The 288,358-nt window shown below is 46.1% G+C and overlaps 1 protein-coding gene and 2 pseudogenes across 1 annotated transcript; 1 reads left to right on the top strand and 2 right to left on the bottom strand.

Moving 5' to 3' along the window:
- Window positions 1–1,274: 1,274 nt before the first annotated feature.
- Window positions 1,275–122,492, bottom strand: C5H18orf21 (chromosome 5 C18orf21 homolog). Its single transcript, XM_063924917.1, has 5 exons — window positions 122,210–122,492; window positions 113,010–113,032; window positions 52,378–52,577; window positions 10,712–10,917; window positions 1,275–1,538 (listed from the first exon to the last, which is right to left on the bottom strand). Exons 1-5 carry the CDS (start codon window positions 122,281–122,283, stop codon window positions 1,382–1,384), a joined length of 660 nt encoding a protein of 219 aa, XP_063780987.1. The 5' UTR covers window positions 122,284–122,492; the 3' UTR covers window positions 1,275–1,381.
- On the bottom strand, window positions 55,578–55,696 carry LOC134929736 (5S ribosomal RNA; annotated as a pseudogene).
- A 19,320-nt stretch (window positions 122,493–141,812) lies between the features above and the next one.
- Window positions 141,813–141,931, top strand: LOC134931592 (5S ribosomal RNA; annotated as a pseudogene).
- The last annotated feature ends 146,427 nt before the right edge of the window (window positions 141,932–288,358 follow it).

Here is a 288,358-nt window from a genome sequence, read left to right on the forward strand (position 1 = left end):
TTACAGTTTAATGCCAAAAAATGCAAAATCATGCACTTGGGTCTCAAAAATCCTAAAGCTAAATACAGTATTAATGGCACTATACTGGAAACTACTGAGGAGGAAAGGGATCTAGGAGTCACTATTTCAGATGACTTAAAGGCAGGTAAGCAATGTAACAAGGCAATGAGGAAGGCTAGTCAGATGCTTGGCTGCATTGGGAGAGGAATCAGCAGCAGAAAGAAAGAAGTAATAATGCCACTGTATAGGTCATTGGTACGGCCTCATCTAGAATACTGTATTCAGTTCTGGAGGCCATATCTTCAAAAGGATATTAATACATTAGAAACTGTACAAAGGAGGGCAACTAAAATGGTGCATGGCCTACATCACAAAACATACCCAGAAAGACTAAGAAATCTCAATATGTATAGTTTGGAGCAGAGAAGAGAAAGGGGGGACATGATAGAAACTTTCAAATATATGAAGGGTTTTAACAAAGTCCAGGAGGGAAACATTCTCCAAATGAAGAGAAGCAATAGGACACGAGGACATGCACTGAGACTGGAGGGGGGGAGGTTCAGGGGAAATTTGCGGAAAAATTATTTCACAGAAAGGGTAGTGGACAAGTGGAATAGCCTCCCATCAGAGGTGGTAGAGGCTAAGACAGTAGAGCAATTTAAACATGCATGGGATAGACATAAGGATATCCTTACAAAGAAATAAGGAACAAATAAGGTTAGTGATAAAAAAAAAATAATATATAAAAAAAAAAAAGGGGGCAGACTAGATGGGCCAAGTGGTTCTTATCTGCCGACAAATTCTATGTTTCTATGTTTAGATAGATAGATAGATAGATAGATAGATAGAGAGAATAAAAGTAAAATTGTAAATGCTTAATTGTAAGCAAACAAAATGAAAGTCTAGTCAGCAAGTACATTTTATATAGACACTGTGTACCCCAATATAGCTTGATTGCCTTAGTGAATTTAAACTGAACACCCATATGTTACAATGTATTACATCAAAACATGTATCTTTGTTGTTTTCTTAGAAACTTCTTGTTCATATTTGGAATTTTTTGATACAAGTGGCAGTTTGTAAGAAAAATGTAATACAAAAAAAGTCTTACATTTGTGCATTATGATTTAGCAACAAACTCCATTTTGAAGCAGTTTAGGTAGCATGGTAGGCAATTCTGGACTTTGGCAACATACACTTGTCTAAAGTATAAAACACTAATGTAAACAGCTTTTATAAAAAAAAGTATTATGATGAAAATGCAAAAAAGAATCCACATAAATTGTACATTATTATTTGTGCAAAAGTTAATGGTGCATACATTTTTAGTAAATTCAATTAATCCTGCAACATAAAATGCTAATTATTTACTGTATATCCATCAGGAAAGAGATGTAAGAAAATTCTGTAAATCTCCCTTTTTATTTGGCTCCTTCTTCTCTTGACCAAGAAGCATTTTCAATCTTGAAAATGTAAATTTGCCCTTCTTTGCAGACTTTGCTGCTGTTGCTGGTGAGGAATGGGCAGACGCACATGACCTACAAAACATATAGGCAGTATTAATAAAGAAAAAATAAGATTTTACTCACCGGTAAATCTATTTCTCGTAGTCCGTAGTGGATGCTGGGAACTCCGTAAGGACCATGGGGAATAGCGGGCTCCGAAGGAGGCTGGGCACTCTAGAAAGATTTATGACTACCTGGTGTGCACTGGCTCCTCCCACTATGACCCTCCTCCAAGCCTCAGTTAGGACACTGTGCCCGGAAGAGCTGACATAATAAGGAAGGATTTTGAATCCCGGGTAAGACTCATACCAGCCACACCAATCACACCGTATAACTCGTGATACTATACCCAGTTAACAGTATGAATATAACTGAGCCTCTCAACAGATGGCTCAACAATAAACCTTTAGTTAGGCAATAACTATATACAAGTATTGCAGACAATCCGCACTTGGGATGGGCGCCCAGCATCCACTACGGACTAAGAGAAATAGATTTACCGGTGAGTAAAATCTTATTTTCTCTGACGTCCTAGTGGATGCTGGGAACTCCGTAAGGACCATGGGGATTATACCAAAGCTCCCAAACGGGCGGGAGAGTGCGGGTGACTCTGCAGCACCGAATGAGAGAACTCCAGGTCCTCCTCAGCCAGGGTATCAATTTTGTAGAATTTTGCAAACGTGTTTGCCCCTGACCAAGTAACAGCTCGGCAAAGTTGTAAAGCCGAGACCCCTCGGGCAGCCGCCCAAGATCAGGGCCGAAACTAGGGGGGGGCTAGGGGGGCACGCGACCTGGGCGCGGAATGAGAGAGGGCGCCGGCGCGGGCGGTAAGCGGAAACATGCAGTGTAGGACGGCGCAGGGCTGAAGTCGCGCCTCCCCGCTCCGCTGCGCCAGGATGCTCCGTTAGAGCCTGCTTCCGGATACACAGAGGCGCCACTTCACACTCACATAATCATCTGCCAGCAGTGTGTGTGTGTGACGGCCATCTTCAGAAACGGAGAGGACGGGGGCCCTGACTGATCATCACTAGATGTGTGTAAAGGTAGGGAGAGGCGGACAGCTATATATGTATAATATGTGTGTGTGCAGTGTTGTACTTTAACCTAGTGTGTGTGAGCAGGGCAGTGTAACCCTGAGTGAGTGAGTGTGTGTGTGTGTGTGTGTGTGTGTGTGTGTGTGTGTGTGTGTTGGAGCAGTGCAGTGTAACCCTGTGTGCGTGTGTGTGTGTTGAAGCAGTGCAGTGTAACCCTTTGTGTATGTGTGTTGGAGCAGTGCAGTGTCACCCTGTGTGTATGAGTGTTGGAGCAGTGCAGTGTGTGTGAATGCATGTGCTGGCGCAGTTCAGTGTTACCCAGTGTGTGTCTGATGGAGCAGTGCAGTGTAACCCTGTGAGTGAACTGGAGCAGTGCAGTGTAACCCTGTGTGTGTATGTTGGAGCAGTGCAGTGCAACCCTGTGTGTATGTGTGTTGGAGCGGTGCAGTGTAACCCTGTGTGTATGTGTGCTGGAGCAGTGCAGTGTAACCCTGTGTGTATGTGTGTTGGAGCAGTTCAGTGTAACCCTGTTTGTGTGTGTTAGAGCAGTGCAGTGTAACCCTGTGTGTATGTGTGTTGCAGCAGTTCAGTGTAACCCTGTTTGTGTGTTAGAGCAGTGCAGTGTAACCCTGTGTATGTGTGTGTTGGAGCAGTTCAGTGTAACCCTGTGTGTATGTGTTGCAGCAGTTCAGTGTAACCCTGTTTGTGTGTGTTAGAGCAGTGCAGTGTAACCCTGTGTGTATGTGTGCTGGAGCAGTGCAGTGTAACCCTGTGTGTATGTGTGTTGGAGCAGTTCAGTGTAACCCTGTGTGTATGTGTTGCAGCAGTTCAGTGTAACCCTGTTTGTGTGTGTTAGAGCAGTGCAGTGTAACCCTGTGTGTATGTGTGTTGCAGCAGTTCAGTGTAACCCTGTTTGTGTGTGTTAGAGCAGTGCAGTGCAACCCTGTGTGTATGTGTGTTGCAGCAGTTCAGTGTAACCCTGTTTGTGTGTGTTAGAGCAGTGCAGTGTAACCCTGTGTATATGTGTGTTGGAGCAGTTCAGTGTAACCCTGTGTGTATGTGTTGCAGCAGTTCAGTGTAACCCTGTTTGTGTGTGTTAGAGCAGTGCAGTGTAACCCTGTGTGTATGTGTGCTGGAGCAGTGCAGTGTAACCCTGTGTGTATGTGTGTTGGAGCAGTTCAGTGTAACCCTGTGTGTATGTGTTGCAGCAGTTCAGTGTAACCCTGTTTGTGTGTGTTAGAGCAGTGCAGTGTAACCCTGTGTGTATGTGTGTTGGAGCAGTTCAGTGTAACCCTGTGTGTGTGCTGGAGAAGTGCAGTGCAACCCAGTGTGTGTGTGTACTGAAGCAGTGCAGCGTAACCCTGTGTTGTGTGTGTGTGTATGCTGGAGTACCCAGGGTGGGTACTTAATTTGTATATACAGTATAGGAGGGATGTATTTAATCACAGTGTATTGGGGTAAGTGTATATACAGGTGCATGTATATATATGTTTATTTGGGTGGTATGTGTTATGTGTATATTCAGGGGCTGTGTATATATGTACCGTACTGTGTATTGATGTACAGGAGGATGTATTTCTGTATATTGGGGGGGTGGGGGGGGGGGCGCCAAATTACTGCCTTGCCCCGGGTGACAGAAACCCTAGTTTCGGCCCTGCCAAGATGAGCCCACCTTCCCTGTGGAATGGGCTTTCACTGATTTAAGATGCGGCAGTCCAGCCGCAGAATGCGCCTGCTGAATCGTGTCACAGATCCAGCGAGCGATAGTCTGCTTAGAAGCAGGAGCACCCAGCCTGTTGGGTGCATACAGGATAAATAGCGAGTAAATTTTCCTGACTCTAGCCGTCCTGGAAACATAATTTTTCAAGGCCCTGACTACGTCCAGTAACTTGGAATCCTCCAAGTCCCTAGTAGCCGCAGGCACCACAATAGGTTGGTTCAAGTGAAAAGCTGATACCACCTTAGGGAGAAACTGGGGACGAGTCCTCAATTTTGCCCTATCCATATGGAAAATCAGATAAGGGCTTTTACATGACAAAGCCGCCAATTCTGACACACGCCTAGCCGAAGCCAAGGCCAATAACATGACCACTTTCAACGTGAGATATTTTAGATCCACGGTTTTTAGTGGTTCAAACCAATGTGATTTTAAGAAACTCAACACCACGTTGAGATCCCAAGGTGCCACTGGAGGCACAACCGGGGGCTGAATATGCAGCACTCCTTTTACAATGTCTGAACTTCAGGTACTGAAGCTAATGCTTTCTGGAAGAAAATCGACAGAGCCGAGATCTGTATCTTAATGGAGCCTAATTTTAGGCCCATAGACACTCCTGCTTGTAGGAAATGCAGAAATCGACCTAGTTGAAATTCCTCTGTTGGGGCCTTTTTTGGCCTCACACCAAGCAACATATTTCCGCCATATGCGGTGATAATGTTTTGCAGTTACATCTTTCCTGGCTTGAATCAGCGTAGGAATGACTTCCTCCGGAATGCCGATTTCCTTTAGGATCCGGCGTTCAACCGCCATGCCATCGAAACGTAGCCGCGGTAAGTCTTGGAACAGACAGGGCCCCTGCTGCAGCAGGTCCTGTCTGAGCGGCAGAGGCCATGGGTCCTCTGATATATTTTCTTGAAGTTCTGGGTACCAGGCTCTTCTTGGCCAATCCAGAACCACGAGTATCGTTCTTACTCCTCGCCTTCTTATTATTCTCAGTACCTTTGGTATGAGAGGCAGAGGGGGGAACACATAAAACGACTGGTACACCCACGGTGTTACCAGAGCGTCCACAGCTATCGCCTGAAGGTCCCTTGACCTGGCGCAATATCTTTTATAGCTTTTTGTTGAGGCGGGACGCCTTCATGTCCACCTGTGGCCTTTCCCAATGGTGTACAATCCTTTGGAAGACTTCTGGATGAAGTCCCCACACTCTCGGGTGGAAGTCGTGTCTGCTGAGAAGATCTGCTTCCCAGTTGTCCACTCCGGGAATGAACACTGCTGACAGTGCTAACACATGATTTTCCGCCCATCGGAGAATCCTTGTGGCTTCTGCCATCGCCATCCTGCTTCTTGTGCCGCCCTGTTGGTTTACATGGGCGACTGCCGTGATGTTGCCTGATTGGATCAGGACCGGCTGGTTTTGAAGCAGAGGCCTTGCCTGACTCAGGGCATTGTAAATGGCCCTCTGTTCCAGAATATTTATGCAGGGAAGTCACCTGACTTGACCAAAGTCCCTGGAAGTTTCTTCCCTGTGTGACTGCCCCCCAGCCTCAAAGGCTGGCATCCATGGTCACTAGGACCTAGTCCTGTATGTCGAACCTGCGGCCCTCTTGAAGATGGGCACTCTGCAGCCACTACAGTAGAGATACCCTGGTCCTTGGAGACAGGGTTATCAGCCTAATGCATCTGAAGATGCGACCCGGACCACTTGTCTAACAGGTCCCCCTGAAAAGTTCTTGCATGGAACCTGCCGAATGGGATTGCTTCGTAGGAAGCTATCATTTTTCCCAGGACTCGCGTGCAATGATGCACCGATAACTGTTTTGGCTTCAGGAGGTCTCTGACTAGAGATGACAGCTCCTTGGCTTTCTCCTCCGGGAGAAACACTTATTTCTGGTCTGTGTCCAGAACCATCCCCAGGAACAGTAGACGTGTCGTAGGAACCAGCTGTGACTCTGGACTGTTTAGAATCCAACCGTGCTGTTGTAGCACTTTCCAAAATAGTGCTACCCCGACTAGCAACTGCTCCTTGGACCTCGCCCTTATAAGGAGATTGTCCAAGTACGGGATAATTAAAACTCCCCTTTTTCGAAGGAGTATCATCATTCCGGCCATTACCTTGGTAACACCCTCGGTGCCATGTACAGTCCAAACGGCAGAGTCTGGACTTGGTAATGGTAATCCTGTACCACAAATCTAAGGTACTCCTGACGAGGATAGTAAATAGGGACATGCAGGTAAGCATCCTTGATGTCCCGGGATACCATGTAATCCCCCTCGTCCAGGCTTGCAATAACCGCCCTGAGCGATTCCATCTTGAACTTGAATTGCATGTGTTCAAGGATTTTAAATATAAAGAAGGGTCACACCGAACCATGCGGTTTCGGTGCCCCAAACCGTGTGGAATAGTAACCCCGTCCTTGTTGAAGTAGGGGCACCTTAAGTATTACCTGCTGGGAATACAGCTTATTAATTGCCTCTAGCACAGCCTCCCTGCCTGAGGGAGTTGTCGGCAAGGCATATTTGAGGAAACGGCGGGGGGAAGACATCTGAAATACTACTTGAATGAAACAGGGATCCACCTGTGAGCGAGCCCACTGATCGCTGAAATTTTTGAGACGGCCCCCCACCGTACCTGGCTACACCTGTGGAGCCCCCGCGTCATGCTGTGGACTCAGAGGAAGCGAGAGAAGAATTATGATTCTGGGAACAGGCTGACTGGTGCAGCTTTTTCCCTCTTCCCTTGTCTTTGTACAGAAAGGAAGCGCCTTTGACCCGCTTGCTTTTCTGAAGCCGAAAGGACTGTACCTGATAATACAGTGCTGTCTTAGTCTGTGAGGAAAACTGAGGTAAAAATATTTCTTCCCAGCTGTTGCTGCGGATACGAGGTCCCAGAGACCATCCCCAAATAATTCCTCACCCTTATAAGGCAGAATCTCTATGCGCCTTTTAAGGTCAGCATCACCTGTCCAGTGACAGGTCTCTAATACCCTCCTGACAGAATGGACATTACATTAATTTTGGATGCCAGCCGGCAAAATATCCCTCTGTGCATCCCTCATATATAAGACGACGTCTTTAATATGTTCTCATGTTAGCAAACTAGTATGTTTGACAGGGTCACCGACCACGCTGCAGCAGCACGCTCTGCAGGTTTCAGTCTAGTACCTGAGTGTGTAAATACAGACTTCAGGATAGCCTCCTGCTTTTTATCAACAGGTACCTTCAAAGTGGCCGTTCCTAAAACGGCAGTGCCACCTATTTTGACAACCGTGTGAGCGCCTTATCCACCCTAGGGGATATCTCCCAGCGTAACTTATCCTCTGGCGGGAAAAGGTACGCCATCAGTAACTTTTTAGAAATTACCAGTTTCTTATCAGGGGGAACCCACGCTTTTCACACACTTCATTCATTCATCTGATGGGGGAACAAAACACTGCCTGCTTTTTCTCCCCAAACATAAAAACCCATTTTTAGAGGTTAATGTCAGAAATGTGTAACACATTTTTTTTATTGCCGGGATCAAGTCACGGATGTTCCTAGTGGATTGTGTATATGTCTCAACCTTGTCGACACTGGAGTCAGACTCCGTGTCGACATCTGTGTCTGCCATCTGAATGAGCGGGCGTTTTTGAGCCCCTGATGGCCTTTGAGACGCCTGGGCAGGCACGGGCTGAGAAGCCGGCTGTCCCACAAGCTGTTACGTCATCCACCCTTTTATGTAAGGAGTTGACACTGTCGGTTAATACCTTTTACCTAACCATCCACTCTGGTGTCGGCCCCACAGGGGGCGACATCACATTTATCGGCATCTGCTCCGTCACTATATAAGCCTCCTCCTCAAACATGTCGACACAGCTGTACCGACACACCGCACACACACAGGGAATGCTCTGACTGAGGACAGGACCCACAAAGCCCTTTGGGGAGACAGAGAGAGAGTATGCCAGCACACACCAGAGCGCTATATAATGAGGGGATTAACACTATAACTGAGTGAATTTTCCCCCATAGCTGCTTGTATATACAATATTGCGCCTAAATTTAGTGCCCCCCCTCTCTTTTTAACCCTTTGAGCCTGAAAACTACAGGGGAGAGCCTGGGGAGCTTTCTTCCAGCTGCACTGTGAAGAGAAAATGGCGCCAGTGTGTCTGAGGGAGATAGCTCCGCCCCTTTTCCGCGGCCTATTCTCCCGCTTTTTTCTGGATTCTGGCAGGGGTATTTACCACATATATAGCCTCTGGGGCTATATATTGTGGTATTTTTGCCAGCCAAGGTGTTTTTATTGCTGCTCAGGGCGCCCCCCCCAAGCGCCCTGCACCCTCAGTGACCGGAGTGTGAAGTGTGTATGAGGAGCAATGGCGCACAGCTGCAGTGCTGTGCGCTACCTTGGTGAAGACTGATGTCTTCTGCCGCCGTTTTTCCGGACCTCTTCTTGCTTCTGGCTCTGTAAGGGGGACGGCGGCGCGGCTCCGGGACCGAACACCAAGGACTGGGCCTGCGGTCGATCCCTCTGGAGCTAATGGTGTCCAGTAGCCTAAGAAGCCCAATCCGGCTGCAAGCAGGCGAGTTCGCTTCTTCTCCCCTTAGTCCCTCGCTGCAGTGAGCCTGTTGCCAGCAGGTCTCACTGAAAATAAAAAACCTAAATCTATACTTTCTTTCTAAGGGCTCAGGAGAGCCCCTAGTGTGCATCCAACCTCGGCCGGGCACAAGATCTAACTGAGGCTTGGAGGAGGGTCATAGTGGGAGGAGCTAGTGCACACCAGGTAGTCATAAATCTTTCTAGAGTGCCCAGCCTCCTTCGGAGCCCGCTATTCCCCATGGTCCTTACGGAGTTCCCAGCATCCACTAGGACGTCAGAGAAAATGTGTTGAACAAGCACTTACAAAATAATGTAGGACATATAAAACTGTAGCAGATAGAGCTCTTTTGCATCTTGCTATGGTGTACAGCTGATACAGTGGGGCTTCTTCGCATTATATTGCAATGCTGATGGAAATGAAGGCACTTGATTATATGCTAAATGTGCCTAATAATACCAACACTTTCACTATAATTCCCACATTTATTAAATAGCTCTGTCATGCTACATTTTCTTAATATATGTGTCTTAATGTTCTACTATATACTAATTCATTTGTGACAAATGAATACTAATCCCAAGTATTTAGTACAATATTAACAAATTAAGATGCAAAATTCTGGAAAACAGTACTCAAGCAAAAAAAACTTGCAGAGGTGGAGCGTCTAAGTTGCGCCATGCGTCCTGTGCCATAAGGTGCAAAAAGGATAGGTGTATAAGGACACATGTGTGGCTACAATGAGCAACAACAGGCAATGCTATGTCTAACATACACTTTGATTTTTCCTGACATACAAGAAGCATACAGTTTAATAGACTGTTAAGACATATGCCATATATTTGTATGGGATGCAGTTAAGTTGCCGGCAGTCGGGATCTCGGCGGTCAGGATATAGATGCCCGAATCCCGACCTCCTGTATATCATACTGAACCCATTTGTATTACCCAAAATGCTATTAGCAACAAACATTAAAAATCATTATCCCACTCTATTAAAAAAATTAAAAAAAATCAATAAAGTCCACATTATACACAATAACGAGAATAAATATTAACCGACATGAAATGAACAGGACTTGAATATATAATCCATAATCTCAATAAAGGTTGAGTATCCCATATCCAAAATGCTTGGAATCAGAAGTATTTTGGATATCGGATTTTTCTGTATTTTGGAATAATTGCATAACATAATGAGATATCATGGTGATGGGACCCAAGTCTAAGCACAGAATTAATTTATTAAAGAAAAGTTTTTCAAACCAGCGCTCCAAATCAGCAGTGCTGCACCGTCCGCTGAAGTGGTCACCCCCACCTCCAAAGAAACGTTTAGACAATTCACAAAAATGCAGATATGCGCACCCCGGGGTGCGCATATCTGCAGTTTTGTGAATTGTCTAAACAGAATGAATTTATGTTTCATATAAACCTTAAACACACAGCCTGAAGGTAATTTTAGACAATATTTTTAATAACTTTGTGCATTAAATAAAGTTTGTGTACATTCACACAATTCATTTATGTTTCATATACACCTTAAACATACAGCCTGAAGGTCATTTAATACAATATTTGTAATAATTTTGTGTATTAAACAAAGTTTGTGTATATTAAGCAATCAGAAAACAAAGGTATCACTATCTCAATCTCAAAAAATTCCGTATTTTGGAATAATCCGTATTCCGAAATATTTGGATATGGGATACTCAACCTGTACATACATAACCATAATCCCAATTCACAACAATGCTTCAGAGTAATTTCCAATACTGCCCATAAATTCATAGGTTATAACAAATGGGAATTTAATCATTCAATAAAACATTTACTAACTATTACCAGTATATATAATGAAAGGATGCTATATACCTGGGTGTTAGTACAGGGCTCTTGCCTTTAGAGCTTAGCTTTTCTTCACTGTATGAAAGGTTCACTTTCCTACTTGATCCAGGTGTTCTCAAGTCAGGAGACCCAAAACTTTGCTTAGTCTTGGGCGTGCCAGGGCCATTTGAGAGAATAGACCTGCTCTCACCAGGATACTTGGAAACCATTTTGCATGTATTGCATGTAACCACCTAAAACAAAATATGTAGTACATTAGACAATAAACATAAACAGTAATGGGAAGGAAGTTTTACCATAAAGTACACTAAAATTACAATGCCAAACCACGTGGCAACATTCAGTCAAACACAACAGAACTTTTTTTTTTTTAAGTTGTTACTGAAAATATGTGACGGCTTGAAGATTACAGTAGAGATACTGAGATGTCATGCTACTTTCACATCTGCTCTACATGAATATATTGTACAATCACATACACAAATTATTTCAGAAATAAACATAAATGATCAACACATATTGGGCAGAAAAAACAAATACCGATGTAAAAGTTGCCATTCTGTAGTGCGAGAAAACCAGGAGAATCCGTTCAGCCTTCAGCTCTGTCTGGTTTTCAGACAAGAGTCACTCATTTATATAGAAGTATCGATGGAAACCCTATTGGGTCAATATTAAGCGAGGAAATCTAAATGTACAGCTGTTGTACTCTAATACCAATTAGCACAGTTAATACTATCAAATGTAATGATGGTAAATATAAGATGTACACCAATTTCTTAAGAGTGCATAAGGCTGATTTAGTGGTAATTGTAAATAGTTAAATGATCATTAAAACATGCTATACGAGCAGGAATTCTTATTCTGAGTGTTACAATAAAAAATAATAATCTGTAAATACTGCATTTTAAAGAACTTTACTTTTCTTAAATATAGTATTCTTTAATAAAATATAACAAATAGGAAATGGTGTACTTCTATAAATATTGAAATCAGATATAAAAAAACAAACAAACAAAAAAAACCTTCCAAATAAGCTGTAGATACAACATAAGACAAAACAGGTGTGGATTATTAGATCTACACTAAAAAGGTCTACTAGGCAATAGCTTGACCACTAGTGGCTGACATGCATTAGGTCGATAGGGTGAAAAGGTCAACATGGAATAGGTAAACCGTAGAAAAGGTCGGCGGTCAAAAGGTTGACATGGAAATGCTTGACAATTTTTTTTTGTTTTTTTGGTCACTATTCTGCCACAAACAAGCCCCATTCAAGTACAGCTTCGCTCGCCATGCTTCAGGCAAGGTGCCTCGCTCCAATATTGCTGCACTCAGCACAGGTTACTATTCCCAGTAGTAGTCCATGTGGATTGTAAAGTATGAATAAGTTTTAAAAATAAGATTTTACTTACCGATAAATCTATTTCTCGTAGTCCGTAGTGGATGCTGGGACTCCGTAAGGACCATGGGGAATAGCGGCTCCGCAGGAGACAGGGCACAAGAATAAAAGCTTTAGGATCAGGTGGTGTGCACTGGCTCCTCCCCCTATGACCCTCCTCCAAGCCTCAGTTAGGATACTGTGCCCGGACGAGCGTACATAATAAGGAAGGATATTGAATCCCGGGTAAGACTCATACCAGCCACACCAATCACACCGTACAACTTGTGATCTGAACCCAGTTAACAGTATGATAACAACGAAGGAGCCTCTGAAAAGATGGCTCACAACAACAATAACCCGATTTAGTTAACAATAACTATGTACAAGTATTGCAGACAATCCGCACTTGGGATGGGCGCCCAGCATCCACTACAGACTACGAGAAATAGATTTATCGGTAAGTAAAATCTTATTTTCTCTGACGTCCTAGTGGATGCTGGGACTCCGTAAGGACCATGGGGATTATACCAAAGCTCCCAAACCGGCGGGAGAGTGCGGATGACTCTGCAGCACCGAATGAGAGAACTCCAGGTCCTCCTCAGCCAGGGTATCAAATTTGTAGAATTTAGCAAACATGTTTGCCCCTGACCAAGTAGCTGCTCGGCAAAGTTGTAAAGCCGAGACCCCTCGGGCAGCCGCCCAAGATGAGCCCACTTTCCTTGTGGAATGGGCTTTTACAGATTTTGGCTGTGGCAGGCCTGCCACAGAATGTGCAAGCTGAATTGTACTACAAATCCAACGAGCAATAGTCTGCTTAGAAGCAGGAGCACCCAGCTTGTTGGGTGCATACAGGATAAACAGCGAGTCAGACTTTCTGACTCCAGCCGTCCTGGAAACATATATTTTCAGGGCCCTGACAACGTCAAGTAACTTGGAGTCCTCCAAGTCCCTAGTAGCCGCAGGCACCACAATAGGTTGGTTCATGTGAAAAGCAGAAACCACCTTAGGGAGAAATTGAGGACGAGTCCTCAATTCTGCCCTGTCAGAATGAAAAATTAAGTAAGGGCTTTTATATGATAAAGCCGCCAATTCTGACACACGCCTGGCTGAAGCCAGGGCTAACAGCATCGTCACCTTCCATGTGAGATATTTTAAGTCCACAGTGGTGAGTGGTTCAAACCAATGTGACTTAAGGAACCTCAAAACAACATTGAGATCCCAAGGTGCCACTGGAGGCACAAAAGGAGGTTGTATATGCAGTACCCCTTTTACAAATGTCTGAACTTCAGGTACTGAAGCCAGTTCTTTCTGGAAGAAAATCGACAGGGCCGAAATTTGAACCTTAATGGACCCTAATTTTAGGCCCATAAACAGTCCTGTTTGCAGGAAATGGAGGAAAAAACCCAGTTGAAATTCCTCTGTAGGGGCCTTCTTGGCCTCACACCACGCAACATATTTTCGCCAAATGCGGTGATAATGTTTTGCGGTTACATCCTTCCTGGCTTTGACCAGGGTAGGGATGACTTCATCTGGAAAGCCTTTTTCCTTCAGGATCCGGCTTTCAACCGCCATGCCGTCAAACGCAGCCGCGGTAAGTCTTGGAACAGACAAGGCCCCTGCTGGAGCAGGTCCTTTCTTAGAGGTAGAGGCCACGGGTCTTCCGTGAGCATCTCCTGAAGTTCCGGGTACCAAGTCCTTCTTGGCCAATCCGGAACCACGAGTATCGTTCTTACTCCTCTCCTTCTTATGATTCTCAGTACTTTTGGTATGAGAGGCAGAGGAGGGAACACATACACTGACTGGTACACCCACGGTGTCACCAGAGCGTCCACCGCTATTGCCTGAGGGTCCCTTGACCTGGCGCAATATCTGTCTAGTTTTTTGTTTAGATGTGACGCCATCATGTCCACCTTTGGTTTTTCCCAACGGTTTACAATCAGGTGGAAGACTTCTGGGTGAAGTCCCCACTCTCCCGGGTGAAGGTCGTGTCTGCTGAGGAAGTCTGCTTCCCAGTTGTCCACTCCCGGAATGAACACTGCTGACAGAGCTATCACATGATTTTCCGCCCAGCGAAGAATCCTTGCAGCCTCTGCCATTGCCCTCCTGCTTCTCGTGCCGCCCTGTCTGTTTACGTGGGCGACTGACGTGATGTTGTCCGATTGGATCAATACCGCCTGACCCTGAAGCAGGGGTTTCGCTTGACTTAGGGCATTGTAAATGGCCCGTAGTTCCAGAATGTTTATATGAAGAGATGTTTCCATGCTTGACCACAAGCCCTGGAAGTTTTTTCCCTGTGTGACTGCTCCCCAGCCTCTCAGGCTTGCATCCGTGGTCACCAGGATCCAATCCTGAATGCCGAATCTGCGTCCCTCTAGAAGATGAGCACTCTGCAACCACCACAGGAGAGACACCCTTGTCTTTGGTGACAGGGTTATCCGCTGCTGCATCTGAAGATGCGAACCGGACCATTTGTCCAGTAGATCCCACTGAAACGTTCTTGCATGGAATCTTCCGAATGGAATTGCTTCGTAAGAAGCCACCATTTTTCCCAGGACCCTCGTGCACTGATGCACTGACACCTGGGCTGGTTTTAGGAGGTTCCTGACTAGCTCGGATAACTCCTTGGCCTTCTCCTCCGGGAGAAAAACCTTCTTCTGGACTGTGTCCAGAATCATTCCTAGGAACAGAAGACGTGTCGTTGGAATCAGCTGCGATTTTGGAATATTTAGGATCCACCCGTGCTGACGTAACACTATCTGAGATAGTGCTACTCCGACTTCTAACTGTTCCCTGGACCTTGCCCTTATCAGGAGATCGTCCAAGTAAGGGATAATTAATACGCCTTTTCTTCGAAGAAGAATCATCATTTCGGCCATTACCTTGGTAAAGACCCGAGGTGCCGTGGACAACCCAAACGGCAGCGTCTGAAACTGATAATGACAGTCTTGTACTACCAACCTGAGATACCCTTGGTGAGAAGGGTAGATTGGGACGTGGAGATAAGCATCTTTGATGTCCAGAGACACCATATAGTCCCCTTCTTCCAGGTTCGCTATCACCGCTCTGAGTGATTCCATCTTGAATTTGAACCTTTTTATGTAAGTGTTCAAGGATTTCAGATTTAAAATTGGTCTCACCGAGCCGTCCGGCTTCGGTACCACAAACAGCGTGGAATAATACCCCTTTCCTTGTTGTAGGAGGGGTACCTTGATTATCACCTGCTGGAAATACAGCTTGTGAATGGCTTCCAGAACTGCCTCCCTGTCGGAGGGAGACTTTGGCAGAGCAGACTTCAGGAACCGGCGAGGGGGAAACGCCTCGAATTCCAGTTTGTACCCCTGCGATACTACCTGTAGAATCCAGGGATCCACTTGCGAGTGAGCCCACTGCGCGTTGAAATTCTTGAGACGGGCCCCCACCAAGTCTGAGTCTGCTTGTAAAGCCCCAGCGTCATGCTGAAGACTTGGCAGAAGCAGGGGAAGGCTTCTGATCCTGGGAAGCGGCTGCATGGTGCAGTCTTTTTCCCCTTCCTCTGCCCCGGGGCAGAAAGGAATGGCCTTTTGCTCGCTTGTATTTATGGGAACGAAAGGACTGAGTTTGAAAAGACGGTGTCTTTTTCTGTTGATGTGAAGTGACCTGGGGTAAGAAGGTGGACTTTCCAGCCGTTGCCGTGGCCACCAGGTCCGAAAGACCAGCCCCAAATAACTCCTCCCCTTTATACGGCAATACTTCCATATGTCGTTTGGAATCCGCATCCCCTGACCACTGACGCGTCCATAACGTTCTTCTGGCAGAGATGGACATAGCACTTACTCTTGATGCCAGGGTGCAAATATCCCTCTGTGCATCACGCATATATAGTAATGCATCCTTCAAATGCTCTATAGTTAACAATATATTGTCCCTATCCAGGGTATCAATATTTTCAGTCAGGGAATCCGACCACGCGACTCCAGCACTGCACATCCAGGCTGAAGCGATTGCTGGTCGCAGTATAACACCAGTATGTGTGTATATACTTTTTAGGATATTTTCCAGCCTTCTATCAGCTGGTTCTTTGAGGGTGGCCGTATCAGGAGACGGTAACGCTACTTGTTTAGATAAACGTGTGAGCGCCTTATCTACCCTAGGGGGTGTTTCCCAACGTGTCCTAACCTCTGATGGGAAAGGATATAGTGCCAATAATTTATTAGAAATTAGCAGTTTTTTGTCGGGAGAAACCCACGCTTTATCACATACCTCATTCAATTCATCTGACTCAGGAAAAACTATTGGTAGTTTTTTCACCCCCCACATAATACCCTTCTTAGTGGTATTTGTAGTGTCAGAAATGTGCAATGCTTCCTTCATTGCCGTGATCATGTAACGTGTGGCCCTACTGGACATTACGTTCGACTCATCACCGTCGACACTAGACTCAGTATCTGTGTCTGGGTCTGTGTCGACCCACTGAGGTAACGGGCGTTTTAGGGCCCCTGACGGTGTCTGAGACGCCTGGACAGGCACTAATTGATTTGCCGGCTGTCTCATGTCGTCAACAGTTTTTTGCAAAGTATTGACATTATCACTTAATTGTTTGAACATGATCATCCAGTCAGGTGTCGACTCCCTAGGGGGTGACATCACTAACGCAGGCAATTGCTCCGCCTCCACATCATTTTCCTCCTCATACATGTCGACACACACGTACCGACACACAGCACACACACCGGGAATGCTCTGATAGAGGACAGGACCCCACGAGCCCTTTGGAGAGACAGAGGGAGAGTCTGCCAGCACACACCCAGCGCTATATATATATACAGGGATAACCTTATATAAGTGTTATTCCCTTATAGCTGCTGTTTATATTGTCATTTGCTGCCAATAGTGCCCCCCCTTCTCTTTTTTACCCTGATTCTGAAGCAGGACTGCAGGGGAGAGTCAGGGAGCCGTCCTTCCAGCGGAACTGTGAGGGAAAATGGCGCTTGTGTGCTGAGGAGATAGGCTCCGCCCCTTCACGACGTCCTTATCTCCCGCTCTTTTGTGTAAAAATGGCAGGGGTTAAAATACATCCATATAGCCCAGGAGCTATATGTGATGTATTCTTTTGCCACCTAAGGTATTATCATTTATATTGCGTCTCAGGGCGCTCCCCCCCAAGCGCCCTGCACCCTCAGTGACCGGAGTGTGAAGTGTGCTGAGAGCAATGGCGCACAGCTGCGGTGCTGTGCGCTACCTTAGTCTGAAGACAGGATTGTCTTCTGCCGCCGATTTCACCGGACCTCTTCGTCTCTTCTGGCTCTGTAAGGGGGGCGGCGGCGCGGCTCCGGTGACCCATCCATGCTGTACCTGTGATCGTCCCTCTGGAGCTAATGTCCAGTAGCCTAAGAAGCCCAATCCACTCTGCACGCAGGTGAGTTCGCTTCTTCTCCCCTTAGTCCCACGATGCAGTGAGCCTGTTGCCAGCAGGACTCACTGAAAATAAAAAACCTAAATTAAACTTTTATTCTAAGCAGCTCAGGAGAGCCACCTAGCCTGCACCCTTCTCGTTCGGGCACAAAAATCTAACTGAGGCTTGGAGGAGGGTCATAGGGGGAGGAGCCAGTGCACACCACCTGATCCTAAAGCTTTTATTCTTGTGCCCTGTCTCCTGCGGAGCCGCTATTCCCCATGGTCCTTACGGAGTCCCAGCATCCACTAGGACGTCAGAGAAAAAATAAAAAACCTTGTGTCGCTCATTGTCATGTGAACCTTTTGAACTACCTTTTACATGTCAACCTTTTGACCCTGTCGAACTATTGACTGTAGATCTATAGATGGGATATCAAACAAAACTCAAAGTAAAACGTTATATCACACAGCTCGAACAAAGCCTGAACACTAACATACAGTCAGGCCAAAAGAGTATGGAAGCCCTTCCCCCTATCCCATTCATGATGGAATGGTATTTTTTTTAGTTTTGGGTGGAGCTATATTTTAATTTGCTAGAATTGCTTAAGATTAAAGCTAGGTACATGCCTTTGCGATCTTTCTTTATATGCTACAGTTCGTCAGAATTCATTCCCATGTGGAAGTTCCCACCACAGTGCCGATATATGTGTACACACCAATACAATCATACTTGCGACCTTTGATTTCAGGCTGCAGAAATATAAAATGAAAATGATTGTACCAGCGTACACACTCTCCAGATTCAAAGCTGCTTTAGTGTACAATCGAAAGAACGGTCGAAGGTTCATACATTTTTGGTCCGACCTGGTAGTCAAATCGTCTGAAAGTTAAACCGTACATAAGATGTGACTAACTATATCAAAAGAACAGCTTGAAAATCCCAAGAATGGGTCAACAGTCATACAGGTGTGTACCCAGCTTTAGAGGATCATACATATAATAGCACAATGGCCAATGACTACAAGTTCAGAATGTACACTGGTCATTGTATCATTAGTAGGCCCTGGATTTTTAGGAGCTACAAAACAAAAATTAGGTTTTTCAATCCATGTTTTAGGATTTTATAGGTTTTCAAAATTCAAAATTTTAGTTTAGGAATTTAGATGCTGTATGAAAATAAAACAAAACCATGCAACATATCATTCTGTTTGAAACACTGGGTCTTTATTACAGAGGTGTCCTGCTACTTCCTTGCAGTGTTTGCCCCCGTGATGCGGGAGGCTGCGATCCATTTGCAGCCTCGGCTTTCTCATAGAAGTGAAGGGAGTGCATGCGTATGCTCGCACCTTCTAATTTCGTGAACCGGCAGACACGCAGGAAGGCTATAACAGGACACAACTGTTTATATGAATTACATATGAAAACTACTAATTTCCACAGTAAATTCAGATAGTTTCAACTTAAGTATCAGAACTAGGTCTTTTTAGGTTCTAACAATCAAAATAGGTCATTTTAGGTACTAACAATCAAAATAGGTCATTTTAGGTACTAACACCCAGATTAGGTTATTTTAGGTCCTGTAGAAATTAAGTATTTTATTCTCTGGTACATAAAACATTATAGGAAACTAAGTGCACTGAGAAAGGATTAGAATAATTTAGAACCTAAGAATCCTGGTCTTTATCATTAGCTAAGCGATTTTGAAGGGAAATGTGAGCCTCACCTGTCATACTCCAAAATACTCCAGAGTCTTAACTATAAAAATTATTAGAATAATACAAAGTAATCATTGGAAATATCATCTTCGTATTATTCTAATCATTTTTATAATGCTCTGCTGGAAATACCAGAGGTGAGGCAGCTATAAGCTCAGCCTAACCTCTTTGATAGACAGAAACTGCCTGGAGACAGAGGCGGCGGCGGGGCCACACCGTGGCCAATAATACTGCAGAAAAAGCATAAGGAGAGGCAACTATCAGATTTGCCTCACTGAGGGGGGCATGGCTTGGTGTAGCGTCAGATGATCTATTCAATAAGCTCCCCTGCAAACAACCAGGAGCAGCCACCATGAAGGAGAAGATGATGATGATCAAGAAGGCTAAAAATGCAGGGAGAGGTGTGCTGGTGAGTGGCTGCTGGGGCTGGTCAAGGAATGGGAGGAAGGGGGAGGAGGACAGAGCTGCCCCTGCCAGAGGAGGAAGCAGATAGTGCCCAACAAGTTCTAGGCTGCTACTGCAGAAGTTTTGCAACACGTTTTAATGTTTTACTTTAGGGTGTGCACCTCTTTCCTGTGCGCACCACCAGACATGGCACCAGCTGGTGAGAAAGGATTATAGATTCTCTGTGGTTAGGGATAATGTAATCTTCATCTATGGTTTTAAACTTTGTTGACGCTTAAAAATAAAGATTTGCTCTCAAGGGCAAGTGTGAGAATTAAATGCTTGGACCATGAATAAGAACCTAGAGAACAAAAGGGTTGCTGCAGTATAGTGGGTTTTAGAGAGAGATAAATATATACTGCTGCACCTTTGTACAATGCCCACATCGGGTTCATATATGTGGGTGTAACTCTGGCTCGGATACTAGCCTGTACCTCCACAGCCATTGACCTCACTGCACATTACTGCAAATGTGGTAGTATAAATTAATGAAGAATATAACTACCAGGGCATATCATATATAGTCCACCTCTGAAATAACAATTTTGGTAATAGTAGGACCCAATGGAAGATCATACAAATTGAATAAAGTAAGAAAAATTAGACAATCAGCTTTTAACCATTTAGAACATTGCTTAGGGCCCGATTCAGACCTGATCGCTGTTGTGCGAATTTGCAAGGCGTCCGATTATCGATCGACTGCGCATGGATTGTAGTGCGCACACACGAAGCCAAAGTGCGAAATAATCCAGCAATTTTTTTGGTCGCTAGGCGTACGCAAGTTGATTGACAGGAAGCAGACGTTTGGGGAGTGGTAACTGGTCGTTTTCTGGCAGTGTCATGAAAAACACAGGCGTTCCCAATCATTTTCAGGGAGGGTGTGTGACGTCAGCTCTGGCCCTGATCAGCCTGTTTCTATCACACTAGAAGTAGGTCCTGGGCTAAGCACAGACTGCTCAGACTGGAAAAAACATTAGATGGTGAGCGAGTTGTGAACGGATTTACAGCTGACCGGCGTATGCAGAGATTTTCGCAAGGCGTATGCAGACTTGCACGGGGTGGATTTTCATTCTGTCTAGGCGGCGACTATCTTATCGCAAACCCCTGCAAATTTGCAGAGGAGCAATCAGGTCTGAATTAGGCCCTTAGTCATGATATGGCAGAGATCAACTTCCACTGTCCGGGAGAAACTAGGTACAGTAGCACTGAACTAAGGTAATCAAACACTAGACACCAGAGTCCTGAAACAATATTCCCAAGTCAAATTCGTGCAATTTCTGAATTCATGTAGGGAGCAGTGTTTGACTGCAACAACCTTTCTGATTAGGTGAATGCAATGTGCACATTTTTAAAGGATGATGCATCTACAAGTGTATTATTTAGTAAAGTCACTCAATGAATGTAAATCACCTACAATGCATAAAAATGCAAGGTAATGGATATTGGCCCTCATTCCGAGTTGATCGGTCGCAAGGCGAATTTAGCAGAGTTACACACGCTAAGCCTACGCCTACTGGGAGTGTATCTTAGCTTCTTAAAATTGCGACCGATGTAGTCGCAATATTGCGATTACAAACTACTTAGCAGTTTCTGAGTAACTTCAACCTTACTCTGCCTGTGCGATCAGTTCAGTGCTTGTCGTTCCTGGTTTGACGTCACAAACACACCCAGCGTTCGCTCAGACACTCCCCCGTTTCCCCAGCCACTCCTGCGTTTTTTCCGGAAACGGTAGCGTTTTCATCCACACGCCCATAAAACGCCGTGTTTCCGCCCAGTAACACCCATTTCCTGTCAATCACATTACGATCGCCGGAGCGATGAAAAAGCCGTGAGTAAAAATACTATCTTCATTGTTAAATTACTTGGCGCAGTCGCAGTGCGAATATTGCGCATGCGTACTAAACGGATTTTCATTGCGATGCGATGAAAAATACCGACCGATCAACTCGGAATGAGGGCCATTGCCCCATAATAACTTACAATATGTGGGAAAATACAATAATGTAAAGTAATGGTATCAGAAGTTAATTACATCAAGGGGTCGGATGTAATTAAGTCCGAGGTGGCCGAAGGTGCGGGTACAAAACCATGCCTTGTACATGATTGCCGCTTTTTTTAAAAAAGTCACAGTTCGGCCAGGAATTTGCACCTCTGGCCAACTTGGACTTCATTACATCTGGCACAATATCTCTGTTTAGACAGTATTTATTTTCCTGAATGCATGAGTTTTAGGGTTTATCACATAAAGGATTTTTTCATATATAAGAGCACTATTCATAATACTTCATGAATCAGATTTGAAATTTAAGGGGTTATTCAGAGTCCGCAGCAGTTTTTGCTATTTTAGCAAAAATGGCTAGGGATAAAATCACACGCTGGGGGGCGACCGTCTGCGATTTTTAAAGCATTGCGTCCACCTTTGATTAGCCCCCTTAGACCCTTTTTTTCCACAATCCAACTGGCATTACCCTGTCTCCAACACCTTGAACACTAGAAGAAAAAACCCGGTTTATGGCATCTGCACATGCAGAAACCTGGGTTTTTGCTTCGTGTGAATGCAAACAACCAGGGACTAAGTCCCAAGTCCCCGACCGTACTGGAATTTGCCAGCTGCTAGACCCTGCAAATTCCCAGATCTACAGCGGACTACACACTATACGATTATCTGTCCATCTCTCTGGTGAAAGCTATATGTATTGGAGCAAATGACAAACCATTTGCTCCCAAAACCTGAAAAATGGCCAAAAATGGTTGTTCGGATAAATTGGTTAAATCAAATGGATTAACCAATTTGTCTGAACACCCATTTTTGTCTGTCTGTTTTCTAATGTTTGGGAACAAATAGTCAATTGCCATTTGAAGGAGGAGACTCAGAATTTTGGCACGGGAGACTGTCCCTGGTAGACAAGGAGTGCTGCTGCCAACCTATGTCCATCATCACAGAGGACAACGGTGCAGCCATGAGTACCGTAGTTGAGGTAGATGCCAGTGTAACCATGGCCCAGATAGAGAAGAAAATAGTCATCTCATCAAGATCCATCTGCTTGATAATCCACAAAAAGCTTGGCCTGAATAAGGTTATTGCACCATCAGCTGACTCAAGAGCAGGCGGAGGCTCGGGTGACTTTGTGCTGCAACATGCTGGCTAGGTTTGATGGTGGTCATTCAAAATCTGTCTGAGAGATCAGTGGCAATGAATCCTGGATCTACACTTTCAACCCCAAGACCAAACAACAGTCGGCCCAGTGGACTCCAGTTGTGGGCCACAGAAGTTCAGATATGAGCACAGCGTAAATGTTTTTGTGGCCAAGGCTGGTCATGTAGCTACCATACGACTCATGCAACAGTGCACAGTCACTGGGGACTGGTACACTAACCAATGCCTGCCACAAGTGCTGCAAGCCATTTCCAGATGCAGTCCAAAGACTTGTGCTCGTGGTGCCCTTCTCCATCACGACAATGCACCTGCCCACAAGTCCAGGAAAGTGGTCGATTTTCTGGCCCATCAAGCATCCAGAACCTTGGTCATTGCCAATACAGGCCAGACCAGGTACCCTGCAACTTCTACGTATTCCCGCAACTCAAGCGCAAGATACCAGGGATTCGTTTTGAGTCACCAGAGGCTGCAGTGGAGACCTTCATTCAGCAAGTAGAAGACATACCTATTTTGGGCTGGCCCAACTGCTTCACCAAGTGAAGCACTTGCATGCAACTTTGTAAAAGGACTCCTTTGGCAAATACTTTGAAATAACTTCACTTATATAATAGTTTTTGTGCATCAGGCAATTTATTACACAACCCTCATAGATGGTAAAAAGAAGTAATAGCAAATTTAACGGGACTTGAGAGTACAAGGTAATCAGAAGGAAAGCTGCATAAATAGCTAGCAAGAGGTTAAATGAGAAAAGCAGGAATAACAGGGTTAATTATGTGCAGGCACAGATGTCTCCTCATACAGCTTTCCCAAATATGCCACGCAACGGGAGATGCCTGGTGTGAGTGAGTTGGCAGATCCTGTGCAACTCTGTTAACATTGAGCATCTTTTTTGACGAATATGCGTCTTATTTGCATCACTATTCAAATAAAACGCACAAGCAGACTCTGCCGATTAAAATATGTGGCTTGCCTATATTCTCTGTGCGTCTGCAGCTGTATCTGCATACGAAAGTGTATTCTAAGAAAACACTGTAACGTACCATTTCATATGCAGATACAGCCATGGTCATACACATAATATAGGCATATAATTTGAATCAGCATAAGATGATTATGTGTCCTATTCGCATTGTTTTGTGAATAAGCCGCATTTTAATGGAAAAAGTTGCATGTAAAGACGTTCGGCACTACAAGACTTACAGAATCACAGGTGCAATGGGAATGATGATGTTGCAGTCCCAGCAACAATGAAAATGGGGGGGAAATGGGGCTAGAAGAACAAAGTAAGAGCTGATGCAGAAAGTGTCCAGAGGATGGAGCAGGCTCAAAGTAGGAAAGAGTCAGAGACTCTGCATGTGGCAGCAGGTCCAGTTCACTGAAGGCAGCAGTACTGAATGAAGCAGAGGAGGTTGACAAGTAGCAGTTTGCTGAGATGTACAGGATAACCAGACTGAGACCATCACCTCACATACCAATGAGAGCACAGGGCAAAAATCAGATGATCAGAAACTCAAAAGTAGTCAGCAAGGGACCTATAGGAGACAGCATCAGGCGGAGGAAGTTAATCAGAAGACCTGGGACCTAATTCAGACCTGATCGTAGCAGCAAGTTTGTTAACAGATGGGTAAAACCATGTGCACTGCGGGAGGGGGGGGGGGGGGTTGGGGGCGTAGATATAACATGTGCAGAGAAAATTAGCTTTGGGTGGGATGTGTTCAAACTGAAATCTAAATTGCAGTGTAAAAATAAAGCAGCCAGTATTTACCCTGCACAGAAACAATCTAACCCACCCAAATCTAACTCTCTCTGCACAAGTTATATCTGTCTCACCTGCAGTGCACATGGTTTTGCCCATCTGCTAACAAATTTGATGCTACGATCAGGTCTGAATTAGGCCCATGGTCAGAGCTGTGGCCTCAATGAGTGGCAATCAGCAGAGCAGGAGACGGGAGGGAGGCGTTCCAGATGGCACTGTGGGTAGACTGTAGCAGAGGAGGCGTCTGGAGTGGCAGACCTATGGCTAACATCACCACCTGGAGTGGCTGTGGTAGGCAAGATGGATGCACAGTGTGGTGCGGGTATACCAAGTGGAAGCTAAGAAGAAAGGGTGCTATTTAGACGGTAAGCAGAGCAAAGCATGGACTTCTCCCAAAAATTATGGGGCCCAGAGACTGTTCAAAACTGGGCGCCGGAGAAGAGCGCGGCCCAGGAGCTTAGATCTAAGGACACGAACAATCTGGAAATATTTTGCATAGAGGGATAATTGAAGAGCCCTCCTAATGTAATATAGCCTTTTAAAAAACATATGGGCAAAGTTCCGAGCAGTCATCCATGTTAGAAGAAATTGCAAAAAGGCCTTGAAACAAAAGATCCAATAAGAAGTAGCCACCAGAAAGGTAGGATTGGTAGACTATTAACTGCATATGTGTATGCTTAATTGAATTGAGTGACAAAGCTCAGTTCTCTATTTGCTGAAGTTCATGACTGCACTTTTTTCCGGATGATATTGGACTACAGACGTGAAGACTGCAATTCACGTGAAGGATAAATGTTATTGATCTGTTTACAATTCAAGATAAATATAGAATGAATAATTCTATATAATAATTCTGGAGGGATCAGTACTAAATCCCGCTGGACGGGATCCCGGCGGTTGAAATACCAACGCCGGAATCCCAACCACACAATCCCGACAGGGGTGGCGAGCGGAATGCAGCCCCTTGTGGGGGCTTGCTGCGCTCGCCACACTGCGGGCACGGTGCCTCGCTAGGCTCGGCACACTAATTTATTTTCCCTCTATGGGTGTCTTGGACACCCACGGAGGGAGAATATGTCGGGATTGTGCCAGTCGGGATTCCGGCGTCGGTATTTCGACTGCCGGGATTCCGACCGGAGGGATCTTGACCGCATCCCATTCTGGATATGTAAGAAGACTTTGATACATATAATACTCTAAACCTGTTTTGACATATCATGACCAAATCCAAGTATTATATGTATCAAAGTTTTCTTACATATTCAAATGTATTATTATTATTATGACTACATTTTATTTATAAGGCGTCACAAGTGTTTCGCAGCACCGTACAAAGGACAGTACAGGGAGACAAAACTTAGCATTACAGTAAATAAACAAAAATAGAGTACAGGTAACAAAGAGCACCATGATTCTCAAAACATAATACAGCTTAGATGTAAGTAGCGAGGGAGTAAATCACCATACTACTTGGAGCTGGCGGCCATAGATAGAGATGAGCCTTTACCAGCAGGAGAAAAAGCAGGTAAAGATGGTTGCGGAGTAGGAGAGAGCTGTGAGTGAAATGTGTTGAGAAGAGGGCTTTGACAACAAGAGTTAAGAGGGCTATGCTCTGAAGAGCTAACAATCTAGTGGGAAGGGGCAACATACAGATGACATGAGGTGCAAGCAAGCAGGAGGTAGCCTGATGGCAGGATGTAAGCAAAGCAGAGATGTTCAAGGCATGAGGCAGGGGGATGGAGGAGCAAACTCAGGACTAGGTTATGCATCAGAAGGGTGCGCTTTGATGAATAGGTGGGTTTTAGTGCCCGTTTGAAGCTTTGCAAGATCAGGGAGAGTAATGGAGCGGGGAAACGCGTTCCACTGAAGAGGTGCAGCACGCACAGCTTTAGGTGCCTTTTCATTTACCCAACATATTTTTTCCTACACTTGCTCCATCCAGTGTCCAGCAAGACCAGATGTGCACTGTCTGGATGGTCAATTTGTGATAAGCTTATATCATTTTTTTTACATGTACATGTTTTTTTTTATGATAGTGCACTATCTACACCCCCACTGTGCTTGTTTCAGAAATATCAATTGTAAAGCACAACAGAATATGCTGCGCTATATCAGAAACTGTTAAGAAAATAAATTACCCTCAAGGAAGGGTGGATAGGGGAGCAGCGGCACCTGCAAAGTGGATGCTATATAGTGTTCCTTCTAGGATGAGGCAGGGGCAGGGCGCCGAAGGTCGGGGGCACATTGGCGCGAGCGCGCGTGAAACGGTGGCACGGCCATGCAAATTGCCCCCGTCATTTTAGTGGGCGGTGCGGCCCACAGATGCTACTATAGAGGGTGTCTGTGGCAGTCGACGTCACTTTTGGGGGCGTGCCCCGCACCTTCATCGGTGCTGGGCTTCCCCCAGCTCTCTCCCAATGCATGAATGGATGCCGCGCGCATGCGCACGGCATCTTTACACGCTGGGAGGGCAGGAAGCGAGTGGCTGTTCTAGCAGGGCGCTGCAAAAGGGGCAGGGCGGGTTTTGCCTTCTAAAAAACGGGCAGGGCACGGCGCCCTGCTAAAACAGCCTAGAGTGAACACTAGCTATATGATGAACAAATACTAGAATTTGCACATGAAACTGCAATATAATATATAAACAAATGAGACAAAGATTTAGACATGCTCATTTTTTTATTGCAGAAAATGATCCAATATCACATATCTGTGAGTGATATATATATATACACACTTCAAGGAGGAAGCCTTCTGCACGGCCTTAACATCGGCCGCAACACGAGCAGCATAAACATCTGCTGCACCTGAAGCCGGGATTAACACCACGCCGGCTCACAGTCCGCAGGACACAGCGGGTCACGCAAGCGCTGCCAGCCCAGGACACAGCGGGACACACAAGCGCTGCTAGCCCCGCTACTAACCAACAGCCGCAGAGGACAACCGTCAGAGCCGCAGTGCTCCCAGCGGCTCTCAGCAGCTCTCCCAGCGGCATTCATCGGTCGCAGCGCCCAGTGTTCTCAGCGGTCCCGGATTAAAGCATAGGGAAAGGTAGGAAACCACGTTAACTCAGGATAAATAAAGTATTGCTGGCTACCTCCTCACCACATTCACTCAAAGGAGTGTAAACATTTTATCACTAACAATTTTTCTTTTTTACAGGTACCGCTTCTATATATATATTTTTCATATACATTTTTATACACCATCTCATTCATCATATATTATCATCACTATACAATTAATGTACACATTAATTAATATCCATAGCGCTTTCTTTTAACCATTAGGTCTACGTCCGGTAGACCCCACATATCCACTAGGAGTTGAAAGACTTCTGGATGAAGACTCCACTCTCCGGCATGCACGTCCTGGTGACTAAGGTAGTCCGCTTCTCAGTTTAGGACACCCAGAATGAACACTTCTGATATACTTGGCAGATGGCGCTCTGCCCAACAAAGGATTTTTGACACTTCCTTCATAGCCATGCGGCTTAGAGTGCCACCTTGATGGTTTATGTATGTCACAGTTGTGGCATTGTCTGACCCTACCTGAACTGGTCTGTTCCGTATCAGAGGCAGGGCAAGTGTTGGTGACTGTCGCCAATAGCAAACCGCAGGAACTGCTGATGCGATATGGCAATAGGAATATGCAGATAAGCATCCTGTATAGCCAGGGATACCATGTAATCTCCGGGTTCCATCGCCAGCACATACGAAACTTGGCGACCTTCACAAATTTGTTCAGTGACTTGAGTATAGGCAGAAAAGACCCATTGGATTTCTGCACAAGAAACATGGTCGAATAATAGCCTCTGCCACACTGCGACTCTAGGCACCGGCACAACCACTCCTCTACTCAGGAGAGAATCTACCACTGTTTGTAGAGCCTGCGCCTTCAACGGATCAGAAGGGAGTACCGTAGTGCAGAATTGGTGAGGGGACGTCTCTTGAAGGAGACAGCATACCCGTGAGAGACAACTTCCAGTACCCAAGCGTCTGAAGTGGTCTTTAACCAGACCTGGGCGAACTGTAGACGTCGGCCTCCCACTCTGGGATCTCCCAGGGGGAGGCCCACCCCATCATGCAGCAGGCTTGTTTTGTTTTGAAGCAGGCTGACGGGCTGCCCAGGACTGTTTCGCCTTGGTGGTCTTGGGAGCACGAGACTGTCTGGGGTAAGACTGACCCTTGGCTTTCCCTTGAGGTTGAAAGGAACGAAAAGTGGTAGACTTCACCTTCTGAGCAGAAGGATTAGTAGGAGGAAGAAAAGCAGTCTTAGCAGCTGTTAATTCAGACACTATTTTATTCAGGTCCTCTCCAAATAAAATGTCCCCAGTAAAGGGGAGTACCTCCAAGGTCTTCTTGGAGTCCAAATCCACTTTCCACGACCTTAACCACAATATGCAGCGAGCCAGAACAGACGTTGATGACACTTTGGCTGCCAGAACTCCCGTCTCCGAGGTTGCCTCCTGAATGTAATAGGCGGCGGTGCATATGTGAGACGGGTATTGTCTGGCCTTGTCAGAAAGATCTTCCTCTAACGCCTGAACCCATGCCTCAATACCCTTTGGGGCCCAAGAGGCAGCTATAGTGGGCCTATGAATGGCCCCTGCAAGGGAATATATATATATATATAATAAGAATTTACTTACCGATAATTCTATTTCTCGGAGTCCGTAGTGGATGCTGGGGTTCCTGAAAGGACCATGGGGAATAGCGGCTCCGCAGGAGACAGGGCACAAAAAAGTAAAGCTTTTACCAGATCAGGTGGTGTGCACTGGCTCCTCCCCCTATGACCCTCCTCCAGACTCCAGTTAGGTACTGTGCCCGGACGAGCGTACACAATAAGGGAGGCAATTTGAATCCCGGGTAAGACTCATACCAGCCACACCAATCACACCGTACAACTTGTGATCTAAACCCAGTTAACAGTATGATAACAGAAAGAGCCTCTTAAAGATGGCTCCTTAACAATATAACCCGAATTTGTTAACAATAACTATGTACAGTATTGCAGATAATCCGCACTTGGGATGGGCGCCCAGCATCCACTACGGACTCCGAGAAATAGAATTATCGGTAAGTAAATTCTTATTTTCTCTATCGTCCTAAGTGGATGCTGGGGTTCCTGAAAGGACCATGGGGATTATACCAAAGCTCCCAAACGGGCGGGAGAGTGCGGATGACTCTGCAGCACCGAATGAGAGAATTCCAAGTCCTCTTTTGCCAGGGTATCAAATTTGTAGAATTTTACAAACGTGTTTTCCCCCGACCACGTAGCTGCTCGGCAGAATTGTAATGCCGAGACCCCTCGGGCAGCCGCCCAAGATGAGCCCACCTTCCTTGTGGAATGGGCCTTAACAGATTTAGGCTGTGGCAGGCCTGCCACAGAATGAGCAAGTTGAATTGTGTTACAAATCCAACGAGCAATCGTCTGCTTAGAAGCAGGGGCACCCAACTTGTTGGGTGCATATAGTATCAACAGCGAGTCAGATTTTCTGACTTCAGCCGTCCTTGAAATGTATATTTTTAAGGCTCTGACAACGTCCAACAACTTGGAGTCCTCCAAGTCGCCAGTGGCCGCAGGCACCACAATAGGTTGGTTCAGGTGAAACGCTGATACCACCTTAGGGAGAAAATGCGGACGAGTCCTCAGTTCTGCCCTATCCGAATGGAAGATTAGATAAGGGCTTTTATAAGATAAAGCCGCCAATTCAGATACTCTCCTGGCGGAAGCCAGGGCCAGTAACATAGTCACTTTCCATGTGAGATATTTAAAATCCACCTTTTTCAATGGTTCAAACCAATGGGATTTGAGGAAATCTAAAACTACATTTAGATCCCACGGTGCCACCGGAGGCACCACAGGAGGCTGTATATGCAGTACTCCTTTAACAAAAGTCTGTACCTCAGGAACTGAGGCCAATTCTTTTTGGAAGAATATTGACAGGGCCGAAATTTGAACCTTAATAGATCTCAATTTGAGACCCCTAGACAATCCTGATTGTAGGAAATGTAGGAAACGACCCAGTTGAAATTCCTCCGTCGGAACACTCCGATCCTCGCACCACGCGACATATTTTCGCCAAATGCGGTGATAATGTTTCGCGGTGACTTCCTTCCTTGCCTTAATCAAGGTAGGAATGACTTCTTCTGGAATGCCTTTCCCTTTTAGGATCTGGCGTTCAACCGCCATGCCGTCAAACGCAGCCGCGGTAAGTCTTGAAAGAGACAGGGACCCTGTTGTAGCAGGTCCCTTCTCAGAAGTAGAGGGCACGGGTCGTCCGTGACCAACTCTTGAAGTTCCGGGTACCAAGTCCTTCTTGGCCAATCCGGAGCCACTAGTATTTCTTACTCCTCCTCACCGTATAATCTTCAATACCTTTGGTATGAGAGGCAGAGGAGGAAACACATATACTGATTTGTACACCCAAGGTGTTACCAGTGCGTCCACAGCTATTGCCTGTGGATCTCTTGACCTGGCGCAATACTTGTCCAGTTTCTTGTTGAGGCGAGACGCCATCATGTCTACCATTGGTCTTTCCCAACAGTTTATTAGCATGTGGAAGACTTCTGGATGAAGACCCCCCTCTCCCGGGTGTATATCGTGTCTGCTGAGGAAGTCTGCTTCCCAGTTGTCCACGCCCGGGAAGAACACTGCTGACAGTGCTATTACGTGATTCTCCGCCCAGCGAAGAATCTTGGCAGCTTCTGCCATTGCACTCCTGCTTCTTGTGCCGCCCTGTCTGTTTACATGGGCGACCGCCGTGATGTTGTCCGACTGAATCAACACCGGTTTTCCTTGCAGGAGTGGTTCCGCCTGGCTTAGAGCATTTTAGATTGCTCTTAGTACCAGAATGTTTATGTGAATAGACTTTTCCAGGTTCGTCCATACCCCCTGGAAGTTTCTTCCTTGTGTGACTGCTCCCCAACCTCTCAGGCTGGCGTCCGTGGTCACCAGGATCAAATCCTGTATGCCGAATCTGCGGCCCTCCAATAGATGAGCCTTTTGCAACCACCACAGAAGATATACCCTTGTCCTTGGCGACAGGGTTATTCGCAGGTGCATCTGAGGATGCGACCCTGACCATTTGTCCAACAGATCCCTTTGGAAAATTCTTGCATGGAATCTGCCGAATGGAATTGCTTCGTAAAAAGCCACCATTTTTCCCAGGACTCTTGTGCATTGATGTACAGACACCTTTCCTGGTTTTAGGAGGTTCCTGACAGGTCGGATAACTCCTTGGCTTTTTCCTCGGGAAGAAAAACCTTTTTCTGAACCGTGTCCAGAATCATCCCTAGGAACAGCAGACGTATCGTCGGAAAACAGCTGCGATTCTTGGAATATTTAGAATCCAGTCGTGCCGTCGAAGAACTACTTTAGATAGTGCTCTTCCGACCTCCAACTGTTCTCTGGAACTTGCCCTTTTTAGGTCGTGCAAGTAAGGGCTAATTTAGATGCCTTTTTTCTTTGAAGAAACATCTTTTCGGCCATTACCTTGGTAAAAAGGCCCGGGGTGCCGTGGATAATTCAAACGGCATCGTCTGAAACTGATATTGACAGTTCTGTACCACGAACCAGAGGTACCCTTGATGAGAAGGACAAATTTTGGACATGGAGGTAATCCTTGATGTCCAGGGACACCATATAGTCCCCTTTTTTCCGGTTCGCTATCACTGCTCTGAGTGACTTTATCTCGATTTGAACCTTTTATGTAAGTGTTCAAAACATTTTAGATTTAGACTATGTGTCACCAAGCCGTCTGGCTTCAGTACCACAATATAGTGTGGAAAAATAATACCCTTTTCCTTGTCGTAGGAGGGGTACTTTGATTATCACCTGCTGGATATACAGCTTGTGAATTGTTTCCAATGCTGCCTCCCTGTCGGAGGGAGCCGTTGGTAAAGCAGACTTCAGGAAGCTGCGAGGAGAAGATGTCTCGACTCTCCAATCTTTACCCCTGGGATAATACTCGTACGATCTAGGGGTCAACTTGCGAGTGATCCCACTGCGCCCTGAGACTCTTGAGACTACCCCCCCACCTTGAGTCCGCTTGCACGGCCCCAGCGTCATGCTGAGGACTTGGCAGACGCGGTGGAGGGCTTCTTTTCCTGGGAAAGGGCTGCCTGCTGCAGTCTACTTCCCTTACCTCTATGTCTGGGCAGATATGACTGGCCTTTTGCCTGCATGCCCTCATGGGAAAGGAAAGATTGAGGCTGAAAAGACGGTGTCTTTTTTAGCTGAGATGTAACTTGGGGTAAAAAAGGTTGGATTTCCCAGCTGTTGCTGTGGTCCCCAGGTCCGATGGACCGACCCCCAAATAACTCCTTCCCTTTATACAGCAATACTTCCATCTGCCGTATGGGATCTGTATCACCTGACCACTGTCGTGTCCCTGACATCTTCTGGGAGATATGGACAACGCACTTATCTTGATGCCAGAGAGCAAATATCCCTCTGTGCATCTCACATACATATATATAGAATGCATCCTATTAAATGCTCTACATGAATAAAATATTTTCAGTCAGGGAATCCGACCAAGCCAACCCAGCACTGCATCTCCAGGCTGATGGCGATCGCTGGTCGCAGTATAACCACCGTATGTGTGTATATACTTTTTAGGATATTTTTCCAGCTTCCTATCAGCTGGCTCCTTGAGGGCGGCCGTATCTGGAGACGGTAACGCCACTTGATAAGCGTGTGAGCGCCTTATCACCCTAAGGGGTGTTTCCCAACGTACCCTAATTTCTGGCGGGAAAGGGTATAACGCCAATATTTGCTATCGGGGTAACCCTACGCATCATCACACACTTCATTTTATTTTATCTGATTCAGGAAAAACTACAGGTAGTTTTTTCACTCCCACATAATACCCTTTCTTGTGGTACTTGTAGTATCAGAAACACGTAACACCTCCTTCATTGCCCTTAACGTGTGGCCCTAATGAGAAATACGTTTGTTTATTCACCGTCGACACTGTATTCAGTGTCCGTGTCTGTGTCTGTGTCGACCGACTGAGGTAAATGGGCGTTTTTAAAACCCCTGACGGTGTTTCTGAGACGCCTGGACCGGTCCTAATAGATTGTCGGCCGTCTCATGTCGTCAACCGACCTTGCAGCGTGTTGACATTCTCACGTAATTCTCTAAATAAGCCATCCATTCCGGTGTCGACTCCCTAGAGAGTGACATCACCATTACAGGCAATTTCTCCGCCTCCTCACCAACATCGTCCTCATACATGTCGACACACACGTACCGACACACAGCACACACACCGGGAATGCTCTGACAGAGGACAGGACCCACTAGCCCTTTGGGGAGACAGAGGGAGAGTCTGCCAGCACACACCAAAAACGCTATAATTATATAGGGACAACCTTATATAAGTGTTTCTCCCTTATAGCATCTTTTATATATATACAATATCGCCAAAATCAGTGCCCCCCCTCTCTGTTTTAACCCTGTTTCTGTAGTGCAGTGCAGGGGAGAGCCTGGGAGCCTTCTCTCCAGCTTTTCTGTGAGAGAAAATGGCGCTGTGTGCTGAGGAGATAGGCCCCGCCCCTTTTTCGGCGGCCTCGTCTCCCGCTATTTTTGAAGTTAGGCAGGGGTTAAATATCTCCATATAGCCTCTGTGGGCTATATGTGAGGTATTTTTTGCCTCTAATAAGGTTTTTATTTGCCTCTCAGAGCGCCCCCCCCAGCGCTCTGCACCCTCAGTGACTGTTGTGTGAAGTGTGCTGAGAGGAAAATGGCGCACAGCTGCAGTGCTGTGCGCTACCTTTATGAAGACTCAGGAGTCTTCAGCCGCCGATTTTGGACCTCTTCTCTCTTCAGCGTCTGCAAGGGGGCCGGCGGCGCGGCTCCGGTGACCATCCAGGCTGTACCTGTGATCGTCCCTCTGGAGCTAGTGTCCAGTAGCCAAGCAGCAAATCCACTCTGCACGCAGGTGAGTTCACTACTTCTCCCCTAAGTCCCTCGTTGCAGTGATCCTGTTGCCAGCAGGACTCACTGTAAAGTAAAAAACCTAAGCTAAACTTTCTCTAAGCAGCTCTTTAGGAGAGCCACCTAGATTGCACCCTTCTCGTTCGGGCACAAAATCTAACTGGAGTCTGGAGGAGGGTCATAGGGGGAGGAGCCAGTGCACACCACCTGATCTGGTAAAAGCTTTACTTTTTTGTGCCCTGTCTCCTGCGGAGCCGCTATTCCCCATGGTCCTTTCAGGAACCCCAGCATCCACTTAGGACGATAGAGAAATATATATATATATATATATATATATATATATATTACACTTCAGGCATCCCTCCACACGCTTATCTGTCAGTTCCTTCAGGCTCCCCCTCCTCGTCAGATGAAACATCAGAGAGGTTAGTGGATTGTGAGGAGGAAGCAGAGCCAGAGACAAGGGAGTGACCAGGAGTAGATTTCTGTCTAACCAAAGACTGATTTAACTGTTGCAGCTGGGCAGACAAATTTTCCGCCCAAGGCGAACTTACTATGGGGACAACTTGTGGTGGCAGTGACACCGGAGGTCCCACAGGGGGGCTAAACGGTCCACCAGAGTCCCCAGGAGGGTGGTGAACATAGCCCAGGGTGGCTCCATTGCAGTTACAGGAGCTGCAGGCTGACTGAGAGGTGTATGACATTTAGCACACAGACCACCATACAATACTTCCCCCCTCAGGTAAACCTCTGGAGCATACCTTGCAACTTACAGGAGCTTCCAGAGTTTTACTGCCCTTATTGTTAGACATTGTAATAAAGCACCAATTAGGCTATTAGTATGATGAAGCCAGATAGAGTACACAAACAGCGTTAGAATACACAAACTTATTAACTAAATCCCGGTGTATGTGACTGTAACACAGTAAAATATCCGTATAGCGATAGGTACTGTGTACACTATATTAGAGGTCCCTGACGCACCTAGTCCCTTCGGGTATAGAATATAGTGACAGCTACCTTAGATGGGATACACATGACAGTGAAACCATACAGCAGGTATAGACACATACACAGTCACAGGCAATGCAGAGATTATTTTAAACACAATAAAACTGCATTGGACTAGTATATAACAGCGCGGTCCTAGACCGGAGGTATATATCAGAATACTTGTACAATATATTCTGTAATAGGTACACTCTTTCTTAACTAACGCAGTCTGTAAGAATACATGTAGAATACTCAAGTGTCTGTAAAGTCTCAGCGCTGTGGACAGGTGGCTTTACAGGGGAGACCTTGCCCTGCAAGCCCAGAGACTAGTCGCAGATATGCTCAGAAAATGGCACCCAGCGTCGCTGTCAGGAACTAAAGGAGAGTGTGAGGCAGCTCCAGGGCGGGAAATCTGTGAGGAGATGGCGACCTGGGCCGGGGGAGGGGCAACAGGTCAAGCGCCGACTCCCCTATGCTGGGCCTCACCACCGGTACTACGGAGCCTTACCAATAGGGGCGTTAGTACACCCGACCTGTACTCCTATGCCCTGGTGGATATAGTGGGGTCCCTGTTCGGTAACAGTGTCCACGCCAGTGTCGCAGTCTATCTCCGTAAACTACAACAGGAACACGATTTAGTGGCGGGTCCCGCCCGGGGGATCCACTTACCTCCTCTCTACGTAGCAGCCACGCGAACCAGGAGAGCGTCTGCGACCGTGTGCCTAAGCCGGAGCGTCTCCACCACAAGTACCTGGGATCTGAGCCGCGGGAGTATGCGACGCTGCTTGGGAGGTGACGGAGACGCAGCACTGAATGTCCCCCTGATATAACAGTGCTGCGTCCCTTAAAGTCTTCTATAGCTTTTTCAGGGCTGTCCAGTACAGCCCGTCTGTTAGGTGACCTGCTGTCTGAAGGCACCACTCGAAACTGAGCTCTCAGTGCATGGAGGCGGGGTTATAGAGGAGGCCCCAATTGCCTGATGGTACCTCTGGATCCAAGATCCCGCTCTACACTCCGATGTATTCCCTGTGGACCACAGTGTACCCCGTGGCAGAAATTGAAAATTCTGAAGGGTTTACAAACTTTCAAGCACCACTGTATAATATTTTATATATTACTATCTGATGTGCCCGGTGTCATCTGGGCAAATATTTGCTGGGCAGCACATTTTTCCCCCTTTCACGCCCCTTAGGAGTCAAATTTCGAAAGATCTCTGCTTAGTGGATGGATGCAAATAACTTTCACAGTTTCCAGACCACCCAGCAGGTCACATGTTCCAGGTCACCCAGCAGGTGCACAGGGAGAGTTCATCAACTGTCACATTTTCCAAAGCACAATGTTGATGCTTTGTAAATTCAGGCGGACATTTTGCCACACAATTCCAAAAGGAAGCAACAAATTGCAAACCTGCAAATACGAAAGAAAGCAACCAACTGCAAATTTATAGACCAAGGTCTTTAATTTGGTATATGATATGCCCTGCTCAGACAACAGCATCACAGAAATATGTCACTCAAAGTTATACTTCTGCTAATATGTATATTTATTATATATACTAGCATTTGCCTGTGGCTTCACTCAAGTGGATGTATGTTATTGCTCAGTGGAACTAATTTTACAGAGGCAGTAGTGCCATCTAATATTGTGATGTATATTTTTTATTATACACATTGATCACAAAATTTCTTTGTAAACAATGAGCAAGCCATGTAAAGCTGCCCATGGGAGAAGCAGCTGGTCCTGAGATCTACGCCTGCAGCCCCGAACATTTGCCCCTATGACTTACAGGAAACTGCAGGTGCTTGAATTGAATAGGAAAATTGTTGGAGATAAGGGGTATACGATGAAATCTCTGCCTCAATTAGGTTCCTCTGCAGAGCAGTCACTTTAAGTCAGGTTCCGTTGCATAACTTGGGCAGTCAGGTTCCGCAGAAGCATGATCATAAAATTTTCAGTGTGACTTTTTCCTTTATTGCTCCTCTGCGTTGGGTATGTGTGACCGGCGGTCACAATACCAACGCTTGGATCCCGGCAGTCAGATGGCCGGCGGCAGGGGGGACGGAAGAATGCAAATAAGCGCCTCGTGGGCTCGCTGTGCTCGCCATGCAGCAGGCTCGGTGGCTCACCACAGGTTCTATTCCCACTCTATGGGAATAGTCACTGTTGGTCGGCATGCCGACCAGAGGGATTGTCAGATGCTGGCATCCCGGTGTCTGTATTGTGACCGGCAGTCTCATGACCGCCGGTCACAGAAATGTATCCCGCTCTTTTCCCTGATGTCACAGAGATCATACATACATCAGTTTCTTTCTAGGTCACTAAGCCATACAACAGTGAAAACGAAATCCAAATTCATCCAGTAGTTTTTGCGTGATGCAGAAACAAACATAGGGGTCGATTCAATTCGGCAACTTATGAATAGCGCCGGGAATTAGCTCCCGACGCTATTCAATTCAGCTGCTAGTTACCCGCAATTGTCGAGAAGAAAACCGACAAAAGTGCTGCCGCGCGCCCAGCGCGAGGCTGATTCTGTCGAAAATCAGCATCGCCGCGGGTAGTTAAGTCGGAGAATGCCCGTTCTCCCGACAAAACTACCTGTTAAGTCGGCGAGAACGGGTATTAGCCGACTTAACTTTAGCTGAATTGAATAGCGTCAGGAGCTAATTCCCGGCGCTATTCATAAATTGCCGAATTGAATCGACCCCATACAGACAAAAATTCAGAATTTTTTTTCTCCATAGTTCAACAGTCCCTAGAAGTAAAAAAAGCCATATTAAAGGATGCTTAATTACTGCTGTTAACAAGAGAAGTCACTGGTTTATCAAAGGTTAGGTAAGAAAAAAAATCTCAGTTCTGTCACATAAAATCACAGAAATCTGAGGAGACACTTCCCACAGACTCACATACACACACAATTAAACCATTACTATGTATTGCCATGATTGAGAGGCAAGCAATAAAAGTTCCCTCTAGTCATATGTGTCCTTGAAATCTATATACATTACACACTGACACACAGGAGACTGGAGAGATCCCATTGTCTGCCTGTCAAACTAATGAAAATTGATCTGGCAGGAAAACCCTGTTAGTATAATCTGCCATTTCATAAATTACATAAATGGAGAGAGTGTAAAAGGATGTTACATAGATAAGCGCCAAACAAATAGATTTACCATGTATATGAAGGTCAAAGAAAAATGTGAGCTCTCTTACTTCTTTTTACATTTCACAAATACATATGTTGAACTTGGCAGTCCATCCAAATGTAAGAATGTAGTAGCGGGGGCGTGGTGTGGATGGTGAGGAGTGCAGACGTGCTTCTGCCTGGCTCCTCTACCCACCTTCATTAAAGTCGTTCTTCAGGGTCAACACCCTCTGTGGACACCCTCCGGGGGCTCCCCTTCCCCCCCTGTAACACACCTGTGCCCAGCAGAGTTCGCCGCAGAGCCGGGGAGCAGTTTTCTCTGTTCCTGCAGGTTGCGGCCTACGCACCTCCGGAAGCCGGGGCCTCGCGTACATTTTACACCCGCGTTTGGAGCTCCATAGCGGGGATGCGGCGCCGGGAAGCGGCGCGGACCCCTCCCCGGGGCGCAGGCACCAACGGCTGGCTTCCCCAGACCCCCAGAGAGGTCAACCACCGTGTACAGCAGGCAGAGGAGGCATCTGGCAGTAGGGGACAGCAGGGAGACAGGCGCCCAGGAGACGCGGCGGCCATCTTGGATTCTCTGGAGGAGCTGGATAATCAGAGGTAGTGTGCCTGTGTGCTGTGGGGGACTCTGAACTGGGGCTGCATTGAGTCTGGTGGCCCTCTAGCACAATCTTGACTGTGTTCCCACTCTGGGGCCTCTGTTGAGGGATCTGGGCATTACCCTTTCCTGTGGAGCTTTAGAATTTCACTCAGCAGTATCTTCTTCTACTACAACTGCCCCATCTTGTGGCCACTGGGTGTAACTACATGCACTTCTCCCACAGTGTACTCGATACATAATACATATTATACTGCAGTCTTCATAGGAACGCAGCTATCCCAGCACCTGCCGTGACTATCGGATGCGATGTCCCCATGGTGGATTGACCACGCTATTATGATGTGACTGCTCTGAGATAATTCTGCCTCCACCCGACTGCTCCTTTGTCATGATATGACAATTCAACCTTCATGTGGATCCTTCTCTGATTGATATTACTGACGTCTCCTATCTCCAGTTCCTTTATTTGTGACGGTCAGCTTTATTATGCCTCCCAAGAAATATAAGGCCGCTAAATCTGTTTCCCAAGTGGCGTTCTTTAAACCTTCTCCTCAAACCGCTAAATCAAAAGATGTACGGAGTGGCTCCTCTAAGTCTGTGATACCTGTGTTCTCGCCGCTTCGAGATGCGTCTGCCCCTATCACTGTTACCACACACACCAGCTCTATCGAGGACAGTGACTCACTTACGGTGGGCGCTATGAAGCATCTCCTAACGCAATTTAAGGATGAAGTTGCGGCTGAATTCAGAGCGACTATGAAGGAATGCCAGAGATCTATTGATGAGATTGGTGGCCGCACCGATCATCTCGAAACAAAAATGGGTGAAGTAGTGTCGTCGCATAATGACCTGATCTCTTCCCATGAACTGCTTCAAACCGAGGTAACGGCACTCAGGGACAAGCTTTCTGAACTAGAGGACAGATCGAGACGTAACAATATAAAGTTGCGAGGTGTTCCGGAGGCTGTCGCCAATAGCGCTTTAAACGATTTTGCAGTTGACCTCTTTAGCAAACTCCTTCCCTCATACCGCTCGGCGGACTTTCTGATTGATCGCATCCATAGGCTCCCTAAAGCCAGGAACGCTCCTGATGGGGTCCCCCGAGACGTTCTTATGAGGGTACATTATTTCCACGTGAAGGAGGCAATTTTGAAAGCTGCTAGACCCTCTGATACTGCTTCGGAGGCTTTGGGCTCACTTCAGATATTCGGAGACCTGTCTCCTGCTACTCTAGCGAAAAGGCGCTCTCTTTACCCCATCACGTCAGTGCTACGCAGAGAGAACATTCTATACAGATGGGGATTTCCTACAAAGTTGCTTATTTCTCGAGAAGGTTCTACTGTCGTTATAACAAATGTCGAGGAGAGGAAAAAGATCCTCGCGTCATGGAACTCTGCAAGCTCATCTACACACACCTCTCCCGAACAGGGCCTTCAGCGGGACTGGGCCGCGTCGGCTGCCGAGCTCTGAGTATCGTCTGTTCCACTACACTTGCATTGTTTTTGTATCTTTCTAATCATTTTGTTATGTCATGTTTCATATTTTACAACAGTTCCTTGGCAGTTGCTTATTACGGGTGTCTATGTAAGGCCGATTTGAATGTTGTTAGACTGTTCTTCAGGTGATGCCTCGACACCGCTGGTTTACTGCTGGTTGTCTGCCTCTGTTGCTCCGTCTACCACCCACATCTCTTTGGTAGCTGGGTATTTTACCCTAGAATACTTATTTTTTTCTTTTTTTTTAGTCCCGGAGGCTGGCGGTACGGGGGACCAGAGATAGAGGTCCGAGGAACTGCATCTTGTTGAATTTTAGTTCGGGTGTGGGCAGATTGACCACTACCGCCCACAGACTAATTCTGAGTCGCCATGGTTATGCGTCCAACCATGCCCCCAAGAGTGGTTAATGTTATGTTTCCTTTAACTGTTATTCTCCTTTTTCTTATCCTTTCTTTCCCTTTTCCTCTCCTTCTGTCCGGAAATTGTTGCTCATACTTTCTACATGCCAGCTGGTTGATGGTAACTATGCAATCCTCGATTCCTTTGCAGTATGGTTAACATTGTTTCTATAAATGCGAAGGGTCTTAACTCCCCACATAAGAGGAAGTTAGCACTAAATTATTTTCATAAAATTAAAGCTCAAATCATAGCCGTCCAAGAGACACATTTGATTAAATCAGCCCCTCCACGGTTTACTAATGTGAGATTTCCCCATTGCTATTTGGCCAAGAAGAAGGCAGGGGGGGAAATCTTAATGTCTCAACATTGCGCTTTTTCCCTCACGTCACAATACTGCGACCCTGAGGGGAGAATTCTAATTTTAGTGGGTACTCTTGAAAATAAAGAGGTGACGATAGTTTCCTGCTATGCCCCGAACACCAAGCAATTAGCATTTTGTAGGAAACTCTGTGCTAAGGTACAAAAATTGCCTAAGGGCGCTTTACTTCTCATGGGGGATTTTAATTTGACCCTTGACCCCTTGGTTGATAACTCTGGCAAGCGGACCTCACTCTCCAGTCAGCTCCATAGGAATGCGAAGGGCTTCCGCCAGTTATTGGCGGAAAATGATCTTTCTCTATCGTCCTAGTGGATGCTGGGGTTCCTGAAAGGACCATGGGGAATAGCGGCTCCGCAGGAGACAGGGCACAAAAGTAAAGCTTTCCGATCAGGTGGTGTGCACTGGCTCCTCCCCCTATGACCCTCCTCCAAGCCAGTTAGATTTTTGTGCCCGGCCGAGAAGGGTGCAATCTAGGTGGCTCTCCTAAAGAGCTGCTTAGAAAAGTTTAGCTTAGGTTTTTTATTTTACAGTGAGTCCTGCTGGCAACAGGATCACTGCAACGAGGGACTTAGGGGAGAAGAAGTGAACTCACCTGCGTGCAGGATGGATTGGCTTCTTGGCTACTGGACATCAGCTCCAGAGGGACGATCACAGGTACAGCCTGGATGGTCACCGGAGCCTTGCCGCCGGCCCCCTTGCAGATGCTGAAGTAAGAAGAGGTCCAGAATCGGCGGCAGAAGACTCCTCAGTCTTCTAAAGGTAGCGCACAGCACTGCAGCTGTGCGCCATTTTCCTCTCAGCACACTTCACACGGCAGTCACTGAGGGTGCAGGGCGCTGGGAGGGGGGCGCCCTGGGAGGCAAATGAATACCTATTTTGGCTAAAAATACCTCACATATAGCCTCCGGAGGCTATATGGAGATATTTAACCCCTGCCAGAATCCGTTAAGAGCGGGAGACGAGGCCGCCGAAAAAGGGGCGGGGCCTATCTCCTCAGCACACAGCGCCATTTTCCCTCACAGAAAGGCTGGAGGGAAGGCTCCCAGGCTCTCCCCTGCACTGCACTACAGAAACAGGGTTAAAACAGAGAGGGGGGGCACTAATTTGGCGTTAGAAATATATAAAAAAGATGCTATAAGGGAAAACACTTATATAAGGTTGTCCCTATATAATTATAGCGTTTTTGGTGTGTGCTGGTAAACTCTCCCTCTGTCTCTCCAAAGGGCTAGTGGGTCCTGTCCTCTATCAGAGCATTCCCTGTGTGTGTGCTGTGTGTCGGTACGTGTGTGTCGACATGTATGAGGACGATGTTGGTGAGGAGGCGGAGCAATTGACTGTAATGGTGATGTCACTCTCTAGGGAGTCGACACCGGAATGGATGGCTTATTTAGGGAATTACGTGATAATGTCAACACGCTGCAAGGTCGGTTGACGACATGAGACGGCCGACAAACAATTAGTACCGGTCCAGACGTCTCAAAAACACCGTCAGGGGTTTTAAAACGCCCGTTTACTTTAGTCGGTCGACACAGACACAGACAGGGACACTGAATCCAGTGTCGACGGTGAATAAACAAACGTATTCCTTATTAGGGCCACACGTTAAAGGCAATGAAGGAGGTGTTTCATATTTCTGATACTACAAGTACCACAAAAGAGGGTATTATGTGGGATGTGAAAAAACTACCGTAGTTTTTCCTGAATCAGATAAATTAAATAAAGTGTGTGATGATGCGTGGGTTCCCCCCGATAGAAAATTATGGGCGGTATACCCTTTCTCGCCAGAAGTTAGGGCGCGTTGGGAAACACCCCTTAGGGTGGATAAGGCGCTCACACGCTTATCAAAACAAGTGGCGGTACCGTCTATAGATAGGGCCGTCCTCAAGGACCAGCTGACAGGAGGCTGGAAAATATCATAAAAAGTATATACACACATACTGGTGTTATACTGCGACCAGCGATCGCCTCAGCCTGGATGTGCAGAGCTGGGGTGGCTTGGTCGGATTCCCTGACTAAAAATATTGATACCCTTGACAGGGACAGTATTTTATTGACTATAGAGCATTTAAAGGATGCATTTCTATATATGCGAGATGCACAGAGGGATATTTGCACTCTGGCATCAAGAGTAAATGCGATGTCCATATCTGCCAGAAGATGTTATGGACACGACAGTGGTCAGGTGATGCAGATTCCAAACGGCACAAAGGTGTATTGCCGTATAAAGGAAGAGGAGTTATTTGGGGTCGGTCCATCGGACCTGGTGGCCACGGCAACTGCTGGAAAATCCGCCGTTTTTACCCTAAGTCACATCTCTGCAGAAAAAGACACCGTCTTTTCAGCCTCAGTCCTTTCGTCCCTATAAGATCATATCTGCCCAGGGATAGAGGAAAGGGAAGAAGACTGCAGCAGGCAGCCCATTCCCAGGAACAGAAGCGTTCCACCGCTTCTGACAAGTTCTCAGCATGGCGCTGAGACCGTACAGGACCCCTGGATCCTACAAGTAGTATCCCAGGGGTACAGATTGGAATGTCGAGACGTTTCCCCTTCGCAGGCTCCTGAAGTCTGCTTTACCAAGGTCTCCCTCCGACAAGGAGGCAGTATGGGAAAAAATTCACAAGCTGTATTCCCAGCAGGTGATAATTAAATTACCCCTCCTACTACAAGAAAAGGGGTATTATTCCACACTATATTGTGGTACTGAAGCCAGAAGGCTAGGTGAGACTTATTCTAAAAAAATTTTTGAACACTTACAAAGGTTCAAATCAAGATGGAGTCACTCAGAGCAGTGATAACGAACCAGGAAGAAGGGGACTATATAGTGTCCCGGGACATCAGGGATGCTTACCTCTATGTCCCAAATTTGCCCTTCTCACTAAGGGTACCTCAGGTTCGTGGTGCAGAACTGTCACTATCAGTTTCAGACGCTGCCGTTTGGATTGTCCACGGCACCCCGGGTCTTTACCAAGGTAATGGCCGAAATGATGATTCTTCTTCGAAGAAAAGGCGTCTTAATTATCCCTTACTTGGACGATCTCCTGATAAGGGCATAGTCCAGGGAACAGTTGGAGGTCGGAGTAGCACTATCTCGGATACTGCTACAACAGCACGGGTGGATTCTAAATATTCCAAAATCGCAGCTGATCCCGACGACACGTCTGCTGTGCCTAGGGATGATTCTGGACACAGTCCAGAAAAAGGTGTTTCTCCCGGAAGAGAAAGCCAGGGAGTTATCCGAGCTAGTCAGGAACCTCCTAAAAACAGTGCATCATTGCACAAGGGTCCTGGTAAAAATGGTGGCTTCCTACGAAGCAATTCCATTCGGCAGATTTCACGCAAGAACTTTTCAGTGGGATCTGCTGGACAAATGGTCCGGATCGCATCTTCAGATGCATCAGCGGATAACCCTATATCCAAGGACAAGGGTGTCTCTCCTGTGGTGGTTATAGAGTGCTCATCTTCTAGAGGGCCGCAGATTCGGCATTCAGGATTGGATGCTGGTGACCACGGAGCCCAGCCCGAGAGGCTGGGGAGCAGTCACACAAGGAAAAAATTTCCAGGGAGTGTGATCAAGTCTGGAGACTTTTCTCCACATAAATATACTGGAGCTAAGGGTAAATTTATAATGCTCTAAGCTTAGCAAGACCTCTGCTTCAAGGTCAGCCGGTATTGATCCAGTGGGAAAAACATCACGGCAGTCGCCCACGTAAACAGACAGGGCGACACAAGAAGCAGGAGGGCAATGGCAAAAACTGCAAGGACTTTTCGCTGGGCGGAAAATCATGTGATAGCACTGTCAGCAGTGTTTCATCCCGGGAATGGAAACTGGGAAGCAGACTTCCTCAGCAGAGAGTGGAAACTTCATCGGGAAGTTTTTTCCACATGATTGTAAACCGTTGGGAAATACCAAAGGTGGACATGATGGCGTCCCGTCTGAACAAAAAACGGGACAGGTATTGCGCCAGGTCAAGAGACCCTCAGGCAATAGCTGTGGACGTTCTGGTAACACCGTGGGTGTACCAGTCGGTGTATGTGTTCCCTCCTCTGCTTCTCATACCTAAGGTGCTGAGAATTATAAGACGTAGAGGAGTAAGAACTATACTCATGGCTCCGGATTGGCCAAGAAGGACTTGGTACCCGGAACTTCAAGAGATGCTTACAGAGGTCTTATGGCCTCTGCCGCTAAGAAGGGACTTGCTTCAGCAAGTACCATGTCTGTTCCAAGACTTACCGCAGCTGCGTTTGTCGGCATGGCGGTGGAAAGCCGGATCCTAAGGGAAAAAGGCATTCCGGAAGAGGTCATTCCTACCCTGGTCAAAGCCAGAAAGGAGGTGACCGCACAACATTATCACCACATGTGGCGAAAATATGTTGCGTGGTGTGAGGCCAGGAAGGCCCCACAAAGAAATTTCAACTCGGTCGTTTCCTGCATTTCCTGCAAACAGGAGTGTCTATGGGCCTCAAATTGGGGTCCATTAAGGTTCAAATTTCGGCCCTGTCGATTTTCTTCCAGAAAGAATTGGCTTCAGTTCCTGAAGTCCAGAAGTTTGTCAAGGGAGTATTGCATATACAACCCCCTTTTGTGCCTCCAGTGGCACTGTGGGATCTCAACGTAGTTCTGGGATTCCTCAAATCACATTGGTTTAAAACCAGTCAAATCTGTGGATTTGAAGCATCTCACATGAAAAGTGACCATGCTCTTGGCCCTGGCCTGGACCAGGCGAGTGTCAAATTGGTGGTTTTTTCTCAAAAAAGCCCATATCTGTTTGTCTATTCGGACAGGGCAGAGCTGCGGACTCGTCCCCAGTTCTCTCCCTAAGGTGGTGTCAGTGTTTCACCTGAACCAGCTTATTGTGGTGCCTTGCACCTACTAGGGACTTGGAGGACTCCAAGTTGCTAGATGTTGTCAGGGCCCTGAAAATATGTTCCAGGACGGCTGGAGTCAGGAAAACTGACTTGCTGTTATCCTGTATGCACCCAACAAACTGGGTGCTCTTGCTTCTAAGCAGACTATTGCTAGTTGGATGTGTAATACAATTCAGCTTGCACATTCTGTGGCAGGCCTGCCACAGCCAAATTATGTAAATGCCCATTCCACAAGGAAGGTGGGCTCATCTTGGGCGGCTGCCCGAGGGGTCTCGGCTTTACAACCTTGCCGAGCAGCTACTTGGTCAGGGGCAAACACGTTTGCTAAATTCTACAAATTTGATACCCTGGCTAAGGAGGACCTGGAGTTCTCTCATTCGGTGCTGCAGAGTCATCCGCACTCTCCCGCCCGTTTGGGAGCTTTGGTATAATCCCCATGGTCCTTTCAGGAACCCCAGCATCCACTAGGACGATAGAGAAAATAAGAATTTACTTACCGATAATTCTATTTCTCGGAGTCCGTAGTGGATGCTGGGCGCCCATCCCAAGTGCGGATTATCTGCAATACTTGTACATAGTTACAAAAATCGGGTTATTGTTGTTGTGAGCCATCTTTTCAGAGGCTCCGCTGTTATCATACTGTTAACTGGGTTTAGATCACAAGTTGTACGGTGTGATTGGTGTGGCTGGTATGAGTCTTACCCGGGATTCAAAATTCCTCCCTTATTGTGTACGCTCGTCCGGGCACAGTACCTAACTGGCTTGGAGTTGGGTCATAGGGGGAGGAGCCAGTGCACACCACCTGATCGGAAAGCTTTACTTTTGTGCCCTGTCTCCTGCGGAGCCGCTATTCCCCATGGTCCTTTCAGGAACCCCAGCATCCACTACGGACTCCGAGAAATAGAATTATCGGTAAGTAAATTCTTATTTTTAGACCTATGGCGCGTTAAACACCCAATGGACAGGGACTACACATTTTATTCTCCAGTACATGCCTCTTATTCCAGAATAGACATAGCTTTAGCGGACAAGTGGACTCTACAGTCCATCCATAAAATTTCCATTCTCCCCATGTCATGGTCGGATCACTCCCCACTATTCATCGAATGGGATATTGGTAGTAGAAAGACTACCCCGGCCCCCTTGCGCTTAGGTAAACAAAGTCTCCTTCAGCCGGAGACCAAGCAGGCTATCCAAACCACTATGGATTATTACCTCTCTGAGAACTCTCCTCGGGAGACATCCATCTTTACATTCTGGTGTGCCCTCAAAGCAGTAACACGAGGGACAGTGATTCAAACAACGGCTAAACTTAAAAGGGAATATCGTAAAAAATGTGAACAAGCTGAGCTTGCAGTCGCTTCCCTGGAGAGTGCTCACAAGACACACCCACATGATAAAACCCTCCTTAGATCATTGCAGGAAGCCAGAGAGGCGGTAAATGTTTTCTATTTAGCGGAAGTCCAACGCAACCTACAGAGACTGAACCAAAAATTCTATGTTTATGGTAACCGGGCTGGTAGACTGCTGGCAAGGAAGCTGAGAGGCAGGAAAGCTAAAGAAAAAATTCACATTATCCACTCGGATAGGGGTAAGAGAGTCTATGATCCGGACGAAATTGCAAAAGTTTTTGCATCTTATTACGCCAAACTATATAACTTGAAGGATTCCTCCACTTTTCAACCTACAGGCACGGATGTTCAGAATTTCCTGGGCAAATTTCCACTCCCTTAGCTGTCACCAGAGTCTTGTAGCTCTCTTAGTGCGCCTTGGACACTAGCAGAAGTCAAAAAAGCTATTGACTCCCTCCCAGCAGATAAGGCCCCGGGACCCGATGGTTATCCTTCTGGTTTCTATAAATCTTTTAAGGAGAGTTTGGCTCCGGTGCTCCTATCAGTGTTTAATGAAGCCTCAGAAGTTGGGCGCTTCCCCAAAGAAATGCTGGAAGCTCAGATCATCACCATCCCCAAACCGGGGAAAACTCCCACCTCAGTCCAAAATTTTAGACCAATTGCTCTATTAAATACGGATTTAAAACTCTATGCCAAATTAATTGCCAACCGTATCAGTCCCCTCCTCCCCTCTCTGATCAAGTGGGCTTCGTCTTAAAAAGACAGGCCCCAGATAATACGCGAAGGGTGATTAATGTTATTGAACATTCTGCCTGTAGAAAAGAACCCCTCCTAGTTTTGTCTCTGGATGCCGAAAAGGCGTTCGATAGGTTGAACTGGGACTTTATGAGATTAACTCTGGCCAAATTTGGCTTCTCTGGAAGGATCTTAGACTCCATCCTGGCTCTCTATTCCACGCTCTGTGCGAGGGTCTTTGTTAATGGATACCTTTCTTCACCCTTTAATATCTCTAATGGCACTCGTCAGGGCTGCCCGTTATCTCCTATTATTTTTGCATTGGCGATAGAACCCCTGGCTGCTTGCATTAGATCCTGGGACTCGATTAGTGGCCCTGTTATAGGGGGTATTTTCCACAAAATCAGCTTATTTGCGGACGATATTTTATTATGTCTTTCTGATCCTGAGACTTCCTTGCCAGTTCTACATGCCGTTCTTCAAGACTATTTGGATGTTTCCTTTTACAAATTAAATACTAATAAAACTGAGGCCCTCCCACTCAATATATCTCCGACTGTGGTCTCTTGGTTGAAGGAATCGTACAAATATGCCTGGAAATCCTGCTCCTTGAGATATCTAGGGATTAATTTATCCAGTGAAGATAATTTAATTGAATGTAATTATGCCCCGTTATTAAAAGCCTTTACGGAGCTGACTGGGGAGTGGATGCTGCAGGAGGTGTCTTGGCTGGGTAGGATTGCTGCTGCCAAGATGGTCTTATTGACGAAATTAATGTATCAGTTTCGCGCCATACCAAGACCCCTTCCCAAACTCTTCTATAATAAATTTAACCAGGTCCTGATTAGATACGTGTGGGGAGGCTCTAGGCCGAAAATTGCTAAAAAGATTCTTATTCTGCCCAAACGATCCGGTGGGGTAGCTTTCCCAGACATAGAAAAGTACCATGCTGCTTGTCTGTTAAGTCAGTCTAGAGACTGGTTTGACACCTCGAGCATGAAACCGTGGGTTATTCTGGAAGCTTCTTATTTGAATACTGTTACTCTTTCTGATTTGTTTTGGTTACCACCCTCTGCTGCCCAAAGTAGGTCCGGATCTTGCAAGTCTATTAAAACGACCCTAGATTCATGGCATAAACTAGTGTCCTCTTCGGAAGAGATTAAATTACCATCCCCCTGTCTGTCGTTATCCGCTCTTATGTCCTTGATTCCTAATATTACCCAGGAAGACTGGATTCGGAGGGGCCTCTCCACGGTGGGCGATTTTTTTTTATAGGTGACGTCTTGATTTCCTTTTCTCAAATACAAGAGAGATTTGGGGATTCGGACTCAAGACTTTTTAAAATATTTGCAGGTGAGAAGTTGGTTACACTCACTGGCTCCACATCTTCACAAACCTTCTTTTCCAGCTTACATTAAAAGCCGACTGGAGACATCCTCACATAAAGGTGGGATTACGTGGTGGTATCAATTTCAATTGACTAACAGCACACAGTCTAAATTCAAAGCTCAGATTTTATGGGAAAGAGATTTGAATAGACCCTTTACTGATGCAGACTGGGACAGTATATTTAGGTCTTGTTTTAAAGTTTCCAAATGTATTAACCACTCTGAAATGTTCTACAAGCTTATACAGAGGGCCTACTTCACCCCTGAAAGACAAAATAGAATCTGGCCTTCACAATCTAAATTATGTTGGAGGAAATGTGGCTCAACGGGGGATATCTTTCATATTTTCTGGGCGTGCCCACTTATACAACCACTTTGGAGATAAGTTTTCAATATGATTAGCATGATTTTAGGATTCACCATCCCCCTGGACCCAGCTTTAACATTATTTCATTTGTTCGTAGACCACCTTTCTACAGGTGATCGCTACGTCTTGGGGCATATTTTGATAGCTACGAAAGCTGCTATAGCCCAATTGTGGAAATCTGAGAATCTCCCTTCTTTAGAGTTTATTCAAAATAAGATTCACAAACATTTTATTTTTGAAACAGCGGAAGCTAAAAACTCTTCCTCAGCTAATTCTATTCACCTGAAATGGTTAGGTTGGTCCGACTATAGGGGGAGAGAAGGTAGGCTAACCGTCTATAGCTCTCCATTTGCTTTATCTGTGCTTCACCCCACCTAGATTGACCTCTATAAGAATGTTGTGATATCAGACGATTTTTTTTTTTTCTTGGTGTTTGTTTGTGCTAAGCCTCTTTTTTGTGTTTCTTTTTCTTCTTGATTCTGAACGCCTAATGTAACCATTTGTATATTCATCCAACTGTGCGTTACAAGTGCTTTGATTATGGTAACCATTCCGGACTACCCCTATGTTCCCCTTTTCTCTGTTTTCTGTTCCCCATTTCTGTGTGAAAAATCTTAAATAAAAATTCTATTGTTTAAAAAAAAGAATGTAGTAGCACAACTGGATTTATGTAAAACTAACAAAATCCGTAAAACTACTTCAAATTTCCCCCCCCCCCAAAAAAAAAAAAAATTCATATACTACTTTAGCATACTTTCATCATATAAGGAAAGCAATATTACAAATGAAAATACTGCATGGCAGCAGGGCCGGATTAAGGGCCACATGGGCCTGGAGCTGAAACTTTTCAAGGAGCTATTGTGAGAAACAGGGGAGAAGTGATCAGCGCTGCGTGGGTGTGGCCAGAGCCATGTGGGCGTATACATCCCCTACACTATCAGCTCCAATGTCTCTCTAAATATGTAAAAATATAGAAAAACATCATACATTTTAAAGATAAATAGAAATGCAATCTTAATAGATATGATTTATAGCCAACCATGTGACCAGCTGGTGGCTAGTGATCATCATGCTGTCATAATGATGGGCCTATTTTTATGTGGAGGCCTGGAGCTTGAGCTCCATCCACCCCATTGTTAATCTGGCCCTGCATGGCAGAGCTTTAGAGTGTAGCAGAGGAACTTCATGGTTGTAAATCCTGGCATATAGCAAGAACAATGTTATACAGTATGTCCTAAAAAGATCCTGATTTTTACATAATATGGGCCTAAAAGTATTAAGCCTTAACAGGAGATAAAGTTGGATAAAGAGTGCTAAAATGACCAACTAATCAGCTCCTAACTGTCATTTTTCAAACACAGCCTGTGACATGGCAGTTAGGAAGCTGATTGGCTGATCATTTATCACTCTTTATCCGTTTCCACTTCATCTACTGACAAGGCTTAATACATTTCGGCCATGGTCTCTTCATTTTCCAAGACATTACATTGTTAAGAGACTTCTAGGTTGTAGCACAGCACTGAATAATCTGGTTTACTCTGGAAGGCTGATCTCCAGGAGGAGGTTAAAGCCGTAAATTGTGTCATCACCGTCCAGCCCCACAGGATTTTGCAGCAAATGTGGCAGTGTGGGGCCACAATGATATAATTCATACTGAGTCATGTCATAACAGCCTCTTGCCCACCACACCTCACCCAAGAAGTTGCAGCAGGCCTGTCCAGTCTCCTGGGAATCGGAAGACTCTCACCCAAATTCCAGGAGAGTGGGGGAGTAGTATTCATGAGATTAGTATTACAAGAACCTCTGCTCATCCCATTGAAATAATGCCCAAGGCATTATAGTAGCAAATACATGATCATTTTCTGTTACTTTTAATGTGTTTAAATTAACTATACACTGTAATGAGCCTTTTATTATTGTTATTGCGTCTTTCAAAGCTGCCTGACCGGTATTTGAGAAGGAGCAATAGGTGCAGACAAATTTTCAGATGAATGGGGGGAAATGTATAAAACCTTCTAAGAGTGGACAAGTGGAGAAGTTGCCCATAGTAGCTACCTATCATTTTACAGAAGGCACTTTATTCATGCCAGCTAGAAGTTGTATGGTTGCTATCTGAAAACTTGTCCACTCTTTATACATTTTGATACATTTTTACAATTAAACATAATTACAGTTAACAATGAATAGTTTCATTAAATTATTACCAAGACACTCCTTGCACATTTGTATTTCCTAAGGAGCCTTGTTTGCTTGAGGTTCAGTCTGTGGCTTTTTGATTCTTTTCTTAATAGACTTTCAATACGTGGTGTTATTTTCATTTTGGGCCTTAGACGAACTTTGTGGTTACCAGGCATAAAGATTTGGAAACAGAATGTGCAAATCCCTTTTTCTGTACTTTTCGCACCTATAATAAAAAATAAATAATATTTATAGGTAAAACATAATTTACAATCTTCGCATCCTTCAGCTTGTGCACACACTTAGCGAATGTCAGGTTTTCATTTATGCAGAGTCTATTAACTCGGAGACAAGGGGTCTTGATAAAAATGATAATACAGATTGAAATGAACATTAGGGCTCATTCAGATGTGGTTGGAGTTGCTACCACTGCTGCTTCGTTGGAAGTAGTAGTGATAATGCTGTATGGTAATACAGCCGGAGGCATATATTACATTACAAGCAGATGCCTCCTGCTGCAGTAGTGGGCTGACCTGCATCCTAGGAAGCAGCATCGGATCTCTCACTCACCATCAGGTGGCTTGAGGCCTCCCAGCACCCCCCATGGCTGCCACGTCTCTCTGTGCATGTGCAGAAGAGCTCCGGGCTCCTAAACCTGGTAGTCCTTCTATCAAAATCCAAACACAAAAAGAACAGTCTTAGGGGCCCTACTCACTGGCCGACCCGCCGCCGAGCTGCCCGACGGCGGATACGGCCGACGAGCGACCCGGCGGCGGGGGGGCAGTGATGGGGGGAGTGAAGATTCTTCACTCCCCCCGTCACGCGGCTGCATTGAAGTGCAGGCAAATATGGACGAGATCGTCCATATTGGCCTGCATGCACAGCCGACGGGAGACCAGCGATGAACGAGCGCGGGGCCGCGCATCGTTCATCGCTGGAGTCTCCACACTGAAAGATATGAACGAGTTCTCGTTCATTTATGAACGAGATCGTTCATATCTTTCTAAAAATCGGCCAGTGTGTAGGGCCTATTACATGCGCTGTGGGTAGAGTGGAAAGATCCAAATTCCAGACATATTGAATGTCTCTCAGTATTCCTCGTATCAGTTCATGGGAGGGAAGAAAAGAGAGCAAACAGTGGTGTAATACCGTCAGATAAAACACACCCCATGTGCAGGATCTTATATTAAGTAGTGTGATAGTCCAATCCAGAAGATTCGGACACACACTTTTTTCTTTCCTCAGTCACCTCACATGTGGTAAATGAATAATAGAATGCTCACACGTATGCTTACTTTAGTAAACAGATGTTATGTCCATAAAGGTATCTTTAGCCCTTCGTCTCTCAGCATGAAGATGGTAAATATATATGCAAGACAGTTGGGACAGTAAAAACATATATATTTATTAAAACCAATTAAGAGGTATGTGCACAATGTGAATGCAAAAAATGGATAATCACCTGCGCTCCTTGCTTAAAGTCTGGCAGCAGAAATTAAACGTGACTCGCACCAATCACTAAAACACAATATAAACACAAAAAACAAAATTCCTACGCACTGATCAAGGGTATAAGACACTCTATTAGATGTCAGTAAATGAAAAAACCCATCTAGGTTTAGCGTTCAGAATGGGTATGAAAGAACAGTCTCAGTGGATCAATTTCAGAGACGGTTAAAGTTCAAAAAAAAATAATAATAATAATAATAATAATAATATATATATACATATACATATATATATATATATATATATATATAAAAAATGGAATAAGGGTTCTGGCGACCACCGGTGTAAAAAAGAACCGTATCAGTCCATGTATATGATAAAATAAAATATACAAATTTATTAGGTACAATTAAAATACAAATAGATCAAAGAATGTGCAATGCTATGCTGAATTATTAAAAAATAGATTTAAAGAAAAAAAGGGGGAGGAGGGATGGACTGTGTACTAAAAAACATATACAAATTACTAAGACCAATATAAATATATAAATATAAAGGTAAAAGTATTCAAATTAAATTGAATGAAGGAGAGTCTTAACTTTGAGGTAGAGGGTCACAGAGGGAGAGCCCAACGCGTTTCGTCCTGGTGACTTCTTCAAGGGGTACTGGTGTGCTGGGATAGGGTCTCTATATATACCCTCTACCATCAGACAGTAATTAGTGATGTCACTTCCTGTCTCAAGGCATGTCGATTTGTTGGTGTCTGAATCTACAAATTAACAGTATATGGATGGATAATACAAATACTATGGGGGACAGTCATGTATAGTATTAATTGTGTATTCATGATCATGAAGAGAAACGTATTTAAAAGTACTTATAGCGCATAATTAGACCGGAGTGCAGCACTTCCGCCCCACTTCCGGTATCGGACATAACAACACGGCGCATGCGCCAGTTTCATCCGTGCTTGTAGTGCCGGAGTGTGGTATGTCCGCCCCACTTCCGGAAACGTCCTTATCCGTGACGCGCATGCGTGCTGTGGTATTCTTCTCAAGCCGCATCATCGTCTTTTCTCCCGGAACCGGAAGTCTGCCTACGTCAGGTCTTTCAGGAACTTCTCCTGTGAAACGCACAATGGCCCGCAATCAGTGTCAATCTGGCTGGAAACGGACATACAGTGTACTGATGGTTCCTGATTCAGTATAATCGTGATCCACGCCTCGTTCTTGGTTAAATCATATAGTGGAACACATCTTGGATTCTGATTGAGAAATTCACCCACGCCATTGTGATCCGTCGTACATATATAGAGTATGAAAATAGAAACAGTTTTAATTACCATAATATGGTTGCTTATATATTAAAAGAGGAAAAAATGCTAGGGACAATCTTATATATATATAATTAATTTTATCCATTAATTTAGAATATGGTTACTTTCTGTGTTTTAATACTATTAGTGGTGGATAAGTGCTTGTGCTGATGTGAGCATTTTAATTAGACAGAAGGACTTAAATAGTGCTAATATGGTCGCATTATAATATTTTAGTATAAATTAAAGTGACAGTGCCATACAAGATTACAGTGATATATGGGATGCACGTATGTTATAGTGATGTTGATAATAAAGACATATTAATAAATATATATATATATATATATATATATAAAAAAAAAATTCTTGTGTGTGTATGGTGATTTTTTATATATCAATTACTTATTACGTGATTGTAGTATTATGCATATGGTCTATGCCTTGTTTCCCATTGCTTTTCTTATACAGTACCAGATCTTCCCAGGTAGTCACCTCCCCTGGTACTGGTCCGGCCCGACACTGTTTTGCTTCCAAGATCGGACGAGGTTGGGCTTTCCCAGTGTGGAATGACTGTATTAATCCGGCAGGAACAATCAGAATGCCAAATGCAAATCATAAATTATATCCTTTATTAGTGATGTGCAAATAACAGTGATAAGGAACTATTTACAGTGTTGATAAAAAAGTAGTAAAGGACCTTTATAAAAATGGTGCGATCTCATAATTCTCATTTAGTCCTACTGGATGCATGGTTCTCAGGTTAAAAATCCAAAACATCTCCCTTTGCGACAGTAGGGTGGCCAGATCACCACCCCTTTCTCCTAATTTGACTACCTCGATGGCTTTGAAGGTGAGTTCATCCGGGTTTGAACTGTGTTCTGCCATGAAATGTCTTGGTATGGTATGACTGTCTACTTTATTTTTAATATTTCGTACATGTTCCTGGATCCTCAATTTCAAAATTCTTTTGGTTTTGCCCACGTATTTCTTGCCGCAGGTACACTCCAAAAGGTAGATGACAGAAGAACTGTTACAATTGACAAAGTCCTTGATCTTGTACTCTTTATTGTTGCCGACATCACTAAAGGTTTTTCTATTGGGGTGAAGATATCTACATATGTTGCACCTGCCACATTTGTAGGATCCTACGCACTTATGCATAGGGCCGTTGTCTTCTTTTAGGGATTTAAGCATGCTTGGCGCCAGAATGTCTTTAAGATTCCTTGATTTCTTATAGAGAATATCCGGGTGTGGAGGTAGTATCTCTTTAAGGACTGGGTCCATTAGTAGGATTTTCCAATGGTCATTAAGGGATTTCTTGATTATGTTCTCGTGTCGGTTGTAGGTGGTAATGAAGGAGACTCTCTCATCCTTGTTGTTCTTTACTCTATATTCTAGTAGTTTTTCTCTTTCCAATGCCTTCGCTCTTGTGATTGCCTCTTGAATAACGGTTGCCGGATATTCTTTCTCCTCGAACCTAGATTTAAAAATTCCAAGTTGTTCTTCACAGTCTTTAAGCTCACTACAATTTCTCCTAATTCTGTGGAATTGTGAATATGCAATATTCTTTTTCCATTTCTTCAGATGATTACTCCGGTAATGCAAGTAACTGTTTTGATCCACTTTCTTTATATAATTTGTAGTGGTGACTCTCCCTTCTTTTCCTGTTTATATTAGGTCTAGGAATTCAATGCAGTTGGCGTTGATGGAGGAAGTAAAGGTTAAATTTTGGTCATTCTGACTTAAAAAGCAAAAAAATTGATTAAAAAGATCCGTGGACCCATTCCAAATGATTAAGATATCGTCAATGTACCTTCTGTAAAAGATTATATGTTCCTTAAAACGGTGTTGGCTGTATATAAAGGAGTTCTCCCAGTCCCCCATAAAGAGGTATGCGAAGCTGGGTGCGAATGTAGTTCCCATTGCTGTGCCACAGCTTTGAAGGTTGGAAGCTTGGAAGCAAAACAGTGTCGGGCCGGACCAGTACCAGGGGAGGTGACTACCTGGGAAGATCTGGTACTGTATAAGAAAAGCAATGGGAAACAAGGCATAGACCATATGCATAATACTACAATCACGTAATAAGTAATTGATATATAAAAAATCACCATACACACACAAGAATTTTTTTTATATATATATATATATATTTATTAATATGTCTTTATTATCAACATCACTATAACATACGTGCATCCCATATATCACTGTAATCTTGTATGGCACTGTCACTTTAATTTATACTAAAATATTATAATGCGACCATATTAGCACTATTTAAGTCCTTCTGTCTAATTAAAATGCTCACATCAGCACAAGCACTTATCCACCACTAATAGTATTAAAACACAGAAAGTAACCATATTCTAAATTAATGGATAAAATTAATTATATATATATAAGATTGTCCCTAGCATTTTTTCCTCTTTTAATATATAAGCAACCATATTATGGTAATTAAAACTGTTTCTATTTTCATACTCTATATATGTACGACGGATCACAATGGCGTGGGTGAATTTCTCAATCAGAATCCAAGATGTGTTCCACTATATGATTTAACCAAGAACGAGGCGTGGATCACGATTATACTGAATCAGGAACCATCAGTACACTGTATGTCCGTTTCCAGCCAGATTGACACTGATTGCGGGCCATTGTGCGTTTCACAGGAGAAGTTCCTGAAAGACCTGACGTAGGCAGACTTCCGGTTCCGGGAGAAAAGACGATGATGCGGCTTGAGAAGAATACCACAGCACGCATGCGCGTCACGGATAAGGACGTTTCCGTAAGTGGGGCGGACATACCACACTCCGGCACTACAAGCACGGATGAAACTGGCGCATGCGCCGTGTTGTTATGTCCGATACCGGAAGTGGGGCGGAAGTGCTGCACTCCGGTCTAATTATGCGCTATAAGTACTTTTAAATACGTTTCTCTTCATGATCATGAATACACAATTAATACTATACATGACTGTCCCCCATAGTATTTGTATTATCCATCCATATACTGTTAATTTGTAGATTCAGACACCAACAAATCGACATGCCTTGAGACAGGAAGTGACATCACTAATTACTGTCTGATGGTAGAGGGTATATATAGAGACCCTATCCCAGCACACCAGTACCCCTTGAAGAAGTCACCAGGACGAAACGCGTTGGGCTCTCCCTCTGTGACCCTCTACCTCAAAGTTAAGACTCTCCTTCATTCAATTTAATTTGAATACTTTTACCTTTATATTTATATATTTATATTGGTCTTAGTAATTTGTATATGTTTTTTAGTACACAGTCCATCCCTCCTCCCCCTTTTTTTCTTTAAATCTATTTTTTAATAATTCAGCATAGCATTGCACATTCTTTGATCTATTTGTATTTTAATTGTACCTAATAAATTTGTATATTTTATTTTATCATATACATGGACTGATACGGTTCTTTTTTACACCGGTGGTCGCCAGAACCCTTATTCCATTTTTTTTATAAATCACCACTACAGTAGGTTACCACTACTGCATACTTAAGGGTTGGCAGACGCCCAATAAATTTTGGAAGTGTTTTTTAGTGGGGGGTATTTACAACATCAGTGGCGCTTGCACATCCCCTATTTCTATACAGGTTGAGTATCCCATATCCAAATATCCGAAATACGGAATATTCCGAAATACGGACTTTTTTGAGTGAGAGTGAGATAGTGAAACTTTTGTTTTTTGATGGCTCAATGTACACAAACTTTGTTTAATACACAATGTTATTAAAATATTGTATTACATGACCTTCAGGCTGTGTGTATAAGGTGTATATGAAACATAAATGAATTGTGTGAATGTAGACACACTTTGTTTAATGCACAATGTTATAAAAAAATACTGGCTAAAATTACCTTCAGGCTGTGTGTATAAGGTGTATATGTAACATAAATGCATTCTGTGCTTAGATTTAGGTCCCATCACCATGATATCTCATTATAGTATGCAATTATTCCAAAATACGGAAAAATCCCATATCCAAAATACCTCTGGTCCCAAGCATTTTGGATAAGGGAGACTCAACCTGTATTATATATATATATATATATATATATATATATATATATACACACTACAGTCAATCCTTTTGCTGATCTCCTTTGAATATAGAAGATCAGGCCAGTAGTTTGAAGCAATGTCCCAATAAAATTAATTGTAACAGTCAAATGTAGATTCTCTTATCTGGCCTCGTCCTGGGTCCTCCAACCAAACAGTAAACGTGATAAAACTTGAATTCAGTCAACCGAACTGTTTTTCAATTCTTTGTCTCTGTCCTCAAGCTTTGCTTCAGTTTGTGGAACTACAGGTCACAGCTAGCTCCTGCATAGTTGTCTCCCAGTGCCTTTGCTCCTGCACTCAGCAACTGACTTCACAGGTGTCTGGATTCTGTAATTACAGCTCGTTACCTGGAAACTACTATTCAGCTTGTCAGCCTCTGCACAATGTAGTTCAAACTACTTACATGGAACAAAACACCAGATGTAACCCGGGTATATGTGGTATTGTACCCCGTGCATGTGAACACTCCATGCTGTACCGCAAAATAAAAGTAGACACTTTTCTCTTACTTCCTAGAGGATGCTGGGGTCCACATTAGTACCATGGGGTATAGACAGGTCCCTTGGGAGCCATGGGCACTTTAAGAGTTTAATAGTGTGGGCTGGCTCCTCCCTCTGTGCCCCTCCTACCAGACTCAGTTTAGAAAATGTGCCCGGTGGAGCCGGTCACAGCTAGGGGAGCTCCTAGAGCTTTTCTAGTTTTCTATGGCGGCACAAGGGGAGAACAGCGCTGATGCTGCACTCCGGAGGGCTCAGAGGTACTGTTGTGAGGGGCGCCCTGGGCCAGCGCATAGCCCTAACACTGGTCATCAAAGCTAACAGGGGGTAATCCCACCTTTAGCAACAACACCACCTCAGGCCAGTATAAAATAACAGGAGCGGGAAGACGCACCATTACAGGGGGCGTGGGCTTCTCCTCAGAGCGGATCCAGCACTCACCAGCGCCATTTTCTCCCTGCAGATCACACCACAGAGACGCTGACAGGGAGCGCTGCCCTCCACTTAACTCCAGTTATCCTCTGCGGTACCAGGGTGTTATAGAAGGGGGGAGGAGAGTGTTATTCACTGTTTAATCTATTAAGGTTAATCAGTCAGCGCCAGGCATTCATTTATAATAACTGCCTACTGGGGCGCTGTGGGTGAGGGTCCTTATACTCTGTCTCTCTGAAGGTACTTTGGGGAAACTGTGTCTGCCATTTTCGTGTGTGTGTGTGTGTGTGTGTGTATGCTATATATCTCACATTACCATGTCTAGGGATTCTGTATCTTGTGCTGCAGAGTGTGTGTCCTCTCCAGAGGAGTCTATTCCATGTACTCAGGAATGCAATGTACTGTCTCAGCCTTCTGAATCCGAACCCCATGGGTGGCTTCTCTTAAGGGATTGATATCCCAGATTTCATCTAGGATAGCTCATAATGAGACTGAAACACAGGTTTTGAAAAGATCTGTAGAGGTTTTGTCATATTCTGATCCCGCTACCTCTTCCAAAACCCCTGATATATATCGTAAAGGGGGTGCAACTCATGATTGAGGCTATTAGGGACATTTTGCACATTACTGATAAGGTACCTGAGCAGATAGAGGAGGCTTACTTTACTGACACTAAGAAATCCCCCCTTAAATTCCCTGAATCTAAGGAACTAAGGAGGTAATTCCAAGTTGATCGCAGCAGGAAATTTTTTTAGCAGTTGGGCAAAACCATGTGCACTGCAGGGGGGGGGGGGCAGATATAACATCTGCAGAGAGAGTTAGATTTGGGTGGGTTATTTTGTTTCTGTGCAGGGTAAATACTGGCTGCTTTATTTTTACACTGCAATTTAGATTGCAGATTGAACTCACCACACCCAAATCTATCTCTCTCTACACGTTATATCTGCCCCCCTGCAGTGCACATGGTTTTGCCCAATTGCTAAAAAATTTCCTGCTACGATCAACTTGGAATTACCCCCTAAATGCATTATTTGAAAAATCCTGGGAAAACCCAGAGAAAAAATTCCAGATCCCTAAAAGGGTTCTCATTGCTTTTCCTTTCCCTGAGGAGGATAGAAAAGTGGGAAAACCTGCCGGTAGTGGACGCTTCTGTTTCTAGACTAAGAAAGTAGTTTTGTCTGTCCCTGGGTTCACCGCTTTAAAAGAGCCAGCTGACCGCAAGATTGAAACTACTGTCAAATCTTTATACACAGCAAATGGCATAGCTTTAAGACCCACTATTGCCTGTGCATGGATTTCTAAAGCCATAGTAAAGTGGTCAGGCACTTTACTAGAGGAGTTAGATTCTATGGATAGAAGTGACATTGAATTGTTTTTACGTCACATACAGGATTCTGCAGGTTTCATGGTGGAGGCCATGAAAGACCTTGGACATCTGAACGCGAGGGCTTCTTCCATGGCTGTCTCAGCACGTTGGGGGCTCTGGCTGAGCCAATGGTCTGCGGATGCGGAATCCAAGAAGAGTGTGGAGAACCTACCCTTTACAGGTCAGGCTCTGTTTGGGAAAGCGCTAGATGCATGGATCTCCACGGCAACTGCGGGTAAGTCAACTTTTCTTCCCTCTGCTACACCACCGACTAGGAAATCATATCCTACGTCTGTGATGCAGTCCTTTTGGACTGCTAAAGTTAAATAGTCCAAATCCCCCTCCACTTTCTTTAGAGGTGGTCGGGGGAAATCCCAAAAACCTGCACCCGCAGGTTCCCAGGAACAGAAACCTGGTTCTGTTTCCTCAAAATTCTCGGCATGACAGTGGACATCCCAGCCTGGAGATCGGGCAGGTGGGAGCAAGACTAAGAAATTTCAGTCATGCATGGGCGTCCTCATGCCTGGATTCCTGGGTACAGGATATTGTCACCCAGGGGTACAGACTGGAGTTTCAAGAACTCCCACCTCACAGATTCTTCAAATCAGGCTTGCCAGCTTCGCTGACAGAAAGTGCTATCCTACAGGAAGCCATTCAAAAATGACTAAAGGACAAATGTAATTGTTCCAGTTCCACCTCACCTACAGCACAAAGGTCTTATTCAAACCTGTTTGTGGTACCGAAACCGGACGGTTCGGTAAGACCGATATTAAACCTGAAGTCATTGAACCCCTACTTAAGGGAATTCAAATTCAAGATGGAGTCTGAGAGCGGTGATCTCAGGTCTGGAGGAGGGGGAATTCTTGGTATCCCTGGATATCAAAGATGCGTACCTTCATATTCTGATCTGTCCGCCTCACCAGGGTGATCTCAGATTTGCACTGCTGGACTGTCATTATCCGTTCCACGTGCTACCGTTTGGCCTCTCCATGGCACCAAGAGTGTTTACCAAGGTAATGGCGGAGATGATGCTACTCCTTCGCAAGCAGGGTGTGAACATAATTCCTTACCTGGACGATCTGCTGATAAAAGAGTCTTCCAGGGAGAAGCTGTTGCAGAGCATTGCTCTCTCAACTCAACTACTCCAGGATCATGGTTGGATCCTGAATCTTCCAAAGTCGCATCTGGAGCCGACAAGGAGACTGTCATTCCTGGGGATGATCCTCGACACGGAAGTACAGAGGGTGTTTCTGCCGGAGGAGAAAGCGTTGGTGATACAAACAATGGTCCGGGATGTTCTGAAGCTAGCCCGGGTATCGGTTCATCAGTGCATTCGCCTTCTGGGAAAGATGGTTGCCTCCTACGAGGCTCTACAGTACAGAAGATTTCATGCACGATCTTTCCAGCTGGATCTCCTGGACAAATGGTCGGGATATCATCTGCACATGCACCAGAGGATACGTCAGTCACTGAAAGCCAGAATATCTCTTCTCTGGTGGCTGCAAACTTCTCACCTACTAGAGGGCCGCAGGTTCGGGATTCAGAATTGGATCCTCCTAACCACGGATGCAAGTCTCAAAGGTTGGGGAGCAGTCACCCAGGGGGAAATCTTCCAAGGAAGGTGGTCAAGTCTGAAAGCCATCCTTCTGATAAACATTCTGGAACTAAGGGCCATGTACAAGCGGCACATCTTCTAAAAGATCAGGCCATTCAAGTTCAGTCGGACAAGGTAACGACAGTGGCCTACATAAACTGACAAGGCGGAACGAAGAGCAGAGCTGCAATGTCAGAGGTAACGAGAATAATCCTCTGGGCGGAAAAGCACGTGGTGGCGCTGTCAGCAATCTTCAATCCGGGAGTGGACAACTGGGAAGCGGACTTCCTCAGCAGACACGATCTCCATCCGGGAGAATGGGGCCTCCACACAGAAGTGTGCGCAGAGGTGACAAGTCTTTGGGGCGTATCTCAAATAGACATGATGGCCTCACGCCTCAACAAGAAGCGTCAGAGGTATTGTTCCAGGACAAGGGATCCACAGGCAGTGGCGATGGACGCCGTGGTAACTCCGTGGGTGTTCAAGTCAGTGTATGTGTTCCCTCCACTTCCTCTCATTCCAAGGATTCTCAAAATAATCAAAAGAACAAGAGTTCAGGTGATCCTCATTGCTCCGGACTGGCCAAGAAGGGCTTGGTATGCAGATCTACTGGAGTTACTGTTGGAAGATCCGAGGCCTCTTCCTCTTCGAGAGGACCTACTGCAATGGGCCGTTCACTTATCAAGACTTACCACGGCTACGTTTAACGGCATGGAGGTTGAACACCAGATCTTAGCTCGGAAGGTCATTCCAAACAAAGGTATTCCTACCCTGATACAGGCTAGGAAAGGAGTGACGTCTAAACATTATCATCGGATTGGTATCTGTTAGACGTGTGTCGGAATTGGGGGCATTGTCCTACAAGAGCCCCTACTTGATTTTTCATGAAGATAGAGCTGAGCTCAGAATGCATCAGCAATTTCTTCCAAAGGCTGTGTTGGATTTTGATAACAACCTATTGTGGTGCCAGTGGCTACTGACTCCTCAATTACTTCAAAGTCCTTGGATGTTGTAAGGGCTTTGAAGATTTATGTGAAAATAACTTCTCTTCACAGAAAGTCGGACTCTCTTTCTGTCCTTTATGATCCCAACAATGTTGGGTGGCCTGCTTCTAAGCAGGCGATTTCTCGCTGGATCAGGTTTACTATCCAGCATGCTTATTCTATGGCAGGATTGCAGTGTCCAAAATCTGTTAAGGCTCACTCTACTTGTAAAGTGGGTTCTTCCTGGGTGGCTGGCCGGGGTGTCTCGGCTTTATAACTTTGCCAAGCAGCAACTTGGTCAGGGTCATACACGTTTGCTAAGATCTACAAGTTTGATACTTTGGCCTCTGAGGACCTAAAGTTTGGTCAATCGGTTCTGCAGGAGCCTCTGCGCTCTCCCTCCCGTACTGGGAGCTTTGGTACATCCCCAGGTACTAATGTGGACCCCAGCATCCTCTACGACGTAAAAGAAAATAGGATTTTAAATTACCTACCAGTAAATCCTTTTCTCATAGTCCGTAGAGGATGCTGGGCGCCCGCCCAGCGCTTCGTTTTCCTGCAGTTGTTACTTGGTTCAGTACTGCCTTGTTCCTTGGTTAAGTACTGCATTGTTACTTGGTTAAGTAATATTGTTCAGCCGTTGCTGGCTTGATTCAAGCTGGTTAGCTTGGTTTTCGGTTATGTGTGAGCTTGTGTGAATCTCATCGCTATCTGTGTATTTCCTTCTCTCGAAGTATGTCTGTCTCCTCGGGTACAGTTTCTAGACTGAGTCTGGTAGGAGGGGCACAGAGAGAGGAGCCAGCCCACACTATTAAACTCTCAAAGTGCCCATGGCTCCCAAGGGACCCGTATATACCCCATAGTACTAATGTGGACCCCAGCATCCTCTACGGATTACGAGAAAAGGATTTACCGGTAGGTAATTAAAATCTTATTTTTTTCAAATGCGTTTCAGCACTCTGCGGTGCCTTTTTCAGGATAAGTGTCTGTAAAATACATAAAAATATACATGTATTTTGCCACTATGTATGTATATAAAATTCCTTATATTTTTTAATGAATTTTAACTTACTAAAAGATAAAAAAGGGGCTCCGTATATATAGCCGCAATCACTAGCTCCAGGCTGAAAGGTTTTTCAGAGTGGCGTCCATGTTGACAATGCACGTGGGTACTATTTAAAGAAGTCCCAAATCAGTTCCTCCTGGAAGCTGCAAACATTCACCCATCCCACAATGCACTACAATGACCTTCCTCCCAAGGTGCATTGCGGATGGCTGGCAGGAAAGTGATTGGTAAACGGATGTCAGGTGTACGCCGGATACCGGCGTCATAGCCTCAGGCAACCTCTTGGAAGCTTAACCACACTGTGGGGTATTGTAAGCTCTCACCATTGGTATGTTGTAAACTCTCACTATTGGTGCATTGATGACGGGCACCCGTTGGACGTCAACACACCATGGGACCACCTAGTGCCACTGCAGAAGGTGAACAGGAAACAACCAACAATTCCCCTTCATAAAGGCTATGCAATATATATATATATATATATATATATATATATATATATATATATATAGCACTTTAAATGAACATTCTATAAACAATTGGTAGGTACTGCCACGGGCACCAGGTTTGCGCCCAGCTATGCCAATTTATACATGTCCAGGTGGGAAATCTCTCATGTCTAGACAGAGCATGACTGGGGTGAGAACCTGGTGCATTGGAGGTGGTACATAGATGATATTTTGTTCATATGGAGAGGGAATTGAATAATTTCAAATAATTTCTGTTCATATCTAAATGTTAATCATTCCATTATATTGTTGAGTTTTGCAATCGGTCGAGAGTCTGTGCAATTTCAGGATTTAAAAATTGAGATTGACAATATAAATAAGTAATTTCAGTAATCCCAGATTGTAATATTTATATTGACAAAGACAGTAATCATCTTCCCATATGGCTAAACAATGTCCGCAAGGGCCAATTATTAAGTTTGAGATGTAACTGTTCCACCACAAATAAAATATAAAGAACAGGCCAAACATATGGTTAAAAATTTCATTCAGAAGGGTTATGAATCCAGTGTTTTAGAAAGGATTTTGGAAGACGTAGGTAAAGTCGACAGGGTTATCAATCAAAAAGAACAAAATTTGAATAAGAATACACTTCAAATATCTTTTAATACACGATTTAATAAGAGATATAGATCTATTGAAGGTATTATTAAAAAAGAATTGGAACATTCTCCTTAAAGATGGCCTACAAAAGAAAATTCTACCATCTACACTATATATGTATACTCATATACACTATATATGTATATAATAAAAAATCAGGTGTTTACTAGTGCCTTACATATGGATGAAAAGCAATTTTTTACCTAGAAATAAAAGGGTTTTTTCGATGTGGCAACTGCAAAATGTGCAAGTCATGTAGCAGTACTCAATCTAAAGTGACGGAATTTAATGCAAATGGTAAAATAGTAAAAATCACAGAATTCAACACAAGCCACACTAGCTATGTCATATATGACACTGTATGTACATGCAACTTGATTTATATAGGTAAAACCAAACGTCAGGTCAAAATTTGATGGGCAGAACATGTCCACAATATCTGTAAGGGCAATGAGAACCACCCCTTTTCATTGCACTTCAAAAAAGAAACATGGAAGTTGCATAAAAGAGTCGAAGGATTTCTGTGCCATTGCTTGAGTCATGGATAATTGGCGCACCAGAGATAGAGACATAAGACTAGCAAAAACAGAGATGCCCTATATATAACCTCAAAACTCTTCAACCAACTGGTTTAAATCATGAGTTTGAGATCAGATTTTTCAGTAGCCATGTCTGAGTCCGTCCATAGCTTTTCTAACTGATCCTTATCTGTATTTTATATTCATTTATTTCATGTCATTCTTGTGGTTGATATCTATTGTGTATATTCTGAGGTTCTATCATGTAAAGATGTAAATTGGGTATGTTTATAGTTGCCCTATTTTTATGTGGAATGTTGTTATGCGGTTGCTTAGCAACCACTCCCAAGCTCCATATATATTGCGTGGCCTTTATGAAGGGGAATTGTTGATTGTTTCCTTTTCCCCTTCTGCAGTGGCACAGGGCAGACACATGGTGTGTTGACGTGCAACCGGTGTACATCATCATCACACCAATAGTGAGAGTTTACAACGCACCAATGGTGAGAGCTTACAATACCTCACAGTGCGGTTAAGCTTCCAAGCGGTCAAATGAGGCTATGACGCCGGTATCCGGCGTACACCTGACCTCCGTTTACCAGTCACTTTCCTGCCAGCCACCCGCAATGCACCTTGGAAGGAAGGTCATTGTAGTGCACTGTTGAATGGGTGAATGTTTGCAGTTTCCGGGAGGAACTGCTGTGGGCCTTCTTTAAATAGTACCCACATGCATTGTCAACATGGACGCCACTCTGAAAATCCTTTCAGTCTGGAGCCAGTGTTTTGGGCCATATACGGAGCCCCTTTTTTTATCTTTTGGTAAGTTAAAATTCATTAACAAATATAAGGATTTTTATTTACATACATAGTGGTAAAATACCTATATATTGTATGTATTTCACAGACACTTATCATGAGAAAGGTGCCGCAGAGCGCCAAAACGCGTAAAAAAAAGAAAAAGATGGTCTACTTTCATTTTGAGGTACAGCACGGAGTACAATACCACACATACCCGGGTTATATCAGGGGCCAAATGTAATATAGTGAGAGTTTCAGAAAGTGAGAGATTTGGTAAGGTTTTGCAGTTTTTTTTTTTTTAAGTGGCAATCATTTACACAGCAATATCAACCTGGTTTTGCAGTGTAAATGATTGCAGGCTCAATCTAGCAGCGGCGATAGCGATGTGCGGGGCTGCGCATCGCTATCGCTGAGGGGGCTACACACGAGTGATCTGTGCTTAAAATCTAAGCAATCTAGTCAGATTGCTTAGATTTTAAGCATGGATCTCTCCGTGAGTACCCCCCTTTAAGCATGGATCTCTCCGTGAGTACCCCCCTTCATTTTCTGAAACTCTCACTCTATTACATTTGGCCCCTGGTGTTTTGTTCCGTGTAATTAGTGTGAACTACATTGATCACATACCTCTGAATTGGTTTTAAGAAATGTGTATGTTTTTACTGTCCCAACTGTCTTGCATTATATATGGATTAACCATCTTCATGCTGAAAGACGAAGGGCTAAAGATACCTTTATGGGCATAACATCTGTTTACTAAAGTAAGCATACGTGTGAGCATTCTATTATTCATTTACCACATGTGAGGTGACTGAGGGAAGAAAAAACAGTGTTTCTGAATCTTCTGGATTGGACTATCACACTACTTAATATAAGATCCTGCACATGGGGTGTGTTTTATCTGACGGTATTACACCACTGTTTGCTCTCTTTTCTTCACTCCCATGAACTGCTACAAGGAATACTGAGAGACATTCAATATGTCTGGAATTTGGATCTTTCCACTCTACCCACAGTGCATGTACGACTGTTCTTTTTGTGTTTGGATTTGTATGTATAGGTTGGTGACCTTTTTTACAGTCTTCTGCTGTTTTTGGGTGCAGCGCCCCAGGTTTGACAAACCCCCTTATTTTATACTTCTATCAAAATGGACAGCTCTTGGGACTGCTGTCCTTTGCAAATTTCTTGGTACATACTGGCGTTGCACTTGTGTTGACCATTTAGTGTCGACCTATTATACCATACATTGCATCTGGAAAGTATTCACAGCCCTTCACTTTTCCCACATTTTGTTATGTTACAGGCTTATTCCAAACTGGAATAAATTCAATTTTCCCCTCAAAATTCTACACAGAATACCCCATAATGACAATGTGAAAAAAAAATTTTTTTTCGATTTTTTCTAATTTATTAAAAATAAAAAACTAAGAAATCAAATGTACAAAAGTTTTCACAGCCTTTTCTCAATACTTTGTTGATGCACCTTTGGCAGCAAATAAAGCCTCGAGTCTTTTTGAATATGATGCCACAAGCTTGGCACACCTATCTTTGGGCAGTTTCGCTATTCCACTTTGCAGCACCTCTCAAGCTCCATCAGGTTGGATGGGAAGAGTCGGTGCACAGCCATTTTTTCAGATCTCTCTAGAGATGTTCAATCAGATTAAAGTCTGGGCTCTGGCTGGGCCACTCAAGGACATTCACAGAGTTGTCCCGAAGTCACTCCTTTGATATCTTGGCTGTGTGCTTAGGGTTGTAGTCCCGCTGAAAATTGAACAGTCACCCTAGTTTTAGTCAAAAGCGCTCTGGAGCAGGTTTTCATCCAAGATATCTCTGTACATTGCTGCATTCACCTTTCCCTCTATCCTGAGTAGTCTCCCAGTTCCTGCTGCTGAGAAACATCCCCACAACATGATGCTGCCACCACCATGCTTCACTGTAGGGATGGTATTGGCCTGGTGATGTGCGGTGCCTGGTTTCCTCCAAACATTATGCCTGGTATTCACACCAAAAAGGTCAATCTTTGTCTCATCAGCCCAGAGAATTTTGTTTCTCATGGTCTGAGAGTCCTTCAGGTGCATTTTGGCAAACTCCAGGCAGGCTGCCATGTGCTTTTTACTAAGGAGTGGCTTCTGTCTGGCCACTCCTACCATACAGGCCTGACTGGTGGATTGCTGCAGAGATGGTTGTTCTTCTGGAAGGTTCTCCTCTCTCCACAGAGGAATGCTGTAACTCTGACAGAGTGACCATCGTGTTATTGGTCACCTCCATGACTAGGGCCCTTCTGCCCCAATGGCTTAGTTTAGACGCCGACCAGCTCTAGAAAGAGTCCTAGTGGTTCCGAACTTCTTCCATTTATGGATGATGGAAGCCACTGTGCTCATTTGGACCTTCAAAGCAGCAGATATTTTTTATGTACCCTTCCCCAGATTTGTGCCTCGAGACAATCCTGTCTCAGAAATCTACAAACAATTCCTTTGACTTGATGTTTGGTTTGTGCTCAGACATGCAGTGTCAAGTGTGGGGCCTTATATAGACATGTGTGTGCCTTTTCAAATCATGTCCAATCAACTGAATTTACCACAGGTGGACTCCAATTAAGCTGTAGGAACATCTCAAGGATGATCCGTGCAAAAAGGATGCACCTGAGCTCAATTTTAAGGAAGGCGACTTTACATCCTTTTTTAATTGAATGCAACAATTAGGAGACACTCAGCTTCTCAGATATTGATGCAGAGACTATATTGCATATATTGTTATGAATATATATCTGCTGAGGTTTGGTATGTAATACAGCCGGCAGGGATGCCGAATGTCACTATCCCGACACTGGCATCCTTAGCGGTGGAATGCCAGAGGGTGGCGAGCGCAACGATGCCCCTTGCGGGCTCGCTGAGCTTGTCGCTCTGCGGGTACGGTGGGAGCTACGCTCGCCACAGGTTCTATTCATGTTCTGTGGGTGTCGTGGACACCCATAGAGGGGGAATCACCTACCTCGCCAGTACACCGGTGGCAGTATGGTGTCCCCGGTCGGGATCACCAGGATCCCGATGATCGGTATGCTAACCGCATACCATCTGATGAACCCATAGATTCTAATACTGAATCAGAGTACTGTTTAAACTCAAGAAAAGAGAGCTTGATTTTCTATATCACAGCAGAACACTGTCAGACTACTACAGGGCCAAACAGATCCCTTGTTGGTTCCGGGTCCACAATATACCTACTATTGGACGCTATAATCCACTGTTTTGCAAATGCTGGATTTCAATCCTGAACAAATGTTCCATGGATTTAATCCGATTAGTTACATAAGAATCCACGAGAGAGCTGAACCTCACCAAGGAGAAAATACCACATCTGAGCAGGAGCATCTGGCAACCATTGCCATGGATCAATCTACTGACTGGATTTTGAAACTAAAAGAACAAGTTGATGCTTATAAAAAAATACAAAAGAGAAAAATATAAGAAAGTTTAAAATGACTACGCACAACATCGAGTCTACATCTGGTTGAGCCAAACAACAGTTTCCGCTAACAGAGGGTGCAACACCCATTTCCATAGATGTAAACAACGGGTACGGTTATCAAGTACTTCAGCTAGCGAGTTGGAAGAAACCAACTCTACTGCATCTGGTTCAATACAACCGGCAATCCCTTTAGGGCTTGGCCGCCCGAGGAAAACACGAAGGGGTGATCATGCGAGGAGACAAGCAGGCTGGAAAACCACCAAAAGGCAGACGGACCTAATTTTCAACCTATCCTCTCAACCCCTCACAGGACCAGAATAGCAGTTACTAAGTAGGAGACTGTCCTTCATCCCCACAAATAAACCAGATAACTTTAAGTGAAAAGTGGACGCATTTAAGCTATCTCGCTCTCTGAAATTGAAAGAACATTTTTCCAAACAATCGCCTATGGTCTCCTCTAAGCCACTACCCACCAGAATTCAACAGCTCAGGGCTAAATCAACATTCGACCCAGAATCTTCCAATGCTACATTAAAAACTTTTCATTAATTACTGGAGGTCCCTTTTCCATAAAGAAACCTTTCATATACAATCTATCACAGGAGGAGAAAAAATAAGATTTTACTCACCGGTAAATCTATTTCTCGTAGTCCGTAGTGGATGCTGGGGACTCCGTAAGGACCATGGGGAATAGACGGGCTCCGCAGGAGACTGGGCACTCTAAGAAAGATTTAGTACTACTGGTGTGCACTGGCTCCTCCCTCTATGCCCCTCCTCCAGACCTCAGTTAAGGAAACTGTGCCTGGAAGAGCTGACATTACAAGGAAAGGATTTTGGAATCCAGGGTAAGACTCATACCAGCCACACCAATCACACCGTATAACTTGTGATAAACTTACCCAGTCAACAGTATGAACAACAACAGAGCATCAAACAATGGATGCCAACATAACATAACCCTTTATTTAGCAATAACTATATACACGTATTGCAGAAAGTCCGCACTTGGAACGGGCGCCCAGCATCCACTACGGACTACAAGAAATAGATTTACCGGTGAGTAAAATCTTATTTTCTCTAACGTCCTAGTGGATGCTGGGGACTCCGTAAGGACCATGGGGATTATACCAAAGCTCCCAAACGGGCGGGAGAGTGCGGATGACTCTGCAGCACCGAATGGGCAAACACAAGGTCCTCCTCAGCCAGGGTATCAAACTTGTAGAACTTAGCAAATGTGTTTGTACCCGACCAAGTAGCTGCTCGGCAAAGCTGTAATGCCGAGACCCCTCGGGCAGCCGCCCAAGAAGAGCCCACTTTCCTTGTGGAATGGGCTTTCACTGATTTTGGATGCGGCAAACCAGCCGCAGAATGAGCCTGCTGAATCGTGCTACAGATCTAGCGAGCAATGGTTTGCTTTGAAGCAGGAGCACCCAGCCTGTTGGATGCATACAGGATAAACAGCGAGTCAGTCTTCCTGACTCCAGCCGTCCTGGCTACATAGATCTTCAAAGCCCTGACTACATCAAGCAACTTGGAATCCTCCAAGTCACGAGTAGCCGCAGGCACCACAATAGGTTGGTTCAAATGAAAAGATGACACCACCTTCGGCAGAAATTGCGGACGAGTCCGTAATTCTGCCCTGTTCATATGGAAAACCAGATAGGGGCTTTTACATGACAAAGCCGCCAATTCTGACACACGCCTAGCCGAAGCTAAGGCCAATAGCATGACCACCTTCCACGTGAGATACTTTAGTTCCACGGTCTTAAGTGGCTCAAACCAGTGGGATTTCAGGAAACCCAACACCACGTTGAGATCCCAAGGTGCCACCGGTGGCACAAAAGGGGGCTGAATATGCAGCACTCCCTTAACAAACGTCTGAACTTCAGGAAGAGAAGCCAGTTCCTTTTGAAAGAAAATGGATAGGGCCGAAATCTGGACCTTTATGGATCCCAACTTCAGGCCCATAGTCACTCCAGACTGTAGGAAGTGCAGGAACCAGCCCAGCTGGAATTCCTCTGTAGGGGCCTTCCTGGCCTCACGCCAGGCAACATATTTTCGCCATATACGGTGATAGTGACTTGCTGTCACGTACTTCCTACCCTTTATCAGCATAGAAATAACTTCCACCGGAATGCCTTTTTCCGCTAGGATCCTGCGTTCAACCGCCATGCCGTCAAATGCAGCCGCGGTAAGTCTTGGAACAGACAGGGCCCCTGTTGCAACAGGTCCTGTCTGAGAGGCAGAGGCCATGGGTCCTCTGTGAGCATTTCTTGCAGTTCCGGGTACCAAGTCCTTCTTGGCCAATCCGGAACAATGAGTATTGTTCTCACTCCTCTTTTTCTTACGATTCTCAGCACCTTGGGTATGAGAGGAAGAGGAGGAAACACATAGACCGACTGGAACACCTACGGTGTTACCAGTGCGTCCACAGCTATCGCCTGAGGGTCTCTTGACCTGGCGCAATACCTTTGTAGCTTTTTGTTGAGACGGGACACCATCATGTCCACCTGTGGCAGTTCCCATCGATTTGTAATCTGAGTGAAGACTTCGCGATGAAGTCCCCACTCTCCCGGGTGGAGGTCGTGCCTGCTGAGGAAGTCTGCTTCCCAGTTGTCCACTCCCGGAATGAACACTGCTGACAGTGCTTGCACATGATTCTCCGCCCAATGAAGAATCCTGGTGGCTTCCGCCATCGCCACTCTGCTTCTTGTGCCGACCTGGCGGTTTACATGAGCCACTGCGGTGATTTTGTCTGACTGAATCAGCACCGGTTGGTTGCGAAGCAGAGGCTCCGCTTGACTCAGGGCGTTGTATATGGCCCTTAGTTCCAGGATATTTATGTGCAGACAAGCCTCCTGACTTGACCACAACCCTTGGAAGTTTCTTCCCTGAGTGACTGCCCCCCACCCTCGGAGGCTCGCATCCGTGGTCACCAGGACCCAGTCCTGTGTGCCGAACCTGCGGCCCTCGAGAAGGTGAGCACTCTGTAGCCACCACAGAAGAGACACCCTGGCCCTCGGGGACAGGGTGATCAGCCGATACAGATCCCACTGAAAGATCCTCGCATGGAACCTGCCGAAGGGAATGGCTTCGTATGATGCCACCATCTTTCCCAGGACTCGCGTGCAGTGATGCACCGACACCTGTTTCAGTTTTAAGAGGTCTCTGACTAGAGTCACGAGCTCTTGAGCCTTCTCCGCCGGGAGAAACACCTTCTTCTGGACCGTGTCCAGAATCATGCCCAGAAAAGGCAGACGCGTTGTAGGAATCAGCTGCGACTTTGGGATATTCAGAATCCAGCCGTGCTGTTGCAACACTTCCTGAGAGTGTGCTACGCTGATCAGCAACTGCTCTCTGGACCTCGCCTTTATGAGGAGATCGTCCAAGTTTGGGATAATTGTGACTCCTTGCTTTTCGAAGGAGCACCATCATTTCCGCCATTACCTTGGTAAATATTCTCGGTGCCGTGGAGAGCCCAAACGGCAACGTCTGGAATTGGTAATGACAGTCCTGTACCACAAATCTGAGGTACTCCTGATGAGGTGGATAAATGGGGACATGCAAGTAAGCATCCTTGATGTCTAGAGACACCATAAAATCCCCCTCTTCCAGGCTTGCAATGACCGCTCTGAGCGATTCCATTTTCAACTTGAATCTTTTCAGATAAATGTTCAGGGACTTTAAATTCAATATGGGTCTGACCGAACCGCCCGGTTTCGGTACCACAAACATTGTGGAATAGTATCCTCTTCCTTGTTGAAGGAGGGGAACCTTTACCACTGTTAGGGTCTCCTGCCCTGTGCTGCCACGTCGTCATGGCAACCGGGAGACAAGTGCTAGTGGAGTAACCTGAGCGCAGCTGATACTCCGGTTCGGGTCTTTTGCTGTGCAGTGGTTATAGGCTCTGTGCACGGCAGGGGATCCGGTGCTGGTTTTTGTGCTCACAGTCTGTGAGGTCTGAGTGGGGCGTGGACAGTACCTGCTTTATAAGGCCTCTTTTCAGGGTAAGCAGATGCTGCTGAATCTTTGTTGGTTAGTCAGTTCATGAAAGTTAGCCAGTACTGTGTAGCTTTGTATTTGTTTGTTGCTTACTGCAAATAGGCCTGGGGATTTGGTATTACACTCTGCCAATCCAGACCTAGCAGTAAGACTGGAGTCAGTCGTTTAGCTTGCTGGGGTTCTGTTACTACTCTGTGAACTTAGCAAGTTTGCGGCTGTATTCTAAGACTTGCCTGTCTAATCCTGTCTCACTGTGCTAGGTGTCAGGGGTCAGTTTAGTGGCAGTAAGCTAAAACCTGTGCACTGCAAGTGAGAATTAGGATTGTGGAGATTCTCCTTGTGTCTATCATTCCATCTCTGACCAAGGAGTTTACTGCCACACCCGTTGGTAACCCTTTAGGGTTTTGCTGTTGCCCTTAGCAACAGCATTTCGGGTTCTCTACGTATTAAAACACAACATCTTGCTTTTCCATCTGAGCAGTTCTAATACAAGGGAGATACCCAGTTCCTTAGCCTCTGGGCTTCTCTGTTCACTTTGTGTGTATTTTGTTACCCTATCACCTTCTGTGTACATTATGTCATATCCCCCAGTTTGTCTGTGAGTCCATCTGTTTTGCATAACAGTTCAAACACCAGTACACTCCTGCAGACACTGGAGTGCATAACAGTTCTGACACCAGTACTTTCCTGCAGGCACTGGTGTGCATAACATATTCAGCAGCCTAATACTCCTGTTGAAATTTTGTGGGAATATGGAGCATACCCCTCAAAATACGTTGCAACAGGTGGTCGATCAGGTGCAGGTCCTGACTCGACAATTTAATGATTTGTCCATTAAAATGCACACCTCCCAGGCTGCTGGCGGAGCTCCCGCAGCAGCAGCACCTGCAGGGGTTAAGGAGCCGAAAGTAAATCTCCCGGATCGTTTTTCTGGAGATCGCTCGCAGTTCTTTTGTTTCAAGGAGAGCTGCAAGCTATACTTCCGGCTTAGGCCTCAGTCTTCTGGGTCGGAGATTCAGCGGGTGGGCATAGTGATTTCCTTGCTACAAGGAGACCCACAGGTCTGGGCATATGGGTTGCAGCCTGACTGTCCGTCGCTTAAAAGTGTTGATGCTTTTTTTACGGCACTGGGCATGTTGTATGATGACCCTGACAAGACGGCCTCAGCCGAGGCTCAGATTTCGATCCTTAAGCAAGGGCGAAGGCCAGTTGAGGTTTACTGTACGGAGTTTTGGAGGTTGGCCCATGATACCCAGTGGAATGACCCAGCCCTGAGACACCAGTACCGAAGAGGTCTTTCTAACCAGATAAAGGACCAACTGGTACAATATCCCTTGCCTGATAGCTTGGATCAGCTCATGCAGTTATCCATCCGGGTGGATAGACGGCTGAGAGAGCGTAGGCTTGAAAGGGAGACTGAGATTTCCTTCCTTCCCAAGGGAACCTCAGACTCTGAGGAATTTTCTGAGGAGCCTATGCAGATTGGGGCTACCCGCCTCTCCTCGCGTGAGAAGACGCGGAGGAGACGGCAGGGGTTGTGTTTGTACTGTGGGAATAAAGGTCATGTGGTAGTATCATGCCCAGAAAAGCCGGAAAACTTCAGGGCCTGAGGGTGATGGGAAATATCCTGTCAGGCCAGAAGTCAGAATTTCCCAAGAAGACTTTTATCATTCCGGTGACCTTGAAGATCCTCGGTCAAACTGTCAAGACTGAGGCCTTTGTGGACAGTGGGGCCGACGGGGTTTTTATGGACCGCCAATTCGCCCTGAAACACTCTGTTCCCTTAGTACCCTTGGCATCGGAAATTGAGATTTGTGGGTTAAACGGGGAACCATTATCCCAAGGTAAAATTACCTCTTGCACTAGCCAGATTTCTTTGTTTATTGGAGCCACACACTCTGAAAAATTGTCCTTTTATGTGACTGTCTGTACTTTTGCCCCATTGGTGTTGGGGTTACCCTGGTTAAGGGCCCACAATCCTCAATTTGACTGGGTCTCTGGGGAGATTCTTAGTTGGGGTACTGATTGTTTCAGGAGTTGCTTGAGCCTTCCAGTCAGGCTCTCGCAGCTAAGTTTGCCAGGATTGCCAGGGTGTTATGCAGATTTTGCGGACGTGTTCTCCAAAAAAGTTGCAGAGGTACTACCTCCCCATCGCCCCTATGACTGTGCCATTGATTTGTTGCCAAATGCTAAGCTTCCCAAGAGCAGGTTGTACTCCCTGTCACGTCCTGAGACTCAGGTTATGGCAGAGTACATTCAGGAGAACTTGGCTAAGGGATTTATCAGACCTTCACAGTCTCCAGTTGGGTCGGGGTTCTTCTTCGTGGGTAAAAAGGACGGTTCGTTGCGACCCTGCATCGACTTCAGGGAATTGAACCGTATCACGATTAAAAACTCATACCCACTGCCTCTCATTTCGGTCTTGTTTGACCAGCTTCGTACTGCCACCATTTTTTCTAAGATTGACCTACGCGGTGCGTACAATCTAATCCGAATAAGAGAGGGGGATGAATGGAAGACTGCCTTTAATACCCACTCAGGGCATTATGAATATTTGGTGATGCCTTTTGGGCTCTGTAATGCCCCGGCAGTCTTCCAGGATTTCATGAATGATGTGCTCAGGGAATATTTGGATAGATTCTTAGTTGTATACTTAGATGACATCCTAATCTTCTCCCATTCCCTGGAGGAACATCGGAAGCATGTACGCTTAGTCCTCCAGAAACTCAGAGACCACCGGCTTGGGGCGAAGCTGGAGAAGTGCGAATTTGAAGTTCAGCAAATCGCATTTCTAGGATATATTATCTCCCCAGAAGGTTTCCAAATGGAGGGTTCCAAGGTACAGGCAGTCCTGGATTGGGTGCAGCCCACTAGTTTGAAGGCGCTTCAGCGTTTCCTGGGCTTTGCGAATTTTTATAGACGATTTATCGCTGGATTTTCGTCTATAGTGGCGCCCTTGGTGGCACTCACTAAGAAAGGGGCGGATGTTGCTCACTGGTCTTGTGAGGCTAAAGCGGCTTTTGCCCGTCTCAAAAGGGCATTTGTTTCGGCCAAGGTGCTGCGACACCCAGATCCAGAGCGTCCTTTTGTGGTGGAGGTGGATGCCTCTGAGATGGGTATTGGGGCAGTGCTTTCTCAGATGGGAGTGTCTGATAATCGCCTTCATCCCTGTGCTTACTTTTCCCGTAAATTTTCGCCTGCCGAGATGAATTATGACGTGGGTAACCGGGAATTGTTGGCTATTAAGGATGCACTCGAGGAGTGGAGACACTGGCTTGAGGGGGCTAAGTTTGTGGTCTCAATTCTCACTGACCATAAGAATCTGGCATATTTAGAGTCAGCGAAGCGTCTCAATGCCAGGCAGGCACGATGGGCTTTGTTTTTTGCTCGCTTTAATTTTTTGATAACATATCGCCCTGGGTCAAAAAACATCAAGGCTGATGCGCTCTCGCGGAGTTTTGCTCCAATCCAGGAGACCACCGAGGAGCCGTTGCCCATTGTTTCCCCATCATGTATTAAAGTGGGCATTACCCAGGACCTCTTATCATTAGTCCTTAGAGCACAGGAGCAGGCTCCTCCAGACCTTCCGGTAGGTCTTTTGTTTGTGCCTCCTAGGTTAAGACAGCGAGTGTTCCTGGAATTCCATGCCAAGAAGTCGGCAGGTCACCCGGGTATTGCCAGAACTCGGGAGTTGCTATCTAGGGCGGTGTGGTGGCCCTCGGTGGCTAAGGATGTGGATCAGTGGGTTCGGGCATGTGACATCTGTGCCCGAAATAAGACTCCTAGAGGGGTTCCTGTTGGCCCATTACATCCACTCTCTATCCCATCTAAGCCATGGACCCACATTTCAATGGATTTTGTGGTGGACTTGCCCAAATCCTCGGGGATGACAGCCATCTGGGTTGTCGTTGACAGGTTTTCGAAGATGGCGCACTTCGTTCCACTGGTTGGGCTGCCATCAGCCAGACGCCTGTCTGAATTATTTATGCTGCATGTTGTGCGTCTCCACGGGTTGCCACTTGATGTGGTCTCTGACCGCGGATCCCAGTTTGTGGCCAAATTCTGGAGGGCATTTTGTTCCGATCTCCAGATTTCTGTCAGCTTGTCGTCAGGCTACCATCCGCAGTCTAATGGGCAGACTGAAAGGGTGAACCAGTCCTTGGAGCAGTTCCTCAGGTGTTATGTCTCCAAGTGTCAGACTGACTGGGTTGCTCATCTGTCCATGGCGGAGTTTGCCTATAACAACGCGGCTCACTCTGCTACAGGGATCTCTCCCTTCCTTTGTGTGTATGGGCATCATCCTAAGGCCAATTCTTTTGACCCCCTGGACTCCACGCCTGGTGGTTCCTCTGTGGTTTCAGTCCTTAGAGGTATTTGGCGGAAAGTGAAGAAAGCCCTTGTGTCTGTGTCATTAGTGACCAAAAGGGTTTTTGATAAGCGGAAAAGACCCTGCAGCTTCAAATTAGGAGACTTCGTCTGGTTGTCTACCAAGAATTTGAAGTTGAGACAGCCATCTCATAAGTTAGGGCCCCGGTTCATCGGCCCTTATAAGATCACCAGGGTTATCAATCCGGTGGCATTTCAGTTAGATCTGCCCCGTTCTTTGGGTATCAATAAAACATTTCATTGTTCCCTTTTAAAACGGGCGATTAGTAATCCTTCTTCCAGTGGAAGACCTTCCCCTCTTCTGATACGTGGCCAGAGGGAGTTTGTTGTTGAAAGGATTCTTGACTCCAAGGTGGTTCGGGGTCGGCTGTCATTTTTGGTGCACTGGAAGGGGTATGGCCCGGAGGAGCGGTCGTGGGTGCGCAGTTGTGATCTTCATGCCCCCAGACTGATACGCTCTTTCTTCTCGCAGTTCCCCGATAAACCCGGTGGTAGGGGTTCTTTGACCCCTCGTCAGAGGGGGGGTACTGTTAGGGTCTCCTGCCCTGTGCTGCCACGTCGTCATGGCAACCGGGAGACAAGTGCTAGTGGAGTAACCTGAGCGCAGCTGATACTCCGGTTCGGGTCTTTTGCTGTGCAGTGGTTATAGGCTCTGTGCACGGCAGGGGATCCGGTGCTGATTTTTGTGCTCACAGTCTGTGAGGTCTGAGTGGGGCGTGGACAGTACCTGCTTTATAAGGCCTCTTTTCAGGGTAAGCAGATGCTGCTGAATCTTTGTTGGTTAGTCAGTTCATGAAAGTTAGCCAGTACTGTGTAGCTTTGTATTTGTTTGTTGCTTACTGCAAATAGGCCTGGGGATTTGGTATTACACTCTGCCAATCCAGACCTAGCAGTAAGACTGGAGTCAGTCGTTTAGCTTGCTGGGGTTCTGTTACTACTCTGTGAACTTAGCAAGTTTGCGGCTGTATTCTAAGACTTGCCTGTCTAATCCTGTCTCACTGTGCTAGGTGTCAGGGGTCAGTTTAGTGGCAGTAAGCTAAAACCTGTGCACTGCAAGTGAGAATTAGGATTGTGGAGATTCTCCTTGTGTCTATCATTCCATCTCTGACCAAGGAGTTTACTGCCACACCCGTTGGTAACCCTTTAGGGTTTTGCTGTTGCCCTTAGCAACAGCATTTCGGGTTCTCTACGTATTAAAACACAACATCTTGCTTTTCCATCTGAGCAGTTCTAATACAAGGGAGATACCCAGTTCCTTAGCCTCTGGGCTTCTCTGTTCACTTTGTGTGTATTTTGTTACCCTATCACCTTCTGTGTACATTATGTCATATCCCCCAGTTTGTCTGTGAGTCCATCTGTTTTGCATAACAGTTCAAACACCAGTACACTCCTGCAGACACTGGAGTGCATAACAGTTCTGACACCAGTACTTTCCTGCAGGCACTGGTGTGCATAACAACCACCACCTGCTGGAGATATAACTTGTGAATTGCCGCTAACACTACTTCCCGTTCCATGGGGGAAGCTGGCAGGGCCGATTTGAGGTAACGGTGAGGGGGCATCACTTCGAATTCCAACTTGTATCCCTGAGACACAATCTGTATAGCCCAGGGATCCACCTGTGAGCGAACCCACTGGTGGCTGAAATTTCGGAGACGCGCCCCCACCGCTCCTGGCTCCTGTGGAGCCCCAGCGTCATGCGGTGGATTTAGTGGAAGCCGGGGAGGACTTCTGTTCCTGGGAACTAGCTGTATGGTGCAGCTTCTTTCCTCTACCCCTGCCTCTGGCAAGAAAGGACGCACCTCTGACCTTCTTGCTTCTTTGTGATCGAAAGGACTGCATTTGGTAATACGGTGCTTTCTTAGGCTGTGAGGGAATATATGGCAAAAAATTTGACTTCCCAGCCGTAGCTGTGGAAACTAGGTCCGAGAGGCCGTCCCCAAACAATTCCTCACCCTTGTAAGGTAAAACCTCCATGTGCTTTTTGGAGTCGGCATCACCTGTCAATTGCCGAGTCCACAGGACCCTTCTGGCAGAAATTGACATTGCATTTATTCTAGAGCCCAGTAGGCAAATGTCCCTCTGGGCATCCCTTATATATAGGACAGCGTCTTTTATATGCCCCAGGGTCAGTAAAATGGTATCCTTGTCTAAGGTATCCATTTCCTCAGACAGATTATCTGTCCATGCTGCTACAGCACTACACATCCAGGCCGACGCAATTGCCGGCCTCAGTAGAGTACCTGAATGTGTATAAACAGACTTCAGGATACTTTCCTGCTTCCTATCTGCAGGATCCTTTAGGGCGGCCGTATCCTGTGACGGCAGGGCCACCTTCTTAGATAAGCGTGTCAGAGCTTTATCTACCCTAGGGGAGGATTCCCAGCGCACCCTGCCCGTTGGCGGGAAAGGGTACGCCATAAGTAACCTCTTGGAAATCAGCACTTTCCTATCGGGGGAATCCCACGCTTTTTCACATAATTCATTTAACTCATGTGAAGGGGGAAAAGTCACCTCTTGCTTTTTCTCCCCATATATATAAACCCTCTTGTCAGGGACAGGGTTTACCTCTGATATGTGCAATACATCCTTCATTGCTATAATCATGTAGCGGATGGCTTTAGCCATTTTAGGCTGCAATTTTGCATCATCCTCATCGACACTGGAGTCAGAATCCGTGTCGATATCTGTGTCAACAATTTTGGATAGTGGGCGCTTCTGAGACCCTGACGGCCTCTGTGCTGTAGGATCAGCATGGGCTGAGACCCCGACTGTCCAAAGGCATCACCTTTATCCAACCTTTTATGCAAGGAGTTTACATTATCATTTAACACCTTCCACATATCCATCCAATCAGGTGTCGGCGCCGTCGGCGGAGACACGTCATTCATCTGCACTTGCTCTGCCTCCACATAGCCCTCTTCATCAAACATGTCGACACACGCGTACCGACACACCACACACACAGGGGATGCTCTATATGAGGACAGGACCCCCACAAGGCCTTTTGGAGAGACAGAGAGAGAGTATGCCAGCACACACCCCAGCGCTATATGACCCAGGAATCACACAGTAACTTAGTGTTTACCCAGTAGCTGCTGTATAAATGATTTATGCGCTAAATTTATGTGCCCCCCCTCTCTTTTTACCCTTTCTACCGTGAGTCTGCAGGGGAGAGCCTGGGGAGCTTCCTCTCAGCGGAGCTGTGGAGAGAAAATGGCGCTGGTGAGTGCTGAGGAAGAAGGCCCCGCCCCCTCAGCGGCGGGCTTCTGTCCCGCGATTTTGTGTGAAATTAATGGCGGGGGCTCATGCATATAACAGTGTCCAACTATATATATGCTGCTTTTGCCAGGAGGTACTTAATTGCTGCCCAGGCCCCCCCCCCCCCGGAGTGTGACCGGAGTGTGTGGGTTAGTGTGGGCGCAATGGCGCACAGCTGCAGTGCTGTGCGCTACCTCATATGAAGACAGGAGTCTTCTGCCGCCGATTTTGACGTCTTCTTGCTTCAACCCGCCGGCTTCTGTCTACTGGCTCTGCGAGGGGGACGGCGGCGCGGCTCCGGGTACGGACGACCAAGGTTAGGTTCCTGTGTTCGATCTCTCTGGAGCTAATGGTGTCCAGTAGCCTAAGAAGCGCAACCTAGCCGCAGTTAGTAGGTTTCCTTCTCTCCCCTCAGTCCCACGTAGCAGAGAGTCTGTTGCCAGCAGAAGCTCTCTGAAAATAAAAAAACCTAACTAAAATACTTTCTTATTAGCAAGCTCAGGAGAGCTCACTAAAGTGCACCCAGCTCTGTCCGGGCACAGATTCTAACTGAGGTCTGGAGGAGGGGCATAGAGGGAGGAGCCAGTGCACACCAGTAGTACTAAATCTTTCTTAGAGTGCCCAGACTCCTGCGGAGCCCGTCTATTCCCCATGGTCCTTACGGAGTCCCCAGTATCCACTAGGACGTTAGAGAAAAAGCCTTGGCTAACTTAGGAGAACGGCGGGACATTATTACCAGGGCGGCCGATAAAGGCGGATCCATTGTCATCCAGGATACTTCAGCATACATCACGGAAAGTGAGAGGTTTGCTTAACGATATAGAAACATTCTCCACTGGACAGTGACCCTACTTATACCTTCAAAAAATAAGATTTTACTTACCGATAAATCTATTTCTCGTAGTCCGTAGTGGATGCTGGGACTCCGTCAGGACCATGGGGAATAGCGGCTCCGCAGGAGACAGGGCACAAAATTTAAAAGTTTGACCACTAGGTGGTGTGTACTGGCTCCTCCCCCTATGACCCTCCTCCAAGCCTCAGTTAGGATACTGTGCCCGGACGAGCGTACACAATAAGGAAGGATTTTGAATCCCGGATAAGACTCATACCAGCCACACCAATCACACCGTACAACTTGTGATCTGAACCCAGTTAACAGTATGACAAACGTAGGAGCCTCTGAACAGACGGCTCACAACAATAACAACCCGATTTTTTTGTAACAATAACTATGTACAAGTATTGCAGACAATCCGCACTTGGGATGGGCGCCCAGCATCCACTACGGACTACGAGAAATAGATTTATCGGTAAGTAAAATCTTATTTTCTCTGACGTCCTAGTGGATGCTGGGACTCCGTCAGGACCATGGGGATTATACCAAAGCTCCCAAACGGGCGGGAGAGTGCGGATGACTCTGCAGCACCGAATGAGAGAACTCTAGGTCCTCCTTAGCCAGGGTATCAAATTTGTAGAATTTTACAAACGTGTTCTCCCCTGACCACGTAGCTGCTCGGCAGAGTTGTAATGCCGAGACCCCTCGGGCAGCCGCCCAAGATGAGCCCACCTTCCTTGTGGAATGGGCCTTGACAGATTTAGGCTGTGGCAGGCCTGCCACAGAATGTGCAAGTTGAATTGTGCTACAAATCCAACGAGCAATCGTCTGCTTAGAAGCAGGAGCACCCAGCTTGTTGGGTGCACACAGTATAAACAGCGAGTCAGATTTTCTGACTCCAGCCGTCCTTGAAATATATATTTTCAATGCTCTGACAACGTCCAGCAACTTGGAATCCTCCAAATCGCTAGTAGCCGCAGGCACCACAATAGGCTGGTTCAGGTGAAACGCTGAAACCAACTTAGGCAGAAAGTGAGGACGCGTCCGCAGTTCTGCCCTGTCCGAATGGAAAATCAGATATGGGCTTTTATACGATAAAGCCGCCAATTCTGACACTCTCCTGGCTGAAGCCAGGGCCAGTAGCATGGTTACTTTCCATGTAAGATATTTCAAATCCACCGATTTGAGTGGCTCAAACCAATGGGATTTGAGAAAATCCAAAACTACATTAAGATCCCACGGTGCCACTGGGGGCACAACCGGGGGCTGTATATGTAGTACTCCTTTTACAAAAGTCTGGACTTCAGGAACTGAAGCCAATTCTTTTTGGAAGAAAATCGACAGGGACGAAATTTGAACCTTAATGGACCCTAATTTGAGGCCCATAGACAATCCTGTTTGCAGGAAATGTAGGAATCGACCCAGTTGAAATTCCTCCGTCGGGGCCTTCCTGGCCTCACACCACGCAACATATTTTCTCCAAATGCGGTGATAATGTTGTGCAGTCACCTCCTTCCTGGCTTTTACCAGGGTAGGGATGACCTCTTCCGGAATGCCTTTTTCCTTTAGGATTCGGCGTTCAACCGCCATGCCGTCAAACGCAGCCGCGGTAAGTCTTGGAATAGACACGGTCCCTGCTGAAGCAGGTCCCGTCTTAGAGGTAGAGGCCACGGATCTTCCGTGAGCATCTCCTGAAGTTCCGGGTACCAAGTTCTTCTTGGCCAATCCGGAGCCACGAGTATCGTTCTTACTCCCCTTTGCCGTATAATTCTCAGTACTTTTGGTATGAGAGGCAGAGGAGGAAACACATACACTGACTGGTACACCCATGGTGTTACCAGAGCGTCTACAGCTATTGCCTGAGGGTCTCTTGACCTGGCGCAATACCGGTCCAGTTTTTTGTTGAGGCGGGACGCCATCATGTCCACCATTGGTCTTTCCCAATGGACCACAATCATGTGGAAGACGTCTGGATGAAGTCCCCACTCTCCCGGGTGCAGATCGTGTCTGCTGAGGAAGTCTGCTTCCCAGTTGTCCACTCCCGGGATGAACATAGTTCTGTATGCTGAATCTGCGGCCCTCTAACAGATGAGCACTCTGCAACCACCATAGCAGAGACACTCTTGTCCTTGTGGACAATTTTATCCGCTGATGCATCTGCAGATGCGATCCGGACCATTTGTCCAGCAGATCCCACTGAAAAGTTCGTGCATGGAATCTGCCGAATGGAATCGCTTCGTAAGAAGCTACCATTTTTCCCAGGACTCTTGTGCATTGATGCACAGATACTTTTCCTGGTTTTAGGAGGTTCCTGACTAGATCGGATAACTCCCTGGCTTTCTCCTCCGGAAGAAATACCTTTTTCTGAACAGTGTCCAGAATCATCCCTAGGAACAACAGACGTGTCATCGGGATCAGTTGGGATTTTGGAAAATTCAGAATCCACCCGTGTTGTTGGAGCACTACTTGGGTTAGTGCTACTCCGACCTCCAGCTGTTCTCTGGATCTTGCCCTTATCAGGAGATCGTCCAAGTAAGGGATAATTAAGACGCCTTCTCTTCGAAGAAGGATCATCATTTCGGCCATTACCTTGGTAAAGACCCGGGGTGCCGTGGACAATCCAAACGGCAGCGTCTGAAACTGATAATGACAGTTTTGTACCACGAACCTGAGGTACCCTTGGTGTGAAGGGCAAATTGGGACATGGAGGTAAGCATCCTTAATGTCCAAGGACACCATAAAATCCCCTTCTTCCAGATTCGCTATCACTGCTCTGAGTGACTCCATCTTGAACTTGAATTTTTGTATGTACAGGTTCAGAGATTTTAGATTTAGAATCGGTCTTACCGAGCCGTCCGGCTTCGGTACCACAAATAGCGTGGAGTAATACCCCTGTCCCTGTTGTAGGAGGGGTACCTTGACTATCACCTGCTGAGAATACAGCTTGTGAATGGCCTCCAATACCGTCGCCCTGTCGGAGGGAGACGTTGGCAAAGCAGACTTTAGGAAACGGCGAGGAGGGGACTTCTCGAATTCCAACCTGTAACCCTGCGATACTACCTGCAGGATCCAGGGGTCCACCTGCGAGTGAGCCCACTGTGCACTGAAATGTTTGAGGCGACCCCCCACCGCCCCTGAGTCTGCTTGTAAGGTCCCAGCGTCATGCTGACGCCTTTGTAGAAGCCGGGGAGGGCTTCTGCTCCTGGGAAGGAGCTGCTTGTTGCAGTCTCTTACCCTTTCCTTTGCCTCGGGGCAAATAGGAATGTCCTTTTGCTCGTTTGTTCTTATAGGAACGAAAGGACTGCGGCTGAAAAGCCTGCGGCTTTTTCTGCTGGGAGGTGACCTGGGGTAAAAAGGTGGATTTTCCGGCCGTTGCCGTGGCCACCAGATCCGATAGACCGACCCCAAATAATTCCTCCCCCTTATACGGCAATACTTCCATATGTCGTTTGGAATCCGCATCACCTGACCACTGGCGCGTCCATAAACTTCTTCTGGCAGATATGGACATCGCACTTACTCTTGATGCCAGAGTGCAAATATCTCTCTGTGCATCTCGCATATAAAGAAATGCATCCTTTAACTGCTCTATAGTCAGTAAAATACTGTCCCTATCCAGGGTATCAATATTTTCAGACAGTGACTCCGACCAAGCCACGCCAGCACTGCACATCCAGGCTGAGGCGATTGCTGGTCTCAGTATAACACCCGTATGTGTGTATATACTTTTTAATGTATTCTCCAGCCTCCTATCAGCTGGATCCTTAAGGGCGGCCGTATCAGGAGACGGTAACGCCACTTGCTTTGATAAGCGTGTGAGCGCCTTATCCACCCTAGGAGGTGTTTCCCAGCGCGCCCTAACCTCTGGCGGGAAAGGGTATAATGCCAATAACTTCTTTGAAATTAGCAGTTTTCTATCTGGGGTAACCCACGCTTCATCACACACTTCATTCAGTTCCTCTGATTCAGGAAAAACTATCGGTAGTTTTTTCACACCCCACATAATACCCCTTTTTGTGGTACTTGCAGTATCAGAGATATGCAAAGCCTCCTTCATTGCCGTGATCATATAACGTGTGGCCCTACTGGAAAATACGTTTGTTTCTTCACCGTCGACACTGGATTCAGTGTCAGTGTCTGGGTCTGTGTCGACCGACTGAGGTAAAGGGCGTTTTACAGCCCCTGACGGTGTCTGAGACGCCTGGACAGGTACTAACTGGTTTGCCGGCTGTCTCATGTCGTCAACCGACTTTTGTAGCGTGCTGACACTATCCCGTAATTCCATAAACAAAGCCATCCATTCTGGTGTCGACTCCCTAGGGGGTGACATCACCATTACAGGCAATTGCTCCGCCTCCACGCCAACATCGTCCTCATACATGTCGACACACACGTACCGACACACAGCAGACACACAGGGAATGCTCTGATAGAAGACAGGACCCCACTAGCCCTTTGGGGAGACAGAGGGAGAGTTTGCCAGCACACACCCAAGCGCTATAAATATATATAGGGACAACCTTAATAAGTGTGTTCCCTTTATAGCAGCTCAAATATTATAAATATCGCCAATAAGTGCCCCCCCTCTCTGTTTTTACCCTGTTTCTGTAGTGCAGTGCAGGGGAGAGTCCTGGGAGCCTTCCTCGCAGCGGAGCTGGGCAGGAAAATGGCGCTGTGTGCTAAGGAGAATAGGCCCCGCCCCCTTTTCAGCGGGCTTCTTCTCCCGGTTTTTTTGGAACCTGGCAGGGGTTAAATACATCCATATAGCCCCAGGGGCTATATGTGATATATTTTAGCCAGAATAGGTATATTACATTGCTGCCCAGGGCGCCCCCCCCAGCGCCCTGCACCCTCAGTGACCGCTGGTGTGAAGTGTGCGGAGAGCAATGGCGCACAGCTGCAGTGCTGTGCGCTACCTCATGAAGACTGAGACGTCTTCTGCCGCTGGTTTCTGGACCTCTTCTCTATTCGGCATCTGCAAGGGGGTCGGCGGCGCGGCTCCGGTGACCCATCCAGGCTGTACCTGTGATCGTCCCTCTGGAGCTAGTGTCCAGTAGCCTAAGAAGCAAATCCATCCTGCACGCAGGTGAGTTCACTTCTTCTCCCCTAAGTCCCTCGTTGCAGTGAGCCTGTTGCCAGCAGGACTCACTGAAAATAAAAAACCTAACAAACTTTTTCTAAGCAGCTCTTTAGGAGAGCCACCTAGATTGCACCCTGCTCGGACGGGCACATAAACCTAACTGAGGCTTGGAGGAGGGTCATAGGGGGAGGAGCCAGTACACACCACCTAGTGGTCAAACTTTAAAATTTTGTGCCCTGTCTCCTGCGGAGCCGCTATTCCCCATGGTCCTGACGGAGTCCCAGCATCCACTAGGACGTCAGAGAAACAAGATTTAGATAGCATCTAAAAACAAGCTTTGGACCAGGAGTTGTTGACACAGGTAGCGTGCGATAAATTAACTACCACACACCCAGCCATTCCCCTTTTTTACACTTTGCGTAACATGCACAAGGACGCACAAAGGCCCTGGGGCAGACCGATTATACTTATTATACTTATTGCATTGTACTTGGATACATTTCTACAACTGTGTATCCAGAACATTTTCACACATCTTAAACACTCAAGCACCTTATTGCAGAAGTTTGCATGCTTGGACAGTGGGGGTAATTCTGAGTTGATCGCAGAAGCAAGTTTGTTAGCAATTGGGCAAAACCATGTGCACTGCAGGGGGGGGGCAGATATAACATTTGCAGATAGAGTTAGATTTGGGTGGGTTATTTTGTTTCTGTGCAGGGTAAATACTGGCTGCTTTATTTTTACACTGCAAATCAGATTGCAGATTGAACACACCCCACCCAAATCTAACTCTCTCTGCACATGTTATATCTGTCCCCCCCCACCCCCGCACTGTAAACTTGGTTTTGCCCAACTGCTAACAAATTTGCTGCTGCGATCAACTCAGAATTAGGCCCTGTGTCCCAGAAGATACTACACTGGTAACCTTAGATGTTACCAGCATTTAGAGTTGTATCCCCCATGAAGCAGGGCTGGATGCTGTGAGACAGCTGATTACGTGCAATGTAATATATGTGGGGCCAGATATTGATTTATTTTTCTCTCTACTTAAATTTACATTGGAACATAACTATGTTCTTTTTGGGATACGGTCGTTAGGTCGACACAACTTGGGTCGACAGTCATTAGGTCGACCACTGAAGGTCGACATGGTCATTAGGTTGACAGGTCAAAAGGTCGACATGAGTTTTTAAATTTTTAATTTTTTTGGTCATTTTCATACTTTACGATCCACGTGGACTACAATTGGAAACGGTAACCTGTGCCGAGCACAGCGGTAGCGGAGCGAGGCACCTTGCCCGAAGCATGGTGAGCGAAGCGAGCCATGCGAGGGGACACAGTGCACTAATTGGGGTTCTCCGTCACTTTACGAAGAAAATGACACCAACCCATGTCAACCTTTTGACCTATCGACCTAGTACATGTCGACCTAATGACCCTGTCGACCTTCCACGATCGACCTAATGACTGTCGACCTAAGCTGAGTCGACCCAACGACCCATACCCTTCTTTTCAATGGACGCTTTTTTAAATAGTTAACAGGTTGTGCGATGATGGATTCCGCTGTGGCTCCCTCCTTCACCAACTGTTATATGTGGGAGGTTGAAAGGAGTTTATTCTTTGGAAACCCCGCCATCAGTCAGGCGATTGTTGTACAATATAGATACATAGACAATCTCCTGATCTTCTCGAAAGATGATTTGAAGCATCTCATTGAGTGTCAATTCAGAAAATGAGTCCAACAGTCCCATTAAATTCACTTTAACAGCAAGTACAACTGAGCTTTGCCATTCCGATATTTTCATTCAACTCAGGAGGGATAAAATCAGTACCTCTTTTTATACAAAACCCACTGACTGTAATAATGTTCTGCATTTTGATCGTTTTCATCCCAAGTCCACAATACGAGGCTTAGCTTATTCAGTTTGAGGTCTGTAGAAACAATAGTGACCCCTCTATAACAGAAACAACTTGACTCAGTGATGGAGAAGTTTATGGAACGAGGATATTCCCTACCTGAATTGAAAAAAAAAAAGCACGTAACAAAAGCATATTGGATGCACATACAAAAATATGTAGTAAAAACCAAAGAGATAGTTCCATGGGTCAACGAGTACAACACTAGTAGTATTCACACTACAAAAAAGACCAGAGATTTATGGCAAATGGTCACCACTGACCCAGACCTCAAATGCTTCCATAATTCCAAATTTATGACATGCTACTATTGTGGTTAAAATATTAGAGATTTCATAATCAAAACAGACGTGACAGGTTTTAATTCTAAAGAAGCAACACAGCACTTTTTGAACCATAGAAATGACTGTTTTAGGTGTCTAGGGTGCACTACATGCTCATACATGAGCACAGGTGATACCATCCCACATCCACATACAGGCAAAAGGATGAGCATTAGATGGCCACTAACATGCACATATTGTTTCATAATCTACGGAATCATGTACTCTTTGTGGGCTGTACTATGTAGATAAGACGGAATGCCAACTTAAGACCCGTCTAACAAAACACAGGTCAGCGATACGGGCCGCATTGCTCACTGGTACCACCCAACCGGTGGCCCGACATTTTGCACAACAGAAACAAAATATGGCCATGATTAAGTACAAGGCCACAGACCATGTGCCAGCTTCCAGATGTCGAGTTAACAATCATGTTTATGTTCAAGTTTTTACTTTGCGCATTAACCAATTAGAGTGGGAGGTTATTCTAGGTTTTACTTATGGCCTCCACAAGAGATGTTGACAGGCGGTCAGCCATTACCCCCTTGCTGATATTTAACTAACATATGAACTATTGCAGAATTAGGATGTATTATACCTATATAATTATTTTAACCTTCATGTAATTCTATTCATTAGCCACTAGATGGCAATAAATAGACATTGTTTTAAAGTACTGCACTTCTCATTATTTGTGGGCTTAAGATGTCTAAAAAACAGCTCATTATGCACTTGTCAGAATTATCACTAATATACCATTTTATATATCTGCACTTGTGCTGTACCCGTTTCCTATGCAAAGGATATTATAGAGCTTTGTAGCACTAAAATTGCATAACTAGCTTCACATTCAGCATCGACCACTCCTACATATAAGCTAGTAGTTGTCAGAAGTATAAGTGCTCTCTATATCAGACAGAATAATATTATATCCAATTATCAGGATAGTTGTGTAACTGAAAGTTGTTGTTAAATGATGAGGAAAAAAAATAAGAATTTACTCACCGGTAATTCTATTTCTCGTAGTCCGTAGTGGATGCTGGGAACTCCGTAAGGACTATGGGGAATAGCGGGCTCCGAAGGAGGCTGGGCACTCTAGAAAGATTTATGACTACCTGGTGTGCACTGGCTCCTCCCACTATGACCCTCCTCCAAGCCTCAGTTAGGACACTGTGCCCGGACGAGCTGACATAATAAGGAAGGATTTAGAATCCCGGGTAAGACTCTTACCAGCCACACCAATCACACCGTACAACTCGTGATACTATATCCAGTTTTACAGTATGAAAACAACTGAGCCTCTCAACAGATGGCTCAACAATAACCCTTTAGTTAACAATAACTATTCACAAGTATTGCAGACAATCCGCACTTGGGATGGGCGCCCAGCATCCACTACGGACTACGAGAAATAGAATTACCGGTGAGTAAATTCTTATTTTCTCTGACGTCCTAGTGGATGCTGGGAACTCCGTAAGGACCATGGGGATTATACCAAAGCTCCCAAACGGGCGGGAGAGTGCGGATGACTCTGCAGCACCGAATGAGAGAACTCCAGGTCCTCCTCAGCCAGGGTATCAAATTTGTAGAATTTAGCAAACGTGTTTGCCCCTGACCAAGTAGCTGCTCGGCAAAGTTGTAAAGCCGAGACCCCTCGGGCAGCCGCCCAAGATGAGCCCACCTTCCTTGTGGAATGGGCATTCACAGATTTTGGCTGTGGCAGGCCTGCCACAGAATGTGCAAGCTGAATTGTACTACAAATCCAGCGAGCAATAGACTGCTTAGAAGCAGGAGCACCCAGCTTGTTGGGTGCATTCAGGATAAACAGCGAGTCAGATTTTCTGACTCCAGCCGTCCTGGAAACATATATTTTCAGGGCCCTGACAACGTCTAGCAACTTGGAGTCCTCCAAATCCTTAGTAGCCGCAGGCACCACAATAGGCTGGTTCAGGTGAAACGCTGACACCACCTTAGGGAGAAATTGGGGACGAGTCCTCAATTCTGCCCTATCCATATGGAAAATCAGATAAGGGCTTTTACATGATAAAGCCGCCAATTCTGACACTCGCCTGGCTGAAGCCAAGGCCAATAACATGACCACTTTCCACGTGAGATATTTCAGATCCACGATTTTTAGTGGTTCAAACCAATGTGATTTTAAGAAACTCAACATCACGTTGAGATCCCAAGGTGCCACAGGAGGCACAAATGGGGGCTGAATATGCAGCACTCCTTTCACAAATGTCTGAACTTCAGGTACTGAAGCTAGTTCTGTTTGAAAGAAAATCGACAGAGCCGAGATCTGTACTTTAATGGAGCCTAGTTTTAGGCCCATATTCACTCCTGTTTGCAGGAAATGCAGAAATCGACCTAGTTGAAATTCCTCTGTTGGGGACTTTTTGGCCTCGCACCATGCAACATATTTCCGCCATATGCGGTGATAATGCTTTGCCGTAACATCTTTCCTGGCCTTAATAAGCGTAGGAATGACTTCTTCCGGAATACCCTTTTCCTTTAGGATCCGGTGTTCAACCGCCATGCCGTCAAACGCAGCCACGGTAAGTCTTGGAACAGACAGGGCCCCTGCTGTAGCAGGTCCTGTCTGAGCGGTAGAGGCCACGGGTCCTCTGAGAGCATCTCTTGAAGTTCCGGGTACCACGCTCGTCTCGGCCAATCCGGAACCACGAGAATGGTGTTTACTCCTCTCTTTCTTATTATTCTCAATACCTTTGGTATGAGAGGCAGAGGAGGGAACACATAAACCGACTGGTACACCCACGGTGTCACTAGAGCGTCCACAGCTACCGCCTGAGGGTCCCTTGACCTGGCGCAATATCTTTTTAACTTTTTGTTGAGGCGGGACGCCATCATGTCCACCTGTGGTTTTTCCCAACGGTTTACCAGCATCTGGAAGACTTCTGGATGAAGTCCCCATTCTCCCGGGTGGAGGTCGTGTCTGCTGAGGAAGTCTGCTTCCCAGTTGTCCACTCCCGGAATGAACACTGCTGACAGTGCTAGTACATGATTCTCCGCCCATCGGAGAATTCTTGTGGCTTCTGCCATCGCCATCCTGCTTCTTGTGCCGCCCTGTCGATTTACATGGGCGACTGCCGTGATGTTGTCTGACTGGATCAGCACCGGCTGGTGTAGGAGCAGGGATTTTGCTTGACTTAGGGCATTGTAGATGGCCCTTAGTTCCAGAATATTTATGTGAAGGGAAGTCTCCTGACTTGACCATAGTCCTTGGAAGTTTCTTCCCTGTGTGACTGCCCCCCAGCCTCGAAGGCTGGCATCCGTGGTCACCAGGACCCAGTCCTGTATGCCGAACCTGCGGCCCTCTAGAAGATGGGCACTCTGCAGCCACCACAGTAGAGACACCCTGGTTCTTGGAGACAGGGTTATCAAGCGATGCATCTGAAGATGCGATCCAGACCACTGGTCCAACAGGTCCCACTGAAAGATTCTGGCATGGAACCTGCCGAAGGGAATTGCTTCGTAAGAAGCCACCATCTTTCCCAGGACCCGCGTGCAGCGATGCACTGATACTTGTTTTGGTTTCAGGAGGTCTCTGACTAGAGATGACAACTCCCTGGCTTTCTCCTCCGGGAGAAACACTTTTTTCTGGACTGTATCCAGAATCATACCCAGGAACAGTAGTCGTGTCGTCGGAACCAGCTGTGACTTCGGGATATTCAGAATCCAGCCGTGCTGGTGCAGCACCTCCTGAGATAGTGCTACTCCCACCAACAACTGTTCCTTGGACCTCGCTTTTATTAGGAGATCGTCCAAGTACGGGATAATTAAAACTCCCTTTTTTCGAAGGAGTATCATCATTTCCGCCATAACCTTGGTAAATACCCTCGGTGCCGTGGAGAGCCCAAACGGCAGCGTCTGGAATTGGTCATGGCAATCCTGTACCACAAATCTGAGGTACTCCTGGTGAGGATGGTAAATGGGGACATGCAAGTAAGCATCCTTGATGTCCAGGGATACCATGTAATCCCCCTCTTCCAGGCTCGCAATAACCGTCCTGAGCGATTCCATCTTGAACTTGAATTTTTTTATGTATGTGTTCAAGGATTTCAAATTTAAAATGGGTCTCACCGAACCGTCCGGTTTCGGTACCACAAATAGTGTGGAATAGTAACCCCGGCCTTGTTGAAGTAGGGGTACCTTGATTATCACCTGCTGGGAATACAGCTTGTGAATTGCCGCTAGCACCGCCTCCCTGTCTGAGGGAGCAATCGGCAAGGCAGATTTTAGGAACCGGTGGGGTGGAGACGCCTCGAATTCCAGTTTGTACCCCTGAGATACTATTTGAAAGATCCAGGGATCCACCTGTGAGCGAGCCCACTGATTGCTGAAATTCTTGAGGCGGCCCCCCACCGTACCAGGCTCCGCCTGTGGAGCCCCACCGTCATGCGGCGGACTTGGCAGAAGAAGCGGGGGAGGACTTTTGCTCCTGGGAACCTGCTGTTTGTTGCAGCCTTTTTGCCCTACCTCTGCCTCTGGATAGAAAAGACCCGCCTTTTCCACGCCTGTTTTTCTGGGTCCGAAAGGACTGAACCTGATAAAACGGCGCCTTCTTAGGCTGTGAGGGGACATGGGGTAAAAATGCTGACTTCCCAGACGTTGCTGTGGAAACTAGGTCCGAGAGACCATCCCCAAATAATTCCTCACCTTTATATGGCAACACTTCCATGTGCCTTTTTGGAATCTGCATCTCCTGTCCACTGGCGAGTCCATAAGCCTCTCCTAGCAGAAATGGACAATGCACTAACTTTAGATGCCAGTCGGCAGATTTCCCTCTGTGCATCTCTCATATATAAGACTGAGTCTTTTATATGGTCTATGGTTAACAGGATCGTGTCTCTGTCTAATGTGTCAATATTTTCTGACAGTTTATCTGACCACGCAGCGGCAGCACTGCACATCCAAGCTGACGCAATAGCTGGCCTAAGTATAATGCCTGAGTGTGTATATACAGACTTCAGGATCGCCTCCTGCTTTCTATCAGCAGGTTCCTTGAGGGCGGCCGTATCCGGAGACGGTAGTGCCACCTTTTTTGACAAACGTGTGAGCGCTTTATCCACCCTAGGAGGTGTTTCCCAACGTGACCTATCCTCTGGCGGGAAAGGGAACGCCATTAGTACCTTCTTAGGAATTACCAATTTTTTATCAGGGAAAGCCCATGCTTCTTCACACACTTCATTTAATTCATCTGATGGGGGAAAAACTACGGGTAGTTTTTTCTCTCCAAACATAATACCCTTTTTAGTGGTACCTGTATTTATATCAGAAATGTGTAACACCTCTTTCATTGCCTCAATCATGCAGTGAATGGCCTTAGTGGGCATCAGATTAGACTCATAGTCGTCGACACTGGTGTCAGTATCAGTGTCGACATCTGGGTCTGCGGTCTGAGGTAGCGGGCGTTTTAGAGCCCCTGATGACCTGTGCGACGCCTGGGCAGGCACGAGCTGAGAAGTCGGCTGTCCCACATTTGGCATGTCGTCAAATTTCTTATGTAAGGAGTCTATACGTGCACTCATTTCTTTCCATAAGCTCAACCAGGTGTCTGCCCCGCAGGGGGTGACATCCCTTCTAAAGGCATCTGCTCCGTCTCCACATCATTATCCTCATCAAACATGTCGACACAGCCGTACCGACACACCGCACACACACAAGGAATGCTCCAACAGAGGACAGGACCCACAAAAGCCCTTTGGGGGGACAGAGTGAGAGTATGCCAGCACACACCAGAGCGCTATATAATGCAGGGACTAACTGAGTTATGTCCCCTATAGCTGCTTTTTCTATATAATTTATACAGCGCCTAAATTTAGTGCCCCCCCTCTCTTTTTTTACCCTTTTCTGTAGTGTAGACTGCAGGGGAGAGCCAGGGAGCTTCCTTCCAGTGGATCTGTGAAGGAGAAATGGCGCCAGTGTGCTGCAGGAGATAGCTCCGCCCCTTTTCCGCGGCCTATTCTCCCGCTTTTTTCTGGATTCTGGCAGGGGTATTTTCCACATATATAGCCTCTAGGGCTATATATTGTGGTATTTTTGCCAGCCAAGGTGTTATAATTGCTTCTCAGGGCGACCCCCCCAGCGCCCTGCACCCTCAGTGACCGGAGTGTGAAGTGTGTATGAGGAGCAATGGCGCACAGCTGCAGTGCTGTGCGCTACCTTGGAGAAGACTGATGTCTTCTGCCGCCGATTTTCCGGACCTCTTCTTGCTTCTGGCTCTGTAAGGGGGACGGCGGCGCGGCTACGGGACCGAACACCAAGGACTGGGCCTGCGGTCGATCCCTCTGGAGCTAATGGTGTCCAGTAGCCTAAGAAGCCCAATCCGGCTGCAAGCAGGCGAGTTCGCTTCTTCTCCCCTTAGTCCCTCGCTGCAGTGAGCCTGTTGCCAGCAGGTCTCACTGAAAATAAAAAACCTAAGTCTATTTCTTTCTAAGAGCTCAGGAGAGCCCCTAGTGTGCATCCAACCTCGGCCGGGCACAAAATCTAACTGAGGCTTGGAGGAGGGTCATAGTGGGAGGAGCCAGTGCACACCAGGTAGTCATAAATCTTTCTAGAGTGCCCAGCCTCCTTCGGAGCCCGCTATTCCCCATGGTCCTTACGGAGTTCCCAGCATCCACTAGGACGTCAGAGAAAACGGTTTTTCTTTTTCTTAGGCAAAGAGTATCATAATGCTTGATGGCAGAAAAAATGTGTCTCACATCACATTTCATATAGGCATATCATTTAGCTAAAAGCTGAATATTATTGGCCCTCATTCCGAGTTGATCGCCCGCTAGCTACTTTTAGCAGCCATGCAAACGCATTGTCGCCGCCCACAGGGGAGTGTATTTTCACTTTGCAAGTGTGCGAACGCGTGTGCAGCCGAGCGGTACAAAAACATTTTGTGCAAAACAAGACTAGCCCTGTAGTTACTTATCCTGTGCGATGAATCCAGCGACGGAGGTCCCGGAATTGACGTCAGACACCCGCCCTGCAAACGCCTGGACACACCTGCATTTTCCCAAACACTCCCAGAAAACGGTCAGTTGACACCCATAAACACCCTCTTCCTGTCAATCTCCTTGCGATCGGCTGTGCGAATGCATTCTTCGCTAAAACCATTGCACTGCAACAATGCTCTTTTTACCTGTACGATGCGCGTGCGTATTGCAGTGCAGATGCATGCGCAGTTTTACAGTTTTTTTTACCTGAACGCTGCGCTGCGAAAATCGGCAGCAAGCGAACTCAGAATGACCCCCATTATACGGCTGATCCAGTTATTACACAGCTCTCACAAACATACACGTAAAAAATTTAAATAAGCAGGCTATAAACAGTCTATAATAGACAGTATATTGCTATATCCAGCTAGAGAGTAATACAACATAACAAGTTGAGACATATAAGAATACAGACAACATTGCAATACACAAAAACACGAGTGGCAGTATAAATTGTAAAAAATACTGTCAAGATCAGAAAAATGTTACATCCAGCTGGCTGGGTTGTTACACCATTAAAGATGTTGCAACATAACAATTCACAAATTGAAACATATAGAGTAGAGTATAAGCAGTGAGTGCCCCTGTGCTGTGCAATGCACCTGTATCAGTTTAGATAAAAAAGCATAATCTAAAAGAATACGTACAGAAGATAAAAACGGAACACAAAAACCGAGAAACAGATCACTAAAACCACCTGTATAGGAATAATTTACAGGTGCATAATGCATCCCTTATTGGAGCCATAAATTATTATATCACCCCCTATATGCAGTATTGTAGTAGTGCCGGGGGGGGGGGGGGGGTTGCCATGGATGGGGGAGGGGGCCCGGAGGTACTGCGAGTGGGGGAGGGGCGGGTAATGCGTCTCCTCCTGGAAGCAGCGATAATACGTAGGGAGGCGGCATTTAAACTGACCAATACATTAATAATCCATACAGTGATTACAGCAAATGTGTTCTAACATTTCTGCATTTTATTCTTTCTTCAGAGAACCTGAAGGAATACAATTCTGAAACGGTAGAACACATTTGCTGTAATCACAGTATGGATTAGTAATGTATTGAAGTCTGTTCTCCCTGCATATTTCTTATTACACACACAGAGTGCCCATTTGATTTGACTACACACATGCATTATATATAAAACGAGATTTATGGTAAGAACTTACCGTTGTTAAATCTCTTTCTGCAAGGTACACTGGGCTCCACAGGGAATTACATTGGTGTGTAGAGTAGGATCTTGATCTGAGGCACTAACAGGCTCAAAGCTTTGACTGTTCCCAGAATGCCTAGCGTCGCCTCCTCTATAACCCCGCCTCCGTGCACAGGAGCTCAGTTTTTGTTAACCAGCCCAATACAGTAGCAGGTAAAAGAGTCGACAACTGTTAGTAGCCACAAACACCACACACACACACACACACACACACACGACAGGAGAGGGTGTCAGTGGCTAAAGCCATACCAACCCAAAGAAGCTAAGTGCGTCAGGGTGGGCGCCCTGTGGAGCCCAGTGTACCTCACAGAAAGAGATTTAACAATGGTAAGTTCTTACCATAAATCTCGTTTTCTGCTGTGGGGTACACTGGGCTCCACAGGGAATGACATTGGGGATGTCCTAAAGCAGTTCCTTATGGGAGGGGACGCACTGTACCGGGCACAAGAACCCGGCGTCCAAAGGAAGTATCAAAGGAATAGAACCTTATGAACGTGTTCACCACGTAGCCGCCTTGCACAATTGTTCAAGGGTCGCACCACGGCGGGCCGCCCAAGAAGGTCCAACCGACCGAGTAGAATGGGCCTTGATGGTAGCAGGAGCTGGAAGGCCAGCCTGTACATAAGCATATGCAATCGCCATTCTACTCCATCTGGCCAGGGTCTGCTTGTGAGCAGGCCAGCCACGTTTGTGAAAACCAAACAGAACAAAGAGAGAATCCGACTTCCTGATGGAGGCAGTTCTCTTCACGTAGATATGGAGAGCACGTACCACATCCAAAGACCGTTCTTTGGCAGACAAATTAGGAGAGGCAAAGGCCGGAACCACAATCTCCTGATTAAGGTGGAAAGAAGACACCACCTTAGGTAAATACCCGGGACGTGTTCTAAGAACTGTCCGATCACGGTGAAAAATCAGATATGGTGACCTACAAGACAAGGCACCCAAATCCGACACCCGTCTAGCAGAGGAAATAGCCAGCAGAAACAATACCTTAAGAGAAAGCAACTTAAGTTCTGCAGATTCAAGAGGCTCAAACGGAGACCCTTGCAATGCCTCCAGAACCACCGACAAGTCCCAATGAGCCACCGGCGGGACATAAGGAAGTTGAATCCGCAACACACCCTGAGTGAACGTATGCACATCAGGTAAGGTCGCAATTTTTCTCTGAAACCAAACCGACAAGGCAGAAATATAAAGCTTGATGGAGGCCAGACGAAGGCCCAAGTCCAGGCCTTGTTGTAGAAAGGACAAAAGTTTGGCCGTACTAAACTTGTAAGCGTCATGATTGTTAGATGCGCAACAAGCAAAGTAAGAATTCCAGACCCTATGATAACTCTGAGCAGAAGCCGGTTTCCGGGCCTTCAACATGGTTTGAATGACCACCTCGGAAAATCCTTTGGCCATTAAGACGGAAGCTTCAAGAGCCACGCCGTCAAAGCCAATCGGGCTAAATCCTGATATACACAGGGGCCCTGAACAAGGAGATCTAGGCGCTGCAGAAGAAGAAGGGGACGCTCTATCGAGAGACCCTGACGGTCTGAGAACCAATGCCGTCTGGGCCACGCTGGAGCGATCAGAATTAGGATTCCTCCTTCTTGCTTCAACTTCCTTATTACTCTGGGCAGGAGTGACACCGGAGGGAACACGTATGGCAGCTGAAAGTTCCATGGAATTGCCAGTGCGTCCATGAACGCTGCTTGAGGATCTCTTGTCTTGTGCTCCGAAGACCGGAACCTTGTGATTGTGTCTAGACGCCATCAGGTCCACATCTGGAAGGCCCCACTTGTCCATGAGGAGTTGAATCACTTCTGAATGGAGGCTCCACTCTCCGGCGTGTACGTCCTGATGACTGAGAAAGTCTGCTTCCCAGTTTAGGAACCCCCGGAATGAACACTGCCGATATGGCTGGCAGATGGCGTTCTGCCCACTGAAGAATCCGTGATACTTCCCTCATTGTCATGCGGCTTCGAGTGCCGCCTTGATGATTGATGTACGCCACCGTGGTGGCATTGTCCGACTGTTGTTGAACAGGTATTAAATGCTGGGCCAAGTTCAATGAGTTGAACACCGCCTGCAATTCCAGAATGTTTATCGGGAGGAGAGACTCCTCCTTGGTCCACTGACTCTGAAGGGAGTGTTGCTCCAATACCACGCCCCAACCCCTCAGACTGACGTCCGTCGTCAGAAGGACCCAGTTGGAGATCAAGAAGGGACAACCCCTGCTCAATCGTTGGTCCTGAAGCCACCAGCTCAGTGACAGACGGACCTCCGGAGACAATGAGATCATTTGAGACCTGATTCGATGAGGCAGGCCATCCCACTTGGCAAGAATCAGCCTCTGGAGAGGGCGGGAATGGAATTGTGCATACTCCACCATGTCGAAAGTCGACACTATGAGACCTAGCACTTGCATTGCCGAATGTATCAACACTTTTGGACGAGATAGGAAGCATCGAATCCTGTCCTGAAGCTTCAGGACTTTCTCCTGAGACAAGAACAACCACTGGTTGTGAGTGTCCAACAACGCTCCCAGGTGCACCATGCTCTGAGCATGGACCAGGGAGGATTTTCCAGTTGATGAGCCACCCGTGGGCTTGCAGAAACTGGATAGTCAGATCCAGATGACGTAGGAGAATCTCTGGGGAATTTGTCAGGATCAACAAGTCGTCCAAGGTAGGATCCTGACCCCTTGATAGCGGAGTACAACCGTCATTACCGCTATGACCTTGGTGAAGACTCGCGGAGCCATGGTCAAACCAAAAGGCAACGCCCGAAACTGGTAATGGAGGTTGCCAACCACAAACCTCATGTACTGCTGATGCGACACTGCAATTGGGAATATGCAGGTAAGCATCCTGTATGTCCAGTGAGACCATATAGTCCCCAGGCTCCAAGGCCTGAACAACAGAGCGAAGAGTTTCCATACGAAACTTGGATACCTTCACAAATTTGTTTAAGGACTTGAGATTGAGAATGGGCCGGGAAGACCCATTTGGTTTCGGGACTAGGAACAGCGGTGAATAGTAACCCTTGCCTCTCTGAGCCAGAGGCACCTGTACTACCACTTCTGTGTCCAGGAGGGACTGTACCACCGAATGAAGAGTCTTTGCCTTCACCTGATCCGAAGGGACGTCTGTCAGGCAAAATCGATGAGGGGGACGTTCTTGAAGGATATGGCGTAACCTTGAGTGACGACTTACCGTACCCAGGCATCGGAAGTGGTCTTCAACCATTCCTGGGTAAACCCTAGAAGTCGGCCCCCCACTCTGGGATCCCCGCCCCGTCATGCAGCAGACTTGTCAGTTTTGGAAGCAGGCTGACGAGCAGCCCAGGTCCATTTGGGTTTGGGCTTATTGGGTATGGAAGTGTGAACCTGTTTTGGGTACGCCTGACCTTTTGCTTTCCCTGAAGGACGAAAACAGCGAAAGGAAGTACTCTTAGCCTTCGGCATCGAAGGAGCAGTACTAGGAAGACATGCTGTTTTAGCAGACGCTAAGTCAGCCACTATCTTGTTGAGGTCTTCTCCGATAAGAATGTCTCCTTTGAAGGAGAGTACCTGCAGGGTTTTCTTAGAGTCCATGTCCACAGACCAGGACCGTAACCAGAGAATTCGGCGAGCCAAAATGCACGTAGTAGAAGCCTTGGCAGCCAGAGTACCGGCATCAGAAGCCGCCTCTTTAATGTAATGAGACGCTGTAACAATAGACGACAGGCATTGTCTAGCATGATCAGAAGTGTTGGAAGGCAACTCCGCCTCCAGCTCCTGAGCCCACACTTCCACAGCTTCTGCAGCCCATGTTGATGCAATAGTGGGCCTATGCACCGCACCGTTTAGGGTGTAGATTGCCTTCAAACAACCCTCCACACGCTTGTCCGTCAGCTCTCTCAAGGACGTGACGGTAGTTACAGGCAGAGCCGAGGATACTACCAGCCGCGCCAGTTGCGAATCCACTGGCGGGATTGTTTCCCAATTTTTACTAAGCTCCGCAGCGAGGGGGTAGCGAGCCAGCATCTTCTTGTGTGGCGTGAACTTCTTTCCTGGATTTTCCCAGGACTCCTGACGTATATCAACTAAATGTTCAGAGTGAGGTAAAGCTTGTTTAACCACCTTCTGATGTTTAAACCTGTCCGGGTTCTTAGGGGCAGCGTCCGGCTCCAGTTCATCATCAACCTGAAGAATGAGCCTGATAGCCTCTAACAAGTCAGGAGCATCCACCTGCGAAACAACTTCCCCATCAGAAGCATCAGGATCAGAATCTGTGGGGTCCATATAAACGCCATCCTCATCAGACAAGGTGTCTGGGACATTGGTGAATTGTGAGGAAGTAATTGCCCGCTTAGAGGACCCCTTGGTCTTAGGCGGGCGAGGGTTAGACTTTTGAGCAGTCAGTGATTGGTTCAATTGCTGTAACTGATTGGAGAGTTTATCTGCCCATGGCGGGTTAACCGCGGGGAGCATAAGCAGTTGTACCGGCACAGGAGGTCCCATAGGGGGTGTTAGTCTAGTTACCAGCGTATTCAATAGCATGGAGAAGGTAGCCCAAGGTGGGTCATTTTGCACCCTCATTGCTACAGTCCCACTGGGGGGCAAGGAACCCCCAGAACCTGAACCCTCAGCTGCTATGTTATCCTCAAATGCGTCTGCAATGTGGGATCAGCCCCAGCTCTGTTGCCCTTTGTAGCTGGCATAATCAAAAGCTCAATGCAAGGCAACAGTACAATATCAGCAGCACAATACCTGACAAGAACCCCCTGTGTGGTGTATCAGCACAAACAGGGAATTCAAGAGGTATATGGTGACTAAAAATCACAGAGAAAAACACACACTTAGTATATCCTGTGAACTGCCTATATTATGTTAAACCTGACACACTTAGCCCCCTCAGGTTATAGAATATAGGGATAGCAATCTGAATGAGAGACACAAAATGGAGGTCACACAGCAGCTATATGCACACAGAGTCACAGTTTGTACAATGCAATAAAACTGCACTGGACTAGCAATACAGAGTAGTACTATGTATAGCTATACACTTAATAGATATAACAATGCACAGTCAAGACTGGATGTATATCACAGGGTACTTGTACTAAATAACCCTGACTAAATGCACTTTTTCTTAACTAACACTGTCAGCAGACATGTAGACTATTTAAGTGTCCTGTAATATGCACAGCGCTGACAGGCAGGCGGCTTTGCAGAGGAGGATTTACCCAAACAGTCCCAGGATCAGCTCTGCTTGCTATAATGGCGCCCAAACGCTGGCCGGGAGTGAGGGAGAGAGAGATATGCAGCTCCAGGCTGGGAACATTTACTCTAAATGGCGCCCTGGGGCTGGGGGAGGGGCTACAGGTCAAAGCCTTATCTCCCTGCTGGACTTCACCACCGGGTACTGGGGGCTTAATAAAACGGTTTTATGAGAGAAAACCGACTTGTGCCCAGGCCCTGGTGGTCTAGTGGGGTCCCTGTACTACCTCAGTGTCCACGCCAGCGCGCGCGGCCGGCATCCCACCGGCCACGCGGGATCGCGATTTACAGCAGGTCCCGTCGAGGGGACCCCTTACCTCCTCCCTGAGTGCAGCCACGCGATCCAGGAGAACAGCAGTCGTGTGTGTGACTAACTGGAAGAAAACCGGAGCCTCCGCTGTGGGTACCCGGCAACCAGGGTGCGGGAGTGTACAGCGCCGTTGAGGGAGGTGATGGAGCTGCAGCAGGAGATGTCTGACTGAAATCTAACAGTCACTGTCTCTGCTGCAGCCCATGAAATCGTCAATATTCTTTAAAAGCTTATCTGAGGGCTGCTGGAGCAGCCCCCCTGTTAAGTGCCTGCGTACTGCATGGCACCAACTACAAAACGGAGCTCCTGTGCACGGAGGCGGGGTTATAGAGGAGGCAACGTTTGGCATTCTGGGAACAGTCAAAGCTTTGCGCCAGTTGGTGCCTCGGATCAAGACCCTACTCTACACACCAATGTAATTTCCAGTGGAGCCCAGTGTACCCCACAGCAGAAATATATATTAGGATATATATATATATATATATATATATATATCCTATCAGAGGCTTTACGTACTGTCCTCCCTTTGGCAGTGGCTCCCCCGGAGACTCGCACAGCAGCGAAGCAGCCAGTCACTATTGTTAGCGCCGATGTCCCAACGCGCCGCGTTACAGGGAAGAAGATGCACTCAAACTACAGCTCCCAGCAGCCCTTAACGCCTGAATGCTTCGGAGCTTCCAGGCCGGCAGCCCAGGTGCTGTGTTGCGGAGTCAGGGCCTCTGGGGATCTGGGCGCGGCTGTGGCGGAGAGACACTTCTGTGACATCATGCGCAGAGGAGACTCCGGGGGCTCAGAGAGTATGCAGAGCAGGGAGGGCTATGAAAGCCTTCTGCTGCACTGCTTTCATACACATCTATGCCGGTGGCCGCAACAGCTTTTCTTCCACCTGCACTGCAGTTATACAGTGGAGATTGTTGATGCCGGAGGGGGCAGGCGGACTGGCAGCAGGACATAGGACGGTGCAGTAAAAGAATTTTTCCCCCCCATCTACAGCGCAGAGACTTGCTGCAGATGCAGTGGCATACACTTCAACTGTACCTTTTTGGCAGGTACAGTACCTTTTTTTATGGTCTGTACAGATTTTTGGCTCTCCAAATTTCCATTGAAAGTATAGGAAAAGGGGACATGGCCACGCCCCCTTTTTTCTAATTTGTAGTGATTTTTATGTGTAAATTGTTGGAGGGTATGTTGCTGCAGATGCAGGGGGGTGTGGACCTGGAGCTGCAGCTCCATCAGCCCCATTGTTAATCCTGCTCTGAGAACACACAGCAGCCAAAGGGCAAACACTCCCATTGGATGTAACCTGTGTGGGAGGGCGTTTCTCGCCCAATCAGCTGGGTGTGATAGGCCTGCTGCTAACCCAATGAGAGCTCCTAGCCACGCCCAGCGTTATACACACAGGCACAGAGTCACAGATCTGGACTATTATATAGGAGATATTGGTCAGCTGAGATTCTTGAACATGAAAACAGGATTTTAATACCTACCGGTAAATCCTTTTCTCCTAGTCCGTAGAGGATGCTGGGGTCCACTTCAGTACCATGGGGTGAAGACGGTTCCGCAGGAGCCATGGGCACGCTAAGACTTTTTCAGAGTGTGAACTGGCTCCTCCCTCTATGCCCCTCCTCCAGACATCAGTATAGGAACTGTGCCCAGGGAGACGGACATTTCGAGAAAAGGATTTACTTTTAAGTTAATGGGGAGATTCATACCAGCTCACACTTCAACCATGCCGCACAACATGGCATTCAACAAAACACATGCCAATGGGCATGAACATTACAGCAAACGTGCTGAAAACATTTTCAACAAATTAACAACTGCAGGTAAAGTACGCACTGGGCTGGGTGCCCAGCATCCTCTACGGACTAGGAGAAAAGGATTTACCGGTAGGTATTAAAATCCTGTTTTCTCATACGTCCTAGAGGATGCTGGGGTCCACTTCAGTACCATGGGGTTATACCAAAGCTCCAGTACGGGCGGGAGAGTGCGGATGTCACTGCAGCACCGATTGACCAAACTTTAGGTCCTCATCGGCTAAGGTGTCAAACTTGTAAAACTTAGCAAAGGTGTTTGTCCCTGACCAAGTTGCTGCTCGGCAAAGTTGTAATGCCGAGACCCCCCGGGCAGCCGCCCAGGATGAGCCCACCTTCCTAGTAGAATGGGCAGTCACCGAATTCGGTATCGGCAATCCTGCCGTGGAATGAGCTTGCTGAATCGTACCTCTGATCCAGCGCGCAATAGTTTGCTTAGAAGCAGGACACCCAATCTTGTTGGGAGCATACAGGACAAAAGAGCCTCTGTTTTCAGTTTCCGAGCTGTTCTAGCGACATAAATTCTCAAAGCCCTGACCACATCCAGAGACTTTGAAGCAGCGAAGGTGTCAGTAGCCACTGGCACCCCAATAGGTTGGTTTATATGGAAAGAAGAAACCACCTTTGGAAGAAATTGCTGACGAGTTCTTAACTCCACCCTATCTTCGTGGAAAATCAAGTAAGGGCTCTTGTGAGACAAGGCCCCTAACTCAGACACCCTCCTTGTGGATGCTAAGGCCAACAGAATGACCACTTTCCAAGTGAGAAACATCAACTCTATCTCCTGGAGAGGTTCAAACCAATCCGATTGAAGGAACTGCAACAGCACGTTAAGATCCCATGGTGCCACAGGAGGCACAAATGGAGGTTGGTTGTGCAGAACCCCTTTCACGAATGTCTGAACTTCTGGAAGGGAGGCCAATTGTTTCTGAAAGAAAACGGACAAGGACCATCTGGACCTTGATCGAACCCAATCGTAGGTCCGCATCCACACCCGCCTGGAGAAAATGGAGAAAACGTCCTAACTGAAACTCTTACGTTGGAGCCTTCTTGGTTTCACACCAAGACACATATTTTCTCCAAATACGGTGGTAATGTCTAGACGTTACTCCTTTCCTGGCCTGAATAAGAGTGGGAATGACTTCTTTGGGAATACCCTTCCGGGCTAGGATCTGGTGCTCAACAGCCATGCCGTCAAACGTAGCCGCGGTAAGTCTTGATACATGCACGGCCCGTGCTGCAGCAGGTCCTCGCGAAGGGGAAGAGGCCGAGGATCTTCTATGAGCAACTCCTGAAGATCTGGATACCAAGCCTTCCTTGGCCAGTCTGGGACAATGAGGATCGCTCGAACCCCTGTTCTTCTTATGATCTTGAGGACTTTCGGTATGAGTGGAAGTGGAGGGAAGACATATACCGACCGAAACACCCACTGGGTCACTAGTGCATCCACTGCTATTGCTTGAGGGTCTCTCGACCTGGAACAATATCTCTGAAGCTTCATGTTGAGATGAGATGCCATCATGTCTACTTGAGGAACCCCCCAAAGACTTTTCACCTCTGCGAAGACTTCTTGGTGGAGGCCCCATTCTCCTGGATGGAGATCGTGTCTGCTGAGGAAGTCTGCTTCCCAGTTGTCCACTCCCGGAATGAAAATTGCCGACAAAGCTCTTGCATGTCTTTCTGCCCAGAGGAGAATCTTTGTCACCTCTGCCATTGCCGCTCTGCTTTTCGTTCCGCCCTGACTGTTTATGTACGCGACTGCTGTTACATTGTCCGACTGGATCTGTACGGGTTGATCTTGAAGAAGATGCACCGCTTGTAGAAGGCCGATGTAAATGGCTCTCAACTCCAGAACGTTTATGTGAAGACAAGTTTCTTGACTTGACCAACTTCCTTGGAAGCTTTCCCCCTGTGTGACTGCTCCCAAGCCTCGGAGACTTGCATCCGTGGTTACTAGGACCCAGTCCTGAATCCCGAACCTGCGTCCCTCTAGTAGGTGAGAACTGTGTAGCCACCACAGGAGCGAAATTCTGGCTTTGGATGACAGGATTATCCTCTGATGCATGTGTAGATGGGATCCGGACCACTTGTCCAACAGGTCCTGCTGGAATACTCTGGCATGGAATTGGCCAAACTGTATGGCCTCGTAGGCCGCTACCATCTTCCCCAACAACCGAATGCATTGGTGAATCGACACTCTTGTAGGTTTCAGAATTTGTTTGACCATTCTCTGGATTTCCAGAGCCTTTTCTACTGGAAGAAATGCCCTCTGCACCTCTGTGTCCAGTATCATCCCCAGAAAGGACAATCTTATTGTCGGTTCCAAAATTTATGATCCAACCGTGTTGTTGAAGTATTGTCAAGGAGAGTGCAATGTTCTGCACCAACCTTTCTCTGGACCTCGCTTTTATCAGGAGATCGTCCAGGTAAGGATTATATTGACTCCATGCTGTCGAAGGAGGACCATCATTTCTGCCATCACCTTGGTGAACACCCTCGGTGCTGTGGAGAGTCCGAACGGCAAAGTCTGAAATTGGTAATGATAATTCTGTATTGCGAATCTCAGATAAGCTTGATGTGGAGGATAAATGGGAACATGGAAGTAGGCATCTTTTATGTCCACCGACACCATGAAATCCCCCTCCTCTAGACTGGAAATCACTGCCCTCAGAGATTCCATCTTGAACTTGAACCTTTGCAGGTAGAGATTCAGAGTTTTCAGGTTTAGAATCAGTCTGACCGAGCCGTCCGGCTTCGGAACTATGAATAGGCTTGAATAAAACCCTTCTCCTTGTTGTAACAAGGGAACCAGGACAATGACTTGATCCTGACACAATTTTTGTATTGCTGCTGCCACCACTTCCCTGTCTGGGATAGAAGCTGGTAAGGTCGATTTGAAAAATCGGCATAGGGGAAAGTCTTGAAACTACAGTTTGTACCCGTGGGACCCTATTTGTACAACCCACGGGTCCAGGCCAGATTGAACCCAGAACTGACTGAAGAGTTTCAGACGTGCCCCCACTTGAGCGGACTCCCGCAAGAGAGCCCCAGCGTCATGCTGAAGATTTGGCAGAAGCAGAGGTTGATTTCTGCTCCTGTGATTCTGGAGACACTGTGCACTTTTTTCCTTTTCCCCTTCCTTTACCCGCAAAGAAAGGGGAACCTTTACCCTTTTTGTAATTATTGGTCCGAAAGGACTGCATCTGAAAGTGATGTGTCTTTTTCGCCGACGCACCCGCGGTAGCCGCAGAAACTATATCCAGCCCATCTCCAAACAAGGCGGGAGAACCTCCATATTACTTTTGGAATCTGCGTCAGCATTCCATTGGCGAATCCACAATGCCCTCTGTGCTGAAATTTTCATGGTAGCGGCTCTTGATCCCAAGAGACCAATATCTTTCATGGCTTCTAGCATATACGCTGCAGCGTCTTTGATATGACCTAATGTTAGGAGTATCTCGTCTCTCTCTATTGTGTCAATGTCTGATGACAAGTTTTCTGACCACTTTTCAATAGCACTACTCACCCACGCACAGGCAGTGGTAAGCCTGAGTAGTGTCCCATTGGCCACATAAATAGATTTCAACGTATTCTCTAACTTGCGGTCTGCCGGCTCCTTAAGTGAAGCCGTCCCAGGCGCAGGGAGAATCACCTTTTTTGTTAACCGCGACAGGGCACTGTCTAAAACAGGGGGTGACTCCCACCTTTTCCTGTCCTCTGCAGGGAAAGGGTAAGCTACCTGAATTCTTTTGGGAACCTGAAATTTCTTTTCAGGATTGCTCCGTACTCCCTCAAAGAGACTGTTCAGCTCATGAGATGGAGGAAAAGTTACATTAATTTTCTTTTCTTTACAAAAGTAAGCCTTCTCCTGTGGTAAAGGAGGGGCCTCCGTAACTTCTAATACCTCCTTTATAGCAAAAAGCATGTACTGAATGTTTTTTGCTAATTTTGGATCTATTCCCCTGGAATCACTAGTGTCGACACAGGAATCAGAGTCCGTGTCTGTATCAGTTGTACTATTTGTGCAAATAACCTTTTATGTGACCCAGAGGGGTCCCCTGTGGATGAATAGGCAGAACTATTAAAAATCACATCTTCTACAGATTTTCTCCAGTTTTCTGCATGAGACTCAGACTTATCCAATCTCTTACTGATATGATTCACACTATCACGTAATTCTTTCACCCATTCAGGCTCTTGGTGTGACGGCAGCGCCACCACATTACAACTCTGTGTCCCTAAATTAGCTCCCTCAGGGGAAGAGCTCACTGCCTCAGACATGCCACACAAGTGCACAATCACACCACAGACACTCCGGGGCTTATAGGGGACAGACCCACAGTAAAATCTGTCAGAGGGATACAGAAAGGAATTGCCAGTTCACAACTCAGCGCCTAAAGAAAAAATCTGTGTTGTGTAATTTGTACACAGAGACTTTCCGCGCTATATATATTGCCAATAATAGGTTATAGTACCACAATATACACTTCCCCCCCCCTTTTTCCCCCTGATACTTGAGTCAGAAGTGGAGAGGAGGATCAGCGTTTCTTCCCCTGCTGTCTGCTGGTAGAAAATGGCGCCGAGCAGTGTGCTGGCTGCCTGAGGAAGAAGCCCCGCCCCCTGCAATAGCGCATTTTTCCTCAGCTATTGAAATTAGATATTTATACTGGCGGGGGTGTAGGACTGTGCCACAGCATCATATGCCACCTTTTGCCAGTGAGAGTAGGTTTCATGCTGCCCAAGGCGCCCCCCCCCCCCCCACGCCCTGCACCCTGCTGTGACTGTGTTATGGAGAGCAGGTTCGCGCAGCGTTCCCGCTCGCTGTGCGGTACCTTAAGCCGTCACGATGCCCAGCGATCCCTCTCTGCAGACCTCCAGTAATACTACTCACCAGTCTTCTGACTTCTGACTCTGTTAAGGGGGTGATGGCATGCTGTGGGAGTAAACGCATAGCGGCAGCTAGTGTTCAGTACCCTTCAGGAGCTAATGGTGTCCTGTCAGCAGAAGCAGAGCCATGAAACTCTTTATGAAGTTGGTTCCTACTTTTTCCCCCTAAGTCCCACGAAGCAGGGAGACTGTTGCCAGCAATCTCCCTGAAAATAAAAAAACTAACATAAAGTCTTTTGGTGAAACTTAGTAGTGCTCCACTAGAGTGCGACCAGTCTGCCTGGGCACATTTTCTAAACTGAGGTCTGGAGGAGGGGCATAGAGGGAGGAGCCAGTTCACACTCTGAAAAAGTCTTAAAGTGCCCATGGCTCCTGCGGAACCGTCTATACCACATGGTACTGAAGTGGACCCCAGCATCCTCTAGGACATATGAGAAATTATTTTATCGTACTGTTCATTGATTAAGACCCGATTACATGCTTAAGGCGCCATTGTTTTACTTCCAATTTCAGGGATCCATTGACATCCTGCTGCATGATAGGCTATTGTGCCTGAATTATTTCATAATATTATTTTCCCTGTCCTCCTCTTTTCTCTTTTTTTGACTGCTTATCATGTATACTTTTATAATCTAACTATGTAATTTGCATAGTATTAGTGGACAAGAGGAAGAATACTGTAAAAAATAGGGAATTTTTTTTTTTTTCTTATACACGGTTTCAATTAAAAGGTAAGTTTTAAAATGTACAATTTTTTCCTTTTTAAACGAGTGTGCCAACAAAGGGTTCTTTCTTTCTTGTCTCCTACATATATTGGTAACCACACTTTTGATTACAGTGTATTTCTATGGTCCCCAGACCTGGCTGCATGGTGTCACTTCCGGCGACAGAGGTGCCGTGACCGGAAGTGACCGACGGACGAAGTCCACTGACGGGATCACGGATCACACTAAGGAGGGAGTCGCCTGAGGTGGGGGGGGGGGGGGGAGTTTTTGTAATTACTGTTTGCCTATATAGTTTCACTTGTATGCAATGGTAGTGCTGTTTGAGGAAGGTGAAACGTCACTAAGTAAATGTACCCTGAGGGTTTTTTTTCACGTGTTCAGCAGTATCCGAGTTTAATATTCTGTCATTAATGATTTAGGGGGTAATACAGATCTGATCATAGATGTGCTAAATTTAGCACATCTACGATACGTTTCTCAGACATGCGCGGGGAAGCCTACAGCCGCCAACGCCCGCGACCGCCTCTGCCTGTCAATCAGGCAGATGCGATCGCAGCCCTAAGATGCGTTTAGCATATCACTGGGCTCCCAGGGTGCGCACGCGCAATGTGCCCACTACTCCACAAAGGCCTTCAGACTGCGATTGCTGCCGTGATCCAGTCGGAATTAGGCCCCTAGTTACACATTACTGCAATAAGAATCAATCAATGTAACTTCAAATTAAAAATTCTTTAATAATTTTGTTTCTGAGATCACTGTAATGTGATAAGAAATATGCAACAAGTTATTTATTACAATGAACTCAAGTTTGAAAAATCAAACTGCAAATCTCTCTGATATAAATATTTTTTATATCAAATATTTTTTTTTATTTTTTTTTTATTTTTTTATTTTTTTTTTGGGGGGGGGGGGGGGGGGATAAATATATAAATAACCAATACAGGACATACTCACTTTTGAGAGATGGACAAAGGGACCTGAAAAACAGCAAAGCATACAAATAAATAGAAAGTTTTTTTTAATCTCTCTTTTAATAAAGTTTTTGATAACGTTTAGGTTGAATATTAGACAAAAAAATAAATAAATATTATAACAACTAAATATTATGTCTTAAGGCCCATACACACTTGACGATGCACACGTCGTTAACGACCGTCGTTAACGACTTCCCTAGAACAGCTGAGCAAACGACATGAGCATACACACTACCAACGACCAAAGACGAAAGACGAAAGACCAAAGACCATAGACCATAGACCATAGACCATTCATCGTTGAAGCATCCAAGCTGAACAGTTTATTAAAATAATGAGCTGGGAACAGGGCTGGTGAACAGTGGCTTGGTCGTTGGTTGTTGGTCTTTCACACCATACACATTCAACGACGTCTCTGGTCGGTAACGACCATAGTGGAAATTGAGCATACATGCTCCACAGATAAGCGAGGGTCGTTAACGTCCCGCGGGGACGCGCATCGGTGGTCGTCGGATGCATACACACTTGACGATATAATGAGCGACGTCGTTGATGAGGGCTGAAATGAACGACGTCGTTCATTTTATCGTCAAGTGTGTATGGGCCTTTACATTTAAAAAAGTCAGTACAATATTATTAAATAAAAATAAATAATAAAAATATATATTAAAGACATAAGTGAAATGGTAATGCTTATACTATATGCTGATCCTCAATTTGAGCACACAAACAGTAGATGTGGCGGCAACTATAAGATGCATAATATTTAAGGGTATACTTCTCAACAAACACATATTTAATGGGGGGTAAAGCGATGCTTACCTCCCCAACAGTGGCGGAACTAGCGAGCAGCGGGCCCAGGTGCAACAAAATGCTTTGGGCCCCACCTCATCCTGTCCAAGTCCACCCCCTCACCCCTAGAGAGGATCTGGTGAGGGGGACCTGCTCAGGGCCAGAGAAATGGATACCTAGCAACAGTGCGGTAACTAGACATTTTAGCGCTGTGTGCAAGAAACGGCATCGGAGCCCCTCCTCCATCCATGCAAATCAGGGGCAGTGCGCGCCGTAGGCGCGCGCAAAAAATACAGGAGCGTGGCTTCATGGGGAAGGGGTCTGGCCACAAAATAATACCAACTCATATAACGGTGCACTGTCTGGTGGTAGTTTCGCCACTGGATCTTTTGGGGAGCCCTGCGGTCGTGTGCAGACTGCAGATTTTTACAGCTGGGCCTCAGGTAGTCCAGGCTCAGGGTATGGCCGCAGTAAGGCTTTCAGCAGGGAGGAACGGTGCAAGTGCAGGTTTGCACCAGCGCACACCTTCACAGGGGGTAGAGAGTGGTGAGCTGCATTCATAAACTTCCCCCCACTTACAGTGACTCACCAGGCAGCAGATGTTTCCCCCCCAATTCCTCTAGTAGCAGGAGAGAAAGCCGGGAGCAGGCAGGACACAATGAGGGAGGTGCAGACTCAAGCAGCCCGCACTTCAATAATGGTGGCTGGATGGTCCGGGAGTCAGCAGGCACACATGCAGCAGAGGGACCCAGATGCCGTCTCAGTAGTCAGTTAAGGAAGGTGGGAGGCCCCCGGAGAGGTACCAGAGGCAGCTGTATGAAGGACAAATAGCTCGAGAGGCCAGGGAGGGCACCGGAGCACTCAGCCCCGTTATCAGGATGGCGGGCGGGAGCTCTGGGATCCGACAGCAGTACAGGCAGCAGCAGGAGTCGGGGCTTGAGCCAGATGACACCTGGCAGGCTGCCAAAAGGAGACCCCACCGCAGAGACAGCAATTGCAGTCGGGGAGCGCAGGTGGACTCGGCGTTGCTGTACCGCGATGGCGGGCAGCAGCTCCGGGATACGGCAGGAGCACAAGCGGCAGCGAAGTCAGGTCCAGCGCGCACTCTGCAGGCTGGGGGGGGGGGGGGGGGGGCCACAGGGACACAAGCGGCAGCGAGGCAGTGGGAAGCAGCTAGAGGGTGAAAGGAGGACACCGGCACACAGTGCACACTGCGCTGCTCACAATATGGCCCGGGACTGGCCGCTGTGTGCTGCGGGCCGCAGCACACAGCGGCAGGCGGCATGTAATGAGTCAGTTTGACTCATTACATGCCGCGCTGGCTTTGGGCCCCTTGAAAGCGGCGGGCCCCAGTGCAAGGCACTGCCTGCACTGGCGGTAGTTCCGCCTCTGCTGCCCAACACAGAATGCGCAAATAGGGGGTAATTCAGATCTGATCACAGCAGTACATTTGTTAGCTAATGGGCAAAACCATGTGAACTGCAGGGGGGCAGATATAACATTTGCAGAGAGAGTTAGATTTGGGTGTAACTTTTAAATCATAACTGCTATTTCAAATCTGTTTGCAGAAATAAACATTACAGAAAATGCTGATGTTGTTAGACATGTTACATGACCCTCTTTCCATTTGAAAAAACTGACTTAGATGCAAGATGGCCGATTTCAAGATGGCGCCCATGTCGGTATATACCCTAAAAGATGGCCCGGCTCCCAATACAAAATGGCAAATTTACCGGCATTATAAGGCGGGGAGACTTATTCTCTTATCCGGGAGGGCCACCCTATTAGAGGACGGAGGTGATTCTATTAGCCCTGATACTGGCTATGTTATCATGCGATGACAGCACTTATCAGGGATTATGCTTCGGGTGACTTGGGCACCTAAGCATAATCCCTGATAAGCAGGTGCCAGAGCTGCGATTAACACATGGGATCGGGAACAACGCCCATGCTGCATCTGCACCATGGCTGTCGTTAACGAGGACCTCCTTCGTCTGTACATGTTCAGAGGAGGGTCGTTAACGATGCACAGGAGCGCGCATTATTAACGACATTGAGTGTACACACTAGACTAGATTGTAAAAGATCTCCCTCAGAATGGCCCTTCTGAATTAGATCTATTATTATTCGTCTAGTGTGTATGGGCCTTAATTGTAACATATTATATGCCGCCCTGTGTGTCTATACACACGGAGAGATGTTTTCTTAATTTTTAAGCAATATGACTAGATTGCTTAGAAAATAAGATTTTACTTACCGATAAATCTATTTCTCGTAGTCCGTAGTGGATGCTGGGACTCCGTAAGGACCATGGGGAATAGCAGCTCCGCAGGAGACAGGGCACAAGAATAAAAGCTTTAGGATCAGGTGGTGTGCACTGGCTCCTCCCCCTATGACCCTCCTCCAAGCCTCAGTTAGGATACTGTGCCCGGACGAGCGTACATAATAAGGAAGGATATTGAATCCCGGGTAAGACTCATACCAGCCACACCAATCACACCGTACAACTTGTGATCTGAACCCAGTTAACAGTATGATAACAACGAAGGAGCCTCTGAAAAGATGGCTCACAACAACAATAACCCGATTTAGTTAACAATAACTATGTACAAGTATTGCAGACAATCCGCACTTGGGATGGGCGCCCAGCATCCACTACGGACTACGAGAAATAGATTTATCGGTAAGTAAAATCTTATTTTCTCTGACGTCCTAGTGGATGCTGGGACTCCGTAAGGACCATGGGGATTATACCAAAGCTCCCAAACGGGCGGGAGAGTGCGGATGACTCTGCAGCACCGAATGAGAGAACTCCAGGTCCTCCTCAGCCAGGGTATCAAATTTGTAGAATTTAGCAAACGTGTTTGCCCCTGACCAAGTAGCTGCTCGGCAAAGTTGTAAAGCCGAGACCCCTCGGGCAGCCGCCCAAGATGAGCCCACTTTCCTTGTGGAATGGGCTTTTACAGATTTTGGCTGTGGCAGGCCTGCCACAGAATGTGCAAACTGAATTGTACTACAAATCCAACGAGCAATCGTCTGCTTAGAAGCAGGAGCACCCAGCTTGTTGGGTGCATACAGGATAAACAGCGAGTCAGACTTTCTGACTCCAGCCGTCCTGGAAACATATATTTTCAGGGCCCTGACAACGTCAAGTAACTTGGAGTCCTCCAAGTCCCTAGTAGCCGCAGGCACCACAATAGGTTGGTTCATGTGGAAAGCAGAAACCACCTTAGGGAGAAATTGAGGACGAGTCCTCAATTCTGCCCTGTCAGAATGAAAAATTAAGTAAGGGCTTTTATATGATAAAGCCGCCAATTCTGACACACGCCTGGCTGAAGCCAGGGCTAACAAAATATCTCACATGGAAGGTGACGATGCTAAGTCCGCAGTGGTGAGTGGTTCAAACCAATGTGACTTAAGGAACCTCAAAACAACATTGAGATCCCAAGGTGCCACTGGAGGCACAAAAGGAGGTTGTATATGCAGTACCCCTTTTACAAATGTCTGAACTTCAGGTACTGAAGCCAGTTCTTTCTGGAAGAAAATCGACAGGGCCGAAATTTGAACCTTAATGGACCCTAATTTTAGGCCCATAGACAGTCCTGTTTGCAGGAAATGGAGGAAACGACCCAGTTGAAATTCCTCTGTAGGGGCCTTCTTGGCCTCACACCACGCAACATATTTTCGCCAAATGCGGTGATAATGTTTTGCGGTTACATCCTTCCTGGCTTTGACCAGGGTAGGGATGACTTCATCTGGAATGCCTTTTTCCTTCAGGATCCGGCGTTCAACCGCCATGCCGTCAAACGCAGCCGCGGTAAGTCTTGGAACAGACAAGGCCCCTGCTGGAGCAGGTCCTTTCTTAGAGGTAGAGGCCACGGGTCTTCCGTGAGCATCTCTTGAAGTTCCGGGTACCAAGTCCTTCTTGGCCAATCCGGAACCACGAGTATCGTTCTTACTCCTCTCCTTCTTATGATTCTCAGTACTTTTGGTATGAGAGGCAGAGGAGGGAACACATACACTGACTGGTACACCCACGGTGTCACCAGAGCGTCCACCGCTATTGCCTGAGGGTCCCTTGACCTGGCGCAATATCTGTCTAGTTTTTTGTTTAGACGTGACGCCATCATGTCCACCTTTGGTTTTTCCCAACGGTTTACAATCAGGTGGAAGACTTCTGGGTGAAGTCCCCACTCTCCCGGGTGAAGGTCGTGTCTGCTGAGGAAGTCTGCTTCCCAGTTGTCCACTCCCGGAATGAACACTGCTGACAGAGCTATCACATGATTTTCCGCCCAGCGAAGAATCCTTGCAGCTTCTGCCATTGCCCTCCTGCTTCTCGTGCCGCCCTGTCTGTTTACGTGGGCGACTGACGTGATGTTGTCCGATTGGATCAATACCGCCTGACCCTGAAGCAGGGGTTTCGCTTGACTTAGGGCATTGTAAATGGCCCGTAGTTCCAGAATGTTTATATGAAGAGATGTTTCCATGCTTGACCACAAGCCCTGGAAGTTTTTTCCGTGTGACTGCTCCCCAGCCTCTCAGGCTTGCATCCGTGGTCACCAGGATCCAATCCTGAATGCCGAATCTGCGGCCCTCTAGAAGATGAGCACTCTGCAACCACCACAGGAGGGACACCCTTGTCTTTGGCGACAGGGTTATCCGCTGCTGCATCTGAAGATGCGAACCGGACCATTTGTCCAGTAGATCCCACTGAAACGTTCTTGCATGGAATCTTCCGAATGGAATTGCTTCGTAAGAAGCCACCATTTTTCCCAGGACCCTCGTGCACTGATGCACTGACACCTGGCCTGGTTTTAGGAGGTTCCTGACTAGCTCGGATAACTCCTTGGCCTTCTCCTCCGGGAGAAAAACCTTCTTCTGGACTGTGTCCAGAATCATTCCTAGGAACAGAAGACGTGTCGTTGGAATCAGCTGCGATTTTGGAATATTTAGGATCCACCCGTGCTGACGTAACACTATCTGAGATAGTGCTACTCCGACTTCTAACTGTTCCCTGGACCTTGCCCTTATCAGGAGATCGTCCAAGTAAGGGATAATTAATACGCCTTTCCTTCGAAGAAGAATCATCATTTCGACCATTACCTTGGTAAAGACCCGAGGTGCCGTGGACAACCCAAACGGCAGCGTCTGAAACTGATAATGACAGTCTTGTACTACAAACCTGAGATACCCTTGGTGAGAAGGGTAGATTGGGACGTGGAGATAAGCATCTTTGATGTCCAGAGACACCATATAGTCCCCTTCTTCCAGGTTCGCTATCACCGCTCTGAGTGATTCCATCTTGAATTTGAACCTTTTTATGTAAGTGTTCAAGGATTTCAGATTTAAAATTGGTCTCACCGAGCCGTCCGGCTTCGGTACCACAAACAGCGTGGAATAATACCCCTTTCCTTGTTGTAGGAGGGGTACCTTGATTATCACCTGCTGGGAATACAGCTTGTGAATGGCTTCCAGAACTGCCTCCCTGTCGGAGGGAGACTTTGGCAGAGCAGACTTCAGGAACCGGCGAGGGGGAAACGCCTCGAATTCCAGTTTGTACCCCTGCGATACTACCTGTAGAATCCAGGGATCCACTTGCGAGTGAGCCCACTGCGCGTTGAAATTCTTGAGACGGGCCCCCACCAAGTCTGAGTCTGCTTGTAAAGCCCCAGCGTCATGCTGAAGACTTGGCAGAAGCAGGGGAAGGCTTCTGATCCTGGGAAGCGGCTGCATGGTGCAGTCTTTTTCCCCTTCCTCTGCCCCGGGGCAGAAAGGAATGGCCTTTTGCTCGCTTGTATTTATGGAAACGAAAGGACTGAGTTTGAAAAGACGGTGTCTTTTTCTGTTGATGTGAAGTGACCTGGGGTAAGAAGGTGGACTTTCCAGCCGTTGCCGTGGCCACCAGGTCCGAAAGACCAGCCCCAAATAACTCCTCCCCTTTATACGGCAATACTTCCATATGTCGTTTGGAATCCGCATCCCCTGACCACTGACGCGTCCATAACGTTCTTCTGGCAGAGATGGACATCGCACTTACTCTTGATGCCAGGGTGCAAATATCCCTCTGTGCATCACGCATATATAGTAATGCATCCTTCAAATGCTCTATAGTTAACAATATATTGTCCCTATCCAGGGTATCAATATTTTCAGTCAGGGAATCCGACCACGCGACTCCAGCACTGCACATCCAGGCTGAAGCGATTGCTGGTCGCAGTATAACACCAGTATGTGTGTATATACTTTTTAGGATATTTTCCAGCCTTCTATCAGCTGGTTCTTTGAGGGTGGCCGTATCAGGAGACGGTAACGCTACTTGTTTAGATAAACGTGTGAGCGCCTTATCTACCCTAGGGGGTGTTTCCCAAGGTGTCCTAACCTCTGATGGGAAAGAATATAGTGCCAATAATTTATTAGAAATTAGCAGTTTTTTTGTCGGGAGAAAACCACGCTTTATCACATACCTCATTCAATTCATCTGACTCAGGAAAAAACTATTGGTAGTTTTTTCACCCCCCACATAATACCCTTCTTAGTGGTATTTGTAGTGTCAGAAATGTGCAATGCTTCCTTCATTGCCGTGATCATGTAACGTGTGGCCCTACTGGACATTACGTTCGACTCATCACCGTCGACACTAGACTCAGTATCTGTGTCTGTGTCGACCCACTGAGGTAACGGGCGTTTTAGGGCCCCTGACGGTGTCTGAGACGCCTGGACAGGCACTAATTGATTTGCCGGCTGTCTCATGTCGTCAACAGTTTTTTGCAAAGTGTTGACATTATCACTTAATTGTTTGAACACGATCATCCAGTCAGGTGTCGACTCCCTAGGGGGTGACATCACTAACGCAGGCAATTGCTCCGCCTCCACATCATTTTCCTCCTCATACATGTCGACACACACGTACCGACACACAGCACACACACCGGGAATGCTCTGATAGAGGACAGGACCCCACGAGCCCTTTGGAGAGACAGAGGGAGAGTCTGCCAGCACACACCCAGCGCTATATATATATACAGGGATAACCTTATATAAGTGTTATTCCCTTATAGCTGCTGTTTATATTGTCATTTGCTGCCAATAGTGCCCCCCCTTCTCTTTTTTACCCTGATTCTGAAGCAGGACTGCAGGGGAGAGTCAGGGAGCCGTCCTTCCAGCGGAACTGTGAGGGAAAATGGCGCTTGTGTGCTGAGGAGATAGGCTCCGCCCCTTCACGACGTCCTTATCTCCCGCTCTTTTGTGTAAAAATGGCAGGGGTTAAAATACATCCATATAGCCCAGGAGCTATATGTGATGTATTCTTTTGCCACCTAAGGTATTATCATTTATATTGCGTCTCAGGGCGCTCCCCCCCAAGCGCCCTGCACCCTCAGTGACCGGAGTGTGAAGTGTGCTGAGAGCAATGGCGCACAGCTGCGGTGCTGTGCGCTACCTTAGTCTGAAGACAGGATTGTCTTCTGCCGCCGATTTCACCGGACCTCTTCGTCTCTTCTGGCTCTGTAAGGGGGACGGCGGCGCGGCTCCGGTGACCCATCCAGGCTGTACCTGTGATCGTCCCTCTGGAGCTAATGTCCAGTAGCCTAAGAAGCCCAATCCACTCTGCACGCAGGTGAGTTCGCTTCTTCTCCCCTTAGTCCCACGATGCAGTGAGCCTGTTGCCAGCAGGACTCACTGAAAATAAAAAACCTAAATTAAACTTTTATTCTAAGCAGCTCAGGAGAGCCACCTAGCCTGCACCCTTCTCGTTCGGGCACAAAAATCTAACTGAGGCTTGGAGGAGGGTCATAGGGGGAGGAGCCAGTGCACACCACCTGATCCTAAAGCTTTTATTCTTGTGCCCTGTCTCCTGCGGAGCCGCTATTCCCCATGGTCCTTACGGAGTCCCAGCATCCACTAGGACGTCAGAGAAATTAAGCACGGATCACTCTGTGTGTATGCCCCATAACGACAGCGATGTGCGTCCCCACGCGTCGCTATCGTTGACTCTAGATTGGCAATTCTAGTCAGATCGCTTCCGTCCTGCTCAGCACATATCGCACTGTGGGGGGAAGATGTACTAAGCATTGAAAAGAGTTAAGTAACATTTATAATTTGCATACTGTATAGTTATATAGTGCAGCTGGTTGGTTACCACCACGGGCAATTTCTCCATTCTTTTCTATGTGCTGAGCGTTCTGTGCTAGATCGCTCAGCACACATCTCCAGCCGGGCACACAGTCACACAGAGCCGATACAAAGGAAGCCAATCAGAAGGCAGGACCTGCATACGTCACACGGTGGGCGGAACAACTGCGTCAAGCGAATTCTACTATAGCACACTTTTGCTACTTTACTAACCCAAATGTAGGTGTTGCTGCATTACACACAAGTTGCTTTACTCACATCATGTGACGCGAGAGGCCGGGACACGTGTCTTTCATAGCGGCGGCCGCTCTCTGCAGGAACGTCTCAGTCATGGCGTCCTCAGGGTTAGCAGCAGCAGGAGCAGTGCAAGACGAGCACACACGGCTATAGTGCCGCTTACATCACGTGATGCGCACTGTACTTCCGGCCGGAGTATAGTCGTGCCGTGCGTGCTATCTTGGAACTTCTTGTTATACCGCAGACCGGGAGTCTTGGAGTCTGCGGCGGTGGTGGGAGTTTTGCCTTTGTGCCTATAGAGGGCTGCTCATTACGAGTACTGTTCTGGATGTCCTGTTATCTGTGTCTGAAAAAGCTGAGCTTTTTACTGATTGAATTGAACTGCAATCCCGAGTCATGCTGTAGTTACTTTTGTAAATAATGTGTGATTTTACATTTTGGTGTCTCCACATCATTAAGCTTGCGCTTATCACACATTGCAGTAAGATTGTGGTGTTTTGATATTATGGACATTTCCCAATTTTGGCCTTCAACATGCCTGGAAACTTTAGTAAATAAACTCCTCGCACATCTTTTTGCAAACTTGACAATAAAAAGAAACTAGGTCTGCAGTGCTGTTTTTTGACCTAGCCATACGCAAGCACAAACAGCATTGCGGCAAAGCAATTTAGTTGGCAGTACGGATGGTGTAATGGTTAGTATTACTGTCTCACAGCACTGGGGTCATGGGTTCAATTCCCACCATGGCTCTACCGGTGAGGAGTTTGTATATTCTCCCCGTACTTGCGTGGGGTTTCCTCCGGGTTCTCCGGTTTCCTCCCACAATCCAAAAATATATATACTGGTAGGTTAATTGGATCCCAACAAAAATTAACCCTAGTATGAATGTGTGCGTGTGCAGGTGGTAGGGAATATAGATTGTAAGATCCACTGGGGCAGGGACCGATGTGAATAGTTAAATATTCTCTGTAAAGTGCTGTGGAATGTGTGCGCGCTATATAAATAACTGGTAATAATGTCTGAATGCCTGTTCTCGCGCCTCAACACTCTGTTAAGTCCAGGAGGATGGCTATTCTCCGACTTGGCGTTGAATTGACCTCAGAGACTTTAAATTTGTATCTGTTGATCAATAAGATTTTCTTCATATAAATTTGACTCTTCTTTTGGGATTCAGTATTGTCTAAAGTAGAGTTTAACTCTTATCCACATGACAGAATCCACGAAAATCAAGAAATGCATTCTGCGTAATCAGGATACACAAGTTGCTCTCATGCAAGTTTTACAAATTCAATTAACTGCTGTACAAAGCAGGCTGGGGGAAATTTCGTAAGGGCAGTACACTCGGGGAGAGATGTGTGCTGAGCGATCTATTACAGACCACTCAGCACACAGCGCGAGGTGAGGCGCCGAAATGAGCGATGTGCTAGATTGTACCTGCATGTAGGCCAATCTAGAGCACCGGCTATAGCGACGCGTGGGGCCGCGCATCGCTATTGCTGTGGGACATACACACTGAGAGATCTGTGCTTAACTTCTAAACAATCTAGTCAGATTGCTTAGATTTTAAGCATGGATCTCTCCGTGTGTGCCCCCCTTTTATACTGTCGTTGCATGCATGGGATGCGATCACTTGTTGAGATCCCGGCGGTCACAATGCTGACTACAGGATCATGGCAGGTGGTATAATGCCACCCCAGGAATTCCAGCGCTACAGGCTTTCTCCCTCTATGGGTGTCCATGACACCCATAGAGGGAGAATAGATCCTGTGGCGAGCAACCATGCCCGCATAATGGAGAGCTCGAAAGGAGCTTTCTGTCACTCGCCCCACTGCCGGCATAATGGTGGCCAGGATCATGACAGCCAGGATCCCGGCCATTGGTAAATCGTATGTATTCCGCATGCACACCTGGGCCTGAGCTTGCAGGTGCTACTATTGAACCAATTATCTAGCTACCTGTAAAGCTTGATGGGAGTCCATGTTTATAGAGACCGTTTATTGCACCATACAGTCAGAATTAAATTATGGGTGAATTGCTGTTGCCTGGCGTTTATACGTTGGCAACGACGGACAGATTTGCACCCTTTGCCCACCTGATTCGCATCCCTTTTGCTCAAAAGTGGTTGCTAACCTATGGGGTAGTGAACACTTTTGAGTGAGATCTCACTGACGTAAAGTGCGCCAGGTCTCGTTTGAAATTTAGCAGGGCGAACAAATCAACTGCAATTAAATTCCCCCCAAGGACTTGCTATGATGGTACTTTGAAAGTGGGGTGTATTTTAATGTACTAAGGGGCCCATTTATTAAAATTTTTACTAAAATATTGTGAAAACGGGTTTTTTTCTAACCCTTTTCACAAAATGTAAGTTTCAACTAAATGTGATAAAGAGTAATTGGAGGAGAGTTCACAAAATTCTTCCTCCAGAACCCTAATTATCACCTTTTTCTAGAAAACAGATCGCATTTCCCAGTACAATTATGGGAAATGCAATGTGTTCAAATGTACTAATGTTGAAATGTAAAAAAACACTGCAGGCAGCCTTGCATTATTAACGCCACCTTCAGATGGCGGAGAGAGACTCCTTCCCTGCAGCAGCTCCAATAACTGTGTTTTCAGCCAAAGAAGAGGGAGAAATCCTTGCAGCCCTGTCCCCCATCCTCCCATTCTCTGCTTCCGTGCAATGTACAGCACCTGGAGCACAGCCAGAAGAGTCCCTGCTCCCTTGTATGTAGTGTCGAAGTCGGAAAAAGAAGACATACAAACTACACACAGATTGATGTTTCTCTGTGGTAGCGTAAGGACGCAATTGACGTGTATGGATGCACCATGCTTCTTTACCGTACATCATGCATAGAGTCGCACGGCGCGTGTGTTGCAGCATGGTGGGTGTATATACAGTAAAAGGCACAATCACTGAGAAATGCCACACAGACACATTTTAAACCACACACAAATTACACCTAGATACAAAATGTAAACATGTAGCTCATTGCAACAATTAGTTATGAACAATTGTATGAAATATAAAGTCCCATTCTATGAGAACAAAAGACTTCCTGCATCTTCAAACTGGACATTGCTTGCATATAAACTGACCAATAACACACAAGGAATGAGAGGCCTCCCTCTCCTGGGCCAATGGAAGGAGACCGAAATCAACAACCTGTTAACTCCCACTTTCTCTGACGTCCTAGTGGATGCTGGGAACTCCGTAAGGACCATGGGGAATAGCGGCTCCGCAGGAGACTGGGCACAAAAGTAAAGCTTTAGGACTACCTGGTGTGCACTGGCTCCTCCCCCTATGACCCTCCTCCAAGCCTCAGTTAGATTTTTGTGCCCGGCCGAGAAGGGTGCACACTAGGGGCTCTCCTGAGCTTCTTAGTGAAAGTTTAGTTTTAGGTTTTTTATTTTCAGTGAGACCTGCTGGCAACAGGCTCACTGCATCGAGGGACTAAGGGGAGAAGAAGCGAACCTGCCTGCTTGCAGCCAGCTTGGGCTTCTTAGGCTACTGGACACCATTAGCTCCAGAGGGACCGAACACAGGCCCAGCCTCGGAGTCCGGTCCCAGAGCCGCGCCGCCGCCCCCCTTACAGAGCCAGAAGCAAGAAGAGGTCCGGAAAAATCGGCGGCAGAAGACATCAGTCTTCAACAAGGTAGCGCACAGCACTGCAGCTGTGCGCCATTGCTCCTCAGGCACACTTCACACTCCGGTCACTGAGGGTGCAGGGCGCTAGGGGGGGGTGCCCTGAGCAGCAATGTAAAACACCTTTGCTGGCGAAAATACACCACATATAACCCCCAGGGCTATATGGATGTATTTTAACCCCTGCCAGAATTCACCAAAAAGCGTGAGAAAAGGCCGCCGAGAAGGGGGCGGAGCCTATCTCCTCAGCACACGGGCGCCATTTTCCATCACAGCTCCGCTGGAAGGACGTCTCCCTGATTCTCCCCTGCAGTCCTGCACTACAGAAAAGGGTAAAAAAGAGAGGGGGGGGCACTAATTTGGCGCAGTTTTGATAATAACAGCAGCTATAAAGGGAAAAGCACGTTATATAGTGGTATTCCTGTCTATATATAGCGCTCTGGTGTGTGCTGGCATACTCTCCCTCTGTCTCCCCAAAGGGCTAGTGGGGTCCTGTCCTCTATCAGAGCATTCCCTGTGTGTGTGCGGTGTGTCGGTACGATTGTGTCGACATGTTTGAGGAGGAAAATGAGATGGAGGCGGAGCAATTGCCTATAATAGAGTTGTCACCCCCTAGGGAGTCGACACCTGAGTGGATGAGCTTATGGAAGGAATTGCGTGACAATGTCAGCTCTTTACGAAAGACAGTTGACGATATGAGACAGCCGGCTACTCAGCTTGTGCCTGTCCAGGGGTCTCAAACTCCATCAGGGGCTCTAAAACGCCCGTTACCTCAGATGGCAGACACGGATACTGACTCCAGTGTCGACGATGATGAGACAAATGTGACTTCCAGTAGGGCCACATGTTACATGATTGAGGCAATGAAAAATGTTTTGCATATTTCTGATAATACAAGTACCACTAAAAAGGGTATTATGTTTGGTGAGAAAAAACTGCCTGTAGTTTTTCCTGTATCCGAGGAATTAAATGAAGTGTGTGATGAGGCGTGGGTTTCCCCCGATAAAAAACTGATAATTCCTAAAAGGTTATTGGCATCATACCCTTTCCCGCCAGAGGATAGGGCACGTTGGGAAACACCCCCTAGGGTGGATAAAGCGCTCACACGCTTGTCTAAACAGGTGGCACTACCCTCTCCTGATACGGCCGCCCTAAAGGAACCTGCCGACAGAAAGCAGGAGAATATCCTAAAATGTATATACACTCACACGGGTGTTATACTGCGACCAGCAATCGCCTCAGCCTGGATGTGCAGTGCTGGGGTGGCGTGGTCGGATTCCCTGACTGAAAATATTGATACCCTAGATAGGGACAGTATATTACTGACTATAGAGCATTTAAAAGATGCATTTTTATATATGCGTGATGCGCAGAGGGATATTTGCCGACTGGCATCAAGAGTTAGCGCGCTGTCCATTTCTGCAAGAAGAGGGTTATGGACGCAGCAGTGGTCAGGTGATGCGGATTCCAAAAGGCACATGGAAGTATTGCCTTATAAGGGGGAGGAGTTATTTGGGGTAGGTCTATCAGACCTGGTAGCCACGGCAACTGCTGGAAAATCCACATTTTTACCCCAGGTAGCCTCTCAACATAAGAAGACGCCGTATTATCAGGCGCAGTCCTTTCGGCCCCATAAGGGCAAGCGGGCAAAAGGCTCCTCATTTCTGCCCCGTGGCAGAGGGAGAGGAAAAAGGCTGCAGCACACAGCCAGTTCCCAGGAACAGAAGCCCTCTCCCGCCTCCGCAAAGTCCTCAGCATAACGCTGGGGCTTTACAAGCGGACTCAGGCACGGTGGGGGCCCGTCTCAAGAAGTTCAGCGCGCAGTGGGCCCACTCGCAAGTGGACCCCTGGATCCTTCAGGTGGTATCTCAGGGGTACAAATTGGAATTCGAGACGTCTCCCCCTCGCCGTTTCCTAAAGTCTGCTTTACTGACGTCTCCCTCAGACAGGGAGGCAGTATTGCAAGCCATTCACAAGCTGTATTCCCAGCAGGTGATAATCAAGGTACCCCTCCTGCAACAGGGAAAGGGGTATTATTCCACACTGTTTGTGGTACCGAAGCCGGACGGCTCGGTGAGACCAATTTTAAAGGACATCAAAGATGCTTACCTACATGTCCCAAATTTACCCTTCTCACCAAGGGTACCTCAGGTTTGTGGTACAGAATTGTCACTATCAGTTTCAGACGCTGCCGTTTGGCTTGTCCACGGCACCCCGGGTCTTTACCAAGGTAATGGCCGAAATGATGATACTCCTTCGAAGGAAGGGAGTTTTAGTTATCCCTTACTTGGACGATCTCCTGATAAGGGCAAGATCCAGGGAACAGTTGGAAGTCGGGGTAGCACTATCTCAGATAGTGTTGCGGCAGCACGGTTGGATTCTCAATATTCCAAAATCGCAGCTGATCCCGACGACACGCCTTCTATTCCTAGGGATGATCCTGGACACAGTCCAGAAAAAGGTTTTTCTCCCGGAGGAGAAAGCCAGGGAGTTATTCGAGCTAGTCAGAAATCTCCTAAAACCAGGCCAAGTCTCAGTGCATCAATGCACAAGGGTCCTGGGGAAAATGGTGGCTTCCTACGAAGCAATCCCATTCGGCAGATTCCACGCAAGAACCTTCCAGTGGGATCTGCTAGACTAATGGTCCGGGTCGCATCTTCAGATGCATCAGCGGATAATCTTGTCACCAAAGACAAGGGTGTCTCTCCTGTGGTGGTTGCAGAGTGCTCATCTTCTAGAGGGCCGCAGATTCGGCATTCAGGACTGGGTCCTGGTGACCACGGATGCCAGCCTGAGAGGCTGGGGAGCAGTCACACAGGGAAGAAATTTCCAGGGCTTGTGGTCAAGCCTGGAGACATCACTTCACATAAATATCCTGGAGCTAAGGGCCATCTACAATGCTCTAAGCCTAGCAAGACCTCTGCTTCAAGGTCAGCCGGTGCTGATCCAGTCAGACAACATCACGGCAGTCGCCCACGTAAACAGACAGGGCGGCACAAGAAGCAGGAGGGCAATGGCAGAAGCTGCAAGGATTCTTCGCTGGGCGGAAAATCATGTGATAGCATTGTCAGCAGTGTTCATTCCGGGAGTGGACAACTGGGAAGCAGACTTCCTCAGCAGGCACAACCTCCACCCGGGAGAGTGGGGACTTCATCTAGAAGTCTTCCACATGATTGTGAACCGTTGGGAAAAACCAAAGGTGGACATGATGGCATCCCGCCTCAACAAAAAACTAGACAGGTATTGCGCCAGGTCAAGGGACCCTCAGGCAATAGCTGTGGACGCTCTGGTAACACCATGGGTGTACCAGTCAGTGTATGTGCTCCCTCCTCTGCCTCTCATACCCAAGGTACTGAGAATTATAAGACGGAGAGGAGTAAGAACTATACTCGTGGCTCCGGATTGGCCAAGAAGGACTTGGTACCCGGAACTTCAAGAGATGCTCACAGAGGACCCGTGGCCTCTACCTCTAAGAAGGGACCTGCTCCAGCAGGCACCCTGTCTGTTCCAAGACTTACCGCGGCTGCGTTTGACGGCATGGCGGTTGAACGCCAGATCCTGAAGGAAAAAGGCATTCCGGATGAAGTCATCCCTACCCTGATCAAAGCCAGGAAGGATGTAACCGCACAACATTATCACCGTATTTGGCGTAAATATGTTGCGTGGTGCGAGGCCAGGAAGGCCCCTACAGAGGAATTTCAACTGGGTCGTTTCCTGCATTTCCTGCAAACATGGAACCCCAAAAGACGCAGGCTTATATATGAGAGATGCTCAGAGAGACGCTGGTCTGCTAGGTTCGAGAGCCAACGCCATGACGATTTCTGCTAGGCGAGCCCTGTGGACCCGCCAATGGACGGGTGATGCCGACTCAAAGAAGCATATGGAAGTTTTTCCTTACAAAGGTGAGGATTTATTTGGGGAAGGTCTCACGGACCTGGTTTCCACAGCTACCGTGGGCAAATCTACTTTTTTACCTTATGTTTCCCCACAGCAAAAGAAAACGCCGCAATATCAGATGCAGTCCTTTTGATCGCATAAGTCCAGAAGAGGTCAGGGCTCTTCCTTCCTCGCCAGAGGTAAGGGAAGTGGGAAAAAGCTGCCTGCTACGGCTAGTTCCCAGGAGCAGAAGTCCTCCCCGGCTTCTACTAAATCCACCACATGACGCTGGGGCTTCACTGAGGGAGTCTGCGCCGATGGGGGCACGTATTCGACTCTTCAGCCACGTCTGGGTTCAGTCAGACGTGGATCCTTGGGCAATGGAAATTGTATCCCAAGGCTACAAGCTAGAATTCGAAGACATGCCTCCTCGCCGGTTTTTCAAATCGGCTCTACCAGCTTCTCCCCCAGAGAGGGAGATAGTTTTAGCTGCAATTCAAAAACTGTGTTAACAACAAGTGCTTGTCGAGGTTCCCTAGTTCAACAGGGGAAAGGGGTTCTATTCAACCCTGTTTGTGGTCCCGAAACCGGATGGCTCGGTCAGACCCATTCTAAATTTAAAATCCCTGAACCTGTACTTGAAAAAGTTCAAATTCAAAATGGAATCGCTCCGGGCTGTTATCTCCAGCCTGGAGGGGAGGAATTTATGGTATCACTGGACATAAAGGACGCATACCTTCATGTCCCCATATATCCCTCTCATCAGGCGTACCTGAGATTCGCTGTACAGGACTGTCATTACCAGTTTCAGACGTTGCCGTTTGGGCTTTCCACGGCCCCGAGGATTTTCACCAAGGTAATGGCGGAAATTATGGTGCTCCTGCGCCGTCAGGGAGTCACAATTATCCCGTACTTGGACGATCTCCTGATAAAGGCGAGATCGAGAGATCAGTTGCTGAAAAGCGTGGCGCTCTCCCTGAGAGTGCTGCAGCAACATGGCTGGATTCTGAATCTACCAAAGTCACAGTTGGTTCCAACAACTCGGCTATCTTTTTTAGGCATGATTCTGGACACAGAACAAAAGAGTGTTTTTCTCCCAAAGGAAAAAGCCCAGGAACTCCAGAACATGGTCAGAGACCTGTTAAAACCGAAAAGAGTGTCAGTTCATCAATGCACTCGAGTACTGGGGAAAAATGGTGGCGACCTACGAGGCCATCCCCTTCGGCAGGTTTCATGCGAGGACGTTTCAGTGGGACCTTCTGGACAAGTGGTCCGGGTCCCATCTTCAAATTCATCAGAAAATAAGCATGTCCCCCAGGGCCAGGGTGTCTCTCCTGTGGTGGCTGCAGAGTGCTCACCTTCTAGAGGGTCACAGGTTTGGCATTCAAGACTGGGTTCTGGTAACCACGGAGGCGAGCCTCCGAGGATGGGGAGCAGTCACACAAGGAAGAAACTTTCAGGGGATATGGTCAAGCCAGGAGGCTTGTCTACACATCAACGTACTGGAATTGAGGGCCATATACAACGGCCTACGTCAAGCGGAGAATCTTCGCGACCTAACGGTTCTGATTCAATCAGACAATGTCACAGCAGTGGCTCATGTAAACCGCCATGGCGGATCAAGGAGCAGAGTGGCAATAGCGGAAGCCACCGGGATTCTGCACTGGGCGGAAAATCACATAAGCGCTTTGGCAGCAGTCTTCATTCCGGGAGTGGACAACTGGGAAGCAGACTTCCTCAAAACAACGGGTATAGTCCTTTAAAGAAGAAAAAAGGACAAAAAGCAACTATATGCCTTTTCCAGGGCACACTTGAAAAATGATTGAAATAATGAAATTATTAAAATATAACTTTTATTATTATATAATTAAAAAAGAAGAAACGAGAGCAAGCATCTACAATTAAGGAACATTATTGTACACAAGTACTAATGTACTGGATTATAGGCGAAATAATGGTGTAAGTGAGCGAAAATAAGTGATCCCCCATTCAATTAAATAATAAACTCTACTTGTATTCTCTATAATAGAGATTTTAGTCGAATGAGGTCACTACCTCGGGTCTAATGTAGTAAATGAGTTCAGGAACCTGAAGTCACTCTGCAGGTAATCTAACGCTGAATGAACGAAAAGCGCTCCAGGAGATAAAAACCTGGACAGATACAGTTCTAAAACCTTTAGATAAAGGAGGGAACGTCGTGATATGGCAAACGGACCTATATCTCAAACAAGCCAAGAAACAACTGGATGATCAATCATGCTATCAGAAGAGTATGTTTGACCCAACGGAAAGATACATTAAACTTTATATGAACATGATCAACAGGGCATATCACGAAGGTACCATAACTAAATCAGAACAAGAGTATCTGACGGTGGACAACCCTCGAGTACCAACATTTTACCTTCTACCAAAGATACATAAAGATCTCCAAGACCCCCCTGGCCGGCCTATAAGTTCAGGAAATGGCGGCATACTAGAGAAAGCCTGTATTTTCCTGGATACGCATTTAAGAGACTATGTTTTGGAACTACCATCATCTACCAGGGATACGACTGATGTCCTCAGAAAGATCAGTGATATACAACTGGAGGAAACACATCTCCTCGTCAGCCTCGACGTTGAGGCATTATATACAAGTATACAACATGATCTTGGAATCCAGGCAGTGGAATACTTTCTGAGGAATGCGGGGAATGGATGATTTTCACCGATTTCTAGTACAACTCCATTTTGTGCTGAATAAAAACACTTTACCTTCAACAACCTCTTCTACACCCAGGTAAGGGGGACAGCGATGGGGGCAGCATGTGCCCCCACTTATGCTAACCTCTTCCTGGGTTGGTGGGAGAGGGAGTTCGTATTCTCTGACCTCTGTGATTCATATACTAAACACATACTTTGGACACGTTACATTGATGATATCCTAATCATATGGGATGGTACGCAAACCCAACTCTTGGAATTCATACAGCAACTCAACAATAATACCCTCAACCTTTCATTTACCTGTGATTTCCATAAGGATAGCATCTCCTTTTTGGACCTTCGAATCTACAGGGACACTAACAATATGATTTCCACAGAAATTTACAGGAAAAGCACTGCTACCAACACTCTGCTGCATCAAACCAGCTCGCATTTCCCTCCTACAAAAAAGAATATTCCGAAAGGTGAATTCTTACGCCTCAGGAGGAACTGCTCCAGTGACGAAGTCTTTGAGATGAGAAGTAAAGAACTTACACTCAGACTAAAGGACAGAGGATACAGCATGAGATCCATTAAAAAAGCAAGACATTATTTAACCAAGACAACAAGAGAAACTTTAATATTCAATATAACAACAACCAAAAAACACAAGGAAGAATCCCAGACTATAAGATTCGTGGGAGACTTCTGTTAGGAATGGAAGGAGATTAAGTCAATTTTGCAAAGACACTGGCACATCATACTTTCGGACGAAGATCTGGCTAAAAAACTGAACACAAAAATTGATCTTAGTTGGCGGCGATCACCCAACTTAAAGGACCTTTTAGTCAGCAGTCATTATACACAACAATCATCACGAGAGCCACTAATAAAAGGAAGTCACCCTTGTGGTTACTGTAAGATTTGCCAGCATGTGGTAAACAAACAAGAATTAGTGGATAAATATGGAGATACAATAAAAATAAATGACTTTTTCAACTGCAGAAGCAAGAACGTTGTCTATTGCATTTCCTGCCCATGTGATATGAGATATGTAGGGATGACAACTCGCATGTTAAAAATTAGAACTCTTGAACACATGAGCAACATTAGGAATGCTGACAAGCACCAACAAAGAATGCAACAATTGACAACCATCTCCAGACATTTTCTAACTCACCATTCAGGCTCAGCACAAGACCTTAAAGTACATGGCCTAGAGCAAATCAAACCAGGAATCCGAGGTGGAGATATTACACAAATGCTCCTTAAGAAGGAGAGTGAATGGACCTTTAAGTTAGATACCTTGGCTCCAAAGGGTCTAAATGAATACCTTAATTTCAGCGTCTTTTTGTAAAAATAACTTTACTAACAACTTTATTTGTTTAACATAATTAAATTTTACTGACATATGTCCTTTTATTTTCTGTCATTTTTTCACTTAATTCACCTATTCCACTCAATACCAACCTCCCAATCCACTTTGTCACCATCACAGTATCCCATTTACCATTCACGCCCATCCCAGCACCTCTCAGCTTTACACATTTTCACATGCTTCACAGCTCATTACATCTCTCATATACCTAATGGCACCACTCCCACTTTAGATCTACACAATCCTTTTTCAAATCCATCAGCTCATTTGGTCCATTTCACAGTTACAGTTCCAATCACTTGTCCCCAACATCTTCACTACTTACTTCCTTCTATCGTTTCACTTTTTTCACACTCTGTCCCACTAATCATTGTTCCCAATCTTTCCTCCTCAACATTTATCCCCAATCTCCCCACCCCTTCCATTCCCTCCCCTCCTCCGTTCCACTATGTGCATTCCCATTCCTCTTTTCTTCTCAACCTTTTCCCTACTTTTCCCTTCTCCCCCTTCCCCTTCTTGTACACACTGGCTCACAATCACCACTATTACCTTTTTTCCTTATTTTCCTTTCCATCACCCTCCCCTTCCACACATTACGCTCTTTATCAGCATGCTCACCAAGCAATTTTCAATCTATTATTTAGCCTTATTCTTTAGGTCAGAATCAATCTCTTTATGAACTCGATAGTACAACACACTTTCATTTCTTCTTTAACATCCTTCCCTGACCCGTCTTCCTCGCCTCCCGTCAAAAGCAAAACACCCCCCCACACCTTTTCCTCTCACCCCCCATTCCCATGTCACATTCCCCCCCCCCCCCCCCCCCGGTTCCCGTCTGGCATTCCCACCAATACACACATTTCACACTCACAATGCTCTCAGCACATTAACATACATTTATTGGTCTCATACCACTCTAATCAGGTTTTATTTTATTTCACAACCTTTTCACCCTATTTATGCATATTATAAGTTTCACGATCAATCACGTTTTCCATTTTTCATACAAATAAGACATAACAATCCCTCCCTTTTCATTTATCACCACATCATTTCAGCTTACCTACACATGTCCCTTTTCATCTATTTCCTTTTCGTCCTTTTAATATTTTTTATTTCTCTGACGTCCTAGTGGATGCTGGGACTCCGTAAGGACCATGGGGAATAGCGGCTCCGCAGGAGACAGGGCACAAGAATAAAAGCTTTAGGATCAGGTGGTGTGCACTGGCTCCTCCCCCTATGACCCTCCTCCAAGCCTCAGTTAGATTTTTGTGCCCGAACGAGAAGGGTGCAGGCTAGGTGGCTCTCCTGAGCTGCTTAGAATAAAAGTTTATTTTAGGTTTTTTATTTTCAGTGAGTCCTGCTGGCAACAGGCTCACTGCATCGTGGGACTAAGGGGAGAAGAAGCGAACTCACCTGCGTGCAGAGTGGATTGGGCTTCTTAGGCTACTGGACATTAGCTCCAGAGGGACGATCACAGGTTCAGCCTGGATGGGTCCCGGAGCCACGCCGCCGGCCCCCTTACAGAGCCAGAAGAGCGAAGAGGTCCGGTGAAATCGGCGGCAGAAGACGGTCCTGTCTTCAACTAAGGTAGCGCACAGCACTGCAGCTGTGCGCCATTGCTCTCAGCACACTTCACACTCCGGTCACTGAGGGTGCAGGGCGCTGGGGGGGGAGCGCCCTGAGACGCAATATAACATATACCTTAGGTTGGCAAAAAGAAATACATCACATATAGCTCCTGGGCTATATGGATGTATTTAACCCCTGCCATTTTTCCAGAAGAGCGGGAGATAAGGACGTCGTGAAGGGGCGGAGCCTATCTCCTCCGCACACAAGCGCCATTTTCCCTCACAGCTTCGCTGGAAGGACGGCTCCCTGACTCTCCCCTGCAGACCTACTACAGAATCAGGGTAAAAAAGAGAAGGGGGGGCACTATTGGCAGCTAATAATAAAAACAGCAGCTATAAAAGGGAGTAACACTTATATAAGGTTATCCCTGTATATATATATATATATATATAGCGCTTGGTGTGTGCTGGCAAACTCTCCCTCTGTCTCTCCAAAGGGCTGGTGGGGTCCTGTCCTCTATCAGAGCATTCCCGGTGTGTGTGCTGTGTGTCGGTACGTGTGTGTCGACATGTATGAGGAGGAAAATGATGTGGAGGCGGAGCAATTGCCTGGGTTAGTGATGTCACCCCCTAGGGAGTCGACACCTGACTGGATGATCGTATTTAAAGAATTACGTGACAATGTCAGCACTTTGCAAAAAACTGTTGACGACATGAGACAGCCGGCAAATCAATTAGTGCCTGTCCAGGCGTCTCAGACACCGTCAGGGGCCCTAAAACGCCCGTTACCTCAGTGGGTCGACACAGACCCAGACACAGATACTGAGTCTAGTGTCGACGGTGAGGAGACAAACGTAATGTCCAGTAGGGCCACACGTTACATGATCACGGCAATGAAGGAGGCATTGAACATTTCTGACACTACAAGTACCACAAAGAAGGGTATTATGTGGGGTGTGAAAAAACTACCAATAGTTTTTCCTGAGTCAGATGAATTAAATGAGGTGTGTGATAAAGCGTGGGTTTCCCCCGACAAAAAACTGCTAATTTCTAATAAATTATTGGCACTATACCCTTTCCCGCCAGAGGTTAGGGCGCGTTGGGAAACACCCCCTAGGGTAGATAAAGCGCTCACACGTTTATCTAAACAAGTAGCGTTACCGTCTCCTGATACGGCCACCCTCAAAGAACCAGCTGATAGAAGGCTGGAAAATATCCTAAAAAGTATATACACACATACTGGTGTTATACTGCGACCAGCTATCGCTTCAGCCTGGATGTGCAGTGCTGGAGTCGCGTGGTCGGATTCCCTGACTGAAAATATTGATACCCTGGACAGGGACAATATATTGTTAACTATAGAGCATTTGAAGGATGCATTACTATATATGCGTGATGCACAGAGGGATATTTGCACCCTGGCATCAAGAGTAAGTGCTATGTCCATTTCTGCCAGAAGAGCATTATGGACGCGACAGTGGTCGGGGATGCGGATTCCAAACGACATATGGAAGTATTGCCGTATAAAGGGGAGGAGTTATTTGGGGCTGGTCTATCGGACCTGGTGGCCACGGCAACGGCTGGAAAGTCCACCTTTTTACCCCAGGTCACCTCACATCAGCAGAAAAAGACACCGTCTTTTCAAACTCAGTCCTTTCGTTCCCATAAGTACAAGCGAGCAAAAGGCCACTCATTTCTGCCCCGGGGCAGAGGAAGAGGAAAAAGACTGCACCATGCAGCCGCTTCCCAGGAGCAGAAGCCCTCCCCTGCTTCTGCCAAGTCTTCAGCATGACGCTGGGGCTTTACAAGCAGACTCAGAGACGGTGGGGGCCCGTCTCAAGAATTTCAACGCGCAGTGGGCTCACTCGCAAGTGGACCCCTGGATTCTACAGGTAGTATCGCAGGGGTACAAACTGGAATTCGAGCCGTTTCCCCCTCGCCGGTTCCTGAAGTCTGCTCTACCAAAGTCTCCCTCCGACAGGGAGGCAGTTTTGGAAGCCATTCACAAGCTGTATTCCCAGCAGGTGATAATCAAGGTACCCCTCCTACAACAAGGAAAGGGGTATTATTCCACGCTGTTTGTGGTACCGAAGCCGGACGGCTCGGTGAGACCAATTTTAAATCTGAAATCCTTGAACACTTACATAAAAAGGTTCAAATTCAAGATGGAGTCACTCAGAGCAGTGATAGCGAACCTGGAAGAAGGGGACTATATGGTGTCTCTGGACATCAAAGATGCTTATCTCCACGTCCCAATCTACCCTTCTCACCAAGGGTACCTCAGGTTTGTAGTACAAAACTGTCATTATCAGTTTCAGACGCTGCCGTTTGGGTTGTCCACGGCACCTCGGGTCTTTACCAAGGTAATGGCCGAAATGATGATTCTTCTTCTAAGAAAAGGCATCTTAATTATCCCTTACTTGGACGCTCTCCTGATAAGGGCAAGGTCCAGGGAACAGTTAGAAGGCGGAGTAGCACTATCTCAGGTAGTGTTACGTCAGCACGGGTGGATCCTAAATATTCCAAAATCGCAGCTGATTCCAACGACACGTCTACTGTTCCTAGGAATGATTCTGGACACAGTCCAGAAGAAGGTGTTTCTCCCGGAGGAGAAGGCCAGGGAGTTATCCGAGCTAGTCAGGAACCTCCTAAAACCAGGCCAGGTGTCAGTGCATCAGTGCACGAGGGTCCTGGGAAAAATGGTGGCTTCTTACGAAGCGATTGCATTCGGAAGATTCCATGCAAGAACGTTTCAGTAGGATCTACTGGACAAATGGTCCGGATCGCATCTTCAGATGCATCAGCGGATAACCCTGTCGCCAAGGACAAGGGTGTCTCTTCTGTGGTGGCTGCAGAGTGCTCATCTACTAGAGGGTCGCAGATTTGGCATTCAGGATTGGATCCTGGTGACCACGGATGCCAGCCTGAGAGGCTGGGGAGCAGTCACACAGGGAAGAAATTTCCAGGGCTTGTGGTCAAGCATGGAAACATCTCTTCATATAAACATTCTGGAACTAAGGGCCATTTACAATGCCCTAAGTCAAGCAAAACCCCTGCTTCAGGGTCAGGCGGTATTGATCCAATCGGACAACATCACGTCAGTCGCCCACGTAAACAGACAGGGCGGCACGAGAAGCAGGAGGGCAATGGCAGAAGCTGCAAGGATTCTTCGCTGGGCGGAAAATCATGTGATAGCACTGTCAGCAGTGTTCATGATGGCGTCCCGTCTAAACAAAAAACTAGACAGGTATTGCGCCAGGTCAAGGGACCCTCAGGCAATAGCGGTGGACGCTCTGTTAACACCGTGGGTGTACCAGTCAGTGTATGTGTTCCCTCCTCTGCCTCTCATACCAAAAGTACTGAGAATCATAAGAAGGAGAGGAGTAAGAACTATACTCGTGGTTCCGGATTGGCCAAGAAGGACTTGGTACCCGGAACTTCAAGAGATGCTCACGGAAGACCCGTGGCCTCTACCTCTAAGAAAGGACCTGCTCCAGCAGGGGCCTTGTCTGTTCCAAGACTTACCGCGGCTGCGTTTGACGGCATGGCGGTTGAACGCCGGATCCTGAAGGAAAAAGGCATTCCAGATGAAGTCATCCCTACCCTGATCAAAGCCAGGAAGGATGTAACCGCAAAACATTATCACCGCATTTGGCGAAAATATGTTGCGTGGTGTGAGGCCAAGAAGGCCCCTACAGAGGAATTTCAACTGGGTCGTTTCCTCCATTTCCTGCAAACAGGACTGTCTATGGGCCTAAAATTAGGGTCCATTAAGGTTCAAATTTCAGCCCTGTCGATTTTCTTCCAGAAAGAACTGGCTTCCGTGCCTGAAGTTCAGACATTTGTAAAAGGGGTACTGCATATACAGCCTCCTTTTGTGCCTCCAGTGGCACCTTGGGATCTCAATGTTGTTTTGAGTTTCCTAAAGTCACATTGGTTTGAACCACTCACCACTGTGGACTTAAAATATCTCACATGGAAGGTGTCGATGCTGTTAGCCCTGGCTTCAGCCAGGCGTGTGTCAGAATTGGCGGCTTTATCATATAAAAGCCCTTACTTAATTTTTCATTCTGACAGGGCAGAATTGAGGACTCGTCCTCAATTTCTCCCTAAGGTGGTTTCTGCATTTCACATGAACCAACCTATTGTGGTACCTGCGGCTACTAGGGACTTGGAGGACTCCAAGTTGCTTGACGTTGTCAGGGCCCTGAAAATATATGTTTCCAGGACGGCTGGAGTCAGAAAATCTGACTCGCTGTTTATCCTGTATGCACCCAACAAGCTGGGTGCTCCTGCTTCTAAGCAGACGATTGCTCGTTGGATTTGTAGTACAATTCAGCTTGCACATTCTGTGGCAGGCCTGCCACAGCCAAAATCTGTAAAAGCCCATTCCACAAGGAAAGTGGGCTCATCTTGGGCGGCTGCCCGAGGGGTCTCGGCTTTACAACTTTGCCGAGCAGCTACTTGGTCAGGGGCAAACACGTTTGCTAAATTCTACAAATTTGATACCCTGGCTGAGGAGGACCTGGAGTTCTCTCATTCGGTGCTGCAGAGTCATCCGCACTCTCCCGCCCGTTTGGGAGCTTTGGTATAATCCCCATGGTCCTTACGGAGTCCCAGCATCCACTAGGACGTCAGAGAAAATAAGATTTTACTCACCGATAAATCTATTTCTCGTAGTCCGTAGTGGATGCTGGGCGCCCATCCCAAGTGCGGATTGTCTGCAATACTTGTATATAGTTATTGTTACAAACATTCGTGTTACTATTGTTGTGAGCCATCTTTTCAGAGGCTCCTTTCGTTTGTTATACTGTTAACTGGGTTCAGATCACGAGTTGTACGGTGTGATTGGTGTGGCTGGTATGAGTCTTACCCGGGATTCAATATCCTTCCTTATTATGTACGCTCGTCCGGGCACAGTATCCTAACTGAGGCTTGGAGGAGGGTCATAGGGGGAGGAGCCAGTGCACACCACCTGATCCTAAAGCTTTTATTCTTGTGCCCTGTCTCCTGCGGAGCCGCTATTCCCCATGGTCCTTACGGAGTCCCAGCATCCACTACGGACTACGAGAAATAGATTTATCGGTGAGTAAAATCTTATTTTTATATTTATATTAATTTTATTTAAAAAAAATCATTTTATTTTTACTCATACTGTTATTATTATAATCTTTATTATCATCTTTATATTTATTTTAAATATTATTTTCTCAGCCGTTCACTGTCCCCTTTTTTTTCCTGCTCTCCAAACTAAATAATATTAATTGTTGATTCACTATACTCTATCATTGATTCTATTATCCCCTTTACTAATTAGATCCAGCTCCGTTACATTGATCTTCTAATTCAATATGGGAGTGTCTTTAACACCCCTGTTATCACTGATAGGCTGCGCACTTTCATAAAGACAGGCTTTTGGAACTCCGAGAGCAGGCGATCATGTGACCAAGCTCTCGGAGCGAAACGCGCGTCACTTCCGGTTCCGGCGCCCGAACTTCCGGTCGTACGGACGGCGGCCGCCGGCGCTTCACCCCTCGGCTCTTGTCGTGTCCCCTGGCTCACGGATATCCTCCCGAGGTTGGGTAAGACACCCACCGGCCACGGGCCGGAAAACGGGTTCCCTCACCCAGCCGTAGCTCTTTCCATCTTTCAGCCCTAGGACTCACCACGTACTTCCCAGCTAGCAGGGGACGTGGTGGAAGTTTTAGATTTTGATATATTTACACCATTTATGGCTCTGCATGTCCTATACTACTTTTGATATATGATCTTAATGCAAGGGTGGTTAAAGAGGAATCTGCACACAAGGGACTGATGCACTTATAAAGCAATTTATCTCAGAATTTAATATTGGATAATATACTGAACCCTATCATTTAATATTGACACACTGCTTTACTCCCAAATATTTTGTGGTTATTGCCAGACCTTCTTTTCTTTGTTACCTCATTTCTAATTGTTCAAAATATCCCCTGCGGTACCCACTGCCTGCTATAATTCTGTTATAATGTATAGGTAGCAGAGAGATCCTCAGCATTCAAACTGTATAGGATTGAAAATACTGCTTTGCTTCCAAACAATTTTGGCTATTACTGGGCCCCCTTTTTTGCCCAGACTATCGCCCTATTTCACAGTGTTTAAAGCATTTTTCTGTGGTACCTGTTGCCTGTTACAATTATGCTATGAATGTATGGGAAGCAGAGAGATCTTTAGCATCCATTTAATATTGCTGCTCATTTAAATTTGGTGTATCCATTTATGGGATAATATGCAATCTTCAGTAAATGTAATGATAAATGATATCTTGCGGCTACCATTTCTCTTTTTATATAGATTGTTATTTGCTAGATTTATCAGCAATAATCTGGTAGTCTGATTTTTTGACAACACAAAACCCAATATTTATTCTGTGATTCATACCTTGGGTCCCAATACAATCGGAAAACGGTGCACTCAGGAGACAGATTTACCTACGGTCAGACCGCACTGAGTATGCCCAAACTCGTCTGATCTTGGAAGCCAAGCACTGCAGGGCCTGGTCAGTACCTGGATGGGGAACCACCAGGGAATACTAGGTACCGTAGGTATTTTACTCTCCAACGCATAATATAATTTTGGGACCCACGGCAGGAACTTGACTTCAGGTTCCTGCACTGATTTACTACATTAGACCCGAGGTAGTGACCTCATTCGACTAAAATCTCTATTCTAGAGAATACAAGTAGAGTTTATTATTTCATTGAATGAGGGATCACTTATTTTCGCTCACTTACACCATTATTTCGCCTATAATCCAGTACATTAGTACTTGTGGACAATAATGTTCCTTAATTGTAGATGCTTGCTCTTGTTTCTTCTTTTTTAAGTATATAATAATAAAAGTTATATTTTAATAATTTCATTATTTCAGTAATTTTTCAAGTGTGCCCTGGAAAAGGCATATAGTTGCTTTTTGTCCTTTTTTCTTCTTTAAAGGACTATACCCATTGTTTTATAGTTGTTATAACTATTTTCCGGGAGCACCACCAACCACTTGCTGAACAAACTATTATAGTAGGCTCTTACGTTGGTTTGATACCATTTCCAATTCACTGAATTACAATTGTTATAGCCTGTGCAGATTTATATCTTTTTTGCTAAGACTGTACTAACTGAGGTCTATCTCAGCGCTCAAATCTAGCACGGATTTGAAAATTACCTACAGATATACTTATCCCCATTGCCAAGCCATGACAAGCTTTAATCTTAAAACTGAATTGAGTACCAAGCGCAGAACGGAAGACTTAGAAAGCATCTTTCCCATAGGGGACGATATTAAGGATCCAGACCCCAATTGGGAAGATGAAATCCTAAAGTTGAAATATATCTTACAACGACAGACACGTACAAACTGGGATCTAACAAGCTTGGAGAACTATCAGAAACAAAAAATCATACCCAGAGGACTTAGGCCTAAACTATTCCCATCGTTTGAACTATTCACTGCCAACCTGCGACAGGAGTGGGAGACCACTCTGCTCAAATGTTCTTATGAATTAATTAGTATCCTCATAAAGCATAACAACCTAGTCTTGGACGAGTGTTCCAAAGAAATTGACAAAATTGCCAAGAATTTGGAACAATGGGAACAAAATCCCAAATTGTAAAGCAGATTTGAGAAAATCAAGAAGGACCTTCAAGTATATGAACAGACTATCATTGACAGAAAAAAGAACAAGTTTACTAGGGACAAGAGGGATTTTTCCAATAATAAGATCTTTCAATGGAACAGACCGATCAGAAAGGAACGCCCAATGGGACAATTCAATACCCCTTCTTCCTCCGACATTGACTTATCCAGCGCAGATTAAATTGATAGCCACACTTCTGACCATAGAAGCGCCTCAACATCCAGAACAAACAACAACTCAGTAACCGTTTTTTTAGAACAAACCAGGGGAGCACGAGGCTACCAAGCAAAAGAAAAACGAGACGTAGTAAGAAGAAGAGGAAGAGCAAAATGGGGCTCACCATCTCCAAACCGGTATCCCAATCGCAGGAACCAGAATTAAACCAGTCTCACAGTAAACTGCAAATAATAAACTTATCCAGTCATATCCTCACAGCACAACAAAGGTCAGTTTTGGAAAAAGGCTTAACTTTTTCACCAACAAAAAGATTCAATAGATTCCAGTGGCAAACTAATTTACAACTTTTTGCACGAAAATTACTATTGGCGAAATTCTTCACAGAGAGAACTGGAACAGCGGATTTTCCGTACGACTTGGAAAATCTGTCATCACAAGAAAGGCAAGCTCTGGCCACATTGGAAGAACTCGCTGACCTCAACGACAATTCCCCCCATACAACAAACAAAACCTTTTGTTGAAGAAAAAATCAACTTTCTTCCCCAAAGACACCATATGCCCAGAGGTAAAAGTATTCATGAACTTGGTCTCTCGGGATCTGGACAGACTATACCAGAACAAGAAACACTATCACTCTGCAGGTAATCTAACGCTGAATGAACGAAAAGCGCTCCAGGAGATTAAAACCTGGACAGATACAGTCCTAAAACCTTCAGATAAAGGAGGGAACGTTGTGATATGGCCAACAGACCTATATCTCAAACAAGCCAAGAAACAACTGGATGATCAATCATGCTATCAGAAGAGTATGTTTGACCCAACGGAAAGATACACTAAACTTTATATGAACATGATCAACAGGGCATATCACGAAGGTACCATAACTAAATCAGAACAAGAGTATCTGACGGTGGACAACCCTCGAGTACCAACATTTTACCTTCTACCAAAGGTACATAAAGATCTCCAAGACCCCCCTGGCCGGCCTATAGTTTCAGGAAATGGCGGCCTACTAGAGAGAGCCTGTATTTTCCTGGATACGCATTTAAGAGACTATGTTTTGGAACTACCATCATATACCAGGGATACGACTGATGTCCTCAGAAAGATCAGTGATATACAACTGGAGGAAACACATCTCCTCGTCAGCCTCGACGTTGAGGCATTATATACAAGTATACAACATGATCTTGGAATCCAGGCAGTGGAATACTTTCTGAGAATGCGGGGAATGGATGACTTTCACCGATTTCTAGTACAACTCCTCCATTTTGTGCTGAATAAAAACTACTTTACCTTCAACAACCTCTTCTACACCCAGGTAAGGGGGACAGCGATGGGGGCAGCATGTGCCCCCACTTACGCTAACCTCTTTCTGGGTTGGTGGGAGAGGGAGTTCGTATTCTCTGACCTCTGTGATTCATATACTAAACACATCATACTTTGGACACGTTACATTAATGATATCCTAATCATATGGGATGGTACGCAAACCCAACTCTTGGAATTCATACAGCAACTCAACAATAATACCCTCAACCTTTCATTTACCTGTGATTTCCATAAGGATAGCATCTCCTTTTTGGACCTTCGAATCTACAGGGACACTAACAATATGATTTCCACAGAAATTTACAGGAAAAGCACTGCTACCAACACTCTGCTGCATCAAACCAGCTCGCATTTCCCTCCTACAATAACGAATATTCCGAAAGGTGAATTCTTACGCCTCAGGAGGAACTGCTCCAGTGACGAAGTCTTTGAGATGAGAAGTAAAGAACTTACACTCAGACTAAAGGACAGAGGATACAGCATGAGATCCATTAAAAAAGCAAGACATTATTTAACCAAGACAACAAGAGAAACTTTAATATTCAATATAACAACAACCAAAAAACACAAGGAAGAATCCCAGACTATAAGATTCGTGGGAGACTTCTGTAAGGAATGGAAGGAGATTAAGTCAATTTTGCAAAGACACTGGCACATCATACTTTCGGACGAAGATCTGGCTAAAAAACTGAACACAAAAATTGATCTTAGTTGGCGGCGATCACCCAACTTAAAGGACCTTTTAGTCAGCAGTCATTATACACAACAATCATCACGAGAGCCACTAATAAAAGGAAGTCACCCTTGTGGTTACTGTAAGATTTGCCAGCATGTGTTAAACAAACAAGAATTAGTGGATAAATATGGAGATACAATAAAAATAAATGACTTTTTCAACTGCAGAAGCAAGAACGTTGTCTATTGCATTTCCTGCCCATGTGATATGAGATATGTAGGGATGATAACTCGCATGTTAAAAATTAGAACTCTTGAACACATGAGCAACATTAGGAATGCTGACAAGCACCAACAAAGAATGCAACAATTGACAACCATCTCCAGACATTTTCTAACTCACCATTCAGGCTCAGCACAAGACCTTAAAGTACATGGCCTAGAGCAAATCAAACCAGGAATCCGAGGTGGAGATATTACACAAATGCTCCTTAAGAAGGAGAGTGAATGGACCTTTAAGTTAGATACCTTGGCTCCAAAGGGTCTAAATGAATACCTTAATTTCAGCGTCTTTTTGTAAAAATAACTTGACTAACAACTTTATTTGTTTAACATAATTCAATTTTACTGACATATGTCCTTTTATTTTCTGTCATTTTTTCACTTCATTCACCTATTCCACTCAATACCAACCTCCCAATCCACTTTGTCACCATCACAGTATCTCATTTACCATTCACGCCCATCCCAGCACCTCTCAGCTTTACACATTTTCACATGCTTCACAGCTCATTACATCTCTCATATACCTAATGGTACCACTCCCACTTTAGATCTACACAATCCTTTTACAAATCCATCAGCTCATTTGGTCCATTTCACAGTTACAATTCCAATCACTTGTCCCCAACATCTTCACTACTTACTCCCTTCTATCTTTTCACTTTTTTCACACTCTGTCCCACTAATCATTGTTCCCAATCTTTCCTCCTCAACATTTATCCCCAATCTCCCCGCCCCTTCCATTCCCTCTCCTCCTCCGTTCCACTCTGTGCATTCCCATTCCTCTTTTCTTCTCAACCTTTTCCCTACTTTTCCCTTCTCCCGCTTCCCCTTCTTGTACACACTGGCTCACAATCACCACTATTACCTTTTTTTTCCTTATTTTCCTTTCTTTTCCATCACCCTCCCCTTCCACACATTACGCTTTTTATCAGCATGCTCACCAAGCAATTTTCAATCTATTATTTAGCCTTATTCTTTAGGTCAGAATCAATCTCTTTATGAACTCGATAGTACAACACACTTTCATTTCTTCTTTAACATCCTTCCCTGTCCCGTCTTCCTCGCCTCCCGTCAAAAACAAAACAACCCCCCCACCTTTTCCTCTCACCCCTCATTCCCATGTCCCATTCCCCCCCCGGTTCCCGTCTGGCATTCCCACCAATACACACATTTCATACTCACAATGCTCTCAGCACATTAACATACATTTATTGGTCTCATACCACTCTAATCAGGTTTTATTTTATTTCACAACCTTTTCACCTTATTTATGCATATTATAAGTTTCACGATCAATCACGTTTTTCGTTTTCCATACAAATAAGACATAACAATCCCTCCCTTTTCATTTATCACCACATAATTTCAGCTTACCTACACATGTCCCTTTTCATCTATTTCCTTTTCGTCCTTTTAATATTTTTTATTTTATTTTATATTTATATTCATTTTATTAAAAAAAATTCATTTTATTTTTACTCATACTGTTATTATTATAATCTTTATTATCATCTTTATATTTATATTTATTTTAAATATTATTTTCTCAGCCGTTCACTGTCCCCTTTTTTTCCCCTGCTCTCCAAACTTGAACAAACAAAATAATATTAATTGTTGATTCACTATACTCTATCATTGATTCTATTATCCCCTTTACTAATTAGATCCAGCTCCGTTACATTGATCTTCTAATTCAATATGGGAGTGTCTTTAACACCCCTGTTATCACTGATAGGCTGCGCACTTTCATAAAGACAGGCTTTGGGAACTCCGAGAGCAGGCGATCATGTGACCAAGCTCTCGGAGCGAAACGCGCGTCACTTCCGGTTCCGGTGCCCGAACTTCCGGTCGTATGGACCGCGGCCGCCGGCGCCTCACTCCTCGGCTCTTGTCATGTCCCTTGGCTCACGGATATCCTCCCGAGGTTGGGTAAGACACCCACCGGCCACGGGCCGGAAAACGGGTTCCCTCACCCAGCCGTAGCTCTTTCCATCTTTCAGCCCTAGGACTCACCACGTACTTCCCAGCTAGCAGGGGACGTGGTGGAAGTTTTAGATTTTGATATATTTACACCATTTATGGCTCTGCATGTCCTATACTACTTTTGATATATGATCTTAATGCAAGGGTGGTTAAAGAGGAATCTGCACACAAGGGACTGATGCACTTATAAAGCAATTTATCTCAGAATTTAATATTGGATAATATACTGAACCCTGTCATTTAATATTGACACACTGCTTTACTCCCAAATATTTTGTGGTTATTGCCAGACCTTCTTTGTTACCTCATTTCTAATTGTTCAAAATATCCCCTGCGGTACCCACTGCCTGCTATAATTCTGTTATAATGTATAGGTAGCAGAGAGATCCTCAGCATTCAAACTGTATAGGATTGAAAATACTGCTTTGCTTCCAAACAATTTTAGCTATTACTGGGCCCCCTTTTTTGGCCAGACTATCGCCCTATTTCACAGTGTTTAAAGCATTTTCCTGTGGTACCTGTTGCCTGTTACAATTATGCTATGAATGTATGGGAAGCAGAGAGATCTTTAGCATCCATTTAATATTGCTGCTCATTTAAATTTAAGTTTGATGTATCCATTTATGGGATAATACGCAATCTTCAGTAAATGTAATGATAAATGATATCTTGCGGCTACCATTTCTCTTTTTATATAGATTGTTATTTGCTAGATTTATCAGCAATAATCTGGTAGTCTGATTTTTTGACCACACAAAACCCAATATTTATTCTGTGATTCATACCTTGGGTCCCTATACAATCGGAAAACGGTGCACTCAGGAGACAGATTTACCTACGGTCGACCGCACTGAGTATGCCCAAACTCATCTGATCTTGGAAGCCAAGCACTGCAGGGCCTGGTCAGTACCTGGATGGGGAACCACCAGGAAATGCTAGGTACCGTAGGTATTTTACTCTCCAACGCATAATATAATTTTGGGACCCACGGCATGAGTGCAGGAACTTGACTTCAGGTTCCTGCACTGATTTACTACATTAGACCCGAGGTAGTGACCTCATTCGACTAAAATCTCTATTCTAGAGAATACAAGTAGAGTTTATTATTTCATTGAATGGGGGATCACTTATTTTCGCTCACTTACACCATTATTTCGCCTATAATACAGTACATTAGTACTTGTGGACAATAATGTTCCTTAATTGTAGATGCTTGCTCTCGTTTCTTCTTTTTTAAGTATATAATAATAAAAGTTATATTTTAATAATTTCATTATTTCAATAATTTTTCAAGTGTGCCCTGGAAAAGGCATATAGTTGCTTTTTGTCCTTTTTTTCTTCTTTAAAGGACTATACCCGTTTTTTTATGGTTGTTATAACTATTTTCCGGGAGCACCATCAACCACTTGCTCTTACATTGGTTTGATACCATTTCCAATTCACTGAATTACAATTGTTATATCCTGTGCAGATTTATATTTTTTTGCTAAGCAGACTTCCTCAGCAGACACGATCTCCATCCAGGAGAGTGGGGACTTCATCAAGAAGTTTTTGCAGAGATAACAAGTCATTGGGGACTTCCTTAAATAGACATGATGGCATCACGCCTCAACAAGAAGCTTCAGATATATTGTGCCAGGTCAAGTGACCCTCAGGCAGTAGCAGTGGACGCCCTGGTGACACCGTGGGTGTTTCAGTCGGTCTATGTGTTCCCTCTTCCACTCATCTCAAAGATATTAAGAATCAAAAGAGTGCAGACAATACTCATTGTTCCAGATTGGCCTCGAATGGCCTGGTATTCCGATCTTTAGGAAATGCTCACAGAAGATCAGTGGCCTCTTCCTCTCAGAGAGGACCTGTTGCAACAGGGGTCCTGCGTGTTCCAAGACTTACCGCGGTTACGTTTGACGGCATGGCGGTTGAACACCGAATCCTAGCTGGGAAAGACATTCCGGAAAAAGTCATCCCTACTCTGATGAAGGCTAGAAAGGAGGTGACGGCTAAACATTATCACCGTATCTGGAGAATGTATGTATCTTGGTGTGAATCCAAGAATGCTCCTACGGAAGTTTTCCATCTTGGCCGTTTTCTCCACTTTCTACAGACAGGAGTGGATATGGGCCTAAAATTAGGCTCCATTAAGGTACAGATTTCGGCCCTATCAATTTTCTTTCAGAAGGAATTGGCTTCTCTCCCAGAAGTCCAGACTTTTGTAAAGGGAGTGCTGCACATACAGCCTCCTTTTGTGCCTCCAGTGGCACCATGGGACCTTAACGTGGTGTTACAGTTCCTAAAATCTCACTGGTTTGAACCTCTTCATACGGTTGAAATTTCTCACTTGGAAGGTAGTCATGTTGTTGGCATTGGCATCTGCAAGGCGGGTGTCTGAATTGGCGGCTTTGTCTCACAAAAGCCCCTATCTGATTTTCCATGTGGATAGAGAAGAATTAAGGACTCGTCCTCAATATTTGCCTAAGGTGGTTTCATCGTTTCATATGAACCAACCTATTGTGGTACCTGTGGCTACGAAGGACTTGGAGGATTCCAAGTCCCTTGATGTAGTCAGGGCCTTAAAAATATATGTAGCCAGGACGGCTCGGGTTAGGAAAACAGAGGCACTGTTTGTCCTGTATGCAGCCAACAAGGTTGGCGCTCCTGCTTCTAAGCAAACTATTGCTCGCTGGATCTGTAACACGATTCAGCAGGCTCATTCTACGGCTGGATTACCGTTACCAAATTTGGTAAAGGCCCATGCCACTAGAAAGGTGGGCTCTTCTTGGGCGGCTTCCCGAGGCGTCTCGGCATTACAGCTTTGCCGAGCGGCGACTTGGTCGGGTTCAAACACTTTTGCTAAATTCTACAAGTTTGATACCTTGGCTGAGGAGGACCTCATGTTTGCTCAATCGGTGCTGCAGAGTCATCCGCACTCTCCCGCCTGGTCTGGAGCTTTGGTATAATCCCCATGGTCCTTACGGAGTCCCCAGCATCCTCTAGGACGTAAGAGAAAATAAGATTTTAAACCTACCGGTAAATCTTTTTCTCCTAGTCCGTAGAGGATACTGCGCGCCCGTCCCAGTGTGGACATGTTTCTGCAAGACTTGTATATAGTTATTGCTTACATAAGGGTTATGTTACAGTTAAGATCAGTCGTTGGCTGATGCTGTTTTGTTCATACTGTTAACTGGTTGCATATATTCCATGTTATATGGTGTGGATGGTGTGGGCTGGTATGAATCTTGCCCTTAGATTAACAAAAATCCTTTCCTCGTACTGTCCGTCTCCTCTGGGCACAGTTTCTCTAACTGAGGTCTGGAGGAGGGGCATAGAGGGAGGAGCCAGTGCACACCCATCTAAAGTTCTTTATAGTGCCCATGTCTCCTGCGGAGCCCGTCTATACCCCATGGTCCTTACGGAGTTCCCAGCATCCTCTACGGACTAGGAGAAAAAGATTTACCGGTAGGTTTAAAATCTTATTTCATTCATTCAGATCTAGGATGTGTTGTTTAAGTGTTCCCTTTATTTTTTTGAGCAGTGTATATTGTACTCCCGCTCAGGAAGTACAAGGTATGTTAGATACTCCGCAAAGACTAATGTTGCATTCCACTGTTCTAGATTCATGTCCATCTCAGGTAGAGGAAATTATGTCACAGATACCGGGTTCCCTATGAACTTCGGATGGACAGCACACTGGATTGATGGCTGAGGTAGTTCAAGTAATGACACAGCAAGCACAAGATTTAAGGGGGGTAGGCCAAGTATTTAAGAATCAATTCCCCGTAGTGCCCAATCCAGCTGTCATTTTAATAAAATCCTCTCCACCTCTACAAACTTTACTGTCACCAACCTCTATTCTGTTTTCTTCAATGTTTCCTCTTCATCTTTGCGTTCACAAAAGGGGTACAATACATGGACCGACTCCCGAGGTTTCATTGACAGCCCAAGTATTTTCTCCCAGGCCCTACATGACTATTTGCAATTCTTTCAGCCTGACAATGGGTCGGTGCTGATACAATATGTTGATGACTTCTTGTTGTGCTCCGATACATTTGTGTCTTCACTGGCGGATACTAAAAACTTTTGTTTAATCTCTTCCAGACAGGACACAAGGTCTCAAAGAATAAACTGCAGTTGTGTAGGACAAGGGTCAAATACTTAGGATGTAGAATTGGTACATGAATTGACAGTTCATGCACCACATCCCGTATTGGTCCTTCAAAATTCTGCCCGAACCAGGTATGTCTCATCAGCACGAGGGAGCTGGCACTGAATGACACCAGTATATTACTGCCAAGTGTGCCTTGTCATGCACAAAGGGTGGAGGATGAGAATACTGGTGAAGGAAAATTTTGTATGGACACTGATACACATGATTGTATGGAATATCTGAATCAAACTTTTACTACAAGGCCAGACCTAAGTGACAGCCCGTTAGTGAACGCAGACCTGATATTATTTTTTTTTGTTTCCCCTAGACTGACGGTAGTTACCACAGACAGACAAACATGTTACAGGATATGCTGTTGTAGATGACCAAGGTATTATAGAAGCTGAAACCTTTGGGCAGACTGCATGCAGCCAGAGGCGTATCTACCTATTGGCCAGGATGGCACTCGCCAGGGGCGCCAGCCGAGGAGGGGCGCCACCCGACGGTGCAACCCGCGGCCAGTGGGTAGATACACTTTGTAGAAGTAGCATATTTGTCCCCCTTCCCCTGGCAGGCAGCAGCAGCAGCCACAGTAATTGGCGCCGGGCTCCGGCGCCGCACACCACATTACCACAGGTCCCAGCTGCAGAGCCACGGGCAGCCCGGCTCCCGCACAGCTGCACGCCCTCCCTCAGCAGGGACCGTTGCCGCGATGCCCCTGGCTGGTGAACGGTTAATAAAGAGTCCGCTGTAACCCCTCCATTCCCAGAGTGCAGGACTGCTGTCCCCCCCAGCCGGGGAGCGGAGCAGACAGGCAGGACCCTCCTCCCTCCCCAGTCCCAGCAGCAGCAGCGGCACAGAGCGGGTTAATGCAGGAGGCTCGCTCCCGGCGCTGATTGGCCGCTAAAGGGACACTATTTGTATAGCCACGCCCGTCCGGCACACAGCGCACCTGAAGTGTGTGCGGCACCTGGCTGGGAGAGGAGCCGCGGGAGCCGGCTACAGGATGGCGAGCAGCGGTTAGCGTCTCCGGATGGGGAGCGGGTCAGCTCCGGCGCCGCACACCACATTACAATAAAGAAAACTCTGCATAAACTACAGCTCCCAGCAGCCCTTCCCTTGCTGCCGGAGCTCACATCCAAGGGCTGCTGGGAGCTGTAGTTTATGCAGAGTTTTCTTTATTGTAATGCGGTGACGAACACAGTGGCTTCCTCCTCTCTCCTCTTCCAGCGTGTGACAATGGCAGGACAGCAACCTGGTAGTTGAAACCAGCAATTCCCCTCAGCTGCCTCCGTTCTGCCCGGCTTACCGATGCGACTCTGCTGTAGGACCAGGCTTCTGCTGGGGTTGGTAAGAAGATCTGCCTCCGGATTTCTCTCTCTCTAACACCTCTCTCTCTCTCTCTCTCTCTCTCTCTCTCTCTCTGACACCCTCTATCTTTCACTACTCTCATACTTCCTGATACCCTCTCTCTCCTTTCTCCCCCCCCATCTCTCTCTCTCTCTCTCTCTCCTTTCTCCCTCCCTCATTTCTCTCTCTCCCCCTACTGCCAAATATCTGTCACAGCCCAGCAACGCGTCTTCCTCTACTGGCACCACCACTGGTATTGATAGGGAAGAAGGGCATGTCTCCCCACAGTTCAGCAGACACAGGCCATTTACATACATGTGCATTGGAGGCACTGTGTAGCATATAATGTGCAGTGGGGGCACTGTGTGGCATATAATGTGCAGTGGGGGCACCGTGTGCCATATAATGTGCAGTGGGGGCACCGTGTGGCATATAATGTGCAGTGGGGACACCGTGTGCCATATAATGTGCAGTGGGGACACCGTGTGCCATATAATGTGCAGTGGGGGCACCGTGTGGCATATAATGTGCAGTGGGGACACTGTGTGGCATATAACGTGCAGTGGGGACACCGTCTGGCATATAAAGTGCAGTGGGGGGCACGGTGCTGCATATAACTCGAATTGGGGGCATTGTGTGGCATACAATGTATATTTTTTCAGGGGCCTAACATTTGAGTTACAGCTGGTGACAGTAGTAATAAAAAAAGCATCTTTAACGCTTATTTACACTATGAGAGCCCCAACAACTCTAACTCTCCCTCAGCGTCCCTGCCCTCACCCTTCCTCTAACTCCCCCTCAGCGTCACTGCCCTCACCCTCCCTCTAACTCCCCCTCAGCGTCACTGCCCTCACCCTCAGTGTCCCTGCCCTCACCCTCTCCTGTAACTCCCCCTCAGTGTCACTGCCGTCACCCTGCCTCTAACTCCCCCTCAGTGTCACTGCCCTCACCCTCCCTCTAACTCCCCCTAAGCGTCACTGCCCTCAGCCTCTCCTGTAGCTCCCCCTCTGTGTCCCGGGGAGTGTGTGTGTGTGTGTGTGTGTGTGGGGGGGGGGGGGGGCGCCAGTCCCTTATTTTGCCATGGGCGCTCAGGCTCCTAGATACACCCTTGCATGCAGCACTGGTCGTTGAGCTTGTCTCACTGACCAGGGCATGCAAGTTGGCAGAAGATACATCAGCCAATATATATAACGACTCTAAATAGAGATGTTTCTGGAGTGATGCTTATGGTAATCTACATTGCAAACACAATTACATTAAGATGCAAATTTGTGTTCCCTACAGTAAAAGGAGGTCTGGAAGGTGAAGGGGGTCAGTAGTCCTCAGGACTCTGGAGCGATGGACAAGGTAAGCCAGTGGCCCCCCAGGGTGTATCTCCCAAGCCTAGCTGAGGCGGTACATGGTCTGACTCATCTGGGTAAGGAAGGTATGTGCAAATTGGTAAGAGCTTACTGGCGTGCACCAGGGTTCTCTTCTCAGGCAAGCAGGAAAGCAATGACCTGTCTTACTTGCATGAGGAAGAACATTTGGTAAGGTAGCACTAACAGAGCCATCCCATACTCCTGCAGATGGACCGTTTCCGGTAATACAAATCGACTTCGTACAGTTAACACCCTGTAGGAATTTGAAATATGTATTTGTGTGCACTGATGTTTTCTCATACTGGTTAGAGGCATTTCCTGCCGCCACAAATACTGCTGTGTTTACCGCAAAGAAAATTGTGCAGGAATTTGTGTGTAGATATGGGGCCTAATTCAGAGTTGATTGTAGCAGCAAATTTGTTAGCAGTTGGGCAAAACCATGTGCACTGCAGGGGATGCCAGATGTAACATGTGCATAGAGAGTTAGATTTGGGTGGGGTGTGTGCAAACTGAAATCGAAATTGCAGTGTAAAAATAAAGCAGCCAGTATTTACCCTGCATAGAAACAAAATAACCCACCCAAATCTAACTCTCTCTGCACATGTTACATCTGCTCCACCTGCAGTGCACATGATTTTGCCCAACTGCTAACAAATTTGCTTCTACGATCAACTCTGAATTACCCCCATGGTATCCCTAGGAGTAGGAGCAAAGTAATAGCTGACACAAAAATTATTTAAAGCACTGCTATCCCAGAACATAAAAAATGAAATCCAAAACAATATTAACACTCTAAAAACATTTTAATTTTTATGTACTAAATACACACGCCCGGTGCTTAGTATTCACACAGTCACATTGATAAAATAAGATAAGATCATTACAATAAGCATACAAGTTTCAATGTTTAATACTTATAATGCCTTTCTCTTCCAATTATAGCTCATAAGGCAACAATTGTTGCTGATTCTATAGCAATGTCCAACAACCTTTTATAACTGTATATAGCAGGAAATGTATCTAATAATGGAAAGTCTCTCCGTACATCATTTGAAATGAGACAGTTGCTTTCTGCCTCTATTGAGTCCCTCCAGTAATTGGTCTACTGATGACCTGCTGGTTTCCTCAAATATTAATTAGTGACCTTTATAGTAGTATTAGGAAGGACCTTACATGGATCAGTCCAGTTGAGAGAGAACTTGAATCCGAAAGAAAGTCCCCAGGTAGGCGCTCCAAAATAGCATGGACAATTATCGGCACACTCCCATATTATCTCACCCACTCCAGCCGAGCAGCCTTTAATGCAGAGTATCCTCCGTCCACTAGGCAGCGGCTCCCTCCGGCAGACTTTAAAGTGTGCAACACAACAACAAAAAAGTGATAGCTGAAACTGGACTATTGTGGTCATAGACACTGCCACTAGTGTTATATAGCATCGGAACCACTCCCAGATCCCCACTTAATGAATCACCCTCTTTGAAATTTTTATTTTGTTTTTTTTTGGAAGACAACCTCATGTCATGATCGATCCGCACCATGGCCCTCATTCCGAGTTGTACGCTCGCTAGCTGCTTTTAGCAGCATTGCACGCGCTAAGCCGCCGTCCTCTGGGAGTGTATCTTAGCTTAGCAGAATTGCGAACAAAAGATTAGCAGAATTGTGAATAGAAATTTCTTAGCAGTTTCTGAGTAGCTCCAGACTCACTCCTACATTGCGATCAGTTCAGTCAGTTTCGTTCCTGGTTTGACGTCACAAACACACCCAGCGTTCACCCAGACACTCCCCCGTTTCTTCAGACACTCCCGCGTTTTTCCCAGAAACGCCAGCGTGTTTTCGCACACTCCCAGAAAACGGCCAGTTTCCGCCCAGAAACACCCACTTCCTGTCAATCACACTACGATCAGCACAGCGATGAAAAATCATTGTTATGCCGTGAGTAAAATACCTAACTTTTGTGTAAAATAACTAAGTGCATGCGCTCTGCGAACCTTGCGCATGCGCAGTAAGCGACTAATCGCAGTATATCGAAAATCGGCAACGAGCGAACAACTCGGAATGACCCCCATGATCAGAAATACACCAATGAGGTGACAGTACAGTACCTTATCGAGAGGAGCCAGCATTTGAGAACTTAACAGAAGAACTTGAAACTGTTGATTCCTGATATGTCAACTACTAACTGTCTTGATTGTGATCCAAGAGACTGTGTGATTATTCTTACGCTCAAGTTGCCTAATAGGCAGGTGCGAAGGACCGTACCAAGTTTTTTTGACAGCACGATTTCAGTGAAAGTAGCCGAGAGAGAGGCTTGGGTCCACGATTCCCATCGCAAGAAAGTCGTTTGTCCGGAAGGAACTCGTAAAGGGAGTGAAATCACAGAAATATCACTGAAGAATCTGTTCCATGAATACTGAGAGGCAGCACTGTTGAAAACTACCTGTCACGAACCTCGGGCAGCGGCGACCGCGCTTGTCCCTGCGGGTGGCCTGGTCTGCCCGGCGCCTCTCTTCCCCTGTCAGTCTCCGGCTTCAGCGGCGGGTCGGCGCTGCTCTCCGGCGGCTTCCCGGAAGCAAGGACGCCGCCATCACAAGCGAGGGCAAGGAGGCGGAGCAGGTCTGACGTCACCTGCCTGCTCCGCCAATCAGGCTAGGGCGGGGAATTTAAAATCAGATACCAGGCAGAGATCCGATGCCTGAGTATCTTCGTTTCTCCTGTGGAAGCTATGATCCAGAGCTCCCTCGTCCCTGCAAGCATCCTGTGCTTCCAAGCATCCTGTGCCTACAAGCATCCTGTGCTTCCAAGCATCCTGTGCCTACAAGCATCCTGTGCCTCCAAGCACCTCGTGCCTCCAAGCACCTCCGTGCCTCCAAGCACCTCCGTGTGTCCAAGCACCTCGTGCCTCCAAGCACCTCCGCGCCTCAAAGCACCTCCGTGCCTCCAGTTACCTCCGTGTCTCCAAGCACCTCCGTGCCTCCAAGCACCTCCGTGCCTCCAAGCACCTCCGTGCCTCCAAGCACCTCCGTGTGTCCAAGCACCTCGTGCCTCCAAGCACCTCCGCGCCTCAAAGCACCTCCGTGCCTCCAGTTACCTCCGTGTCTCCAAGCACCTCGTGCCTCCAAGCACCTCCGTGCCTCCAAGCACCTCCGTGCCTCCAAGCACCTCCGTGCCTCCAAGCACCTCGTGCCTCCAAGCACCTCGTGCCTCCAAGCACCTCCGCGCCTCAAAGCACCTCCGTGCCTCCAGTTACCTCCGTGTCTCCAAGCACCTCGTGCCTCCAAGCACCTCCGTGCCTCCAAGCACCTCCGTGCCTCCAAGCACCTCCGTGTCTCCAAGCACCTCGTGCCTCCAAACACCTCGGTGTCTCCAAACACCTCCGTGCCTCCAAGCACCTCCGTGCCTCCAAGCACCTCCGTGCCTCCAAGGGCCTCCCAGCACTCCCTGTACTCCCAGTACCTCAGTGCCTCCAATACCACAGTGTCTCCAATATCTCAGTACCCCAGCCTTCATTATTTCTACAAGTCGTGTCTTACAGGAGACCTACAAGAATTCCTCTGGGCCTCCCGCCTGCCGTCTTAGTCCTGCATGAGGAAGACCTACATCCGGCCATCTCTACTACGACCCAGTGGCGGTTCCTCTTCCCGGTCATCGGAAGAAGCCCCGAGTCCACAACACTCCCAAACCAGGTCAGTGATAGTATACTCAGGCCTCATGGACTCGGGGGATCGGAACACGGACTCTAGTGCCATCCAGAACCTGGCTTCTCGAGTGCAAAGTCAGGAAGCAGCACAAGGTCAGGTGATGCAGTACCTCCAGCAGTTGTCCGGGCGTCTGGATCAGATTCAGGCGTCTCTGGCCTCAGTAATTCCGGCCCCTGTTCCAGCAGTCGCACCAGTTGCCGTTGCCAGCAATGTTCAACCATCGGCCGGTGTCACTCCACGCCTTCAGTTGCCTACTCCGTCCCGCTATAATGGGAATCCCAAAAATTGTCGTGGTTTCTTGAACCAGTGCGAGGTACATTTCGAGCTACTTGCACACAACTTTCCTACAGACCGGTCCAAGGTAGCATATATTATTTCTCTGTTGGAAGGTTCTGCTTTGGATTGGGTGTCTCCATTATGGGAACGATCTGATCCCATGGTTTCCAACTACACCAACTTCATCTCGTCCTTTCGAAGGATTTTCGACGAGCCCGGCAGAATGACCACTGCTTCTTCCGATTTGCTCCGTGTTCGGCAGGGCGCCCGTTCCGTGGGTCAGTACGTGGTTCATTTCCAGACCATTGCTTCCGAACTACGCTGGAATAATGATGCCCTGAGAGCTGCCTTCTGGAACGGTCTTTCCGACCGGCTGAAAGACGAGCTGGTTACTAGAGATCTGCCGGATCCATTAGAAGATTTGATTTCCCTTTGCGTCAAGGTGGATCTTCGGATGCAGGAGCGTGGAAGAGAACGTAACCGTTCGGATCGTTCCAGGTTCCGGAATCCTACTCCTAGGCCGGTGGCCTCACCTAGCTCAGATGAGCCCATGCAAATTAACCGCTCCCGACTGTCTCCGGAAGAACGACAGCGTCGTCGTGAGGGTAAACTCTGCCTTTACTGTGGAGCCGCAGATCATTTTCTTAAATCTTGTAAAGTCCGTCCGGGAAACGGGCAGACCTAGCTTGTTCCGGAGGAGTCAAGCTGGGAGTTACGACAAAAGCTTCTCCAACTTCGGACTGCTTGCTTCCAGTAACTCTAGTCTCCAATTCAGTCTCCAGGTCTTGTGAAGCCCTATTGGATTCCGGAGCTGCAGGGAACTTCGTTTCTTCCTTCTGTGCCCAAAGTTTGGGTTTAAAGTTACGGCCTATCGAGCGGCCAATTTCACTGACGGCTATCAACGGGACTAGAATTTCCAAAGGTCTCATAATGTGGCGCACGGGGCCAGTTAAGCTGCGGGTCGGGGCTCTACATCAGGAAGATTTGGAACTCTTGGTAATCCCAGAAATGCCCCATGATCTGGTTCTTGGAATGCCTTGGCTGAAAAGTCATAACCCCCACATCGACTGGAAGTCGTCACAAATTCTGTCCTGGAGTTCCTTTTGTCACACTAATTGTCTTACTCCTGTTTGTCCGCTCCGTGTTACCTCCAAAACGGATGAAGAGCACATTCCGGAGGCATATCAAGGGTACAAGGACGTATTTTCGGAACAAGCTGCTGACCTGTTACCACCTCACAGGCCTTGGGACTGCCCTATTGACCTTGTCCCAGGGAAGACGCCACCTCGTGGTCGCACATATCCTCTGTCTCTTCCCGAGACTCAAGCCATGTCGGAGTATATTAAGTCCAATATGCTCAAGGGATTCATTCGCCCCTCTTCCTCCCCTGCTGGTGCAGGCTTCTTTTTCGTGAAGAAAAAGGACGGGGGGTTGAGACCATGCATCGACTACCGCGGCCTAAACGACATTACTATTAAGAATAAATACCCCTTGCCACTAATCACAGAGTTATTTGATAGGGTTCGTGGTGCCCGCATTTTTTCAAAACTCGACTTGAGAGGAGCTTATAATCTTATACGCATCCGAGAAGGGGATGAATGGAAGACTGCCTTTAATACCCGAGATGGGCATTACGAATACTTGGTGATGCCGTTTGGTCTTAGTAATGCTCCCGCGGTTTTCCAGGGATTCGTCAACGAAATCTTTCGTGATATGCTGTATCAGAGCGTTGTGGTATATCTGGACGACATACTGATTTTTTCCAAGAATCTTGTCGAACACAGGACTCAAGTCAAAGAGGTGCTACACCGTTTACAAGAGAATCATCTCTACGCCAAGCTTTCCAAATGTACCTTTGAAGTAACATCTATTCCGTTCCTCGGTTATGTCATCTCGGGGACGGAGCTTCGCATGGATCCGGAAAAGTTGTCGGCCATTCGTGATTGGACTCAGCCTCTTTCCCTGAAAGCAATACAAAGGTTCCTGGGCTTTGCGAACTACTACAGGAAATTCATTAAAGGTTTCTCCACCATTGTTGCACCCATTACTGCCCTGACGAGAAAGGGTTCTAATCCTAGTTTGTGGCCTCCGGAAGCCATTGTAGCTTTTTCTCGCTTAAAGTTAGCTTTCATGACGGCTCCAGTTCTCCAACAACCAAATTTCGAGGAACCCTTCTTCTTAGAAGTTGATGCATCTTCAGTCGGGGTGGGGGCTGTCCTCTCCCAGCATTCCTCTGATAAGAAATTACATCCGTGTGGCTTCCACTCTCGTAAATTCTCTCCAGCCGAACGAAATTACTCTATTGGAGACCAGGAACTCTTGGCAATCAAATCTGCCTTGGAAGAATGGAGATATCTTCTAGAAGGGGCTAAACATGTGTTTACCATCTACACGGATCACAAGAATTTACTGTACATCAAATCCGCACAATGTTTGAATCCTCGCCAGGCGAGATGGGCACTTTTCTTTTCCCGATTCTCGTTCATTATCAAGTACCGTGCCGGGACTCTCAATATTAAAGCAGATGCGCTTTCCCGTTCACAGGTTCCCACAGACGAGGATGAACCTCCGGAGCGGGGTTTAATTCTGAATCCAGTTTCTGTCTCTGCTGCTTTAACTACTCCAGCTCCTCCTCCTGGAAGAATGTCCGTGCCAGCTAGATTCCGCCCAGGAATACTACTGTGGGTCCATAACTCCAAGTTTTCCGGTCATCCCGGCGCTCAGAAGATGTACAAGTTTCTGCAAAGGTCTTACTGGTGGAACACCATGAGGAAGGATGTACAAGATTGCGTTAATTCGTGTCCCCAATGTACACAACATAAATCTCCTCGTCTGCCTCCTGCAGGGTTACTTCGTCCTCTGCCTATCCCTGTGAGACCCTGGACTCACATTTCCATGGACTTCATCACTGACTTGCCCTGTTCCAAGGGTTGCAACACCGTTTGGGTTATCGTTGACCGTTTTTCGAAGATGGCACACTTTGTGCCCTTGACTGGTCTCCCGACAGCACCGAAACTGGCTCTATTGTTTATCCGAGAACATTTTCGTTTGCATGGGTTGCCACAAGAGATTGTTTCTGACCGTGGAGTACAGTTCACCGCCAGGTTTTGGAAAGCCCTTTGTTCAACTCTACACATTAAACTTAAGTTTTCGTCTGCTTATCATCCCCAAACAAATGGACAAACGGAACGAGTCAATCAAGATCTAGAGACTTTTCTTCGGTTGTATCTCTCTCCTTCACAGGACAACTGGGTGGAGTTGTTGCCTTGGGCGGAGTTTGCCCATAACCATTTGTTTCATTCTTCCACTGGGGAATCACCATTTTTCGTCAACTACGGGTTCCATCCCCGTGTTCCGGAATTTCCAAGCCTTCCGATAATAGAGGTTCCTGCTGTAGCGTCCACTCTACGACACTTTGGACAAATTTGGAGAAAGGTTCATGCTAATCTTAAGCAGGTTTCTGTTCGGTACAAGTTCTTTGCAGATAAGAAACGGCAAGCCGCACCTCAATATAAAGTTGGGGACAGGGTATGGCTGTCCACACGGAATCTCCGGTTGAAGGTGCCCACCATGAAATTCGCTCCAAGGTTCATCGGTCCTTACCCTGTGCTACAAGTCTTAAATCCTGTGGTCTGTAAACTGGGTTTGCCTGCCCATCTTCGCATACCTAACGCCTTCCATGTTTCTCTACTCCGTCCCCTCATACTGAATCGGTTCCACTCAGCACTCCCAAGGCCAACGTCCGTAGTGGCAGAAGCTGGAGCGGAGTTTGAAATCAAAGCTATTCTGGACTCTCGTTATCTTCATAAAAAATTACAGTACTTGGTGGACTGGAAGGGTTATGGACCTGAGGAGAGAAGTTGGATTGGGGCTACTGAAGTAACGGCTCCTCGTCTGATTCGGATCTTCCACTCCAGACATCCGACTAAGCCCGGGAAGTGTCCAGGGGCCACTCCTGGAGGAGGGGGTACTGTCACGAACCTCGGGCAGCGGCGACCGCGCTTGTCCCTGCGGGTGGCCTGGTCTGCCCGGCGCCTCTCTTCCCCTGTCAGTCTCCGGCTTCAGCGGCGGGTCGGCGCTGCTCTCCGGCGGCTTCCCGGAAGCAAGGATGCCGCCATCACAAGCGAGGGCAAGGAGGCGGAGCAGGTCTGACGTCACCTGCCTGCTCCGCCAATCAGGCTAGGGCGGGGAATTTAAAATCAGATACCAGGCAGAGATCCGATGCCTGAGTATCTTCGTTTCTCCTGTGGAAGCTATGATCCAGAGCTCCCTCGTCCCTGCAAGCATCCTGTGCTTCCAAGCATCCTGTGCCTACAAGCATCCTGTGCTTCCAAGCATCCTGTGCCTACAAGCATCCTGTGCCTCCAAGCACCTCGTGCCTCCAAGCACCTCCGTGCCTCCAAGCACCTCCGTGTGTCCAAGCACCTCGTGCCTCCAAGCACCTCCGCGCCTCAAAGCACCTCCGTGCCTCCAGTTACCTCCGTGTCTCCAAGCACCTCGTGCCTCCAAGCACCTCCGTGCCTCCAAGCACCTCCGTGCCTCCAAGCACCTCCGTGTGTCCAAGCACCTCGTGCCTCCAAGCACCTCCGCGCCTCAAAGCACCTCCGTGCCTCCAGTTACCTCCGTGTCTCCAAGCACCTCGTGCCTCCAAGCACCTCCGTGCCTCCAAGCACCTCCGTGCCTCCAAGCACCTCCGTGCCTCCAAGCACCTCGTGCCTCCAAGCACCTCGTGCCTCCAAGCACCTCCGCGCCTCAAAGCACCTCCGTGCCTCCAGTTACCTCCGTGTCTCCAAGCACCTCGTGCCTCCAAGCACCTCCGTGCCTCCAAGCACCTCCGTGCCTCCAAGCACCTCCGTGTCTCCAAGCACCTCGTGCCTCCAAACACCTCGGTGTCTCCAAACACCTCCGTGCCTCCAAGCACCTCCGTGCCTCCAAGCACCTCCGTGCCTCCAAGGGCCTCCCAGCACTCCCTGTACTCCCAGTACCTCAGTGCCTCCAATACCACAGTGTCTCCAATATCTCAGTACCCCTGCCTTCATTATTTCTACAAGTCTTGTCTTACAGGAGACCTACAAGAATTCCTCTGGGCCTCCCGCCTGCCGTCTTAGTCCTGCATGAGGAAGACCTACATCCGGCCATCTCTACTACGACCCAGTGGCGGTTCCTCTTCCCGGTCATCGGAAGAAGCCCCGAGTCCACAACACTCCCAAACCAGGTCAGTGATACTACCTGAGTGTACTAAAGGATTACAAAAAGACCAATCGTTGTAATGGATTTGTTTTAAGCAAGATTTGTTTTGTTCTATCTTTCTTTTGACAAACATTTTTTCCAGGACATTCTATTTTTGTGAGGTTTCATGAGGAGTCGAGTGTGGGACTGGAATTGGTTCTGGAGAAAGGAGTGATGTCTTTATAGGATCCCAGGATCAGCCTATCACTTTGTTTAAAGCCAGAGAAAATCAAAGGTCTAGTAGTTACTAGTCCTATAATTGAAGATGAGTGCATGCAGAGATGTAAGTCTAGCAATAAGGCAGCATTTGACAGACATCCCTTGAGTGATTACCACTCACTAGTGGGTAAAGTCTTAAACCAAACGGAATGTTGGATGTGCTCACAGGTACCTCTAAGACAAAATAATGCAGGATTAGTGCCATATCCATTAAAATTAGCTGAGGTACTTGAATTACATGGAGGAGGGGGACCGGTGGACAAGGAACATAATATAACTAGACCCCCTAGTCTTAAGATCCACCAGTACCATATAGATAAATCCCTGGTATGTTTAAATATCACCAATATCAGGAAACCAGGAAATTGGGAGGTAATCATGAACAATCAGACAATAGCTTATTCACACATAGCAGGTAAAGAGCTAATTAATACCATGACTGTACAAAAGATTGTTATATGTGTGTTATGATTCCCGTACTCCAGACCAGAGGAGATCTTATGGCAGAGGTCTGAGTACAGGAAAGATATACTGGTTTGTGGGAGCAGGAGAGCCTAGTAACCCCTGGCGCCCTAACTCCGTTGTCTCGCCCGTGTTATCAGAAATCCCCTGCGAGACTATGGTTGCTTGAGCCCATGGCAGCCGCGTTCGAAGGGCGGATTATGTCTGCCCAACCCCGATGCCCCCTCAGGTCTTAATGGGAGACAAAGGGAAATCCGAGACAGGGTGATAACAAGGGGCCCTCTGACTAAGCAACCAGGCCAGGGGTTACAAGCTAACTAACTTAACCAAAGAAGTATGTGCGGACTAGCCGCCAGGGAAAAGGACAACCAAAGATCCACTGATCCGTCACTCCTATCCAGCACCGCTGGACACCAGAGTGGACCAGGGAGAGCGGAATCCTCCGCAAAAGCTCCAGAACACAAAGATACAAAATAATAAACAGTAAGCGGTCAAGCCGCAACACACGGCTATGCCGCGACTCACGAACACCACAGGATGTTAAAGGTGCTCGGTCAGACTCCAGGAATAGATGACAAACTTCCGAGTACAGGATCACTGAGGACAGGAACAACCGGATTGAGCAGGACTGGAAACTCTCTGTAACTGACACAGGCAAACAGGAAGCTATCACCGGCGTCTGTGAGAAGTCCAAAGGGTGCTTATAACTGTGAGCTCCCCAATCAGGAGCCAGACTGGGTAATCACAAGTAATGCCGTGCAGCTTGCATGCTGCACGGCCAGCACACCATTAATACAAATTAGAAAAGACCCAGCAACGGGGAACGCGGCCCGAACGTGGCGTCCCCGTTGCTAGGGTCTGAGCGGCTCCGTGCGCCCGGCGTCCAGCGTTGCCAGGGAGCCGGCGGCTGTACGCGCACGGCGTCCCTGGTTGCTAGGCGCCGGGCCGCACCGACGAGCGGACCCCGGCGCCTAACAGTACCCCCCCCTTGAGGAGGGGTCAAGGAACCCCTAAAGCCAGGTTTCTGGGGAAATTCTCGAAAAAATGCCCTCTTGAGCCTCGGGGCATGGAGATCCTTATCCAGGACCCAAGACCTTTCTTCTGGACCATAACCTCTCCAATGCACCAAAAAATAAAGCCGACCCCGGGACAACTTGGAATCGAGAACTTTCTCCACCAAGAACTCCTGCTGACCCTGTACATCTATTGGTGATCTCCCCTGAGATATCTTACGAGGAAATCTACTGGACGAGACAAATGGTTTCAGCAAAGAGCAATGGAAAGTATTTCCGATCCGTAAAGTTTTTGGTAAACGTAACCGGAAGGCAACTGGATTGACTTTTTTGATAATGTGAAATGGTCCAATAAATTTAGGACCCAATCTGGCTGAGGTTTGTCGAAGTTTAATGTTGCGAGTCGACAACCATACCCTATCTCCTACTTTAAAAGTGCACGGCCGCCGGAGCTTGTCAGAAAATCTCTTTTCCTGAAATGCCGCTTTTCTGAGAGCCAGGTGCACTTTTCTCCAAATGAGCCTAAGATGAGAGGTCAAGGTCAGTGAGGAGACAGAGGAATGTTGAAAAAAGGAATTTGCTCTGGGGTGAAAACCAAAAACTGCAAAAAATGGAGACACATTGGTGGAGGAATGACAGGCATTATTGTAAGCGAACTCCGCCAATGGAAGAAACTCAGACCAGTCATTTTGGAGTTTGGCCGAGTACAAACGCAAATATTGTTTTAGTGATTGATTAACTCGCTCAGTCTGCCCGTTGGATTGGGGATGGTAGCCTGACGTTAAAGATAATTTCATCTTCAATGAGACACAAAAAGATTTCCAAAACTGTGCAATGAATTGTGAACCCCGATCAGAAACAATATCAGTGGGTAACCCATGGAGTCTGAAAACATGGCGGAGGAACAAGACTGCCAATCCCTGGGCAGATGGCAATCGGGGAAGAGCAATGAAATGGGCCATTTTGCTAAAACGGTCCACTACCACCCATATGACTCGGCATCCGGCTGACAGAGGGAGGTCCACCACAAAATCCATGGAGATATGAGACCATGGCCTAAGAGGAACATTCAAGGGCATAAGCTGACCGATAGGCAAAGAACGGGGAACTTTATGCTGTGCACAGACCTGACACGAAAAAACAAACTCTTTAATGTCTTTGGAAAGACCAGGCCACCATACTGAGCGGGAGACTAATTCCAAAGTCTTAGCGATTCCCGGATGCCCGGCAACTTTGCTATCATGAAACTCCGTCAAAACAGTTGCTCTCAAAAACTCAGGGACAAAAAGACGACCAGCAGGAGTATTTCCAGGAGCTTGATGTTGAAGCAGCTTTAACTGGGTAAATAAATCCTGTGTGAGGCCTGCCCGAATGACTGAAGACGGAAGTATGGGAGTAACAGGTCTGTTGTCTTGAACTGGAAGAAAACTGCGTGACAGGGCATCTGCCTTGGTATTCTTGGAACCTGGCCTGAAGGTGATAATGAATTTGAAACGAGTAAAAAATAAAGCCCAACGAGCCTGCCGGGCATTCAGTCGTTTAGCTGATTCAATGTATTGAAGATTTTTGTGATCAGTCAAAACTGAAATGATATGAGTCGCTCCCTCAAGCCAATGCCTCCACTCCTCGAAAGCCCATTTAATAGCCAGCAATTCCCGGTTACCAACATCGTAGTTGGATTCAGCAGAAGAGAATTTCCTGGACATAAAGGCACAAGGATGTAATTCAAGGGAATCCGGATCCTTCTGAGACAGGATAGCCCCTACTCCAACCTCTGAGGCATCAACCTCAACAATGAAAGGCAATTCTGGGTTGGGGTGTCTGAGGACAGGGGCTGAGACAAAGGCTTGTTTCAAGGCCTGAAAAGATAACTCAGCTTCCCGTGACCAATTGGTAGGATCTGCTCCCTTTTTAGTCAGTGCCACAATGGGAGCAACTAGGTCAGAGAAAGAGTGAATAAATCTTCTATAGTAGTTCGCAAACCCTAAAAAGCGCTGAATTGCTTTTAAGTTGGTGGGTTGCGCCCAACTGAGGATGGCTTGGAGCTTTTTTGGTTCCATACGGAATCCCCGAGGGGAAATAATGTATCCTAAAAAGGATACCTCCGTGACATGAAATTCACACTTCTCCAGCTTGGCATATAGGTGATTTTCACGTAATTTTTTTAGAACCTGACGCACCTGGGTAACATGTTGTTCTACCGAGTCAGAATAAATCAAAATATCGTCTAAGTAGACTACAACGAATTTTCCAAGAAATTCACGGAGCACATCGTTAATGAGATCCTGGAAAACTGCCGGAGCGTTAGACAGGCCGAATGGCATAACCAGATACTCATAGTGGCCTGACTGAGTACTGAATGCCGTTTTCCACTCATCCCCTGACTTGATTCTGATGAGGTTATATGCTCCTCTCAGGTCAATCTTAGAAAAAATCACAGCCGAACGTAGCTGATCAAAGAGGACAGAGATCAGTGGCAGAGGGTAAGTATTTTTTACGGAGATTTTATTCAAGGCTCTAAAGTCAATGCAGGGTCTGAGTGAACCATCCTTCTTCTCTACGAAAAAGAAGCCTGCACTTAAAGGGGATTTAGATGGCCTGATAAATCCTTTCCCTAGGCTTTCTTTAACATACTCATTCATGGCCACGGTTTCAGGTCCGGACAATGCATATAACCTTCCCTTAGGCAAAGTGGCACCAGGAATTAGCTCAATAGCACAATCATAAGGCCTATGGGGAGGCAGAATATCCGCATTGCCCTTGGAAAAAACATCAACAAAATCCTGGTATTCCACAGGAATGGGTGCGGGAATGGCAGCAGCTATTCTGATGGGAAGCGTAATACATTCTTTATTACAGATGGTACCCCATTGTGAGATCTCCCCCGACTGCCAATCAATGATGGGATTATGAAAGGCCAGCCAAGGGTGACCCAGAACCACTGGAACTGCTGGGCAATGGGTGAGGAAAAACTCAATTTTTTCAGAATGCAGAGCTCCTACCGAGAGTAGAACAGGAGGTGTACAGAGAGAAATAACCCCATTGGACAAGGGACTCCCATCTAAACCATGCATGGTGATACACCTACCCAAGGCTAACTGAGGAATACCTAAGGTCTTGGCCCATGTTAAATCCATAAAGTTCCCTGCAGCTCCACTGTCCACAAAAACAGAGACCGAGGAACAGAGGCTGCCAAAGGAAACTTTAGCTGGGACTAACAGTGAATTATTTGAGGAGATAAGCTGCAGACCAAAGTGAACCCCCTCACAATTCACTTGGTCGAGACGTTTCCCGACTTGTTCGGACAACTACGGGCAAAATGTCCCTTACCTCCACAGTATAAACAAAGACCAGAATTTTGCCTTCTGGTTCTTTCTTCAGGAGACAGTTTGGAGAGACCTATCTGCATAGGCTCCTCTATGTCTACAGGGATGGAAAAAACACAAGGAGTTGACCCGACAGATGCTCCTTTTTCAGCCCTCCGCTCTCTGAGCCGACGATCAATCTTAATAGAGAGCTCCATGAGTTTATCGAGAGTCTCAGGAGCGGGATACTGAAGGAGACTGTCTTTTATAGACTCAGATAAGCCGAGGCGAAACTGACTGCGCAGGGCTGGGTCATTCCATCCACAGTCATTCGACCAACGGCGAAACTCCGTACAATAATTCTCTGCGGGATTCCTACCCTGTCTGAGAGCACGCAACTGAGTCTCGGCGGATGCCTCTCTATCAGGGTCATCATATAACAGTCCTAAAGACTTCAGAAAGGCGTCTACAGAAAATAAAGCCGGATCGTCTGTCTTTAAACCAAAAGCCCAGGTCTGAGGATCCCCCTGAAGCAGAGAAATAATAATTCCAACCCGCTGAGCCTCCGTACCTGAGGAGACTGGTCTCAAACGAAAATAAAGTTTACAAGACTCTTTAAAATTAAAAAACTGTTTTCTATCCCCAGAAAAACGGTCAGGCAGATGCATTTTTGGTTCAGGAATGACCCTTGGGGAAGTCCGTAACAGATCTTCCTGTGACCTCACCCGAAGGGACAGATCCTGAACCATCTGAGTAAGTTCTTGAATCTGGCTAACTAGAAGCTGGCCAGGATTTGGCCCGACACCGGTGGGATTCATGAGGCCGACAAATCTCCCAACTGAACAAGGGAAAAATTAACTCCTGTTAATTTTAATTTTTAGTCGGGCCGGTGATAATGTTATGATTCCCGTACTCCAGACCAGAGGAGATCTTATGGCAGAGGTCTGAGTACAGGAAAGATATACTGGTTTGTGGGAGCAGGAGAGCCTAGTAACCCCTGGCGCCCTAACTCCGTTGTCTCGCCCGTGTTATCAGAAATCCCCTGCGAGACTATGGTTGCTTGAGCCCATGGCAGCCGCGTTCGAAGGGCGGATTATGTCTGCCCAACCCCGATGCCCCCTCAGGTCTTAATGGGAGACAAAGGGAAATCTGAGACAGGGTGATAACAAGGGGCCCTCTGACTAAGCAACCAGGCCAGGGGTTACAAGCTAACTAACTTAACCAAAGAAGTATGTGCGGACTAGCCGCCAGGGAAAAGGACAACCAAAGATCCACTGATCCGTCACTCCTATCCAGCACCGCTGGACACCAGAGTGGACCAGCGAGAGCGGAATCCTCCGCAAAAGCTCCAGAACACAAAGATACAAAATAATAAACAGTAAGCGGTCAAGCCGCAACACACGGCTATGCCGCGACTCACGAACACCACAGGATGTTAAAGGTGCTCGGTCAGACTCCAGGAATAGATGACAAACTTCCGAGTACAGGATCACTGAGGACAGGAACAACCGGATTGAGCAGGACTGGAAACTCTCTGTAACTGACACAGGCAAACAGGAAGCTATCACCGGCGTCTGTGAGAAGTCCAAAGGGTGCTTATAACTGTGAGCTCCCCAATCAGGAGCCAGACTGGGTAATCACAAGTAATGCCGTGCAGCTTGCATGCTGCACGGCCAGCACACCATTAATACAAATTAGAAAAGACCCAGCAACGGGGAACGCGGCCCGAACGTGGCGTCCCCGTTGCTAGGGTCTGAGCGGCTCCGTGCGCCCGGCGTCCAGCGTTGCCAGGGAGCCGGCGGCTGTACGCGCACGGCGTCCCTGGTTGCTAGGCGCCGGGCCGCACCGACGAGCGGACCCCGGCGCCTAACAATGTGGAAGAAAAGCATATGAGTGTCTCTCCCTGAACTCTGAAGGTTTGTGTTATCTAGGAAGGACACTACCTGAAATAATAACCATTGTTCAATGATGAAACAGATTTGGTATATAACCCAGAAATTGAAACAATGTTCAGGGAGTGATAGGAATATATACCATGAAAATTTTATATGTCTCTTTCACGACTTGTGTTTTCTCCCTCTACTCTGCAAAACCTCTATCGAATCTGAACATCGGTGTACAAAGACGTAGATACATATATGTATGCAGCAATCATTCAGATCAGACATCATAGGCTATAGCACTGTCCCAGCATACTCTATAGGTTGAATGTTGTCCCACGTCCAACCAGTGGTCTCACGACTGCCGAGCGCATACAGAGGATGTCCCGTCCTCTTCCCTGTCTTCCCCAACTATAGTCAGTGTCTGATTTGCGAAATGAATACATACGTGTGTCTAGGTCACCAATTATTGTTTGAAATATTTTTTTTTATTATGTTTAGTGTGACCGTTATGATAGTTTTGTTGACTATCAAAGGGTGGACTGTCAAAGTCGGAAATAGAAGACAATACAGACTACACACAGATTGGTGCTTCTCTGTGGTAGCGTAACGACGCAGTTGATGTGTATGGATGCACCATGCTTCTTTACCGTACATCATGCATAGAGTCATACGGTGTGCGTGTTGCAGCGTGGTGGGTGTATATACGGTAAAAGGCGCAATCACTGAGAAATGCCATAAAGCCGCACACAGACACATATTTCATACAATACATAAATTACACATAGATAAAACATGTCCAGCAACAGACCTGTATAACATTGTATTTATATAAAGAGTGTAAAACCAGATATATGTGTATTATTGGGATGGAACAAGTTAATTATATCATGCTTAGTGTCAAAATGATCAGGAGAATGTGTGGATTAATTTGATAGCTATGGGTAAATTGTAGCTCATTGCAACAATTAGTTAAGACCAAATGTATGAAATATAAAGTCACATTCTATGAGAACAAAAGACTTCCTGTAGCTTCAAACTGGACATTGCTTGCATATGAACTGACCAATGACACACAAGGAATGAGAGACCTCCCTCTCCTGGGCCAATGGAAGGAGACCGAAACCAACAATCTGTTAACTCCCACTTTTTGGTATAGGCAGTTTTGTAAGGTATAGTTAGTTAGTTGCTGTGAGGAAGGCATGGAGACGACTGTGCAGTGAGCATAACTGATTTTTATGTAACAAACTCTGTAACCTTATCTTATATTTATTTATATATATATATGTTATACTGAGTGATATACAGTACATATATCATTTTGTATGCATAACTTTTAATGTCAAATAAATATATCTGAGCATTGGACCTCAGTATACAATGTGTGCGACTGCTTGCTTTCTCTTAAGGGACATAGGTGGTCATTCCGAGTTGTTAGCTCGCTAGCAGGTATTAGCAGCTATGCAAACGCTATGACGCCTTGCTAGCCCTTGTGAAACTACAGTTTGTTGTAAAATTACTTTGCGCGTGCGCATTGCGCTGCATACGCATGCGCAGAAGTGCAGTTTTTTTCCTCATCGCTGCACAGTGAACAAATGCAGCTAGCGATCAACTCTGAATAACCACCATAGTGCTGCGACGTTCAGCGCACTTTTATCGTATATGGTAATAAGATGCGCCTTGCGTCCGCAGTATATATTAACGCTGGCATTTAAATGGTTATTAGAAATCATGGAAATTCACAGTAGGGATGGCCATCCAACATCAATAATTAGTTCATCGATGGTTTATGGCCGATGTCAAACACTTTTGCCATCGATGAGAGAGAACCAGATGATTTCCCTCCATTGACGGCACAGCATAAACGTGTGTGTGTATATGTATATGTGTGTGTGTGTGTATATATATATATATATATATATATATATAAACATAGCTCCACCCCTGACATGCGTGAAGCCCAATTTCTAGGCTGTGATTGGTCCGTGGGCCAGTCACTGAGATAACAGGAATGACCATCGATAGGTGAAACCATGCCAAGTTGGTCACCATCGATGGCCACTCACAGTTTTGCCATTGATTGCAAGCATTGATGGTGAGCACACCGATGGCCATCCCTACATGCGTGCTTACAGGAAGAGTGAGTTGTGTTGTTTTTTTTTTGTTTTTTTTACGTGATTATTTTTTTGAAACAAAATACTTTCATTTCAGGTGTCTCCTGCTGTGTGTTTATGTATAAATATATTTATGTGCTTGCTACCCTGTCTATGCAGCATCTCTCCGTTCAATGTTCGGCATAGCAGGCATGCATGCAGCTTCAGACTAGACTCCTGTACGCAGAATAGATGGCCTAATGCCGGCGCATGAGCAGTAGGATTCGGCTATCACAATTGCGATAAAACACGGGTAGAACAGGGAGATGGATTCACTGGGACAGGGTTTTTTTGGCAAGCACTTTTCTAGCATGCGATTAATGATACATTTGTGCGATTTAAAGGAAAATCGCAATGTGAATTCAATTGAAAATATCTAATATATAAAAATTAGAATTTTGTCCTTCTTTCTATACAAATCCACAGTTTACAAGTGAAGATCATGAAATTTTACATACAAGCGTATTAAAACACGACGGAGGCAAAACAATTTGAAATCCCCAGCACCCCTAGAGGGGCAGACAGCAGCACAGAGTATATCAGGAGACAGCATAACTCCGGAATTGCTGGAGCAATGTACTCAAAAATTGGTACACATATGCCTTACAACCTGGCAACAAACACTGTGGGTGTGGTGTGTTCAATCTGCAATCTAATTTGCAGTGTAAAAATAAAGCAACCAGTATTTACCCTGCACAGAAACAATATAACCCGCTCAAATCTAACTCTCTCTGCACATGTTATATCTACCTCCCCTGCAGTGCACATGGTTTTGCCCAACTGCTAAAAAATGTCCTGCTGCGATCAACTTGGAATTACCCCCCATGTGCACTGCAGGGGGGACAGATATAACATTTGCAGAGAGAGTTAGATTTGAGTGGGTTATATTGTTTCTGTGCAGGGTAAATACTGGTTGCTTTATTTTTACACTGCAATTTAGATTTCAGTTTGAATACACCCCACCCAAATCTAACTCTCTGTGCACATGTTATATCTGCCCCACCTGCAGTGCACATGGTTTTGCCCAACTGCTATCAAAATTGCTGCTACGATCAACTCAGAATTAGGCCCACAGTCCACATCTGATTTACAATCTGGGAACAAACTTTGCGGGGGTTAGACACCTCTAGCACCCCTAGGGGTGGAACAACAGCACAGAGTATTTCAGGAGACAGCATAACTCCCGAATGCCTGGACCAATTTACAACAAACTTGGTACACATGTGACTTACAAGCTGGGAACAAACACTGTGGGGGTAAGACACCCCTAGCACCCCTAGGGGTGATGCAGCAGCACAGAGTTTTTCAGCACAGCATAACTGGAATGCTTGGAGCAATTTACACCAAACTTGCTACACATATGACTTACACTTTGGGAACAAACACTGTGGGGGTAACACACCACTAGCACCCCTAGGGGTGGGCCAGCAGCACAGACTATATCAGGACATGCGTGATATGTCAGTGATAACAGGGCTGCATGTGACAGGGCCAGTGACATGATGTGAGGAGGGGAATGCAGGTAGCACAAACCCACACACTGAGAGTTATATAGTGGAAGCACGGACCCCCAGCAGCACAGAGTATGTCAGAAGATACATAATGTGCTGCGCTATATAGGAAACTAAAAAAAAATCGATAATTTCACAGGGGCATTGACATGATGTGAGGAGGGGAATGGAGGCAGCAGGAAGCCACAGACTGAGAGTTGTATAGTCGGAAGAGCAGGGTCCTTTGGGGGACCAAAAAGAGGTCCGGCCACTACACAAAGTGCGTCAGGGTAACAAGATATGCCTATATACTAGGTCTCCAACCAACGTAAATTAACAAACAACTATCATTCTCATTTACCATCCTCATCCCGTAGCGAAACACGGGTATTCAGCTATCTACAATGTTATTAACACTATGTGGTTAATATTTACATTTATTTTTTAAACACATTCTTAAAATCCCGGTCAAAGCCGGGTACTCCAGCTAGTCACTAATAAAAATTGAATTGCGATTTTTAATAAATATGTCCCATAGGGGACAAGTTTTATGCATAGCTACGCCATTCTTAAACAAACAATATCCTATGTTAAATTTGTATCTTCTGTTTCTTCTTGCTTTTTCCAAGGCTGAAAATTTTTATATGACCCGTCACTAAATGACAGGTCACTGGGCGCTGGCTGCTTATTACCAAGAGACACCGTAAATGACAATCACCCTGTAACAGCTGCCACAATATTAAGGTACCACTTAATCCCTGGAATGAAAACTTAGAACATACTGCAATGTGGATGTGGCATGCAATATGTGGGGCGCACTACGAGAAAAGTACATCTTCGATTTATGGAGCATAAAATAAATATTTGTAATAAAGTAAGAACACACTGCTTGTCCTTGCATTTCACTAGCTGTAATAAAGGTGGATTGGAAAATCTGAAAATGAAAGCGATAGAACAAATTAAAATTACCAATAGAGCTGGGGATCGCTTCAATTTACTTTGTAAAAGGTAAGTGTATTAGATATTTTGTCTTCAGACATTAAGTCCTCAGGGGTTAAATGACACAGTTGAGTTGAACAACATCTGAGTACTCTGAATATGAGACTACAGACCCTTCCCCCTTCTTTCATAAAAGTTAGTCTAGATGAGACTGTGTGGAAGTTATGTTTATCTCTTGTTATTTGGTTCTTATTTTTTGTTCTTTATTATATGAACATAATAATATCTTATGCTTATGAACATATTAATATTCTCGGCTATATCATGACTATATGTCAATTGTTTCCTTCCGTAATAATGATACGTATATTCCCGTATAAGGGGTACACTTAGTTATGTATATACTTACAGTATGTATCTTTGTGTATCCCTGTTCTACTCCATTTTATTATATTGCTATGTTCCCTCCAACTAGGATTATGGATGGGGGGTTTACTTCATTTTATTATATTGCTATGTTCCCTCCAATTAGAATTATGGATGGGGGGTTTAAATAAATAATAATAAAAATAATATTTAATTGACGTCTTTAGTTAGTATTTTCTGACATTGTGCACTATTTAGTCTTATGTAAGGAGATGCTGTATAATTCTGTATAAATTATTTTAATTGTATATTTATATGTGGCATAGTAGAGTGATCTGTCCTCTGGAATTAGACTTGGAAATAGATAACTATTGCTTGTTATACAGCTGAAGCGCACATGGGTGCATCTGTCCAGGACGAGTGATACACAGCTGGAACGCACACAAGTGCGCATGCGTGGGACGAGTGATACACAGCCGGAATGCACACAAGTGCACAGGACGGATGACGGGAGTAATTGGAGTCTCCCGGGCTATTTAAACCCCGCTGGATGGGGAAAGTATTATTGTTCTGATGAAGCCGCTGAGATTTTGCTAAGTGGAAAAACACGTAAAAGGACATAGGAGGCTTGGTGGATGCAAGATTAATTGTTCCTGAGAACGAGTCGCTACCAGTGGGGTGAGGAGACCCGTCACCATGCGCAATAACTTGGAAACAGGTGAGAGTTAAATTGGAGTCTGCCCATTGAAATTCACACTCATTTGGAGCGCCCACTTGGGACTTATTATGCACCGTCAATATAATATGATAAATATGATACTCTGAGTCCTGCTAAACAATGGTGGCTATTTGCAATGGACAGCAGCTAGGTCAGATATTCTGACTAATTAATGCACATGAGAGTTTGCTAACTGAATAGCTTGAATCAGTTTTCGTTTGGAATATATATCTACCATAATTTCAAGTTAATACCTCAAACGGAACTCTGGAGCTTTAATAACATTGTGGTCATTTGTAACAAAGGAGTGGACACTAATTCAGTGAACTCTTGTGTTTGGAAACTAATGTTGCCATCTATGGATTGTTATTCTGCTGAAGAGAGTCGGTTAGCTTAAAATTCAGCTGCTTAGGAGTATAAATAGATCTAATTTAAATTGTGATGTACTAATTGCTTAAACAGCGGCTGTGTGTAATAGAACTGTATAATAAATATGTGTTTTTAATATAGTTCTAATTGTGGATGGCATTTTATGTCACTCACCCTGTTACAGCAGCGCTGTATATCTGTTTTTTTCCAAGGCTTTTGATGACCCATACCATGCCACAACTTCTGGGTCAAGGCTCAGTGTAATACCCCTTTCACATCGCCAATGCCGGATCTCACCCGGGAATTGGAAATGGGTCCTTTCCGTGTGGGATCCGGCATTGGAGACTAGTGCTGGCTTCCCGGTAATATGCCGGGCGTGTTGCCATAGCGGTGAGGCTGGAGGCGGAGGTGGTGCTGGAAGATGAAATCATCTCCACGCCGCCTCTCCCTGTTGTAGTGAACGGGTCCCAGGTTGCATCGACCCAAGAGCCCATTTACGCTGCCATTGACCCGTTATTCAACCCAGGAATAACACTGCTTTATTCCCAGGTTGAATTGCCAGGTTTAATTGCCACTGACCCGTGTTGACCCGGCAATATGTAGGGTCGATACCGGGTTATTTGTGCGGTGTGAAAGGGGTATTAAATGGTCCTTGAAAAATAACCGTGCTATGTAAGCAGCGCAACCCTGGTTATCCGACCTGGGTTATGTTCAAAAAGTTGCTGATTGGCTGTGTCTGAGTGACATGCAGGGCAAACATGGGTTCAGTGTAAACAGTGCTGACCAGGAATAATCTGGGTAAAAGGTGCAGCGTAAATGTGGTCTGAACCGGGTCTATCCTGGGTTGGAAATGTGTTCAAAAACCTGGGTCGTACCTGGATTTTTGGTGCAAAACTGGTATTTAATAAGCCTGTGTCAAGGTTCTTAAATTGATCTAGAATATGTTGTGGAATTCCGTCAGTGGATTAACTAGGTAGTACCCTGATTGGAAGATAGCCACCAATTCCGAGGTGGTCTTAAAGAGAACTAGCTTGCATGGACTCTCCCACTGGGTTGTTAGAATATATGGACCACTGTATCCCCACTGATTTCCACCTAAGTGAGCGCAAGAAAGAAAATAAGGAGTTTTAAAAACTATTCTCCTTTGCCACCTTCCCCTGTTGTAATCTTAGTGCTCACCTGTCAGTCCAGAGTTTTCAGACACAGCCCATGCAAATAGTTACCCTATTTTGACCATTTTCACCCCAAGAACAACAACACTGTAGATTTTTTTTAATGTACCGTATGTACTGTGCAAGTGCAAAAGATTACAAACATACACCATTAACATGACCAAGAGATTGCCTTTTTATTGTGTTAATTTCAGACCATCTCCCAGTCACCGCTCAGGAATACCCATGGGTTTTTGCGCCTCTGGTTCTAATGTCATCTTCTCCATGCCCATCAGCAGTCTCTGGTCGATCTTTTTGTACATGCGCAGTAGCAAAAAATTGCTCAGTTGTGCAAACATCAGCAATGCATCCACCTCTGAATAAGGCCCACAGTCTCTTCAAAAAGTAACTTTTATCCACAGAATCCCTTATTGATTCTGATTCTATATGTAAATTCGCTGATAAATGTCTTGTTCAAAAATATGCAATACACTTAGTAAATAAAGGAGTTAATATTATTCTGGGATCATTGATGGTTCTACTATCATCTCTTGACATTGTAAAAGAAGAGACAGCACAAATTGTTCATAAAGACAGTCCAAGACTATTTAGAGAAGGTTACTTTTGATATAGCATCTATCTTAAGATACTCCATTGCAGAGCCGTAACTAGACTTTTTGGTGCCCTGTGACACAGAGAGAATGGACCCCCCACCCTTCCCCACATTTTTTTTCACTAGGGACATAAGACACATGCCTCGTGGGAAAAGGGCATGACAAGATTGATCCCAGAGAAGGCCCATGCTATGATGTCCCTTCACATATGATATATACACATACATTTATAGACCACTGAAAGAAAATGGATTTAGACATAAATCCTCTTTATACCAAATTCATGCACTTAACTTGAGAGATTTAGAGCAGTGGTGGCCAACACGTGGCTCTTGAGCCACATGCGGCTCTTTCTTCATTCAAGTGTGGCTCCTAACATTCAAAGTCACGTGACCACAAGAGATCTGTAAACCGCTGCACTCCAGCCAAACATGCAGCAGCACTACGTAGAGAACTGAGGGAGCCAAATACACACTTGGGAGGTGACTGGAGTGACACAGACGGGTGCTGGCTGGAGTGACACATGGGGGAACTGAAGTGTATTATGTGAATCTGGCTTTTCAATATATTTTATACGGATCTGGCTTTTTCATTGTATTTTTTTGTTGGATCTGGCTTTTTCAATGTATTTTATACCAGGGGCGTGGCCTAGCAGGCACAAGGTCACACCCCATTTTTGCAAGTGCGCCTTCGTCTCGAAGTCGGCTCTTTGATGTACCTAACAAGATTTCTTGGCTCTTTGTCTCTGACTGGTTGGCCACCCCTGCTTTAGAGAGTCTATCCACATGTCTAATAAAAGGGGTCCAACCATGTAGTTCACTGTGGCTGTAGGAATTATGGTCCTCTTTCAGAGATGGATGCACTGCACATCACATCTGCATCTTTGGACGCAGGAGCAATGTGAAAATATGCTAATGCAGCAGGAGGTGTCTGAGAGAAAACAGCGCTTCCTGTCAGCATTGCAGATCTGAGTGCTGCATCCTAAGATAAAGAAACATAAAATGTGACAGCAGATAAGAACCACTTGACCCATCTAGTCTGCCCCTTTTGTTACCCATTTGGTAACCTCAACCATATTTGATCCATATTTCTTTGGAAGGATATTCATATGTCTATCCCAAACATGTTTAAATTGCTCTACTGACTTAGCCTCCTCCACCTCTGATGGGAGGCTATTCCACCTATCCACTACCCTTTCTGTGAAGTCATTTTTCCTCAAACTTCCCCTGAACCTATTTTCCGCCAGCGCAGGTCCTCGTGTCCTAATACTTCTCTTCCTTTGAAGAATGTTTTCCTCCTGGACCTTGTTAAAACCCTTAATATATTTGAAAGTTTCTATTATGTCGCCCTTTCCCTTCTCTGCTGCAAATTGTACATGTTAAGAACTTTTAGTCTTTCCGGGTAAGCTTTGTGATTTAGGCCATGCACCATTTTAGTTGCCCTTCTTTGTACGCTATCCATTGTATTTATATTCTTATGGACATATGGCCTTCAGAACTGCTGTATTTTAACTTATCTATCTATGCTTTTCCATCTCTACCTCCTAAGCTTACCATTACTAAGCGTAACATTGAGGCTATCACCACCAACTCCCTATCCTCCCTGTTGAACTCACTTCTCTCTGCTATTCTCTCTCATGCCCAGAACAAGCCACTTCCCTATATAAAGCATCTCTTACTTCTGCTCTTGACTTTGTCACTCCATTGACCACTATTCACCCTCGCAGATTAACACTTCAACCCTGGCACACTAAATGCACCAGATATCTGCAAAAATGCTCACGTACTGCACTGCAACAGTGGAAGAAATCACGCTTTAAGGCACACTTCCTCCATTTCAAACTTATACTCTTATCCTTCAGTGCTGCCCTTTCCTCACTAAACAGTCATATTTCAATAATGTCCTCCCAGTCTTCCAACCCCCAGTGCCTTTTGCCACTGTGAACTACCTCTTCTGCCCACCCCCACCTCTTCTCCCCTCCTCACTCTCTGCTCTTAACTTTGCACTTCACATCCAAAATTAACTCTGCATGTCAGGACATCACATTCCACCAGACCATCAGCAACCAGACACCTCTTTTAACTTACCACCCCTATCCATCCCTCTTACCAACTCTAACATCTGTCTTCCATGTATCTGGTGAGGATGTCATGGCCCTCATCCATTCCTCCTCCCCACTTGACCGTACCCCCTCCCGCCTCCTCAGCTTCCTCTCTTTTTCTGCCTTTTCCCATCTTGTCCATCCCTTCAATCTCTCCCTCACACTGTCCCTTCTGCCTTCAAGCATGCACTCATCTCCTCTATTCTTAAACACCCTCTCCAACTAATGACCTATCTCTCCTCCATTTTGCCTCCAAACTCCTTGAGCGTATTGTCTACAACCACCTTACTGCCTTACTTTCCTCCCACACACTGCTTGACCCATTCCATTCTGGATTCTGTCCTCTCCACTCCACAGAAGCTGCCCTCATGAAAGTCTGCAATAACCTCCATGCTGCCAAATATAAGGACTACTCTCTCTGCTTATTCTTCTTGACCTCTCTGCTGCTTCTGACACTGTGGACTATCGTCTCCTTCTGAAAATCCTTCACTCCCTTCATCTGCATGATACTGCCATCTCCTGACTGTCCTCCTACCTCTCTGACTGTTCCTTCTCTGTCTCCTCTCATGACTCCACCTCCCCCTCACTGCTGCTAACTGTAGGTGTCCCCCAAGGTTCTGTTCTTGGTCATCTCATTTTGTCTCTTTATTCATCCTTTTTAGGTGAACTCATTAACTCTTTTGACTTCCAGTATCATCTCTATGCTGATAATACTTAAATCTTCCTTTCCTCCCCTGACCCTTTCCCTGCTCTCCTTACTCGTATCTCCAACTGTCTCTGCTATCTCTTCTTGGATGTCCCAGTGCTTTCTTAAACTTAACATGTCTAAGACTGAGCTGATCATCTTCCCAACCTCCCACACAACCTCTTCTATAATTTCATTATCTATTGATGGCACTACTATCTCCTCTAGCCCCCAAGTGCGCTGGTCTTGGAGTAACTCTTGACTCCTCGCTCTCCTTCAAACCACACATTCAGCACCTCTCACAAACCTGCCATTTTCACACAAAAATATTTCCAGTATCAGACCCTCACCCAGGATGCTACTAAAACCCTTTTCCTCTCACTGTTCATCTCCAGACTGGACTACTATAATCTCCTCCTATCTGGCATCCCTGATAAGTTCCTCTCTCCACTCCAATCTATGCTCAATGCTGCAGCCCCAGTGGCAAACGCAGGATTTTGAAAGGGCCGTTTCCAAATAATTAGTTACAGACCAATGAAAACATGTATTACTTTATGTGAGTTGCATTAGGTATGCGCTAAAATGAATTATTTTATAATTTAACTTGTATACTGTGGAACCATGTAGTTATTAAAGTGAATTTGTCACAACTGAGGGCTAAGGCTGACCTGGGGAGGCCTCAGTTGTAGGGGCTGGAGTGTGAGTGAACCGGGATGGTTGATAGAGTTCTTAGACATGCAGAGGATTAGGCAGTTGATCTGCATGGGCTCATCTTTTGGCAGAGATGGTTGACTAGGAGGATTAACAGCAGAGGTGTTAGGAAGCGTAGACCTTCCTCGCTCAATCGCCCTTTCGTGGAATCGGAGATCAACTTTGGTGCAGAGTGATATGAGCTCATTTAACTTTGGAGGTAAGTCTGTGGTAGCTAGCTCATCCTTAATCTGTTCGGATAACCCGTGCCAGAAGGCTGCATAGAGAGCGTCATCGTTCCAAGAAAGTTTAGATGCTAGGATCTGGAATTGAACCAGATATTGACCGACTGTCCGTGTCCCCTGACGAAGCCGGAGAAGATCAGTGGAGGAAGATGTCACACGTCCTGGTTCATCGAAGAGGCGCCTGAAGGTTGCCAAGAAGTCTGCATAAGAAGAGAGCAGGGCATCAGACTTCTCCCATAGAGGTGATGCCCAATCTAGGGTGGAGCCACTGAGGAGGGAAATGATGTAAGCAACCTTGGTGCGGTCAGTTGGGACATTGCCAGGCTGTAACTCAAAGTGTATCTCACACTGCTTTAGGAAACCCCGACAGGCTTTTGGGTAACCATTGAACTTGTCAGGTGTCAGCAAATTAAGACGAGGAGCAGAAACGGGAATGGTGGGTGGGGTTACCACCGAAGGTACTGCAGCTGCAGTTGGCACACTGGATGCCCCAGAACCATGGAGGGTTGTTTGTATCCCATCCAGCCGGGAGTAGAGGTCCTGGAGACAGTGAATCACGTGGCCCTGTACAGCCTCCTTATGTTCAAGGCGGGCTGCAAGTTCTTGCATCGGGCTGGTCGCTTGGGCCTGGTCTCTGGCCGGATCCATATGGTCAGTGCTTACTGTCACAACTGAGGGCTGAGGCTGACCTGGGCAGGCCTTAGTTGTAGGGGCTGGAGTGTGAGTGAACCGGGATGGTTGATAGGGTTCTTAGACATGCAGAGGATTAGGCACTGAAGCCCGAAGGTGTGACGAAGACAACATGGTAAAATAAAGTCTGTTTATTTAACTTGCAGTTCTGATACACCTAGGCAGTTCAGGTAATTCAACGGTAGATTGTGCAATGAAAACAGTACAGTTCCTTTAGCACAGTGGTAGAAGGATATTGTGGCAATATAGAATGAATTGGTAATAAAGTCACTGCAAGACCCGGAGATGTAATGTCCGTTGGCCACAACTAACCACTGTAGAGGGAAACAAGCAGGTACTGACCAGCAGGTTATACTCTGAGAGCTGGAGTCGAGATAGATGCACAGAGGTTGAGAAGCACACAAGAGAACTGCCGGGGATGCCGGATGGAACCGGACCAGAAGGGAAGGTGTAGCAGAACTCACCAATGATGTTAGAGTCCAATGGTGAGTATTGATGGTGATGAGTATCGATGGTGGAACACCGATAAAGCTGGAGATCGATGGCAGAACACAGATGGAGCTAGGGATCGATGGCGGAAAACCGATGGAGCTGGAGATCGATGGTGGAATACCGATGGAGCTGGAGATTGATGGCGGAACACCGATGGAGCTGGAGATTGATGGCAGAACACCGATGGAGCTAGGGATCGATGGCGGAACACCGATGGAGCTGGAGATCGATGGCGGAATACCGATGGAGCTGGAGATTGATGGCGGAACACCGATGGAGCTGGAGATTGATGGCAGAACACCGATGGAGCTGGAGATTGATGGCGGAACACCGATGGAGCTAGAGAGCTGCAAACAACGGGAGTGGAGAGATACCAAACACTGCTGGAAGCAGCACAGAGTCCAACGCTGGAAGCTGAAAGCCAATGTAGGTATCACAGCAAATAACAAAGGAGCAGAGCCAGAACAACGGAAGTCAGGCTGCACCGCAAGCTGGTAATCGGTGTGGGTCTCTAAGTGGAGCTGAATCACAGGAGTTGAACACAGGAGCTGGAATACCTGGAGACTCGAACTGTAGATTCCACAGACAGGAGAGACATGTGTACAAGGTTTGACAACCAAAGCACTGACAATTATCCAGCCCTGGAGCAGGATATTTATCCCATCTGGTGAGCAGGGATTGGCTGGATAATTAGGCAGAGTCCAGAGTGCAGCTGCTAGGTAATCAGACAGAGTCCAGAGTGCAGCTGATAGGCTGTAAAGCAACATGTGATGAATCCAAACATGGCTGCGCCCATGTTTGAATCTGGAGGGAAAGTCTGCTTGAACTTTAGCATGTGAGAGACTGAGGCCATGTTACACAGCGTGCTGCACGCAGACAGCGCAGGTGGAATCCAGGCTTGGAGCGCTGAGTCAGTATCAGGAGACACTTGGAAGGTAAGAAATGGCGATGAATTACCTGGGTCATGACAGAATTCTCTAGTCACAACTTATTAAGTTCAGAGCAGTCTTGATGTACCTATTTTTAACCATTGTGCTAAGACACATTAGCAATATCCAATGTCAACCCCCTGTTGACCGTACAGCAGTAGGGATGGTGTAATGAGGTCATGGGATCGAGTCCCACCATGGGAACTGTGTGGGGTTTGTATATTATCCCCGTACTTGCGTGGGTCTCTTCTGGGTACTCTGGTTTCTCCACACAATCCAGTGTGTCTATGGCAGACTAGATGGGAAAAGTACTTCCTATCTGATGTCAGATTCTATGTTTCCAAGTGTGTGTGTGTGTGTGTGTGTGTGTGTGTGTGTGTGTGTGTGTGTATATATCTCTATATATATCCTTATGATGTTGCACTCCTGTCAGTATGTAATATAATGTAAGTGCAAGTACCTTCCTTAATAAGGAAACTTCTGTGCAGCGTCTCCAGAATATACAATCAGAGACAAAGATTTCACCGACGTTTCAGTGTTATTCAATTCGACATTAGTTGGTCCGGCTCCCTCCGTGATGCCGATGCTGGTGTCCCCATGTGATGTAGTGCCACGAACCTGCGAGCAGATGGTGCCACGGATGGTCCGGATAGAGTATATAGGTAAATCTGTTTTCTCTAGCATCCATAAGGGATATTGGGTAGACTTAGTACGATGGGGTATAGACGAGGTCCAAAGGAGCCGATGCACTTTAAATTTCTTCACTGGGTGTGCTGGCTCCTCCCCTCTATGCCCCCTCCCACAGGCAGTTTAGAAAAAAGTGCCCTCAAGAGAGAATGCACATCTCTGCAGCTCCAGAGAGTTTTCTTCAGTTTCTTTTAAACTTTTATTATTTTTGGTGTGCTGTTTGGGCAACAGCATGCCTGCACCATGGGAGTTAGGGGGGAGATGGTCACTAGCCTTGCGAGGTGTCAGAGCCACTTCCCTACTACAGGACCACCCTCCTGAGAGGTTGTTTGTTGCAATCGTACCATGCTGCACACCCCTAACAGATGCCTGAAGCTGACGACAGTGGTGAGTACAAACCGAGTCCCCACTAGGGGGGTTTTCATGGTGCGGCTGAACGTGGGTGCGGCATATGGGACCCTCCGGGGGGGACACACTAGAGCCTCCAGTGTACACTGGCTAGCGGTGGCTTGAACTAGCACTTGTGTGATGTTTTTAAGCACTTTAGGAGACATTGCCAGTATAAAAAACTCTGTAGCTCTGGCACCATTGTGGGGGCGGAGCTACCTCAGAGTGGGACCAGCGGCATTTTAGTGCCTTCCTCTGCTTACTGCAGCAGCAGCAGGCACACACAGCTCCTCCTGACACTCAGAAAACGCTGGGAAACTGGTACAGGGTGTAGCAAAGGGGGAGAGCCGCTATTGTACACAATCTGTGTCCTATACAGGACAAAAATCATAAGTGTTTCACTGTGAAATTATGAGCTGACAGCCTCACTGGGGCTGTGTAGCTGTGGTGTGCTGGTCTTCTCTCTCTGTATGTCTCTCTCTCACATACAGTAAGGGCAGGCTTGATAAGTTTTACTGTCTGTATGTATGTGTATGTAATTGTGATTTACTGTGAACATGGGTAAACACAAACTATGCAGAGTGTGCCACACCAGATTCTCTCCTTTATCATCTGATTCTGTTTCATGTGAACAATGTAGCCAATCTTCAAAACTCAGTGAGGGGGCTGGGGGAGAGGGTCAAGAGCCTTCCTGGCTAGGTGCCCTTAAGAATATGATGTCTGATATGTCATCACAAACTCACTGCTAATGTTCAGAAAACTCAGCTAAAACAACAGGCTGTTGCAGACTTAGCTGCTAGGGCAGATGTTACACAGTCCCCCCTCTCTAACTCAGGACCACAAAAACGTGGTTTACCTGCCTTAATATCTGATTCAGATGAGGATATACAGGAGGATGGGGATGACTTGGATCCTGTAAGTGGGAATTCCGCTTCTGCTCAGGGTATTGAACCCCTCATTCTGGCTATACTGGACGTGTTAAAGCTTCCTCTAGAGGATGCTGCACCACAGCAATAATTTTTCTTTACATAAAACAAGCCTAATGTCACTTTCCCTGATTCTGCATAGTAAGATGACCTATTAAGGTTAGCCTGGAAAAATCCAGACAAAAATACCAAGTGTCAAAAAGATTTTTGCACACTTTCCCATTTGTTCCTGAAGGCAGAAAATTCTGTGAAGAACCCCCAGGAGTTGACGTATCAGTCTCTCGACTGTCAAAAAAGGCGTTGCTGCCTGCCCTGGGCTCCTTTACCATAAAGGACCCTGGGGACAGACAAACAGAGACTACACTAAAGTCTATCTACACAGCAGCAAGTGTATCGCAAAGGCCAGTCATAGTGGGTTGCTGGATGACCCATGCCATTCACATGTGGGCTTCTCAAATTCAGGAGGGCCTCTCCGGGGATATACCTCTGACCACTACGGTGACTCTCCTGAAGCACATTCAGGACACTGCACATGTCCTGTGTGACTCGCTCAAGGAGATGGGCAATATTAATGCTAGAACTTCTGCCATGGCAGTGTCGGTGCGCAGGGCCTTGTGGTTGCGTCAGTGGATAGCAGACACAGAGTCCAAGCACAGTGTGGAATCTCTCCCCTTTTCTGGGGAATGGCTCTTTGGGGTTGAGTTGGATATGTGGATTTCCAAAGTCACTGCAGGGAAATCCACGTTTCCCCCCTCTGGGGCCCCGCTGGCTAGGTGTTCCTACCCGGGGCCGTCTGTTCAGTCCTTTCGTTCTAACAGATTTCGATCTAGGGCCAGAGGTGCCTCCAATGTGGCTAGAGGCACAAGAGGTAAGACAAGAAGACCTGCTTCCACTACATCCTCAGCATGACGGTGTCCACCCATCCCAAGAGGATCTCGAGGTTCAAGCTCGACTGCGTCACTTCAGCTGTGTCTGGGAAGTTTTCTGCCAGGATACCTGAGTCAAGGACCTCATTTCTCAGGGCTAGAAGCTGGAGTGCAACGGTGCTCCTCCCCAATGATTTTTCAAATCAAGCTTACCAGCTTTGGAGGATATGCAAGTTACATTGCAACAGGCCATCCAAAAGTTGGTCCAGTCCCACGTCATTGTTCCAGTACCAATACCACAAAGAGGAAAGGGTTATTACTCCAACCTGTTTGTGGTACCGAAGCTGGACGGTTCGTTAAGACACATTTTGAATCTAAAGTCCTTGAACCCTTACCTAAAGGTTTTCAAGTTCATAATGGTATCCTCGAGAGCAGTTATTGCTGGCCTGGAAGAACAGGAATTCATGGTGTCCTTGGATATCAATGATGCCTATGTTCATATTCCAATTTCGCCACCTCATCAGTATTATCTGAGGTTTGCCCTACTGGATGATCACTACCAGTTCCAGGCACTGCCCTTCGGCCTGTCCACACCTCCGGGTCCAGGGGGTCAATGATGTCCGTTACCTGAATGATCTCCTGATTAAACCAAGATCCAGGGAGCTTTTATTGCTCCATATCGACCGCACTATCCAACTTCTGTCACACCATGGGTGGATTCTCAATTTACTGAAATCCCACCTGGAGCCAACTCAATGGCTCCTGTTCCTGGGGATGATATTGGATACTGTGGCCCAGAAGGTGTTCCCCCCAGAGGACAAAGCGAGAACACTTCAGGAGATGGTCCGCATGGTGCACAAACCCACTCGAGTATCCATCCATCTTTGCATAAGTGTGTTGGGGAAGATGGTTGCCTCATACGAGGCAATCCAATATGGGAGGTTCCATGCCAGAACATTTCAATTTGATCTCCTGAGCAAGTCATCACATCTACAGATGCATCGGATGATACGGCTGTCACCGTAGGCCAGGATTTCCCTCCTGTGGTGGCTGCGGTCCTCCAATCTCCTGGAAGGCTGGAGTTTCAGGAATCAGGATTGGATCTTCCTCACGAAGGATGCGAGTCTGAGAGGATGAGGAATCATCCCACAAAGCCCTCCTTCCGATCAACAGTATGGAACTTCGGGCGATCTACAATGCACTGCTTCAGGCCTCTCCTCTGCTCAAGGATCACGCGGTCCAAGTACAGTCGGACAACGCCACAGCAGTGGCGTACATCAATCGGCAAGGAGGGACAAAGAGCAGAGCCAGCATGCGAGAGGTGTCAAAAATACTCCTCTGAGCGGAAAGAAATGCAAGAGCAATGTCAGCAATCTTCATTCCGGGAGTGGACAACTGGGAAGCGGACTTCCTTAGTTGTCATGATCTCCACCTGGGGGAGTGGGGGCTCCACCATCAGGTGTTTCAGCAGATCATCAACCGGTGGGGCTGCCCACAAATAGACATGATGGCTTCTCAACTGAACAGGAAGCTTCACGGGTATTGCTCACGAACCAGGGACCCTCAGACGAGGGCAGTAGATTCACTGATGTTGCCTTGACCTTACCAGCTGGTCGACCTGTTTCCTCTGCTTCCGTTGCTCCCAAGGGTGCTCAAGCGAATCAGAAATCAGGGTTTCCAGGCAATTCTGATTGCCCCGGATTGGCCTCGAAGGGCGTGGTACGCGGATCTTCTGGACATGTCCATTGAAGACCGTTGGCCTCTACCACTAAGAAAAGATCTTCAACAAGGGCAGTTTGTCTACCTGGACTTACGGCGACTTCGTTTGACGGCATGGAGGTTGAGCGGAACATCCTAGCTCACAAGGGCCTTTCCAAGAAGGTTATTGCTACCATGATTCAGGCCCAGAAACCTGTGACGTCAAAACACTATCATCATATTTGGAGATTATGTATCTCTTGGTGTGAGGAATGCACGTATTCACCTGCAGAGTTCCACTTGGGACGTTTCTTACGTTTCCTGCATGCTGGTGTGGATAAGGGCTTGCACCTGGGTTCCATTAAGGTCCAGATTTCGTCCCTCTCAATTTTCTTCCAGAAGAAATTGGCAGTATTGCCAGAAGTGCAGACCTTCTTGCAAGGAGTACTTCACATTCAACCTCCTTTTGTGCCGCCCATAGCACCCTGGGATTTGAATGTAGTGTTGGAAATTCTACAGTCCTCCTGGTTTGAACCTCTGATGACGGTAGAAGACAAGTACCTCACGTGGAAGACTGTGATGTTACTGGCCCTGGCTTCTGCTAGGCGTGTCTCAGAATTGGGGGCCTTATCGTCTAAAAGTCCCTACTTGGTCTTTTACGAGGACAGAGCGGAGCTCAGGACTAGGGAGCAGTTCCTGCCGAAGGTTGTTTCTGTGTTCCACTTGAATAAGCTTATTGTGGTTCCGTCCAGTTTTGGCACTTCTGCTCCTCTGGAGGCATTGGATGCTGTGCGAGCCTTGAAGATCTATGTCAAATGAAAGGCTCGGATCAAAAAGACGTATTCCTTGTTCGTGCTCTATGATGCGCAGAAAAAGAGTTGCCCTGCTTCGAAGCAGTCCATTGCTCGTTGGCTTAGACTTACTATCCAATAGGCCTATGTGTCAGCAGCCTTGCCTGTTCCTAGGTCTCTGAAGGCCCACTCTATAAGAGGGGCTCTTCCTGGGCGGCTGCCCATGGAGTCTCGGCCTTGCAACTATGCCGAGCTGCTACCTTGTCGGGGAAGAACACTTTTGTTAAGTTCTACAAGTTTGATACCCTGGCCAAAGAGGATACCCAGTTTGGTCAGGCGGTGCTGCAGCAGTCTCCGCACGTTTCCGCCCATTCTCGAAGCTTTGGGATGTCCCCATCGTACTAAGTCTCCCCAATATCCCTTATGGATGCTAGAGAAAATAGGATTTTAATTACCAACCGGTAAATCCTTTTCTTGTAGTCCATAAGGGATATTGGGCGCCCGCCTCAGTGCGTTGACTTTTCTGCAGGTTCTCTTTTATATGGTTACCTGTTCAGCTGTTGTTGTTACCATCCATTGCTGGTTGTTGTATGTTAGTGGTGTGCTGGTGTGTAAATCTCACCACTCGTTGTTATGTTCCTTCTCAAATGTCCTTTCTCCTTTGGGCACTATTTTACTTATAACTGGGAGGGGGCATAGAGGGGAGGAGCCAGCACACCCAGTGAAGAAAATTTAAAGTGCACCAGCTCCTTTGGACCCCGTCTATACCCCATCGTACTAAGTCACCCAAATATCCCTTATGGACTACGAGAAAAGTATTTACCGGTAGGTAATTAAAATTCTATTTTCACTTTGATGAAAATGTTGAACTGAATAACATTGAAACGTCGGTGAACCCCTCATCTCTTGTCTGATTATTCCTGCAATGAGTGCAGCCTGCCATTTAATTGTGTGTATAATATATATAAATATATGCAAGAACAGCAACCATCATTCCCTTTGGCACCCCCCACTATAAACAGACAGCACAGTAACCATCACCCCCCCATCCATAGACAGACAACATGGGCACATAATTCCCCACCAGCAACCCCCTTCCCTCCATAGACAACCAGACACAGCACCAACATCCCCCCAGCAACCTGCCTTCCCTCCATAGACAGATTGACAGACACAGCACCAACATTCCACCCCTCCCCATAGACAGACAGACACTGTACCAACATTCTTCCCCTCCACCTTAGACAGATATCACCATCACCCATCCCACCCCCATCCCCCATAGACAGGAAACACCATCATCCCCCACAGGCAGACAGCATGGCATCATCTTTCCCCACAGATTTTTTAGCATTAAACTGTAGTAGCCATGTTCTTCACCATTCCTCAAGTCTACCGAGATCATCAATCATTTGTTTACCCCTCCCAGTATGTCTACCCTGTTGCATATCTTTGTTTCATCTGCAAATACTGTTTGCAATGTCACCAACATAGATATTAAAGAGAACTGGTCCAAGTACAGATCCCTACGGTACTCCACTGGTAACATTTCCCTCCATAGAATGCACTCCATTTACTACAACTGTCTATTTTCTATTCTGCAAGCAGTTTCTTATCCATTCCACTATTTTTAAATCCAATCCCACACTTTAGAGTTTATTTAGCAGTCTGCAATGTGGGACCGTGTCAAAAGCCTTACTAAAATCTAGATATGCTACATTTACAGCCACCCCTTGATCTATTATTTTAGTCATGGGGGCTCACAAATCTCTCACTTTTTGAAACTCTCACTCTATTACATTTGGCCCCTGGAGTAAAAAAGTCAATAAGATTTATTTGGTATGATCTCCTCCCAGCAAGCCCATGCTGTTTGGGATCCTGTTAATTGTTGAATTTAAGATATTCCACAATTCTTTCTTTTAATCGTTTTTCCCATTTCTTTCCCTACTACTGATATAATGCTTACTGGTCTGTAATTACCCGCTTATTCTTTGCTTCCACTTTTGTGCAGTGGTAGTACATTTGCTCTTTTCCATTTAGCTGGAATTGCTCTTGTAGCTAGTAACTGGTGGAATAATTGTGTTAATGGTTCTGCCAGCACATCTTTATCCCATCTGGCACTATTGATTCACCCAATTTCAGTTTTGAGCATTCTGTTAGGACCTTCTTCCCTGTAATTATACTTTCATCCACCTTATTTTTACCATTGTCCTTGCAACTTAACTGTGCCCCCCTCCCCTCTCCTTCATGGGGAATACAGAGCAAATATAATTATTTAGATGATGATATTGCTTTGTCTCCCTCCACCAAGCTCACCATCTCTGTCTTAAGTCTTATTATTCCTCTATTTTAATTTCTCCTTTCACTTATATACTTGAAAAAAGTTTTGTCCCCTTTATCAAATGACTGGGCCATTTTTTTCTCAGCTTCTGCTTTTGCCTTCTTACCCTCCTTCCGTCTGGTGAGATGACACATCTTTGTTATTATTTTGAGTCTGCGTATATTTCCTAAAGGCCATTTTTTTTGCTTTCACACTAGTTTATACCTCTTTTGTCAACCACACTAGCTTCCTTTTCTAACCCTTTTGATGCAAATATCTGTTGCTTTTAGTATTATACTTTTTAGTTTTTCCTACTTCTCCTTCCAAGTTTCCCAAATGTGCCAATGAATTGCTAACACATCTCCCCATTTTTGCAAAGTCAGCATTCCTAAAATCCAACTTCTTTGTTTTTGTATGGCACAAGATGGACCCTCTCTTTATATTAAACCATGCTGTTTGATGGTGACTGGATCCTAGGTTCTTACACACATATGTATGATATCCTGTCACCATTTGTGAGTATTAAATCTAATATTGCATATTTGTGAGTGGGCTCCCTCATCAATTGCTTGAGGGATGCTCCATGTAAGGAATTTTAAATGTTGCAACTTCTAGTTGAATTTGCAAAAGACGCTTCCCAGTTTACATCAGGTAAATTAATGTCTTCCATACTTATGACCTCACCTTTTACAGTAATTTTAGGGATGTCCTTTAATAGGTTCCTGTCCAGTTCCTGCCCCTGGCCTGGTGGTTTACAGATGCAACATCGGATCATCTACGAGGCCATCTGAGTAACCCTGAATTACTCAGATTGGCCTTCACAGCTTCGTAGCCAAGGCCTCAGCACTCCCAGAAAATAGGGGCGATACTCCTCCATTTTATGGCAATGCTGTCCAGCCTACCCACTCCCCATTAGGTTTGCATTAGAGATTGGCGGGTCTAGTCTCTGAGAACTGGACCCACCCGAATTTTTATGATATGAGACAGGATTCGAATCTGGCTTATGCACACCATTATGCAAATCAATTGAAGTTTATAAACCCAACAATTGTTTATGCTCAACGGATCTGGGCTGGTTCATAAATTGTATGTATTAGACAAACGTAGTGCTGCTTTGATATTTATCCCAGTAATAGAAAAGAAGTATTAATTTAAAAACAATTTTTTATGTATGTAGCAATATTCTGTGTATGAGGCCGGCCGATTAATGTTTATAATATTGTGTCATTTTTTTATATATGAAAAAATTAAAACTAATATTACTTTAGCCACATACCAGCACTTTTTCATATTTTTTTTTAACATATATTAATAATTGTCTGTTGGAGAGGTCAATGCACAATAAGCCAAACAGAAGTGGCTAGCTAGTTCTGCTGGTTGTAGTCATCATCGTTGAGAACACCATGACTGTATCTACCCAAGCTCCGAGCCATCATCTCTGGCTGAGAACAAGGGGACTGCCCCTCCAGGTGATCATGGAGCTGAGAGAGCAGCAAGCTCTAGTCTGAGCCCCTCCAGGTGAGTATAGGGCTAAGAGAAAGACCGAACAGAGGGAGAGAGAGAGATGGTTGAGAGAGGGAGATACAGACTAGGGGCAGAGAAAGAGAGAGACCAGGGATACAGGAAGAGGGGGAGTGTGAGTAAGACATGGGACAGAGAGAGGGAGGTATAGAAGAGAATGAGACATGGGGGAGAGAGAGAAATACAGACCAGTGGCAGAGAGAGAGAGAGACCAGGGATAGAGAGAGAGTGGTACACAGAGAGGGAGGTATAGGAGAGAATGAGACATGGGGAGAGAGAGAGTGAAACATGGTGAGAGAGACAGAGAGAGGACCAGAGGCAGAGAGAGACATGGGAGAGAGAGAGACCAGGGGCAGAGAAAGAGAGACATGGGAGAGAGAAAGAGAGACCAAGGGCAAAGAGAGAGAGACCAAGGGAAGAGAGAGGGAGACATGGGAGAGAGAGAGACGAACCAAGGACAGAGAGAGGAGGAGACATGGGACAGAGAGACACAGGTGAGAGGGAGACATGGGCCAGAGAGATCAGGGGCAGAGTTCGAGGGAGACATGGGACAGATAGAACAGTGGCTGAGAGAGATGGAGACATGGGAAAGTGAGATCAGGGGCAGAGAGATGGCAGAGAGAGAGAGAGAAAGATGGACCAGGGGCAGAGAGAGAGAGATGGAGACATGGTAGAGAGAGGCAGAAAAACCAGAGGCAGAGAGAGAGAGAGAGGGAGACATAGGAGTGAGAGACAGAGGCCAGGGGCAGAGGGAGACATGGGATAGAGAGAGACAGACCAGGGGCAGAGAAAGAGGGAGACATAAGAGTGAGAGACAGAGAGCCCAAGGGCAGAGAGAGGGAATCATGGGAGAGAGAGACAGAGAGACCAGAGGAAGATAGAGAAGAAGAGACAGAGACCTGAGGCAGAGAGAGAGAGAAGGATACATGGGAAAGAGAGACAGATAGACCAGGGGCAAAGATAGAGAGGGATATATGGAAGAGACAGAAACACCAGGGGCAGAGAGAGAGGGAGACATAGAAGCGAGAGACAGAGAGACCAGGGGCAGAGAGAGAGGGAGACATGTGGTAGAGAGAGAGAGGGAGACATGGGGCTGAGAGACCAGAGGCAGGGAGACATGGGACAGAGAGACCAGGGGCAGAGAGAGAGGGCGACATGTGGTAGAGAGAGAGAGGGAGACATGGGGCTGAGAGACCAGAGGCAGGGAGACATGGGACAGAGAGACCAGGGCCAGAGAGAGAGAGAGGGAGACATGGTACAGAGAGACCAGGTGCACAGAAACCAGGTGCAGAAAGATAGAGGGAAACATGGGAGAGACAGATACCAGTGGCAGAGAGAGAGACGGAGACATGTTGCAGAGAGACCAAGGACAGAGAGAGAAGGAAATTAGGGCCCGAGAGAGAGAGGGAAACATGGTACAGAGTGACCAGGTGCAGAGAGAGAGAGAGAGAGAGATAGAGGGAGACATGACAGAGAAAGAGAGACCAAGAGCAGAGAGATAGAGAGAAACATGGGAGAGAGAGACAGATACCAGGGGCAGAGAGGGAGATGTGGGAGAGAGAGAGATGGAGAGACCAGGGGCAGAGAGAGGGGGAGAGACTAGGGGAAGAGAGAGAGGGAAACATGGGAGAGACAGAGAGACCAAGGGCAGAGAGAAACTAGGGGCAGAGAGATAGGGGGGCATGGGAGAGAGAGACATAGAGACCAGGGGCAGAGGGAGAAATGGGAGGGAGAGACAGACCAGGGGCAGAGAAAGAGGGAGACATAGGAGTGAGAGACAGACAGAAAGACCAAGGGCAGAGAGGGAGACATGGGAGAGAGAGACCAATGGCAGAAAGAGAGGGAGACATGAGAGAGAGAGAGAGAGAGAGAGAAACCAGGTGCAGAAAGATAGAGGGAAACATGGGAGAGACAGATACCAGGGGCAGAGAGAGAGGGTGACATGGGAGAGAAAGAGACCAGGGGTATAGAGAATGAGGGAGACATGGGATAAAAAGACAGACCAGGGACAGAGAGAGAGGAAAACATGGAAGAGAGAGACCAGGGCCAGAGAGAGAGGGAGACGTGGAAGAGAGAGATGGAGAGACCAGGGGCAGGGAGAGAGAGCGAAAGGGAGACATGGGAGAGACAGAGAGACCAAGGGCAGAGAGAGACTAGGGGCAGAGAGAAAGGGAGACATGGGAGAGACAGAGAGACCATGGGCAGAGAGAGACGGAGACAGGGGGGCGATGGAGACATGTTCCCAGGTCACTGTGTTCCTCTTACAACTCCTGTGGTGGTTATGCAGAGTAAAGTGTCCCCTCTGGTATCCAGCTGCTAAGAAAATGGTGTTGCTGTTCACCGCTACCCCTCCATTCCCCTCACCTAAAGCATCAGTCTGAAAACACACTTGTCGGCATACAGGCAGCACTGTTTAAAATATTTATTAATAATGGGTCTGAAAAGCACAGTGTCAATTTTTGCAGATACTAAACTGCAGACAACCCAGTGTTTCTGCTGGGCTTTGGTCTCTTCAGGGCCAATCGCTCCAAGGTTCTTTCAGGAAAATGAAGGGTGGTGGCATCTGCTTCTAAATCAATGACAGATGGTGCACCAATGTCACGATCCTAGGCAAAACATGTAGCCCTCACCTGGAGATGCTAAGTATCAACTGCAACCCCTTCTATTCCCCCCGGGAATTTGCCTCAATTGTCCTTGTGGGAGTGTACTTCACCCCCTTGCCTACGCGAACGAAGCCCTGCACCACCTGGCCGTATGCATATCCGACATAGAACAAAAACACCCAGACTCTCTGCTTGTAGTGCTGGGCGACTTCAACAGAACTAACCTGAGCAAGGATATACCTACAGTAAGAACAAACAAGTCACATGTCCCACTATGGAAGGGCACACCCTTGACCACTGCTACACTACCCTCAAGTCTGCCTTCTGGTCTAACCCACGTGCTGCACTTGGCCTATCTGACCACTGCCTCATACACCTACTCCCTACCTATACACAGAATCTGAGAAGCCTGTCGTCAAGACTGTTAAGAAATGGACCAAGGAGGCTAAGATGAAGCTCCAGGCCTGCTTCAACTGCACGGAATTGGGGGTCTTCGAAGCCTCGGCAACCGACCCGAACGAGCTGACAGACACTGTCACATCCTACATCAGCTACTGTGAGGACATGTGTGTACCTACCAAGACTTACCACATTTACAACAACAAGCCCTCATTCAAAGGCCAGCTCATGCAACTTCGTCAGGCCAAAGAGGAGGCCTATAGCAGTGGTGACAGAACTATATAATTGAACTAGGAACTCTCTAACTAAAGAAATCAGGCTAGCAAGAAAGCGTTTCTTGGACAAGCTAACAACGATCTCTTCACCAATGAGCCAGTATCTGTATGGAAAGGAATGCAATCCATAACAAACTACAAAAAAACATTGAAGTCCACGACCATGCACCAAGACCTAGCAGACAAGCTGGACCACTTTTATTGCAGGTTTGCAAAATAAGTCTAGAACTTTGTATGTTTAACTGCGCACTGAGTCCCCTTTGGTTCGAACAAGCTGCCGCACTTAGAGGTGACCAGCCTCACAAAAGACACAAATACAGAAGGTTGTGCTGCGCTCAGTCCTAATTGTGATGGTAATGTGCTAGCACCTAGGTGAAGTCTGTGTGGACTTTTTGTCAGATTGAGAAACCAAACAAAATGATGGATATATACACCTACGACCCTTGTAATTGTCTTGTATGTACTAAACAGTATAATGTATTAGTAAACTGCCGGATGGTTAATGAAAATATATAAATATAGATATAAATGATGGCAGATATAGGTTTAAATAACTGAACTTCATTTATTTACTAATTCAGTTGCATAATGTCCAAAGTAATTATAAAAGTCACTCTTTCTAGAATGCGGCGTCCCGCATATGGATTTAGTTCTTAAAGTCTTTTGAGTACTCAAATACTCCTGCAGCGGTATTGAAGTAAAAAACCGAGTCTTCACGGCGTGGAGAACTCAGTGTTACAGCATACGGTGAAAAGACAGAGGGGTTTCTCCGGACTGGCTTCTCCCCTCTCACTCCGGCTGCCCGTGGTGCGTCCTGCCCCTCGTGCGCCGGTCGGTTCAAGTGGGAAGCCTGTCTAAGGTAAGGGAGTCCGGGGGGCGCTCTACGGAGCTGCTCACCAGGTTACCCCCACCTTGTACGGACACTCACCTGCCGTCTTCTCCCGCTGATCGCCTGAGCTCCGACACCGGCTTCTTCCCTCGTCCTCCTTTTGGCGGTTGCTAGGCTACGAGCGCGCTCTCCGGATGTCCTGGTCACGTGACCGGGTCTTTCGTGGATGTCCTCGTACTTTCTGTTTCGTGGGTTGTTGGTCAATATGAATTGAAGAATCAAAGTCAGTGGTGTCTCCAACGCGTTTCAGCCTCTGTTAGGCCTTCCTCTGGGAGATTGTTGTATTTGATTAGTGAGTAGGTCTGGTCTTTTTAAAGGGTGAATGGAATGTCTCATCCGGTAATGTGATCTTCATAGGCTATTCCTATTGGTCTATACTCCTTTCTATCTAAGTTAGGTATATTCAGTGCCCTACACCATGTCTTTGCTCTGCATTGGTGTCTCTTCAAAATGAATACATTGTTAAAAATGATACTATTATGCTGGGATGGATAAATGTGCGGGAGGTCATTTATATATATATATTAATTTAGGATAAAACATCCTTCACACTTAAGCCTGGATAGATGTCGTGCTACAGCAGAATTGGGTGTTAGGGGATCCCATCATAATGATAATAAATAATTGGGTTTCTTTTATTGTTTTTATTTCTTACAAATGACTGATTTCACTTCATTGTCTTTATTTAACCCAAAAGGGGCCAATGTCTTCATTTCATACATCCATCTTAGTTCTATTTTATTGATCTTTTCAATAAAGTCACCTCCCCTCCAGTTAGGGTGTACCTCCTGTATCCCTATGAATTTTAGTGATTTTGAATCACTCTCATGATGGTCTTTAAAGTGTTTTGATATGTTGTGTTCCTCCAGTCTCCTTTTAATATTGCGAATGTGTTCACTTTTTCTGGTTTTCAGTGGGCGTGTCGTTCGTCCTATATATTGTTTTTGGCACCCACATTCTAGTAAATAAATTACGCCTTTGCTGTTGCACGTTAATCTGTCCTTAATGTTATGGACTTTGTGTGTGTTGGTAGAGTTGAAACTAGTCACAGGTTTGGTGCTTTGTGGTCCCCCATTTCTGCACCCCAAACAAGCCCCACAGTAGTAAAAAGCTGTTGTGGGTTTAGATTGGTTGATAAATGTTTGTGTCAATGTGGTTGGTTGTAAGTGACTGTGTACCAATTTTTTCTTTAGATCTGGTGCTTTTCTAAAGATGACTTTCGGTTTTGTGTCTAGAATATCATTCAGAATTTCGTCTTCCATAATAAGTGGCCAATGTTTCTTCAGTATGTGTTGTATGGATTTGGCTTGCTGTGTATATTCGGTAATGAAAGTGACTACTTCCAAATTCTCCCTGCCTTTCTTGTCTTTGTACTCAAGTAACTGCCCTCTGTCTATTTTCCCTACTTGTTGATATGTCTGCTGTATTTTGTCTTCCTTATATTTCTTTTCTCTGAATTCTAGACACCCTAACTGGAGGGGAGGTGACTTTATTGAAAAGATCAATAAAATAGAACTAAGATGGATGCATGAAATGAAGACATTGGCCCCTTTTGGGTTAAATAAAGACAATGAAGTGAAATCCGTCATTTGTAAGAAATAAAAACAATAAAAGAAACCCAATTATTTATTATCACTATGATGGGATCCCCTAACACCCAATTCTGCTGTAGCACGACATCTATCCAGGCTTAAGTGTGAAGGATGTTTTATCCTAAATTAATATATGTATAAATGACCATTTATCCATCCCAGCATAATAGTATCATTTTTAACAATGTATTAATTTTGAAGAGACACCAATGCAGAGCAAAGACATGGTATAGGGCACTGAACATACCTAACTTAGATAGAAAGGAGTATAGACCAAAAGGAATAGCCTATGAAGATCACATGACCGGATGAGACATTCCATTTACCCTTTAAAAAGACCAGACCTACTCACTAATCAAATACAACAATCTCCCAGAGGAAGGCCTAACAGAGGCTGAAACGCGTTGGAGACACCACTGACTTTGATTCTTCAATTCGTATTGACCAACAACCCACGAAACAGAAAGTACGAGGACATCCACGAAAGACCCGGTCACGTGACCAGGACATCCGGAGAGCGCGCTCGTAACCTAGCAACCGCCGGAAGGAGGACGAGGGAAGAAGCCGGTGTCGGAGGTCAGGCGATCAGCGGGAGAAGACGGCAGGTGAGTGTCCGTACAAGGTGGGGGTAACCTTGTGAGCAGCTCCATAGAGCGCCCCCCCCGGACTCCCTTACCTTAGACAGGCTTCCCACTTGAACCGACCGGCGCACGAGGGGCAGGACGCACCACGGGCAGCCGGAGTGAGAGGGGAGAATCCAGTCCGGAGAAACCCCTCTGTCTTTTCACCGTATGCTGTAACACTGAGTTCTCCATGCCGTGAAGACTCGGTTTTTTACTTCAATACCGCTGCAGGAGTATTTGAGTACTCAAAAGACTTTAAGAACTAAATCCATATGCGGGACGCCGCATTCTAGAAAGAGTGACTTTTATAATTACTTTGGACATTATGCAACTGAATTAGTAAATAAATGAAGTTCAGTTATTTAAACCTATATCTGCCATCATTTATATCTATATTTATATATATTCATTAATTATCCGGCAGTTTACCAATACATTATACTGTTTAGTACATACAAGACAATTACAAGGGTCGTAGGTGTATATATCCATCATTTTGTTTGGTTTCTCAATCTGACAAACAGTCCACACAGACTTCACCTAGGTGCTAGCACATTACCATCACAATTAGGACTGAGCGCAGCACAACCTTCTGTATTTGCAAAATAAGTCCCCTGCAATCCAAACAACCACCTCTACGATGCCCCGAACACGGACAGCCAACTCCAGGCACTGCAAGTCGCCCAAGAAGAGGTGGAGGCACTGACGGAGTATCACCATTTGCCCTGAGAGCATGTGCAGGCCAGCTCACCCCCATATTCACCAAGAACTTCAACAAATCACTGGAGCTACAGAAAGTCGCTTCCTGCCTCAAAAGGTCCACTACCGTCCCGGTCCCCAAGAACCCCTCTATCATGAACCTGAATGACTACAGGCCAATAGCATTGACGTCTGTGGTCATGAAAACATTCCAAGCGTCTGGTTTTGAATCACCTGAAAACTGTGACTGGCCCCCAACTGGACCTCCTACAGTTCACCTATCGATCGAATCGGTGTGTCAAGGCTGCAGTCAACCTGGGCCTGCACTACATTCTACAGCACCTAGACATTCCAGGTACCTATGCGAGTGTCCTGTTTGTCGATTTCAGCTCAGCTTTCAATAGTATCATCCCCAGCATCCTCCACCCCAAATTACTTCGCCTAGGGGTCCCAGAAGCTACCTGTTCCTGGATAGTAGACTTCCTGACAGATAGGACACAGGTGGTGAAAGTGGGGGAATTCATCTCTCAAGCATGGTCTATTAGTACAGGGTTCCCTCAGGGCTGTGTCCTCTCACCCCTGCTCTTCTCCCTGTACACAAATGACTGTACCTCAGAGGCGCAATCAGTAAAGATCATCAAGTTCGCCAATGACACCACCGTCATCAGTCTCATCAAGGATGGGGATGAATTGACCTATAGACGGGAAGTAGACTGGTTTGCCCAGTGGTTCAGCCACAACAACCTTGAGCTCAACCCCCTCAAAACTGTTGAGATGATAGTGGACTTCAGGAAGAAGTCAGCTAGTGCACCTCCACTAACGATTGCTGACAGTGTGGTATCGCTAGTAGACTCCTTAAAGTTCCTGGGGACCACAATCTCCCAGGACCTTAAATGGGGTTCCAACGCTGACGTCATTGTCGGGAAAGCGCAGCAGAGGTTGTTCTTCCTCAGGCAACTAAGGAAGTTCAACATCCCACAGAAGCTTCTGCTCCTCTTCTACTCCGCAATTGTGGAGTCGGTACTGTGCTCCTCGTTACTAGTATGGCTCTGCCAGCACAAGGGACAGATGCAGGCTCCAAAAAGTGGTCAGAACCGCAGAGAAGATCATTGGGGCCAACCTTCCCTCAGTCCAGGATCTGTACCTGTCCAGAGCTTAAAAGCTGGCAATGAAGATAGTAAAGCACCAGCTAAACCCCAGCCACAGCATGTTTAACTTGCTTCCTTCAGGCAGGCATTACGGAGCATTCCCCGCCAGGTCCACCAGAAGCCTCCAAATTTTCTTTCCCCAAGCTGTCCACCTGCTGAACTCCTGAACATTGACTGACTAGACATAAATGTAACTCACTTGTGTCCCTACGGTATACCTATCTGTATGACTTTACTTGCCCTCCTCCCCACCTGCTTATCTCTTACCTACTTGGCTATTGTATAGCAAACCAAAGACGAATTCCTAGTATACGCATTTATACCTGGCCAATAAAGCTGATTCGATTCTGTGTAGAGTAATTAATTCAGACAAGGATGTTGAGTCTCTACAGAATGACTTATTTAAACTATAAGTTTGGGTAGGTAAATGGAGAATGAGGTTCAATATAGAAAAATGTAAAGTTATGCACTTTGGGACTAAAAACAATCAAATAAATTATAAATTAAATGGGAAAGGGGGGGCGTGGCCTGCCTGGTGACCTGACTGGGCATGTTTCTTGAGAGCTCCTGCAGGTCCATCTATTATATAGCTTTTCCCCCCGGTGTTACTGTTTTTATAAGCCCCTGAATGCATATTAGAGAGCCAGCACCAAGGTGGATGGAGTCACGGAGCCGGGGGATGAGTCTCCTCGTCCCTGCAGGTTGTGGCCTTCCCACCCTTCCAAGCCAGGGCCTCAATTGGCGGCCCTCTCCCCGCAACATCGTGGGCACCGGGAGTGACATCGTGGGTCTCCCTACCTGCTGCCCGCACCCCCCAGACTCTGAGGCTCCATCTGTGGGCCCTCTCCGTGTCCGTGGACTGACATGCAGCGCGCCGGGAGGCGCCGGTCGGTTCCGCTGAGACGGCGCCTTGCTGGTGCTGCGGGAGCCGGCGGCCATCTTCCGTGGACTGGACGCTGCGCCCTACCTCTAGCCGGAGACTGGATGCACTGGCTGGATGTGGCCTGAGCCCGAGTTCTTCTCTGACCTCCGGTCTGGGCTCCTTCCCCCAGAGCTTCCTGCATTTGCCCCGCTGCTTCTTCCGGCTGACCCGCCGGCCGCCTGCGTGTTGAGTGGCTGCTGGCCCTGGGAGACCACCAGCGGCCACCCGGAGCGGGAGGCTGCTATTATCTGACAGGTACATCTGGGTCTGTGCGGCCACTCCACACTCTGCAGCACACTCTCCGGAGTTTAGATACGCACCTCTACTGGGTGATCCCCACTGCTTCTAAACCCTGCAGGGAGGCCGGTGAGTTGGCTACCTGCTAACCTGACCTGGTGGACCCTGCGTCACCACAGGTTTGTCCTTACTCTTCAGACGGGGAGCAGTAGTTTCTATCTACACCACAGGTGCTGCCTGCTTTTCAATTGCTCTATAACCCTGTCTGGTCCCTACAGATTGTATCTGCCTGGCTTCTGCTGCATGTGGGCTACCCACACCATATTTGAGAATTACCCTTCAACCAGCATACCCCACATTAGATAGGTATCCTTCCTCCTCCTCCTCATACAGCTGTTTAGCAGCATTAAAATTCCTCGGGAACGCTCCCTGCACCCACGTTGCTCTGATGTAATTGCTGCCGCATATTGGAGTAGGGGGACACCCTACGATGGGACCCTGGGCCACCCGATTTCCTATGTGAGGTCCACATGATTGCCATGCCCGGCCACTGATGGAGGCTATGTTCCTCGACCCCTCCTACGAGTTTTAGTGATGGATAACGAGATGAACCTACCCTCTATGCTGTTCTAATGGGAAGAGGCAGAAGGAGCTCACAAGGGAAGAGTTCATGGCCTAAGTGAGTTGTTTCCTCCAGAGCTACCCTCCACTCGTTTCTCTCCGTTTAACAACGCCCAGATTCTTCTCCTCCCTCAACTCAGGAGACTGGTTCTCCGCCTTCGCCCATAATGGCCCACTCACCTCCTCCTGGAGATTTCCAAACCCAAATGTCTCAACGCAGTGAAATTGGTGACATTTTAATGCACATCCGCTCCCTATCCACCAAACAGGACATGCAAGCGCTTGAGCTCGCTTGCGGGTCTCGATTCAGACCCAGATCGCCTCGGTACATTCAGATATTAAACACCTGCGGTCTAGAGTGGTGTTATTGGAAGAGGAGAAGGAGTCCGTTGATGACCAAATTGCGCATCTACACGGAGTCATCGCTCAACAGGCTTCGGATATGACGGTCATCCAAAACAAATTGTATGATTTAGACAACAGAGGACGTCGCAATAACAGTAGGGTCCGTGGCCTTCCTGAATCCCCCCCAACTGTCCTCACTGATGCGCACAACAAAGTATTTGGAGAACTTTTGAGTCTTGATCCTAACGATCCCATCATTTTAGATCGTGCTCATAGATCGCTCCGGCCAAAGTGTTCCGCTTCTGACCGACCAAGAGATGTCATCTGTAGGCTCCACTACTTCTCGCAAAGGGAGGCGATCCTCCGCAAGGTTCGGGATTTGGAGGGAGTCAAGTTCAATGGAGTCCGAATACAGATATTTCAAGACTTTTCGTGGAGAACACTCCAATAGAGGAGGCTGGTGAAACCTTTAACAGAAGCATTTCGCAAGGCAAATCTGAAATATTCCGTTCTCTGTTCAAGTCATGCATGCTGGCAAGTTTCTGTCTCTCCAGTACCCTGCAGACCTTCCCGCCTTTTGCTCAACGCTGGGATTGGAGGCCCTCGCTCTTCCTGATTGGCAGGCATTCCACTTACCTGACCTGGCTCCTCCTGCCTCTGCTGCTAATAAATCAAGATGGCAACAGGTTTCACACTCTAAGAAGAAGCCCACCGTGGAAGATTCCGTGCAAGCCCGCAACCACACTTGATGGACTTAGACTTGTCTCCTCTTTTCCCTGGCTCTCCTACATGGGCTTGATCGCCCTTTCTGGGACTCTGCCGTATGTACTTCTACATTGCTCACATTAGCTAGGGTGTCATCTCCAGGCTCCTACGAATTGCCCCTAACTATGTGCATGTTATTAGGTTGTCCCTAACAATGTTAATTTTTTACATGTTTTCCTTTTAATTACTGTTGAGTCTGAGTATTTTCTCCACTAGATGGTGATCTTATCTCCTACGGTCTCCTGTACAGTGTTATTCCTGGTCTTTAAAAAATTATTTTGCCTAGTGGATTGGGTAGGTTCCCTCATGCACCCGATTGCTTACTGTGATTTTTTTATTTTTCACTCCTCTTAAGGGTTTGCCGGGAATAGCGAATGTTTCTGAATGTTCATTGTCGTTGTTCATTAACTGCATTTTTTATTTTTGTTTTTATTTTCTCTGTTATCTGTATTACCACCGATTTTTATGTTGGGGTCGTGGCGCATGTACACCCTAGTGCACCCCCTACCGCCCATTTTTTGTTTTTTCTCGATCTCCGAGACATAGGATCTTTAGGGATTCCAGTTTGGTCCGGAGGCGGTTTTTTTCTTCACCTTGCTTCCAAGTCTTATCCGTTACTTTCTTGGTCTTGACTTGCTGTGTTCACACTCTCTCTCTCTCTCTCTCTCTCTCTCAACTTCTCACTCCTCTCTTCTTCCCTATCCCCCTGATCCGTTCCCTCTCACTGCTCGAACTATCTAATACGTTGCCCCGATGGACCCTACACTTTGTTTATTTTCGCTTAATGAGAGGGGTCTCAACATCCCTGAAAAACGGTCCCAAGCCCTCCGCTCATTTCGAGCCGACAAGGCTGATATAGTTCTTGTCCAAGAGACACACTTCCGCCACTCTTCCTCCCCGCCTCTGCATAAGAATAGATTTTTATCCACCGCCTATTATAGTAATTACCCTCTGTCAAAGTCTAAGGGGGTCACGACTCTGTTCGCTACTCACTTACCCGTCTCTGTTAGTGCACAGTTCACTGTCTGGAGACAGGGAGGTGCCTTGTATTAATTTGTATCATATTTAACACTATTTTTACCATTCTCATTATCTATGCCCCCAACCTGGGACAATTGCCGTTTCTGGAAAAAATCTTAGATAAAATTGACTCGCCAAAACAGGGTGTTCTAATTGTGGGAAGGGGGGGGGGGGAGAATTTAAACTTTGCACTTGACCCTCAGCTTGACGTCTCCTGTGGTTCCTCCTTCATTTCAACTCGTATGTCGAGACGATTGAGACGCCTGTTACACGCTCACCAGCTGTCTGATGTATGGAGAATACTCCATCCCAATGATAGAAATTTCACACACTACTTTGTTCCTCACCGTTCCTATTCAAGGATTGATTATATGCTTATCGAACATAGCTACCTTCAATTAGTACGCGATGCATCCATAGGCCCAACAACTTGGTCGGACTATGCCCCGATCTGGCTAGACCTGGCGCTTGACACCTTCTCTCCCACTTTCCACTCTTGGCGACTCAACGAATTGCTCCTCTATGAGCCTTACTGCAAATCCCAGTTAGAAGACACCTTGGATCTGTATATTGAAACCAACGTCTCCCCTGAGATGTCGAGCCTAACCACTTGGGAAGCCCAAAGGTGCGTGATACGTGGTAAATGTATACAATTAGGGTCCTATCTCAAGAAACAGAGACAGTGTCAGATTGATGGGCTTTTACAAACAATATAATCTTTGGAAACATCCCACAAAAATTCCGTCTCATCTGATATATACGCTGATCTAGTCTCGGCCCGGTCGTCACTTAACAAATTACTCCTGGATAAAGTCAAATTCTCTTTTAGGAAGTGTCGTAACAGATATTATCATTGGGGAAACAAACCTGGTAAGATGCTGGCTAGGGCCTTGCGCTCTCAGAGAGCACTCTTCTATATTTCTTCCGTTAAGAACGACCAGGGTTCCACCCTCCTTAATACTGCCGAGATCGCTGTGACGTTTTGCTCCTACTACTCTTCATTGTATAACCTGCCCTCCCCTGTTGGCTTTGCGGATGTTGACGAGAAACAGAGGGCCATTCACTCCTACCTGTCAAAAATCGTATTCCTCAAACTTGATGGCGCTGCTAGCGTAGAACTTGAGAAACCTTTTTCCTCTATGGAACTAGAGGAGGCCCTCAAATCACCCCCATCCGGGAAGAGCCCTGGACCTAATGGCTTCACAATTACTTACTATAAAGTTTTTAAGGACAGGTTACTCCCTCTGTTCCTGGAGGCCTGCAATTCTGTTTCTGATAGTGTGCCTTTTTCTCGTCAGTCTCTGGAGGCTCACGTAATGGTTATCCCCAAACCCGTCAAGGACCCCTCCCTATGCCCCAGCTACCTGCCTATCTCTCTCCTCAACACTGACATAAAGCTCTTTGCAAAACTCCTTGCAAACAGATTAAAGCACCTTTTGCCATCTCATACATACTGACCAGGTGGGCTTTGTCCCTGGTCGAGAGGCTAAGGACAACACCACCAAGATAATTGCTCTTATTCATCATCTCGCGACCTCGGACTCTCCCGCTATCTTGCTCTCTACTGACGCCGAAAAGGCCTTTGATAGGGTTGACTGGGGTTTTATGGCCGGTTTGCTGGGCCACATGGGATTGGGTCCCTCGTGCCTGCAACGTATCCTAGCCTTATACACATCCCCAACAGCTAGAATTAGGATAAATGGCTCTCTATTGGGCTCTTTTGATATTCATAATGGAACCCGACAGGGATGCCGACGTTCACCCTTACTATTTGTCCTTTGCATGGAGGCCTTAGCGAGGGCGATCAGGCTTAATTCTAATATCACTGGTGTCAAATTGGGGGGTGATGAACATAAACTCGCCTTTTTTGCTGACGATCTGTTAGCCACTCTCACGAATCCCGTTACTTCCCTACCAAACCTGATGGATGAGTTTAAAACCTTCGGGGACCGCTCAAACTTCAAAATCAATTATTCTAAGTCGGTAGCCTTGAATATTACGGCACCTTCTAGGATGGTGGCGGGGCTTAAAACAGCATTTCCTTTCTCCTGGGACACGTCTCAACTTAAATATCTAGGGGTTACTCTTACCAGAGATCTTTTCAGCCTCTTCAACTCTAATTTTGCCCCATTATTAGTTAAGTTGCATTCTGATCTTCAGTCTTGGAAGTCAAAACCGTTCTTTTGGTTTGGGAGAATGGGCATTCTTAAAATGAATTCCCTTCCTAAAATTCTCTATTTACTGCAGGCCCTTCCCGTTAAAATCCCCCTGAAATGGTTTCAAGATATCCAGACTTTATTTAGAGACTTTCTTTGAGGTGGTAAACGCCCGTGCCTGAGGCTCAGTTTGATGTTCAGACGGAAAAATAAAGGCGGGATTGGCCTACCGAATATCCAGGGGTACTACCAGGATTGTCACTTGAGTAGAATCATGGAATGGTCCAGATTGGACTCGTCTAAGCAGTGGGCCTGGATAGAAAATAGTTCCCTGTCGATCCCTCTAGTTATAGCCCCATGGCTACCTACCATTCCCAATTCCCTTCATCCTACTGTTGGTCCTACTCTTTTGTGCTGGAAGAAAGTCAGGAGACTGCCGTCAGTCTCTTCCTTGAAGTCCTCCCTTCTCTATTTCTTGCTCAACCCTCATTTACCTCCAGGCTTGAATTTAACGGCTTTCCATTCTTGGTATGTTAGAGGCCTCTTTCGTATCAGACAGCTGGTGAGCGGGGACGGCATTGTCTCCTTCTCAGACCTGCAGACTAACTGGGGACTGTCACATGGAGACTTTTGGCGTTACCTACAGGTTCGCCACTTTTTACAATCATTCGGTCCATTACAGTCCTGGTACTCGGTTTTGACACCCTTTGAACGCATTTGTGCTAGTTCGGAGAATCCTGCACATTCTATCTCTAAGATCTATAATATCCTGCTTGCTGATTCGAGAGTGCCCCTCCCTCCCTTTACCTAAGTGTGGAATAAAGAGATGGGAGCGGACCTGGATGATAGCCAGTGGGATAAAATTCTCAAACTGGCCCATTCCTGTTCTGCGAGCACACTAGTTATTGAGACCCAATACAAACTACTTTCCAGGTGGTATAGATGCCCCGATACCCTCTCCAAAATGGGACAGGGTGTCCCTAATGTCTGCTGGGGATGCAAAACTGATGTGGGTAACCCATTCCACATTTGGTGGCTCTGTCCCGCTATTCAACCCTTCTGGAAGGAGGTTTTTTTCCCTATCAGCTAAAATAACGGGTGGGGAAGTCCCTAGTGACCCGCTGTTCTGGCTTTTCCATTTCCTACCTAGTCCCGTCCCATACTATAAACATTCATTGTTGTGTCATCTAAACAATGCAGCAAAGGCGGTTATTCCTGTTAACTGGCGCTCACCCTCCCCATCGACGGTGCTGGACTAGTTCCGTAGGATTGACCATTATATGGAAATGGATGATATCATGTCCTATGTGGATAATATGCGTTTTAGGGATACCTGGTTTACAGTAGCTGGATGACATTTAAAGATTCTTCTGTATATTGGGAGATCCTCATTAATGGCAGTCACTAACCCCCCTAAACCTCCCTGGCCGGGCACTCTCTGTATTAGTATTGCCTATATAACTCTCACTCTCTTTTGCTCCCAGGTTTTGGATCAGGACTCTTCTATCACTTCCCTTCTCTCTTCTTTTCCAATGCTTCAATTCTCCTTGTTGTTTTTCTTGTACTTTCGGACTCTGCTCTTTATTTTTTCATTTTTTTTTCTCTCTCCTGTTTTGTAGATATAGTCCAATGTTTTAGGTTTTTATTACATTTTACAGAGTCAGGCCTGTGCACATTATTGTTTTAAATATGGGTCAGGATTTTTTTTTTTTTTTGACTGACTGCTCTAGCGTACTATCTGCTGTTACCCAGACTATTACGTATGTTTTCGGCCTGTTTGTAGTTACTACCGCTAATGTACTGTATTGCTGTTATATATGTCTATCTTTTTTGTTCTGCAATAAAAACTTAATTTGCACTAAAGTAAATGGGGAAAATGTAGAGGAAATGGTAGTTGAAAAAGATTTGGAGGTGCTCATTGATAATAGACTTACAGTAGTAGCAGTACTCAATGTCAAAGTGCAGCAACAAAGGCAAATAAGGTGTTAGCATGCATAAAACAGGGAATTGAGACAAGGGATGAGAGTGTAATCCTGCCACCATATAAATCGTTGGTACAGCCACACCTTGAATATTGTGTACAGTTCTGGGCACTGCACTTTAAAAAAAGATATCTTGGAACTTTAAAGGGTTCACAGGCGAGCCACCAAATTAATTAAGGGGTTAGAGGCACTGGACTATGAGGAAAGGCTTACTAGGTTAGATATGTTTACAGAGGAGACATTAATATCTACAAATATATAAAGGGACAATACAAGGATTTATCAGGCGATTTGTTTATTGAAAAATCTCTACACAGGACACGCAGACACCCCCTGAGGTTAGAGGATAGAAAATTTCATACCCAATGGAGGAAAGGGTTCTTCACAGAAAGGGCAGTAAGGATTTGTAATTCTCTGCCAGAGATGGTAGTAATGGTGGACTCAGTCAATATGTTTAAAATGGATTAGATAAATTCCTAACTGAAAGAAATATTCAAGGGTATAGCATTTAAAGAGAGTGTATTTTAGGAAAAGCAAGAATTATAGTTGTTAATTAGACTTAAAAACATAACTTTATCTCGGTCATTATAGTTAAATTATAGTTACATACAGATTAGTGTAGAAATTACAATACAGATTGAACTCGATGGACATTTTGTCTTTTTTCAACCTCATTAACTATGTTACTATGTTAGCAGGACTCAAACAAAAAATGGCCTATACTGTCGAATAGTGTTAAAACCAATCAGTAAATCAGCAGCTACCCAGAATAGGGGTATGCCGTCCTTAATCACAAACAAATTGAGAAAAGAATCTACAGTAGGTGGCGCTTAATAATACATATAACTGTCAATATTAAAATCAAAAGCTTTTATTATACAAAAAAACAATCTTACTATACCTCCCAGGGGTGTGTCAAGAATGAATTCACATTAAAACAGTCTAATATTTTTAACAATAAATATGAGCAATAGTATAAACACACAAGTGGGTATGTTGATTTTTTTTACCCATATAAGATGTCCAATGGTTCCAGGTAATTAAACAGTGTGATTGCTAACTGGGCAAGCTTGGAGCAATAGCCAATGTGGGGCAATGATGTTGTACCAAACAGAAAAGCCACAATATGATTGCAGCAGTGAGGGTACTCAAATGTAGACAGTCTGCCTTGGCTGCTGTTAAATGGAATGAGCCAAGAGTGTAAATACAAACCGCTCACCCTGTTGTGGAAGATGGGCATCCATACTTCTCCCTCCATGCACCAGGACCAGTGCTGCGGCTGGAGGTGCGCTTCTATGCCCGGCTCTGGAGCGGCATGGATGGCTGTGAACCACACTCCGTGTGGCTATATAAACCACCTGCTGGATGTTGGCCTGGTGAATACAGCGGGGGGAGTGATGATGGATAGCTCTGTCCACTGGACGAGGTGTAAAGCCTGTGTCCTTTACGCGTTTCACCACACAGCAAATCAGCTCTGTTGAAAGGCAGCAGGACTCGCTGGGAGAGGGAAACGGTGCAGTGATACAATACAGGAGACTGAGGGTAGATGAGGGTGATAGGGAGAAGTGGAGGGTTACAGAGGTAAATAGAGAGATACAGAGGGTGATGGAGATAGTGGGTGACAGGGGAGGCAGGGGTGAAAAGGAGATAATGGGTGATTGGGGAGGCAGGGGTGACAGGGACATAGTGGGTGACTGGGGAGGCAGTGGATGACTGCTATGAGGTGGTTGCATCCAAAGACATTCTTAAATTTACATACTTCTGGGGCTGGGTCCAGATCAACGTGACTTGGCTGGCTGGCTGGGTCATACAGTATCTCACTGTTCACTGCTCCAACACCCCTCACTGTCCACTACTCCTAACATGTATCCCATCACAGATTCCCCCCTTCCCCCTTCTCGTTTGTCCCTCTATTGCTCACACAAACAATGCACACATACACACACTGCACACAGAGGCTAATTCAGACCTGATCGCTGCTGTGAGTTTTTGCACAGCAGCGATCAGGTCTGAACTGCGCCGGCGCCAGATGTGCAGAAAGGTCCCGCTTAGAAGATTATAAATATTTGGAGGAATGCATATACACTGTATATACACACAGAGGTTAAAGTGAGTCAGAACGGGGTGGAGCTGCATTCCGTCAGATCCAATTGGAGATGGAATCCCCCCTGTCCCTCCCACCTCCACCCCCCCCGAACTTTGCGATCCGAGCTGGGATCCGAGTCCGGCTCAGAACTTCCCACCTTCCTCGGATCCCAAAATGAGGCAAAACATCATCATCCCGCTGTCGAATTCTCGCTGGTTTTGGATTTTATATAAGTCACGGTGATTGGTGCCATCTTCACTTCGGCTTTGGATGCTGTACAGCACGGACGTGTCCATGCTGTCTGCTGTTGTGGGCTCATATTTAGGGGCTGCTGTGACATCTACAGTATGTGACTGCTGTGACATCTATCTAAGGGGCCGCTATGACATCTATCTAAGGGGCTGCTATGACACCTATCTAAGGGGCTGCTTTGACATCTAAGGTGCTGATGTGGGCTCACATTTAGGGGCTGCTGTGTCATCTGAGGGGCTGTTGTGTCCTCATACAAGTGCTGCTTTGTCCTCCAGCATACCTCCCAACTGTCCTGATTTTCATGGGACTGTCCCCTTTTTTTGGAACTGTCCCACCCGCAGGCCGCAGTGTCCCGCGGTGGCAGTGGGGGCAGTTGGGAGGCTCCTGTCACTGCTGCTCTGCTTAGCAGTGGAGACAGAGGGAGAGGGGGCATGTCAGCAGCTCACAGAGCGCTTGTCATGCCCCTTCAATGAAGAAAACGGGGGTGGGCTCACAATCACTAAGCCACTCCCCCTTTTCTATAGTCCACGCCCTCTTTTGGGGCACGCGCGAAGAAGTCCCTCTTTGTGAGGTATGCTCCAGTGGCTGCTCTGTTTTTCAAGGGGGTGCTCTGTCAAGGGGATGCTCTCTGTCAGTCTATCCAGGGGCTTTGACCCAGTGTTAAAAAAAATAAAAAGTAATTCTATCTTATGCTGTACCCCAGTATATAGTACATCCTGAGGCTGCTACTGTGTCCGTCCATCAAGGAGCTGCTGCATCCATTAAGGGGTGCGCTGTCCATCCATCCAGGGGCTCTGCCCGAGTTTTAAAAAACAAAAAATATATATTTAATTCTATTTTGTGCTGTACGCCAGCGTACATTCAAAGGCTGCTGCTGCGTCCGTCCATCCAGGGGCTCTTCCCCAGTGTTAAAAAAACATAAATATATACATATATATTTAATTCTATTTTGTGCTGTACCCCAGTGTACATCCAGAGGCTGCTGCTGCATCTGTCCATCAAGGGGCTGCTCCATCCATTAAGTGGTGCTCTGTCCATCCATCCAGGGGCTCTGCCTCAGTGTAAAATGAAAACAATAAAAGCTAAAAACAAAAAGGCTAAAATGATAATTATTAAAAAAAAAATGATGAACCTTTTCATACTTAACGATCCACACGGACTACAATTGGGAACGGTAACCTGTGCCGAGCGCAGCGGTAGCGGAGAGAGGCACCTTGCCCGAAGCATGGCGAGCGAAGCGAGGGGACACGGTGCACTAATTGGGGTTCCCCGTCACTCTACGAAGAAAACGACATAAAACCCCCCATAAAAAACCCATGTCAACCTTTTGACCTGTCGACCTAAAGAGCCTGTCAACCCTGTCGACCTAGTTACTGTCAACCAATAGTGGTCGACCTAGACACTGTCAACCTAGTTACTATCTACCTTCCATACCACACCAATAAAAGATTATATTATAATATATATATATATTATATATTCTAAAATAAATAAAAATTTACTACTTTATGGTAATGTTAGAATTGCAGGACTAATTTTGGGGTTTGTGTGTCTAACTGGAAAACTATGAACCCATTGACTGAGGGGATAATTCAGATCTTATTGCAGCAGCAAATTTGAAAGCTAATGGGCAAAACCATGTGCATTGCAGGGGGGGGGGGATATAACATTTGCAGAGAGAGTTAGATTTGGGTGGGTTATATTGTTTCTGTGCAGGGTAAATACTGGCTGCTTTATTTTTACACTGCAATTTAGATTTCAGTTTGAACGCACCACACCCAAATCTAACTCTCTCTGCACATGTTATATCTGCCCACCCTGCAGTGCACATGGTTTTACCCATTAGCTAACAAATTTGCTACTGCAATCAGATCTGAATTAGGCCCTTTATGCCAGCCACCGTAATAGTCATCATTACAATCAGCACTTGGCCCAGCCCCATGCTAGGTGCAAGGGATCCGTACATACAACTCTTTGAATTGCATGGAACTTTAGATACAAGCTCATGACACCCCCACAAGCATAGCCATTTCTATAATGGGTGCAGTGTGTGCGGTGCACACGGGCCCCTGGGTCTGCGGGTGGCACACACTGCACCCATAGAGTATATTTCCCCCTCCAGAGTCCTGCGGCGACAGCCCTGCAGTACAGGCACAAATCACTTGGAAAATGTCTGCCGCAGCTGCCCGAGTGTTAAACAAAAAATATGTATATTTAATTCTATTTTGTGCTGTACGCCAGCGTACATTCAGAGGCTGCTGCCCGCTGCGTCCGTCCATCAAGGGGCTGCTCCATCCATTAGGGGGTGCTCTGTCCGTCCATCCAGGGGCTCTTCCCCAGTGTTAAAAAAACATAAAAATTTATATATATTTAATTCTATTTTGTGCTGTTCCCCAGTGTACATCCAGAGGCTGCTGCTGCGTCTGTCCATCAAGGGGCTGCTCCATCCATTAAGTGGTGCTCTGTCCATCTATCCAGGGGCTCTCCCTCAGTGTAAAATTAAAACAATAAAAGCTAAAAACAAAAAGCCTAAAATTATAATTATAAAAAATATATTTTTTGTTTGTTTGTGCTGTACCCCAGTGTACTATACAATTATTATTTTATTTTCATAAGTACTGTGACACTGCCGTTCAGACCGCAGTATATTATTTCCTACTCATAAATGCATTGTGCGATGCTGTCGGTGTAGTCAACCACAGTGTGTAATTATTGTATACATTTCTGATACATTTGTGTGACACTGTAACCGCCAGTGTGTGATATAAAAAATACTTCTACATATTTTTGACTCATTTGTGCAACACTGTAACCGCAGTTTGTGATATAAAAAATAATATATATATTTTTATTTAAATTAATATTTTGTGCTGTGTTATCCCAGTATACCAGTATATCCAGGGACTGCAGCTGCTCCGTCCATCTAAGGGTGTTCTGTCAGTCCACTCAAAATAAAATAATTTTTTTTATATATATATTTTGTGCTGTATCACGCCAGAATACATCCAGGTGTAATTCGTCCATTTCAGTGTGTGGTGCCCATAGCTCATATTCCTATGTTGTAACTTATTGTCCTATTTTCATAATTCTTCTTATCACCACATTGTGATTAATTAATATTATTAATAATAATAATTATAAATTATCAAAATTTAAATTAAATGAATATAAATAAACTCTCCACACTCATATACTGAACTTTCTGAATATCAACGTCATCTTTTAGGAAATTAAGAATTTGATCCTAAATAAATCAAATGACATTTAATTAAATAAATTAAATCTAAAATATTGTCTTTTTTATTCTTCTTTGCCTTAATCTTTTTGTGAACTGAAATCTTGAGCCTTGTCTAATGCGTCATTTTTTTTTTTAAATACATTTTTTTATACACTGCTCAAAAAAATAAAGGGAACACTAAAATAACACATCCTAGATCTGAATGAATGAAATATTCTTATTAAATACTTTGTTCTTTACATAGTTGAATGTGCTGACAACAAAATCACACAACAATTATCAATGGAAATCAAATTTATTAACCCATGGGGGTCTGGATTTGGAGTCACCCTCAAAATTAAAGTGGAAAAACACACTACGGGCTGATCCAATTTTGATGTAATGTCCTTAAATAAGTCAAAATGAGGCTCCGTAGTGTGTGTGTGGCCTCCACGTGCCTGTATGACCTCCCTACAACCCACACAAGAGGTTCAGGTAGTGCAGCTCATCCAGGATGGCACATCAATGCGAGCTGTGGCAAGAAGGTTTGCTGTGTCTGTCAGCGTAGTGTCCAGAGCATGGAGGCGCTACCAGGAGACAGGCCAGTACATCAGGAGATGTGGAGGAGGCCGTAGGAGGGCAACAACCCAGCAGCAGGACCGCTACCTCCGCCTTTGTGCAAGGAGGAACAGGAGGAGCACTGCCAGAGCCCTGCAAAATGATCTCCAGCAAGCCACAAATGTGCATGTGTCTACTCTAACGATCAGAAACAGACTCCATGAGGGTGGTATGATGCCCACAGGTGGGGGTTGTGCTTACAGCCCAAAACCGTGCAGGACGTTTGGCATTTGCCAGAGAACACCAAGATTGGCAAATTCGCCACTGGCGCCCTTTGCTCTTCACAGATGAAAGCAGGTTCTCACTGAGCACATGTGACAGACGTGACAGAGTCTGGAGACGCCAAGGAGAACGTTCTGCTGCCTGCAACATCCTCCAGCATGACCGGTTTGGCAGTGGGTCAGTAATGGTGTGGGGTGGCATTTCTTTGGGGGGCCGCACAGCCCTCCATGTGCTCGCCAGAGGTAGCCTGACTGCCATTAGGGACCGAGATGAGATCCTCAGACCCCTTGTGAGACCATATGCTGGTGCGGTTGGCCCTGGGTTCCTCCTAATGAAAGACAATGCTAGACCTCATGTGGCTGGAGTGTGTCAGCAGTTCCTGCAAGACGAAGGCATTGATGCTATGGACTGGCCCGCCCGTTCCCCAGACCTGAATCCAATTGAGCACATCTGGGACATCATGTCTCGCTCCATCCACCAATGCCACGTTGCACCACAGACTGTCCAGGAGTTGGCGGATGCTTTAGTCCAGGTCTGGGAGGAGTTCCCTCAGGAGACCATCCGCCACCTCATCAGGAGCATGCCCAGGCGTTGCAGGGAGGTCATACAGGCACGTGGAGGCCACACACACTCATTTTGAATTGTTTTAAGGACATTACATCAAAGTTGGATCAGCCTGTTTTTGCACTTTAATTTTGAGGGTGACTCCAAATCCAGACCTCCATGGGTTAATAAATTTGATTTCCATTGATAATTGTGTGATTTTGTTGTCAGCACATTCAACTATGTAAAGAACAAAGTATTTAATAAGAATATTTCATTCATTCAGATCTAGGATGTGTTATTTTAGTGTTCCCATTATTTTTTTGAGCAGTGTATTTTGTCTTCCCAGTATATACATCCAAGGACTGCTGCTGCTCCGTCCAGCTACCTTGGTGCAACCTTTTGGCTTAAATTGCATTCAAACAATATTGTGAGCTGTGAGGTGTTCAGAATAGTCTGGAAATTAGTTGAAATTAATGTTGAGGTTAATAATACTGTAGCAACAAAAACACCTCCAAGTTCTGGTATTTTAGCTGTTTTTATGATTGTTTACCGAAAAATACAGATCCAAAACCAAAACCTGCAAGGGAGGTTTTGGCAAAACCAATACAGATCCAAAACATGAAGGAGATACAGATCTAAAACCAAAACCCAAAACCCAAAAAATGGCCCGGTGCACACTCCTACTATATAGAAAATAATGGCCTGGCCTGCTGCTCACACTGCACACACAAACAATGCACACATACACACACTGCACATAGGGCCTAATTCAGACCTCTGCCTGTCAATCAGGCAGAGGCGATCGCAGGGTTGAGATGGCCATCGGCTGTCTGGCATGCGCCGGCACCTTGCGGCGCTGGCGCATGTGCAGTTCAGACCTGATCGGCTGCTGTGCGTTTTCGGGTCTGAATTAGGCCCATAGGGAGGAGTGGTGCGTCAGAAATGGTAAGCTTATGCATTGTGGAAGTACAGGGTAGGTATACAGCCCCTCTGCCTCTCGGCCCATTGAGCAGCGTGGCAGCGTCCCCCTCTGCCGTGGCTGTCCAGGGCATGTACCCTGCTCGCCCCACCCTCGTTATGCTTTTGCCTCTGAGGGAGTAGTTGTTTTGGTAAGTATTATAACCCTTTTCCTTATAATGAAACCCTAACCCTCTCTCCAGTGCCTTACCCTCCCAGCAGGACCTAACCCCAGCCGTCAGCATCTTCAGAATGTAGACGTCACACATAGGAACATTTCAGATGTTGACATTGTGAGCATGGCAAAATGAATATGTGACAAAAAACTGGGGTGCTAGTGTTCAGAACTAGAGATGTGCACTTGAAATTTTTCGGGTTTTGGGTTCGGTTCCGCGGCTTGGCAAAACCTCACCAAATTTTTTTTGTCGGATTCGGGTGTGTTTTGGATTCGGGTGTTTTTTTCAAAAAACACTAAAAAACAGCTTAAATCATAGAATTTGGGGGTCATTTTGATCCCAAAGTATTATTAACCTCAAAAACCATAATTTCCACTCATTTTCAGTCTATTCTGAATACCTCACACCTCACAATATTATTTTTAGTCCTAAAATTTGCACCGAGGTCGCTGGATGACTAAGCTAAGCGACCCTAGTGGGCGACACAAACACCTGGCCCATCTAGGAGTGGCACTGCAGTGTCACGCAGGATGGCCCTTCCAAAAAACACTCCCCAAACAGCACATGACGCAAAGAAAAAAAGAGGCGCAATGAGGTAGCTGTGTGAGTAAGATAAGCGACCCTAGTGGCCGACACAAACACCTGGCCCATCTAGGAGTGGCACTGCAGTGTCACGCAGGATGGCCCTTCCAAAAAACACTCCCCAAACAGCACATGACGCAAAGAAGAAAAAAAGAGGCGCAATGAGGTAGCTGTGTGAGTAAGCTAAGCGACCCTAGTGGCCGACACAAACACCTGGCCCATCTAGGAGTGGCACTGCAGTGTCACGCAGGATGGCCCTTCCAAAAAACACTCCCCAAACAGCACATGACGCAAAGAAAAATGAAAGAAAAAAGAGGTGCAAGATGGAATTGTCCTTGGGCCCTCCCACCCACCCTTATGTTGTATAAACAGGACATGCACACTTTAACCAACCCATCATTTCAGTGACAGGGTCTGCCACACGACTGTGACTGAAATGACGGGTTGGTTTGGACCCCCACCGAAAAAGAAGCAATTAATCTCTCCTTGCACAAACTGGCTCTACAGAGGCAAGATGTCCACCTCATCATCATCCTCCGATATATCACCGTGTACATCCCGCTCCTCACAGATTATCAATTCGTCCCCACTGGAATCCACCATCTCAGCTCCCTGTGTACTTTGTGGAGGCAATTGCTGCTGGTCAATGTCTCCACGGAGGAATTGATTATAATTCATTTTAATGAACATCATCTTCTCCACATTTTCTGGAAGTAACCTCGTACGCCGATTGCTGACAAGGTGAGCGGCGGCACTAAACACTCTTTCGGAGTACACACTTGTGGGAGGGCAACTTAGGTAGAATAAAGCCAGTTTGTGCAAGGGCCTCCAAATTGCCTCTTTTTCCTGCCAGTATAAGTACGGACTGTCTGACGTGCCTACTTGGATGCGGTCACTCATATAATCCTCCACCATTCTTTCAATGGGGAGAGAATCATATGCAGTCACAGTAGACGACATGTCCGTAATCGTTGTCAGGTCCTTCAGTCCGGACCAGATGTCAGCATCAGCAGTCGCTCCAGACTGCCCTGCATCACCGCCAGCGGGTGGGCTCGGAATTCTGAGCCTTTTCCTCGCACCCCCAGTTGCGGGAGAATGTGAAGGAGGAGATGTTGACAGGTCGCGTTCCGCTTGACTTGACAATTTTGTCACCAGCAGGTCTTTGAACCCCAGCAGACTTGTGTCTGCCGGAAAGAGAGATCCAAGGTAGGTTTTAAATCTAGGATCGAGCACGGTGGCCAAAATGTAGTGCTCTGATTTCAACAGATTGACCACCCGTGAATCCTTGTTAAGCGAATTAAGGGCTCCATCCACAAGTCCCACATGCCTAGCGGAATCGCTCCCTTTTAGCTCCTCCTTCAATGCCTCCAGCTTCTTCTGCAAAAGCCTGATGAGGGGAATGACCTGACTCAGGCTGGCAGTGTCTGAACTGACTTCACGTGTGGCAAGTTCAAAAGGTTGCAGAACCTTGCACAACGTTGAAATCATTCTCCACTGCGCTTGAGACAGGTACATTCCACCTCCTATATCGTGCTCAATTGTATAGGCTTGAATGGCCTTTTGCTGCTCCTCCAACCTCTGAAGCATATATAGGGTTGAATTCCACCTCGTTACCACTTCTTGCTTCAGATGATGGCAGGGCAGGTTCAGGCGTTTTTGGTGGTGCTCCAGTCTTCTGTACGTGGTGCCTGTACGCCGAAAGTGTCCCGCAATTCTTCTGGCCACCGACAGCATCTCTTGCACGCCCCTGTCGTTTTTAAAAAAATTCTGCACCACCAAATTCAAGGTATGTGCAAAACATGGGACGTGCTGGAATTTGCCCATATTTAATGCACACACAATATTGCTGGCGTTGTCCGATGCCACAAATCCACAGGAGAGTCCAATTGGGGTAAGCCATTCCGCGATGATCTTCCTCAGTTGCCGTAAGAGGTTTTCAGCTGTGTGCGTATTCTGGAAACCGGTGATACAAAGCGTAGCCTGCCTAGGAAAGAGTTGGCGTTTGCGAGATGCTGCTACTGGTGCCGCCGCTGCTGTTCTTGCGGCGGGAGTCCATACATCTACCCAGTGGGCTGTCACAGTCATATAGTCCTGACCCTGCCCTGCTCCACTTGTCCACATGTCCGTGGTTAAGTGGACATTGGGTACAACTGCATTTTTTAGGACACTGGTGAGTCTTTTTCTGACGTCCGTGTACATTCTCGGTATCGCCTGCCTAGAGAAGTGGAACCTAGATGGTATTTGGTAACGGGGGCACACTACCTCAAGAAATTGTCTAGTTCCCTGTGAACTAACGGCGGATACCGGACGCACGTCTAACACCAACATAGTTGTCAAGGCCTCAGTTATCCGGTTTGCAACAGGATGACTGCTGTGATATTTCATCTTCCTCGCAAAGGACTGTATGACAGTCAATTGCTTGGTGGAAGTAGTAAAAGTGGGCTTACGACTTCCCCTCTGGGATGACCATCGACTCCCAGCAGCAACAACAGCAGCGCCAGCAGCAGTAGGCATTACACGCAAGGATGCATCGGAGGAATCCCAGGCAGGAGAGGACTCGTCAGAATTGCCAGTGACATGGCCTGCAGGACTATTGGCATTCCTGGGGAAGGAGGAAATTGACACTGAGGGAGTTGGTGGGGTGGTTTGCGTGAGCTTGGTTACAAGAGGAAGGGATTTACTGGTCAGTGGACTGCTTCCGCTGTCGCCCAAAGTTTTTGAACTTGTCACTGACTTATTATGAATGCGCTGCAGGTGACGTATAAGGGAGGATGTTCCGAGGTGGTTAACGTCCTTACCCCTACTTATTACAGCTTGACAAAGGCAACACATGGCTTGACAAATGTTGTCCGCATTTCTGTTGAAATACTTCCACACCGAAGAGCTGATTTTTTTTTGGTATTTTCACCAGGCATGTCAACGGCCCTATTCCTCCCACGGACAACAGGTGTCTCCCCGGGTGCCTGACTTAAACAAACCACCTCACCATCAGAATCCTCCTTGTCAATTTCCTCCCCAGCGCCAGCAACACCCATATCCTCCTCATCCTGGTGTACTTCAACACTGACATCTTCAATCTGACTATCAGGAACTGGACTGCGGGTGCTCCTTCCAGCACTTGCAGGGGGCGTGCAAATGGTGGAAGGCGCATGCTCTTCACGTCCAGTGTTGGGAAGGTCAGGCATCGCAACCGACACAATTGGACTCTCCTTGTGGATTTGGGATTTGGAAGAACGCACAGTTCTTTGCGGTGCTTTTGCCAGCTTGAGTCTTTTCATTTTTCTAGCGAGAGGCTGAGTGCTTCCATCCTCATGTGAAGCTGAACCACTAGCCATGAACATAGGCCAGGGCCTCAGCCGTTCCTTGCCACTCCGTGTGGTAAATGGCATATTGGCAAGTTTACGCTTCTCCTCCGACAATTTTATTTTAGATTTTGGAGTCCTTTTTTTACTGATATTTGGTGTTTTGGATTTTACATGCTCTGTACTATGACATTGGGCATCGGCCTTGGCAGACGACGTTGCTGGCATTTCATCGTCTCGGCCATGACTAGTGGCAGCAGCTTCAGCACGAGGTGGAAGTGGATCTTGATCTTTCCCTAATTTTGGAACCTCAACATTTTTGTTCTCCATATTTTAATAGGCACAACTAAAAGGCACCTCAGGTAAACAATGGAGATGGATGGATACTAGTATACTTATGGATGGACCAGCGACTGCCGACACAGAGGTAGCTACAGCCGTGGACTACCGTACTGTGTCTGCTGCTAATATAGACTGGATGATAATGAGATGAAATTAATATATATATATATATATATATATATATATATATATATTATCACTAGTACTGCAGCCGGACAGGTATATATATTTATTATGTAATGACTGATGACGGACCTGCTGGACACTGTCAGCTCAGCAGCACCGCAGACTGCTACAGTAAGCTACTATAGTAGTATGTATCAAGAAGAAAGAGAAAAAAAAAAACCACGGGTAGGTGGTATACAATTATGGATGGACCAGCGACTGCCGACACAGAGGTAGCTACAGCCATGGACTACCGTACTGTGTCTGCTGCTAATATAGACTGGATGATAATGAGATGAAATTAATATATATATATATATATATATATATATAATGTGCAAAAAAGAACCGTCACTCGTAGCTGTGATCAATCTGATGCGGTTCCTTCAGTAGGAATGTAATAGAACAAGGGGAAAGGACTGCGGCACTCAAATTTAAAGATGAAAAAAAAGGCTGCTTTATTGGAACAAAGCCATCATTAAAATGCCGTGTGAAGCCAACGTTTCGGTGCCAAGCACCGTTTTCAAGGCAGGCATATACAAAGTTGTTCAACTTGTATGTGCCTGCCTTGAAAACGGTGCTTGGCACCGAAACGTTGGCTTCACACGGCATTTTAATGATGGCTTTGTTCCAATAAATCAGCCTTTTTTTTCATCTTTAAATTTGAGTGCCGCAGTCCTTCCACTTGTTCTATATATATATATATATATATATATATATATATAATATCACCAGTACTGCAGCCGGACAGGTATATATATTTATTATGTAATGACTGATGACGGACCTGCTGGACACTGTCAGCTCAGCAGCACCGCAGACTGCTACAGTAAGCTACTATAGTAGTATGTATCAAGAAGAAAGAGAAAAAAAAAAACCACGGGTAGGTGGTATACATATACAATTATATATATATTATATACAATTTATATATATATATATATATATATATATATTAAACTGGTGGTGATTAATTAAACTGGTGGTCAGGTCACTGGTCACACTATCAGCAACTTGCAAGCAGTACTCCTAAGCAGACAATCACAATATATACTGGTGGTCAGTGTGGTCACAATGGCAGTGTGGCACTCTGGCAGCAGAGTGCCAGCAAAAGTGTGCACTGTACGTTAAAATATGTACTCCTGCTCTCAGACTCTAACTGCTCCCCACTGTCTCCCCCACAAGTCAGATATACAGTCACACTATCACTTCAGCAAGTAGTAGTACTCCTCCTAATGCTCCCCAAAATTACTAAAGTAAATAATACTGTGTCTCTCTCTACTCTAGTAGTCTCACTCTCTATAAACGGAGAGGACGCCAGCCACGTCCTCTCCCTATCAATCTCAATGCACGTGTGAAAATGGCGGCGACGCGCGGCTCCTTATATAGAATCCGAGTCTCGCGATAGAATCCGAGCCTCGCGAGAATCCGACAGCGGGATGATGACGTTCGGGCGCGCTCGGGTTAACCGAGCAAGGCGGGAAGATCCGAGTCGCTCGGACCTGTGTAAAAAAAACTGAAGTTCGGGCGGGTTCGGTTTCCGAGGAACCGAACCCGCTCATCTCTATTCAGAACATGATATGGGGTGAAAGATAAAAGCAATCACTTCCTTTATAGATGGCTTCTCATTGTTTTCCCCTCCATCTTTACCATTGTGATTGAGGATCTTATTTATTTATTTATTATTCTACTTATCCTGATATAACCTGAGTTTTATTCCTGAAAAATATATTGTCTTAATTTTATTACACTATTTTGGATTTTTATTCTTGTTTTTCATATATATTGAAAACACTCTTCATTACGTCACCCTGCATGACGAGAAAACAATGAGAAGCTGTCTATAAGGGAAGTGATTGTTTATATCAGGCATGTCAAACTCAAAATCCAGCTGGGCCGAATAATCGAGGTTTAAGTCTTGTGTGGGCCGAAAGCAAAAGCAAAAGTCTTATATGCAATTTTAAAAGGTTTATTAGAAAAAACAACAATAAAGTATAATCAAAGAGATGTCAAGTATCGGTAAGAAAACAACTTTAAATAGTGTGAGCTGGGAGCTATGTTATTCCCCTCATACTGTATATCACTGTGCTGTTCCCTCTCCTTCATAATACATATCATTGTGAGCTACTAAAATGTGGCACTTCCAGACCCCTTTGTCCCTCCAGTACAGCCACATGCCCACTGGTATCTCCTGTTGCTCCATGTGCCCCTTCCAGATACAAGTCCTCTGTGCCTCCTGTGTCTATTCAACCCCCAACCCCTGTGCCAGCGAACTCCAATTTACCTTCTTTGTTGACAGACATTTTTCTATCCAGATTCCAGAAGAATCCTCCTGCAATTAGGGCCGCTGGGTATTCAGGGTAGTCGGGCACACACACATACAGGGCGTGACGGCTTCAGGTATGCAACAGGGGGCAGAGCTTTGCAAAGGTTGCCAGGTCATGCGCTGCAGCTCCCCCCACGGACATTTCCCCATCTCTATCACTATCTTCTCCCACATGTGCAGAACAGTGAATGCTGCCCGATTGTAGCTAAGCTCCGATCACAGCAAACAGGCCAACTGATCCAGCATTGGCGGACCGCATTCCATTGTTTTAAAAAGAGTAAGCTTGAGTCAGAAAAGTATGGGTTGTGGGCCGCATGTGGCACACGGGCCGCGAGTATGACATGTCTGGTTTATATAGTCTCTTCACCCCATATAACGTGTATACATTCATATTCTGAACACTAGTGCCGGTTTCTTCACCCATTTATTTTGACATTTGATACAGGTTATAGGTACAAGCATGACAAGATTAAGATCTTCTCTATTGTGTTATGGGAGATCCCTTGATTTATATTTCACATTGTGAGCAAGTTGACATTTTAAGGATGTCAACACGACAACTGATGACAATCTGACCATTTTAAATGTGAGTGAGACAATTCCCCCGCTTTTTTATACACTTGCGCAATAAAGAAATGTGTATATTGCAAAGTTCCAAGTGTTTTGCATCTTAATGCTCACATCTTGGTCTGGTTCTGAGTCACCCGCAAAGTGGCTGTAGCTGCGGGCCCCCATGAAAGATAGATTTACTACTTTATGCTAATGCAAGAATCGTAGGACTAATTTTGGGGTTTGTGTGTCTAACTAAGCTATGAACCCATTGACTGAGGGGATAATTCAGATCTGATCGCAGCAGCAAATTTGTTAGCTAATGGGCAAAACCATGTGCCAGCCACCGCAATAGTCATCATTAGAATCAGCACTTGGCCCAGCCCCATGCTAGGTGCAAGGGATCCGTACATACAACTCTTTGAATTGCATGGAGCTTTAGATACAAGCCCATGACACCCCCACAAGCATAGCCATTTCTATAATGGGTGCAGTGTGTGCGGTGCACACGGGCCCCTGGGTCTGGGGGTGGCCCACACCGCACACACTGCACCCATAGAGTATACTTACCCCTCCAGAGTCCTGCGGCGTCAGCCTAGCAGTACGGGCACAAATCACTTGGAAAATGTCCCCCGCAGCCATTTCCAAGTGATTTGCGCATGTGCACTGGAAATGTGGCATGTACCTGGAGACCTGTGCATCCATTATGCAAGAGTCTACTACCCGCCGGAGAGGAGGGGTTCCACAACGGAAGCTGCACGTAGGTCTAATCCTCTCTTAAAATGCCCCTGCCCACAAGTCAGGATGGTTCCAGGCAATTACATTGCTGCTGCCCGGTCCCCGAAATGCCCAATTTCATGGAAAGACAGATCTGGCAAAATTCTGTCCAGTTTAGATTAGGGTGTACAGTACCTATGCAAAGCCACCTCTGCGCATATGTGTATGCAAAAACTTTCCATTTGCGCCTATGCAGAAATCTGTTTAATTCAGAGTCAGGCCCCTATTGGAAACAATGCAAAACTAAGCTTATGATAGTGGGCATGATTCAGAGATGCGCACAAATGCATTTTAAGTTCTGAGTAACCCTACTGTCGTGCAGCATGATGCCGGAAGGGCGTATGGGATCACAGTTGCAGCCTCAAGCACACACCCCCATAATGGTGGTGATACCTGCATTTTTGCCACCACTCCCCATTACTTAGCAAACTTTGCAACGTCCACTTTGCACAACATTGACTCGAGCAGCTCCTGCCTGGCGCACAGTATCCCTTGGACCAGAGGCGTAACTAAGGGGGGTCGAGCAGGGCACGTGCCCTGGGCGTCTTGGCAGGCTCAGCAGAGTCGGGCGCCGCTGGTCACCAGGGCATCATGCCCACTCGACCCCGCTATTGCTCTGCCTGCCCCTGGGCCGTCCCCAATCCTTCTGCTATGTGAGGGGAGGAGAGCGCAGTGCCTCTCCTGCCCCTCAATGTGCTGTGTCTGGTCTCCATTTGTTTTTTTAGCCAATCAGAGCTCACGGACCGGCAGCCCTGGCTCCTGATTGGCAGCCGGTCCACGAGCTCTGATTTGCTAACGAACCGGCGCCAAGATACCCGTCACCAGAGACCGGAGTCGGACTTCATAGAGCAGCATTGAGGGGCAGGAGAGGTGCTGCATTGCACTCTCCTCCCCTCACATAGCAGAGGCAGCGGTGACTGAGCTGGTGATTGGTTGAGGAGGTGAAGGGGTGAGGAGGGGGGGGGGGCTTTGGGCTATGTGTATCTTTCTCTGTGTTGGGGCAATGTGTAGCTGTCACTGTGTGGGGCAATGTGTAGCTGTCACTGTGTGGAGCAATGTGTATCTCACTTTGTGGGGGCAATGTGTATCTCACTGTGTGGGGGCATAGTGTATCTCACTGTGTGCGACAATGTGTATCTCACTGTGTGGGGCAATGTGTAGCTGTCACTGTGTGGAGCAATGTGTATCTCACTTTGTGGGGGCAATGTGTAGCTGTCACTGTGTGGGGCAATGTGTAGCTGTCACTGTGTGGGGCAATGTGTATCTCACTGTGTGCGAAAATGTGTATCTCACTGTGTGGGGGCATAGTGTATCTCACTGTGTGCGACAATGTGTATCTCACTGTGTGGGACAATGTGTATCTAACTGTGTGGGGCAATGTGTATCTAACTGTGTGGGGCAATGTGTAGCTGTCACTGTGTGGGGCAATGTGTATCTCACTGTGTGGGGGCAATGTTAGCTGTCACTGTGTGGGGCAATGTGTATCTCACTGTGTGGGGGCAATGTTAGCTGTCACTGTGTGGGGGCAATGTGTAGCTGTCACTGTGTGGGGCAATGTGTATCTCACTGTGTGGGGGCAATGTTAGCTGTCACTGTGTGGGGCAATGTGTATCTCACTGTGTGGGGGCAATGTTAGCTGTCACTGTGTGGGGCAATGTGTATCTCACTGTGTGGGGCAATGTGTATCTCACTGTGTGGGGGCAATGTTAGCTGTCACTGTGTGGGGCAATGTGTATCTCACTGTGTGCGACAATGTGTAGCTGTCACTGTGTGGAGCAATGTGTAGCTGTCACTGTGTGGGGCAATGTGTAGCTGTCACTGTGTGGGGCAATGTGTATCTCACTGTGTGCGACAATGTGTATCTCACTGTGTGGGGGCATAGTGTATCTCACTGTGTGCGACAATGTGTATCTCACTGTGTGGGACAATGTGTATCTAACTGTGTGGGGCAATGTGTATCTAACTGTGTGGGGCAATGTGTAGCTGTCACTGTGTGGGGCAATGTGTATCTCACTGTGTGGGGGCAATGTTAGCTGTCACTGTGTGGGGCAATGTGTATCTCACTGTGTGGGGCAATGTGTAGCTGTCACTGTGTGGGACAATGTGCATCTCAATGTGTGGGGGCAATGTGTATCTCACTGTGTGGAGCAATGTGGAGCTGTCACTGTGTGGGGCAATGTGTATCTCACCGTGTGGAGGCAATGTGTATCTCACTGTGTGGGACAATGTGTATCTAACTGTGTGGGGCAATGTGTATCTAACTGTGTGGGGCAATGTGTAGCTGTCACTGTGTGGGGCAATGTGTATCTCACTGTGTGGGGGCAATGTTAGCTGTCACTGTGTGGGGCAATGTGTATCTCACTGTGTGGGGCAATGTGTAGCTGTCACTGTGTGGGACAATGTGCATCTCAATGTGTGGGGGCAATGTGTAGTTGTCACTGTGTGGAGCAATGTGGAGCTGTCACTGTGTGGGGCAATGTGTATCTCACTGTGTGGGGGCAATGTGTGGCTGTCACTGTGTGGGGCAATGTGTATCTCAATGTGTGGGGGCAATGTGTAGTTGTCACTGTGTGGAGCAATGTGGAGCTGTCACTGTGTGGGGCAATGTGTATCTCAATGTGTGGGGGCAATGTGTGGCTGTCACTGTGTGGGGCAATGTGTATCTCAATGTGTGGGGGCAATGTGTAGCTGTCACTGTGTGGGACAATGTGCATCTCAATGTGTGGGGGCAATGTGTAGCTGTCACTGTGTGGAGCAATGTGGAGCTGTCACTGTGTGGGGCAATGTGTATCTCAATGTGTGGGGGCAATGTGTGGCTGTCACTGTGTGGGGCAATGTGTATCTCAATGTGTGGGGCCAATGTGTAGCTGTCACTGTGTGGGACAATGTGCATCTCAATGTGTGGGGGCAATGTGTAGTTGTCACTGTGTGGAGCAATGTGGAGCTGTCACTGTGTGGGGCAATGTGTATCTCAATGTGTGGGGGCAATGTGTGGCTGTCACTGTGTGGGGCAATGTGTATCTCAATGTGTGGGGCCAATGTGTAGCTGTCACTGTGTGGGGCAATGTGTGGCTGTCACTGTGTGGGGCAATGTGTATCTCACTGTGTGGGGCAATGTGTATCTCACTGTGTGGGGCAATGTGTAGCTGTCACTGTGTGGGACAATGTGCATCTCAATGTGTGGGGGCAATGTGTAGTTGTCACTGTGTGGAGCAATGTGGAGCTGTCACTGTGTGGGGCAATGTGTATCTCAATGTGTGGGGGCAATGTGTGGCTGTCACTGTGTGGGGCAATGTGTATCTCAATGTGTGGGGGCAATGTGTAGTTGTCACTGTGTGGAGCAATGTGGAGCTGTCACTGTGTGGGGCAATGTGTATCTCAATGTGTGGGGGCAATGTGTGGCTGTCACTGTGTGGGGCAATGTGTATCTCAATGTGTGGGGGCAATGTGTAGCTGTCACTGTGTGGGACAATGTGCATCTCAATGTGTGGGGGCAATGTGTAGTTGTCACTGTGTGGAGCAATGTGGAGCTGTCACTGTGTGGGGCAATGTGTATCTCAATGTGTGGGGGCAATGTGTGGCTGTCACTGTGTGGGGCAATGTGTATCTCAATGTGTGGGGCCAATGTGTAGCTGTCACTGTGTGGGACAATGTGCATCTCAATGTGTGGGGGCAATGTGTAGTTGTCACTGTGTGGAGCAATGTGGAGCTGTCACTGTGTGGGGCAATGTGTATCTCAATGTGTGGGGGCAATGTGTGGCTGTCACTGTGTGGGGCAATGTGTATCTCAATGTGTGGGGCCAATGTGTAGCTGTCACTGTGTGGGACAATGTGCATCTCAATGTGTGGGGGCAATGTGTAGTTGTCACTGTGTGGAGCAATGTGGAGCTGTCACTGTGTGGGGCAATGTGTATCTCAATGTGTGGGGGCAATGTGTGGCTGTCACTGTGTGGGGCAATGTGTATCTCAATGTGTGGGGCCAATGTGTAGCTGTCACTGTGTGGGGCAATGTGTGGCTGTCACTGTGTGGGGCAATGTGTATCTCAATGTGTGGGGCCAATGTGTATCTGGCACTGTGCGGTAATATGTATCTGGCACTGTGGGGCAATGTGTACCTGGCACCATTTATTAGAACGTGCACACCTTGTTAATTTTATGGGGTATTTTTTTTTGGGGGGGCGGGGCACTCTTCATCTTGCCCTGGGCTCCGAAAACCCTAGTTACGCCTCTGCTTGTAACTTTCTTAAGATATAGGGGTCTATTTACTAAGCCTTGGATGGAGATAAAGTGTACAGAGATAAAGTACCAGCCAATCGGCTCCTAACTGACATTTTTCAAACCCAGCCTGTGACATGGCAGTTAGGAGCTGATTGGCTGGTACTTTATCTCTGTCCACTTTATCTCCATCCAAGGCTTAGTAAATAGACCCCAAAGTCACTGTAGCTGCAGTGCTCAGATAGAGATCGCAACTGTATGCTGAACATGCCTATAGCACTCTCCCAACATACCCATAACACCTCCTCTTTTTGCAAAGACTTTAGGTCGCCTCCCAGTCTCCAACTAGAACCGGCTATGGATCACAGAAGCCATCTCATGTAATAGCAATGTTGTGCGTGAATGTACACACCATCGTCACCTTGTTTCCTGCATACGCTCCTAGACTTCACTCACAGTAGCAAATCATTTCTCAATTACAAACATTGGTACAGAGTCCACCTCTAAATCAGTACCTATATTACAAACCCTGACTATAAAATCATAGCAAATCTGATGGTTTACCTACAGATCCTGTGGTTTGGGGTCTGTGCACGCGCAAGATCCGTTCTGAGCATGTACAGAATGGCTCTACTGATGTCGTTCGCAACCTCCCTATGCTGTGGAGATTGGGGGATAGAGCAAAGCCAGTGACCGGGGATATTCTACGCAATGTGGACATGTCACCCCTGTTATGTAGGCCTGCTGAACACATCGTTGGACACAGACTTCCTAAATCCAGCTGAGCAGATCCAACAGCCAGTCTGAATAAACTTTGCTACCATCGCAAGTCATGACCAATGTTCCTGATGGTGATCTGATGCTGAATCCTTGGATTTGCAATCAGGAGGCGTCTATCTCCTACAGACGCCTCCTGCTGCATTCACATTTTATTTCTATGGTATTGCACAGCAGCTGCCCTTACAAATCAGAATCAGGCCCTATATACATAAATATATTATTTTATTTGTAAGATATTGAACAGCTGCTTCCCTTCCAAATCATAATCAGACCCAGTTATAATGCCAGGGGATATAGGGGGTCATTCAGAGATGGACGAAGATCTTGCTTCAGCAGTAAGATCTGTATCTATCTACTCACATGCTGGGGGCTGCCCAGCATTTGTATGGTGCCGCCCCATTATACATTTGCAATTTAATTGTGAACGCAATGTTTTGAGGTCAACACCTGCCTGCGCAGCCTGTGCAGCATGTTGTGACAACAGGGAGTGGGACCTGCGCTATGACAGAGGTGAGAAGGTATTTGCCTCTGCATGAATGACAGCATGTGTGAGGCCGCCTCCAGATACATCCACAATCAGATTACGGATGCATCGGAACTAAGGTTGTCCCCTGGCAGCACAGCACAGCTGCGCTGTCAGGCAGTTGGCTTGCATCTTTTTAATCGGAGCGGCTACGTGTGATGTCACGCAGCTGCCCCAAAAACTATCCTGGTTCGCCCCCGTTCACCCTGCCCCGCCCCCCCCCCAATGCCACATCGCCGCATCGCCGCCTGTAAACATCAATCTGTCAATCTCATTGCAGTGGCATTCATTGGGGATGCAACCACAATGTGTGTGTCCGTGCGGCCACTACACATGCATAGTTTGCCGATGGCTGTGGGCCGCATCAGCGACCAACTCAGAATCAGCCCCAAAGTCCTGTCTCCACACAAATGTTGAAAGGTTTGGTTTACCCAGCAGTTGGCATTGAATAAAACTGTAGCTTAATTCATATTTTCAGTAGTTTCTGACAAATCTTTTTATGCTCAAGAATCATAGTCTCAAACTAGTTCCGGATGATTTTGTATTATGTCAACAAGCCACAGAGGCCCGCTTCTGGCACACTCTCTTGACATCGAAAGGCCTTTGCCAGACTTAATTTGGGCTATTGTTCTTAACCTTATTTTTCCCACTCTGGGAGATTTTTTGATGCCTTCGTCACCCTATACTTTAGGAGCAAGAGTCACCCTGTACTCCAGGAGCAAGAGTCTTTATTAATGGCTTCATGTCCTCTAGATTTCCTCTTAGTAACAGCACTAGGCAAGATTATTCCATTGTAAAAAAATATTAATCATATTAAAATGTATATTAAATGATTCAATCATTTGTATTTGACTCCTGGTAAACTGCACAATTTTGCCTTATCAGTGTCGGTTGTGTTGGCAAGGGCATGAGTGTTACCTAGAAGGAGATATCTTGCATGTGTTTTGAAGCTGTCTGATTATTCAGCCCTCTGTGTGTGTCTATTTCTTCTTCAGGATTCATAGGGCTCCACAGTGAGAACATCGGGGTTGTAGGTGATAGATGAGAGTCCGGGCACCAAACAGTTAAGCTTTCTGGCTTCCCAGAGTGCTGGGCTCCTCACCCCAATAACCACACCTCCATGCTTAGGCAGGTCAGTTTTTTGTTGGTGCCAGCTGAGGCTGGGATGCACCTTTACAAAGAGCTGTTTAAATCACAATCCGCAGTGTGTCCCGGGAGATGGACCGTGTTGCTGGCATGGACACTGGCTCTGGTCAGGGATTCAACTAGACCACCAGGACATATAAGGCACAGGTTCTAGTGTATACACTAAATTTATAAAGGCCTTCAGTACCTGGGGTAGAAGACCAGCAAGCGGAGGCGGCACTTAAACCGTAGCCCCCCCCCCAGCTTTGGGTGTCAGTCTACTGCAGATTTCCCGCCATTGAGCTGTACACAACACTCCCTCCTTCCCTCAGAGACCAGGGCACCCATCTTCAGCATGTGGCAAGCAAGGTCTCCAGGAATGCTGGGCTCAGTCTCCCTGTAAAAACATCTCCTAGGAGCCAGGTTTTTACAAACACTTATATCCCATTTGTTTTCAAAAACAGGCTCAGTAGTTGATTTGAGTGCTCATTGCAGTTATATTATTGTGTATTTATCTGCATTGTATATGACTAGTGCTATGTGATTTATCTGCTTTTCTGATACATATACTGTGTGTGTGTGTGTATATATATATATATATATTGCTATCACTTTTCTTTATACTTTGTGAGGCAGGTGCTTTCAGGGTTATTCTGAGCAGCAGTTAAATTGCTGACTTTTGTTACTTACTACACTTTGTTATACAGTTACTGTGTCCATAAAAATGTTTGAGTGTGACACACACATTTTGCAGTTATGTCTTACAAAGCAAAAGATTGCAAATGGGGGGTCATTCATCGCACACTAGGTTTTTTCGCTGCGATCACGTCAGAACTGCGCATGCGTATGCATCACAATGCGCAGGCGCATCACACGGGTACAAAGCAGATCATTGCTTGCGATGGGTTTTACAAAGAATCCATTTGCACAGCCGATCGCAAGGAGATTGACAGGAAGAGGGCGTTTGTGGGTGGCAACTGACCGTTTTCTGGGAGCGGTTGGAAAAACGCAAGTATGTCCAAGCATTTGCAGGGCGGGTGTCTGACGTCAATACCGGTCCAGGACAGGCGGAAGTGGTCGCAGCGGCTGAGTAAGTCCTGGGCTACTCAGAAACTGCAAAAGATCTTTTTGTACCACTCGGCTGCATATGCGATCGCACACTTGCACAACTAAAATACACTCCCCTGTAAGCGGCAACTGTCTGATCGCAGTGCTGCAAAAAACTGCTAGCGAGTGATCAGGTCTGAATTAGGCCCATAGTCAGAAACCCTATTATTGCCTTCATGCAAAATGTGTCCCGTGGGGTTATCTGCACAGGATGTTGTACAAGATGGACTTTATGTTAAATGTTATACACCTCCTGGTAAGTCAACTATTCCTCTACCTACACAGGAACCTCCTTGGGCTTCCTTTACATAGTTATTGGGGACCCTGGTGGACAGAGTTATTCCAGCCATGGGTCCCCCTATGCCAGTACCAGCCCCAGATACAAATCCACCCTGGGTGGAAACTCTGGCAAGTTGTATAGCTTTTAAAAAGATGTTGCCAAGGAACAAGCAGCATTCTAGATTAACTAGAAATACTGCATCTTCCACTCAGTTCACTATTATATCAGACTCATAGGAGTCATCTGAGGAGTAAGGTGAAGAGAATACACTCTCTGTCATGGATTCATGTGTAGCAGATGAGGGGGCTTCTACTACTGTAGATGTACCAGCATTAATAGGTGCAATTAAAAAGATCCTTCAATTATCTGAAGGCAAACCTGCGGCTGTTGCTAGGAAAACTTATGTATTTAATTTAATGGAAATTAGACAGGAACCTTGGAATCCCCCTGGTAAAATGTTCCCTCTGTCTAAATTAGTGATGAGCGGGTTCGGTTCCTCGAAAACCGAACCCCCCCGAACTTCACCCATTTTACACGGGTCCGAGGCATACTCGGATTCTCCTGTATGGCTCGGTTAACCCGAGCGCGCCCGAACGTCATCATCCCGCGGTCGGATTTTCGCGAGATTCGTATTCTATATAAGGAGCCGCGCGTCGCCGCCATTTTCACTCGTGCATTGGAAATGTTAGGGAGAGGACGTGGCTGGCATCCTCTCCGTTTATTAATGTTGCTGCAAATATTTGTGCTTATTGCTTAATTGTGGGGACTGGGGAGCAGCTGTATTATATAGGAGGAGTACAGTGCAGAGTTTTGCTGATCAGTGACCACCAGTTTTATCCGTTCTCTGCCTGAAAAACGCTCCATATCTGTGCTCAGTGTGCTGCATATATCTGTGCTCACACTGCTTTATTGTGGGGACTGGGGACCAGCAGTATTATATAGGAGGAGTACAGTGCAGAGTTTTGCTGACCAGTGACCACCAGTATATATAGCAGTACGGTACGGAAGGCCACTGCTCTACCTACCTCTGTGTCGTCAAGTATACTATCCATCTAGATTCTATACCTGTGATGCTGTCACGATCCGGGTATCTGGACGCCATTTCTTACCCATCAGATGCCTCCTAAGGCTGGCTCAGCGCTCCAGGACCGGATCCCATCTGTTATCCTAATGTTCACATTCCTGCATCCTCTCCTGTCTCTCTGAGACGCTGTCACAGTAACGCCTTATTACATCTGGCATGGCGTTTCCCGCGGCCTCCGCCGCCGTCCCTGAGCTTCTGCATGCAGAGTGTCAGAGTGGCGATTACGTCAGCCGCGGCCTCCGCTGTGTCCGCGTGGTTGGATGTGCACTTGTCAGCCTGGCGTCTCCTGTCTCCAGTGGCCGGCGCCGCCATTACTGTTTTCATTACCACATGGATTACAAACCAAACTTCCCTCCAAGTGTCTGCATGGGCGCAGCCATCTTGGATTCTGTCAGCTGATCATTTCCTCCAATCTGTTGTCAGTATTGTTAATCTGCATAATTGCCTAGCCAATCCCTTCCTTGCTGCAGGTATAAATACACTGTGCCTGAGCAAGGAAGGCGTCAGTGCTTTGGTTGTCAAACCTAGTTCCTGTTTGTCTCTCTCCTGTGATTGTCTTCCAGGTTCCAGCTCCTGTCTCAAGACTTCCACCATAGAGACCCGCACCAGCATTCCACCTGCGGTGTAGCCTGACTCTCCAATCCATTGTGGATTCATCTGTTTCCAGCTACAACATTACCTGCTTCCAGCTCAGCTTCCAGCAGAGTACAGCTTCCCTTAAAGGGCCGGTGTCCTTTCTACACTTTACCACTCTCCACCGGTATTATTATTTCTCCGCTCTCAAGTTCTACATTTCAGTTCATATTTCATCGCTCCCAAGTTCATTTATTATTTAACTGGTTCCAGCCAGTATCCACTCCGTGCTAACAACAGTCTGGTTCCAGCCAGTATCCACAGCAGCTGTTTTATCTTCAGCAACCCAGCTTTTCCTGGAACACCAGCTGGCACAATCCTGGGTTATCTCCATTGCTACAGTCGGGCCTGGTAAGGACTTTCCATCTAGAAGATCATAAGAACTATCTCACACTACCAGTGCCCTGTGGCTCCTGCCATCCTGTAGTACCCAGGAACTGTATTTATTCTTTGCTGACTTTTACGTTTTCTTTTACTGCTGCTGTGTTGCGGAGTTGTCATAATAAACATCATTGACTTTTATCCAAGTTGTCGTGGTCACGCCTTCGGGCAGTTATTATTCATGTTACTTACATGTCCAGGGGTCTGATACAACCTCCCAGGTTCCGGTACATCTCAGCCCCTACAACTGAGGCTGCCTCCCGTCAGCTCAGGCCCTCAGTTGTGACAGTAAGCACTGACCTAATGAATCCAGCCGGAGACCAGGATCAAGCGGCCAGGCCGATGCAAGAACTGGCAGCCCGACTAGAACATCAGGAGGCTGCACAGGGCCACATCATCCGCTGTCTCCAGGATCTCTCTACTCGGCTGGATGGGATTCAGACAACTCTCCGTGGATCAGGCGCGTCTGGTGCGTCAACCACAGTGACTCCAGCTATAACCCCACCCACCTTACCCATTTCTGCTCCACGTCTTCATCTTCCAACGCCAGCAAAATTTGACGGATCTCCAAGATTCTGCAGGGGATTTCTCAACCAGTGTGAGATTCAGTTTGAGCTACAACCTGGCAATTTTCCCAGTGACCGTACAAAAATTGCCTACATTATTTCTCTTCTCAGTGGCTCAGCCCTTGATTGGGCATCACCGTTATGGGAGAGGTCCGACACCCTGCTATCTTTCTACACTGCCTTCGTGTCAACATTCAGGCGCATCTTCGACGAGCCAGGCCGGGTAACCTCAGCTTCATTCGAGATTCTCCGTTTACGCCAGGGGTCACGTACTGTAGGACAATATCTGATACAGTTCCAGATCCTGGCATCCGAACTGGCATGGAACGACGAGGCCCTGTATGCTGCATTCTGGCATGGCTTATCTGAGCGTATTAAAGATGAGTTAGCTACCAGAGACTTACCTTCTAAGTTAGATGAGCTAATCTCACTCTGCACGAAAGTTGATTTACGTTTCAGAGAGAGAGCAACTGAGCGTGGAAGATCATCTGCTCCAAAATCTTCTGCTCCTCCTCCTCGTCAACTGTCACCATCTAAAGATGAGCCCATGCAACTTGGCCGTTCCCGTTTAACTCCTGCTGAGCGCCGAAGACGTCTCTCCGAGTCTCTCTGTCTCTATTGTGCAGCTCCGTCTCACACCATTAATGCCTGTCCCAAACGTCCGGGAAACTCCAAATCCTAGCTCGCCAAGGAGAGGGCCGGCTAGGAGTAATGATCTCCTCTCCATCTCCTCAAGATTGTAATCTCCCAGTCTCGCTTCAAGTTGCTCAACATTATCGGAACGTCATTGCCCTCCTTGATTCCGGAGCAGCTGGGAACTTTATTACCGAAGCCTATGTTAAACGGTGGTCCCTACCCACCGAGAGACTTCCTTCGTCCATTTCTTTAACTGCCGTGGATGGCAGCAAAATTTTTGATGCAGTTATTTCTTTAAGGACTCTACCAGTTCGTCTGAGAGTGGGAGTTCTTCATTCCGAACTTATTTCTTTTTTAGTGATTCCAAGAGCCACACATCCTGTGGTCCTGGGCCTTCCATGGCTCCGTCTTCACAATCCTACAATTGATTGGACGACTACGCAAATTCTGGCATGGGGTTCCTCCTGTGCTGAGACATGTTTGTTTAAAGTATTGCCTGTCTGTTCTTCCTCCCCCAGGTCGTCTGATGTTCCACCTCCTCCATATCAAGATTTCACGGATGTGTTCAGTAAAGCTTCTGCTGATATCCTTCCTCCTCATAGAGAATGGGACTGCCCGATTGATCTCGTTCCAGGGAAGGTTCCACCTCGAGGCCGAACTTATCCGTTGTCTCTGCCTGAGACGCATTCTATGGAGGAATATATTAAAGAGAACCTAGCAAAGGGGTTCATTCGACCTCCTTCTTCTCCAGCCGGCGCAGGCTTCTTTTTTGTAAAAAAGAAAGATGGTGGTCTGCGGCCGTGCATCGACTACAGAGGTTTGAACGACATTACCATCAAGAACTGTTATCCTTTACCCCTGATTACTGAGCTCTTTGACAGAGTTAGCGGAGCTACCATCTTTACAAAGCTGGACTTGCGAGGTGCATACAATCTTATCCGGATCCGTGAGGGTGACGAGTGGAAGACCGCCTTTAACACCCGTGACGGACATTATGAGTACCTCGTCATGCCCTTCGGATTGAGCAATGCTCCAGCTGTCTTCCAGCATTTTGTCAATGAGATCTTCAGAGACATTCTATACCGTCATGTCGTGGTCTATCTAGACGATATCCTCATTTTTGCCAACGATTTAGAGGAACATCGTTTTTGGGTTAAAGAGGTTCTGTCCCGTCTCCGTGTCAATCATCTCTATTGCAAATTAGAAAAATGCGTCTTTGAAGTCAAGTCCATTCCGTTTCTAGGGTACATTGTGTCCGGTTCCGGACTAGAGATGGATCCTGAGAAACTACAAGCAATCCAAAATTGGCCGGTACCCTTAACCCTCAAAGGGGTCCAGAGGTTCTTAGGGTTCGCCAACTATTACCAAAAGTTTATACGAGACTTTTCCACCATTGTGGCGCCTATTACTGCTTTCACTAAGAAGGGTGCTAACCCGTCCAAGTGGTCTGAAGAAGCCATGCAAGCATTTCATCTTTTAAAACAAAGGTTCATCTCTGCGCCTGTTCTGAAACAGCCTGACATCGACTCTCCTTTCATCTTAGAGGTGGATGCCTCCTCCGTTGGAGTAGGAGCGGTGTTATCTCAGAGGGCTAAAGATGGCCATTTACACCCTTGCAGTTTCTTCTCCCGGAAGTTCTCCCCAGCTGAGCGCAACTATGCCATTGGCGACCAGGAGTTGCTAGCCATCAAGCTCGCTCTAGAAGAGTGGAGGTATCTGTTGGAGGGAGCTTCTCATTCAATCACCATACTTACAGACCACAAGAACCTTTTATACCTGAAGGGCGCACAATGTCTCAACCCTCGTCAGGCCAGATGGGCACTTTTCTTTTCCAGGTTCGACTTTAAACTCCAGTTCTGTCCGGGCTCTCAGAATCGCAAGGCCGATGCCCTTTCCCGCTCATGGGAGCAAGAAAATGAGTCAGAGTCTTCAGACAAGCATCCTATTATAAATCCGTTGGCATTCTCCACGGTAGGGATGGACTCTACGCCCCCATCAGGGAAAAGTTTTGTGAAGCCGATGCTAAGGAAGAAGCTCATGCATTGGGCCCATGCTTCCCGTTTTGCCGGACATACAGGTATCCAAAAAACCCTGGAGTTTATCTCTAGGTCCTATTGGTGGCCAACTCTGAAAAAGGACGTCTTGGAGTTTATTGCATCTTGCCCAAAGTGTGCCCAACACAAAGTATCCCGCCAGTCGCCTGCGGGGCAACTGGTTCCACTATCCGTTCCCCGTCGACCATGGACCCACTTGTCGATGGATTTCATTACAGACTTACCCATGTGCAACAAGTTCAATACCATCTGGGTGGTAGTTGACCGGTTCACCAAGATGGCACACTTCATTCCTCTCACCGGTCTTCCGTCAGCTTCCAAGTTGGCTCAAGTATTCATACAAGAGATCTTCCGACTCCACGGTCTTCCTGAAGAAACTATCTCAGATCGAGGAGTTCAATTCACAGCCAAATTCTGGCGAAGTTTATGTCAAGTCCTCCAAGTCAAGCTAAAGTTTTCCACGGCTTACCATCCTCAGACCAATGGTCAAACCGAGAGGGTGAATCAGGACTTGGAGGCCTTCCTCCGCATCTATGTGTCTTCCTCTCAAGATGACTGGGTTCAATTACTTCCCTGGGCCGAGTTCTGTCATAACAACCAGTATCATTCTTCATCTGCTTCAACACCATTCTTCACTAACTTTGGATTCCACCCTAAAGTTCCTGAGTTCCAACCGCTTCCAGCAACTTCTGTTCCCGCAGTGGATATCACCTTGCATCAGTTTGCCAATATCTGGAAGAGCGTACGATCAGCTCTGCTCAAGGCATCGTTCAGGTACAAGAAGTTTGCGGATAAGAAGCGTCGAGCAGTTCCTGCTCTCAAGGTGGGTGATCGGGTATGGTTATCCACGAAGAATTTGAGGTTAAGAGTTCCCAGTATGAAGTTTGCACCTCGCTATATCGGTCCTTTCAAGATTGAACAAGTCATCAATCCTGTTGCTTACAGACTCCAGTTGCCTCCCTTCTTAAAAATACCCAGGACATTCCATGTTTCCCTGTTGAAACCGCTGATCTTGAATCGGTTTCATTCCTCACTTCCTCCAACTCCGAAAGTCCAAACTCAACGAGGCGTTGAGTATGAAGTGGCCAAGATCCTGGACTCACGTCACCGTTACGGTCAACTACAGTATCTTATTGACTGGAAGGGTTACGGCCCTGAGGAACGTTCATGGACCAATGCTTCTGATGTCCATGCTCCTGCCTTGGTCCGGAGATTCCATTCCAAGTTTCCTCAAAAGCCAAAGAAGTGTCCTGGGGCCACTCCTAAAGGGGGGGGTGCTGTCACGATCCGGGTATCTGGACGCCATTTCTTACCCATCAGATGCCTCCTAAGGCTGGCTCAGCGCTCCAGGACCGGATCCCATCTGTTATCCTAATGTTCACATTCCTGCATCCTCTCCTGTCTCTCTGAGACGCTGTCACAGTAACGCCTTATTACATCTGGCATGGCGTTTCCCGCGGCCTCCGCCGCCGTCCCTGAGCTTCTGCATGCAGAGTGTCAGAGTGGCGATTACGTCAGCCGCGGCCTCCGCTGTGTCCGCGTGGTTGGATGTGCACTTGTCAGCCTGGCGTCTCCTGTCTCTAGTGGCCGGCGCCGCCATTACTGTTTTCATTACCACATGGATTACAAACCAAACTTCCCTCCAAGTGTCTGCATGGGCGCAGCCATCTTGGATTCTGTCAGCTGATCATTTCCTCCAATCTGTTGTCAGTATTGTTAATCTGCATAATTGCCTAGCCAATCCCTTCCTTGCTGCAGGTATAAATACACTGTGCCTGAGCAAGGAAGGCGTCAGTGCTTTGGTTGTCAAACCTAGTTCCTGTTTGTCTCTCTCCTGTGATTGTCTTCCAGGTTCCAGCTCCTGTCTCAAGACTTCCACCATAGAGACCCGCACCAGCATTCCACCTGCGGTGTAGCCTGACTCTCCAATCCATTGTGGATTCATCTGTTTCCAGCTACAACATTACCTGCTTCCAGCTCAGCTTCCAGCAGAGTACAGCTTCCCTTAAAGGGCCGGTGTCCTTTCTACACTTTACCACTCTCCACCGGTATTATTATTTCTCCGCTCTCAAGTTCTACATTTCAGTTCATATTTCATCGCTCCCAAGTTCATTTATTATTTAACTGGTTCCAGCCAGTATCCACTCCGTGCTAACAACAGTCTGGTTCCAGCCAGTATCCACAGCAGCTGTTTTATCTTCAGCAACCCAGCTTTTCCTGGAACACCAGCTGGCACAATCCTGGGTTATCTCCATTGCTACAGTCGGGCCTGGTAAGGACATTCCATCTAGAAGATCATAAGAACTATCTCACACTACCAGTGCCCTGTGGCTCCTGCCATCCTGTAGTACCCAGGAACTGTATTTATTCTTTGCTGACTTTTACGTTTTCTTTTACTGCTGCTGTGTTGCGGAGTTGTCATAATAAACATCATTGACTTTTATCCAAGTTGTCGTGGTCACGCCTTCGGGCAGTTATTATTCATGTTACTTACATGTCCAGAGGTCTGATACAACCTCCCAGGTTCCGGTACATCTCAGCCCCTACAACTGAGGCTGCCTCCCGTCAGCTCAGGCCCTCAGTTGTGACAGATGCATTTTAGTTTTGCAGTTTGCTGACAGTGACCACCAGTATATATAGCAGTACGGTACGGAAGGCCACTGCTCTACCTACCTCTGTGTTGTCAAGTATACTATCCATCTAGATTCTATACCTGTGGTGCATTTTAGTTTTGCAGTTTGCTGACAGTGACCACCAGTATATATAGCAGTACGGTACGGAAGGCCACTGCTCTACCTACCTCTGTGTTGTCAAGTATACTATCCATCTAGATTCTATGCCTGTGGTGCATTTTAGTTTTGCAGTTTGCTGACAGTGACCACCAGTGTATTGATAATGTCAATATTATCTTAAACCATAAAGCTATACCTTTAAACACACTTTTACCATGGAGCCGCTGCGGCCGCTAGACTTAATACACACGCTACGCACTTTGTACGCTATTTGCGTACAGAGTCCCGTACCATGCACGCACTTAGCGTACAAATGCCGCGCTGGGAGTACAAAGTACACACAGCGCGCACACACAAATTTAATAAACTTTAAACCTTATTCGTAATGCAATGCAATGATATTATTACACTCTAAACCTTGTGCAGCAAAGCACTGCAATGATGTCACACCCTAAACCTTTCACAGTGCTGATGGTATAAAGTACCCGCAGTGCGTACACATCTTATCAATACACTCTTAAACCTTTTACAGTTAGGTAATGTAATACGCTTTAAACCCTAGCAGGGAAAAGAGGACACAACACCGATTTGTAGTTAAACACTGGGTTCCGAAACCTCAGTGTATATGTCTGAAAGGGGATAACCGTACAATTTATACACTACAAAATACAACAGAGTAAAATGGCTACAGTCAATGTACATACGTGAGAATATTCGCTTGCGCAACCTGGACCAGTCCTCCGCTCATCAGGTAGATAGCGTTCAGAGTCTTCTGACCGGCCAGGCAGCAACAGGCTTTTTATACACTACTTCCATAAACAATACAATGGTTACTGTAATCCCTTTGTCTATTGGACACAGAGATGCATCTTTACATTACAGGAGAGGTCATAGGTTGATTTGAAAAGGTGGGCGATGTCTTTCCCAACTGCTCTTGTGGGTGGTCTCCTCTGGATTCCCGCCGCATACATAATATACAGTAAATACAGTTTATCTCTATATTCTACTTCTGCACATAACTATACGCAGGAACATGCGATCTTCCTCTAACCAACACCGGAATGTTACCCTTAAAATACCCTACAGCTGGATACTAGACATCACCTTATAACCTTAGTCTGTCCCTTCCTATCATGCAAAGGCGAATCCCTTAGTCCTGGAATCATTTAAACTGTTGATACTTGCTGATGTGGTGCAGGGGAGCTATGTGTACAATGTGCACTATTTGGGTTAAATATGTAATGTTTTGATAACCCTCTATGCGCTCACAAACTCCGCCGTAAATACGCATACCACGCGCGGGAGCGATCATACGCAAATTGCGGATATGTGCACGCACGGCGGAACATGTGCACGCGCAGCGGGCATGTGTGTGTGGTTAGTACGTAATGCGTGTATTACAATATTTTTCGACTTTGACAGTCCACCCTTTGGCAGTCAACAATAACTGCCACTATCTAAACACTAAACAGAAAAATATACAATACAATATCTACAAATGATTGGATGGTAGGAGGAGAGGTGTAGGTGAGAAATGTATGACCTAGTGGGATAGTAAAAGCATGTATGTATGTATGAATCCATGTCTGAGGGGCATGTACCATTGTGCCGTATATGTTCTAGATAAGCTTCGAGGTATTGTGAAGTATACATTAAATCCTTCTTATCCCATATTAAGGGTCTGTAAGTGGGCCAACAAACACTACCGAGCTCTTTTCGGCTTCTTGTTCCAACAAATGGGGTGCAAATTTAATTGATGATACATGGAGGGGGAACATATATGAGTGCTAATATATGTGGATATCACCTGTCGACTATGTGTGTCACTAACTGAAGGTTGTAGAGATGAAGATAAGACACATATCTAAAATACATTTACATAACATTTTCATAAACATTCTTGGGTGTAGTTGATGTCTTTTCCGGATCGGTGTATCTGGGCAAAGGGGGATACAAAGGAAAAACGGGTGAAAGAAACGGGCCATGGAATTCATTTGCAACCATGTCCTATCATAACATTGTCTCTATGCATGGGTCGTAAATCAAATCTGCTGCTGTAACAATGCCCCTGCTCCTTAAACTCATCAAATTGGTGCCGTGCTTGCGCCGCGTTAGAATTCAAACACACCTAAATATCAAGCCAATAATTATGACGACTCCCAGGATACAAAGGAGAAACTTTCCTACACTTATAATAACATTTTGAGCCCATTCTCCTAAACCTGAGAACCAATTGCGTGGGTTCAACCATGAGACCCAGCCGGTCAGTTCATTACTCACAGCAGTCAGGGTAAGGTTGTGTCTCCTTCGGAACTCCCACTTCAACTGCAAGATATCGTCCATCTTTTGATCGATGATCTCGGTTGGGTCATCAGTGCTGTTTGTAATATACGTGCAGCACTTCACACCATATTGAGTTGCCAAAGTGACACAGTACCCACCCGTCACGGCTGTGATATAATTGAGGACCATCCTGTGCTGGATCAGTTCCATTTTGTAAGCTTGCAACTCCCTACCCGTATACCTGAAGGTGTCGTCATACATCTCAGTGATATTATCTATCAAGTTCGCTAGCGCATGGATATACCTATAATTTACAATTCCTCTGGCAGTACGAGTGATGTCTAATGCGAGATGGAATTGAATCCCGGTGGATTCCTGGATCAAATCAGAGGCTACGTGCTCTGTCCTATCTATGAGGCGTTTCTTGATGATGTGTTCATAGTGAGTATGAGTATAAGGAGCCTGAGCACTGCGGTGAACGTCTTTAATCTTATCATGGGTTATGGTCATGACCTCTGGCAACACTCTTCCAATGTAACACAATCCCTCTGAGTTTGGGGCAAGCCACTTATACGCCTTCCTCCCACATATGAAATAGGCATCATCGGGGAGAACATATGGGACAGAATATGACATTACCATATTACAAACTTTCCAAGTGAAAAACCCAACGCCTAGTTCTCTCATCTGTTCAGTACAAGTATCAGGCTGGATGATATGCGCACAGTACCCTGGTGATACTTCTCCAACCCGCATGGTCTTGCTTCCTTGAGTATACCTATACCGAAAATACCTTCCACTATTGGCTATTTGGTGTATAAGTTCAGTGTCTACGGATATCCTATCAGCTCTGTGCGAAAATGCCATGGTTTGATTATTCCATGTCACCTCCCAATTTCCTGGTTTTCGGTAATTGGAAATGTTGAAACACACTAAGGATCTATCTACATGATACTGGTGGAGCTTCAAACTAGGGGGCCTAGAAATATTAAATTTCTTGTCCACCGGTCTCCCACCTCGTAATTCGAGTACCTCATCTATTGCTAAAGGGTACGGTACTAATCCTGACTTGCTCTGACCTTGAGGTACTTGTGAGCACACCCAGCATTCTGTTTGGTTTAAAACCTTACCCACTAGTGAGTGGTAATCACTCAATGGATGACGGTCCATGTTGATATTAAGGCTGGACTGACATCTCTGGATGCACCCATCCTCAACTATGTTCTCACAATTTTTACAAATGCAATTTTCCTCAGCCAATATCCCTTCACAGTGCCTCTGAGCTCCCTGACTACCAGATCGTTTTCTGATACTCGCCTTTGCTCGAGGGATGTGTTGCTCTTGGAATTCTACAAATCCGTCCTCGCCATCAGAACCCATTCCAGATCCTTTCTCGACCTCTCTGGTACTCTCACCGAAACAGACTGTCCTGGTCAACAACAGGGTTAACAGGAAAACCCGGAACGCAGTCTCTTGGGGTAAGTCCATCTTGTTAAGGGAAGAGAAAGGAAACAAGAAGGGGGAGGAAAAGGGAAGGAGAGAAGGAAGGTAGTGGGAGATGGAGAAAATAATAAAAAGAAAAACTGGTGCGACAACCGCCTCTTTGTCTTGTTGTTCTCCGCGCTCAGGTGCCGTGACAACAGTCCTGCCTCTCAGCCTTCCCGGAACAGACACTCCAGTGATACGATGTTCTCTCCGGGTCAGCAACCTTTCTGTAGGAAACATAAATCTGTTTAACTGTTGTGTATTATCAGTTATGTGATCTTTGGGAAGTGAGAAGAGAGGGGAAATAATGAAAAGAAAATTTGTCAGATTTGCGTTCACCATCAGGCTGTCACACCATCATGTATATCGGTATCTATGCACAGTCTACCTTCACCAGTATTCCCATTATCCACCCTTTGTGCATGACCAGGCACAGTGATACTGGTGTCCCTATGCTAGTGAGATATACTGGATTTAGGCAGAGCTCTGACAGACCGAGTAGGCATGTGACGTTTGAACTGTAATCCTGTCAGTGAACGTAAGAGGATGAAGAGAAAACTTTGAAGACAAATCACAGAGTTTAGTAATAGATAAGTTTGTAAAGGCAAAGAAGATTTTACAAAGTTTGACATCTGGATTGGGCACTACGGGGAATGATTCCCTAATCAGTTTGTTCCATTAAAAAAAATTCTATGTGTGTTATATCTCTACTGGGACTATCCCAGCCATCAATCCAGTGTCTTCTCCATTCTAAGTTCATAGGGAACCCGGTATTTTTGAGATAATTTCCTCTACCTGTGACGGACATGCTTCTAAAACAGTGAAATGCAATATTAGTCTTCGTGGGTATTTTAACATATTTTGTGCTTCCTGGGTGGGAGCATTCTATATGTATACCATCTCTAACAAAACTCCTGTTAAATTACTTAGAGGTCACTTCTGTTAGAGAGAGAGAAGCAGAAGTTTAGAAGCCTCCTCCTAATCTCCGTAAATTCTGTCAAAAGGGTAAGGTTGCATTTATTCTGTTCTTCCCATTAACCGAATCTGTGTTTTTCTATACTGTATCGTGATTCCTTACTATATGTCCCTTGATCCCGTCTATGTGTTTAATAACGTGGCTTGTTTATTCTGTCTAGGGGTCTATATTGGCTATGTGCTCTACTACTCTTACAATTTGTAGCAAAATGTCCTTCATTTTTACAAATGTAACATATCCTCTGCCTTTTGTTACTACTAGGGTTTTGGGGCTTGGACTGATGAGACTTTGGTGTAAGAGCCTGCATACTTTCAATCCTCAGCCTCTCCTCTTGTTGTTTTCTACGCCTAACAATATTTTTGTGGTGTACAATTACGCACTCTCTAAGGCAAGCTACTGTGACCCCTCTCCAATTAGGCAAAGATGTTTGTACTCTGTCCCTCACTGTCTGATCGAGTCCGTCCATTAGCACAGACACAGCCACCCTTCTGTGATTTTCATCGTTCCCTGCATCTAATACCCCCATGTATCTATCCATTTCCTGCAGTGCTCGGTGGAAATATTCAGATGTCATTTCATTTTCCCTCTGTTTTATGGAGAAAATTCTTCTCCACTCAGTGGGGAAACAAAACTCTAATTGCCTATTAATTTGTTCTATATTTTCCTGATTGTTTCTGTCAGTCATAGGACTATCCGACTCTAGTCTACAATCAGTGGTAAATTTTTGGGTGTCAATATTAGGGGGTAGGCATGCTGTCAAAAATGTCCGCCAATGTTGGTTTGTCGGTTCATACACATTACCCAGATCTCTGATAAATTTCTGACATCTGGCTAAATGCTTCCGAGGGTCGGGGAATTCTGAAATGATTGATCGCAGCTCATCTCTGGGCCACGGGCAATACATTGCATTATTCCTGGTGAGGACTACTTCCTGACTATCGGTTCCCCCATTGGGAGTTACTATTTCCAAGACAGGGTGTACTCCTACCATTCCGTTCCTAATCTGTTTACTGTGTGGTGTTGTTGTTTCTGTGCAATGAACTGTCTCATACTTACCGGTAGCTGTGACCTCACCAGTTCTTTCATTGGGGAATACTGTTACTGCTCTACCTGGTTGGACAGGTCCCACCTGAGTTTCCTGCAACATGACTGCTTGGAGGAGAGCTGCGATTTGGCTGAATCCTTCATCTCCCTGTGACCTAAAACCTTGGAGAGACTTCAAAACAGGATACATTTTGTAAAAGTTAGGGTTAATACATTGCTCTTTCATATTACTATCATTTACGGATGTATCATTGACTGTAGCCTTCTGTTCCCCTTCGACCTGTGTCGACAATGGTGTGTTTGTGTTCTCGTCCCCGCTAGGTTTGGAACCGGCTGCATATGTTAATTTCCCTTGCATATCGCCCTCTTGCTGCCATAAATTTAAATAGTTTGTGTGTCTGACCCTTTGCTTTTGGGATTTTATCAGACATATCCTACACCTTAAATTCTACAATATCTCTGGTTCAAAACTGCCTACCTTAGGGAATGGTTCCCTATCTTCCGCAGTCATACGTTCCCATTCATTGCACAAAATTTCTGCGTGTGGTCCATGCTTCTCACACATTATGAACCTCGCTGACCCCCTGTGCCGCGGAATGTCAACCTGAACCTTGGTTGAACGTCCCTTACTTGATCAACTGGCCCCCATATTTTGCAGGATTTGCTGTCCCGGCTAATCCTACAAAAAAACAAAATACTCAATATAAGGCAACGGTGAAAGTTCTACGAGTGCTTTCACCCACTCACCGCCCACGTTTGCCAATACTACCAAACACTGTCGTCAGCGGAGGTACGTACCCAACCTAGGGCCCCTATGTAACCTCTATTTACTGGAAGTATCTGGGAGTGACTTACCCTTTCCAGTAAATATTGGTTGTTTGAGATTTCCTGAGTGACCAGCGAAACTCCCTGAACCTTTTGTCACAACTGAGGGCCTGAGCTGACGGGAGGCAGCCTCAGTTGTAGGGGCTGAGATGTACCGGAACCTGGGAGGTTGTATCAGACCCCTGGACATGTAAGTAACATGAATAATAACTGCCCGAAGGCGTGACCACGACAACTTGGATAAAAGTCAATGATGTTTATTATGACAACTCCACAACACAGCAGCAGTAAAAGAAAACGTAAAAGTCAGCAAAGAATAAATACAGTTCCTGGGTACTACAGGATGGCAGGAGCCACAGGGCACTGGTAGTGTGAGATAGTTCTTATGATCTTCTAGATGGAAAGTCCTTACCAGGCCCGACTGTAGCAATGGAGATAACCCAGGATTGTGCCAGCTGGTGTTCCAGGAAAAGCTGGGTTGCTGAAGATAAAACAGCTGCTGTGGATACTGGCTGGAACCAGACTGTTGTTAGCACGGAGTGGATACTGGCTGGAACCAGTTAGATAATAAATGAACTTGGGAGCGATGAAATATGAACTGAAATGTAGAACTTGAGAGCGGAGAAATAATAATACCGGTGGAGAGTGGTAAAGTGTAGAAAGAACACCGGCCCTTTAAGGGAAGCTGTACTCTGCTGGAAGCTGAGCTGGAAGCAGGTAATGTTGTAGCTGGAAACAGATGAATCCACAATGGATTGGAGAGTCAGGCTACACCGCAGGTGGAATGCTGGTGCGGGTCTCTATGGTGGAAGTCTTGAGACAGGAGCTGGAACCTGGAAGACAATCACAGGAGAGAGACAAACAGGAACTAGGTTTGACAACCAAAGCACTGACGCCTTCCTTGCTCAGGCACAGTGTATTTATACCTGCAGCAAGGAAGGGATTGGCTAGGCAATTATGCAGATTATCAATACTGAGAACAGATTGGCGGAAATGATCAGCTGACAGAATCCAAGATGGCTGCGCCCATGCAGACACTTGGAGGGAAGTTTGGTTTGTAATCCATGTGGTAATGAAAACAGTAATGGCGGCGCTGGCCACCGGAGACAGGAGGCGCCAGGCTGACAGATGCACATCCAACCACGCGGACACAGCGGAGGCCGCGGCTGACGTAATCGCCACTCAGACACTCTGCATGCAGAAGTTCAGGGACGGCGGCGGAGGCCACGGGAGACGCCATGCCAGGTGTAATATGGCGTTTACTGTGACAGCGTCCCAGAGTGACAGGAGAGGATACAGGAATGTACACATCAGGATAACAGATGGGATCCGGTCCTGGAGCGCTGAGCCAGCCTTAGGAGGCATCTGATGGGTAAGAAATGGCGTCCAGATACCCGGATCGTTACAGCACCCCCCCCTTTAGGAGTGGCCCCAGGACACTTCTTTGGCTTTTGAGGAAACTTGGAATGGAATCTCCGGACCAAGGCAGGAGCATGGACATCAGAAGCATTGGTCCATGAACGTTCCTCAGGACCATAACCCTTCCAGTCAATAAGATATTGTAGTTGACCGTAACGGTGACGTGAGTCCAGGATCTTGGCCACTTCATACTCAACGCCTCGTTGAGTTTGGACTTTCGGAGTTGGAGGAAGTGAGGAATGAAACTGATTCAAGATCAGCGGTTTCAACAGGGAAACATGGAATGTCCTGGGTATTTTTAAGAAGGGAGGCAACTGGAGTCTGTAAGCAACAGGATTGATGACTTGTTCAATCTTGAAAGGACCGATATAGCGAGGTGCAAACTTCATACTGGGAACTCTTAACCTCAAATTCTTCGTGGATAACCATACCCGATCACCCACCTTGAGAGCAGGAACTGCTCGACGCTTCTTATCCGCAAACTTCTTGTACCTGAACGATGCCTTGAGCAGAGCTGATCGTACGCTCTTCCAGATATTGGCAAACTGATGCAAGGTGATATCCACTGCGGGAACAGAAGTTGCTGGAAGCGGTTGGAACTCAGGGACTTTAGGGTGGAATCCAAAGTTAGTGAAGAATGGTGTTGAAGCAGATGAAGAATGATACTGGTTGTTATGACAGAACTCGGCCCAGGGAAGTAATTGAACCCAGTCATCTTGAGAGGAGGACACATAGATGCGGAGGAAGGCCTCCAAGTCCTGATTCACCCTCTCGGTTTGACCATTGGTCTGAGGATGGTAAGCCGTGGAAAACTTTAGCTTGACTTGGAGGACTTGACATAAACTTCGCCAGAATTTGGCTGTGAATTGAACTCCTCGATCTGAGATAATTTCTTCAGGAAGACCGTGGAGTCGGAAGATCTCTTGTATGAATACTTGAGCCAACTTGGAAGCTGACGGAAGACCGGTGAGAGGAATGAAGTGTGCCATCTTGGTGAACCGGTCAACTACCACCCAGATGGTATTGAACTTGTTGCACATGGGTAAGTCTGTAATGAAATCCATCGACAAGTGGGTCCATGGTCGACGGGGAACGGATAGTGGAACCAGTTGCCCCGCAGGCGACTGGCGGGATACTTTATGTTGGGCACACTTTGGGCAAGATGCAATAAACTCCAAGACGTCCTTTTTCAGAGTTGGCCACCAATAGGACCTAGAGATAAACTCCAGGGTTTTTTGGATACCTGTATGTCCGGCAAAACGGGAAGCATGGGCCCAATGCATGAGCTTCTTCCTTAGCATCGGCTTCACAAAACTTTTCCCTGATGGGGGCGTAGAGTCCATCCCTACCGTGGAGAATGCCAACGGATTTATAATAGGATGCTTGTCTGAAGGCTCTGACTCATTTTCTTGCTCCCATGAGCGGGAAAGGGCATCGGCCTTGCGATTCTGAGAGCCCGGACAGAACTGGAGTTTAAAGTCGAACCTGGAAAAGAAAAGTGCCCATCTGGCCTGACGAGGGTTGAGACATTGTGCGCCCTTCAGGTATAAAAGGTTCTTGTGGTCTGTAAGTATGGTGATTGAATGAGAAGCTCCCTCCAACAGATACCTCCACTCTTCTAGAGCGAGCTTGATGGCTAGCAACTCCTGGTCGCCAATGGCATAGTTGCGCTCAGCTGGGGAGAACTTCCGGGAGAAGAAACTGCAAGGGTGTAAATGGCCATCTTTAGCCCTCTGAGATAACACCGCTCCTACTCCAACGGAGGAGGCATCCACCTCTAAGATGAAAGGAGAGTCGATGTCAGGCTGTTTCAGAACAGGCGCAGAGATGAACCTTTGTTTTAAAAGATGAAATGCTTGCATGGCTTCTTCAGACCACTTGGACGGGTTAGCACCCTTCTTAGTGAAAGCAGTAATAGGCGCCACAATGGTGGAAAAGTCTCGTATAAACTTTCGGTAATAGTTGGCGAACCCTAAGAACCTCTGGACCCCTTTGAGGGTTAAGGGTACCGGCCAATTTTGAATTGCTTGTAGTTTCTCAGGATCCATCTCTAGTCCGGAACCGGACACAATGTACCCTAGAAACGGAATGGACTTGACTTCAAAGACGCATTTTTCTAATTTGCAATAGAGATGATTGACACGGAGACGGGACAGAACCTCTTTAACCCAAAAACGATGTTCCTCTAAATCGTTGGCAAAAATGAGGATATCGTCTAGATAGACCACGACATGACGGTATAGAATGTCTCTGAAGATCTCATTGACAAAATGCTGGAAGACAGCTGGAGCATTGCTCAATCCGAAGGGCATGACGAGGTACTCATAATGTCCGTCACGGGTGTTAAAGGCGGTCTTCCACTCGTCACCCTCACGGATCCGGATGAGATTGTATGCACCTCGCAAGTCCAGCTTTGTAAAGATGGTAGCTCCGCTAACTCTGTCAAAGAGTTCAGTAATCAGGGGTAAAGGATAACGGTTCTTGATGGTAATGTCGTTCAAACCTCTGTAGTCGATGCACGGCCGCAGACCACCATCTTTCTTTTTTACAAAAAAGAAGCCTGCGCCGGCTGGAGAAGAAGGAGGTCGAATGAACCCCTTTGCTAGGTTCTCTTTAATATATTCCTCCATAGAATGCGTCTCAGGCAGAGACAACGGATAAGTTCGGCCTCGAGGTGGAACCTTCCCTGGAACGAGATCAATCGGACAGTCCCATTCTCTATGAGGAGGAAGGATATCAGCAGAAGCTTTACTGAACACATCCGTGAAATCTTGATATGGAGGAGGTGGAACATCAGACGACCTGGGGGAGGAAGAACAGACAGGCAATACTTTAAACAAACATGTCTCAGCACAGGAGGAACCCCATGCCAGGATTTGCGTAGTCGTCCAATCAATTGTAGGATTGTGAAGACGGAGCCATGGAAGGCCCAGGACCACAGGATGTGTGGCTCTTGGAATCACTAAAAAAGAAATAAGTTCGGAATGAAGAACTCCCACTCTCAGACGAACTGGTAGAGTCCTTAAAGAAATAACTGCATCAAAAATTTTGCTGCCATCCACGGCAGTTAAAGAAATGGACGAAGGAAGTCTCTCGGTGGGTAGGGACCACCGTTTAACATAGGCTTCGGTAATAAAGTTCCCAGCTGCTCCGGAATCAAGGAGGGCAATGACGTTCCGATAACGTTGAGCAACTTGAAGCGAGACTGGGAGATTACAATCTTGAGGAGATGGAGAGGAGATCATTACTCCTAGCCGGCCCTCTCCTTGGCGAGCTAGGATTTGGAGTTTCCCGGACGTTTGGGACAGGCATTAATGGTGTGAGACGGAGCTGCACAATAGAGACAGAGAAACTCGGAGAGACGTCTTCGGCGCTCAGCAGGAGTTAAACGGGAACGGCCAAGTTGCATGGGCTCATCTTTAGATGGTGACAGTTGACGAGGAGGAGGAGCAGATGATTTTGGAGCAGATGATCTTCCACGCTCAGTTGCTCTCTCTCTGAAACGTAAATCAACTTTCGTGCAGAGTGAGATTAGCTCATCTAACTTAGAAGGTAAGTCTCTGGTAGCTAACTCATCTTTAATACGCTCAGATAAGCCATGCCAGAATGCAGCATACAGTTCGGATGCCAGGATCTGGAACTGTATCAGATATTGTCCTACAGTACGTGACCCCTGGCGTAAACGGAGAATCTCGGATGAAGCTGAGGTTACCCGGCCTGGCTCGTCGAAGATGCGCCTGAATGTTGACACGAAGGCAGTGTAGGAAGATAGCAGGGTGTCGGACCTCTCCCATAACGGTGATGCCCAATCAAGGGCTGAGCCACTGAGAAGAGAAATAATGTAGGCAATTTTTGTACGGTCACTGGGAAAATTGCCAGGTTGTAGCTCAAACTGAATCTCACACTGGTTGAGAAATCCCCTGCAGAATCTTGGAGATCCGTCAAATTTTGCTGGCGTTGGAAGATGAAGACGTGGAGCAGAAATGGGTAAGGTGGGTGGGGTTATAGCTGGAGTCACTGTGGTTGACACACCAGACGCGCCTGATCCACGGAGAGTTGTCTGAATCCCATCCAGCCGAGTAGAGAGATCCTGGAGACAGCGGATGATGTGGCCCTGTGCAGCCTCCTGATGTTCTAGTCGGGCTGCCAGTTCTTGCATCGGCCTGGCCGCTTGATCCTGGTCTCCGGCTGGATTCATTAGGTCAGTGCTTACTGTCACAACTGAGGGCCTGAGCTGACGGGAGGCAGCCTCAGTTGTAGGGGCTGAGATGTACCGGAACCTGGGAGGTTGTATCAGACCCCTGGACATGTAAGTAACATGAATAATAACTGCCCGAAGGCGTGACCACGACAACTTGGATAAAAGTCAATGATGTTTATTATGACAACTCCACAACACAGCAGCAGTAAAAGAAAACGTAAAAGTCAGCAAAGAATAAATACAGTTCCTGGGTACTACAGGATGGCAGGAGCCACAGGGCACTGGTAGTGTGAGATAGTTCTTATGATCTTCTAGATGGAAAGTCCTTACCAGGCCCGACTGTAGCAATGGAGATAACCCAGGATTGTGCCAGCTGGTGTTCCAGGAAAAGCTGGGTTGCTGAAGATAAAACAGCTGCTGTGGATACTGGCTGGAACCAGACTGTTGTTAGCACGGAGTGGATACTGGCTGGAACCAGTTAGATAATAAATGAACTTGGGAGCGATGAAATATGAACTGAAATGTAGAACTTGAGAGCGGAGAAATAATAATACCGGTGGAGAGTGGTAAAGTGTAGAAAGGACACCGGCCCTTTAAGGGAAGCTGTACTCTGCTGGAAGCTGAGCTGGAAGCAGGTAATGTTGTAGCTGGAAACAGATGAATCCACAATGGATTGGAGAGTCAGGCTACACCGCAGGTGGAATGCTGGTGCGGGTCTCTATGGTGGAAGTCTTGAGACAGGAGCTGGAACCTGGAAGACAATCACAGGAGAGAGACAAACAGGAACTAGGTTTGACAACCAAAGCACTGACGCCTTCCTTGCTCAGGCACAGTGTATTTATACCTGCAGCAAGGAAGGGATTGGCTAGGCAATTATGCAGATTATCAATACTGAGAACAGATTGGTGGAAATGATCAGCTGACAGAATCCAAGATGGCTGCGCCCATGCAGACACTTGGAGGGAAGTTTGGTTTGTAATCCATGTGGTAATGAAAACAGTAATGGCGGCGCCGGCCACCGGAGACAGGAGGCGCCAGGCTGACAGATGCACATCCAACCACGCGGACACAGCGGAGGCCGCGGCTGACGTAATCGCCACTCAGACACTCTGCATGCAGAAGTTCAGGGACGGCGGCGGAGGCCGCGGGAGACGCCATGCCAGGTGTAATATGGCGTTTACTGTGACAGCGTCCCAGAGTGACAGGAGAGGATACAGGAATGTACACATCAGGATAACAGATGGGATCCGGTCCTGGAGCGCTGAGCCAGCCTTAGGAGGCATCTGATGGGTAAGAAATGGCGTCCAGATACCCGGATCGTGACACCTTTATTATACACAAATCACACTTGTGTATGCTATATCCAGCGCTAATGATCCCACGATTTTACGCAAAGCTCGTAAAAAGGGTATCACGTTGCGCTAAGTATTGCCCACGATATAGGCAAAGGAGGGGGAATACACCTGACTCAAGCGCAGTGGAGAATGATTTCAACGTTGTGCAAGGTTCTGCAACCCTTTGAACTTGCCACACGTGAAGTCAGTTCAGACACTGCCAGCCTGAGTCAGGTCATTCCCCTCATCAGGCTTTTGCAGAAGAAGCTGGAGACATTGAAGGAGGAGCTAAAACAGAGCGATTCCGCTAGGCATGTGGGACTTGTGGATGGAGCCCTTAATTCGCTTAACCAGGATTCACGGGTGGTCAATCTGTTGAAATCAGAGCACTACATTTTGGCCACCGTGCTCGATCCTAGATTTAAAACCTACGTTGTATCTCTCTTTCCAGCAGACACAAGTCTGCAGAGGTTCAAAGACCTGCTGGTGAGAAAATTGTCAAGTCAAGCGGAACGTGACCCGTCAACAGCTCCTCCTTCACATTCTCCCGCAACTGGGGGTGCGAGGAAAAGGCTAAGAATTCCGAGCCCACCCGCAGGCGGTGATGCAGAGCAGTCTGGAGCGAGTGCTGACATCTGGTCCGGACTGAAGGACCTGCCAACGATTACTGACATGTCGTCTACTGTCACTGCATATGATTCTGTCACCATTGAAAGAATGGTGGAGGATTATATGAGTGACCGCATCCAAGTAGGCAGGTCAGACAGTCTGTACGTATACTGGCGGGAAAAAGTGGCAATTTGGAGGCCCTTGCACAAACTGGCTTTATTCTACCTAAGTTGCCCTCCCTCCAGTGTGTACTCCGAAAGAGTGTTTAGTGCAGCCGCTCACCTTGTCAGCAATCGGCGTATGAGGTTACTTCCAGAAAATGTAGAGAAGATGATGTTCATCAAAATGAATTATAATCAATTCCTCCGTGGAGACATTCACCAGCAATTGCCTCCAGAAAGTACACAGGGATCTGAGATGGTGGATTCCAGTGGGGACAAATTAATAATCTGTGAGGAGGGGGATGTACACAGTGAAAGGGGTTAGGAAATGGAGGATGATGATGAGGTGGACATCTTGCCTCTGTAGAGCCAGTTTGTGCAAGGAGAGATTGATTTCTTCTTTTTTGGTGGGGGCCCAAACCAACCAGTCATTTCAGTCACAGTCGTGTGGCAGACCCTGTCGCTGAAATTATGGGTTCGTTAAAGTGTGCATGTCCTGTTTATACAACATAAGGGTGGGTGGGAGGGCCCAAGGAGAATTCCATCTTGCACCTCTTTTTTCTTTCATTTTTCTTTGCATCATGTGCTGTTTGGGGACTATTTTTTTAAGTGCTATCCTGTCTGACACTGCAGTGCCACTCCTAGATGGGCCAGGTGTTTGTGTCGGCCACTTGTGTCGCTTAGCTTAGTCACACAGCGACCTTGGTGCGCCTCTTTTTTTCTTTGCATCATGTGCTGTTTGGGGACTATTTTTTTTGAAGTGCCATCCTGTCTGACACTGCAGTGCCACTCCTAGATGGGCCAGGTGTTTGTGTCGAAAAAACCTTTTTACCAGGCGCTAATAGCAAGAACTATCAAAAAAATCCTTTTGGATATTATAACAATCAGCTGCAAAAAGTTAGATGACCTGGGGTTAGCAGGTCAATCACATTGCACTGGACCACCCAAATGCAACTATCCACAAAACCTCCAATTTTAAACTTTTGCGCTATAAAAAATATATATGATATGGCTGACAATAATAACAAACTCCTATTAAATTAAAAATATTTAATATTGCATGAATAATCACAAATAATAAAACAAGACCGGTCTTAATAATTTGAACATCTAAGATAACAAATATAAATGCTTTCCATTAAAAGGAGGAAGTCCACCTCCTTTTAATGGAAAGCATTTATATTTGTTATCTTAGATGTTCAAATTATTAAGACCGGTCTTGTTTTATTATTTGTGATTATTCATGCAATATTAAATATTTTTAATTTAATAGGAGTTTGTTATTATTGTCAGCCATATCATATATATTTTTATAGTGCAAAAGTTTAAAATTGCAGGTGTTTGTGTCGGCCACCTGTGTCGCTTAGCTTAGTCACACAGCGACCTTGGTGCGCCTCTTTTTTTCTTTGCATCATGTGCTGTTTGGGGACTATTTTTTTGAAGTGCCATCCTGCCTGACACTGCAGTGCCACTCCTAGATGGGCCAGGTGTTTGTGTCGACCACTTGTGTCGCTTAGCTTAGCCATCCAGCGACCTCGGTGCAAATTTTAGGACTAAAAATAATATTGTGAGGTTTTCAGAATAGACTGAAAATGAGTGTAAATTATGGTTATTGAGGTTTATAATACTATGGGATAAAAATGACCCCCAAATTCTATGATTTAAGCTGTTTTTGAGGGTTTTTTGTAAAAAAACACCCAAATCCAAAACACACCCGAATCCGACAAAAAATTTTCAGGGAGGTTTTGGCAAAACTCGTCCGAATCCAAAACACGGCCGCGGAACCGAATCCAAAACCAAAACACAAAACCCGAAAAATTTCCGGTGCACATCTCTAGTCTAAATGACTCTCTTCTCGCTATCCTATCCCTTTGGAGGATAGTGCGAGGTGAGTTATTCTTTCTCCAGTGTATTCTCATATCACACATTTGGTAAAAACATCTACCTTACCTATCACATCATAAAAGGAACCCACAGATAGAAGCATTAATAATTGCCTCAAGTCCAGAGGCAGAACTCTGGGAGGCAACGGAGTCATCTGCCGCCGGGCTCCTGCTCTGAAGGGGGGCACCTCTCCTCCCATTCTGTGACACCATTTAATTAAGTTAATTGATAGCTGTCGCTGTCTTTTCAGTGGCCGACTTCCTCACTGGTCCCTGCACACTACAAATCACACCCTGTTTTATTATACTGTAGATACATATTTTACAAGTATCACACCCAGGATTAGAAACCACAACCTATTACACTGGAAGCAGACACCTTACTGATGAAGCTGTTTGCTCCTGTATAGGAAATATGAGAATTTTAACTACAGTATATGAAGATACTTCTCTGACAATTACAAGTAACTTCATATAGTTAGAATTCTCATGCTTCCTCTACAGGAGCAAATAACTCCATCAGTAAAGTGTCTGCTGTTAGTGTAACAGGTCATGGGTTCTAATCCTGGGTATGACTGCTAAGAAATGTGTGATTTAAAATAAAAGACAATTAAATATATAAATACAGTATATAATATTTTTTCAGAACACTACACTCACACGCACACATGCAGACCTACATACATATATTTATCTTAATATAGGAAATAGGGGGGCACCAATATTTATCTTGCCTCCGGGCGACTGTGACGAACTTACGCCACTGCTCAAGTCTATCTTTTTCCTGACAGGTGCTGTAAATAGGCCTACAATAGCAGCCTCGTGGGCAGCAAAAGGTATTGAATCTTGGTTGCAGTCAATAGAGGAGGAATTGCCTCTATTTATATCAGAAGAGTGCAGAATATATTTGGATTGTATCGAGAAAGCGACTTCTTACATTAGGGAAGCATTATCTGATGCTTGTGTGCAGGGGTATATCTAGGGGTCCAAGCACCCCTGGCAAAGTAAGGGACTGGCACCCCCCACCCGCAATAGTTTTAATATGGCAGTTGCGTGTACCAAAAAAGGGGCGTGGCCACACAATAGTACCCTTAATTCATATTACACCACACAGTAGTGTCCCTTACTCCCATTACACCGCACAATAATGTCCGTTATTCATATTATGCTACGCAGTAGTACCCCTTATATACATTTCACCACACACTAGAGCCTCTTATTCACATTATGCTACATAGTAGTACCCATTATACACATTATGCTACACAGTAGTGCGGTCATCAGACGGGGATTGGCTGGACACCCGCTTCCCCACTCTCCCGGTTTTGGTGGGCTTTCCTCTTCTATTTTTAAGGTAATTCTAATGCTTATTTCATAACTGGCACTCACACGTTTCTTGATAAATGCCATGGTGCCATCAGCATGGAGAAAGAATGCAGGCTGTAGTAAAGTAGCTGCGGCACTCACGGGTCTTCCTGTTAATGTAAGGCTAGGGCCACACATAGCGGCCAAGTGGGTCCAGTTCAGTGGGACCCGCTTGGCCGCAAGGCAACTGCACATGGGCGCCTATGCAAGTGCTCACACATGTGAGGCTGTCCCGCCGCCGCTGGCTTAAACCTGCTGAGGTAGTTTTGCAGAGTAACTTGATTGTAGTGCGGACTGCGGAGCGGTGTCAGACCCTGGCGAGAAGATCAGTGGCAGCTGCTGCTGCCTTCTGTGGTCTTTGCCGGGCATCCCTGCAGGTGGGGTACACACTGGCATAGTGAATCTTCCCCTTGGCCATGGGTGGCACAGCCAGGTGGTGCCCCTGGTGAGTGCCATCCTGGCCAATGGCTATATACGCCCCTGCTGGTGTGTTGGCAGCAAAAGCGTCAGCAACATCAGTGTTTGCAAGACGCATTATTTGGTTACGCTCTTGGAAAACGGATTTATACTCCAAGAAAACTCTGGAAGTACTACCTTTTACAGGAGATATTCTGTTTGGAGAAGAACTAAACAAAATAGTGTCATCCTTAGTGGCTACCAAAACAGCTTTTCTTCCTTCATCTTCTACACCAGAGCCTATGAGCTTACATTTTTGTACCTTTGGCCCACAAGGAAAGGTGAAAGGACAAGCATTTCCTAGGCAATCAAATTCCTCAAAGTCTACTAAGCCCGAGACTAAGCAGCCATGGGCAGCAAGACAGCCACCAGCAAAACCTGATAAACCCATAGCCTGACGGAACGGGCCTCCCCCTGGGGGACCTCAGGGTGGGAGGCCAACTTCTTCACTTTGCACAAGTTTGGATCAAGACCACTTCAGACACTTGGGTGCAAGAGGTAGTCTCTCACTGGTACGCCATCTCTTTTAAAGGACATCCCCCTCAGCAGTATTTTCACACGAGCACAGAAAAGTCTTGGATACTACAAAAAGTGGTTCAATCCCTCCTCCAGTCCGGGCTAATAGTGCCAGTTCCTCAGGCTCAAAAAAGAAGGGGATATTATTCATCCCTGTTCCTTGTAGCAAAGCCGAATAAGACATATAGGGGGTAATTCCAAGTTGATCGCAGCAGGATTTCTGATAGCAATTGGGCAAAACCATGTGCACTGCAGGGGAGGCAGATATAACATGTGCAGAAAGAGATAGATTTGGGTGGGTTATTTTATTTCTGTGCAGGGTAAATACTGGCTGCTTTATTTTTACACTGCAAATTAGATTGCAGATTGAACACACCCCACCCAAATCTAACTCTCTCTGCACATGTTATATCTGCCTCCCCTGCAGTGCACATGGTTTTGCCCGATTGCTAACAAAAATCCTGCGATCAACTTGGAATTACCCCCACAATCTCAAATCTCTCAACAGATTTGTGAAAGTTTCCAAGTTTCGCATGAAAACCCTACACTCCGTAGCTCTAGCAATGGAGACGGTGGATTTCATGGTGCCATTGGACATACAAGATGCATATCTGCATATACCTATTGCACTGTCACATCAACAATACCTGAGGTTTGCTATCCTAAACCAACACTCTCAGTTCCAGGCGCTGCCATTTGGCCTGGCTACAACGCCCAGAATATTTACAAAAGTCATGGCAGTCATGGCAGCACACCTGTGTCATCAGAGAGTCAGGATACGTCCTTATCTGGGCGACATACTGCTCCTGGCCAGATCACAGGAGGTATTGCACAGCAAATTACAAACAATGATAGCCTTCCTACAAAGTCATGGTTCGCTTAACAACTGGAAAAAGTCCTCACTCATACCGTCCCAAAGGAGCCCTCCTAGGTTCTCAAAATCAACAACTGTTTCTACCAATGAACAAAATATCGAAACTAAGGGACAAAATACAGCGGTTCCTTCACTATCCTCAGGTGTCAATTCATTCGGCCATGCAAGTCCTCGGCCTGATGGTATCTATATTCGACATGGTAGAATTAGCCCAATTTCACTCTCGCCCTTTTACAAAGATTGATTCTAGCTAAATGGAATGGTCAGCCTAATCTAACCAAATGGCAGATAATAACTCTGACTCTGGAGGTTTGCCTATCATTAACTTGGTGGCTTCACAGCACTCACCTAGACAGTGGTCATCCCTTCTGGGTTCCGAATTGGGTGCTTTTCACTACAATATGCAAGTGGAAGCTGTAACCAAGCAACACTCAGTTACACTCAGTTACCAATTAATGTACTGGAACTGAGGGCAGTATACAAAGCATTAACACTGGCACTCAGCATTCTCAAAGGCAGGCCTGTGCAAATTCAATTCGACAGTGCCACAACAGTGACATATATCAATCACCAAGGCGGCACTTGCAGCAAAAGGGAAATGCAAGAGGTACTGTAGCTAAAATTCTAAAGTGGGCTGAATGTCATCTTCATATCAGCAGTGTTCATACCATGCCTCCTCAGCTGGGAAGTAGACTTCCTCAGTCGACAGGATGTGCACATGGGTGAATGGGCTTTCCATCCAGAAGTGTTCCAACTACTAGTGAACAGGTGGGGCTGGCCAGACGTGGATTTGATTTAAGTGCAGTACAGGTCTACTGGATTCTCGTCACCTCCACCTTTATCTTTCTTTTTTTTTCATTACGTGGCTCTCATGATGCGTCTCACAAACAGTACAGTATACTGTTTTTGTGACATGTTTGTGCTGATCATACCTCATCCCCTTTGTCTTCCTATATTCTTTTTCTGTATATCTTTTATGTTTTGAAAATTTTTATAAAAACATTGTTGGGGAAAGAAAAAAGAAAAAAAGAAACATGCATCTGACCATACTGGAATGGCACGTGGCACTACAGCAGAACCTTGGATGCACTGGGCAGGCACCCTGCATCCTGTGAGCGCTCTACATCTCAGAGCCGGCGGAACTTCCCCCTAGGCATGATGTCATGTCACGGGTTTAGGGGGTGGGGCCTGCACTGTGTGCACTGCTGCCATTTTACGGTGCTGTATATTATAGATACTTGATGTAAGTTATTCATAATATTTAAGAATAATGTAATGCTACTGTATCTTTTGGATGAATCTCTAGTTGGTAAGGGCTGGGTGCCTTGTTCCTTTTAATCTCCTCATGTACCTGTCTTAAGTACAACCATATGTTCAAAATCTTGAAAACCAATGACGTAAAGACTGTCTTTTGTATATAAACAACTCAAATGTTGACATAAGTAAAAGTAATATAGCTGCAGAAAGGCATTATAGAAAATGATTATGGTGTACATAAAATTAGTTCAATAAATGTTGCTTAATGATGTAATTGTTTTAGCTATTTTTAAGTATTTTGTCAAAAGTAAAATAAAACACAAATGAAATTACATTAATTACTGTATATCTAAATGACACAATGTATTGTACTGCTGTTGTCTGAATATGCAAAACTGCTCTAGTGTCATTCTTCAAAGTGTCCACAAGAGGGCAATAATGTAGCACAGTATATAACAAACTGCTTTTAATGTATGAATCAAAAACGTACAGGAGAGAGAAGAATGAGGATGGAAAATCAGTTCACTAGTGGACCCTTTGTTAGTGATGAACAAAATGATGGCAGGTTGCGACGGATAACAATGTTCATGTGTCAGTAATCTCACTGTTTGAGTTTGCTATACGGAAGCTTGAATAACTTGGAAATAAGTTGTTACACGGTGGGGAATTCTCTGGGAGAGAGTTTTCCACATGGAAACTACAGTTACATCTCCGATAGCCTCACATGGAATGAATTTCACCATGCTACAATAAACAGGAACTGTAAATTGACTGCATAGAACTTGGTCTATTTCTTGGAAGCATCATTTGGTAAGTGTGATTATTAAGCTTTACCGTACTCCTCCTGTAATACAGTGTACCACTGTGTAGCCTTCTTGCTATCATGCAGTATTACAAGTTTGAATTTGTCACTGCAGTAAGGATGATCTGGGTTTGTGGTCTAATAAGGTATTATGGCAAAGCAGTGATTATAAAATGCTAGCATTTAAAAATAATGAACTAATGCAGTGTATATTCAAGTTTAACCTATTTTTAGCTAAGTGACATTCCATATATATTTGATGCTATGTGAAAAAGTTATGTGTAAAGATATATGTTCTGTTACCTGCATGTATTGTTGAAAAAAACAAAGTACTAAATAAGTCAGGAATCATTCTATGCTAGTTTATTGGCAGAGAAGACTGTATAAAGTAACAAATATGTGATTAATTATAACAATGCCTTTTTGGATGCTTTATGATAAGCAGTCAGTAAACATTTCTGCATGTAATTTCAATTGTGAAATGTACAATGATTAATTAAGGTTATTCTATAAAAAGATTTTTAGTACATAGAAGACTTATAGAAATATTGGCACATTCCACACATATATTCCAGGTATTGTAACCTGAGCGATCGATTGCAACATAATGGTATAATATCAGACAATGCTTTATAATACTTGGTTGAGATCTTGTATAATTTAGTGACGATAATTTCAATGACATTGCGTACCGCAGTCAATAGTGCCATCAGCATTGTCATAATCCAATCTTGTAATGACTCTGTGTAAAAATGTCACACTTCAAATGTCAGGAGAGTAAAGTTCTGTCTTGGAATTTAGCCTGCAGCTGCCTGTGTTGCATGCCCCATCTTGCTAGAACAGGTGGAATCGCACTTACCAGCAGTAGCAGTAACACTTAGTAAGCTGGCAAAGTTACAGGATTACAGAAAAAAAACATGAAAATGAAAACAAACAAACATACGTACATACAGTAGGTGCATATTTATTAATTATCGGGTTTTAAACTTGATAATTACAATCTGTTATTGCAGCAATAACAAATTAAAGATCGCCCAAATTGATGAAAATACACCTGCTGGAGCTCATCCCTGCATTGTGGAACAGTAAAGTGATTGTTGATGCAATCACTTTACTTTCAGTTTTGAGACCCTGACATGCTGCTCTGCATGAACGGTTTGCTGACCATCGGATACTGCTCTCTGTAACTTTTACATAATGTAGCCCATAGTCTACAGTTACTAACGCCACCTGTGGTCCATCCATGTTACAATTCTAGGGGATACTTTCCTTTTGAGTTGACCCCCCCCCAAAACTGTTTTTTTTGGGGGGGCGGACCACCATAAAAGAGGAGTATCCCCTATCTATAAAATGGAGGGACCACAGCAGAGTTTCCCACAAAATGACATTGGTAACTATGACCCATCATGGTATACCTCTGCTTTGTCTTTTTAAATACCATCAATGATGACTGTAAAACAAATCACTTTGTCCAAAGCCAACATGAAGGAGGTATGTTTTTGTTGTTGACTTTGGTGCCTAAGCACATACTTTATTCAGAGTCACCATGCAGTTCTACGTTGTGAGTTGTTCTGTAGTGAAGGTTTCAGTATAGGCACTGCTGCAGTAGAGAACGAAAATACAGGTTGAGTATCCCATATCCAAAGTGCTTGGGACCAGAGGTATTTTGGATATGGGATTTTTCCGTATTTTGGAATAATTGCATACCATAATGAGATATCATGGCGATGGGACCCAAGTCTAAGCACAGAATGCATTTATGTTTCATATACACCATGGGGCTAATTCAGACCTGATCGTAGCCGTGCAAAATTTTGCATGGATACGATCAGCCACCCTGACATGTGGGGGGACGCCCAGCACAGGGCTAGTCCGCCCTGAATGTCTGGCCCTCCCCCTGCCGCACAGGTACAAAAGCATCTCACGGCAGGGATGCTTTTGTACCTGAAGAGTAGTTCCCTACCAGCGCAGCTCCTGTGCTCTGGCAGGGAGCTACCCGTTGCTCTCCGGATTGCAGCGGCTGCGTGTGATGTCATGCAGCAGCCACATCCCAACCCCTGCATGGACCGGGCACGCCTGCGTTGCCCAGACCGTGCCCCTAAAATGGCGGCCCAATGCCGCTGTTCTGCCCCCTCCTGCCCAGCAAACGCCTCCATCTGTTAATCAGGCAGAGGCGATCGCTGGACAGAGATGCCGATCACATCTCTGGTATGCGTCGGCACACTGCGTTGCCTGCACAGTTCAGACTTGATCGCCTGCTGTTCACAGCAGCGATCAGGTCTGAATTAGGCCCCTTATACACACAGCCTGAAGGTAATTTTAGCCAATATTTTTTAATAAGTGTGTGCATTAAACAAAGTTTGTGTACATACACACAAATCATGTTTCATATACACCTTATACACACAGCCTGAAGGTCATTTAATACAACATTATTTAATAACTTTGTGTGTTAAAGTTTATGTACACTGAGCCATCAGAAACCAAAGGTTTCACTATCTCACTCAAAAAATTCCATATTTCAGAATATTTGGAATTGGGATACTCAACCTGTATGTTAATGCCAATTTATTCTCGTGAATTACTTAGTCCATACAGTAAATTAGGCTTCAACTATCAATATTTTAGGTTTTATTTTTGCTGTTATGTATATTCCCACCTTGTCCAACAATCCTACAAAATAATGTGTTTTTCGTGGAGGAATTTCAAAACAGGAAGGTGGACAGGCGACTAGTTACATGTCCAGCAGACAAATAGATGCTTTCAGCAAGAAAACATACTGTGTTTCTGCATTTTTTTTAAGACTAATATATTGTAATTTTGACGTACTGGAACTGCAGCCGTTGTGTCAGACTCTTTTAGATTCAGATTCTCCACTGCAGCTGCATGGATTTTAGAAGCCTAGGCTTCTCTAATGAGCTTTATGCAGCATTCCTTATGTGACGGCAGTTGGGTAGCCAAGACACCGAAATAACAATTCATGTATCATTAGATTCATCATTATGGGGACCCACATTCTCCAAAGTTTAGCCTAGAGCCTGATTAAGACCCCCCAAGGGGATCTAGGCAATATACTAGTTTAAGGCCCCCTCCTCCGATTTTATATGACTGCTTACTTACACTACACACAGGGTAGTGCGAAGTGTGCCATTGCATACAGCGCTGCAGGTTAGAGGGTGCTGTTGGTGGCACTTGTTATTTATCTGTTTTAATTATTTCACTTGTAACTTCCTTCCTCTATGGAGGAATATCTCCTGACTGCTCCTGTCTCCTTCCATTAATACCTAATACCTATACAACATTCTTGAACTTAACTTTAGAGCTCTTTGTTATTCAGTCACACTGTCCTTTATTACATTTCAAGATGCTGACATGCCTGTTATTCAAACCCATTGCAGTGAGACACTCTGTTCATGAGCTATCTGAGCCTGCATGGAAAGCTAGAGAATTTTAACTATTTGAAGACAACCTTGTACCTCATGAAAAAATGATCAGCATTGCTGCTGAGCAGATCTATCTAGTGTGTGGCTGCAAGGGATTGGTTGTGTGGCTGCACACTACTCAATTGCAATGCTGGTTATTGTTTTTAGAAAGTATCAGTAGCTGCATATCGTTACAAATCTCTTAGTTTTTATTCAGGATTAAATAGCTCAATGAGTAGGGTGTTTAATTGGAAAACAACAAGTTATGGGTTTGAATCTGGGGTATGGTATAATGAAATGTGTTATTTAATAAAGGGTATTGTAACTGAATAACAAAGAGTTCTTAAATTAAGTACATTAATGCTGTATAAAGAGTATTTGTTCAAATCCTTTTTCTTTCAGTGTTTTATAAATGTGTGTGTATAATAGATAGTTAGATAGATAATGTGGGAAGGGGCATCATAGCACGTCTTTCTCTGGGATCAGTTTTGGCATGGCCCTCCCCCACGGTTGCATGCGCCTTATGGGGAAAAAAAAAGGGGGGGGGGGGGTGCCAATTTTCTTTATGGCCCAGGGCACCATAAAGTCTAGTTATGGCTCTGCCTTAACACACTGATTGCTATACACAGGTCACACAGATATCACACACCTGAAAATCACTGACCGCATGTAACCCTCATTCACATTGAGAACTGTACAAAGGTTACAATACCATACACATGATACACACTGGTCATCATCATACATAGGTTACACAGATATCACACACCTTATTCAAACATAACACTGTAGGAAGGTTAAACAAATATTACACACATGATACACACTGATGAGTATACACTGGTCAAACAGATATCCTGCATCTAACATAGGGATGAGCGGGTTCGGTTCCCTGAGAACTGAACCCGGATCTGTGTCAGGCTCGGTTTTGCGCGCCTGACTCAGATCCGAAAATTAGGCAAAACGTCATCATCCCACTGTCGCATCTCACAGGCTTTGAATTCTACATATAGTCCCGGAGATCGGCACTATCTTCACTATGGACGTGTTCCTTCTGTGCTGTTAGGGAAGGAGCAAGCACAGAGAGAGTGCAGGGGGGCAGGAGAGAGCAAAGGGGGCAGCAGAGAGCAGAGGGGGGCAGGAGAGAGCAGAGGGGTTGTGTTACAGGAGAGTTGAGTTGGGTGCTTACTTAGGTGTGCTGTCACTGTGTTAGTGCTCTGCATAGTAACATACTGTTGCTGTGTATAGGACCAGGTGTTCTCTGTATTTAAGGGGCTCTCTACTGCTGTACACTACTGCTATATAGCCTTTGTGTGTGATCCAAAGCAAAAAATATATTTCTACTGGTGTGTCACTCTGACTACTAGTACTGTGGCTGCCGTACACTACTGCTACACAGTATATCTGTGTGTGATCCAAAGCAAAACATATACAGTATTTCTATTGGTGCATCACTCTGACTACTAGTACTGTGGCTGCTGTACACTACTGCTATATATCTGTGATCCAAAGCAAAAAATATATATGTATTGGTGTGTCACTTTGACTACTAGTACTGCGGCTTCTGTACATTACTGCTATATATTTGTGTGTGATCCAAAGCAAAAAATATATTTCTATTGATGCATCACTCAGTGATGACAACTAGTACAGTACTGCCGTACACTACTGCTATATATCTGTGTGTGATCCAGAGCAAAAAAATATATTTTTATTGGTGCATCACTTTGACTACTAGTACTGTGGCTGCCGTACACTACAGCTATATATCTCTGTGTGTGATCCAAAGCAAAAATATATTTCTATTGGTGTGTCACTCAGTGACTACTAGTACTGCAGTTGCAATGAAAAACTTAATTTTCTGAAGAGACCCGCAGATCAGTCAGGGACAAGTTTTGACATCTGGTCCAGACTTAAGGAGTTGCCTACAGTTACTGACATGTCTACTGTCACTGCATATGATGCTGTCACCATTGAAAAAATGGTTGATGACTATTTCAGTGATAGTGTCCAAATAGGCATTGCAGACAGTCCGTTTCAATACTGGCAGGAAAAACAGGCATTTTGGAGGCCCTTGCACAAACTGGCTTTGTTTTACTTAAGTTGCCCACCCTCTGGTGTGTACTCAGAAAGAGTTTTTAGTGCAGCCAGGAACTTTGTCAGTGATCGGTCTAGGAGGTTACTTCCTCAAAATATGGAAAAGATGATGTTCATCAAAATGAATTACAAATTCCACGAAGAAGACCTTTACCAGCAATTACCTCCACAAAGTACAGGGGGACATGTGATGGTGGATTCCAGCGGGGACGAATGAATAGTTTGTAAAGATGAGGTTGTACGCACTGATAGAGGTTAGCGATCGGAGGATGATGATATCTTGCTTCTGTAGACCCAGTTTGGGCAGGGAGAGATCAATTGCTTTTTTTTGTGGGGACCCAAACAAACCAATCATTTCAGCCACAGGTGTTGTAGTCCCTGTCACTGAAATGATTTGTTTGTTAAAGCGTGCATGTCCTGTTTATACAACATAGGGGTGGGTGGGCCCGTGGGCCCAACGACAATTCCATCTTGCACCTCTTTTCTTTGCATTATGTGCTCTTTGGAGCATACTTTGGGCATAGTTTGTAAAACTGTCATCCTGTCTGCCACTGCTGTGCCACTCCTAGATGGGCCAGGTGTTTGTGTCACCCACTTGTGTCGCTTAGGTTAGTCATCCAGCGACCTCTGTGCAACCTTTTGGCCAAAAAACAATATTTTGAGCTGTGAATTTTTCAGAATAGACTGGAAATGAGTGAACATTAATGTTATTTAGGTTAATAATACCGAAGGAACAAAAACACCCACAAATTCTGTTAATTTAGGTATTTTGATGATTTTTTTTTTTTAAAAATCCAGATCCAAAACCAAAACCTGCAAGGGTGGTTTGGCAAAACCAATCCAGATTCAAAACTTGAAGGAGATCCAGATCCAAAACACAAAACCCGAAAAATGGCCCGGTGCAATCCCCTTAATCTAATACACACCGACAACATGTCACATTGATATCATACACTTGATTCACAATGTGCACTATGCACAGGTCACATTCATATCAAACACATGGTATGCAGTGATCTCTCTATACACAGGTTACATTAATCACACAGCTATTGCACTCTGGTATGCTCCCCATCCACTGTCCATTAGCTTTTCTCTCACATGCCCTTTGCCCACTAGCTTTTCCCACACATACATTTTTGCCTTCCATATTTTCTCTCACATACTTCTTTGCTATGCTCCTCTACTACCAGATTTTCTCTCACATGACCTAGTGCCTACCATATTTTCAGATGTCTCCTGCCCTCCAACTTTCATTCTCATCTGCTCCTAGCATTTTTTGCATCCCTCTAGCACTCAGACACATTGTAGTAAGTTCCAGTGGGGAAAGAGAGAGTTAATCATATAATCAGACTCTCAGCTGTTTGATGCATCTCTTTTAAGGTTAAGTATGAACACTGATATAAGCACATATTTCTCCTTCTTCTTCTTCAAAAAAAAAAAAAAACCACACACACACATGGTGAACTGCAATTATTTGGTGACATAGCTGGACACCATTTATATAATTTCTTTTTTCTTTTTTCTCCACTATTACAGGTATGGGTATTTCTAACTATGCATGGCTTCTTAGCAGCAGATTATTTATTTATTTATTTATTTTTAATAAACTTTTTATTAAAGAGATCACAATACACTACAAAGAAGTATACATAATAATGATACACATTCACATAACTAAAAGAGTGTGCAATAAAACTAAGTCATGACAAACAACTAATGCTGCTTTCACATCACAAAACCTGCTTTTGAAACTGTTCTTTAAACGGTTCTTAAAACGGGTCTGAGCAGTTAAACCCCCTTCACATCGCATGTTGTAACCAGTATATTACCATTTCATTACCGTTTTGGTACCTTTCACACTGAACCCGTTTCACCCATAGAAAACCGTGTTTGTCATTATAAATGGACTTTTCTGGCCCACACATTATTAATAATTATTAATTAATTATTAATAATTTGGATAGTCGTACGATGGAACCCAGCAGCTTGAAGCATTTTAACCATGTTTTTATATATGAGTGCATCCTTGACTGTCCCAGTTATTTGTCTGCAGATTTCCTCATCCCCTCTGATTCTTAGCAGCTCCCTCACCTCTTCATCACTCCAAGTTGCCATTGTATAATGTATTTGCACTGAAAACGCTTCTAAAGCCACTCTCATGTGTCTCCTGTGTTTAACAACCAGTTTCCTGGTTCTGCCTGGTGACATCACACATGGAGACAGCCTATCACCTTCTGGGGCTTGCAAATACCATTTCAGACCCTTTCACACTGCACAATGAAACGGGTCTGAAACAGGTAGGACCCTGATTTTTTACCGTTTCAAAATACCGGTATTTTGAAAAAGGTAAATTGACGGTGACCCTTTCACATCGCAGCTCGAACCATTTAGGAAGCCTGAAAAATCGGCAATTTACCGGGTTCAAGCTGCGGTGTGAAAGGGGTATGAGTGATCCAATTTTGTTTATGGAGAGGAGAGAGTATCCTCACAAAGGACGGTAGATCTAACCGTAAGAGGACACAGTATGAAAAATAGATAGAAAAAGAGAAAGAAGAAGATCAAAGTGATACCATTGCGGGGAGGGGGGGGGGACCCCGAGGGGGACCCAGAGAGGAACCCCGAGGTGAAGGTCATAATCAAAATGGGAAATATATATATATATATATATATATATATATATTCTCTCACTTCCTCTTTCTGGGGATAGAGCAGAGCACCAACGTTTTTCTTGCACATGCTGTGTATAATGTTCTGTGTTTTCATTAGGCTACAACTAGTCTAAGTTTCAATGTATGTGTTTCTTGGAGTGAAACAGCATTACTTGCCATAATGGGCTTGATTCGGAGTTGCACTTAGGGCCTGATTACGGTTTTTACACATATGCATACGCAGCTGTGACTTCAGCCTATAGACTTGGTAATCATCGCAAGTGAAGCAGCAACCCAGAAAATAATAGAGGCCCCCACTAGAGCCATTGAAAAGCCCTCAGCAACTGTGTACGCATAAGCAGCATCGATGCTGGAATGAAGAACATTGACTGACCAAGCGAGTCTATGGTCACGCAGACTGGCCACAGCAGTAGCGTCACTGGCACTATGTTTCTCTACATACATGATTGCAGCTGAAGACAGAAACATGCCCCTAAAATGGCCATGTTAAGCCTGCATTTGTGCTGCCACTTCCCGTTATCTCCCACAAGTGGTCCCTTCCTGTCCTGTCAATCACTCTGCCTTTTAAATCCTCACTGCGAGCAACATTGCAAAGGTACCTAGCACAGTTTATCAAATAACAGTTAGAAGATGATTTGTTGATTTGGACAACTTCTCCAGTAAGGGATACCAGTGCAGAATACAAGACATGGATGGAGAGAGAATGAATTAGTGAAGAAAGATCTGAGGAGGCATGGATCATTTATCTACAGCAAAATGTATTTTCCTGGGGGAGCAACCAGCCACCATGAAGCAGAGCAATATATTATTTCTTTACTATGGATCAGTTACAAGTAGGGCTGTAACTAACAGTGTGTAAGTGATGCCCAGGGCACAGTGCATCCATGTGCCATGCAATGTGCCTCGAATGGTACCCTACACAGACTTTGGAGCTGCCTGGAGCAGCTTACTTCTACTTACTCGAACTGGTGGCCCAACCCATAGGTGTGACAGTATGACATCACAGGTTTAGGGGCCAGGGCCGGCTCAAGTAGACATTCATCACTGGTCTGGCCTAGTCACTAGGGGACTTAGGCCATAATGTATTAAGCAATGGCATAACTCCCAGAGACTACAGAGACATTTGCCACCGAGCTCCAGCTGTCATAGGGGCCCTAAGGAGGAAAGACCGGGGGTGCTTCTGAACTAGAAATGATATCTCTCCACTCATTTCATAATGACTTGCTGCAGTCACTGCTGACTGCTGTCCAACCTCAGTAACTTCCTTCAAACACCCCTTCAGCTGAGGAGTCTGGAATGTGTCTGATAAGAGATCAAAGTGCAGGGCCATAACTAGACTTTTGGTGCCCTGTGCCAGAAAGAGAATTGCCCCCACCCCCGTTTATTCAATAGGATCTTAAGGTGCAAACGTCACGGGGAAGAGGCATGACAAAATTGACCCCAGGGAAACCCCATGCCATGATGCCCCTTCTCACACACACTACATAGATCTGCCCAGCCGCAATGCTGAGCACAATAATCAAGCAGATCCATGCAGTGTGCAGCCACACATCCAATCCTTTGCAGCCACACACTATATAGATCTGCCCAGCAGCCACATTGATTACCCCCTTCACAAAGTACAATGTAAGTTTCAAATACTTAAAACTCTCCAGCTTGGAATTCTCTAGCTTTCTATGCAAGGGCAGATAGCTCAATGAATAGTGTGTCCGACTGCAATGTCATAGGCAAAGGGTTTGATTCCTGGGCACATCAGCATCCCGAAATGTAATAAAGGACAGTGCCAGGCACCTGGCATTAACTTATGCCCCTGGTATTAAGCCTTAAAAAGTGATAAAGTAGAGACTGATAAAGAGTGTTAAAGTAGCAGCCAGTCAGCTCCCAACTGTAATTTTTCAAACACAGCCTGTAACATGGCAGTTAGGAGCTGATTGGCTGTAGCTATCACTCTTTATCAGTCTCCACTTTATCACTTTTTAAGTCTGAATACATTTGGGCTTAAGTTCCCCCACTTTTACTTACCAATGTACTGTATATCCTTCATTACCTCCTATAGATGTGTCCTCATACATCTTTGCTGCAGTAGCGCCAAACAACCTCTTTTGGCACGTCAGGCCCCGTGAGACTCTGCTAGTGTTTGGCATCTTTTTTTGGCAAAAATGCATCTTAGTCTCAGCACAGTGTTAGAAGGGGCATCATAAAAATGACTAGGATGCACAAGGAGACTCTGCTGATTTAATTTGATATGCATAAGGCACAACGGAATATGCTGCACTATATAAAAACCTGTTAATAATATGTAACAATTGTATATCTGTGTGCAACGGAGTCTTTGAACCTGGAAATGAAGTGCTACAATTCAGCGGCCATGGCTTTTTTCTAAGTCAAGTTCTGTTGTACTTCATATACAGACTCAGTCACACACAGATATACAAGTGTCACATATTAAATCAAGCAGTGTCTTCTCTGCATCTTAGTCATATTGTGTTTGCGAAAATAGACGCCAGTATTAGCAGTGTTGCACAGGACCTATCAGCTCACTCACGCCAGGCATCTCCTACTGTGTGGCGTATTGAGGCTAGATCCATTCCCACCTGCCTTACTTCCTAGTCTAGTGATGTGCACCGGAAATTTTTCGGGTTTTGGGTTCGGTTCCGCGGCCGTGTTTTGGGTTCGGACGCGTTTTGGCAAAACCTCACCAGAAATTTTTTGTCGGATTCGGGTGTGTTTTGGATTCTGGTGTTTTTTTCAAAAAACACTAAAAAACCGCTTAAATCATAGAATTTGGGGGTCATTTTGATCCCATAGTATTATTAACCTCAATAACCATAATTTCCACTCATTTTCAGTCTATTCTGAACACCTCACACCTCACAATATTATTTTTAGTCCTAAAATTTGCACCGAGGTCGCTGGATGGCTAAGCTAAGCGACACAAGTGGCCGACACAAACACCTGGCCCATCTAGGAGTGGCACTGCAGTGTCAGACAGGATGGCACTTGAAAAAAATAGTCCCCAAACAGCACATGATGCAAAGAAAAAAAGAGGCGCAATGAGGTAGCTGTGTGACTAAGCTAAGCGACCCTAGTGGCCGACACAAACACCTGGCCCATCTAGGAGTGGCACTGCAGTGTCAGACAGGATGGCACTTGAAAAAAATAGTCCCAAAACAGCACATGATGCAAAGAAAAAAAGAGGCGCAATGAGGTAGCTGTGTGACTAAGCTCAGCGACCCAAGTGGCAGACACAAACACTTGGCCCATCTAGGAGTGGCACTGCAGTGTCAGACAGGATGGCACTTGAAAAAAATTGTCCCCTAACAGCACATGATGCAAAGAAAAAAAGAGGCGCAATGAGGTAGCTGTGTGACTAAGCTAAGCGACCCTAGTGGCCGACACAAACACCTGGCCCATCTAGGAGTGGCACAGCAGTGTCAGACAGGATGGCACTTGAAAAAAATAGTCCCCAAACAGCACATGATGCAAAGAAAAAAAGAGGCGCAATGAGGTAGCTGTGTGACTAAGCTAAGCGACCCTAGTGGCCGACACAAACACCTGGCCCATCTAGGAGTGGCACTGCAGTGTCAGACAGGATGGCACTTGAAAAAAATAGTCCCCAAACAGCACATGATGCAAAGAAAAAGAGGCGCACCAAGGTCGCTGTGTGACTAAGCTAAGCGACACAAGTGGCCAACACAAACACCTGGCCCATCTAGGAGTGACACTGCAGTGTCAGGCAGGATGGCCCTTCAAAAAAATACTCCCCAAACAGCACATGATGCAAAGAAAAATGAAAAAAAAAGAGGTGCAAGATGGAATTGTCCTTGGGCCCTCCCTCCCACCCACCCGTATGTTGTATAAACAGGACATGCACACTTTAACGAACCCATCATTTCAGCGACAGGGTCTGCCACACGACTGTGACTGAAATGGCTGGTTGGTTTGGGCCCCCACCAAAAAAGAAGCAATCAATCTCTCCTTGCACAAACTGGCTCTACAGAGGCAAGATGTCCACCTCATCATCATCATCGTCCGATTCATCACCCCTTTCACTGTGTGTACATCCCCCTCCTCACATATTATTAATTCGTCCCCACTGGAATCCACCATCTCAGGTCCCCGTGTACTTTCTGGAGGCAATTGCTGCTGGTGAATGTCTCCACGGAGGAATTGATTATAATTCATTTTAATGAACATCATCTTCTCCACATTTTCTGGAAGTAACCTCGTACGCCGATTGCGGACAAGGTGAGCGGCTGCACTAAACACTCTTTCGGAGTACACACTGGAGGGAGGGCAACTTAGGTAGAATAAAGCCAGTTTCTGCAAGGGCCTCCAAATTGCCTCTTTTTCCTGCCAGTATACGTACGGACTGTCTGACGTGCCTACTTGGATGCGGTCACTCATATAATCCTCCACCATTCTTTCAATGGTGAGAGAATCATATGCAGTGACAGTAGACGACATGTCAGTAATCGTTGACAGGTCCTTCAGTCCGGACCAGATGTCATCACTCGCTCCAGACTGCCCTGCATCACCGCCAGCGGGTGGGCTCGGAATTCTTAGCCTTTTCCTCGCACCCCCAGTTGCGGGAGAATGTGAAGGAGGAGCTGTTGACGGGTCACGTTCCGCTTGACTTGACAATTTTCTCACCAGCAGGTCTTTGAACCCCTGCAGACTTGTGTCTGCCGGAAAGAAAGATGCAACGTAGGTTTTAAATCTAGGATCGAGCACGGTGGCCAAAATGTAGTGCTCTGATTTCAACAGATTGACCACCCGTGAATCCTGGTTAAGCGAATGAAGGGCTCCATCCACAAGTCCCACATGCCTAGCGGAATCGCTCAGTTTTACCTCCTCCTTCAATGTCTCCAGCTTCTTCTGCAAAAGCCTGATGAGGGGAATGACCTGACTCAGGCTGGCAGTGTCTGAACTGACTTCACGTGTGGCAAGTTCAAAGGGTTGCAGAACCTTGCACAACATTGAAATCATTCTCCACTGCGCTTGAGACAGGTGCATTCCACCTCCTTTGCCTATATCGTGGCCAGATGTATAGGCTTGAATGGCCTTTTGCTGCTCCTCCATCCTCTGAAGCATATAGAGGGTTGAATTCCACCTCGTTACCACCTCTTGCTTCAGATGATGGCAGGGCAGGTTCAGGTATTTTTGGTGGTGCTCCAGTCTTCTGTACGCGGTGCCTGAACGCCGAAAGTGGCCCGCAATTCTTCGGGCCACCGACAGCATCTCTTGCACGCCCCTGTCGTTTTTTAAATAATTCTGCACCACCAAATTCAAGGTATGTGCAAAACATGGGACGTGCTGGAATTTGCCCAGATGTAATGCACGCACAATATTGCTGGTGTTGTCCGATGTCACAAATCCCCAGGAGAGTCCAATTGGGGTAAGCCATTCTGCGATGATCTTCCTCAGTTGCCGTAAGAGGTTTTCAGCTGTGTGCGTATTCTGGAAAGCGGTAATACAAAGCGTAGCCTGCCTAGGAATGAGTTGGCGTTTGCGAGATGCAGCTACTGGTGCCGCCGCTGCTGTTCTTGCAGCGGGAGGCAATACATCTACCCAGTGGGCTGTCACAGTCATATAGTCCTGAGTCTGCCCTGCTCCACTTGTCCACATGTCCGTGGTTAAGTGGACATTGGGTACAACTGCATTTTTTAGGACACTGGTGAGTCTTTTTCTGAGGTCTGTGTACATTTTCGGTATCGCCTGCCTAGAGAAATGGAACCTAGATGGTATTTGGTACCGGGGACACAGTACCTCAATCAAGTCTATAGTTGGCTCTGAATTAACGATGGATACCGGAACCACGTTTCTCACCGCCCAGGCTGCCAAGGCCTCAGTTATCCGCTTTGCAGCAGGATGACTGCTGTGATATTTCATCTTCCTCGCAAAGGACTGTTGTACAGTCAATTGCTTACTGGAAGTAGTACAAGTGGTCTTACGACTTGCCCTCTGGGATGACAATCGACTCCCAGCAGCAACAACAGCAGCGCCAGCAGCAGTAGGCGTTACACTCAAGGATGCATCGGAGGAATCCCAGGCAGGAGAGGACTCGTCAGAATTGCCAGTGACATGGCCTGCAGGACTATTGGCTTTCCTGGGTAAGGAGGAAATTGACACTGAGGGAGTTTGTGGTGTGGTTTGCAGGAGCTTGGTTACAAGAGGAAGGGATTTACTGGTCAGTTCACTGATTCCGCTGTCGCCCAAAGTTTTTGAACTTGTCACTGACTTATGATGAATGCGCTGCAGGTGACGTATAAGGGAGGATGTTCCGAGGTGGTTAACGTCCTTACCCCTACTTATTACAGCTTGACAAAGGCAACACACGGCTTGACACCTGTTGTCCGCATTTGTGTTGAAATAATTCCACACCGAAGAGCTGATTTTTTTTGTATTTTGTATTTTGACCAGGCATGTCAAGGGCCATATTCCTCCCACGGACAACAGGTGTCTCCCCGGGTGCCTGACTTAAACAAACCACCTCACCATTAGAATCCTCCTTGTCAATTTCCTCCCCAGCGCCAGCAACACCCATATCCTCATCCTGGTGTACTTCAACACTGACATCTTCAATTTGACTATCAGGAACTGGACTGCGGGTGCTCCTTCCAGCACTTGCAGGGGGCATGCAAATGGTGGAAGGCGCAAGCTCTTCCCGTCCAGTGTTGGGAAGGTCAGGCATCGCAACCAACACAATTGGACTCTCCTTGGGGATTTGTGATTTCGAAGAACGCACAGTTCTTTGCTGTGCTTTTGCCAGCTTAAGTCTTTTCTTTTTTCTAGCGAGAGGATGAGTGCTTCCATCCTCATGTGAAGCTGAACCACTAGCCTTGAACATAGGCCAGGGCCTCAGCCGTTCCTTGCCACTCCGTGTCGTAAATGGCACATTGGCAAGTTTACGCTTCTCCTCAGACGATTTTGATTTAGATTTTTGGGTCATTTTACTGAGCTTTATTTTTTGGATTTTACATGCTCTCTACTATGACATTGGGCATCGGCCTTGGCAGACGACGTTGATGGCATTTCATTGTCTCGGCCATGACTAGTGGCAGCAGCTTCAGCACGAGGTGGAAGTGGATCTTGATCTTTCCCTATTTTTTTAACCTCCACATTTTTGTTCTCCATATTTTAATGCGCACAACTAAAAGGCACCACAGGTATACAATGTAGATGGATGGATAGTATGCTTAATGGATGACGAGTGACGACACAGAGGTAGGTACAGCAGTGGCCTACCGTATTGCTATATACAGTATAATGGACCTGGTGGACACTCAGCAGACTGCTAAACTACTAGTATAAAAAAAAGCCACCACAGGTATACAATGTAGATGGATGGATAGTATACTTTATGGATGACGAGTGACGACACAGAGATAGGTACAGCAGTGGCCTACCGTACTGCTATATACAGTATAATGGACCTGGTGGACACTCAGCAGACTGCTAAACTAATAGTATAAAAAAAGCCACCACAGGTATACAATGTAGATGGATTGATAGTATACTTAATGGATGACGAGTGACGACACAGAGGTAGGTACAGCAGTGGCCTACCATACTGCTATATACAGTATAATGGACCTGGTGGACACTCAGCAGACTGCTAAACTACTAGTATAAAAAAAAAGCCACCACAGGTATACAATGTAGATGGATGGATAGTATACTTTATGGATGACGAGTGACGACACAGAGGTAGGTACAGCAGTGGCCTACCGTACTGCTATATACAGTATAATGGACCTGGTGGACACTGTCAGCAAACTGCTAAACTACTAGTATAAAAAAAAAAGCCACAGGAGTGTTTTTCAGGCAGACAAACGTATACTGGTGGTCACTGTCAGCAAAACTCTGCACTGTACTCCTGCTATAGCTGCTCCCCAGTCCCCACAATTAAGCAGTGTGAGCACTCAGCACAGATATATCATGCAGCACACTGAGCACAGATATGGTATGGAGCGTTTTTTCAGGCAGAGAAGAGAACGGATAAAAAACTGGTGGTCACTATCAGCAAAACTCTGCACTGTACTCCTCCTGACAGCTGCTCCCCAATCCTCCCCACAATAGTAAAATAAACAAGCAAAGCAATCAGATCAACTGTCTCATATATAAATGGAGAGGACGCCAGCCACGTCCTCTCCCTATCAATCTCAATGCACGTGTGAAAATGGTGGCGACGCGCGGCTGCTTATATAGAATCCGAATCTCGTGAGAATCCGACAGCGGGATGATGACGTTCGGGCACGCTCGGGGTAACCGAGCCATACGGGAGAATCCGAGTATGGCTCTGACCCGTGTAAAAAGGGTGAAGTTCGGGGGGGTTCGGTTTCTCGGAAACCGAACCCGCTCATCACTACTTCCTACATGCCTTCTTTTCCTTCCTCTTTCCCTCCCTGTAATTGAATATAACTACTGTTTAAGGGGGTAATTCAGACCTAATTGCTCTTTTTTACGAATTTGCAGAGGTTTGCGATCAGATAGCCGCCACCCAGACAAAGTGAAAATCCGCCCCATGTAAATCTGCGTACGCCTTGCAAAAATCTCTGCGAATGCTGGTCAGCTGCAAATCCATTCGCAACTCATTCACCATCTAATGATTTTTCCAGTCTGTGTAGTCTGTGCTTAGCCCAGGACCTACTTCTACAGTGTGATAGAAACAGGCTGATCGGTGCCTTAGCTGACGTTACACACCTTCCCTGAAAATGCTTGGGCACGCCTGCATTTTTCCTGACACTCCCAGAAAACGTCCAGTTACCACCCTCAAGCACTGGCTTCCTGTCAATCATCTTGCGTACGCCTAGTGATCAAAAAAGTTGCTGGATTTTTTTGCAGTTTGGCCTCGGGTGTGCGTACTATGATCTGTACACATGAACAGTTGATCGATAATCGTCCGTCTTGCCAATTCACACAACAACGATTTGGTCTGAATCGTACATGTAGTGGTTTCATAAGTAGAATATTAAAGATTGTGACATCCAGCCCTATTGAAAGAAATGTGAAATGTTGCAACCTGTCACAGTCTGTAAAAATCTATTGAAGTATGAAAGCAGTGTTTTCCCCAGCAAATATAACTCTTTCAGAGTTGCTCCAGGAATTACTCTCAACGTTTGCTGAGCTTTTGTAAGCCACAGAAAGATACTGTTTCCGGAACACAGCACTTTCTACATGGAAGAGCTCTTTAATGAAGCATGATACTCGAAGATGACAATGGGGGTCATTCTGACCTGAATGCTCGCTGCAGTTCTTCGCAGTGCAACGATCAGATCCTAACTGTGCATGCGGCGCCGGCTCATGGCTGACAGCTGTCGTTGCCTAGCGATCGCCTCTGCCTGATTGACAGGCAGAGGCAGTCGCTGGGCGGGAGGGGGTGGCACAGCGGCGGTTGGCTGCCGTTTTGTGGGTGCGGTCCGGCCAATGCAGGCGTGGCCGGACCGTGCGGGGGGCGGGCCGCAGCGGCTGCGTGACCTTACACGTAGCCACTGTGCGCCGGGCAGTAACGACTAGCTCCCGGCCAGCACGCAAAAGCTGCGCTGGCCGGGAGCGACTCCTGAAGTACAAAAGCAACGCCACTGTGCGATGCTTTTGTACTTCTGCAATGGGGCAGGGACTAACATGTGGGGCGGGCTAGCCCTGTGCTGGGCGTCCCCCCGCATGTCTGTGTTCCTGATCGTAGCTGTGCTAAATTTAGCACAGCTACGATCAAGTCAGAATCACCCCCTATGGCTTAGTTAATTTAAACAAGGTTAAGCTTCATGTAAGATGAATAGCTAATGATTCTTACTATAAAAATTATTTTATTAAACCTCTTTATAGTAGAATTGCCAAGTTACAGATTTGCAGTTTTAAATATTGTGTATTTGTTGCAAGTAAATTGATTTTGCCAGTTCATTTAAAGTTAAATAAAGGTACATTTTTTTTATAAAATTGGAGATGCAGACATTTTTTGGAGAGGAGTTCTTAATTGGACACTAAATAAAAAATGCTAAAATGCTTTCTCTATAAAGTTTGCCTCGTCAGTTATTATAAGGGGTAAATTTACTAAGAATCGTGTTTGTCCAAGATTGAACGGACTGGGCAAAGCTAAGATATGTGAGAGTTTTTCAAGATAAAAGTATAGCCAGCACCGGCCAATACGCCAATCCTCGTACTGGAAATATGGGGAAAAATACAAGTGGAGATCACCTGTATTTCCATGATCCAGCACCAGGGTCAGCCAGCAGGGGGTTATGCCATAGCAGAGGAACACACTTCACAGGGTGCTCCGGCCAAAACATTAACATCCCCCAACTAGTCTGCCCAGGCCAGGGATTCCTGCGGCAGTGGAGACACCCCCATTAAAGGGGTTCCCCATCCTGAGTACACCCCAGGCTTGGGCTGAAGCCCAGTGCTATGCCACGCACCCCAGGTCGGGTGCAAGGTTGATTGTGTAAAAATATAATTAAATATTGTCGATTACAGTGGCACTACAGGTAGCAGGAAGTCTGCCCCGTATTGCATATGGAGAACTAAAGGTACCAGCATGATTGGACAGTAAAGGGCCCACTGTCACCTGTACCTCCATTGTAAAATAAATATTAAAAAGACACCAACAATATGTTGAACCTTTTTTTTTCCTTCTTTTTTTGTTGTTACAAACCGCGAGTGCTATGATGATAAAAGTTATTTATTTTCTTGGTGTGCTTTTAGCTACAGACCTGGCAATAAAGGAGACCTGCAGATACAGTCTGTGAGACTCCCAAAATGTTAGGAGGCACAGCCAGTGTAGCATACTGTATATATACATACATAACGGGAACTGGGGGAGAAGTGTGGCATATAATGTCAACTGGGGACACACTGGGCCTAATTCAGATGTGGTTGAAGTTGCTATCTCTGCTGGACGGCAACATTTAAATGCAAATGCTTTTAAGAACTGCCGCAAGACAGTTCTCACCGACTTCCGGTAATTGTACATTGTTGGACTCTCTGTGTGGACATTTGATTTGCTGCTATACACATTGCACTTTGTGTTACATCCAATTGCTGCTATTTTATCGTACTTTATGTGATTTTATGTATACATTAAATGTTTTAAATTGTGCTGGTGCCTATGCACTTTGTTAATCGTGCTTCACTATATGCACTTTTGTTTCTTTTTTTCTGGACACCATTGAAATCCCATGTGAAAGGACCATTGACTATAGGGGGTTCCTTACTCTAACATCATCCTGATGCGCTTGGTTGTATGTATCGGTGCCATCTTGTGTTTTGCATTTGTCCTACCTATTTGGGTGGAGGTATTTTCAGGGAGTTACCTCTGAGTCACCTTTGCACGTTACTGAGCTGCTAAATTAGTGCGCACTTACTATAGGATCTATACTTTGTCTTTTCCATCTTGTATGCAGTGATTTGTTCCAGGCATCTTTAGCAAGGTAACTAGTATTTTTAAAGATTTATGAGCAATAAACGTCTTTGCTTAAAATGCCTGCATCTGTTTGTATCCTGTGACTACTAGAGGAGTGCCAAACACTGCTCTTTTCTCCCACTGATCTGGATAGAGCCCAGTGAAATCATTTGACAGCAGCTCAGTGCAGTCTGGACCATAGTGAGGGACCAGTGGGAAAATGGCAACACTATCCAGACAGTGTTGCTGCGATGTGTTCAACCATACCAAGAAGTAGGCGGTTGCAGGTGCTGCTAGTAGAAGCCTATATGTAACAAATGGTTCCAGGTGTCAGTGTAGGAGCCTGGTGGTGGCGGCAGCCAGTTTCCCGCCCACTACACAATGGGAGGAAATCCCTAGGAAGAGTAAAGTAAGCCCACTCAGGTTACTCAGGGACGAGTGACCACCTGGTTTTCTTTCAGTGTCAAAAATCAGGTGAGGATTGGGGACACGTTTCCTCACCAGGGTAGGAATGCAAATACTGTGATCAAACACTGTGATATCTGGCACAGTGTATGGGCAAAATATCTGATTGGTTCAGCTTGTAAGATAAAATACATACAGCAACTATGAATGAAGCTCTAAACTGTTGGTATTCCACAGTCCACCAAACCTTTACTCCATACAAGATCACGCCTGTACAATTCCTACTGGTACTCTCCATTTAAAGAGTTCCTCCTTGGATTTCCCTCATGTGTATATGAAAAACAAGACCAGACAAGAAAAACGTTTCTTATAGTATAGTAGGTTCGGTATCACAGTAGTTTATGAAATGTCCCTCTTTCCTTCTATCCTATGGGTATGTGTTGATTATCAGTAGTTGGTCACCCTGTGATGGACAGATCAATATAAGTGTGCACAGGTATGCTTACTTCTACTAGAATAGTATATACCCAAAAAGGTTTCTTTATCAGTCGTCTTACTTCCCTTATCTTTCACACCACATGAAACACAGATAAAGTTGCATACATGTATGCTTACATATAACTGGTATTGGATCCTCATATAATGGTTTCTTTGACTCTTTAGTACCACACCCCAGTAAATACTCCATTGTTTTTCAAAAACGACATACAGGTTTTATTCCAAAAATGGTCAATATACATATTACAGAAAACAAAGAAGAGAAACCCCGTGGCGCATATGTAAATAAACAAATAAATCTTTCCTGTATATGGTCCTTATTGGAATTCTTCAGAAAACTGTGGTGTTCTCAAAAAGATTCACTCCGATAGATTTGTACCTCAGACAAAAAAATATAATGTCCTTAGTGCAACAACGTTTTTACACCCAAAACGGCACACCTTAGTGTATATGATAATGCACTCACATGTAGTCATTAGAGTATTAGCTCATCATCCTTCTGTAGTTTTCTATTATAAAGATCCACTTTGATGAAATTGTACCTCAAATAAAGAAGTAGTGATGTTCTTAGTGAAACACTGTTTTTTTTAGAGAAAGTGGCACATCTTTCAACATATGATAATGAACTCACATTTATTAAATGATATAAAGGCTCATCAACCTCCACAGATAGATAGTAATCCTTTTAAACTTCCTCCATCCAAGGTATAATTACAAAAGACAGGGAAGGAAAAAAGGTTTAGTGCAACACCGTTTTTTTTAAAAACCAAAAAGATTTATTTACAGGTTACACTTACAAAGTTTAAAAATCACAAGAGCATATAACAATTTCCCAGGAGAAGGCTAGTTCTCACGGTATCATGAAGTCGGAGCCAGCCGGTCCACAACGCCAACGAGAAACCAGTTCTTTCACCTTCACACAGGGCATAGATGTCCAAACAGCAAAAAGTCCACCTGCTTAACGCGTATCGGACTATGAGAGTCCTTCATCAGAAGCATGGTGGTAAATAACATAGTCCGGATATTTATACCCACCTCTAGATCCTCCCCTTCCCGGATGACAAATGGGCGCCAAAATTCAAATTAACGAATCCTGGTAGATTAACAAAGAAAAAACACGGCTCAAACATAAACGACATGTCACTTCCATTATAACCGGAAGCGATGAACTTGCGCTTCACCGCGTTCCACTCGCGGTCCTGGTCATAATGACGCGTCACTTCCGGTATAACTGGAAGTGACGAGCTTGCGTTTCACTCGCGGCCCTGATAGTTTCTATATGCCGTGAATGAAAAATAGAGTGTCAGGAACAGCACATGTAGGTTAGTAACCACATCCATAGCAAAGACATTGGGAATAGATATAAAATAACTTGGGTAAGTCTAACCAGTGGATGCCTTCAGGTGGGTTGCTAAATAGGGTGATAGTCCATAAAATGTTTTCAGCACTCCACCAACACGTTTCAACCACTAATGGTCTTACTCAAGGTAGTGCTGATTCCTTACAGGAAGGGGAATTTATGCCCCTGATAGTCCCGCCCCTCATCCAATTTATGGGGACAATATGATTCTAATTCCACCATAAAAATATTTAAAATAAATTATTATTATTATTATTATTATCATTTATTTATATGGCGCCACAAGGGATCTACAGCGCCCATTACACAGTACATAATAAAATGAGCAAACAAGAAAACAGCACTTACAGTACAAGACAATAGAGGACAGGTATAGAAAACCCGGGTTAGGTGCCATCAAAGGGAGTATGGAGTATAAGATAGACAGTGTAAGTAAGAAAAGGAAAGGCACATGAGGAAAGAAGTCCCTACCCTTGCGAGCTTACAATCTATTTTCACATGGAAGGCTGTGGTGCCCACTGCTTTGCCACACTTAGTCATCACCTTTAGTGTCGAAACTTACACTCACCCCATGTTGGGTGCAAAAGATCCATCAGAAAGAGGCATCCAATTTCCTAACACATACATCAGAGGAGTATGGTAGTCAGCCAACCTTTATTTGTGTATTAAAAAAATTCACTGAAATCCAAAATATCCAAATATATTGTAAAGGTATGGGTCCATCAATTCTAAGGACATCAATTCAAAGGATTGCTACAATTTTAAAGAAAATGACGACGTTAATCCGAAGGAAAACAGAAGGAAAACATTCTACCCAAAATCTGAAAGACTGAAAGACTGCTCTCATAAAACAAATGTGAGTCCACTTATTCTACACATCAAACAGCCCTCAACTCAGCTCAATTTATGCAATATTATAATCTTCACTTTACATTTCCCTTGTAAATCTATATTTGTCATCTAACATACACATTTACCAACACCGTACCTTTACTATTTTTTTTTACACCCATTTACCTCTCCCATACTATGCCAAGGTTTTAATCAAGCCTCTCCATCACTTCTTGTATACATAATCCTTTATTTTGCCCCTTCCTCTCACCTCTACTCTTCCCCCCTAGTCTCCTACATCCCCTACTCTCTCCCCTCCACTGTATCCTGTCCACCTCTCTGCTTTCCTTTCTCTTCTGTCCACCATGCTCCTACTACCCCACCACTCAGCACAGCTCACTTCCTCCTTTCTCTGGTCCTCATTCCGTTTTTCGCAGCGCAGCGATCAGGTGAAAAAACGGCATTTATGCGCATGGTACGCAGCGTGCATGCGCTAAGTACTTTCACACAAAACATTGTAGTTTTACACAAGCTTGAGCGACGCTTTTCAGTCGCTCGAGTGTTCGTTGTTTGATTGACAGGAAGTGGGTGTTTCTGGGCGGCAACTCAGCGTTTTCAGGGAGTGTGCTAAAAAAGGCAGGCAAGCCAGGTAAAAACGCAGGAGTGGATGGAGAAACGGGGGAGTGGCTGGCCGAACACAGGGCGTGTTTGTGACGTCAAACCAGGAACTAAACAGACTGCAGTCATCGCAAGCTAGGAGTAAGTCTTGAGCCACTCTGAAACTGCATGACATTTTTTAGTAGCAGAACTGCTAACCTCTCGATCGCACTTCTGCTAAGCTAAGATACACTCCAAGAGGGCGGCAGTCTAGCGTTTGCATTGCTGCTAAAAGCAGCTAGCGAGCGATCAACTCGGAATGAGGTCCTCTGTCACTTCACCTCAACCCCATTTGCATCACACTGCCCTCTTCTTGCAGTTTCCCCTCCTAACATAATAGCCTGCACCAAAACTATGCCCGCTTTATCTCTGCCATCCAAAACAATCTTTTTTTTTTTAAAATATGTTTATTAGGTAAAAGGAAAAATACACGTGTAACACATACATTGTATACAATATCTTTACAGTGATAATAGTATCCATGACAATTTCAAATCTCTGGATGTATAGGTATGTATAACGTTATATCTGTACAAAAGCAATCCAAAACAATCTTAACGCTACAGTAATCCTGATAATCTTATTTGCATCTTTCCCCCAAACTCACACCCCCTATCCTGTGCCCTATGGAATGCCAGAACTGTTTGTAACAAACTGATCCCAACGCATGATCTTTTCATCTCCAACTTCCTGCACCTCCTTGCCCTTACAGAAAACTGTATTACCCCATCTGACACCATTTCTTCTGCTGCTCTCTGTTGGGGTCCTACTACCCTCTAGCTACTCCTACCAACTCATACACCCTGAACTGTCCCTACATTCTCTACATTTGAAGTCCATGCTATCTGCCTCTTCCAACCTGTCCATCTTAAAGTAGCTGTCATTCACCGCCTCCCTGGCATTCTCTCCAAATTACTTTACATCTTTGTTTCCTGGCTTCCTCACTTCCTCTCTTCTTACATTCCCTCCATTTTCTTAGGTGATTTCAAAATCCCAATCGATATCCTCACTAAATCCCCTGCCTCTAAACTCCATAACCTTACATCTTCGCTTGGTCTCTCCCAGTGGACATCCTCACCCTTTCATGTGAATGCAGGGGCGGATTGGGATCGAACACCAGCCCGGGAAATTTATGGAAGCAGAGTCTGTTAAGGGGGAGGGGTCTGTCAAGAGGGCGGGTCCCTCCTCAGAGGTCCTGATTCTGAGATAGACAGACATTGTTGGGGCTTTCTTTGCTTTACGCTACAGTATGCCAATGTTTACCTGCGCCTTTATGCAATATGCAATATGCATATGCTGCTACAATGCCCTTCCCTGATGTACTGTACATCTGTACATCTGAATATACAAGGACTGATATGCCCACTTTCAGTGTCTAGTGTCTACTGACACTGCTGTCATGCCTTTAATCTACTTCTGATTTTATTGATTTTTCATTCTACAAACCCCTTTTTATTAACCTTATATGTTTCAAAGTAAAAGGAGGGGGAGCACACACTACATACAGCACAGTATAGGGAGGGAGCACACACAAGTAGTGAAACACAGGCACAGGGGACCAGTGCAGCAGAATCTGTCTCAGTGGCCAATCCGCCCCTGATTACATACATAGCCACCATATTATTACACGAATAGCACCACATTACACGTATAGCACTGCATTACATGTATAGCATGGCACTACACGTATAGCACCGTATTATACAAATAACACTACATAACACGAATAGCACCAAATTATACATATAGCATCTCACTACATGTATAGCACATCATTACATGCATAGC

This window comes from Pseudophryne corroboree, chromosome 5, assembly GCF_028390025.1.
Source record: "Pseudophryne corroboree isolate aPseCor3 chromosome 5, aPseCor3.hap2, whole genome shotgun sequence".
Classification (NCBI taxonomy): domain Eukaryota; kingdom Metazoa; phylum Chordata; class Amphibia; order Anura; family Myobatrachidae; genus Pseudophryne; species Pseudophryne corroboree.

Bases quoted from the DNA above. Each gene is read 5' to 3' on its own strand.
- C5H18orf21 (XM_063924917.1), bottom strand. From the start codon at position 122,283: ATGACTGAGACGTTCCTGCAGAGAGCGGCCGCCGCTATGAAAGACACG. The intron at 10,918-52,377 runs GTAATAATTTAA...ATTTTGTTTTAG, and splicing joins AATGTGCAAGGAGTGTCTTG to GTGGTTACATGCAATACATG. The intron at 1,539-10,711 runs GTATATAGCATC...TATGTTTTGTAG, and splicing joins AGCCCTGTACTAACACCCAG to GTCATGTGCGTCTGCCCATT.